The sequence below is a fragment of the Hyperolius riggenbachi genome, chromosome 6, assembly GCF_040937935.1.
Source record: "Hyperolius riggenbachi isolate aHypRig1 chromosome 6, aHypRig1.pri, whole genome shotgun sequence".
Classification (NCBI taxonomy): Eukaryota; Metazoa; Chordata; class Amphibia; order Anura; family Hyperoliidae; genus Hyperolius; species Hyperolius riggenbachi.
In genome coordinates, this window is record NC_090651.1 from 383,773,776 (window position 1) to 384,017,190 (window position 243,415).

The 243,415-nt window shown below is 46.6% G+C and overlaps 4 protein-coding genes and 1 long non-coding RNA gene across 8 annotated transcripts in view; 3 read left to right on the plus strand and 2 right to left on the minus strand.

Annotated features, from left to right (window-relative positions):
• The first annotated feature begins 48,243 nt into the window (after nt 1-48,243).
• LOC137521984 (zinc finger protein 585A-like) lies at nt 48,244-78,800 on the plus strand. Its single transcript, XM_068241969.1, has 3 exons — nt 48,244-48,403; nt 68,860-68,950; nt 74,624-78,800. Exons 2-3 carry the CDS (start codon nt 68,860-68,862, stop codon nt 78,079-78,081), a joined length of 3,549 nt encoding a protein of 1,182 aa, XP_068098070.1. The 5' UTR covers nt 48,244-48,403; the 3' UTR covers nt 78,082-78,800.
• Nucleotides 78,801-87,638: 8,838 nt separating this feature from the next.
• LOC137521983 (uncharacterized) lies at nt 87,639-96,140 on the plus strand. Its single transcript, XR_011022246.1, has 2 exons — nt 87,639-89,624; nt 89,931-96,140. It is a non-coding gene; the product is annotated as an uncharacterized lncRNA (long non-coding RNA).
• Nucleotides 96,141-107,229: 11,089 nt separating this feature from the next.
• LOC137522308 (fibrous sheath CABYR-binding protein-like) lies at nt 107,230-108,507 on the plus strand. The gene has a single exon (XM_068242339.1). It carries the CDS (start codon nt 107,230-107,232, stop codon nt 108,505-108,507), a length of 1,278 nt encoding a protein of 425 aa, XP_068098440.1.
• Nucleotides 108,508-108,509: 2 nt separating this feature from the next.
• XRCC1 (X-ray repair cross complementing 1) lies at nt 108,510-170,677 on the minus strand. 4 transcript variants are annotated; one of them, XM_068241972.1, is made up of 19 exons: nt 170,563-170,647; nt 165,753-165,918; nt 159,512-159,604; nt 157,786-157,893; nt 154,523-154,681; nt 154,192-154,266; nt 151,229-151,343; nt 147,587-147,696; nt 144,744-144,867; nt 144,408-144,636; nt 139,663-139,779; nt 137,659-137,746; nt 134,606-134,765; nt 129,224-129,281; nt 117,074-117,195; nt 111,953-112,043; nt 110,995-111,022; nt 110,194-110,241; nt 108,510-110,110 (listed from the first exon to the last, which is right to left on the minus strand). In XM_068241972.1, the coding sequence occupies exons 2-19, from the start codon at nt 165,801-165,803 to the stop codon at nt 109,997-109,999; spliced, it is 1,890 nt and encodes a 629-aa protein (XP_068098073.1). In that variant the 5' UTR covers nt 165,804-165,918; nt 170,563-170,647; the 3' UTR covers nt 108,510-109,996. The 4 variants fall into 4 exon arrangements, with proteins under 4 accessions (XP_068098073.1, XP_068098072.1, XP_068098071.1 ...); XM_068241971.1 differs by lacking the exon at nt 110,995-111,022 and having other exon boundaries at nt 110,194-110,269; nt 170,593-170,677; XM_068241970.1 differs by lacking the exon at nt 110,995-111,022 and having other exon boundaries at nt 110,194-110,269.
• A 9,922-nt stretch (nt 170,678-180,599) lies between these two features.
• Nucleotides 180,600-243,415, minus strand: part of LOC137521987 (phospholipase A2 inhibitor gamma subunit B-like) — a 69,882-nt gene continuing 7,066 nt past the window's right edge. The window contains exons 2-5 of the mRNA XM_068241975.1: nt 198,636-198,755; nt 195,423-195,578; nt 190,153-190,287; nt 180,600-185,072 (exon numbers count right to left, since the gene is read on the minus strand). Of these exons, the coding sequence (XP_068098076.1) occupies nt 184,879-185,072; nt 190,153-190,287; nt 195,423-195,578; nt 198,636-198,755 (605 nt within the window). The 3' untranslated portion in view covers nt 180,600-184,878. The remainder of the gene's footprint in view (nt 185,073-190,152; nt 190,288-195,422; nt 195,579-198,635; nt 198,756-243,415) is intronic.

Consider the following 243,415-nt stretch of genomic DNA (forward strand, 5'->3'; position numbering starts at 1 on the left):
TCTTCCATCCTCTGTCCCTCTTTCTTCCTCATGTGTCCCTCTTTCTTCTTCCTCCCTCTGTCCCTCTTTCTTCCTCCACCCTCTGTCCCTCTTTCTTCTTCATGTGTCCCTCTTTCTTCTTCCACTCTCTGTCCCTCTTTCTTCCTCATGTGTCCCTCTTTCTTCTTCCATCCTCTGTCCCTCTTTCTTCCTCGTGTGTCCCTCTTTCTTCTTCCATCCTCTGTCCCTCTTTCTTCTTCCATCCTCTGTCCCTATTTCTTCCTCATGTGTCCCTCTTTCTTCCTCATGTGTCCCTCTTTCTTCTTCCATCCTCTGTCCCTCTTTCTTCCTCATGCATCCCTCTTTCTTCTTCCATCCTCTGTCCCTCTTTCTTCTTCCATCCTCTGTCCCTATTTCTTCCTCATGTGTCCCTCTTTCTTCCTCATGTGTCCCTCTTTCTTCTTCCACCCTCTGTCCCTCTTTCTTCTTCATGTGTCCCTCTTTCTTCTTCCATCCTCTGTCCCTATTTCTTCCTCATGTGTCCCTCTTTCTTCTTCCACCCTCTGTCCCTCTTTCTTCTTCATGTGTCCCTCTTTCTTCTTCCATCCTCTGTCCCTCTTTCTTCTTCATGTGTCCCTCTTTCTTCTTCCACCCTCTGTCCCTCTTTCTTCCTCATATGTCCCTCTTTCTTCTTCCATCCTCTGTCCCTCTTTCTTCCTCATGTGTCCCTCTTTCTTCTTCCATCCTCTATCCCTCTTTCTTCCTCATGTGTCCCTCTTTCTTCTTCCAGCCTCTGTCCCTCTTTCTTCTTCATGTGTCCCTCTTTCTTCTTCCACCCTCTGTCCCTCTTTCTTCCTCATGCGTCCCTCTTTCTTCTTCCATCCTCTGTCCCTCTTTCTTCCTCATGTGTCCCTCTTTCTTCTTCCACCCTCTGTCCCTCTTTCTTCTTCATGTGTCCCTCTTTCTTCTTCCACCCTCTGTCCCTCTTTCTTCTTCATGTGTCCCTCTTTCTTCTTCCACCCTCTGTCCCTATTTCTTCCTCATGTGTCCCTCTTTCTTCTTCCACCCTCTGTCCCTCTTTCTTCCTCATGTGTCCCTCTTTCTTCTTCCATCCTCTGTCCCTCTTTCTTCTTCATGTGTCCCTCTTTCTTCTTCCATCCTCTGTCCCTATTTCTTCCTCATGTGTCCCTCTTTCTTCTTCCACCCTCTGTCCCTCTTTCTTCCTCATGTGTCCCGCTTTCTTCTTCCACCCTCTGTCCCTATTTCTTCCTCATGTGTCCCTCTTTCTTCTTCCACCCTCTGTCCCTATTTCTTCCTCATGTGTCCCTCTTTCTTCTTCCATCCTCTGTCCCTCTTTCTTCCTCATTTGTCCCTCTTTCTTCTTCCACCCTCTGTCCCTCTTTCTTCCTCATATGTCCCTCTTTCTTCCATCCTCTGTCCCTCTTTCTTCCTCATGTGTCCCTCTTTCTTCTTCCACCCTCTGTCCCTCTTTCTTCCTCATGTGTCCCTCTTTCAGGAATGATGTACACATCTATGTAAATATGTGTATTTGCTAATGAAAATGTGTTTAACTGACTCTAAACTTGATTCCCATCAATTAAATTGATGTATATCTTATATTTAAATGTTAAAATGAAGAAAAACTACAGATGATAGAGAGGACCAGTGTGGTCTGAAAGATAAAACTACATCTTTTGCTTCTGAATTCTTTGTGACATGCATGGTGAGGGGTGTGACGGAGGCGTGGTTAGAGTTGTGGCAGGGGGCGTGTCTTAAGGTGTCCCTCTTATCTCAAAAAGTTGGGAGGTATGATTTGATTTGAGTGCACTGCTCATTAAATTCAATGCTCTATTTGCTCTAATTGCATATATTTTTTGCATTCCGTTGGGTTCTGTTTGCACATTCCCTCCCCCCCCTCCCCCATAAAAACGGTGATCTGCTATTCTCTGTAGATCATGGAGGGTTTCAATTCAGTGTATTTTTCAGAAATCCCAAAAAGGCACAAACAATTGCAAAAATTGTGCACGTGGAAAATGTGCCTAAGGGATTTTTTGTTTTTTTCCAACACAAAAGTAAGGGACATTGGTAAACTTGTAATATTTTTTTAATGTTTATTTATTTAACCACTTCACCACTGAGGGGTTTTACCCCTTGAGCGCCAGATACATTTTCACCTTTCAGCGGTCCTTCCATTCATTCGTCTATAACTTTATCATTACTTATCGAAATGAAATGAACTATATCTTGTTTTTTTCGCCACCAATTAGGCTTTCTTTAGATGGGACATTATGCCAAGAATTATTTTATTCTAAACTAGCTGATTGCCCGGCGTTGCCCGGGTATGTATTTGGCTGGTGTTGGCTCCGCCTTCTTTTTCTAACCCTAACACACAATTACTCACTGACCAAGTTTGTGAGCTTTGCGGTCTTTGGTATCAATAATCTGCTTTGAAATGAAACAAATCTGATTGGCTGTGTGTGGCTCCACTCCCTTTTCTGAATTTGAACCCCTGTCACCCAATAACCAACTGTACCAGGTTTGAGGCCTGTGCCATTAACAGTTCAAGAATGGTAGCAATTAAATATTCCCCTTGAAAAGCAACAGGTGAAGTTTGATTCACTTTTGTAGGCTCCACCCACTTTTCTGAATATTAATCCCAGTCACCCAGTGACCAACTGTGCAAAGTTTAAAAACCCTGCTATTAACAGAATGGCTGCAGTATACATTTTCCCAGTGAAATTTGTATTTGTCTCCACCCACTGATGACCCGGCGTTGCCCGGGTATGTATTTGACTGGTGTTGGCTCCGCCCACTTTCTAACCCTAACACACAAACACTCAATGACAAAGTTTGTGAGCTTTGGGGTCCTTGGCATCAATAATTTGTATATTTCCATAGAAATTAAACAAATCAGATAGGCTGTTTGTGGCTCCACCCCTCTCCAGCATTTGAACCCCAGTCACCCAATGACCAACTGTAGCAGGTTTGAGGCATCTACTATTAGCAGTGTGAAAATGGCAGCAATTTAAATATTCCACTTGAAAATCAACAGGTGAATTTTGATTGGCTATTATAGGCTCCACCCACTTCCCTGAATATTAATCTCAGTCACTCAGTGACCATCTGGGCAAAGATTAGGAACCCTGAAATAAACAGTGTAAGAAGGGCTGCAGTTTACACTTTCCCAGTGTAATTTGTTTTTGGCTCCGCCCACTTTTTGTAACCTGGACACAAAGTCACTACTCAATGCCCAAGTTTGTGAGCTTTTGGGTTCCTGGCATCAAAATAGTGCTAATGGAAGCAGTTTATCCAGCAAAGAAATCTGGCTGTTTTTGGCTCCGCCCATTTACTGAATTTGAACCCCGAACACTTAACAACCGATTGTAGCAGGTTTGAGACCTCTGCTATTAACAGTGTGAGAATGGCTGCAGTTTCAATATTCCCCTTGAAAATCAATAGGTGAATTTTGATTGGCTGTTGTAGGCTCCACCTACTTTTCCGAATATTAATCCTAGTCACCCAGTGACCAACTGTGTGAAGTTTGAGAACCCTGTCATTAACAGTGTAAGAAAAGCTGCAGTTTACATTTCCCCATGTAAAAAGTTAGTTGTTTTTGGCTCCACCCACTATTTCTAATCTTGACATACAGTCACTTAATGACCAAGTTTATGATGTTAGGCCTCTGCCATTAAGAGAGCATGAATGGCAGCAATGTAAATATTCCCCTTGAAAATCAAAAGGTGAATTTTGATTGGCTGCTGTAGGCTCCACCCACTTTTCTGAATGAAGAGGAGGAGGAAGAGGAGGAGGAAGAGGAGGAGGAGGAGGAGGAAGAAGAGGAGGAGGAAGAAGAGGAGGAGGAGGAGGAGGAGGAGGAGGAGGAGGAAGAGGAGGAGGAAGAGGAGGAGGAAGAGGAGGAGGAGGAGGAGGAGGAGGAAGAAGAGGAGGAGGAAGAAGAGGAAGAAGAGGAGGAGGAAGAGGAGGAGGAAGAGGAGGAGGAGGAGGAGGAGGAGGAAGAAGAGGAGGAGGAAGAAGAGGAAGAAGAGGAGGAGGAGGAGGAGGAAGAGGAAGAGGAAGAGAGAGAGAGAGAGAGATTTTTGTGCAAAATTCCGTCGGAATTATAAAATTTCCGCGGAATTCCGTTCGAGATATATAGAAATTCCGTTCCGACTAACAAAATCGGAATTATTAATTCCGACCGGAATCACGGAATTAATAATTCCGCGGAATTTTCCGACCATGCCTAGTGGCCAACTGTGTCACGTTTGAGAACCCTGCCAATAACAGAATGGCTGAAATCAATCTAACAAATCTGATTGGCTGTTTGTGGCTCCACCCCTTTAGTGAATTTGGACCCCAGTCACCCAATGACTGACTGTATCAGGTTTGAGGCCTCTGCCACTAACAGTGTAAGAATGGTAGCAATGTGAATATTCCCCTTGAAAATCAATAGGTACATTTTGATTGGCTGTTGTAGGCTCCACCCAGATTTCTGAATATTCATCCAAGTCACCCAGTGGCCAATTGTGTAAAGTTTGGGAACCCTGCAATGTAAAAAATGAAGTCGTTGGCACCGCCCACTTTTTCTAACCTTGACATACAGTCACTCAATTATCAAGTTTATCAGCTTTGGGGTCCTTGGTATCAATACTTTGTATATTCCCATTGAAAAATAAACAAATCTGGCTGTTTGTGGCTCCGCCCCCTTCCTTAATTTGGACCCTAGTAACCCAGTGACCAACTGTACCAGGTTTGAAGCATCTGCTTTTACCAGTATAAGAGAATGGTAGCAGATGAAATATTCCCTTTGAAAATCAAAAGGTGAATTTTTATTGGCTGTTGTAGGCTCCACCCACCTTCCAAAATCTTAATCTGTCAACCAATGACCAACTGTGCAAAGTTTGAGAACCCTGCCATTAACGGTGTGAGAATGGTTGCAGTTTATATTTTCCCAGTAAAAGTTGTTTTGGCTCGCCCAATTTTTGAAACCTTGACACACAGTCACTCAATGACCAAGTTTGTGAGCTGTCAGGTTCCTGGCATCAAAAATGTGTGAATGGAAGCAGTTTATCCACCAAGGAAATCTGATTGGCTGTATGTGGCCCCGCCCCTTTAGTGAATTTGGACCCCAGTCACCCAATGACCGACTGTAGCAAATTTGAAGCCTCTGCCATTAACAGTGTAAGAATAGCAGCAGTTCAAATATTCCCCTTGAAAATCAATAGGTGAATTTTGATTGGCTGTTATAGGCTCCACCCATTTTCTTGAATATTAATCGCATTCACCCAGTGACCAAGTGTGGCAAGTTTGAGAACCCTGCGATTAACAGTCTAAGAATGGCTGCCGTTTACATTTACCCATTTAAAATGAACGGCTGAAATTTGATTGGCTGTTTTATGCTCCGCCCCCTTTTCCTGGATTTGCAACCTCGGTCACCAAGTGACCAACTGTGCCAAGTGTGGGGACTCTGGCTTGATTACTGTGAGAATGGCAGTCTTTTACATTTTTTCCATTGACTTGAATGGGTGGAATCTGATTTGCTGTTTTTAGCTCCGCCCACGTGTGCAGGGGGGCTGCGAGACCTCCAGAACCTATCATCCCAGGTAGTAAGGGATCTGTGTACCAAGTTTCGTTCAAAACGGTCAAGCCGTTTTCGCGTGATCGTGGCGCGCACACACACACACACACACACACACACACACACACACACACACACACACACACACACACACACACACACACACACACACACGATTTTATATATATAGATATGTTTTAATGGGAAAATTGTAAAAAATGTGGTAAAAAATTCATTATTTTTCGATTTTCGGCCATTATAGTTTTTAAATAATGCATGCTACTGTAATTAAAACCCATGCAATGTATTTGCCCATTTGTCCCAGTTATTACACCGTTTAAATTAAGTCCCTATCACAATGTTTGGCGCCAATATTTTATTTGGAAATAAAGGTGCATTTTTTCAGTTTTGCGTTCATCCCTAATTACAAGCCCATAGTTTATAAAGTAACAGTGTTATACCCTCTTGACATAAATATTTAAAGAGTTCAGCCCCTAAGGTAACTATATGTATTTTTTTTTTTATTGTAATTTTTTTTTTTATTACAAAAAAAAAATTTGGGGAGTGTGGGAGATAATGAGTTAATTCTTAATGTAAAATTATGTATATGTATATGAAAAATGCTTTTGGGTGTCGTTTTACTATTTGGCCACAAGATGGCCACAGTAACTTTTTGTGAATGCGTCCTGCAAGCGTAGGAAGTACGCTTGCAGGAAGTTCAGGGAGGCTGGGAAACTTTTTTTTTTTTCACAATGATCGCGCCGCTTCTCATAGAAGCAGCCGATCATTGCTGGGGGGCTTAGATCAACAAACGGGAATGGTTATTCCCGTTCATTGATCTCCGGGCGAGCGGGCGGTGGAGTGCACGAGCGCTGGAGCACGCGCACGAGCGAGCGGGAGTGCGGACAGCGGCAGTAGGTGTGGATATCTACACTCTTGGTGGTTAAAGATTGTGCAAAGGGACGGAGATATCCGCACATGCGGTGGTAAAGTGGTTAAAGAGGAACTCCAGTGAAAATAATGTAATAAAAAAGTGCTTCATTATTACAATAATTATGTAGAAATGATTTAGTCAGTGTTTGCCCATTGTAAAATCTTTCCTCTCCCTGATTTACAATCTGACATTTATCACACAGTGACATTTTTACTGCTGGCAGGTGATGTCAGTGGAAGGAGATGCTGTTTGCTTTTTTGGCAGTTGGAAACAGCTATAAACAGCTATTTGTTCACAATGCAACACATTTCACAGACTGCCAGGACCATGGTCCTTACATCACATTGTGGTTGGGGTTTCACCACAATATCAGCCATACAGCACCCCCTAATGGTCTGTTTGAGAAAAGGAATAGATTTCTCATGTGAAAGGGGGTATCAGCTACTGAGTGGGAGGAAGTTCAGTTCCTGGTTATGGTTTCTCTTTAAGTTAAAATAAGGCCATCACCCTCAATTACACTTTGCAAGACTGAGCCACCACTAGCAGATGTCTGTGAATGAGTCTGCTGGACACCATACACACACGGATTCCTGCACCGAAAGGAGATCTGTCTCAGTCTATGGCAATTACAACAATTGCATGCGCTGCTGTCGAGCTGAGCACACATTCAGGGTGCTCGTTCACTTATCTTGGGTCAGCCACGGGCTTTACACCAAAACTATGGGAAGGCCACACACACAATGCAATCTCACACGGTAGCAATGAACAATCCGAGTGTACAACCTGCCACTAAACTGTAACACAGTACACTGCAGTCTCTCTCTAAGAGATGTAAAAAACTCTGCTTAGTACACAGAAGATAGTAATCGAATAAAGATTTCATAATCCAAAAGTTTAAGAAATGCAGAAAGAATATATACAAAAATATTTACAAAAACAAAAGTAAAAATGACAAAGACACACAACAAGACATTTGCTTATCAAAAAAAAGGGAATAAAACAGAAATGGAACTTTACCCAGCATAAGGTCTAATTCCTGGTGCGGGAGAATGAAATTCTGACAGTAGATCAGGGTATTCCTAGCTGAGCGCTATCTCCGGAGAAATACGCTTACTCATTCTATGAGCATCTATTTTATGAGTACGAGAGGAACCACCACCGGGAGACTTGGGTGCAGGATACAGCCGGTATGGCTATCCTGCTGCTGCACAAGTTCCCGGACGTGTTAATTACTATTCCCCCCTCCAGGCCGCCATGGATAGTGGGGAATGATATAATTTGGCTTCCAGCGATTGCCGGAGGCCGAATTACAGTGTTTTATAAGTAAAATAGAAAACACCGAGAGCCCAATATGGTGTAGTATGTTAAAGACAATTGGTAAGTGGTTTAGTGAGAGAATTTATACTCACAAACATGGGTTACCATTCAGGCAACCACTCAATAGGCAGGTGAAGAGATTAGACCTGTCCTCACTCAGGATTAAGAAGTCGCTCTCTGTAGTAAAGAAACAAGAAAGGGGGTAGCACTCCCCTCCACCAGGAGTGGACACAGAGTATTTGTATGTAGAACAGAGGCGCCAGCAGGATAAAAGTCAATAACATTTTTAAAAATTGCTTGGAGGAAGTGGTGGGCTTGCCTCCTAAAAGCAGACACGAGATCCTGTCTTCATATAAATCAATACATTTATTATAAGGTACCCCAAAAACAGTGCAACGCGTTTCGCAGGCCCAGCCCGCTTCATCAGGCAATAAACGTGGGGACAAAACAGAATTTCGGCAATAGCAGGTGTACAAAAAAAAGACAAATAACATTTATATCGCGCTTTTCTCCTGGCGGACTCAAAGCGCCAGAGCTGCAGCCACTAGAGCGCGCTCTATAGGCAGTAGCAGTGTTAGGGAGACTTGCCAAAGGTCTCCTACTGAATAGGTGCTGGCTTACTGAACAGGCTGAGCCGAGATTCGAACCCTGGTCTCCTGTGTCACAGGCAGATCCCTTAACCATTACACCATCCAGCCACTATATGCTGTGTCACAGGCAGAGCCCTTAACCATTACACCATCCAGCCACTATATGCTTAGGTGTAGCGCCTGAGATGAAGATGCTGACTCATCGGGGGACTGAAGCGCTACACCTGCTATTGCCGAAATTCTGTTTTGTCCCCACGTTTATTGCCTGATGAAGCGGGCTGGGCCTGCGAAACGCATTGCACTGTTTTTGGGGTACCTTATAATAAATGTATTGATTTATATGAAGACAGGATCTCGTGTCTGCTTTTGGGAGGCAAGCCCACCACTTCCTCCAAGCAATTTTTAAAAATGTTATTGACTTTTATCCTGCTGGCGCCTCTGTTCTACATACAAATATGTTTTATAAGTAAGTCGAAGTTACTCCCTGTGCGCTGTTATAGCTGTAATTCCTATTACGGCCTATGGTGGCGCTGGCTGCACCCAAATCTCCTGCGCTGGAATGAAAGTGTTCGCTATTTTATAGCCCAGAATGTAGCTCTAGGCCAGAAAAACAATGTCCTGTGGAAATGCTGTTACGTTATTGAATTACAGCTTAGTAACTACATCACACATCAGAGTTTCTTTTCATGTGCTTATTCCGTTTCCTTATTCCACACACTGCCCAAGGTGTTTGCAGATGACCAACACCGACTAATGGCCAGCTGCCTCATTTCTAGTGGGCTAATGACTGGGCGGCTGGCTAGGTGTTATTCAAACGTCCTTACAGCAGTCTACAGAGGAAATGAAATACAATGCATACAGTTTACAGAAGATGGTATTTCACACACGCAGCATACAGAACCTAGACAAACTGGATGCCACACGAGGTCTACTACTAGTTAAAATGGCTACCCTGTCCCGTATATGTCACAGTTAGGCACTGTTCAGACTGCACGCGTTTACAGCCGCGTTTTGGAAACGCGTGCAGGTGGCCAACACGCACGACATCAGACAGTGCATAGAGTGCACTGTCTGATGTTCACACTGCATGCGTTCCGGACCTGTGCGGTCCGGGAACGCATGCTGCACGCATTTTTTGCCAAAACGCGTGGCTGTCCCATCCACTTTTCAGTGATGATCAGCCACGCAACGCATACAAACGCGGATGGCGTGCGTTCCTACGCGTTGCGTTCCGCATGCGTGGCCGTCCGTGTTTGTAATGTGAACGGGGCTTAAAAGAAGAAAGCACTTCTTTGGTGCAATACCTTTAAGGCCCAGTTCACATTATAAAATATGAGGCAAACGGATCCGGTGAGCGAATCCGCTCTCCGCTTCACCGGGTCCAGATGGCTCTGTGCACATTGCCAAACGGATTGTGAAAACTGATCTGATCACCAATGGATTGGATCGGTTATCACTCCATTTGCCAGAAAATACATACCTAATGACAGCAGCAGAGGCTTTCCTCTTCTTGCGCTGTGATTACACAGCACGTCATGTGACTAGTCACATGAGGCATCATGTAGACACATGACGCGGAAGAAGACGGAAGCCTCCACCGCCGGCCTTTAGGTATGTATTTAAGGCCCGGTTACCCTCGCTCACTCACCCGCCCAGGTGCTGCACCCTCCCGCCACTCAGGTTCGCGTCCCCCCATCCCCTGTGGAACGGTCCATTTCTTCACTAGTGTGAAGAAACGTTCCGTTCTCCATTGCCCCAATGCAAAAGCATTTTTTGTCCGGTTTTGTTCCGCTGGGCAGAATGGTCCGGAAAATTAGGGCCTGCAGGATTTTTTTGGTCCAGGGAATGGAAAGTACGGAGCGTGTCCATACCAACGGACGCATGTGGACAGTCCAATAGGTTAACATGTGATCCTTTCACATCCGTTCCATTTGTACGGTATACGTTCCGTAAAAAAACACAGATGGGAATCGGGCCTTATTCAGTTTGCAAATTGCAAAAACCAAAAATGCACGTACAAGATCGCAAGCTTTTGCAAATGTATCTCACATCCCCAATGTCCCACTCCTCGGATGTCAACCATGACCACCGGGGGACAGGAACAAGGGTACATGGCAGGTCTGGAGTTCAGGCAAGCTTCGCGTGGCGGGTGATAATGACAACGCTTTTCAACACATCAGTGTGTCTTTGTCAAGTGCACCATAGAAACGCTCTCTTCTCTTTCAGAAGGTGGCCACACACCATACAATTTTTTAAATATCTTTTCAATTCAATAATTGAAATCCATTTTCTGACTGATTGTAACATTTAAAAAAATCTGACCAATGTACCACACACAAGTGTGTTAAATTTTTACCCAATTATGAAAAAGATGATTGAAAACGGCTGGATCCTAACATGTCTCCTCGGTTCCGATCATATGGTCCTTCGCTGCATCTCCAGCCTTCTCCAGGGTCCTGCTGGCAGCCTCTGAAGGATCGACGACCCCCGCTGGGTCAGCGTCTTCTGCGCTTTCCCCTGTGCAGCACACTCCCGGTGACGTGGGCGCGCACATGTGCAGAAGACCCTGACCCAGGTGTGATTTAAGAATCTCTTCCCACCACACCTCTTCCACCACCAGGTGGTGCTGTAAAGCTTACACAGTCCCCTGGATCCTGATCACGTCATGTCGTGATTGGATGTGATCAGGATGTTTATGGTAATTGGGAGTAAGTCCTCAAAGACTTGTTTGAAATCCTCACAAGAGTGGACCACCACACTCGAATACATTCACTCAAATACATGGTTGTGTAGTACGGATAATTATTAGAACATTAGTAGCAAAGAAAATGTTTTCATATTTTTATTTTCAGTTATATAGGTTTTTTTTAAATAACATTGCATCATTCTCTAATATTTATAGTTTACACACTACTCAGCATTCTAAATGATTTTACAGAGCAGGCTAGTGAACTTTTGAACTCTTCTTGTAACGATTGGTGTCAGCACGCAGAGAGAATCTGATCATTGGTGATCTGCAGTATCACCAAGAATGCAGATATATACCTGATTATTGATGATCTGCAGAATCACAGATAATACAGATATATTGCTAACCTCTGGACACCTATAGGTATGTGAGTGTTTGGTGTAACAGTAGTATTTTGAGTAATGCACCTGCTGAGCAGGTGATCATAGGCAGTAAAGGAATACTGCTCTTGAGGACACAGGAACCTTCCAGCAGCCTGAGACTTTTCAAGGGTGGAGTCAGGCTGGAGATAGGAAAGACCAGAGAGTGAGTGACACCTGAAGGTGGATGTCACTATCTGATCTGGAGACTATCTCTTAAGAGGAGAGATAGCTCTCGAGGTCGCGCACGCCTGGTCAGCAACACACTGACAGATAAAGTGCAAAGACAGAAGGCTGATTCGGTATCCAAGGCAAGCAGGGTCTGGAAACGGAATATCAGATATGCGAGGTACCGAATCAGAGATCAGAGGGATAGTCAGGAAAGCAGAAAGTCATAACAGATATCAACAATGCCTAGTCTGAGTGTGAGGTCCGTGGTCTCTACACCCTGGAACTAGTCTGAAGAATAACAGATTGATAACACAAGTTCCCTAGTCTGGGTGTGAGGTCCGTGGTCTCTACACCCTGGAACTAGTCTGAAGTATAACAGATGGATAACACAAGTTCCCTAGTCTGGGTGTGAGGTCCGTGGTCTCTACACCCTGGAACTAGCCTGAAGTATAACAGATAGATAACACAAGTTCCCTAGTCTGGGTGTGAGGTCCGTGGTCTCTATACCCTGGAACTAGCCTAAGCATAAACAGAATAACAGTACAAGTAATCTGGCTCAGTGTGAATTCCCAGGTCCACCTGGTTCAAACACACTGTTGGATCTGACTAAGGTCTGAGTGCTTCCACGTAGTGTTCGCAACGGCAGACAACTTGAGACTGGCCAGCAGTAACTATATATGGAGTAGTGCTCTCCGGCACCACCCCTAATTGATCAACCAATAGTAACCTGCTCTGGAGTCAGCTGATCGGCGTGATCAGCTGATCTCTCCTTGCCCAGTATAAGAGTTCTGCCTCTCAGCGCGCGCGTGTATTCCTAAGCCTGTGTGCGCTAACAGACTCAGCCACACCAGACACACGCTGCTGCGTGCAAACCGCCACGCTGGACGCGGAACCAGCCGCCTTACTGTTGTTACATGCGGCGGCTTTTCCGCGTTCTGCCCTGTTACCAGACGCACGCTTCTGCGTGCAAACCGCCGCATTGGACGCGGAATCCGCCGCCTCCTCAGCAGCACACGCGGCGGCTTTTCCGCGTTCTCTCACATTTCTCTGCAGAGAAAAAGAAAATACAGTGAGTGACAGTTGAGATAACAAGCTTCAGAAGACAGAGCTCTCTGCGACTTTGAAAGTCCTGGAGCTCAATGGCTCTTTTGCATAGAAAACAACTGGAGTTTCTTAATGTTGGGTACACACGTTACGTTTTTCCGTACGATAGATGCATCCGATTGATAAATTCCCTCATGTCCGATATTACTCCCGATCGCTTTTTGGCTCGATTTCTCATAAAAAACGAGAGGAAGATAAGAGCATCGAGAGCAGAATCGAGCAGAAAAAACGATCGGGTGGAAAATCGAGCAGAAAATCGCATTGTGTGTATTAGGCATTACTCTTCCTGTGCTGGAAACAATATTAGACTTATGTCTCTGCTCCTAATGTTTTATTTCTTAGCTGTACTACACATACAAATCATTATATCATCATTTGTTTTTCGCTTCAGTGTCTCTTTAAGAGGATCAATCAACTTGTAAGACCACAGAATGGATGTGATCAGGAGCCAGAAGACTTGCTGGACATTCAGAGCCGCGGGTGGAGGAAGAGAAGAAGCCATCTGGAGCAGGTGACTATAACTGCTCACTGCCACTCGCACTAGGCAGCCAAACAAGATACGCGGACAGAGGTTTAGAGTGCACAGCAAACTAAACATTTAGTTTGAAGCTGCTAATTGGTTAATGCCCATTGTCGGTATCTCTTAAAGGATACCCGAAGTGACATGTGACATGATGAGATAGACATGTGTATGTACAGTGCAAAGCGCACAAATAATTAGGCTGTGTTCCTTTTTTTCTTTCTCTGCCTGAAAGAGTTAAATATCAGGTATGTAAGTGGCTGACTCAATCCTGACTCAGACAGGAAGTGACTACAGTGTGACCCTCACTGATAAGAAATTCCAACTATAAAACACTTTCCTTGCAGAAAATGGCTTCTGAAAGCGAGAAAGAGATAAAAAGGGGAATGTCTTAGGAGTGAGGGTCACACTGTAGTCACTTCCTGTCTGAGTCAGGACTGAGTCAGCCACTTACATACCTGATATTTAACTCTTTCAGGCAGAGAAAGAAAAAAAAAAAAGGAACACAGCATAGTTATTAGTGTGCTAGGCACTGTACATACACGTCTATCTCATCATGTCACATGTCACTTCGGGTATCCTTTAACCACTGACAAACATATTGCAAACTGCTGTAGATTATGTACAACCATCAGTGTGAAGGATGATAAAAAAAAGTTTTCCGATTGGCTGCTTTGCATTGCTGCGGATGATACTTTATCCTTTCGCAGTGACAGGTCCACTTGATAACATGCCATGTCTGTAGCTCTAGAATAGCCGGACATGTCTGTACTCGGCTGAGCGATGTGAAAGCAGCAGATCTGTGCGGGAGCCACACTCCACGGGCTGAGCGCGCTTTCCCCAGAAATGTGGCTGCGCAGGTTCGGCAACTCCCCCCGTCCTTTGTTTAATAATGGAAGAGTAGCGAGGCGAGGACAATGGCGATCCGTATCGTTCTATATATTCGCTGACGGCACAGAATCCCCCGCTACGTTCCAACAAAGGCGCGGCGTACTCTGACACCGCCTCTCAGATAGCGATCACTTATTTATAAACGCCGTCCTTACCTGCCGGGCTCACCGGAACTCCTGCAGGTGTCTGATATAAATCTGTCATACCCAGTTCTCTACAACGGCCTCAATTCTGGTAACTAGGGGAGGTCAATATTTTTTTGTAGGTGAAAGGCCTCTTGCACACTGCACGCGATACCGATTCAGATTCCGCTTTTAATCAGTTTTTACATCCGATTCAGATTCAGATTTGCAGTGTGCAGGGAGCAAACTGCAAATCAGAATCTGAATCGGATGTAAAAACTGATTAAAAAGTGGAATCTGAATCGGAATCGCGTGCAGTGTGCAAGAGGCCAAATACCTCGGCCCATATGCAATTCACTTTTACACCTGAGTCTTCTCTAGGAGATATTTTTTCATTTTCAATTTAAAATAACTTCTCAACACTTTTCAACTAAGAAAGTACCAAAAAGTAGTTGAAAAGTACCACCAAAATTGTTTTGACTACCGTATATACTCGCATATAAGCTGACCCGCATATAAGCCCACCCCCCAACTTTTCCCTGAAAAACCAGGGAAAAATGATTGACCCCCATATAAGCCGGGGTAGGAAATGCTGGATTGGTGCAGCCCCCCAGTGTGTCCCAGTATAGCTAGTATAGTGCCCAGTATGGGTAGGTAGTGCCTCAGTATAGCTAGTATAGTGCCAAGTATAGCTAGTATAGTGCCCAGTATGGGTAGGTAGTGCCTCAGTATAGCTAGTATAGTGCCAAGTATAGCTAGTATAGTGCCCAGTATGGGTAGGTAGTGCCTCAGTATAGCTAGTATAGTGCCCAGTATGGGTAGGTAGTGCCTCAGTATAGCTAGTATAGTGCCCAGTATAGCTAGTGTAGTGCCCAGTATAGGTAGGCAGTGTCCAGTATAGCTAGTATAGTGCCCAGTATGGGTAGGTAGTGCCTCAGTATAGCCAGTATAGTGCCCAGTATAGCCAGTATAGTGCCCAGTATAGGTAGGCAGTGTCCAGTATAGCTAGTATAGTGCCCAGTATAGCCAGTATAGTGGCCAGTATAGGTAGGTAGTGTCCAGTATAGCTAGTATAGTGCCCAGTATAGCTAGTAAAGTGCCCAGTTTAGCTAGTATAGTACCCAGTATAGCCAGTATAGTGCCCAGTATAGGTAGGTAGTGTCCAGTATAGCTAGTAAAGTGCCCAGTTTAGCTAGTATAGTGCCCAGTTTAGCTAGTATAGTGCCCAGTTTAGCTAGTATAGTACCCCAGTATGGCTAGTATAGTGCCCCAGTATGGCTAGTATAGTGCTCAGTATGGCTAGTATAGTGCCTAGTTTAGCCAGTATAGTGCCCAGTATAGGTAGGTAGTGTCCAGTATAGCTAGTATAGTGCCCAGTACAGCCAGTATAGTGCCTAGTATAGCTAGTGAAATGCCCAGTATAGCTAGTATAGTGCCTAGTATAGCTAGTAAAATGCCCAGTATAGGTAGGTAGTGCCCCAGTATAGCGCTCCCCCGCTCCCCCCGTGGCCGCCGCTGCTATTACCTGCTTAGGCAGCGGCCGCTTCCTAATCCGGGTTCCCCCTCTCATGTTCAGTTGCAGAGTGTATCACAGCAGCGCGCCCGGCTGCAGGGGACAGGAAAGAGTGGTTCCCCTGGTAACGGCGATACAGAACGCCGCTATAGGGAGCCGCGCTCATTCCTGTCCCCTGCAGCCGGGCGCGCTGCTGTGATACACTCTGCAACTGAACATGAGAGGGGAACCCGGATTAGGAAGCGGCCGCTGCCTAAGCAGGTAATAGCAGCGGCGGCCACGGGGGGAGCGGGGGAGCGGGGTGCGGACCACCCGACCACTAGACCACCAGGAAAGACTCGCATACAAGCCGACCCCCCAACTTTTGACCCCCTTTTTGGGGGTCAAAAATTCGGCTTGTATGCGAGTCTATACGGTATGTTCTTCCTTTCTGGTGGCTTAAAAGGCATTTTATTGGCAAGTTTAAAAACATCACCTAGGAGAAAACTAAAGGAGGAAAAGTGAATTGCATACGGGCCCTCATGTTGTATTTTCCTCTTTTTTTAGCAATTCTGAAAGATTTTTTCTCCATTTCCGAACATGAGGTAAAACATGAGGTAAAACATGAGGTAAATGCATAAAGTGAGGTAAAACATGAGGTATTTCAGCGGTAAGCATGCAGTAAATAAATAACAGTAGTCTTTAATTGTCTTCCATAAGTTAGAATAGTCTTTGGAAGATTTTTTTTAGGGGGGGGGGGGGGGGGGGTGTATTTGATTATGTAGCAACCTATAAAAAGTATATTATAGGCATTTCACAGAAAACAATGTATCAGTGCGCTCACTTAATAATAGTCCTGAATGGGTTAATAAAAGTCCTTTTACTTAACAAATAAGTCCTCTGGATCGCAGCATCAGTCACCAAGCATAAGATGTATTCCAGATATTTCACCCAGATACTGCGCTCACAGCTTCAAACCGGCCTCATTCCGTATTATAGCTCAAAGAAAGAGGAAACACAAAGGACATAGCATAATACTGTTTTAACAGGTTTATTCCTTCCCACAACACCCAGTGCTGTAAGCAATACTTTCGTGTGTTTCCACCCACAGGGTCTCACAGGTCCTCACCGTTTTACGTGGCTGCCAGATCACAGACAGCTTTATAAACCTTATGGTGTCACCAGGCACACAAGTGTGTCAGCAGACCAGATATCCCAACACCTTCACTCATGGACTCTCACCTGCTCAAAATGCCATCCAGATTATAAGACAGCCTTAGCGTTTTTCTTGATTGTCAAACCAGCACCTCACCCGCAGATGGATCTCCAGCACACCCTTTGCTCTTATTGCCTAATGAACTGAAGAGCCTCACATAGCGTAAAAAAGTACTTTAATTTAAAAATTTTAAAATCAGTGCACTCACATGATCCAAAAAGTTTTCAAGCATAAAACAAAGTTATCTACGCCAGCTCCTGGGCGGAGCTACAGACGCGCAGAGCTGGCGTGGATAACTTTGTTTTATGCTTGAAAACTTTTTGGATCATGTGAGTGCACTGATTTTAAAATTTTTAAATTAAAGTACTTTTTTACGCTATGTGAGGCTCTTCAGTTCATTAGGCAATAAGAGCAAAGGGTGTGCTGGAGATCCATCTGCGGGTGAGGTGCTGGTTTGACAATCAAGAAAAACGCTAAGGCTGTCTTATAATCTGGATGGCATTTTGAGCAGGTGAGAGTCCATGAGTGAAGGTGTTGGGATATCTGGTCTGCTGACACACTTGTGTGCCTGGTGACACCATAAGGTTTATAAAGCTGTCTGTGATCTGGCAGCCACGTAAAACGGTGAGGACCTGTGAGACCCTGTGGGTGGAAACACACGAAAGTATTGCTTACAGCACTGGGTGTTGTGGGAAGGAATAAACCTGTTAAAACAGTATTATGCTATGTCCTTTGTGTTTCCTCTTTCTTTGAGCTATAATACGGAATGAGGCCGGTTTGAAGCTGTGAGCGCAGTATCTGGGTGAAATATCTGGAATATATATTATAGGCATCCCTATAAAAAATGCAGTAAATATTTGGAGTTTTATTTCTACTATTTTTTTTCTATTACGCAGCCTGAATAGGAGCTCCACTAAAACAGCAATAGGAACTCTAAGGCCCCATTCACACTAGAGCGTTTTGCCGGCGATTACGGCAAAAAGCTCAAGCGCTAGTGCTTTTTAAAGCGCTAGTGTAATAATAACCTATGGGCCTGTTCTGACTTGGGCGATTTAAAATTTGTATCCTGCACCATTTTCAGGCGATTTCCCGGCTATCGCGTTCAGTGCTATAGAAGCGCTAATCGCGATCGCCGGGAAATCGCCCCAAGTGTGAATGGCATTAATCGCAAAATAAAAACCCCAGAGCAAAACGCTAACAAAAGCGCTAGCGTTTTTTTAAGTGTGAATGGGGTCTTAAACTGATCGGTAAATTATGTGCTAACATGCCCACTAATTTCTATGAGAATAGCTATTTTTGGTAAATTACCTCATGAGTTACCTCATAATATACCTCATGAGGTAAAACATGACTAAAACCTACCAGAATTGCTAAATGTCATTACCTCATTTGTTTGATAACCCTACCAGAATTGAGGCCAATCTATGCTTGGTGGCAGCGGTGCCCAATCTTCGTTTAGGGCCCCTCCACAATGCTTGCGATTCAATTTTCAAAGTGCATGCGTTTTGCCGACCGCAAACGATTTACACAGTCATGGCAGAGTCCTGTACAGAGTCCTGCAATCCGGTGTTGGGTCAATTGCAAGCGTAGTGACTGCTGCAGTTTGCTGCGTTTGCATCAGAGAATCTAAAAAACGATAAAAATAAAAAATTAAAAATTTGGAAATATTGAATCTTGTGATTTGTCTAAATCTAGCACGGTAATCTGATATTTGCAGAACAATTCAGCATCCTCTGATTGGTCCAATGCCTCCCAGTTCTGTCACTGGGCTAAAATTACTGAGTTTCGGTAAATCGGATTTCTGCAGATTGGAAACGCTGACTTCTGATCGGAAATTTAAAGAGGATCTGTAACTGAAAAAAACCCTCTGGGGGATACGTACCTGGGGAGGGGGAACCTCTGGATCCAAACGAGGCTTCCCCCGTCCTCCTCAAGCGCCAGGTTTTTGGTGAGTGTGAGGAAGGTTTATAAACTACTAGCTGGTCGCCCGGCGTTGCCCGGGTATGTAATTGGCTAGTGTAAGCTCTGCCCACTTTTTCTAATCCTAACACACAATTACTCACTGATGACCTAGTTTGTGAGCTTTGTGGTCTTTGGCATCAATAATTGGCATTGAAATGAAATAAATCTAATTGGCTGTGGCTCCACTCCTTTGAAAATCAATAGGTGAATTTTGATTAGCTTTTGTAGGCTCCACCCACTTTTCTGAATATTAATCCCAGTCACCCAGTGACCAACTGTGCAAAGTTTAAGAACCCTGCCATTGACAGTGTAAGAAAAACAAAAGTTTGCTTTCTTAAAACAGAAAGAATTTGCGATAATTCAGGTTGGAGTAAGCTTAAAATGTCACCTAGTGCGTCACTGTTGAATATATGCAAATTAACCATTGTTACCCTTAAAAGCTAAACACCTCCAGAATTGCTGGAATGCAATGATGTGTCTTCTTGTTTATTTGTACAGAGCCATAATAATCCAACATGCATACAGACTGTTTTGGATTGTTTGATCCTCATCAGTGCATGGCATGGATTAATTTGGCTCTATGCAGTAGGGCTTGTAACACCAAGAGGTACAGACTAACCAGCCAGCTCATGGTGACCCAGAACTCATTAGAGTGTGTAAGGGACTACAATGGTCCTAAAAAGCCCCCTTACTAAGATGTTAAGAAAAACACACGTTTGCTTTCTTAAAACAGAAAGAATTTGCGATAATTCAGGTTGGAGTGAGTTTGAAATGTCTCCCAGGGCAGCACTGCTGAATATATGCAAATTAACCATTCTGCCCTTAAAAGCTAAACACACCTCCAGTGTAACAGTGTAAGAATGGCTGCAGTTTACATTTTCCAGTGAAATTTGTATTTGTCTCCGCCCCCTTTTTGGTTATGGGAATAAAAAGTATCCTATACTTTATTCCAGGTAATGTACTATGTGTGTGCCAAATTTCAGTTTACATTCTGGCAGTTAACTTTGTAATTTTCTCCACCCACTGATGTCCTAATGTTTCCCGGGTATGTATTTGGCTGCTGATGGCTGTGGCCACTTTTTCTAACCCTAACACACAATTGTCAATAGTCAATGACTAAGTTTGTGAGATTTGTGGTCTTTGGCATGAATAATTTTCATTGAAATGAAACACATCTGATTCGCTGTTTGTGGCCCCACCCCTTTTCTAAATATTTAACCCCAGTCACCCAATGATCAACTGTACCAGGTTTGAGGCTTGTGTCATTAACAGTGCAAAAATGGCAGCAAATAAATATTTGCCTTGAAAATCAATAGGTGAATTGTGATTGGTTTTTGTAGGCTCCACCCACTTTTCTGAATATTAATCCCAGTCACCCAGTGACCAACTGTGCAAAGTTTTAGAACCCTACAATTAATAGTGTAAGAATGGCTGCAGTTTACATTTTCCCAGTGAAATTTGTGTTTGTCTCCGCCCACTGAAGACTCGGCATTGCCCAGGTATGTATTTGACTGGTGCTGGCTCCGCCCACTTTTTCTAACCCTAACACAAAATTACTTAATGACCAAGTTTGTGAGCTTTGCGGTCTTTGGCATCAATAATTTGCATTGAAATAAAATAAATCTGATTGGCTGTGGCCCCACCCCTTTTCTGAATTTGAACCCCAATTACCCAATGGCCAACTGTACCAGGTACAGGTGATTAACAGTGCAAGAGGCTTGTGCCATTAACAGTGCAAGAATGGCAGCAATTAAATATTCCCCTTAAAGATTAATAGGTGGATTTTGATTGGCTTTTGTAGGCTGCACCCACTTTTCTGAATATTAATCTCAGTCACCCAGTGACCAACTGTGCAAAGTTTTAGAACCCTACAATTAATAGTGTAAAAATTGCTGCAGTTTACATTTTCTCAGTGAAATTTGTATTTCTCTCCGCCCACTGATGACCCGGCATTGCCCGATTATGTATTTGGCTGGTGTTGGCTGCGCTCACTTTTCCTAACCCTAACACACAATTAATGAATTACTCAATGACCAAGTTTGTGAGCTTTGCGGTCTTTGGCATCAATAACCTGCATTAAAATGAAACAAATCAGATTGGCTGTTTGTGGCTCCACCCCCTTTTATAAATTTAAACTCCAGTCACCCAATGATCAGCTGTACCAGGTTTGAGGCTTGTGCCATTAACAGTGCAAGAATGGCAGCAATGAAATATTCCCCTGAAAAATCAATAGGTAATTTTTGATTGTTTTTTGTAGGCTCCACCCACTTTTCTGAATATTAATCCCAGTCACCCAGTAACCAACTGTGCAAAGTTTGAGAACCCTGCCATTAACAGTGTAAGAATGGCTGCAGTTTACATTTTCCCAGTAAAATTTGTATTTGTCTCCGCCCACTTATGACCCTGCGTTGCCCGCTTATGTATTTGGCTGGTGTTGGCTGCGCCCACTTTTCTAACCCTAACACACAATTAATCAGTTACTCAATTACCAAGTTTGTGAGCTTTGCGGTGTTTGGCAACAATAATTTGCATTGGAATGAAACAAATCTGATTGGCTATTTGTGGCTCCACCCCCTTTCTGAAATTGAACCCCAGTCACCCATTGATCAACTATACCAGGTTTGAGGCTTGTGCCATTAACAGTGCAAGAATGGCAGAAATGTAAATATTCCCCTTGAAAATCATTAGGTGAATTCTGATTGGCTTTTATAGGCTCCAACCACTTTTCTGAATAATAACCCTAGTCACCCAACGACCAACTGTGCAAAGTTTGAGAACCCTACCATTAACAGAGTAAGAAAAACAAAAGTTTGCTTTCTTAAAACAGAAAGTATTTGCGATAATTCAGGTTGGAGTGAGCTTGAGATGTCTCCCAGTGCAACACTGCTGAATATATGCAAATTAACCATTCTACCCTTAGAAGCTAAACACACCTCCAGAACCGCTGGAATGCAATTATGTGTCAGCTTGTTAAATTGTACAGAGCCATGATAACCCAACATGCATACAGACTGTTTCGGATTGTTTGATACTTATCAGTGCATGGCATAGATTAATTTGGCTCTATGCAGTAGGGCTTGTAACACCGAGAGGTACAGACTACCCAGCAAACTCATGGTGACCCAGAACTCATTGGAGTGTGTAAGGGACTACAATGGTCCTAAAAGCCCCCTTACTAAGATGTTAAGAAAAACAAACGTTTGCTTTCTTAACCACTTGAGGACCCACCCTTTACCCCCCCTTAAGGACCAGCGCTGGTTTGATTGATCTGTGCTGGGTGGGCTCTGCAGCCCCCAGCACAGATCAGGGTGCAGGCAGGGAGATCAGATTGCCCCCCCTTTTTCCCCCCTATGGGGATGATGTGCTGGGGGGGTCTGATCTCTCCTGCCTGCTGTGGGTGGCGGGGGGGGCACCTCAAAGCCCCCCTCCGCGGCGAAATTCCCCCCTCCCTCTCCTACCTGCTGCCTCCCCCCGGTGATCGGGGCTGCACAGGACGGCTATCCGTCCTGTGCAGCCAGTGACAGGACGTCCCCTGTCACATGGCGGCGATCCCCGGCCGCTGATTGGCCGGGGATCGCCGATCTGCCTTACGGCGCTGCTGCGCAGCAGCGCCGTACAAATGTAAACAAAGCGGATTATTTCCGCTTGTGTTTACATCTAGCCTGCGAGCCGCCATCGGCGGCCCGCAGGCTATTCACGGAGCCCCCCGCCGTGATTTGACAGGAAGCAGCCGCTCGTACGAGCGGCTGCTTCCTGATTAATTAGGCTGCAGCTGGCGACGCAGTACTGCGTCGCTGGTCCTGCAGCTGCCACTTTGCCGACGCACGTTATGAGTGTGCGGTCGGCAAGTGGTTAAAACAGAAAGAATTTGCGATAATTCAGGTTGGAGTGAGCTTGAGATGTCTCCCAGTGCATCACTGCTGAATATATGCAAATTATCCATTGTTACCCTTAGAAGCTAAACACACCTCCAGTGTAACAGTGTATGACTGCAGTTTACATTTTCCAGTGAAATTTGTATTTGTCTCTTTTTGGTTATGGGAATAAAAAGTATCCTATACTTTATTCCAGGTAATGTACTATGTATGTGCCAAATTTCATTCAAATCCGTTCAGCCGTTTTTGCGTGATCGAGTAACAAACATCCAAACATCTAAACATCCGAACTTTCCCATTTATTATATTAGTAGGATATCTGGCTTTTGTTGCTGCCTGTTTCCACCTTGGAACAACTTCCTCCACTTCCTGTTCTCTGTGGGACAGGAGGGGATGTCATTCTTCTTAATGGAGACACAGACAATAAAAAAATAACATCGTTTGGTATTGAACATCGTAGCAGACAATCGTGATTTCCAGCATTAAACATGTGGCACACTTACCAAAACCACTGTAAGGAAAACTGCAACAAAACTGGTGCAACTTGAGTAGAGATGGCCTCAACGGTTCGCCAGCGAACTTGTTCGCACGAACAATGGTGGTTCGCGTTCGCGGTGAACCGTGAACTTTTAGCGAGTTCGACCGCCCCCTATACTGCATCATTGGGCTAAAATTTGACCCTCTACATCACAGTCAGCAGACACATGGCAGCCAATCAGGCTGCACTCCCTCCCGGAGCCCCCCTCCCCCCTCCTTATATAAGGCAGTGCCGTCGGCCATGTTCTGTGTGCTGCTGTATTAGTGAGAGAAGGGAGAGACATTGGAGAGATAGGGAAAGCGCTAGTTAGGAGGTCTGTTAGCTTGCTCCTTGCTAATATTTGTTGCTGAAAAGCACCCCAAAACAGCTCTTTTGAGAGCTAATGTTCTTGTGATGTGTTTTTTTTTGTGTGTGTGTGGCCCACTGACACTGCATATACAACCCTGTCTGTCGCAGCTGGCCCTTGCTAATTTCTATACTGTGCCAGGCCCAGCACATTCAGTGCTTAGTGTGACTGCTGCACATTGTATTATAATAACGTTGTTAAGAAGAGTAGATCAGTGTGGCACTTCCTCGATGTATGAAGATCTGGGGGTAGATACTAGTGTTGGGCGAACACCTAGATGTTCGGGTTCGCGAACGTTCGCCGAACATCGCCGCGATGTTCGGGTGTTCGCGCCGAACTCCGAACATAATGGAAGTCAATGGGGACCCGAACTTTCGTGCTTTGTAAAGCTTCCTTACATGCTACATACCCCAAATTTGCAGGGTATGTGCACCTTGGGAGTGGGTACAAGAGGAAAAAAAAATATTTGAAAAAGAGCTTATAGTTTTTGAGAAAATTGATTGTAAAGTTTCAAAGGAAAAACTGTCTTTTAAATGTGGAAAATGTCATGTTTCTTTGCACAGGTAACATGCTTTTTGTCGCCATGCAGTCATAAATGTAATACAGAGAAGAGGTTCCAGGAAAAGGGACCGGTAACGCTAACCCAGCACAAGCAGCAGAACACGTGATGGAACAGGAGGAGGCGCAGGAGGAGAAGGCCACGCTTTTTGAGACACAACATCCCAGGCCTTGCATGAGGACAAATAGCGTGCGGATATAGCAATGCTTTTTGCCGCCATGCAGTCATAAATGTAATAAAGATGAGAGGTTCAATAAACAGGGACCGGCAACGCTAACCCAGCAGCAGCAGCAGCAGCAGCACACGTGATGGAACAGGAGGAGGCGCAGGAGGAGAAGGCCACGCTTTTTGAGACGCAACCCAGGCCTTGCATGAGGACAAAAAGCGTGCGGATATAGCAATGCTTTTTGCCGCCATGCAGTCATAAATGTAATAAAGATGAGAGGTTCAATAAACAGGGACTGGAAACGCTAACCCAGCAGCAGCACACGTGATGGAACAGGAGGAGGCGCAGGAGGAGAAGGCCACGCTTTTTGAGACACAACATCCCAGGCCTTGCATGAGGACAAATAGAGTGCGGATATAGCAATGCTTTTTGCCGCCATGCAGTCATAAATGTAATAAAGATGAGAGGTTCAATAAACAGGGACCGGCAACGCTAACCCAGCAGCAGCAGCAGCAGCAGCACACGTGATGGAACAGGAGGAGGCGCAGGAGGAGAAGGCCACGCTTTTTGAGATACAACATCCCAGGCCTTGCATGAGGACAAAAAGCGTGCAGATATAGCAATGCTTTTTGCCGCCATGCAGTCATAAATGTAATAAAGATGAGAGGTTCAATAAACAGGGACTGGAAACGCTAACCCAGCAGCAGCACACGTGATGGAACAGGAGGAGGCGCAGGAGGAGAAGGCCACGCTTTTTGAGACACAACATCCCAGGCCTTGCATGAGGACAAATAGCGTGCGGATATAGCAATGCTTTTTGCCGCCATGCAGTCATAAATGTAATAAAGATGAGAGGTTCAATAAACAGGGACTGGAAACGCTAACCCAGCAGCAGCACACGTGATGGAACAGGAGGAGGCGCAGGAGGAGAAGGCCACGCTTTTTGAGACACAACATCCCAGGCCTTGCATGAGGACAAATAGCGTGCGGATATAGCAATGCTTTTTGCCACCATGCAGTCATAAATGTAATAAAGATGAGAGGTTCAATAAACAGGGACTGGAAACGCTAATCCAGCAGCAGCACACGTGATGGAACAGGAGGAGGCGCAGGAGGAGAAGGCCACGCTTTTTGAGACACAACATCCCAGGCCTTGCATGAGGACAAATAGCGTGCGGATATAGCAATGCTTTTTGCCGCCATGCAGTCATAAATGTAATAAAGATGAGAGGTTCAATAAACAGGGACTGGAAACGCTAACCCAGCAGCAGCACACGTGATGGAACAGGAGGAGGCGCAGGAGGAGAAGGCCACGCTTTTTGAGACGCAACCCAGGCCTTGCATGAGGACAAAAAGCGTGCGGATATAGCAATGCTTTTTGCCGCCATGCAGTCATAAATGTAATAAAGATGAGAGGTTCAATAAACAGGGACCGGCAACGCTAACCCATCACAGATGGTCATTGTTCATGTTACTTGGTTGGGGTCCAGGAGTGTTGCATAGTCGTTTCCAATCCAGGATTGATTCATTTTAATTTGAGTCAGACGGTCTGCATTTTCTGTGGAGAGGCGGATACGCCGCCGATCTGTGACGATGCCTCCGGCAGCACTGAAACAGCGTTCCGACATAACGCTGGCTGCCGGGCAAGCCAGTGACTCTATTGCGTACATTGCCAGTTCGTGCCAGGTGTCTAGCTTCGATACCCAATAGTTGAAGGGTGCAGATGGATTGTTCAACACAGCTACGCCATCTGACATGTAGTCCTTGACCATCTTCTCCAGGCGATCGGTGTTGGAGGTGGATCTGCACGCTTGCTGTTCTGTGGGCTGCTGCTGCATGGGTGTCAGAAAATGTTCCCACTCCAAGGACACTGCCGATACCATTCCCTTTTGGGCACTAGCTGCGGCTTGTGTTGTTTGCTGCCCTCCTGGGTTTGCGGAAGTCAGTCTGTCGGCGTACAACTGGCTAGAGGAGGGGGAGGATGTCAATCTCCTCTCTAAAGTCTCCACAAGGGCCTGCTGGTATTCTTCCATTTTGACCTGTCTGACTCTTTCTTCAAGCAGTTTTGGAACATTGTGTTTGTACCGTGGATCCAGAAGGGTATAAACCCAGTAATTGGTGTTGTCCAGAATGCGCACAATGCGTGGGTCGCGTTCAATGCAGTCTAGCATGAATTGAGCCATGTGTGCCAGAGTCCTGCCAGAATCCTCATCATCCTCTTGTGAGCGTTGTGATAGTTGTTGCGATGCATCATAGTCGTCACCTTCTTCCTGGTCTGCTTCTGCTGACCATTCGCGCTGAATTGTGGAAGTCCAACGTGCACCGCTCTGGCCCTCGTCAGTGGTGGCAGGAAATTCCTGCTCCAACTCCAGCTGTTCCTCCTCCTCTTCTTCGTCATAGCTGCTGGGGCCAGCGTTTCCTGAGGCGGATGGCCTGATGTTGGTACCATCACGCTGATCGTTTTCTCCTTCAGATTCCCCCAGTTGCATCATGACAGCTGTTTCCTTGATTTTCAACATTGACCTCTTCAGTAAATACAGCAGTGGTATGGTAATGCTGACTGAAGAGTTGTCACTGCTCACAAGCAACGTGGATTGCTCAAAATTTTGGAGGACTTGGCAGAGGTCCAACATGTTGGCCCAATCGGATCCACAGAAGCTTGGCAGCTGTCCGGATGCGCCTCGGTACTGCGCCGTCATGTACTGGACCACTGCACTCTTCTGCTCGCAAAAGCGGGCTAGCATGTGCAGCGTAGAATTCCAGCGTGTAGGGACATCACACAGCAAGCGATGGTGGGGGAGATTGAAGCGCTCCTGCATCTTGGCGAGTGCCCCCGAAGCAGTACTGGAATTTCTACAATGTTTGGCCACTCGCCGCACCTTCAACAGAAGATCGGCCACGCCTGGGTATGTCCTCAGGAACCGCTGAACTACTAGGTTCATCACGTGCGCCAGGCAAGGGATGTGTGTCAGCTTAGCCAACCTTAAAGCGCGAATGAGATTACTCCCATTATCACACACAACCATGCCCGGTTTCAGGTCCAGCGGTGCCAGCCACAAATCCGTCTGTTCCTTTATTCCCCTCCAGCGGCTGTGAACCACGTAACGTGGGATGGCCACTGACATCATGCCCTTGAAGCTGTTTGTCTCCACCACTCGATATGGCAGCATTTCGCAGGCCAGAAGCTTGGCTATGCTGGCTGTTACTGCCACGGCCCGGGGGTCATTTGCTGGCAATTTCCTCTTGCGCTCAAACATCTCCGAGACAGACAACTGAACCGTAGGGCTGCACACTCAAGGGCTGTTGGTTGTTGTGTTTGATGAACACTGGGAGACCTCAAGAGCACTACTCCGGAAAGTGACAGTGTCAGCGTCGTCTGATGTTTGTGAATGTTGTGAACCACACAATGGCTGGGCTACTGCTGCTGCTGAGGCGGGTCTGGTGGTGAGTCTGGTGACCCCAAGGGAGGCAGTGTTGCTGGTACCCTGTCCTGCCGCGTTTGCCCACAGAGTGGGATGTTTGGATAGCATGTGGCGGCTCATGCTGGTGGTGGAGAGGTTGTTAATACTTTTCTCCCTGCTCAGGCGGGTCTTGCACACCTTGCAAATCGCCATAGTACCATCCTCAGTGCAGTCTTCAAAGAAAGCCCAGACTTTGGAGCACCTGCCTTGCTGGCGATTTCTGTTTGCGCCTCTTTTGCCTCTCACTTGAACTTCCAAGCTTGTGGTGCCTGAAATTGCGCGCCGCCTACCTTGTGGCACAAGGCGAACTCGTGCAGCAGTGGGTTCTTCAACAGACTCATCTATGCTGCTGCTACGACGGCGATGTTCTCGTTCACAAACAAAATCTGGGTCTCTGTCCACATTGTCCATACCCTCCTCTTCCATCTCCTCAAACTCGTCATATGTCATTGTGGGGGGCCGCCGCCGTGGAGTAGAGCTCCCCAGAACACTCTCTGCGCAGCTCACTCCAACGTTGTCTTCCAGATCTTGTCGGCCGACCTCCTGCAATTGCAACCCCTCCTGCCCAACTTGCTCTGGGATTTGGGTTTCAAAGTCCTCGGACTCGCCTTGTATTTCAGTGCGCGGTGCATTTCCCACAGTTAATGGTTGTGAATCCAGGCACAACATTTCTGGCTGTTCCTCCATTGACCTTTCAAAGGTGGAAGTTTGTTGGGCTGGGAATAGCTCCTGCGAATACCCCATTGTGTCCTGAGGTAATTCATCGGACTGGTTATCTGGCAGTTGTGTGCGTGGTGTCGCTGCCGGTTGTGTCAGCTTTGTGCCCACTGGCTCCTTGTAACTGGCTGAGGACTCGGACCTCATGCGTGATGTGCTGGTGCTGCTTAACCCACTGCTGGACACTTGAGAGGTCATCCAAGTAATTATCTGGTCCTGTTCTTTTGGATTTGTGAGGGTTGTTGTCCTAGACAACATGGGCGGTATTGAGTGGGTTTTCTTGGGTGCTCCCCTGTGGCCTGTACGTGAACCGTCAGGGAAAACACCTCTTCCCTTGCCCCTCCCTCTTTCACCGGATTTCTTCCTCATTTCACTTATCCTTAAAGTACACGCTGACTGGCAGCAGTACAGTGGCAGTACAGAAATGCTATACAGTGGTGGGTGAGCGGTGTACCACTATTCCCAGCAGCGACACAGAGCACAATGCTATACAGTGGTGGGTGAGCGGTGTACCACTATTCCCAGCAGCGACACAAAGTACAATGCTATACAGTGGCGGGTGAGCGGTGTACTACTGTTCCCAGCAGACACAGAGTGGCAGTAAACACAATAATGCTATATAGTGCTGGGTGAGCGGTGTACACAGAGTGGCAGTAAACACAATGCTATATAGTGTGGCTGAGCGAGCGGTGTACTACTGTTCCCAGCAGACACAGAGTGGCAGTAAACACAATGCTATATAGTGTGGCTGAGCGAGGTACACAGAGTGGCAGTAAACACAATGCTATATAGTGTGGCTGAGCGAGCAGTGTACTACTGTTCCCAGCAGACACAGAGTGGCAGTAAACACAATGCTATATAGTGTGGGTGAGCGAGGTACACAGAGTGGCAGTAAACACAATGCTATATAGTGTGGCTGAGCGAGCGGTGTACTACTGTTCCCAGCAGACACAGAGTGGCAGTAAACACAATGTTATATAGTGTGGCTGAGCGAGGTACACAGAGTGGCAGTAAACACAATGCTATATAGTGTGGCTGAGCGAGCAGTGTACTACTGTTCCCAGCAGACACAGAGTGGCAGTAAACACAATGCTATATAGTGTGGCTGAGCGAGGTACACAGAGTGGCAGTAAACACAATGCTATATAGTGTGGCTGAGCGAGCAGTGTACTACTGTTCCCAGCAGACACAGAGTGGCAGTAAACACAATTCTATATAGTGTGGCTGAGCGAGGTACACAGAGTGGCAGTAAACACAATGCTATATAGTGTGGCTGAGCGAGCAGTGTACTACTGTTCCCAGCAGACACAGAGTGGCAGTAAACACAATGCTATATAGTGTGGCTGAGCGAGCGGTGTACTACTGTTCCCAGCAGCGACACACAATGACTGGGGGGACCCTGGCTAGCGTGGCTGGAGCGCGAACTACCCTGCCTGTCTACCCAAAGCTAAACCCACAGACAAATGGCGGAGATATGACGTGGTTCGGGTATTTATTTACCCGAACCACGTGACAGTTCGGCCAATCAGAGCGCGTTCGGGTCCGAACCACGTGACCCGTTCGGCCAATCACAGCGCTAGCCGAACGTTCGGGGAACGTTCGGCCATGCGCTCTTAGTTCGGCCATGTGGCCGAACGGTTTGGCCGAACACCATCAGGTGTTCGGCCGAACTCGAACATCACCCGAACAGGATGATGTTCTGCAGAACCCGAACAGTGGCGAACACTGTTCGCCCAACACTAGTAGATACTTTGGTAGGCACAATCCTCCCTGCTTCGGCAGTTCCCCAAAACATTGTGTTGGCTAGGACTATCGTTGAATATAATAAAATATTGGAGGAACTGAGTGAAACTAAACAAGTTTGCAACTGTCTCAGAAAAAAATCGAGGACAAAATCAGTAAGATACAAGACGAGATCAAAGCAAGAAAGTTAAAGAAATTCTTCCGTGACAAAGAGGACTTCGACAAGGGTAAAATATTTAATTGGGGTCCTGTACCAACTTTTAAGTCACCTAAAGGAAAAGGGTTGCTGGACAACTGACTCCGGTTCAGACAGTGATAACGACCCAAAGAACTAACCAAAGGGTGTTCCGAATAAGAGACCTAAAAGAAGACCCAAAACACCTAAGAAGGTAAACGTGAAAAATCAGGAATCTGAGGTATCATGTGTTGGAGCAACTGCCCCTTTAGACATAGAGTCAGACGAGGAGGAAGTGTCAGGGGCCTGAACGGAGAAACAGGGTTTGACCACAGTTTGCAGTATACAGACACTGGAACCAGGAATTAAGGTGCAAAATAATGTTTTATTGCAAATGCAATAATGCAAGCATACATACAAGCGTGAATGCAAATATCATACCACATATGCACAGCACACAATATATATACAAATAACCCGGGAAGCAGTGACAAAATATATATATCACCTAACTATCTAACTATCTATTTACAAACGGTGTGCACGAGATATATATGTACATGCAATTATATACAATAACGCGGTATCAAAAGGAGCAGGCAAAGACAGGTCAAAACACATATCAGGGTCAGCAGCGGTAATTCAGATATATCGAGGTACAAAGGAATGAGCAGAGGCAAAGTCAGGACTAGCAAGGTTCAGCAACAGGAAATCAGATCAAGGAACAGGTTACAAGGAATAGGTTACAAGGAACAGGACTCAGATACAGGAGTGACCAGGAACTCAGACCTACAGACATAGACGTTCTGGCAATCGCTTGGAGGAAGAGGCAGTCTTAAATAGAAGCAGGATGCAGCTGGTGGTAATTAACCAAAGTCCCATAGAGGCCTCTGCAGGGCAGACACAGAACTGCAGTTCCTTAGTACAGGCAGCACACAGCCACCTGCTGGTGGAAGGTGGAACTTCAAGGCTGCTAAATGTCCATAAAGCCCTCTGCTGGGGGCACAGTGAAAGTCCAAAGTTCTCCAAGTAAAAGCTGCCACCAGCAGGCAGGAGAAGGCAATGCATAATTCCTAACATTACCCCCCCCTGAAGGAGCGGCCTCAGGACGCTCCACAATGTCTTTAGAAAATCCCCACCAGGGTCCCATAGAAAGGCAGGCAACAAATACCTTGGCCAGGTGGGTCGCAGATGCCAAAGCAGGGGGGGCAGGGAGGGAAAATACATACATTTAGAAACCTTGGTCTGAGGCTGCTGTGATAAAAATGGTAAATCTTCGAGCAGGAAGGCAAGTCGGGCGAGAACCTGTACAATGTCAGGCAGGACCCAGAAAGTAATAAATAATGAAGTAGACAGCAAAATGCCAACCTGGGTGGGCAACAATGCCACCCAAAGCCAGACCAGCATCTTTTGGACTGTGAGCAGAATCCCAGGAAATTGGAACATAGACCGGAAACCATCAAACAAGGTATCAGGTTGGCAGGTTTCAGGAAAAGTGGCGGACTGGCAGGTATCAGGCTGGACAGGAGACTGGACAGGATCATCAGGCTTGGCAGGAAACTGGGCAAGATCAGGCTGAACAGGAGACTGGCAGGCACCAACAGGCTTGGCAGGAGACTGGCGTGCATCACCAGGCTTGACAGGAGACTGGAGAGGATCATCAGGCTGAGCAAGAGGCTGGAGAGAATCATCAGACTGAGCAAGAAACTGGACAGGATCACCCGGCTGAGCAGGAGGCTGGCCAGGATCACCAGGCTGAGCAGGAGGCCGGATGGGAAACTGGCAGGTACCAACAGGCTTGGCAGGAGACTGGCAGATATCAGGCAGGACAGGAGCATCAGGCTGAGCAGGAGCAGAAATCTGTGGAGGCTGAGCAGGAGCAGAAGTCTGTGGAGGCTGGGCAGCAGCAGAAGTCTGTGGAGGCTGGGCAGCAGCAGAAGTCTGTGGAGGCTGGGCAGCAGCAGAAGTCTGTGGAGGCTGGGCAGCAGCAGAAGTCTGTGGAGGCTGGGCAGCAGCAGAAGTCTGTGGAGGCTGGGCAGCAGCAGAAGTCTGTGGAGGCTGAGCAGCAGCAGAAGTCTGTGGAGGCTGAGCAGCAGCAGAAGTCTGTGGAGGCTGAGCAGCAGCAGAAGTCTGTGGAGGCTGAGCAGCAGCAGAAGTCTGTGGAGGCTGAGCAGCAGCAGAAGTCTGTGGAGGCTGAGCAGCAGCAGAAGTCTGTGGAGGCTGAGCAGCAGCAGAAGTCTGTGGAGGCTGAGCAGCAGCAGAAGTCTGTGGAGGCTGGGCAGCAGCAGAAATCTGTGGAGGCTGGGCAGCAGCAGAAATCTGTGGAGGCTGGACAGCAGCAGAAATCTGTGGAGGCTGGGCAGCAGCAGAAATCTGTGGAGGCTGGGCAGCAGCAGAAATCTGTGGAGGCTGGGCAGCAGCAGAAATCTGTGGAGGCTGGGCAGCAGCAGAAATCTGTGGAGGCTGGGCAGCAGCAGAAATCTGTGGAGGCTGGGCAGCAGCAGAAATCTGTGGAGGCTGGGCAGCAGATTGCATAACATCAGGTGAAACAGAAGGCAGGAAAACTTCAGACAGGTTAACAGGTTGGGAAGCTTCAGACAGGGCAACAGGCTCAGTAGTTTCAGGCAGGGCAACAGACTGTATAACTTCATGGATCTGGACCTTTGGCTTAGCATTTGGCTGGGCCGTTGGCTGAGCGCATGGCTGAACCATTGGCTGAGCACTTGACTGGACCTTTGGCTGAGACCCTGATACAGTTTGTGTGAGCTGGCACTGAGACTGTGCGGACTGGGCCTGTGCGAGCTGGAACTGAAACGGTGTGGGCAAGATACTAGGTTCTGTAGGCTGTATGCAGGTTTCTGTATCTTGAGGCAAAGTCTCTACCAGCAGAGAGCGTGATTCTGCAGACTGAGGACTACATTCTGCAGGCTGGGTGCAGGTTTCTGCAGACTGGATGCAAACTTTTGCAAATTGGATCAGAGTCTCTGCAGGCTGGAAGTGAGGTTCTGCAGACTGAGGCAAAGTCCCTGCAGGCTGGAGGCAATATTCTGCAGACTGGGAACAAGGTTCTGCAGACTGGATGCAAAGCTCTGCAGACTGCGAGCAGGATTCTGCAGGTTGATTTGAAGTCTCTGCAGACTGGAGGCAAGGCTCTGCAGATGAAGACAGAGTCTCTGCAGGCTGGAAGCAATATTCTGCAGACTGGGAACAGGGATCTGCAGACTGGATGCAAAGTTCTGCAGACTGTGAGCAGGATTCTGCAAGCTCTGCAGACTGTGAGCAGGATTCTGCAAGCTGTTTTGAAGTCTCTGTAGGTTGGAAATGAGGTTTTGCAAACTGAGCACAAGGCTCTGGAGACGGAGGCAAAGTCTCTGCAGGCTGGAGGCAAGGCTTTGTAGACAAACAAACGGCGGAACTGGATTCTGGAGCATACAAAGTCTGCAAGAGTTGTGAGAGGAAGGCAAGAGTCTGTATAACAAGTGTCACAGGAACATTAACTGGAGGCTGCACCAAACAGGAGTTGGATGGAGGCTGCACAGGAGGCGAGATGACTGGAGGCTGCACAGGAGGCGAGATGACTGGAGGCTGCACAGGAGGCGAGATGACTGGAGGCTGCACAGGAGGCGAGATGACTGGAGGCTGCACAGGAGGCGAGATGACTGGAGGCTGCACAGGAGGCGAGATGACTGGAGGCTGCACAGGAGGCGAGATGACTGGAGGCTGCACAGGAGGCAAGATGACTGGAGGCTGCACAGGAGGCAAGATGACTGGAGGCTGCACAGGAGGCAAGATGACTGGAGGCTGCACGGAAGGCAAGATGACTGGAGGCTGCACGGAAGGTGAGATGACTGGAGTAATGGAAGCTGTAGGAAAGTATTTGCGTCTGGTTTTGGTGACCACTCTGGAAACTGGAACAGCAGGTTCTCTTGATATAACTGGATACTGCCAGGACCAAGGTGTGGATCTGATAGCGGTTTGTAATGTTGCTGATTTTACAGGTTTTTTAACTATTGCAGGTTCTGAGTTCTGGACACAAGAAGAGATACATGGAGAATGAGCAGAAGGAGGAGAGTGGAAACAGGAAAAAAGGATTTCACGCCAGGTAGTAATCAACATAGAAGCAAATTCACGCTTACAGAGCTTATGCAGCATCAATGACTCAGTTGCACGAACACAGGCAGACACATACAATTCCCCCTTCTCAAAGTAAGATTCATAAAACCCTTCTTTGTCTCTCTTTAAATAACCATATAAGTGATCAATCTGATCAGAGTTAAAAATGAAATCAAATTGTTTTGTAATGGGCGATTGGCTTTTAAGCTGTTTAGTAGCTGTGGGCTGAGGATTCTGAATGTGACAGACATTCGGAGGGTTAACTGAAGAATTTCTTACTGGCAGGACTTCTAAATAGGCAGCAATTAAGGCAGAAGCGGATTCATACTTGCAAAGCCTATGCGCAATCAATGTCTCAGTTGCACGTATACAGGCAGACACAAAACCTTCACTTTTGTCACAGTAATACTTAATAAATCCTTCTCTATCCTTTCTCAGAAAATCAAACAAATCATCAATCAGTTCAGAGTCAAAAATAAAATTAAATTCTTCTTTGCTGGGAGACTGACTTTGCAGCTGTTTAACTGCAGTGGACTGGGAGTGAGTGGCATTCAGAGGGTTAACAGGAGGTGTGCATGATGACAAGATTTCTGAATATGCATTGATCAAAGCATGGGCTGACTCAGGCTTACATTTTCTGTCAGACAATAGACTCTCAACCGCACATTTACATCCAGAAACAAATGCAAAGCTTTGCTTAATGTAAAAGTCAAAAAATGCTTTTCTGTCTGTCTTCAAATAACTATAGTACATGTTAACTTGTTCAGAAGTAAAATCAACCTGGACAGGACTTATAACAGGTAAGGCAGGAGCTGTGGAACCTGCAGAGATAATTCTCTGCCATGCATTTAACAGAAGGGAGGCTTTCCCATACTTGCATATTCCCTGAGTGATCAGGGACTGGAGGGAATCTATGCAAGCCTGCACGGTCTGTTTACCTTTGTTTGAGTAATGATCAAGAAAATATTCCCTGTCATCCTCAAACAAGTTAATCAGAGCTTCTATGGCATAATTATCAAAAGGTGGATCATAATCACTGACTACACCTTGGTCAGAATCAGGTTGCATGCAAACATTTGTCATTTTGGGGTATGCAAGATCATTCCAGATCCTGGCTAAATTTTCAATATCTTGTGTACGAATTATTCCTAATTTGACATAACTATATGTCTGGCTAATCAACTGCTGCAATTCAGCTTTAGAGAAATCAGCAAAATCTGCACGACACTCAGCTTCATCCTCATCAGCAAGCAATGCATAATAATCAATTTGTTGCAGATCCATTTTTGGACATAACAGCCAGGTATCAGTGTGCAGTATAGCTGCAGTGGTCAGTGTATATATGGCCAGAACGTACTGTCAGGGGCCTGAACGGAGAAACAGGGTTTGACCACAGTTTGCAGTATACAGACACTGGAACCAGGAATTAAGGTGCAAAATAATGTTTTATTGCAAATGCAATAATGCAAGCATACATACAAGCGTGAATGCAAATATCATACCACATATGCACAGCACACAATATATATACAAATAACCCGGGAAGCAGTGACAAAATATATATATCACCTAACTATCTAACTATCTATTTACAAACGGTGTGCACGAGATATATATGTACATGCAATTATATACAATAACGCGGTATCAAAAGGAGCAGGCAAAGACAGGTCAAAACACATATCAGGGTCAGCAGCGGTAATTCAGATATATCGAGGTACAAAGGAATGAGCAGAGGCAAAGTCAGGACTAGCAAAGTTCAGCAACAGGAAATCAGATCAAGGAACAGGTTACAAGGAATAGGTTACAAGGAACAGGACTCAGATACAGGAGTGACCAGGAACTCAGACCTACAGACATAGACGTTCTGGCAATCGCTTGGAGGAAGAGGCAGTCTTAAAGAGAACCAGAGATGAAGCAACCTCATGTATTTTACCTTATAAATCAGTGGGAACATGACAGTAAACACCTAATCTGCTCTTTGTTACATTGTTCTCTGTTTAATTTGCCTGTTATCACCTCTAAGATAAGAATCTCGACTAAGCAGTCGGTCTGGCTTTGCTACAGAATAATTATAGCTGAGACTGTGTTCTTTGCTGTCTTCAAGTCCAAGCCTGCCCCCTGCTGGCTTTGCTCAGGAATCATTATAGCTGAGTCATTATAGCAAAGCCAGAATCAATGCTCAGTCCGGGATTCTTATCTCAGCTAGATAACAGACACTTTTAGCAGTGAGGATGGAACAGAGAGCATGGTAAATGTTTTCTCTAATGTTCCCACTGATTTCTATGGTAAAATACACAAGGGTGCTTCGTCTCTGGTTCACTTTAAATAGAAGCAGGATGCAGCTGGTGGTAATTAACCAAAGTCCCATAGAGGCCTCTGCAGGGCAGACACAGAACTGCAGTTCCTTAGTACAGGCAGCACACAGCCACCTGCTGGTGGAAGGTGGAACTTCAAGGCTGCTAAATGTCCATAAAGCCCTCTGCTGGGGGCACAGTGAAAGTCCAAAGTTCTCCAAGTAAAAGCTGCCACCAGCAGGCAGGAGAAGGCAATGCATAATTCCTAACAGGAAGGAATCGATCCAGAAACAAACCAAAGGTCGGTCCACTGGGAAGGAGTACAGAACGTCAAACAGAACAACAAAAAGCGGAAGGCAAAGAGATAATACACTCTGTTGAAGACGAAGAATTACAAGTTATTAACATTTCTGGAATGGAGATCCCTGAGGCATGTGTCTCTCTTTTAAAGAAGGGTCTTAACTTCTGTCCAACTATGAAGTTTGACTTAACGGCTTTCATCATTGACCTCTACAAATCGACTTGGAAATTAGTGATCTGCCAAAAATTTGGCGTAAAATCGGAACAAGATGGACTGGCTAACACACTTAATCCTACTCACAAAATTGATCCAATTCACCCGATGACTATTTGCTCTTCAGCTGTTCAGTGTCTGTAACCTTATTACCCCAAAGGATCCTCAAATGACGAAGGAGAAACACACTGGTGCCTTCGGCTTCAGCCCGCCGGTGCAGTGGGACTCCACGGATGAGGAACTAGCCCAGGTAGTGAATGAACTTTGGGCAGATGGAGGGCATTTGAGTTGGTCAGGGATCATTGATGGCGGTAATTTGAGGTTGGGAGAAACCAGTACCTTCAGAGCATGTAGATCGGTGCAGCCTTTTCCAGTTAGCCCTGGTTCAAGTATTGATTACATTTTTGATTGTGTGATGCAAGATATTCGAAGGCACGTGCCATCAACCCCCAATATTGTCAGGACGTAGTTGACTATTTAACACAGAACACTTCATCTTCCCCAGCTTCTGCACGGAAGAGTGACATATCTTCCTCCTGCTCTGATTCTGGCACCTCACTTAACACTCCGTCGGCAGCCATCACCAAAGTGCCATCATCCCAGGGCTCAGCAGTGTGGAAATTTTTGTGTGTGTCTGCCTCAGATGAGAGCGATGCCATCTGTACTCTGCTATCGAAAATTGAGCCGTGGAAAGACCAAGACTTGCGTAGGGACAACTACCTTACGAAGGCACATGATGAAAAAGCACAAACTGCAATGGGATGACCACCTGAGGAAAAGCAGCACACAAAAGCAAAGCCACACACCGCAGTGGAAGATACCAGGCCGCAATTATTTCTCAAAAAAGGCGATACCCAAACTGTACCGTGATGTTGAAAGGTAAGTGGTGACATCTCTGGCACACAGCGTTGGGTTAAGGGTCCATCTGAGCATGGATGCCTGGTCTGCAAAGCACGGTCAGGCCTGCCCGAAGACTAAGTCAATCCCCACACACAGCATCTCTGCCTGCACGCCGTGTGACTGGCTGCCCCAAGACTAAGTTGGTCCCCACACAGCATCTCTGCCTGCAGGCCGCTTGACTGCCTGCTCCGCCACCACCAACAGGGTCCAGGACTGCTAGCAGCGGCCACTATAATAATTTTTCTGGTGCGTGTACATGTCTGCCTAATTTTTCTGTCTGCACTGCTTCAACAAAACAAAAGGCATGTACATGTGTCAATTCCCCTTCGTGATCGTTACCTTGCCGCAGTGAAGGGGCTTGCGTATCACAATGAAGCAATGACCAGCTATATGAGTGTGTTGGGGGGCACACCTGACCCAAGATAATAAGGTCGTTGCTTCATTGTGGACAGATCAAATTCGATCAGCTGGACACTCAGTCACTGTTGTTCTGTCATTGAGCAACCTCAGCCCGACCATATGGGCTTGAAAACTACCATTGCCTGCACTCTGGCCATGGTGCGCACCAGTCCAGCACGGCAGTCACTACACAAACAACTGTACGGTGCTTTACGCAGTGAGTTTGGTGTGTCAGTGTGAAGCAGTACACTAATTACACTACCTGATTGATGTATACACATGCAAGATGTTTTCAAGCACTTTATGCCTCCAATTTAGGAATGCAATGCGATTTCTGCCTTTTAGGGATTATAACCCTGCTGTGCGTCAAATCCGTAATTTTCCCCGGGACTTTTGGCGTGTATCCCACTCCGCCATGCCCCCCTCCAGGTGTTAGACCCCTTGAAACATCTTTTCCATCACTTTTGTGGCCAGAAACAGTGTTTGTAGTTTTGAAAGTTCGCCTGCCCATTGAAGTCTACTGCGGTTCGCAAAGTTTGCCAGTTCGCGAACTTTTGCGGAAGTGCGGGAACCGAAAAGCGGAGGTTCGAGCCATCTCTAAACTTGAGTGCTTCAATGAGCCTCATGGCGCTCAAGTCTACTACATTTTGGCTAAGAGGCTCTTTTTGATGGTTTTTATTGACTTGATGAAGCGGGAGATACCTAAGAAATGCATTGTCTGAACATTTTGTGCAATACACTCTTAAAAATCTTGTTTGAGTTTTTGATTGCTGCTTCATCACAGGAGAGGTAAGCTTATCATATCTCTCCTTTTTATAGTGTTTTATTACACCTTTCCGGTCCCTGCTGTTTTATGTTTATACTTATTATACCTCTACCTGAAGGCTACATAGTTACTTGGGTTGAAAAAAGACATACGTCCATCAAGTTCAACCAGAGAACAAAGTACAACACCAGCCTGTTCCCTCACATACCCCTGCTGATCCAGAGGAAGGTACAACACCAGCCTGCACCCTCACATATCCCTGCTGATCCAGAGGAAGGCAAAAAAACCCTTACAAGGCATGGTCCAATTAGCCCCAAAAGGGAAAAATTCCTTCCCGACTCCAGATGGCAATCAGATAAAATCCCTGGATCAACATCATTAGGCATTACCTAGTAATTGTAGCCATGGATGTCTTTCAACGCAAGGAAAGCATCTAAGCCCCCTTTAAATGCAGGTATAGAATTTGCCATAACTACTTCTTGTGGCAATGAATTCCACATCTTAATCACTCTTACTGTAAAGAACCCTTTCCTAAATAAATAGCTAAAACGTTTTTCCTCCAGGCGCAAATCATGTTATCTAGTCCTTTGAGAAGGCCTAGGGACAAAAGACTCATCTGCCAAGCTATTATATTGCCCTCTGACGTATTTATACATGTTAATTAGATCCCCTCTAATGGCCCATACTCACGAGTGACATTTGTCGCCGCAACACGCGGCGCGCGCGTGTTGCGGCGACAGGTCGCCCGTGAGTATGGGCCGCCGCACGCGCGCGCACCCCGAACTGTCGCCCGTTGCTCATGTCGCCAGGCGATTGAAACTTTCAATCGCATGGCGACAGTCGCCGCTGCCCCCCCCGCCGCAACTGTCGCTAGTCCGCGTGAGTACGCGGACTAGCGACAGCAACCTCCATGTAGGTACATGGAGCTTCCGGCGGGGGGAGGAGGAACGTCAGCGACAGCTTCCGCCTTGCCGCTGGTCCCTCTTCCGCGTGTGTACGCGGAGGGACCTGGCGAGAAGCTGTCGCCGGCCTGTCGCCCACACGCTCACGTGTGCTGGCGACAGGCCACATTTCTCGCCCGTGAGTATGGGCCTTAAGGCGTCTTTTCTCTAGACTAAATAAACCCAGTTTATCTAACCTTTCTTGGTAAGTGAGACCTTCCATCCCACGTATCAAGTTTGTTGCACGTCTCTGCACCTGCTCTAAAACTGCAATATCTTTTTTTGTAATGTGGTGCCCAGACCTGAATTCCATATTCCAGATGTGGCCTTACTAGAGAGTTAAACAGGGGCAATATTATGCTAGCATCTCGAGTTTTTATTTCCCTTTTAATGCATCCCAAAATTTTGTTAGCTTTAGCTGCAGCGGCTTGGCATTGAGTACGATTATTTAACTTGTTGTCGATGAGTACTCCTAAGTCCTTCTCCAAGTTTGATGTCCCCAACTGTATCCCATTTATTTTGTATGGTGGTAGACCATTGGTACGACCTAAATGCATGACTTTACATTTGTCAACATTGAACTTCATCTGCCATGTATGTGCCTATATAGCCATCCTATCCAGATCCTGTTGCAATATGACACTATCTTCCTGAGAGTTGATGATTCTGCACAATTTTGTATCATCTGCAAAAATAGCAACATTGCTCACTACTGCATCTACTAGGTCATTAATAAATAAATTGAAGAGCACTGGACCCAGTACAGACCCCTGTGGGACCCCACTGCTAACAGTCTCCCATTTTGAGTACGATCCATTGACCACAACTCTTTGTTTTCTGTCCATTAGCCAGTTCCCTATCCATGCACACAGACTCTTCCCCAGTCCTGGCATCCTCAACTTTTGCACCAGACTTCTGTGGGGAACAGTGTCGAAGGCCTTTGCAAAGTCCAAGTATATCACGTGCACACTATTTTGTGTAGCCCTCATCCCTAGGAACTACCCAATCTACCAGGAGTTTGACCGCTGTGGAACTTTGCAGACCCGAGAGGAGACAGGTTTTCATCCTCCATAAGCCATATCGGTGGTTTCATTTCCTGCAACCCGAAATTTGTGAATTATTTTACACATATTTATCATGGTCTGCTTTGGGAAGCGCTTCCACCTCTCCCTTCTGTCTAAAACACATGCTACCACTGATAAAACAGAATGCAAACATAAAATATCAAATGGGAGCAGCTAGCTATGAGGTAAACTTACATTTTGAATACAAGGTGTGTATGTTGCCTCTAGGGGGCTCTGCATGCCTCTGTTGGTAGTCAGTCAGATGCGGCCTGGTCTTAGGATGTGCTGTCACTTCTCCACTGTTGTCTTTAAAAATGTGTAAACCATTTATTTTATGGCCGGCTGCTCCCAGGTTCACACTATGCTTGGTAATTAGTTAGAGGTTAGGGTCCCTTCCATAAGGATGGCCTCATCGCGGTGGAAAGGTCCAGTATGTAAACACTCTGCATGCAAACTGTCCTGGAAGCTAATATCCTCCATTATTAATATTAATGAAGTGCATCTGTTGCAAGATATGTACCCTGCCTATAATTAGGCTCTGCACTCCTATGTTGTCGTTCAGATGCAGCCTGTTTTGGGAAGCACTGCCACCTCTCCCTGCTATCTTGGTGTATAGACATACGGCACTATTGGCTCCTGGTGTTTTTTTCTTTTGTGTCTTTCCTGTCCTCGGTTTCCTTGCTCCACCCCACAGTCTATATGTAATAGAGTATATCTATAGGTCTCTGTATATGAGGGAAAATATTTCAATATTGCAGCACAGTCCTGGAGGATCTTGCAGAGAAGGGTTTCAAAGTGCCCATAGATTACTCGACTTGGCAACCAATCAACCATCCGATTTGATAATTATGATCAAATCAGATGAAAATCGGTGCCGCCAAGAGCATGTCTGATCAACGGTGCGACCAATTTCAGGGCAAAATAGGTTCCATGTATGGATCGGACATGCTGAAGAATCACAGGCCGACATACTTGATTGGGTGTGGTGAGCGATAATCCTGAGCTGTCGCCTCGCTAATGTGTTATGTCACCCTGTCAGTGTCTCGTGCACTTACACCTTACCTGCCGCTGTCCTCGTACTTCTGCATTCAGACTCCAAGTGGTTCCCAGGGTTACAGCATGGGGGGGCGTCGAGGATTTTATGATGAAGTCGATCGAGAATCGGCCTGCAGTTTATGGGGGCAAACGGATCTCTTTCTGATCAGATTCCGTCTCTTGGCCGATAAGACCGCTAGATGTGTGGGCACCTTCAGACCAGCGATGGTTTTTCTTTGCATATTTAAAATCAGTTTTCTCAAAAACTACAAGGGGCTTGATTCACAAAGCGGTGCTAACTGTTAGCACGCCTGTGAAAACCCCCTTAGCACGTCTAAACAAGCTTTTCGTAAAACTTTACGCGCACACTGCACAGAGCGCAGGGCGCACTGCGCAAAGTACCCATTAAAGCCTATGGGACTTAGCGCGCATAAAACTTTGCGCGCGATCTGATTGAGAAATCCGGTGCTAACCTACTTAGCACCCTGGTTAGCACGTCTAAAGACTTTAGACGTGCTAAGTAGGTTAGCACCGCTTTGTGAATCAAGCCCAAGGTCTTTTTGGAAAATTCTTTTTTTGACTTGTACCCAATGTTCTCCTTAACATATTTCGCAATTTTGGTAGCAATAGCATGCATGGCGACTGCTATTAACCGCTAAAGTCGGCAAAAAAATTTCATGAAATTGTGTGAAAATTACATGAAAAGGTATGCGAAATCCTATATAGTAATTTGCAAGTGTCTCTGCGACCCATATCCCTGCTTCCAGAACTGACGTTTACCTCATTGCATTGTGGGAAATAACAGCTTTTTCTATCAGCCAAGCAAGCAGCATCTCCCTGTGTGCATATACTTTGGACAACGATGGGGGATGGGTAACCGGGACGCGTCTGTACACGCATTGCGGAGGGGGGGGGGGGGCTAGCAGCCGTGGCCTGGTGCTTGCTTTATAACAGGTGGGCCCTTTTACTAGTTATGAAATATTACTGTTACATGCAAAATGAATTACGATTTTCCCTGAAATTTCGCATTACGATTACGATGCATAATTGCACATTTCGATGCAAATTTTCGGCCCACCATTGGTCTCTGTATACTGCAGCAGGTGGGGGAACCCTCCATAGTCAATAATGGGCTGAGGGGCTGCGGTCAGTCAGGGAGGGTCTCACTATATATTGTAGTGAGGGGGGACCCTCCATGAGGTGAGTGATGAGGACAGTGCTGAGGAGAGATGCTGGGCTGAGGAGCAGCAGGCAGTGAGGAGAGGAGTGATGAGGACAGTGCTGGGAGAGATGCTGGGCTGAGGAGCAGCAGGCAGTGAGGAGTGATGAGGACAGTGCTGAGGAGAGATGCTGGGCTGAGGGGCAGCAGGCAGTATATGGGAGGGAGGCGAGTGCTGAGGAGAGATGCTGGGCTGAGGAGCAGCAGGCAGTGAGGAGAGGAGTGATGAGGAGAGGTGCTGGGCTGAGGAGCAGCAGGTGAGGAGCAGGCAGGGAGGGTCTCTGTATTGCAGCCCTGAGGAGAGGAGTGATGGGGAGAGGTGCTGGGCTGAGGAGCAGCAGGCAGTGAGGAGAGGAGTGATGAGGACAGTGCTGAGGAGAGATGCTGGGCTGAGGAGCAGCAGGCAGTATATGGGAGGGAGGCGAGTGCTGAGGAGAGATGCTGGGCTGAGGAGCAGCAGGCAGTGAGGAGAGGAGTGATGAGGAGAGGTGCTGGGCTGAGGAGCAGCAGGTGAGGAGCAGGCAGGGAGGGTCTCTGTAATGCAGCCCTGAGGAGAGGAGTGATGGGGAGAGGTGCTGGGCTGAGGAGCAGCAGGCAGTGAGGAGAGGAGTGATGAGGACAGTGCTGAGGAGTGATGCTGGGCTGAGGGGCAGCAGGCAGTGAGGAGAGGAGTGATGAGGAGAGGTGCTGGGCTGAGGAGCAGCAGGTGAGGAGCAGGCAGGGAGGGTCTCTGTATTGCAGCCCTGAGGAGAGGAGTGATGGGGAGAGGTGCTGGGCTGAGGAGCAGCAGGCAGTGAGGAGAGGAGTGATGAGGACAGTGATGAGGAGAGGTGCTGGGCTGAGGAGCAGCAGGCAGTGAGGAGAGGAGTGATGAGGACAGTGCTGAGGAGTGATGCTGGGCTGAGGGGCAGCAGGCAGTGAGGAGAGGAGTGATGAGGAGAGGTGCTGGGCTGAGGAGCAGCAGGTGAGGAGCAGGCAGGGAGGGTCTCTGTATTGCAGCCCTGAGGAGAGGAGTGATGAGGAGAGGTGCTGGGCTGAGGAGCAGCAGGTGAGGAGCAGGCAGGGAGGGTCTCTGTATTGCAGCCCTGAGGAGAGGAGTGATGAGGAGAGTGCTGGGCTGAGGAGCAGGCAGGGAGGGTCTCTGTATTGCAGCCTTGAGGAGAGAAGTGATGAGGAGAGTGCTGAGGAGAGATGCTGGGCTGAGGAGCAGCAGGCAGTGAGGAGAGGAGTGACGAGGACAGTGCTGGGAGAGATGCTGGGCTGAGGAGCAGCAGGCAGTGAGGAGTGATGAGGACAGTGCTGGGAGAGATGCTGGGCTGAGGAGCAGCAGGCAGTGAGGAGTGATGAGGACAGTGCTGGGAGAGATGCTGGGCTGAGGAGCAGCAGGCAGTGAGGAGTGATGAGGACAGTGCTGGGAGAGATGCTGGGCTGAGGAGCAGCAGGCAGTGAGGAGAGGAGTGATGAGGACAGTGATGAGGAGAGGTGCTGGGCTGAGGAGCAGCAGGCAGTGAGGAGAGGAGTGATGAGGACAGTGCTGAGGAGAGATGCTGGGCTGAGGAGCAGCAGGCAGCGAGGAGAGGAGTGATGAGGACAGTGCTGAGGAGAGATGCTGGGCTGAGGGGCAGCAGGCAGTGAGGAGAGGAGTGATGAGGAGAGGTGCTGGGCTGAGGAGCAGCAGGTGAGGAGCAGGCGAGCAGCAGGCAGGGAGGGTCTCTGTATATGGCAGCAGTGAGGTGAATGATGAGGGGAGTGATTTGGGGGGGGGGGGGGGAGTGCTAGGCTGAGGAGCAGCAGTCAGTATATGGGAGGGAGAGTCTCTATACAGGCAGCACTGAGGAGAGGAGTGATGAGGAGAGTGCTGGGCTGAGGAGCAGCAGGTGAGGAGCAGGCAGGCAGGGTCTCTGTATTGCAGCCCTGAGGAGAGGAGTGATGAGGAGAGTGCTGGGCTGAGGAGCAGCAGGTGAGGAGCAGGCAGGCAGGGTCTCTGTATTGCAGCCCTGAGGAGAGGAGTGATGAGGAGAGGTGCTGGGCTGAGGAGCAGCAGGTGAGGAGCAGGCAGGGAGGGTCTCTGTATTGCAGCCCTGAGGAGAGGAGTGATGAGGAGAGTGCTGGGCTGAGGAGCAGCAGGTGAGGAGCAGGCAGGCAGGGTCTCTGTATTGCAGCCCTGAGGAGAGGAGTGATGAGGAGAGTGCTGGGCTGAGGAGCAGCAGGTGAGGAGCAGGCAGGCAGGGTCTCTGTATTGCAGCCCTGAGGAGAGGAGTGATGAGGAGAGGTGCTGGGCTGAGGAGCAGCAGGTGAGGAGCAGGCAGGCAGGGTCTCTGTATTGCAGCCCTGAGGAGAGGAGTGATGAGGAGAGGTGCTGGGCTGAGGAGCAGCAGGTGAGGAGCAGGCAGGCAGGGTCTCTGTATTGCAGCCCTGAGGAGAGGAGTGATGAGGAGAGGTGCTGGGCTGAGGAGCAGGCAGGCAGGGTCTCTGTATTGCAGCCCTGAGGAGAGGAGTGATGAGGAGAATGCTGGGCTGAGGAGCAGCAGGTGAGGAGCAGGCAGGGAGGGTCTCTGTATTGCAGCCCTGAGGAGAGGAGTGATGAGGAGAGTGCTGGGCTGAGGAGCAGGCAGGGAGGGTCTCTGTATTGCAGCCGTGAGGAGAGAAGTGATGAGGAGAGTGCTGAGGAGAGATGCTGGGCTGAGGAGCAGCAGGCAGTGAGGAGAGGAGTGATGAGGACAGTGATGAGGAGAGGTGCTGGGCTGAGGAGCAGCAGGTGAGGAGCAGGCAGGGAGGGTCTCTGTATTGCAGCCCTGAGGAGAGGAGTGATGGGGAGAGGTGCTGGGCTGAGGAGCAGCAGGCAGTGAGGAGAGGATTGATGAGGACAGTGCTGAGGAGAGATGCTGGGCTGAGGAGCAGCAGGCAGCGAGGAGAGGAGTGATGAGGACAGTGCTGAGGAGTGATGCTGGGCTGAGGGGCAGCAGGCAGTGAGGAGAGGAGTGATGAGGAGAGGTGCTGGGCTGAGGAGCAGCAGGTGAGGAGCAGGCAGGGAGGGTCTCTGTATTGCAGCCCTGAGGAGAGGAGTGATGGGGAGAGGTGCTGGGCTGAGGAGCAGCAGGCAGTGAGGAGAGGAGTGATGAGGACAGTGCTGAGGAGAGATGCTGGGCTGAGGAGCAGCAGGCAGCGAGGAGAGGAGTGATGAGGACAGTGCTGAGGAGTGATGCTGGGCTGAGGGGCAGCAGGCAGCGAGGAGAGGAGTGATGAGGACAGTGCTGGGAGAGATGCTGGGCTGAGGGGCAGCAGGCAGTGAGGAGAGGAGTGATGAGGAGAGGTGCTGGGCTGAGGAGCAGCAGGTGAGGAGCAGGCGAGCAGCAGGCAGGGAGGGTCTCTGTATATGGCAGCAGTGAGGTGAATGATGAGGGGAGTGATTGGGGGGGGGGGGGGGGGTGCTGGGCTGAGGAGCAGCAGGCAGTGAGGAGAGGAGTGATGAGGACAGTGATGAGGAGAGGTGCTGGGCTGAGGAGCAGCAGGCAGTGAGGAGAGGAGTGATGAGGACAGTGCTGAGGAGAGATGCTGGGCTGAGGAGCAGCAGGCAGCGAGGAGAGGAGTGATGAGGACAGTGCTGAGGAGAGATGCTGGGCTGAGGGGCAGCAGGCAGTGAGGAGAGGAGTGATGAGGAGAGGTGCTAGGCTGAGGAGCAGCAGGTGAGGAGCAGGCGAGCAGCAGGCAGGGAGGGTCTCTGTATATGGCAGCAGTGAGGTGAATGATGAGGGGAGTGATTGGGGGGGGGGGGGGGGGGTGCTGGGCTGAGGAGCAGCAGGCAGTGAGGAGAGGAGTGATGAGGAGAGTGCTGGGAGAGATGTTGGGCTGAGGAGCAGCAGGCAGTGAGGAGAGGAGTGATGAGGAGAGTGCTGGGAGAGATGTTGGGCTGAGGAGCAGCAGGCAGTGAGGAGAGGAGTGATGAGGAGAGTGCTGGGAGAGATGTTGGGCTGAGGAGCAGCAGGCAGTAAGGAGAGGAGTGATGAGGAGAGTGCTGGGAGAGATGTTGGGCTGAGGAGCAGCAGGCAGTGAGGAGAGGAGTGATGAGGAGAGTGCTGGGAGAGATGTTGGGCTGAGGAGCAGCAGGCAGTGAGGAGAGGAGTGATGAGGAGAGTGCTGGGAGAGATGCTGGGCTGAGGAGCAGCAGGTGAGGAGCAGGCAGGGAGGGTCTCTGTATATGGCAGCAGTGAGGGGGGGGGGGGGGGGTGCTGGGCTGAGGAGCAGCAGTCAGTATATGGGAGGGAGAGTCTCTATACAGGCAGCCCTGAGGAGAGGAGTGATGGGGAGAGTGATGCTGCTCTCTGAGCAGTGAGCAGCGGCTTCTCCTCTCCTCCCCTCCCCCGGATGTATCCCTGGAAAGCAGCGCTAGGCTCGGTCACTGGATGGGAGGGGCGGGAGGGGGAGGAGATGGGCGCAGCGCGTTTGGAGGTAGTTTGGGCCGCCCGGGACGCCGTAGCCAGCGTACAGCAGTTCCGTCTCCCCCGCCTCCCCGAGCAGCCGCCGAGTCTCCCCTCCTCCCCCTCCTCTTCTGGGCGAGCGGCCCTCCGATGTCCCGCTGAGCCGCAGCCAGGTGAGTGAGTGCCCGCCGGGCGTACTGCAAGCGCTGCCCGCTCACCCCGGCACGGGAGGGGTTAACAGGCCACATGACGTCACTGCGCTGACATGATGACCAGACAGGCTGCACCCCTGTACCCCCCCTTCTGCAACCAGTGCCTGCATGTACCCCAACACTGCCTGTACCCCCTCCCGCACCCCATCCATGTCTGCACCCCAACACTGCCTGTACCTCCCTTCTGCAACCAGAGCCTGCATGCACCCCATCCCTGCCTGCACCCCCTGTACCCCCTTCTGCATCACAACACTGGCTGCATCTCTGCACCCCATCCCTGCCTGCACCCCAACACTGGCTGCATCTCTGTACCCCAACACTGCAGCCAATCCCTGCTTGCACCCCTGTACCCCAACACAGCACCCCATCCATGTCTGCACCCCAACACTCCCTGACTGCACCCAACACAGCACCCCATCTGTCTGCATGGCCTGTACCCCAACACTGCCTGCACACCATTCATATCTGCACCCAAACACTGCCTGCACCCCTGTGCCCCCCCTTCTGCAACCAGTCCCTGCCTGCACCCCAACACTGCACACCATCCATGCCTGCACCCAAATACTGCCTCTGCCCTTCTCCTGCACCCAGTCCCTGTCTGCACCCGAACACTGCACTCCTGTACCTGAACACTGGCTGCATATCTGTACCCTAACATTGCCTGCACCCCAACACAGCACCTCATCCATGTCTGCACCCCAACACTGCACCCAATCCCTTCTGTACCTCAACACTGCACCACTTACCTGTCTGCACCCCTGTACCCCATCACCCCTTACCTGTCTGCACCCCTGTGTCCCCTTTCTGCACACAATCCCTGCCTGCACCCCTGTACCCCACCCTACCTGCACCCCTTACCTACCTATCTGCATCTCTGTACCCCCTTCCTGAATCTCACCCATGCCTGCTCTCCTGTACCTCATCCATGCACTCCAATCTTTGATTGTACCCCATCACTTTATCCCTGCACCCATTACCTTGCCTCTATTTCTGTACCATTTCAGTGCCTTCTCCTGTATCCCAATACCCCAATACCTGCCTGGAGTTCTGTACCCCCTCCTGTACCTCAATCCCTAATGTACCTCAGTCCTTTGCCCCCTGTACCTCTTAACCTTCCAATCCTTGGCGCACCCCTGTTCCTGACTATCTCATCCCTGTAGTCCTTACCTGTCTGCATCTCTGTACCTCCCTCCTGCACTCTCCTGTCCTGTATCCCCAGCTATAATTCTCTGCCTGCCCTCTCCTGTCCTATGCCCCCAGATATCCTCTGCCTGCCCTCTCCTGTCCTGTGCCCCCAGCTATCATCCTCTGCCTGCCCACTCCTGTCCTGTGCCCCCAGATATCCTCTGCCTGCCCACTCCTGTCCTGTGCCCCCAGCTATCATCCTCTGCCTGCCCTCTCCTGTCCTGTGCCCCCAGATATCCTCTGCCTGCCCTCTCCTGTCCTGTGCCCCCAGATATCCTCTGCCTGCCCTCTCCTGTCCTGTGCCTCCAGCTATCATCCTCTGCCTGCCCTCTCCTGTCCTTTGCCCCAGCTATCATCCTCTGCCTGCCATCTCCTGTCCTTTGCCCCCAGCTATCATCCTCTGCCTGCCCTCTCCTGTCCTGTGCCCCCAGCTATCATCCTCTGCCTGCCCTCTCCTGTCCTGTGCCTCCAGCTATCATCCTCTGCCTGCCCTCTCCTGTCCTGTGCCCCCAGCTATCATCCTCTGCCTGCCCTCTCCTGTCCTGTGCCTCCAGCTCTCATCCTCTGCCTGCCCTCTCCTGTCCTGTGCCCCCAGCTGTCATCCTCTGCCTGCCCTCTCCTGTCCTTTGCCCCCAGCTATCATCCTCTGCCTGCCCTCTCCTGTCCTGTGCCCCCAGCTGTCATCCTCTGCCTACAATCTTCTGTCTAGTGCGCCCAGCTGTCATTCTTTGCCTGTACTTCCTGAATAGTGTGTGTGTGTAGTTATATCAGGTGTGTGTGTGTGTGTGTAAGAACTGTATTTTTCTATTCCTTTTTGAAAACCTTTTTTATGCATAATTGATTAACAGTTTTTTTTTTTTGCATTAAAGAACGTATATGCAGAGTGGCTGAGGTGTTAAAATGGTATTGCATTCAAAATTGAAAGCACAGGGGAAAAAAAAAAAAAGTAATTAGTGAGCAAATAAAGGAGAGAAAGTTCTCTGCTCTCCCTCCCCCCCCCCCCCCCCCTGGATACAGCAGAAACGTTTCTGCCTTGTTTGCACAGTGTAGTACACTTCCAACATAATTTGATAATGCTGATTGCAAAGGCAAGCTTATGAATTAGCAGCTAAATGAGGTATATACATGTCCTTCTAAAAAAATGAGCATATTGTGATAAAGTTCATTATTTTCTGTAATGTACTGATAAACATTAGACTTTCATATATTTTAGATTCATTACACACAACTGAAGTAGTTCAAGCCTTTTATTGTTTTACTATTGATGATTTTGGCATACAGCTCATGAAAACCCAAAATTCCTATCTCAAAAAATTAGCATATTTCATCCGACCAATAAAAGAAAAGTTTTTATAACAAAAAAAAGTCAACCTTCAAATAATAATGTTCAGTTATGCACTCAATACTTGGTCGGGAATCCTTTTGCAGAAATGACTGCTTCAATGCGGCGTGGCATGGAGGCAATCAGCCTCTGGTACTGCTCAGGTGTTATGGAGGCCCAGGATGCTTCGATAGCGGCCTTAAGCTCATCCAGAGTGTTGGGTCTTGCGTCTCTCAACTTTCTCTTCACAATATCCCACAGATCCTCTATGGGGTTCAGGTCAGGAGAGTTGGCAGGCCAATTGAGCACAGTAATACCATGGTCAGTAAACCATTTACCAGTGGTTTTGGCACTGTGAGCAGGTGCCAGGTCGTGCTGAAAAATGAAATCTTCATCTCCATAAAGCTTTTCAGCAGATGGAAGCATGAAGTGCTCCAAAATCTCCTGATAGCTAGCTGCATTGACCCTGCCCTTGATAAAACACAGTGGACCAACACCAGCAGCTGACATTGCACCCCAGACCATCACTGACTGTGGGTACTTGACACTGGACTTCAGGCATTTTGGCATTTCCCTCTCCCCAGTCTTCCTCCAGACTCTGGCACCTTGATTTCCGAATGACATGTAAAAGTTGCTTTCATCCGAAAAAGGTACTCTGGACCACTGAGCAGTCCAGTGCTGCTTCTCTGTAGCTCAGGTCAGGCGCTTCTGCCGCTGTTTCTGGTTCAAAAGTGGCTTGACCTGGGGAATGCGGCACCTGTAACCCATTTCCTGCACACGCCTGTACACGGTGGCTCTGGATGTTTCTACTCCAGACTCAGTCCACTGCTTCCGCAGGTCCCCCAAGGTCTGGAATCGGTCCTTCTCCACAATCTTCCTCACGGTCCGGTCACCTCTTATCGTTTGTGCAGCGTTTTCTGCCACACTTTTTCCTTCCCACAGACTTCCCACTGAGGTGCCTTGATACAGCACTCTGGGAACAGCCGATTCGTTCAGAAATTTCTTTCTGTGTCTTACCCTTTTGCTTGAGGGTGCCAATGATGGCCTTCTGGACAGCAGTCAGGTCAGCAGTCTTACCCATGATTGCGGTTTTGAGTAATGAACCAGGCTGGGAGTTTTTAAAAGCCTCAGGAATCTTTTGCAGGTGTTTAGAGTTAATTAGTTGATTCAGATGATTAGGTTAATAGCTCGTTTAGAGAACCTTTTCATGATATGATAATTTTTTGAGATAGGAATTTTGGGTTTTCATGAGCTGTATGCCAAAATCATCAATATTAAAACAATAAAAGGCTTGAACTACTTCAGTTGTGTGTAATGAATCTAAAATATATGAAAGTCTAATGTTTATCAGTACATTACAGAAAATAATGAACTTTATCACAATATGCTAATTTTTTTAGAAGGACCTGTAGCTGTGTGTTAACCCTTCCAGCACCTTAAAAAGTACATGGTTTAAGCTGTTAAATTTATGCTGCGTTCAATGCTTTAGACCATAGATGAAATTTGAGTACTGTATAATACTACTTTTTTTACTTTATTATAATTATTATTTAGTATTTATATAGCACCAACATCTTCCACAGCGTTGTACAGAGTATATATTGTCTTGTCACTAAAGGTGGCCATACACTTACAGATATGCAGCAGATTTGACTCTCAGATTTCTGTCAGATGCCTGTTAGGTCAAATCTGACAGGAATCTATCTGATGTGTGCCACACACTAGAAACAGATTTCAAATAGATTTGAAAATCCATTGGAAATCGATCTAAATGCATTATTGGACCAATAGATCCAATGCAGCTCTATGGGCCATGGATCTGCTGCCAGCAGCCGATCCACCTAGATCTTCCATCCTGTCAGATCATATCGATCGAAATCGGGCACAAATTGATCAATTGATTTCTGATCGATGGCTGAAATCCAGCAGAACGAGGAAGTGCAGTAGTGAGTGGTGGAACGCGTCCTATAGGTCGCTTATGAGAGCGTAGGATCCACGGACTTCTGGGTAAGTTATCCCGCGGTCACATGTGTAGCAATTAAACTTCATTACAATTTAGAATCCGAGTAGTTCACTACTTGGAAGCCTATCCCTGTCCACAATACACACACTACATGATACATACATAGACATATGACTGTGGCAGGGATTAGGTTGTGAGCTCCTCTGAGGGACAGTTAGTGACGACAATCTACACTCACCTAAGGGATTATTAGCAACACCATACTAATACGGTGTTTGACCCTCTTTCGCCTTCAGAACTGCCTTAACCCTCCTGGCGGTCTATTAAAAACCGCCAGGGGGCAGCGCATCAGTTTTTTTTTTTTTTTTTTTGTTTTTTTTTAAATCATGTAGCGAGCCTAGGGCCTCCGGCGATCAGGAAATCCCTTTCAAAGAACGGGATTTCCTGAAGGGCTTCCCCCGTCGGCGACGGGCGGGATGACGTCATCGACATTGTGACGTCATCGGGAGTCCCGATCCACCCCTCAGCGCTGCCTGGCGCTGATAGGCCAGGCTGCTCAAGGGGTCTAAATGGGGGGGGGGACGCGGTGGATAGTGGCGAATTGGCGCGGAGTGGCGGCGATCCGTGTGCTCATGCAGCCAGTTGCGTGCAGCAGAAAAAAAAAAATATGCAAATCGGCCCAGCAGGGCCTGAGAAATCCTCCTGCGTGGCTTACCCCGAACTAGGTTCGGGGTTACCGCCAGGAAGGTTAGTACTACGTGGCATTGATTCAACAAGGTGCTGAAAGCATTCTTTAGAAATGTTGGCCCATATTGATAGGATAGCATCTTGCAGGTGATGGAGATTTGTGGGAAGCACATCCAGGGCACGAAGCTCCCGTTTCATCACATCCCAAATATGCTATATTGGGTTGAGATCTGGTGACTGTGGGGGGCCATTTTAGTACAGGGAACTCATTGTCATGTTCAAGAAACCCATTTGAAATGATTGGAGCTTTGTGACATGGTGCATTATCCTGCTGGAAGTAGCCATCAGAGGATGGGTACATGGTGGTCATGAAGAGATGGACATGGTCAGAAACAATGCTCAGGTAGCCCAATTGGCACTAAGGGGCCTAAAGTGTGCCAAGAAAACATCCCCCACACCATTACACCACCACCACCAGCCTGCACAGTGGTAACCAGGCATGATGGATCCATGTTCTCGTTCTGTTTACGCCAAATTCTGACTCTATCGAGACTCATCAGACCAGGCAACATTTTTCGTCTTTAACTGTCCAATTTTGGCGAGCTCATGCAAATTGTAGCCTCTTTTTCCTATTTGTAGTGGAGATGAGTGATACCCGGTGGGGTCTTCTGCTGTTGTAGCCCATCCGCCTCAAGGTTGTGCGTGTTGTGGCTTCACAAATGTTTTGCTGCCTACCTCGGTTGTAATGAGTGGTTATTTCAGTCAACGTTGCTCTTCTATCAGCTTGAATCAGTCGGCCCATTCTCCTCTGACCTCTAGCATCAACAAGGCATTTTCGCCCACAGGACTGCCGCATACTGGATGTGTTTCCCTTTTCACACTATTCTTTGTAAATCCTAGAAATGGTTGTGCGTGAAAATCCCAGTAACTGAGCAGATTGTGAAATACTCAGACCGGCCCGTCTGGCACCAACAACCATGCCACGCTCAAAATTGCGTAAATCACCTTTCTTTCCCATTCTGACATTCAGTTTGAAGTTCAGGAGATTGTCTTGACCAGGACCACACCCCTAAATGCATTGAAGCAACTGCCATGTGATTGGTTGATTATATAACTGCATTAATGAGAAATTGAGCAGGTGTTCCTAATAATCCGTTAGGTGAGTGTTCTCTGTACAGCGCTGCGGAAGATGTTTGATAATTATCTGATCGGAGAGAGATCTGTCAGCTGCCCATAAACCGCAGGCCGATTCCCGCCGCCAGCAAATAGTACGTGGCGCGTATGTGATGTCACGTGTAGCAAAGACTGATGGGCACCGGGCGGTGGGCGACACAGGACAGGTAATTTTATAAATGCACGCATGGCGCTTATTTATACACTGGGGAAACAGCGCCAGGGGTTTCGTCGCTCATACTGATACCGCTCGCCACACACCTGATCGACCACGACAGCCCGGCAGCATGTCCCATCGCTAAATGCAACCAATTTCAGCCCGAAATTGGTCCCATCGTCAATCGAGCATGCTCTTGGGGGCACAGATTTTCATCCGATTCGATAATTATCGAATTGCATGATCGATCGGCAGCCAAATCGAGAGATATATGGCCACCTTTGCGTTTTAATTTATCCGCTTCATTCAGAAAATAAGTTTTTTTATGGAGAAACTTGCCGTAAAAGATGGCAACAAGCATTCTCCACTTTCTTTGTCTTATTGGATTGTAAGTCTGCACAAAGCAGGAGGTAAAATGTATTTTTTCCCTTTGCAGTTTGCACTCCTATGGTTTTATGGGAATGACAAATCTATTCCACTGGGATCCCCACATCCATGGGGGTCATCACTCCAATCATAGTAGCGGCTGAGAGCCAAACAAGGCGGCCCGTAGCAACAGATTGTACTGCTGTCCTGGAGGAGGTGGTGCCTCTGTACAGCGTCCTCCCCAAACATACACGAGGGATCAGGTCTAATACCAGCTAGCTGACAATCCTGTATGGTGTATGATGCTTAAAGGGAACCTAAACTGAGAGGGATTGGATGTTTCCTTTTAAACAATACCGGTTGCCTGGCAGTCCTGGTGATCTCTTTGGCTGCAGTAGTGGCTGATTCACACACCAGAAACAAGCATGCAGCTAATCCAGTCTGGCTTCAGTCAGAACACCTGATAGACTGCATGCTTGTTCAGGGGCTGTGGCTAAAGGTATTAGAGACACAGGGTATTGTTATAGGCAACTGGTATTGTTTTAAAAGGAAAAATCCATATCCTTCTCAGTTTAGGTTCCCTTTTAAAGTGGACCTGAACTCAGAACTTCCTCTCTGCTCTAAGTAACAGCATAATGATCTTTAAAGAAAAACATTTCTTAGTTACAGCTGATACAAATCCTGCAATAAATCTGCAGTTTGTCTACTTCCTGCTTTCATGGATGCAGAGATACTGTTAGCACCCTGTGTTTACAAATTAGCTGCTCTGCCATGGCTGCTGAGATTCCTGAGCTGACACAGGTGAGAGATCAAATTACAACTTGTGACTAGTCACAGATGAGGGGGAATTAGACAGGTTAAACTCTCTAAATACATACAGGGTGGATGTTTTCCTTCTGTCCTGTGCTAGAGCTCAGGTCCATTCTAAGACAGGTCTGTTGCTAAGGTACCTGAGCGAACAATAAAGTTGTAACTTTGCGCTTCTATCCTCGGAGCCGTTGGGGGGGGGGGGGGGGGGGGTTAATGAAGAAGGTACTCTTTCTGTTGTGGTGAGTTAGAGAAGGGTGTGTAATTAGATGCTGTCCACACAGAGATAATTTGATTTAATGGCATAAAGCTTTGGTATAATCACAGGTATGCCTCGCGTACTGCAGCTTGTTAAACTACACAGAGCTGATTTTATAAGGTTCTTCTGATTTCTTGGAGACCGCGGAACACACTTTACGTGGAACATAGAGGGAGGGGGACATGGAAGGCGACACGGGCAACTTCCTTAAAAAACAAGATTGCCTGTCCCCGGTCTGTGGTGCTAATTCTCTGCTCTGTTGTTGTCACTTGGAACAAAGACAGGTAGTACAGCCAGGGAACAGGCATTTTGTAAAAGTGGGTTAGCTTACAGGGACAACAATAAATGATTTGCATATTTCAGCAGTGATGCATCGTGGGAGATATCACATGCTCACTCCAACCTGAATTATTGCAAATTCCTTCTGTTTGAAGGCAAACTTTTTTGCGTAACATTTTAGTAAGAGGTCCTTTGTAGCCCCTCACACACTCCTGGGAGTTCTGATTCACCATCAGCGCGCTTGGTAGTCTGTAAAAGCAGGTTGATAGGGGACAGCCTTTGTATTCCTCTCACCAGTGTTGCCAACTCATCCCTTTAATTACTGACACATATGATTTATACAGGTTTTGTGGCTAGGTAGATGTAGTTAAGGCACTGATTATGTGCAAGTAGCCCCAGAACCTGTATAACTTAGATGTGTCAGTAATTAAAGGGATGAGTTGGCAACACTGCCTCTCACCATCAACAGCATTTGGTTGTATCGCTAACTGCAATATTTTTGACCAACGACACTTTAGATTAGTTCCGTTGGGCAGAACTTTTTATTTGACCCTTGCACCATGGTTGTCCCACGATCGACCCGCAGGCGATCTCCTGTGATTGGGATAGGATTTTTTTTTTGCCGCAATCGACCAGCGATCTCTGTTGTGATGGCGATCATGGGCTGATCGGGGCTGCAGTTGAAAATTGTATAGCTACCTTAAAAGACAACTGTAGTGAGAGGGATATGGAGACTGTCATATATTTATTTCCTACAATGCAGATTGCCTGACAGTCCACTGCTTTCAATACGTTTAGCCATAGCCCCTGAACAAGCATGCAGCAGACCAGGTGCTCTGACTGAAATGTGACTGGGTTTGCTGCATGCTTGTTCAGGGGCTATGGCTGAGAGTATTACAGGCAGAGGAACAGCAGGGCTGCCAGGAAACTGGTATTGTTTAACAGTAAATAAATATGGCAGCCTCCATCTCCCTCTCACTTCAGGTGTCCTTTAAGGCCTTCTATGGCAAGACTGACTGACGCGTGTTGACCTTTGTGCTGGCCGTAGGAACAAGGGGCGTGCATACATAAAGAAACACATTAGTAGTATCTGATGATCACGGCCAGAGACATTGGGCAGGGAGAGGCAGGAGACACAGGCAGACCTGTAGTGTGTTCAAATCAGATTCAGGGCTGGGGCCCACTAGCAGCCATCCCTTTCACACGCAGGGATTGAGACTCCGCCCCTTCGGGCGACTGTTCGGCTCGCGATGCTGCACAGCAGTGTCTCGTGGGAGCGTTTCCATTAGTGTGATGCATTTGTGTTGTGCTTAAAGGACACCCGAGGTGACATGTGACATGATGAGATAGTGCCTAGCACACAAATAACGAGGCTGTGTTCCTTTTTTTTTTCTCTGCCTGAAAGAGTTAAACATCAGGTATGTAAGTGGCAGTTCCTGTCTGAGTCTGGACTGGGTCAGACTACAGTGTGACCCTCACTGATGAGAAATTCCAACTATAAAACACTTTCCTAGCAGGAAATGGCTTTTGAGAGCAGGAAAGAGATAAAAAGGGTCAATAGTTCATAGCTTTTAAGGCATACGTCAATGAATGTGTCATTGAGCAAAAACCATAAAACAGTTAAAACCTAAAGCGGATCCGAGATGAAAAACTAACTATAACAAGTAACTTGTCTATATATCTTATCTAAAGTTTAGATAGTTTACACAACAAATCTAGCTGAAAACAGCTTTAATAGAATATGATCATTTCTTCCTGTGATACAATGACAGCAGCCATGTTGTTTGTAAACATTACACACAGGCAGGCTTATCTGCATCTTGAGCAAAAAAAGCCTAATCCCCCTCCTCCCCCTCTCCTCCTCCCCTCTGCCTCTGAAATCTCTGGCTAGTAACACCTCCCCCTCCTCCTGCCTAGACTGAGCTCCCATGAGCCCTTGCTACTGTCTGAAAGTGCCTTGGCTCTCTGAAAAGAAGGGAGAAGGAAGATGGATACAATTGTTTATTTCATTAGTTTATTTTCGCCTCGGGTGTCCTTTAAAGAGGAACTCCAGTGAAAATAATGTAATAACAAAAGTGCTTCATGTTTACAGTAATTATGTATAAATGATTTAGTCAGTGTTTGCCCATTGTAAAATCTTTTAAATCCCTGATTTACATTCTGACATTTATTACATGGTGACATTTTTACTGCTGGCAGGTGATGTAGCTCCTGCATGCTTTTTTGGCAGTTGGAAACAGCTGTAAACAGCTATTTCCCACAATGCAACGAGGTTCCCAGACAGGAAACTGCCAGGAGTACCACGGTCCTCAGAGTTTCTTATGGGAGGGGTTTCACCACAACATCAGTCATACAGCGCCCCCTGATGGTCCGTTTGTGAAAAGGAATAGATTTCTCATGTGGGGTATCGGCTACTGATTGGGATAAAGTTCAATTCTTGGTCGGAGTTTCTCTTTAAGCTCTTGAGCATAGTATAGTGTTAGTGCAGGAAAATCGCAAAGGAACAATTTTTTTGCCGCCTGTTCTCTCACTGCGCCGTCAGATCATACAAAAATAGTGTTGGAAACGTGCTAGTGGAAACTGAATGCGATCGCTGCGTTAAAGTGATTGCGTTTCTGAGAGGAAAAGGGCCCAGAAGCCCCATCCACGTAATTTAGTGCGTTCACGTTGAACGTGGCGTTTATTGAACTGAAGGAGACATTTTGTTTCGTTTTACCAAACAGCAACCTTTGCTGAGGCCAACTGGCTGTGACACGGCCTAAAAGGCGGCTTACACAGAGACATTTACGAGTTAGCGATTTAGCACGCATTTTTCTATGTATTTTACAACGCACAGAGCGCGCAGGAAGCCATACGGCTGGTGTTTTCCTGTCATGTACAGCGTATATACATTATCGCTCTGTGTAACGCTGTCAGGCCTGCTCTCTTCACGCCGGCCTCAGCTGCTGCTCCACAAACTTCCTGCCTCTCGGTTTTTATTTGTTTTCCTTGCATTAAAACCATTGTTTTCTTATGCTCACGCGACCTGCGTTGCCATGGCGTCCCCAGGCGGGCGGGAATCCATGGTGACCTGCAAGACCTTTAATATTCCAGCCTCTCCTCAAAAAAAAGGAAAAAAAAACAACTAGGAATCTGCTAAGGCAACAGAAGGAAGGGAGCCGCAGACCTGCGCTGATTATAGTGCGGCGACAGAGGCATTGTGGGAGCTCAGCGGTTAAAGGCAGCGGGATCTGCGCTGTGTTATTGTGTGGAAGTGTTATTTTTATATTTACTCCATAAATAACCCTCTCCGAGCCTCAGACTTGGGACAATCTGTCGCCACTTGCTGCTTTAGTTCTGCTGCGCTGATAACGTTTTGTTTTTTGAGGTTTTTTTTTATTTAACTTGTTTGAAACCTCGTTGGTTGTCTGCAGGGCGAGATACAAGAGCAGGTTTTTATGGGAAAAACGGGAATAGATTAGAAAATGGCGGCAGCAAACTTTCCACAGAGACTGAAGGGCCTCAGCCCAGATTGTTTTGTATTGCGGGTTGTGGTGTAACGGTGCGGCATGTTATTTTCATCACCTCAGCTAGTATACAGGCAGCCATACACTGGTCAATTGCCACCAGATCGACCAACAGGTAGATCCCTCTCTAATCGAATCTGATCAGAGAGGGATCTATTGGCTGCCCACACACTGCACACAGATTTTGACTCGATTTCAGCATGAAATTGATTCACAACCTGTGGAGCTGCCGCCGCCTGCCTCGCCGCCCCCATGTGCTCCCCCGGCCAGTCACTATACATTACCCGTCCGCCGGCGTGATTCCCTGGGTCTCCGCAGTCTCATTTTTGCCAGCGTACTCCTCCATCTTCTCTTCACTTCTTGTCCCGACCTCTCACAAGCAGAAAGTCCAAACAGTAGAGCGCCCTCTACTGTTTGAACTTCGCTTTCTCACAGGACGGGACAGGAAGTGAAGAGAAGATGCCGGAAGAAGTGAGAGACTGCAGGGACCCGGGGACTCGCGCCGGCCGGACAGGCTGTATTTCTGCATCGGCCGTCGCCGTATCGAACGCCACCAACGACGTGCTCCCGAGCCGCCTGCGATCAAGCGAAATTTTCTGCCTGGGCACATTGACAGAATCAATCGATTTCGGATGGATATTGGTTGATCGGTTCACATTTGTGTTATTTATTTCACAGCAGATTTATTCACAGTGATCGAATCTGCTGTCTATCGGCGGGAAATCGTATTAGTGTACCTTAAAGAGACTCTGTAACATCAAAAACCTCCCCTGGAGGGTACTCACCTCGGGTGGGGGAAGCCTCGGGATCCTAATGAGGCTTCTCACGCCGTCCTCCGTCCCACGGGGGTCTTGCTGCAGCCCTCCGAACAGCCGGCGACAGACCCGACTGTAGATTCAATATTTACCTTTGCTGGCTCCAGCGGGGGCGCTGTGGCTGCTTTCGGCTCGTAAATAGACGGAAATACCCGATCTCCGTCGGGTCCGCTCTACTGCGCAGGCGCCGGAAACTTGCGCCTGCGCAGTAGAGCAGACCCGATGGCGATCGGGTATTTCCGCCTACTTCGGAGCCAACAGCCGTCAGAGCGCCTGCGCAGGAGCCAGGAAGGTAAATATTACGTCACCGCTGCACGGAGGGCTGCAGCGAGACCCCTGAGGGACGGAGGACGGCGTGGGAAGCCTCATTAGGATCCGGAGGCTTCCCCCACCCGAGGTGAGTACCCCCCAGGGGACGTTTTGTCGTTACAGTTCCTCTTTAAGTGTTACAAAATGGCCGCTAGCTGAAAGTGAGTGTGAGTACGGCGTTACAAATTGCTAGTGCCCCCACCCATAGTATTTACCACCCCTAAGGCTACAATTCACAAAGTATTAGCGCTTGCGGTAATGCAGAAAACCGTTGATTTTACAGAACATTTCGTGAAATGTGAATTCATAAAAGCTGTTACCACATAGAAAGCTGAAATGACCGAGCAGTGAGGTAAATTACCGACTTGTGCTGTAAATACCTCTAACACATGTCAGTAAATGTCAATTCATAAAGATTAGAGCAGGCGGTAAAGCCAAGAAGTATTTATCTCCAGCTCTGATCTGTAGCTGTAAACTAGCAAATAATATTCAGCTGGCCCGATCAAGCCGCTCGATTCCCGCCGGTTGGACAATGGCAGGGAATCGAGCGCTGATAAGGAAGCGCCGGCGGGTACGAGCGGCAATTGATCCGCAGGGACGCGGCTGGGGTCGATCCGGCGGCTAATCGGCCGCCGGATCGACCCATGTATTTTAGGCATAACATTATAGTTTGCTTGTGTACACTTTCTATTAACCCAGTGCTTTATATATGCAGAAGCAATTGAAGTGCAGATGAATGCAGCTGGGGCTCTCCTGAAAAGCAAATAGAAACAATACACTATTATCTGGCTAAGCAAACACTCCTGATAAGAGCTGAAGAAAATTATTTATTTTTGTTAGAAGCTGAATGGGCTAGCTTTTATGTCACAGTAACATTGCTGCTGAGCACACATAAAGAATGTCACATTAAAGCGTTTGAGATTCAGTCCCCCGGTTAACAGTTTGGAGCAGAGTGTTGTACACATGCATTTTGTGGCTACTGCTTGGCAATGTGTTCTGTTGCTAGGCCGGGGGAAGGGGGAGGGACTACAGCGCAGAACGGAACAGCTTCTAGCAGGAGGGGTTAGGAAGAGAACAGTGTGCTCAGTCGGGAGGTTCCGCCCCTCCAGATCTATCAGGGAGGCTGTACTCATGGTATTTTCCCGCCAGAGATATTCCCAACCACCTGCCTCATCCAAGACCCATTTAGCATTTGTATAAGGGCTTTAAAGGGAACCTTAACTGAGAGGGATATGGATGTTTCCTTTTAAACAATACCAGTTGCCTGTCAGTCCTGCTCATCTCTTTGGCTGCACTAGTGGCTGAATCCCACACCTGAAACAAGCATGCAGCTAATCCAGTCTGACTTCAGTCAGAGCATCTGATCTGCTGCATGCTTGTTCAGGGGCTGTGGGTAAAAGTATTAGAGGCACAGGATCAGCAGGAGAGTCGGGCAACTGGTATTAGTTTACAAGGAAAAATCCACATCCTTCTCAGTTAAATTCCCTTTAAAGAGGAACTCCAGTGAAAATAATAAAAAAAAAAAATTTTTTTCAATAATTATGTATAAACTAGTAGACCTAAGCCTGTTTAAAGTGAACCAGAGACGAAGCACCCTCTTGTATTTTACCATATATATCAGTGGGAACATTAGAGAAAACACCTACTCTGCTCTCTGTTTCATTCTGCACTGCTCTGATTCTGCACTGCTCTGCCTGCTTCTAATCATCCCTGATATAATCCCCGACTGAGAATTCAGTTTAGCTTTGCTCAGGAATCATTATTGCTGAGTCATTATAGCAGAGCCAGAAGGGGGCAGGCTTGGGCTTGAAAAGACATCAGAAAAGACCGACTCAGCTATAATGATTCCTGAGCAAAGCCAGACTGAATGCTCAGTCAGGGATTTTATCAGGGCTGGGAAGAAGCAAGCTAAACAGTGAAGAATGTAACAGAGAGCAGGGTAGGTGTTTTCTCTAATGTTCCCACTGATTTATATGGTGAAATACATGAGGGTGCTTCGTCTCTGGTTCCCTTTAAAACCGGGCTCTAGGTCTGTTTCTGAACGCGTGCGCACCACCCGCCGACGCGCTCACACGGCCACCCGCTCACCCGCCGCACACCCGGCCGCCTGCTCGGCTCCCTGTCCCCGTCCTCCTGTCTCTGTGAGGCTGGGTCCGTGCTGCGCACATGCGTAGTAGCAAAAAGCACGGTGTACGCAGGGACACGGGTTTTATTATATAGAATGATTTAGTCAGAGTTTTCTTATCGTAAAATCTTTCCTCTCCCTGATTTACATTCTGACATTTATCACGTGGTGACATTTTTACTGCTGGTAGGTGATGTCACTGGAAGGAGATGCTGCTTGCTTTTTTGGCAGTTGGAAACTGTCCACTAACAGTATATTGTACATATAAAGCTACACACTCACCTCGCGATGAAGGAAGATGGATTACAGCGACGTCCCACGACAACAAGCGATCCCCTATCCATCTTCCGTCCGCCAGGTATGCATGATGTCACAGACAGGTGCGAACGACACTTCAGGCGATTGCGCTGAGTTGTTTGGGATCTTAAAGATCTGGTCCGCCGTGACGGTCATTGACGCCGCGCAACGCTAAACGATATTGGCATGATCCCGTGCCTGTCCTCTCGTTGCAAGATCGCGAAAAATGAACGATCGTCATTCAAAAAAATCGCCGGTCATCGGGAAAATCGTCAGAAAACTCGTGAGGTGGATACCGGCCTTATAACATTAATTGCCAATATTTCATTATTATTTCTTGTATAATTTATTCAGAGAAAGCTGAGTTTAGGCTGTAGTAAGTAATGGGGGTATGACGGAAGATTTCCTTTCATACTGAGGCCGCCTTGAAGAAAGGCCCTCACCGGCTATCCAGGCCTTCTTGCGGGCGTCTTTGTGGTTTAGAAAGCCCTGTCTGCTATTAGCTCCGCCACAGATCTGTACTTCTCATCATCTCTGACAAACATTAAAACAGAAAATCAACCGGCGGCGGAAATCTGAGAACTTAAATACAAGCCGGTTCAAGTGTCGGTCTCTAGGAAATGGCAGCAGAGGAGGATATTCTACAGCAAGCGGCTAATTGTAAGCATATGGCCAAGCCTTAGATAACATTACTTGGGATGGCTTCAATTCAGCACAGAATCTGCTCTGGGAGGTATAGAACATTTTTTGTTTAGTTTTTTTTTGTTTTTGTTTTTTCTTTTGAATTAATGCAGAATTTAGAGTTGAAAACTGAGTGTGAACTTAAGTGGAATTCCAGTTCAAAACGTATTATTATTATTTAGTATATAGTATGGAGATCTTCCGCAGCACATTGTCTTGTCATGAACTGTCCCTCAGAGGGGCTCACAATCTAATCCCTGCCATAGTTGTATGTCTATGCAGTGTTCTCCCCAGAATTTTTTTTCCAGCCGGGTGGCATGAAAAATTAGCCGGGCGGGGTGCAAGGGAAGAATGCAAGGCCGACGCAACTCTGCTCACAGCATAGGAGGAGGATGAGCCGATGAGAGCCGGGTGCTCACCAAAATTAGCTGGGTGGAGCACATGGCTAAAAGAGCCTGGGGATAACACTGCTATGTATGTATCGTGTAGTTCATGTATCATAGTCTAGGTCCAATTTAGGGCTGCTTCACACGGACGTTTTGCTGGCATTAAACACAGCGCTTTAAAAGTAACGTTTTTAGGGATCTACCGCCCTCCCATGCAAGTGAATGGGAGCGTTTAGTAGGAGCTTTTGCAGGCTTCCATGAAAGCCTGGCAGGTGATCCCAGCGTCTCTTCTCATCTCAAAAGCAACATGCAGCTTCTAGAAGGCGTTTGAAAGCCAGCAAAGGCCACTGAAAGCCCATAAAAGCCCATAAAAGCCCAGCCTTTCCATATACTTCCTGCAAAAGCCACCAACATGCAACACTCTCCTGAAAGCCATTAAAAGCCTTCAAAAGCCATTAAAAGCTAAGCAGAAACTCAGCAGAAGCCCAGGCGAACCAACCCTTAGGAGGAAGCCAATTCATTTGTATGTTTTTGGGATATGGGAGGAAACTGGAGTGCCTGAAAGAAACCCACAGACACGGGGAAAACATACAAACTCCTTGCAAATGTTGACCTGGCTGGGATTTGAACCGGGGACCCACCGCTGCAAGCCGAGAGCGCTAACCACTATGCCACCGTGCTGCCCAAAAAGTAACTGTAATAGCGTAAGCTTGTTTGCATTTGTAGCACTACTAGCTGATTTTTGTGCGTACGAGAGATAACGGCGCAGGATACAGCCGGTATATGGCTGACCTGCTGCTGCACACGTTCCCGGCAATATTAATTACTATTCCCCCTCCAGGCCGCCATGGATAGTGGAGAATGAAATAATTCGGCTTCCAGCAATTGCCGAAAGCCAAATTATGTTTTAAAAGTAACTTCAGCGCCGTCTTCTGACGGCGCTGAAGTTACTCCCTGTGTCTGCTATAGCCGTAGTAATTCCTACTACGGCCTATGGTGGCGCCGGCTGTGCCCAAATCTCCTGCGCTGGTTTCAGCGTGTTCGTGCCCAAAAACTAACTAATGGCGTAAGCTTGTTTGCATTTGTAGCACTAATAGCTGATTTTTGTTGGTATGAAGGACATATGAACCACCCGATCGCTACTGCCATGTGGGGAAAAAGGGTATTCTTCCCTGCCAGACCATCTCACTGCTGGAGTGCCAGGTCAATGTCTTCAGGTCAATGAGTGTCCAATCACTTTGTGAGGTGTGGCCATTTCCTGTTTGCACAGGAAGTGATCAGAAATGCCTGCTTCTGGTGCCATGTGCAGCGACACTTCAGGGAAAGGGTAGAGATGGTCAATGATCTGTATATCATTCCAAATGTATGCGGTTTGAAAATAGACCAATCAAATATTGCTTCTGTGTGGCATTTTATTGGTCCGTTTTCAAGCTTCAGAAATTGGCATTCAGTTGTGTTCATCTCATTGTATAAGTATTAGAAGCGTTACGGGTCCAATATGTATCCTGTCACGTGTGGGGGGGTTATTTTTATCATCGTCCTATATTCATACTGGTCATGCCAGGCTCTGTATTCCTGCAGCAGGATTGGGGACTCTCGGGGTTAATTACTGATCGGCTGGAATTGAATGCTGCGTACACACGATGCGATTTCCCGCTTGATGGACGGAATCGATCGTTTATTTTCGGAATGTCCAATCGGCTCTCTATCGATACAGCGATCGATTTTGCACACTTAACGTTAGAAAACCGACTGCTGTATCGATCAAGAGCCGATCGGAGATGTTGAAAATAATCGATCGACCAGTCGATAGATCGGGAAATCACATCGTGCGTACCCAGCATAAGGAACGTCTTATGTTGCAGTGGCCAGCCCCCAGCTTGGCATCCACCAGTTAGGCAACGGCTGCCAAGCTGGAGGGCGGGTCGCGGAAACGCAGATGGGAGTGGGCGGAAGTTTGAGGCCGGTTTCACGCCAGCATCCAGCGTTTTGATTGTGGTACAATTGGACAATCGCATCGCAACGCAGTGCTAAAAACAGGCTTTGTAGATGTCAGTGGTAATGAGCCTACATGTAATTCTTGGCAGCGCTCACTTACTGTGGCGAAAATACGCACTGCAAGCAAGTGTATTGAAAGAACTTGGTTCCGCGCATGCGCACCGCAATGTGAACGCAAACATTTTTTTTATATCTGCAGTGCCGTTGATTTACAGGATGTCCGGTTAACGCACATCACCGCGGATGTTGACCCGTATTGCGCTGTTGCTTTGGCGACAGATGCAATACTTCCGCTGCACCGCACAGGCAGGAAATGTCTTATAGACGTTTATTGCTTTACACGCTGGAAAAACGGGTAACGCAACAAAAACGCGCAAGTGTTAAGGGGGCCTAAAGGAAACCTGTCAGGGATGCGTTGCTGAGAGGGGCGGAGCAGTCACGTGACTGAATGACAGCCGATCAGGTAAGTAACTCTTTAACCACTACAGGACCCTATTAATGGACCAATGGACATTTTAAAACATCCCTTCTCACCACCGCTACCATTAACAATCGCGAACCCTCCCCCCCCCCCCCCCCCCCCCTTTTCGCCCAGCACGCTCAACATCGGGGCCTGCAGGGCCATGATTGGTGAAAGGGAAGAATCCTTCCCTGAACCAATCAGAGTGCCCGTAAGGCAAAGATCATGGCTTCAAGGCAATGAACTTTGCTGTGACAGCACTGTCCTGTTGAAAGAATTTAGTGTGAGGACTTCTAGTGGTCAAAAAAAAAAAAATACACGCAAAAATAAAAAAATACACCACATTAAATTTTATACACATTTTGTACATTATACATAAAATTAAAATAAATTAATACCTCCTCCCCCCCCCCCTAAATAGTTACGTTAGGGACTCTGCTTTTTCACCATGTGTGGCATGAGGGTATATTACTGTAATTGCATATATGGGCTTGCAATAAGTGACTGATGCCAAGCTGAATAAAATGCACCTTTAATTCCAAATAAAATATTGTCACCATACGTTGTACTAGGGACATAGTTTAAACATTGTAATAACAGGGACAAATGGGTAAATACGTGGGTTTTATTCACAGTAGCACGTTTTATTTTAAAACTGTAATGGCCAAAAACTGAGAAATAATGCATTTTTTTCCTTTTTTTTTCCACATTATTCCTGTTAAAATGCATTTACAGTAAAATAATTCTTAGTAAAAGGTACCACCCAAAGAAAGCTTAATTGGTGGCGAAAAAACAACAAGAAGACAAGTAGGGATAAAGTTATTGGTGAATGCCATGGAGGAGCGCTGACAGGTGAAAATTGCTCTGGTCCGTTAAAAATCCTTGGGGGTGAAGTGGTTAATAAAGATTCCTTTCTTTAAAGCCGTAGGATCAGCCATACTATTCCAGGGAAAAAAACCACATATATAAGTAGATAAATACTTGATCTACTTACATAACACATGTATTGTACTGTCCAAGTTTTGATTTCAGTGAATGTTATATAGTAAATGACGAGAATTCTGTTCCTTGTGGGGGCCATGTCTTTTGCCCACAGTAAAGGCTAACTCGTGATGTCATTTCTGCCCTTTACTTTTTTTCTGGTCTCCTCCAATCGCTGAATCGCCTCAGCCTTGCTTGTAAACACAAGTGAGTAGGGGATCAGGTTTCAGATAAGCAGCAGGCAGGGAAATAAATGGAAGAGGAGGAATATATTATAGATAAAAAGAACCTCCAGCATGCAATTCTATGGCACCGACTACTAAAGAGCCAGTGCTCCTAAGGTATATGATAACTCCAAATCATAACAGCAGAAAGCGTTTTGAAAGTTTTGAATGCAGGATTAGCATCTTTATCACTTAATACACTTTTTATGGTGATGATACCGCTTTAAAGAACACCTGCACAACTACTGCGGTGTGTACAATACTTTTACGCGCGCTGTTTGCCTTTTATTCATGCAAGTGACCAATGCCACAAATCTTGAGGTTACTGAAGGGTTAAAATGCAAGATAATAAACTAGTGAAAACCATTTGGAAGCTGCCATCTTGTTTGATAAAATCATGCAAGGATCGCCTGACTTGTGTGTCTGTTGGCTTTGCAGATGTCCAAACCGGATGTGTTATCCATAATGGAAAATGCAGAAGAGCCGTTCGGACAAGAGAACAGCCAGGCCAGAGCCAGCCGCGTGGAAAGTAAGGATTTCTCTTCTAAACAGCCAGAATCTTTACCAAACAGGGAACTTTGAACTATGTCCTTGTGAAATTTCCTAAACAGAACAAGTTAGCTTGTCTACAGCACAGACTCCAAATTCCACAGGAACCTGAAGAGAGAGAAGTATATGGAGCCTTTATCTCCTTTTAAACAATACTAGTTGCCTGGCAGCCCTGCTGATCTTCTGCCTCTATTACTTTTAGCCGTAGCCCCTGAACAAGCATGCAGCAGATCAGGTGCTCTGACTGAAGTCAGACTGGATTAGCTGCATGCTTGTTTCAGGTGTGTGATTCAGACAATACTGCAGCCATACAGATCAGCAGGACAGCCAGGTAACTGGTATTGTTTAAAAGGAAATAAATATGGCAACCTCCATATCACTCTCACTTCAGGTGTCGTTTAAAGCAGTGTTTCTCAACATTTTATTGGTATGTACCCCTTTTAAAACCCTGTAGTCACCAAGTACCCCCTAGCATAGTAAACATTATCACAAGTACCCCTTGACAAATATATATTTAATCGTAGTACATGATAATTGGTTCTGAACAATTTCCAAGCATTTACTATTGCATTTAATTAGCTAAAATACTAATTTGATGTTGCTTAAATCAGATTAATCATTTTCTAAAACTCTAAATTTGTTATTCTTGGTTAAGTATATCAAGCCTGAGTACCCCCTGAAACTATCAGAAGTACCCCCTGGGGTACGCGTACCACACGTTGAGAACCTATGGTTTAAAGGACCACGATCACGAAAAATCGTAAAATTCTAAATACATGTAAACATAGACAAATAAGAAGTACATTTCTTCCAGAGTAAAATGAGCCATAAATTACTTCTCTCCTATGTTGCTGTCACTTACAGTAGGTTGTAGAATATTGACAGTACTGACAGGTTTTGGACAAGTCCATTTCCTCATGGGGGATTCTCAGCCTTTTTTGTTTAAAAAAAAAGAAACTCTCTGAAAAAGATTTATACAAAGATGCTGCCCAGCCTCCCTGCCATTCATTAAGTGATTTTGAGAATAAAGAAAGCCTTGAGAATCCCCCATGAGGAGATGGGCTAGTCCAAACCCTGTCGGTTCTGTCAGATTTTTACTGCCTACTGTAAAGGTGCCCATACACTAACGCGATTTCCCGTCGATAGGCATCAGATTTGATCACTGTGATCGAATCTGCTGTGAAATCGATAACGCAAGCGTGGACTGATCGACCGATTTTCAATCTGAAATAGATCGATTCTGTCGATCTGCCCGGGTGGAAAATTTTGCTTGATTGCCAGTGGGTCGGAAGTGCGTTGTCAGCGGCGTTCGATACAGCGACGACCGACGCCTAGCGGTAGCAATACATCACCTGACCGGCCGGCGCGGGTCCCCGATGCCTGTCACTTCCTGTCCCGTCCTGTGAAAAAGCGAAGTCCAAGCAGTAGAGGGCGCTGTACTGTTTGGACTTTCTGCTTGTGACAGGACAGGAAGTGATGGGAAGATGGAGGAGGACGCTGGCAGAAATGAGACTGCGGGGACCCGGGGGATCAGGCCAGCGGACAGGTAATGTATTGCGGCTGGCCGGAGGAGTACACAGGCAGAGGCAGGTGGCAGTTCCACAGGGTGTGAATCCATTTCGTGTGTGCAGTGTATGGGCAGCCAATAGATCCCTCTCTGATCAGATTCCATCAGAGAAGGATCTATCTGTTGGTCGATCTGGTGGTAATCGATCAGTGTGTGGCAGCCTTAAAGGGGGAACCTAAACGGTGACGGATATGGATTTTTCCTTTTAAAATAATACAAGTTGCCTGACTCTCCTGCTGATCCTGTGTCTCTAATACTTTCATCCACAGCCCCTGAACAAGCATGCAGATCAGGTAACTGAAGTCTGACTAGATTAGCTGCATGCTTGTTTCAGGTGTGTGATTCAGCCACTACTGCAGCCAAAGAGATCAGCAGGGCTGCCAGGCAACTGGTATTGTTTAAACGGAAACATCCACATCCCTCTCAGTTAAGGTTCCCTTTCGGTGACAGGAACATGTGAGAAAAGTAATTTATGGCTCATTTTACTTTCTTTTCTTGTATATGATTACATGTATTTTATGATTTTCGCAATAACGGTCCTCTGAAGTGATCCTGCTGTGAGCTTGTGCTGCACAAACTGAACATGTAGTGAATGACATCATCAAAACCTGCCTTCAATGCACTTCAGTAGGGCGGGTTGAGAGGACAAAAGAAGGGCGGGTTTCCTCCTGACACTCTTAGCAAAAGTAAGGGCTTTTATAACGAAGAAACGCAATCGCGCTGCAATGCCGGGATTAGCCGGATGTAAGATGTTTACGCTTCCAACTGCAGTAGAAATGCGGCCAGTGTTCAATAAACCACAGAACTATGCGTACATACAATTGGATATGACAGTGTCCAGAGAAATACCTATCATCCTGTGCCAGTAATTGGAGCCCCCAAGCTCCCAGCTCCACCCAGGGCCATCATGTGCCAGTAATTGGAGCCCCAAGCTCCCAGCTCCACCCAGGGCCATCATGTGCCAGTAGGTGGAGCCCCAAGCACCCAGCTCCACCCAGGGCCATCATGTGCCAGTAGGTGGAGCCCCAAGCTCCCAGCTCCACCCAGGGCCATCATGTGCCAGTAATTGGAGCCCCAAGCTCCCAGCTCCACCCAGGGCCATCATGTGGCAGTAATTGGAGCCCCAAGCTCCCAGCTCCACCCAGGGCCATCATCTGCCAGTAATTGGAGCCTCAAGCTCCCAGCTCCACCCAGGGCCATCATGTGCAAGTAACTGGAGCCCCAAGCTCCCAGCTCCACCCAGGGCCATCATATGCCAGTAGGTGGAGCCCCAAGCTCCCAGCTCCACCCAGGGCCATCATGTGCCAGTAGGTGGAGCCCCAAGCTCCCAGCTCCACCCAGGGCCATCATGTGCCAGTAATTGGAGCCCCAAGCTCCCAGCTCCACCCAGGGCCATCATGTGCCAGTAATTGGAGCCTCAAGCTCCCAGCTCCACCCAGGGCCATCATGTGCCAGTAGGTGGAGCCCCAAGCTCCCAGCTCCACCCAGGGCCATCATGTGCCAGTAATTGGAGCCTCAAGCTCCCAGCTCCACCCAGGGCCATCATGTGCCAGTAGGTGGAGCCCCAAGCTCCCAGCTCCACCCAGGGCCATCATGTGCCAGTAATTGGAGCCCTAAGCTCCCAGCTCCACCCAGGGCCATCATGTGCCAGTAATTGGAGCCCCAAGCTCCCAGCTCCACCCAGGGCCATCATGTGCCAGTAATTGGAGCCCCAAGCTCCCAGCTCCACCCAGGGCCATCATGTGCCAGTAGGTGGAGCCCCAAGCTCCCAGCTCCACCCAGGGCCATCCTGTGCCAGTAGGTGGAGCTCCCAGCTCCACCCAGGGCCATCATGTGCCAGTAATTGGAGCCCCAAGCTCCCAGCTCCACCCAGGGCCATCATGTGCCAGTAATTGGAGCCCCAAGCTTCCAGCTCCACCCAGGGCCATCATGTGCCAGTAATTGGAGCCCTAAGCTCCCAGCTCCACCCAGGGGCATCATGTGCCAGTAGGTGAAGCCCCAAGCTCCCAGCTCCACCCAGGGCCATCATGTGCCAGTAGGTGGAGCCCCAAGCTCCCAGCTCCACCCAGGGCCATCATGTGCCAGTAATTGGAGCCCCAAGCTCCCAGCTCCACCCAGGGCCATCATATGCCAGTAGGTGGAGCCCCAAGCTCCCAGCTCCACCCAGGGCCATCATGTGCCAGTAGGTGGAGCCCCAAGCTCCCAGCTCCACCCAGGGCCATCATGTGCCAGTAATTGGAGCCCCAAGCTCCCAGCTCCACCCAGGGCCATCATATGCCAGTAATTGGAGCCCCAAGCTCCCAGCTCCACCCAGGGCCATCATGTGCCAGTAGGTGGAGCCCCAAGCTCCCAGCTCCACCCAGGGCCATCATGTGCCAGTAATTGGAGCCCCAAGCTCCCAGCTCCACCCAGGGCCATCATGTGCCAGTAATTGGAGCCCCAAGCTCCCAGCTCCACCCAGGGCCATCATGTGCCAGTAGGTGGAGCCCCAAGCTCCCAGCTCCACCCAGGGCCATCCTGTGCCAGTAGGTGGAGCTCCAAGCTCCCAGCTCCACCCCAGTAGGTGGGGCTTTTTTCAATGCATGAATAGTGGTATACAGTAATTCAGTGATTCAGCAGTGGCTGGATAGTGTGTAGCGGCTGGATGGTGTAATGGGTAAGGGCTCTGCCTCTGACACAGGAGACCAGGGTACGAATCTCGGCTCTGCCTGTTCAGTAAGCCAGCACCTATTCAGTAGGAGACCTTGGGCAAGTCTCCCTAACACTGCTACTGCCTATAGAGCACGTCCCAGTGGCTGCAGCTCTGGCGCTTTGAGTCCGCCAGGAGAAAAGCGCGATATAAATGTTCTGTTTGTTTGTAATTAAAGAAAAATAAAAAACCAAACCTTCACTCCACTTCTTGAGTTATCGGTAAAACTGTTATAAGTACCGGTTTGTAAACCCTTTTTCAGTGAAAATTAATTTCTACTGTAAAATCTGCTTAAACAGAGATTCTTGCTTCATAACTGTTTTTGCATTGTGATGTTATTACAAAATGTCTGTTTCAGTTTTGTTTCTTTGCAATTGTAATTACTTGCACTTGCATCTAATAGCTAACGTTAGAAGCACTGTGGAAGGCCAGTGTTTACATATACAAATAAGTAAGCAAGCTGACATAATAATTTTCATCAATCCTAGCAATATATAGAGCTTAACTGGAAGCATTTTGTTTATTTCACACCAAAAGCGGTATAGAAAGAAAATGGAATACTTACCTCCACAATGGTCATCCCCTGGATAGTCCTGAGGCTTCCTCCATCCTTCCCGACCCCACCGATCTGGTGTTGGAACCCTCAATGTATTCAATAAGAACTTAGCGAATCCTGTCCGTGTACGAGTGCTGCCGCACTGCACGCCGACAATTATGGCCTGCGCAGTGGTGTGGAGCCGCTCGTGCACGGAGGAAAAGAACGTACATGAGCGGATCCATGCTATCGCGCAAGCATGGGCCATACTTGTACACGGATGGGAACATGGCTACGAGGAAGAGGAGGATCCCAGCGAGCACCGGTGGGGTGCAGGAGGATCGGAGAAGCCTCATCCAGAGGACTCCCTCTACTGCGTACATGTCAAACTCCGGCCCATGGGCCAAATCTGGCTCTCAAACCCATTAAATTTGGCCCTCCAGTGGCTTCCCCACTTTGCATTATGTTTGGACCACTCTAGCCCACCAGGGAAGCTATATGGGGGAGGGAGGGGAAAAGCACTAAACACTAGGGAACTGTATAGGGGAGGGAAGAGAGCCACTAGACACCAGGGAACTACGTAGTGGTTGGAGGGGGGGGGGGGGTGCGGCGTTCAACACCTGGGAACTTTTATAAGAGAGGAGAGTGGCCAGTAGAGGTTTTCCCACGACTAGGTCCCAGTGTACAATTTTGTCCCACTTTGTATTTGTTTGACACCCCTGCTCTACTGTGATTAGTATTTCACTTTTCTTTTTTAGTTCGTGAAAGGTTTGCTTTAAATGTTTTTGTTTTCTCATGACATTGTTTGCTTTCATGTACCTGCAATGAGCTTCTCCCTCATAACGTGTTATTTTCTGTTAAGTTTCAGAATGTTGGACCAGCGGAAGACCAGAGGAACCCAGATCTTTTGCTCCACTTGTGGGAAAGGTTCCCGAAGACCAGTCTGCTTCACAAAACGTGCAAGCCGCACTTATCGTTAATGAGATCGAAGGCCAAGAGAACAGCTGGAGAGAGAAAAACGTTCACCCGCTAATGCCAACTGAGCCGGCATGCCAAGCAGACAGGGGTTCAGTTGAATATGGCTTCCTCACCGAACAAGCTTCAGCAACAAACCTGCCTCTCCTAGAGAAGACCAGCGGACAAGAGGACATTGTTGAACAAGCAGCACAAGGAGCAAAGATTACTGAGACGGAAGAGGACGATAGCACACCACCTGTGCACCATGCGGGTCCCTCAGGGCCAGGCAGTTTCGGAAAACCAGAAAAAGGAGATGCAGTCATTTCTAGACCTCACGGATGGTCTAACATTAGCCAGCACAGCAAAACGTTAGAGAATAACCGAAGAAAAGAAAACGGGCCTGCGGAACAGCCAAACCAGAGGTTCTGGGGCCTTTTCCAGTGCTCTTTCTGCAATTTTGTTTTCCAGGATCTCTCTGAACTTCTTCAGCACCAAGAGACCCATAACCAGGAGAAGTTCCAGGGCATTGGAAACGAAGTGTCCCGTCCTGAGCCTCATCAACAGCAACAGGCTGTGCTGGAGTGGAGGAGATACCGTTGCATAGTGTGCGACAAGACTTTTTGCAAGCAGTCTTCTCTGGTCACTCACTTGCGCATACATACCGGTGAGAAGCCATTTTCCTGTCACGTATGTAGGAGGAAATTCAACCAGCGAACAAGTCTCACTGTCCACTTGCGAACCCATACCGGGGAGGCACCATTTCCCTGCAACAAGTGTAACAGGAGCTTCCGACAACAGTCCAATCTCACGCATCACTTGAAGAGTCACCAGAGGTCTTCTGACGATAACGGGGCAGAGTGGAGCGAGGAAAACACAGCCCCTGGCATCCCGTTCATGTATCTGATCTCTGAAGCCGAAGACGCCAACAGCGAGGTTTGGGGCAGCAAGGTCCCCTTCATTAAAGGTGATAAGGGTGAAGATACTTCCTCCTGTAAGAGACCTTACGTCTGTGGTCACTGCTTTAAACGATTTACTCATCAGTCCAACCTCCTGGTCCACCAACGTATTCATACCGGAGACAGATCGTACCGCTGTCAAGAGTGCGGCAAGCATTTTACGCGGCGGACGAGCTTGATGGTCCACCTTCGAGGCCATACTGGAGAAATGCCCTATTCTTGCATGCAGTGTGGCAAGAGCTTTCGGCAACAGTCAAACCTTCTCTACCATATGAAGAGCCATGCAATACAGATTGAACCAAAAGTGGACATGTCTGTAGAGAATGAACCAATTGGAAAACTGTCTGGCCAGCTCATTGGGCCCTCTGGACAGTATGTAGAGCGTGAAAATCCACAGATGGTAAACAGTGTTGGAGTAAGAGTTGAAGAAAACCAAGTGAGAGCCTATCAGTGTACCCAATGCACAAAATGGTTCCCCAGCTCTCACAGCCTCTTTCTGCATCAAAAGCTTCATGTGGAACAGTCCGGCGCGATCATGCATTGTAGAGAAATACAAGTCCCATGCCCCATTAATAGGGGCCTTCCACATACGTACACTGAGAACATGCTGTCACCTCGCCAAGAGCATGGTGGCTATCCACCGCAACCTTTTAAGCTGCCGCCCCGAACAGAAGGCAATAGCGTCACAGGGATGCTGAACAGTCTAGAGTCTAACCTCATCCCGCAACCAGGACATAGCTCTGGTTTTCAGAGAGTAGCTAGCCAGACTCCTGAGACAGTTCCCGTCAAAGGACCTTACCACGTCTTAGGAAGAGGTCGGCCAAGAAAAGTAACCTTGTTAGGGCAAGCACAAGGTCCTTCAGGTTCCTTGTTGGGTGGGAAGGCTCTGCACAAGTGTTGGAAGTGCCCTCGATATTTTAACAACAAGTCAAACTTAATCGTACATTTGCGTATTCACACGGGAGAAAAACCATTCCAGTGTTGGCTGTGTGAGAAGAGATTTAGACAACAGTCAAATTTGATTCAACACCTCAAGAATCATGAGGACGTCCTCGGAGACGATCTGATACCTCGCCCAAGGAAGAGTCTCAATAAAGATCATTCAAATGGAAAGCCCTTTCACGGCCTGGGCTCTCTTCAGTCCCCAACCACATCTCAGCCACGGCTGGGATTCCTTCCGTTTGATGGAAATTCAGTACATCACAATGGACAGCTCTATGAGGCTCCTCAAACGATACACCTAAGTGATCTAGCATCTAGCGCAGATTGCATGCCCGATAATGTAAGCCCTGAGACGTCACCACCGTCCGCTGATAGGACATACAAATGCAGCAGCTGCTTCAAAACCTTTAATCATAAATCCAACCTCCTAGTCCATGAGCGCATTCACTCAGGAGATAAGACTTACCGCTGCCTGGAGTGTGGAAAGCATTTCAGCCAGCGAACCAGCCTTATGGTACATCTAAGGACTCATACGGGCGAGATGCCTTACTCCTGCCTGCAGTGCCGGAGACGTTTTAGGCAACAGTCCAACCTACTTTATCACATAAAGACAAATACACTTCAAGGTCAGCTCAATTGTACACCAGAAAACATGCCAAATTCACCCGCAACCCCTAGACTAGAACCAGTTGTCGAAGCTAGCATGAGTTCCAACATGGAGCCTGGCGCTGTTCCTCCACCTTGGATGCATCTGGAAGCCAGTCCTAAGAATAGTTCCAGCCCCATTCCACTACTGGATGGCGCAAAAGGGGAATACCACTGCCCTGCCTGTGACAAGGTTTTTACTCACCAGTCCAATCTTTTGGTTCACCAGCGGATCCACTCCGGAGAACGCACATACCACTGCCACGAGTGCAACCGTCAGTTCAGCCAACGCACCAGCCTGATGATTCACCTGCGTACTCATACTGGGGAAATGCCCTACGCATGCCAGTGTTGTGGTAAGCGGTTTCGCCAGCAGTCAAACCTCTTGTACCATTTGAAAAGCCACGTAGGGCAGGGGATAGCTATGGATGCCAACCAGACCGCAGAATATGCCATTCCCAGAGCAAGGGGACGCCCTCGAAAATCAGAGTTAAATGATATCATAAGGGAAAAACGAGAATCGCCTCGCGGCAAGCGTACGTACAAGTGCACGGAATGCCCAAGGCGCTACAACCTCATGTCTAATCTGGTTGCCCACCAGAAGTCACATGATTTGCAGCCTCTGTACAGCTGTGTGGAATGTGGAGATAGCTTCCTCCATCAAGGTTATCTCTCTGTCCACAAGAAGCAACACTCCAAGGTAGCGGCTCCTCACCATGGGGTGCAGTACTGCTGGAGACCAAACCATGAGTTAATGGACCCCCAAAGCCCAGATATAGACCCAGAGAGAAGTGCGGTATACACACCGCAGGAAAAGTAATGAAAAAAATGATCTGACTGCTAAGCATACGGTAGGCCAAACACAATGGACTGTGAGCAATACTTCACCTTAGTAGACCTCTCCAAAATTGTGTTCTGTTGATGCTACCTTCGGACGTGTTCTTTGCTTTTGAGGTAGTAGTTGAACCGCCTGGTTGCTATCGCTGGTATCCAACTTACGCGTAAAATTGTCTGTGTGTGTTATAGTATAACGATGATGGACATTACATACTACAGTACAGAAATCTACACCATCTCTGAAAAGTGGTGGCTTCATACAGAGACTTGAAAGGACCACCAGTGGTAGAAGCCTTCTACAGTTCAGTCATGTATTGCCATGAATGGCCCTAATTCTAGGCCATGGTGTTAAGCAAAGCCCTGTAGGCAAACCCATTGTTTAGGTTTGGATGAAGGCGAACTATCACAATAAGTGGAATGATACCTCTGCTATCTCGTTCTCCCAGCTACAAATGGCTTCCCCATTGATTGGCTGTTACTTTTCCACCAGGACACCCTTCTAGACTAACCGTATCTTAAGCCTGTAGATGCCAAAGTGCTCGACACAATCCTAACTCTAAGAGAGACCTCCAAATCTGCCTAGACGGCAGCTGATCATTGTGGGCAACTCGCTGAGAATGGAACAGCGGCAATTTAGACTTAATCCTCTGTCTTTATGTTCCATACAAAGAAAAGAACATAAAATTGTATTATTAGATCGGATGTCCCCAAGTAGAGAGTATTTGTGTATTATACAGCAAATTCATGGAGAACCATGTGATCGTTTTGAGCAGGTGATTGAATTGTAAGTCTGGCTGACTGGTCACAGCTGTGGTCAGGTCTCAGTTCTGCTTCCTGTGAAAGACATGGTTGCATCCAGTCTGAGACTAAGGGCTGGGCCACACTATGCCGGACCATCCAGAGTGGGTAGTGTGCGTGGCGTGCTGTACCTGCTCAGCTAAAGGGAACCCGAGGTGAGAGTGTTATGGAAGCTGCCATTTTTATTTCCTTGTAAACAATGCCAGTTGCCTGGCATAAGTAGTGAGTCTGAGTCAAAACCCTGTAACAAGCATATGGCTAATTCATTAAAAACTGAGTCAGAGTATCTGATCTGCTGCATGCTTGTTAAGGGTCTATGGCTAAAGTATTAGAGGCCGAGGATCAGCAGGACAGCCAGGCAACTGGTATTCTTTAAAAAGAAATAAATATGGCAGCCTCCATATACCTCTCACCTGAGGCTCCCTTTAAATCTGTCAGAGGTGCTCACAAGGTCTACGGGGTGGAAGTGCAGATATGGCAATATGTCAGCTATCTGCTGATTATCGTAGGAAGTGCACTTAGTGTGACCTGCCCCCTACAAATAAGTCACCTGATTAAATTGATCACATGCTTCTCTAAGAATTCTCCTTCAGGAGAACTTCTGTAGAATAAGGTGATGATTTCTATACCATAGTTTATTTTCACAAGAACAGAAAGCACTTGAAGGGGTGCTAGAACTATCCTAGCACCCCAGCTCAGCTTGTATGCAAACCAGTCTCTCCGCTTGTGTGGAGCCAGTGACCTCACCGGGGTAAAGAGTCACCATCTGGTGCTGGTTCCAAAGTTGGTAATGAATGGATGTCCTTGGTTTCACCTCATGTCACAATATGGCTTCCTATATATTCTGTAGGTGCCTGTTACAGTTAAAAGGGATGGTCCGCTTTGAAAGCCAGAGTGACTCCCTGCCTCAGACCCTGCACTGGCATGATAGCACAAGCCTTGTCTGACTACGGATTCAATAATATCGGTCTCTTAGATATAACCTGTGCCTCTAGACCTTTTCTGATGTCTGAAGTGTTTGGCTGCAGTATGAGGTCTTCTCTGTAGGTGGTGCTATTGAGGACATTTTAAAATCAGGGGTTTCGGTTTCTGAGCCTGTGTGAGGCTGGAACGTCTAGCTGTACAAAATGGCCTCTTGCGTGGGTTCTAAGGATGATTTAAAGTGAAGGAACACTTTAACCAGAACCGGTCACAAATATGCATCTGTAGTTCTCTGAATCTCTGCTCTGAAACTCATCCGACAGGGAAGTTTTACCAGCCTGGTAAACAGTATCTGTTTGTCCTGTGATTTGACTGTACATGTTTCCCCAGTCTGTAATTCTCCTCAGAAACTAGAAGCAGCAGAATAACGCCTGATTATTGCACCGCCTGAGTTCAGGCCTTGTAATTCCTCAACACTCCACCTCTTGGTAAATGGCGCATAAGGAGGAACTCTAGACTCCTATAAAATAATCCCGTATTATACCAGATTCTCCTCTGTTCACTTTAAATCCTAAAAAATAAAGCATGGTTGCATATACCGTAAATGCTTAAATAGTTCTGCAAATCTTGATTGGGAGGGATTGCTGCTGTGTATGAGTATTAAGAAACTCAAAATAACATTTTTGCTCTAAAACATTAAACACACCTTAATGTATTATGTCCCTCTCTGCTCCCCCCCCCCACCCCTTCTACATATACATTTCCTGTCTGCCATCCGTACTTCCGCATTTGCGCCCCCATGTGGTTGCTGGAGTTATTGCATGTGTGACTCCACACTTGCCCCACGTGCGACTGTATATGTCGGGAGTCACGTCCGGCCTGAATGTGGCTATAGGGCATGGACACTCAAAGCAGATGGCGGAGAAGTAAAGTATAACTGCACGGGCACCTGATCGAGATTGTCGACCCGAGATTTTTCAGCATGTCTGATCGATATATGCGACCAATTTCGGCCAAAAATTGGTTGAATTGTCGATTGGGCATGCTCTTGTAGTCACTGATCATCATATTCAATGATAATAATTATCAAATCTGATGGCCGATCGGCCCCCAAGTGTACAGATTTATGGCCCCTTTAATCAAATGATCAGATTGTCTTGTAATTAAATAATTATTAAGCAAATAAAGCAGATACAGTTCTCTGCTTCCTCCCTGGATACAGCAGAAACTTTTCTGCATTGTTTAGATTGCATTATTAACCCTTCCAATACCTTTCAAACCAGTCAGAACCTTTTTTTTTCTATTCGTTTTATCCTGTGTTTAATGCTTTAGACCAGAATGTCCGGTCCGGAAGGGCCCCATCCATGCCAGAGTTTAGGAAGGACTGAAAAATGGAGAGATGTGATCCCCGCACCTTTCCTGATTCACTCCCATCAATCAATTTGAGCTCTGCCAAAAATGCGTGAGGCCCGTAGATGAAGGCATAGTTCCATCCCACTTACAGCACCAATTATCTGATAGAAACAAGACTACAGTTCCCATGATGCCCAGTGGCGACTGTCAGCTGCTAATATTCTAGCATTGGCTGGGCGGTGATACCGCGTGGGTTAAGTGGGCGGGGATTTAGCATGACGTTGCTCAATCCCATTGGATGCTGTTTGCAGTGGTGCTGGCCATTGGCTGTCAGTGAAGTAGACTTGCAGTACCAATTTAGTACATTAATCTACATGTCACTGCGGTGCCTCTTTATTTGAAGATTTTGTTATTTTTGTATTTTGTAATATAATTTGGCAAAACAAATCAATAAGGGCTCAGACACACTATGCGCTTTTTTGAGCTCTTGCGATTTGATGAGCGGTTTCTGAGCGCTTTTTAAAAACCGCTCCCATTATCTTTCATTAAATTGCGATAAAAATTGCCATGATCGCGTACTTTTTAAAGCGGCATTGTCACCATAAAAATGAAATTTCAGCAGCAACTGGTGTATTAAGTGATAAAGATGCTAATCCTGCATTCAGAACTTGCAAAACTGTTTCTGCTGTTATGGTTTGTAGTTTTCACATACTTTAGGAGCACTGGCCCTAGTGCCAAACAGTGCCAAAGAGTTGAATGCTGGGAGTTCTTTTTATCTATAATATATCCCTCCTCTTCCATTTATTTCCCTGCCTAGCTGCTTATCAGAAACACCCTCTGATTACTTGTGTTTACAAGCAAGGCTGAGGTGACTCAGTGATTGGATGTGTAAATAGAAAAAAGACAGAGCAGTTGTTAGTATATACACCTCAGTGGGAGTGTCTGAAGACTCGGGGAGGAGGGCAGCTAATGAATACACAATGAGCAAGAGAAGGGAGGGGGGAAAACAAGAGTCAGGGAGGATATGATGTCAGCATTAGCTTGGCAAGATGGCCACTGCCTGGAATAGGATTTTCTGCTTTTCCTTTATAAAATTCACAGGAATCATTACGTGGATAGCACAATACATCTGTTCTGTAAGTAGAAGTAGTATTTATCTACTTATATATGTGTTTTTTATTTCTAGGTTAGCATGGGTGTCGCTTGTTCTTTAAAGAGCGCTCAGAAAGTGCTAATCAATCGCAAGCGCTCAAAAAAAGCGCTTATAGTGTGTCTGAGCCCTTCGGGCATTCTTGCTGTGCGGGAATGACGAAAGTCAAGGGAGTTGATTGACGATTTATAACGCGCTGCACCAGCGCAAGTCGTATCCCCCTCCACACCCTAATAAAGTAGCGAAACTTAACGACACAACTGGGCAGGCTGTGTGCGCTAGTGGCAGCGTAGCATGTGTACCTAAGCAATGGCCGATGCTTTCATTTGTCGCGTGGTAGTGCTGCATCGTTACCGCAATACTGCACTAGCACGGCCGCTTGTATTCGCACATGGAGGGGAATACAACTCGCACTGGCGCAGAGCGTTATAAATAGTCAATCAACCCCCACGGCAGGAATGCCCTTATCGGCAGCAAACAAAAGTAACAAAATCTTCAGTTACAGAGGCACCGTAGTGACGTGTAGAATAATACAATTAAATATTCTGGACACCCACTTTTTCATGAATTATACTGGTTTCAGCATCAGAAACTCTTCCTATATTGATATATATATTGCTATGTAGCCCCACCCTCACTGTAAAGTATAGCCTAGGCTATTTAGTTTATGCAGAATTCTCCCAGAACACTCTGGGTTATCGGGTATTGTTTCTATTCCCTTCAGAACACAAAACAAACATTCTGCAGTGATGCTCCTGCCAGCAGTAAAGATGTCACCTTTGATAACTTTAAAAATGTAACTTGGGAGCGGAAAAGGTTTTACAATGAAAGAATCTTTGTAATTTTTAAATGTGTAAAACTGAGAAGCAGCTTTGAATTGTGAGAGCCGTCTGAAGGTGACGAGATCAGGCAGAGGACTAAGACCCCCTCCCCAACATCCAGCGCTTCAGAGAGGCAAGAACATGTAGATAAATAGGATAAACGGCTGTGCCTCACTGATAAAACTTCACCACGACGTTACGAGTTTAGAGGGAGGATTCAGCTTCGTGTAAATGGCCACTTGTTACAGGGCCTCTTTAATCTTCGGCTTCTGTGGCCCCCTAGTGGCAAATCTTCTATGTAGTCTATATGCTGAATATGACTTTCAGAGTGGTATTTATTTTTATATTACGTTGTGATTGTTTATGCTAATGACCATATATCTATTTATTCTTTCGTGTGCGTTTGTTACATACTGTTCAGTGTGTTTTGTGAGGATGGACAGGCAGCTGTCTTTATAACCCAGTCCAGTTGCCTCACAACCTACCTTATTTACCCTTTATGCTTATTGTGGATTGGGGTATACTAACCCGGCCATCAGAGGCCAACAAAGGAAAACTCCACGGTTCAGTTATTGGTACGGCAACGGGACAGATGCCGATTTGGGTGACTCTTCCCAACGTTTCCAATAAGAACATGAAAGTTAGTCTGTAGTCAACCTCCTTAAAGGTGTTCTGTGTGTGTGTGTGGGGGGGTGGGGGGGTGTTAGGGGGGCAGGGGCGCGCTGAGGATAAAAACAGACGCTTACCTTGGGCTTCTATCAGCCCCCTGTAGCAGTAATGTCCCTCGCTGTCCTCCTCCGATCTGTCGTTCCCCGCCGCCGGCACCGGGCAATTATTCGTCTTGTTGACGAATGATGCGCGCTCCCGCTCGCGTCATCAGAAGCTTACTGCGCAGGCGCAGTACAAAGTTTTCTTGTACTGCGCCTGCGCAGTAAGCTTCCGATGACGCGTGCAGGAGCGAGCAGATGCGCGGCCTTGACTTGGTTGGATGGCATGCCCTGCTAGACTGAACGGCGTATCGGAGGAGGACGGCGTGGGACATGACTGCTACAGGGGGCTGATAGAAGCCCCAGGTGTCTGTTTTTATCCTCAGCAACCCCCCCACCACACACACACACACACACACACACACACACACACACACACACACACACACACACACACACACACACACACACACACACACACACACACACACACACACACACACACACACACACACACACACACACACACACACACACACACACACACCTCCTTTAAAGGGTACCTGGGGGTGACGTGTGACATGAGATAGATGTGTGTATGTACAGTGCCAAGCACACAAATAACTAGGCTGTGTTCCTTTTTTCTTTCTCTGCCTGAAAGAGTTAACATTTAGGTATGCAAGTGATACCTAAGTGTAAGCTTTCAAGAAAAAAAACACACATATCCAGGCACATCGCCTCTAGTTAGGACATTAAATAAGTTATTAAGGAAAAGGGAGGTGCTGAAGGGGGTGTGGCTAGAAAACAGCAAAAATCTATTAACCCTTCGCACTCTCGCATGCAAATGTTCAAACAAATGCATTCACAGATTCACTCATCCAGGCACAACTGTTATCCCTACAGCTAAGTTAAAAGCCAGGGTTTTAGTTCACAGAAGAATGCATTATTTTGCTTAGTCACCTATACTGCGCAGAAGTACCCAGGTAAACATAGGTGTCCTAACTCTGGCCCTGTAACATGCATAGTGCAGACATGCATACATTCATTGCATCAAACCTATCTAGGGATTAGGAGCAAGTCTAAGCTTTCAAGTTGGGACTTACTCAGATTATAGTGGAACCATCACTGATAAGGAATTACAGCCATAAAGCACTTTTCTTGCTGAGAATTACTTCTGAGTGCAGGGAATAGATTCAATAGTTCATATGTTTTAGCTTCTGAGACACTGACAGACTGAGACAATACATTAGACATTCTTTTCTTACCTGATGCACAAAAAATTAAACAGGATTTTTAGTAGTAGGAGGATACATACAATTATTTATTTTATCTGTTTAGTTCCACCTCACATTTACTTTAACACCTAATATTGGCTCCTCCCCCTTCTGATTCAGAAGTCAGGTGGGGAGTGGTCTGTAAAGCCACTCGCCGCATGAAAGCCCCTCTCTGGCCTCATTTTTTGTTTGTAGCCTGGCCACACCCACTCTGTCCCACAAGCAAGGAGGTCAAATGTTTGCAGCTTGAAAGTTAACCAATCAAATGCCACAGTGGCAGCATTTCATTGGTCCATTCTGAAGTTGTATAACCTTGCCGTACAATTTGCATCAGCACAGAGTTATTTGCATCTTATTGACCATCTGTACCTAAAAGTGTAACTTAAAGGTAAGATGAAATATCTCAGTTTAGTGGTAAAGCTGTGCAGGGTTATCCTTCCCACCAAGGCCTAGTAGAGGAGCAATGGCTTATGGGATTAAAGGCGTGGTCTTGTTGTTCATTCACAACACCTCCCAATCAGGAAAGAAAAGGGGGATGTGGCGGAGCAATCTGTCAGCTCCCCCCAACAATCATAGGTGACAAGGAAAGAAGGTGGTCCTTATTGGGGGGGGGGGGTGTCTGCAAGACAAATAACATTTATATTGCGCTTTTCTCCTGGCGGACTTAAAGCGCCAGAGCAGCAGCCACTAGGGCGCTCTCTATAGGCAGTAGCAGTGTTAGGGAGACTTGCCTAAGGTCTCTTACTGAATAGGTGCTGGCATACTGAACAGGCAGTCTGCAGGCTCTGGAAAAGCATTGGAGGGTCTGCTACGGTCTTTAGAAATCTACCAGGCACAGTGGCGGTCCTGTGGCCAGCACCACTTCTTGCTACATTAGTTTATTTCCTGCAATTAAAAAGTTTTTAGGATTGGTTCACACTTAAGAGGAAAAATGAATTTTTTTTTGTCAGTTTTACAGATTGTAAAATAGACGTTGATACATCCTCACTTATTAATAGGCTCTGTTCGCACGCGCTGTTTTGCAGTGCAGCCGTTGTGGTCCATGGAACGCAAAGTCCCAACTCGCACAATAATTCCCAATGAATTGGATGTCAGTGGTGGGAACGCACCTGCTCTGGACTCCAAGCGCTGCCCTGCCCCCTCCAGCTGTTTGATGGAGATCCGGCTCTCGTGTGATATGTTGCTACACTTGCGGGATGGGGGGAGCAGGCAGGCTAAGGAATAGTTGCCTGAAGAAGAGCTTTAAGAGGAAGGGGAAAAAGGAGGGTCTTCCTCCAGACACTGGGGAGCTTACTCCAGACACTGGGGAGTACATATTTCCAAATGATCTTCCAGGCTATATTATTGCTTCATAGTCCCTTTAAAACATCCCTTCAGTCCCAGAATTAGGACAGCATTTCTTCCTGTGTGGCCTGGTTGCCATAGTTGTATACTCTGTACACTGGTACTGATAGTGGGTTATTGCTTACAGTAGTGCTTACAGCCATTCACCAAGTCCAGTCTGGAGGATTGTGTTAGTTTAGCCACTTTTCTGCTAGGGACAGGTTTACTTAAATAACTGTAGTTAGAAGAACATGGAGGGTGCCACATGTATTTCCTTTTAAACAATACCGGTTACCTGGCAGCCCTGCTGATCCATTTGGCTGCAGTAGTATCTGAATCACACCAACATCAAGTATGCAGCTAATCTTGTCAGAGCTGACAATGTCAGAAACACCTGATCTGCTGCATGCTTGTTCAGCGGCTGTGGCTAAAAGTATTAGAGGCAGAGGATCAGCAGGACTGCCAGGCAACTGGTATTGCTTAAAAGGAAATAAATATGGCAGCCTACATATCCCTCTTGTTAAAGTTGTCGTTTAAAGGGAATCAGCGATGAAAGACCTATGGAGGCTGACCTATTTATTTTCATTTAAATAATGCAGATTGCCTGGCTATCCTGCTGATCCTCTAATACGTTTAGCCATAGCCCCTGAACAAGCATGCAGCAGATCAGATGTTTTAATGCATGTTTCAGATGTGTGATTCTGACACCACTGATGGTAGAGAGATCAGCAGGACAGCCAGGCAACCGGTATTGTATTAAAGTGTAACTGTCGGGCATAAAATAAAAAATCAATTCTTTATTTTAATCTGGTAAACCAGTAACACGGATGCTAACCAGGCAATCCAAAACTTACACATCACTATTACTTTTCTTGTTTATAAATGATCATTCCCCAATTTACCTGACTCTTATTTGGTACGTTGCCGCACAAAGGAAGTTGCAGGGCATGCTGGGTTGTCCTTATTTGCTTCTTTATTTCCCCCTCAGACTTAACTAATGTACAGAAACAAAAAAAGGACAACCCAGCATGCCCTGCAACTTCCTTTGTGCGGCAACCTACCAAATAAGAGTCAGGTAAACTGGGGAATGATCATTTATAAACAAGAAAAGTAATAGAGATTTTAACTTTTGGATTGCCTGGTTAGCATCCTTATTACTTGTTTACCAGATAAAAATAAAGAGTTGATTTTTGATTTTATGCCCGACAGTTACACTTTAAGGAAAATAAATATGGCAGCTTCCATATGTCTTTCACCTCGGGTTATTTTAAGTTAAGGTTCGTATACACATCCGATAAAGATCGTTCGTTATGAACGATTCGTGAAGTTTACACGATATTCAAATTAGACCCGAATGAACGATTGTGTACACACGTGAACGATATAAGTATAAAGTACTGAACGACGAACGATAAAAAAATGCGTGCGCAAACGGAAGTGACGTTATGAGGCAATAAGAACATGCGTACTACTCCACAGATAATCATTATCGGACGCTCTTTGTACACACTGCAACAATTGAACGATTATCTTTCGAAAAAATCCGCCGGGTTGGATCGGCCGGATTGAACGATAACGGTAGTTATCGTCCAAAAAAAGATCGTTGGAAAATTTGGAGCGCACGATTATCGGTCCGATTGTCGTCATTGTTCGTTTTCAAACGATCGTTATCGTACGTGTGTACTCAGCTTTAGGCTTGGTTGACCCAACCTCCTCCAAATGGGTAGTGAATCAAAGAACGCAGATTAAGCCTTTTACTGGAGGCCGTTAAACACCTAGCAGTTCTGCCGAGGCGTTTGTGATCACGGTCTCCCGGAAGCATCATCTGCGATCTACCGCGGCGATTCACAAACGCTTCCGTGAGAATTTTCAGTCATTCAGCGGAGACGCAGCTGGTCTGTTCATGACCTCTGTGCTAAATGCCTTAAAAAAATAAAAAACTCGCTCTGCACATGTCTGTGTGAACCAATCCTAAAGGTGGCCACACACCATACAATTTTTTTAAAGATCTGTTCAATGCAAGAATAGCAATCAATTCTGACGGATTGTAACAATTCAAAAATCTGACCAATGTACCACACACCTATGTTCAATTTTCCCCCCAATCATGAATAAAATTATTGAAAGCTCAGAAAAAAATTTATTGGAACTGTACATCAAGTCATTGACAATCCACCACACACCATACAATTCCTGATAAAGTTGGTCTGAAATTTCAATGTCCGATCTCAAAAAATCGAAAAAAACAGGAAATCAGCGGCTTTATCGAGTGAAAACAAAGAAAAGCTCTCGATTTTCCAGGACAACCGATTGTAATTATGGAATTGGCGAAAAATTGGATCTTTTAACTGTATGGTGTGGCCATCTTAAAACCTGGATCACACATCCAATTTTACTTGGTCAAATGTACCACTTTCATGTAGTATGAGAGCGTACCAACACAATCTGTTCATAGTCTTCAGTCTGTTGACCCGCATACAACAGGGCCGGCGCTACCATAGAGGCAAAGGAGGCAGCTGCCCCAGGGCCCCAGAGCTTGTAGGGGCTCCCAGTGGCTACAAGAGGAAAAAAAAAATTTCAAATCAGCCTTATAGTTTTTGAGAAAATCGATTTTAAAGTTTCAAAGGAAAAAAAATACACATTTAAAAAACCCGCCGACTTTAATGATTAATAGCAAATCCACCTTAAATGCTAGAAACCCTAAATTTGCAGGATATGTTAAGGAGATCATTGGGAATAAGAGGAAAAAACTATTTTTCAAAAAGACCTTATAGTTTTTGAGAAAATCTATTTTTAAGGTTCGAAGGAAAAAAGTATACTTTTAAATGTGGTAAATGTCACTTTTAGTACCTAACAGTAGTGAATTTTACATGTATCAAAAGAAAGAGCAATACATTTCCTGACAGGGTTTCCAGGGGGTCTATACGCAGCTGCAGCGCTTTGGCCAGGGATCGCTATACAGCCGCAATATGGCTGTATGAAGATCCCTGGCATTTTTTTTCCTATTTTCCCAATTTTTTTAATGTTTAGAGTGTGGGAGTTTTTTTTTTTAAAATTATGTGGGGTCCCCCCTCCTGAAACTTTTTACCCCCTTGTCCCCCATGCAGGCTGGGATAGCCAGAATGTGGAGCTCTGACCGATTGGGGCTTCAAACCCTGACTATACAAGCTGCAAAAAAGGTCCCTTAGGGCCCTTTTCCACCTGCAATCGCTAGCGTTCACGCTGAACGCTAGCGATTGCTGAATCGCAAAACCGGCGATTCCCCCCGACGTTTGCGGCCGCGATTTTGCTATGCTATGCACTGCATAGCAAAATCGCGGCAATTATCGCTCCGCCGCGCGTTCGCGTTCCCCGCAAAAACGAATCGCGGTAGTGGAAATGACCTACCGCGATTCCCATGTTAAAAAGCAAACCGTAGCGATTGTAAAATCGCTAGCGGTTTGCGTTTTTGCGATTCAGCATCGCAAACGCCGCTAGTGGAAAAGGGCCCTTAATGCCAATTTTTGCTCCGGGGTATCTGTTGGGTGGGCTTCCCAGGTTTATTTTGCCCTGGGGCCCCATTGTTGCTTAAACCGGCCCTGGCATACAATATGGAGGTGGTAAAATTGGTCAGTGATTGGCCAATAAATATTGGATGTGTATGGATCCTTACTGTCTCGTATCTGCACACAACTTGAATAGATTTAAGTGGGACTGGAAGTACAGCAAGGAAGGTGGTAAGTTAGAGTCTAGGAATAGGGGACTGAGAAGTATGATTGACAACAGGTGTATTTGTGACTTTATGATTCTGAGATTTGGTGTTCTGGTTTAAAACGAAAACTTTGATATGCACAAGTAAACCCCAATCAGGTCCGCTTCTGGTTATTCAGCACCCGGACACTACTCAGTGACAATGACGTCATTGCTAATAACGTTTGATGGACAAAAATAAATATGCCCCTTCTAGCAGGTGGTGCCATCAGCAATTGCCTAGGATGCCTCATGCCTAAATATGGCCCTGAATCCAATAAATGAATGAGTTCGTGGTGAAGTAAAGTGCAGGCACGTCCCATCACGTTTGCCTTCTGCCCTCGTGGGTTACCCCACACCTTACAGGACAACTGGAGGCTGCCATAGTTATTTTCCTTTTAAACAATACCAGTTGCCTGACAGCCCTGCTGATCCTCTGCCTCTAATACTTTTAGCCATAGCCCCTGAACAAGCATGCAACAGATCAGGTGTTTCTGACATTGTCAGATCTGACGAGTAGCTGCATGCTTGTTTCTGGTGTTGTTCAGACACTACTGCAGCCAAATAGATCAGCAGGACTGCCAGGTAACTGGTATTGTTCAAAAGGAAACATATGACAGCCTCCATATCCCTCTCACCTTGGGTTCCCTTTACCAGGAAATAAATATGGCAGCCTATGTATCCCTCTCACTTCAGTTGTCCTTTAAAACACAGAAATGTTGCACATGCAAATTCACATTATCGTAAATACGCTACGTCTGTGGCAAACACGTGAAATCCGTTGGCGGTATAGAAATGAAAAATATCTAAACTTGTGTTCTGCATAAGTTGGATCTGTAACACAGCGGGAGTGACCTCAGAGGACGAGGAGCATAGAAATGTCACCACAGCGGTGAAACGATGACTTCTGGGGGACGTATGTAGAATGTGTGTGTGGTCGGGCACTGGTTCATTGTTTGGGTTTTACTTGTGCGTAGCTGCAGAGATCATAATGGTCGGGTACCGCTGCTTTTAGAGCTGTTTTCCACTGAGCGCGTTTTGTGATCCATTCAGAAGTCCGCTGTTGTGCCTGCTTCATTTTTCCTGCAATTGGCTTTCTATACAAAGTATAGGAGTGCAGGAAGATTGCATAGCAACCACACCTCTATGCAATTTTTGCAGAGAATTAAAGTATTTCCTTTTTCCCCCTCCTTTCAGAAATCATAAACGCACTGCAATCGCGTCATACACACGATGTATCGCAGTAGAATCACGCCAATGGAAAATAGAAAACAGCTCTTTGCAGTGAGAGGTAACAGCCAAATCCGGTGGCCATTTATCCCAACCAGGTGTTTGGAGCGTCTGGTGACCGGTTAAGAATAATCACTGTGTGACTGTGGTGAGCAGTAACTGCCTAATCCAGTGACCAGTTGTTCCAACCAGGTGCTGGGAATGTCTGATGACCAGTGTAGAGTAATTACCATATGACGATCAGTCACGGATCGCCCGGTCATACTTAACGTTATGAAAGTGCCAGATCAGATTTTAGGAAGTGGAGGGGAAAAATGGTGTTCGTTCTTCTAAGTATTGCAGTATAAATATCCCCCGTATACTGTATATGGTAGATGTATTGCCATGTTTGCATTTAAAGGTTAAAGCAGTGTTGTGCCAGTTTTTGCGTAACTATATGGGAACACACTGAAGTACTGTCCGCTGCAGAAGATCATTTTAATACATATATTTTATATTTTCAACAAAAGATAGCATTTTGTTAAAAGCAGAACTTCCACCGCCTGATGAGATAATGCACAAATGAAAGATACAGTTATTTTAGGATTACACCAGCCCAGCTACAGGAACGGTGTACATAGACCTGTGACTTGACACTGGTCCGGCTGAAAGTCTTTGTCAGATTATCTTAAAGAGAAACTCCGACCAAAAATTGAACTTTATTCCAATCAGTAGCTGATACCCCCTTTTACATGAGAAATCTATTCCTTTTCACGAACAGACCATCAGGGGGCGCTGTATGGCTGATATTGTGGTAAAACCCTTCCCACAAGTAACCTCTCCAACAAGAAAAGTTCGAACTTTTGTGGGAAATAGCGGTTTACAGCTGCCAAAAACCATGCAGCAGCTACATCACCTGCCAACAGTAAAAATGTTCACTGGAGTTCCTCTTTAACATTGAGAAGCAAACCGATGTCAAACAGTTTAAAGTGCACCTGAAATGTGGTGTACTGATGTATTTATACTTACCTGGGGCTTCCGCCACTCCCATGAGGTGCGTGGGCTCCCTTGCTGTCCTCTCCTGCCGCTCCATTGTTTTGTAATGAAACCCCCGACGTAATCTATTACCCGGCCGCGTGTGCACCCCTGTCGTGCTCCTGCAGCTGGGAGCGTTTTGTGCTGTAGCACTGCGTAGGCGCAGAACGCTCTGAGGCACGTTAACATGGCAGGGTGAGTATGGGGCTGTCCCTCCGCATGCGCTTAAGAACCCAACTGGCCAGATTACCGGGGGGAGGGGGAATTACAAGACAATGGAGTGGCAGAGAGGGAGGCAGTCCACACACATCATGAGACTGACAGCTCAGGTAGGTATAAATACATTAATAAAGGCGGACCAGTGTCAAACTGAAAAGGTCTATGTATACCGTTCTTGTAGATGTGCTGGGCTGGTGTAATCCTGATATAACTGTATTTGTGTCTTTAGCATTAGATTGCCTGCGCACAACGAAGAGAGACGCTCACACTGACGTAGCTCCTCATACAGGCACTGTATTGTCCTGAAGAAGTGGCCCAGTACCTGTGAAATGCGTTGTCCGTTTTAGTGCTAAAACGAATGAATAAATTTTTCCCAATAATATCGGTACTTCCTACAAGAGAATACGAAGTTATATATGGTTTCATATATATTACTTTTTACTATGTTTGATGTTTTACGCTACATTCACAGTGGGACATTATCATCCTGCACCATAAAGTCATTATAATATAATTTACAGCACTACAATGTTAACCCATATGCAATGTTCACAGTGTAGCATTATGGTAGCTTACTTCTGCAGTGCTCCATACGTTACCAGGTACAGGGAAGCATACTTTTCATTGCCTGTATGCTTCACTGTATCTAATGTATGTGACAGCAATGCAGCATTAATGTGCGATAACACTTTTTTTTGCGTTTTAATTTTGGGTTGCAGCTTTGTCTCATCACAACGTCCCACTGTCAACGTAGCCTAAGAGCAAACATTTATTTCCCCCCCCCATTTGAAGTGTCCAATAAGAATGCTACAATGCTGGTTCCCACCCTTCAGAATTTGGAATGTTAGAGGTTTCTTTCTTGAGTACATACGGCAGGAGCTGGGAGATGGTGTTGCTTGCTTAGTATGTGGCAGTGTAAAGCTACATACACACGGGGGACAATTGTCCCCCGTAGCATGCGCGCGAACAGGGAGCGACAGCTCTCTGCCGGCGACAGCTGTCCACACGTCTCGCCAAAAAGGCAGAAGCTGTTTGTGAATGGAGCATCCCCTGGCCGGATGCTCCATTCACTCATGTAGGTCTCCTGTCGCTAGTCCGTGTACTCACGCGGGACTAGCGACAGTTCCGGCGAAGTTGTGGCGACAGCTGTAGCCGGCGATTGAACATGTCAATCGCCTGGCGACAACTCCGACGGGCGACCTGTCGCCGCAACACGCGCTTGCCACGTGGTTGCGGCGACGGCCGTACCCCGTGTGTATGGGCCTTAACATAACAGGGCACCGACTATACTTGCTTTCAGATGACACAAATGTAGGGAATTTTAATTATAAGCTAATCAGGAAATGGGCACTTATACTTTTGGAATGGCCACAGTTACACAAAGCTTGTTTGACTTAACAAATCTGTTTCCTCCACTATAGCAGGTGTTAAAGAACTTACAAGAACTGACCAATATTTAAATGTGCTCTTTCCATTTCACTACTACAGTGTGTATATACATATATTTTATTGGACTTATTCTGTAGACTGTGGTAATAGCAGCCAGTCAGAATACCCCCCCCCCCCCCCCCCTTACCACCACCATGAATTAATTTCAACTGACTGGTTGTTTTACTTCATCTAATTGCTTATTAGTTATAACCCTTTTCTGTACTTTATTGGATTCCCAGACCTTCTATCCAGGTGACCACAAGGGTTTGCCTTAGGGCCCAGGTCATCATCCGAACAGGAAGTGAGGTCATATGGACAGGAATTGAGTGGAATCGTCCATGAGGACAAGACATGCTATTAGCTTTGAGTTGATAGAAATAGTTACTTTTATGTAAATATATTCACCTTGGGATTAGACCAGTCAAATGCAATAGGTGATGATTTTTGATTGGTCCAGTTCCAAGTTACATACAATTTGTATCAACTCAAAATTATAAGCCTTTCACTGACTGTCTCCAATGAGGTCACAGCAGTAATAATTCATTGAAATTCCGACCCAATCTCGCCTCCTTCCCCAACCAACAGGAATCGTTTAATGGAAATGTGTCTTTAATTACTGTTATTCTAAAGGTGGCCACACACCATACAATTTTCAAAACTCAAGAATTACAATTATTTCTGACTGATTGCAACATTTCAAAAATCTGACCAATGTGTTCAATTTTTCTCCAATTGTGGAAAAGAAAAATGAAAATGCTAACATTGCTTGGGCCTGTAAATCAAAAAACTGACAATCTACCCTAAGCAATTAAATTGTCAAACATTGATCTACTCGGTCAAATAAAAAAAAAACTTTCAATTTTTCCGTACGACTAATCATTAGTAAATTGATGTAAAATTGTATTGTTTGTGTGGCTACCTTTACATTGTTGGCTCCAACAAAATGGGCTTGGAACAATAACTATTCCACTTTTCTCTGGCTGAATGAGGCAGCATTTTTGTTTATTCTGCAATAATATTTTCACAGTCATCTTGTAGAGACCGGTTTACCGCACATACTTTTTTGAAAAATAGCAAACATTGCTATTGTAAAATAATCTGTGTGTTTTTTCCACTGTGCATATTTACGTGTTGTGACAAATTTCTTACACTTTCCTTTCTGCACTTTCTTGTCTTCCATTGACTCTGGATTTTGATTCCCTAGAGTTGGGAAACCCTTCTTTTTCCCGCAACAGGACTTATACCTCTTTAGCATACTTGTAGACTTTTTGCCAAGCCTCAGCTCATCTTCCATACAGCACTTGGGATTTTGTCAAACTCACATCAACACCGCAGATTGTTTTATTCAAGCCGGATGGATTTATCACAAAGAGAGAGTGTCGACTCTGAAGGACTTACCTGGAGAGGATAATAAGTGATACAGCAGCTCTTGGGAATTTGTCAAAAATAACTGATCCATGAATGGAGGGGAGGTTACTGTTGATCATCTGAAGTCCAAGGTGAACCAGGCATGTGTTTCAATTGGAACAGTTTCTTCTTCAACTATTCCGACACTGGTTTTAATAACACACACGGACCTCACATTTGTTTGGCTGGTGGCCTGTCCTTGAGACCTTGGTTAGGATAGTAAAATTCACAATTCCTCTATGAGAGGAGACAGTATTAAGAAGAGGTGGTGGTCGCTGTAAGTACTGAGGGGTGTAAAAGTGCTTTTTAACTTTAGACCACCTTCCACAAGTAACCAGCCACAATAGAAAAGAAAAACGTCTCCTGTCAAATGTACTTTGATGGCCAAATGTCCCTTCAAAATGGATTGTTGAGAATGGAAGAGAAGTATGGGGAAAATGTTATATATGGATTCAGTTGGGGCTGGAACTTGTCACCAGTTGGACTGGAAATGTTAAGAGACTTTGATGTCCTCTCACTCAGCCAACCTTCCAAATGTACTCTGATGTAACAGTTCTAGGCTCTTTTGTAACAGGCTCCTGTAGTATGCTCTTGTTAGGTTAATTCTCCATGTGATATTACTAACAACGCATTAACTAAAGAGAATAAACAAAATATTTGAATTATTTGATGCTGGACCAGTCTTATATGAACTAGATAGCCATAGTACAAGGTTTATGATAGTACAAGGTTTACGATCAGGCTTCATAGGGCAACTCAAGCATTTCTAGGTTATTTCCCAGAAGGTCACTCAGTGGGGTCTACAACAGAAGTAATTGGCTTATTCTTCAGAAATTTGTCCGCTCCTCTCTTTCTCTCCCCATAATCACTCTTTAAAAAAACCCTCTACTTTTGGCTAAAGCCGAATGTTTAGACAGGAAGAAGCAGGCTTGCTCTGATGTTTCCAAATATGACCTTCCCATTCCAGTCTATTAAAGAACAACTATAGCGAGAAGAATATGGAGGCTGCCATATTTATTTCCTTCTTTGTTTTCAAAGATTTTATTGGGTTTTCAATTCCCCCCCCCCCCCCAAAAAAAAAGATACATTAAAGCGAACAATAAAGCCAAATAGTATCGTAACAGTCAATGTAACATTGAACAATTATACAAAAACGGATGATAATGTAAACTGTGGGGCATGCTTATGGTTGGGGGGGGGGGGGTGTGTGTGTGATCCCAACATACAGTTGGGGAGAACTGTGACCCCCGGCTCCCGTCGTCCAGCAATGGATGGACAACCAGGAGGTCGCTATGATGAGCTCTACTGAGGAGTTCAAGTTAAAAGAAAAAAAAGGGAAAAAGGAGAGAAAAGAAAGGAAATAGGGTGGTCCTAACTCATAGCCTCGTTATCAAGGATCTCTCCATAGATGGATGTTCTAGTTGGATCCAAGGGTCCCATATCTTTTCAAACTTTTTATGAGTGTCTTTCAGAATACTAGTCAGTTTCTCATTGATCATAAAGGAGTTGAGTCTAGATTTTACCTCAACAATATTGACAGAGGGTTTTTCCAGTTGCCAGCAATAGTCATAGTAGCTGCCGAGAAGACAAAGGAGGCTAATCTGTTCTAAGATGAGGTCAGCGACTCCACTTTCTCGTGCAAGAGAGCTTGCCATGGGTTTTGGGGATAGTTGTGTGAAAGAGGGATGAGTAGTCCATAGATTTGACAGCAAAACCTAGTAAGCTTAGGACAGGTCCACCATATATGTAACATATCTCCATGTGACCTACAGCCACGAAAGCAGAAAGGACTGGCGGAAAGGAACACCTTTGCTATTCTAGCTGGGGCAAGGTACCAGCGAGGCATGACCTTATAGGCTGCTTCTATTGTGTGCAAATTTGATGAACAACAGGATATCCTGCTCCAAATATTTAACCAGTCTTATCTGTCTCTCGTGCCCGAGAGGTCTGTTTCCCATTTGGTAGTATAGGCGTGAGTGAGAGGGCATTCTGGGCGAGTTAGGAAAGCATAAATTGTAGAGATTAGTCCTCTAGAGTTAGGGCGATGGAGGCATTTGTTTTCGTATGGGGTAATGTCATATGGGAGGTCTCTGTTTTGTATGTGGGACTGTCCCCAACGCTTTATTTGCAGAAAACGAAAATATTCTCTTGGCGGGGTTTGGAAGTTTTCTTGTAGGGCAGGCCAGCTATACACCCCTCTAGGGGCAAGAAAGTGCATTACTTTAAGGCCATTATCTACCCACCATCTAATGGCTGCTGGGTTCTAATACCCCGGGATGAAAAGAGGTTTATTAACAAGAAGCAACAGGGGGAGGTGGGAGGATAGAAGATGAGTGGAATATTGGATTGAGTCCCAGACTTGGAGGCTATAGAGCATAGGAGGGCTAAGGGAGGGGGGCCCAAAGGAGGGTGCTTGGGAGCAAACGGGCGCTATCTGGGATTTCAAGAAACACCCAAAGAGGTGTATCACGGATTTGGAACAGTCTTGTTAGTTGAGTGATGCATATTTATTTCCTTTAAATCAATACTGGTTGCCTGGCATCAAGCATGCAGCTAATCTTGTCAGCTGCATGCTTATTCAAGGTCTATGGCTAAAAGTATTAGAGACAGAGGGTCAGCAGGACAGCCAGGCAACTGGTATTGCTTATAAGAAAATAAATATGGAAGCCCCCATAACCCTCTCACTTCAGTTTTCCTTTAAGAGGAGGGAATGTCACAGCAAGCCTGCCGCTTCCTGTTTGAACATTTGACTTTAACCAAAAGTCAGATTTTTCAAAGGTGTAATTACTGGGGCCAGGGACAGCAAGGAGAGAAACAGACCAAACACAGTTATGTGTTTCCAGCATTAACATATTTCTGTACTGAGCTTCCTCCCAGGTCAGGTATCCTTTAACCCTTTCCACTCTGTGTTCTTTCCTAAAGGAAGTTGTTTCTGCTTGTTTTTTTTTTTTTTTTAAGGAAATGCGCTCTCACTCTTACACTCTCTCCCATTTTAACTTGGAACGTAACACAGTAACATGGTATATCTTATTTTAAAGAACACATTATAACGTTTAATTTGATACCTTATTTGGACAGTTTGGCATCTTCTATTGGCTGGTAGCAGAGGAGAAAGCCAAAGGTATGGTAGATTGAAAAACAGTTTCCTGGGTGTAATCCGGACCTACGGGAGCAAGTTTCGCAATAATAGGTGGTTTTATGCCTGCCACCCGGGGTCTTACTGTCCCTACACACAATGCAATCGTTGGTATTTCGACTGGGCAGATTAGCAAAAAAATACTGGCTACTATTTACACCCTCCCCCAGTCCATCTCATAGGATGCCGTTCATTCTGTTAACAAGTTTGCAGGCAATCTGCAAGAAAAAATGTTTTTAATCTGCAATGGTTTTTATTTTGCAAAAACTGAAGCTGCAGCTATATTTTTTATAAAAAAAAAAAAAGAAACGGAAGTGACATTTAAATCTAAATGTCACTTCCTTATTCCGCTGATGGGGGTGATCAGGTATGGGGCTGGGGGGGCACGGACAGTGTGGGCATGTAGTAATACATGCCCACAAAGTGTCGCATGGGGATCGGCGGTCCCGATGCTCTGCAAACCGCCGCTGCAGGGATGTTCTGCATAGCGGGACATACGAGTGCAACGCGGAATTTGCAATGTCATACGAGTGGAAAGGGTTAAAGCGGAACTGTAGAGTGAAAATAAACACATTGTTTCACTTACCTGGGGCGTCCCCAAGCCCCCAGCAGCCGTCCTGTCCCGCGCCGCTCCTCGACGAGCCTCCGTTCTCCCACCGCCAGCTACTTTTAGTTTCGCGCCAGGCCACTGCGCCTGCACGGCTCTGGCCACGCGTATCCTTTCTTCGTGTTCCCAGCTATTGCAGAGGGGAACGCAAAAAAAGGATACGCTTGGCAGGGCTGCGCTGGCCTCAACTTACAAGTCGAGGTACGGGACGGTGCGGTGGCGGGAGAATGGAGGCTCTTGCAGGACCGGCGCGGGACAGGACAGCTGCTGGGGGAAGCCCCAGGTAAGTGAAACAATGTGTTTATTTTCTATCTACAGTTCCGCTTTAAAGGGAAGGTTCAGGGACGCTGTAAAAAAAAAACAAAAATCCAAATCCACTTACCTGGGGCTTCCTCCAGCCCGTGGGCAGGCAGGAGGTGCCCTCGTCGCGGCTCCGCAGGCTCCCGGTCTCCTCCGGTGGCGCGCCCGACCTGGCCAGGCCGGCTGCCAGGTCGGGCTCTTCTGCGCTCCAATGTGCGGCTCACTGGTGCGCGCTGACGTCATCGGACGTCCTCCGGGCTGTTCTGCGCAGGCTCAGTAGTTCTGAGCCTGCGCAGTACAGCTGGAGGACGTGCGATGACGTCAGCGCGCACCAGTGAGCCGCACATTGGAGCGCAGAAGAGCCCGACCTGGCAGCCGGCCTGGCCAGGTCGGGCGCGCCACCGGAGGAGACCGGGAGCCTGCGGAGCCGCGACGAGGGCACCTCCTGCCTGCCCACGGGCTGGAGGAAGCCCCAGGTAAGTGGATTTGGATTTTTGTTTTTTTTTACAGCGTCCCTGAACCTTCCCTTTAAGGAGAATCCATGGGGATGCATGTGTTTGGGTTTATTGATCAGATTGCTTTTGTGGTCTGTAAAGTAGAAGTGAGACATGATCACGTGATACTCTACAATCAGAAACTACAAATAAAATACACAACATGCCTCTCCATGAATTGTCAGCGAGAAGGGTCATCTGTAGTAGTGATGGGAATTCCGGCTCTTCTCGGAGAATCGGCTCCCATTAAAGAGCCGACTCTTACGGCTCTGAATTGGCTCTTCATAAAATATCACTGGAGACCACTCAGAATCGGAGTAAAAGCCCCGCCCCGTCTCCATGACAACTCCAGACTGCTTTTCTGACTGGGGCAATCCCTCCTGCTACTGCTCCACCCCATACACTCCTACAAGCTGCAAGAGGAGGACTACATCTCCCAGCATACCTCAGCACCCTTTTTTACACAGCAAATCAGAGCTGTGTGGGGCGGCTGAGGCATCGGCTCTTTCAAAACTGAGAACCGGCTCTTGTCGTTCGCAGCAAAGAGCCGGCTCGTTCGCGAACGACCCATCACTAATCTGTAAAATAATCTAAGCATTTCTACTGAAAATGAAATGCATGTCTCTGTGGTTGACCAATGATATCTGGAAAGCCTTATTCGAATAGACAGCTAATGAGTCCTTTATGGCTGTAACTTAGTGCAGTCAAGCTTGCAACCACATAAATCAGTGTTTAATGTGCAGTGAGGTTACACAGCAGCAAAGAACAGTCTTCCGTCACTTCTGACTGCCACCATTCTCCATACATGGGAGGGATGCTTCCTCAGTACCTCTTCTAGGTGCTTGCAAGTTCCCCGCGGATCTTTGGAAAAACTGATGGGTGGTGGATGCGATGCAAATAATTTTAAGTTGTTGCAGAATTATGCAGATGTTCTATGCAAATATATCCAGCTTGAAAATAGCCCAATCAAATGGTCTAAAGGTGGAATTTGATTGGCACATTTAAGATGCATGAATTTACATACATAATTTCAATACATCAACTCAGTACAATTTACATTTTATTGACCATCCCTACTCATAAGCTCCCTGTATGAAGGAGGCCAAAGATCCAAGCTCTGGTGCCCATTAACTATCCAATTTTCAGAATGAGCAACAGTTTGATCCAATCATTGCTATTACCTGGAAACAATTGTTTGAGCCCACCAATAAGGAAAAACAAGCAATCCAATTAAAGGAGTTATTCCAAAATTCAAATCTGTGGAACGATCAATAGAACAATCATTCCTCAAAGATCAGCCCATTAACTGCACCCGGTCGATCATACGGGAGATTGTACCATTAATCAGCACCTTAAAGCTGGCCATACACTGGCCCGATTTGCCGCTGTTTCGACAGCAGATTCGATCACTGGGATCTAATCTGCTGCCAATCGTTGGCGCTACACGCCGAATTTCGATCCATTCCGTCCGATCCCGTCGTGCAGAAAATAACCATCGATCGCCCGCAGGTAAAGAGCGCATCGCTAGCGGCGTTCGAATGCCCGACGACCGATGCAATAGAGCTGCAATACATTACCTGCTCCGCCGGCGCGACTCCCGGGTCTCTGGTCTGGTCTGGTCTCCGGCATGCTTACCTTCTGCCTGTCCTGGCAGGAAGTTTAAACAGTAGAGGGCGCTCTACTGTTTAAACTTCCCCCAGACAGGAAGAAGGGAAGCATGCCGGAGACCAGACCAGACACCCGGGAGTCGCGCCGGCGGAGCAGGTAATGTATGCGGGGGGTTGGGGGGGGGGGGCAGCGGTAGCACCACCACAGATTGTGAACGGTTTCAGGCTGAAATCGATTCACAATCTGTTTGCAGTAAAGGTGGCCATACGATCCCTCTCTGATCAGATTCCATCAGAGAGGGATCTATCTGTTGGTCGAATCTGATGGCAAATCGACCAGTGTATGGCTACCTTAAGGGTCACCCAAGCTGGGGTGGAGAATAGATTTTCTTACCTGGGGCATCTTCCATCTCCAAGCAGTCTATCAGGTGTCTCGCTGTAGTGCTAAAAGCATATGTAAGTGAAGCATACTATTCACTGACTTTATGCTTCACAGTACCCAATCTAACACCATCATAACGTGCGGTACCGATGTCCCGATCCTCTGCATTCCTGCTGTCACAGGGACCGCAACGACCACTGTCAATGTAGCCTTGATCAATGGGATAGTTCACAGCTAATGTGTTTTCCACCCACTGAAATCTCCCCCCCCCATTATAAACCTACAACCAGTAGCATGGAATGGGTCAGAAAATCGTAAAAAAAAAGGGGGACTGGTAATACATGTACACCTTACCTCAATGGGGGGGGGGGGCAGACATAACACACATTCATTGTATGAGCATGGCAGAATTTTTAAAGATTCTGTACCAGTATTCAGGATCAAAACAGGTGGCAAGTTTTTGGCAAGAAGAGTCCTTTACTCAGAAAGAAACAGTCCATTTTTTACATATGTTACGGCCAGAACCCGAAGTTTAGCCACTTCTAGTTCTGGCCGGCCACTTCGGGTTCTGGCCGGCCAATGTGCGAACTGGCCGCTGCGCTGCGGCCAATGTGAGAAATGGAACAATTCCTGTAACGTTAATGTATCTTCTGGCCGCAGTCGCCGGCCAGAACTAGAAGTGGCCAAACTTCGGGTTCTGGCCGTAACACATATATTTTTAATATTTTAAACCCGTCTTTCCATTTTCTTCCATGCAAGATTTTTTTTTCAGCTGTGCAGTCTGATGTATATCTTGCATGCAAAACCCATATAGGATCGCCCCACAGCATCTCGATGGGATTTAATACTAAGCTCTGAATTGGCCACTGCAGAACTCAACACTAGTTTTTAGCCCCTGCTTGATGGATTAACTTAAAGGGAACCTAAACTGAGAAGGATATGGATTTTTTTTTCTTTTAAAATAATACCAGTTGCCGGACTCTCCTGCTGATCCTGTGTCTCTAATACTTTTAGCCACAGCCCCTCAACCAGCATGCAGATCAGGTGGTCTGACTGAAGTCAGACTGGATTAGCTGCATGCTTGTTTCAGGTGTGTGATTCAGCCACTACTGCAGCCAAAGAGATCAGCAGGGCTGCCAGGCAACTGGTATTGTTTAAAAGGAAACATCCATATCCCTCTCAGTTTAGGTTCCTTTTAAATAAGGGACTGAATGTTGTAAGGTCCACTCTTGTTTTTGTCATTATCTACAACCCCGTTTGGGTACAATGAGGACTTCATCATAGTGGATTCTATGATGGCAATCAGACACTGCTCCAGAAGGTTTGGGCTTTGCCTGGGTGGTCATGAGGAAACTTTACCGTTGGTCAAATGTTCTTTCTGCACAGCAAAGATTTCGGCCTGGTTCACACTGCCATAAAAACAGTCCGTACAGGGGAACTGAACAGACCAGATCCTAACGGAGTTGAGTGGTCCTATGTTAATAGGATCCGTCCCGTCCATCCCGCTGAACGGTCCCACAAGTCTTCAATGGGAGATTTTTCCTGATCAACGGATGCATTGCATGGTCTCTGTTCCAAAAGAACGGATAAAAAAAACCTGAAACCTTCATTTGGAATGATCTGTTTTTACACCAGGGCTGTGGAGTTGGAGTCGGGGCAATTTTGGGCACCCGGAGTCGGAGATTTCATAAACTGAGGAGTCGGATGATTTTTGTACAAAATCCACAGCCCTGTTAAGTATTAGCATAAGGAGTCGAGGAACCGGAGTCTGAGCCATTTTGGGTACCCAGAGTCGGAGTTTCGGTTTCAGAAACTGAGGAGTCGGAGTCGTGGTTTCAGAAACTGAGGAGTCGTGGTTTCAGAAACTGAGGAGTCGGAGTCGTGGTTTCAGAAACTGAGGAGTCGGAGTCGTGGTTTCAGAAACTGAGGAGTCGGAGTCGTGGTTTCAGAAACTGAGGAGTCGGAGCCGTGGTTTCAGAAACTGAGGAGTCGGAGTCGTGGTTTCAGAAACTGAGGAGTCGGAGTCGTGGTTTCAGAAACTGAGGAGTCGGAGTCATAGTTTCAGAAACTGAGGAGTCGGAGTCATAGTTTCAGAAACTGAGGAGTCGGAGTCATAGTTTCAGAAACTGAGGAGTCGGAGTCATAGTTTCAGAAACTGAGGAGTCGGAGTCATAGTTTCAGAAACTGAGGAGTCGCAGTTGTGGTTTCAGAAACTGAGGAGTCGGAGTCATGGTTTCAGAAACTGAGGAGTCGTGGTTTCAGAAAGTGAGGAGTCGGAGTTTCAGAAACTGAGGAGTCGGAGTCGCGGTTTCAGAAACTGAGGAGTCGGAAGATTGTTGTACCGACTCCACAGCCCTGTTTTACACCGATCTTTTTTTTGTATATGGCAGTGCGAATCAGTCCTCCCATCTAGGTCTAATTTTTGCCAATGGTAAACTCGTGCACTCTGACACCCTGCAGGGAGAGGTAAGAGGTGTTTGTAGGCCATTTAGGATGGCAGACATGATGCAAATCATTCCACATGGATACAGAAAAATGCAAATCCTACCAGGCTAGAAAATGGACCAATCAAAAGAGGTCTGTGAGATTCAACAGATCCATTTTCAAGCTAAAAATTCTGCATCCACCATTTGCAACTAACCATCTCTGTAGCCCGTTGTAAGAACTTTGGACTTTCTTAGGATCAGTTCACACTAGCAGACAATGGACAAGCAGAAAGTGCCTATACTTTCCCTATGGCCCATTCACGTTACCTGCTTCCAGGAACTCTGAGCTGCACCCGTTTCTCCAGACAGCAGGGAGTACTGCAGAATCCCTTTATAGTAAACTTCAAGGGATCAGGAGAAGTAGTTTACTATATCAGAATTGGTCATACATTGTACATTTATACAGACGCAGTTGCTGGGACCCGAGAACTTACCCGAGGTTTACTATATTCAGTTTACTACAACGAGATTCTACTGTGTTTCTATTTGATGAACAGCACACCTTTGCTCCAGCGTGACGACAGACTCTAGCGGTGTAACGCAGTCGCGGATACTTGATCGCCACTTCTAGATGATCCAGACAGTGGAGTGAATGATTTGGAGATCTTTTCATATCCCTTCACAAATTCAGATCAAAGAGGTACTGATCGGTTTGCCACATTGGGTGTGTATGGCCAACAGCGATATTTCACAATCACCAAAAACTCAAAACAAACATCAGAGGTTCAAAGCAAATCAGATACTTACCTATGGAGAGGGGGAGGGCTCTGGATCCCGTTGAGGCTTCCCTGTCCCCTTATTCCAGCGTTGTCCCCTCATTCTAGCATTGAAGTTACACCGTAGTATAGCCACACCGCTCCTATTCTGGTGGAATACGCATTTGGGGCCCCTCGGAAGGTTTCGGGAGCACTCGTGTCCCTAGGAGCCCCCGAAGAGGAACAGCGTCGTACGTAGCCATTTATCTGCCGTAACTTCACCGGGAGACGTTGAGTAGGTGGAAGAGGGGTGGACAAGGCTGGAACGAGGGGACAATAGGATCCAGAGACTTCCCTCTCCATAAATAGGTATCAGATTTTTTTTCCACTTCACATTCATCTTAAGCCCAGTACACACATTCAGTTTTGACTGCCCAGGTGTTACCTTTTCCATGTAGTAAGTGTGGTAAACAGTAAAAATACGTCGTGTATCCACGCTTGTAGTTTCACAGAGATCACAGTACTTTTCCTATGGTGGAGCGCTGAGATAAAAGGTTACCCAAAGTCCAACTCCAATACAATCCAAGATAGTAGTGCTCAGGGATTGAGTATTCTAGCAATCACCTTCCACAAATGTCCACTGAACACAACAACACCTTAAAGGCATCAAGACAAGAGGCAAATCATAGTGTATGTAAAATGAACAGCATCCACCCTTGGCACACTTTCCCGCACTGCATGCAAGAGGGGATATGAGATGTCCATCACCAGAGTATCAGAGTCACTATCTCTTTCTCTCCCTGCTCAGCAGAGAACTTCTCTGGACCAAGCCTCTCAAGTGCTGTTGCTTCTTATACAGCGTCCAACCTCTTGTGTAAAATCAGCGTTAGCCGCAACCAGTTATAGGAAGTTGGTGAATGTTATCTATATACGGTTGATTCTCTTAAAGAGAATCTGTATTGTTAAAATCGCACAAAAGTAAACATACCAGTGTGTTAGGGGACATCTCCTATTCCCCTCTGTCACAATTTCGCCGCTCCTCGCCGCATTAAAAGTGGTTAAAAACAGTTTTAAAAAGTTTGTTTATAAACAAACAAAATGGCCACCAAAACAGGAAGTAGGTTGATGTACAGTATGTCCACACATAGAAAATACATCCATACACAAGGAGGCTGTATACAGCTTTCCTTTTTAATCTCGAGATCATTTGTGTGTTTCTTTCCCCCTGCAGCTATCTTCCACTGAAGTGTCAGGCTGTTTCTTCCTGCAGAGTGCAGACAGCTGTGCCTGTATGTAATTCCTCAGTATGTGAAAGCCCAGCCAGCTCAGAGGAGGATTTATCCAGCTTGTAAAAGATAAGAGAGCAGAGAGAAGCTGCTCTAATCTAAATAACACACCGGCAGTGTGCAGAGAGGGGCCTGGAGGGGGGAGTTCATAGCAGAACCACAACACTAAAGAACTTGGCAGCCTTCCATACACAGGCCGACAAGTCTGACAGGAGAGAGATAAGTTGATTTATTACAGAGATGGTGATAGTAGAACGTGCTGCAGTAAGCCAGAACACATTAGAATAGATTTTGGAACTTGTAGGATGGAAGAAAACCGGATGAAATTTTTGTTACGGAGTCTCTTTAAGGTGTTGTAGTGTTCAGAGGACATTAGGGCAGGCGATTGCTACAATACTCGAACCCTGAGTGCTGCTATTCGGATTGCAAATTTGTTAAACCGTTACCTTGTTTGCGTCTATTGAAAAAAAAAAAAAAAATCATATTGCAGCCCCATCCACCGTACTCACAGCTGGGAAATCTGGCCTGGGCGTATGGGGCTAGACCTAGACATGTACACCTGGGAAGTATAGCTCTGGCCCAGGAAGTGACATATTGATATATGCTCCGCCCACATCGCCACCAGAAGTTGCTCTGAAGCATTCCGGATTCACCCCCGTACAAGCAGGCAAACCAGGTATCCGGATTACCACATTACGGCGGCATCTGAGAGGACAATCTTACAGGTAAGGAGGAAAAACATTACCAAACCTCCCATTTCCATGGATGTAATTCAGCCGGTACAGATGCAGCCGGCTTGTGCGAGTCAGCCGGCTTGTGTGAGTCAGCCGGTACAGAAGCAGCCGGCTTGTGCGAGTCAGCCGGTACAGAAGCAGCCGGCTTGTGCGAGTCAGCCGGTACAGAAGCAGCCAGCTTGTGCGAGTCAGCCGGTACAGAAACAGCCAGCTTGTGCGAGTCAGCCGGTACAGAAGCAGCCGGCTTGTGTGAGTCAGCCGGAAGAGAAGCAGCCGGCTTGTGTGAGTAGGCCGGTACAGAAGCAGCCGGCGTGTGCGAGTCAGCCGGTACAGAAGCAGCCGGCTTGTGCGAGTCAGCCGGTACAGAAGCAGCCAGCTTGTGCGAGTCAGCCGGTACAGAAACAGCCAGCTTGTGCGAGTCAGCCGGTACAGAAGCAGCCGGCTTGTGTGAGTCAGCCGGAAGAGAAGCAGCCGGCTTGTGTGAGTAGGCCGGTACAGAAGCAGCCGGCGTGTGCGAGTCAGCCGGTACAGAAGCAGCCGGCTTGTGCGAGTCAGCCGGTACAGAAGCAGCCGGCGTGTGCGAGTCAGCCGGTACAGAAGCAGCCAGCTTGTGCGAGTCAGCCGGTACAGAAGCAGCCGGCTTGTGTGAGTCAGCCGGAAGAGAAGCAGCCGGCTTGTGTGAGTAGGCCGGTACAGAAGCAGCCGGCTTGTGCGAGTCAGCCGGTACAGAAGCAGCCAGCTTGTGTGAGTCAGCCGGTACAGAAGCAGCCGGCTTGTGTGATACAGCCGGTACAGAAGCAGCCAGCTTGTGTGAGTCAGCCGGTACAGAAGCAGCCGGCTTGTGTGATACAGCCGGTACAGAAGCAGCTAGCTTGTGCGAGTCAGCCGGTACAGAAGCAGCTAGCTTGTGCGAGTCAGCCGGTACAGAAGCAGCCGGCTTGTGCGAGTCAGCCGGCTTGTGCGAGTCAGCCGGTACAGAAGCAGCCGGCTTGTGCGAGTCAGCCGGTACAGAAGCAGCCGGCTTGCGCGAGTCAGCCGGTACAGAAGCAGCCGGCTTGTGCGAGTCAGCCGGTACAGAAGCAGCCGGCTTGTGCGAGTCAGCCGGTACAGAAGCAGCCAGCTTGTGCGAGTCAGCCGGTACAGAAGCAGCCAGCTTGTGCGAGTCAGCCGGTACAGAAGCAGCCAGCTTGTGTGAGTCAGCCGGTACAGAAGCAGCCAGCTTGTGTGATACAGCCGGTACAAAAGCAGAAGAAGAATCTCACATCCCATACTTTATTCCCCAATAAAAAAAATAAAAAAAACTGAGCTTGAACCCAGACAAAAGTAGATTTATTTTTAAGGTCAACAAATTCACTTTGTTTTTTTAACAAGTTAAAAATATTTACTACAACATTATTTTGTTTTCAAACACACAAAAGTAAACAAAAAAACTGCTATCAAACTCTCATCTTGTAAAACTGCAGAGGTGTACTTTGTGCAGGAAGGAATTACTCGTACTTTTTGACCCATAATTTCCTCCCGAATCACACGTGTACTTGCCAGAGGGAAACATCTAGTGGGAAGAAATATGATTGAAGAGTTCAGCCAATCAGTTCATTAGGATTTAGTGACATCACCAAGCAACTCAATAGTTTTGCGGTCCTTATCGTTCTTACAGACTGAATACTGTATATACATTCCTGTTTTTGTAAAGTTGAGTCCCGGTTATCTGCCATGCATCTAACCTGCAGTCTCAACCAACCAGCACAAATCGCAGGCAGTATTGAGACTTAAAGAGACACTGAAGCGGAAAAAAAATGATGATATTATGATTTGTATGTGTAGTACAGCTAAGAAATAAAACATTAAGATCAGATACATCAGTGTAATTGTTTCCAGTACAGGAAGAGTTGAGAAACTCCAGTTGTTATCTCTATGCAAACAAGCCATTAAGCTCTCCGACTAAGTTAGTTGTGGAGAGGGCTGTTATCTGACTTTTATTATCTCAACTGTTCCTGGACTATTTACTTTTCCTCTGCTAGAGGAGAGGTCATTACTTCACAGACTGCTCTGAAATAATCATTTTGAATGCTGAGTGTTGTGTAATCTGCACATATTATAGAATGATGCAATGTTAGAAAAAACACTATATACCTGAAAATAAAAGTATGAGAATATTTTCTTTGCTGCTAATCTTCTAGTAATTATTCATAGTACACAACCAATTCATTATATCATATTTTTTTTTCGCTTCAGTGTCTCTTTAAGCAACCAAAAGGCACATTTATCCGGCAACTGACCCCCCCACCCCCCCTTCAGGTGTCGGATAACCAAGACTCTTCTGTATCTTCCAATATCCCTCCCACAACTATTTTTTCCTGGCTTATAATCTCCTGTAGCACTTTAAGGTAAGCTTGTTACTTCCTGTGTCTCATGGCTTGAGGTTAAAGTAGAACTCCAAAATTGTACAATAAATGATGCTGCATGTGTCCTTCAAACGTCAGTGTCAGTGTACATAAACACTATGGATCCTGGTGGGTTTCCTGTAAGACCGATATGCTACCTCAGGTGATGGCGGGACTTCCTACTCAAGTAAGAGATGAAGAAAACAGACCATAAATACTGCAACCACTCCACTGGTCAGACCCAGCCATGTTCGGGGGTGAAGCAATCACACCACTGGTCAGACTCAGCCATGTTCGAGGGTTAAGGAAGACATCCATTCGCAGCAGTGAGCAGCACACTGCCAGCCTACAGTAGACTGAACACACTCCGAGGAGCTGAATGCCATAAAGGGGATAAGAAGCAGGCTCTGCTAGGCCTGCGGGACCACCACATACGGCTGGTGGGGGATGCACTTCTGTCGCTCATTGCAGGTGTAGATCCAACGCGGGCGGACGAAGGATAGGTTGGCGTTATCATTGAGAGCCTAGAAGGAGAGAGAGAGAGTAAAATGGTGATCCTGCCGAGGGTACGGAGCAGAATTACATTGTGCTGGTCTCATGGACTCACCTCTTCAAAGCTGTCGTCCCACTCCTGAGCCGTTATGACATACTGCACCTTCTCCGTCATGTACTCCTCCAGCTCTCTGCAGGCAAGAAACACACGTTACTGCTACCATCCTTCAACCAAACCTTTGAAAGGCACCTCTTCAAGATCGCCTAACCCCTCCAACCCTCGAAAGGCACCTCTTCAAGATCACCTAACCGCTCCAACCCTCGAAAGGCACCTCTTCAAGATCACCTAACCCCTCCAACCCTTGAAAGGCACCTCTTCAAGATCACCTAACCCCACCAACCCTCGAAACACACCTCTTCAAGATCACCTAACCCCCCTCCAACCCTCAAAACGCACCTCTTCAAGATCACCTAACCCCCCTCCAACCCTCAAAACACACCTCTTCAAGATCACCCAACCTCTTCAACCCTCAAAACGCACCTCTTCCAGATCACCTAACCCCTCCAACCCTCGAAAGGCACCTCTTCAAGATCACCTAACCCCACCAACCCTTGAAACGCACCTCTTCAAGATCACCTAACCCAGGGATGTCAAACCGGTCCTACGAGGGCCGAGATCCTCACACATTTTTGACACAGCTCAAATGAATTGATTGGTCTGAATCAGGAAAGGTGTGGTCCATCATGTAGAACACATTGCTCTCTTTCTCAGTCCATCCTAAACACTGGCATGGATCTGGCCCTCCAGGCCTGGAGTTCGACATCTGTGACCTAACCCCTCCAACCCTCGAAAGGCACCTCTTCAAGATCACCTAACCCTCCACACACTCTACTGAGCCGTTATCACATACGGCACCTTCTCAGTCATGTACTCCTCCAGCTCTCTGCAGGCAAGAAACACACGTTGCTGCTACAATCCTTCAACCAAACCTTTGAAACGCATCTCTTCAAGATCACCTAACCCCTCCAAACCTCGAAACGCACCTCTTCAAGATCACCTAACCCCTCCAACCCTCGAAACGCACCTCTTCAAGATCACCTAACCCCTCCAACCCTCGAAAGGCACCTCTTCAAAATCACCTAACCCCGCCAACCCTCGAAAGGCACCTCTTCAAGATCACCTAACCCTCCACACACTCTACTGAGCCGTTATCACATACTGCACCTTCTCCATTATGTACTCCTCCAGCTCTCTGCAGGCAAGAAACAGATGTCACTGCTACCGTCCTTCAACCAAATCCTCCCCTATTATGCAATCCGGGCCTAGTGTGTCCCTACTTTCTCCCTTTAGGTTTGAGCCTTTGGCAGGGTCCTCCTCCCTTATGCATCTAACTTGATCATGCACCCCTTCATCAGGTAACCCTCCTGCAGAGGGACTTGAAATAGGTGGTCTCTAAGACTTAAAAGCGTAACTCTGCAGATGTGGCTCAGGGCCATGCCTCCTGATCACGCTTCCGTAGCTGGGAGCTTTCTACATATGCACAGTAGCAATTTTTACATACTGTCCAGCAGCAGGATGCTCCCGTATTTGGAAGCGCGATCAGGAGGCGTCCCCTTCTGCTGTGGCTGTAGACATTCTCCTTTGTCTACAGGAGAATGTGGGACTTTGAGGAAGACCAAAAATAAGCGCAAAACATTGTAAGACTTTAACTCTGGTAAGATCAAATAGCAAACTGGCGAAGCCTGCAATCCTGCATGGCTAGGTGCACAACAGCAGCAAGCAAACCTGCACAGAAGATTCTTCAGAGCTTGCCGTTTCCAATGTTGCATTTAGCCGGATTTAACAAGTCACCCTACATTACCGGAACACTCACCCACTGAAGGCCACGATGTACCTCTGGAGCGTCCTGCGTTCAGAGGGAGGGAACTCTCCATACAGGAAGAAGCGTTTACCCACAAACAGATCTGAAAGGCAAGCACGGTAATTACATTACTACAGATCTAAGGCAGACATGTCCGTAGCCTCTGCTGTGAGAGGAGCCTGCTGCCTGACACACATTCAAGGACAGCCCCCGAGCAGCCACTGAAAAGCAGGGGCGGGGCCTTTGCCTTAGAATCTAGTGTTCGATAGTTTAAGCCTTGTTACACACCCTAGAGGGTTCTCAGCAAAGGTGGCCAAATTAGGGTCATCTCAGCCAAGTGCTTTGTTTTCTTACTCAACTCGCCCACTTCATGCTGCTCTCTCATACCCCCGTGGCGTGCACCCTCCTCTATAGCACCAGCATGCGTCAGTAGTCTACAGACTAGCGACACATTTTTACAGTCTCGGACCCAATCTATCACCTGAGGGATTCTATGTGTACACTTTCAGAAAGACACAGATAGAAATGCAAACATCTGGATGTTAAAGAGAACCCGAGGTGTGTTTAAAGAATGTTATCTGCATACAGAGGCTGGATCTGCCTATACAGCCCAGCCTCTGTTGCTATCCCAAACCCCCCTAAGGTCCCCCTGCACTCTGCAATCTCTCATAAATCACAGCCTTGCTGTGAGGCTGTGTTTACATCTGTAGTGTCAGTCTCAGCTGCTCCCCTGCCTCCTGCATAGCTCCGGTCCCTGCCCCTGTCCCTTCCCTCCAATCAGCAGGGAGGGAAGGGATGCAGGCGGGGACTGGAGTTCTGCAGGAGGCGGGGAGAGCAGCAGACTGACACTATAGAGATAAACACAGCCAGCTCTGACAAGCTGTTTGTCAGCAGCGTGGCTGTGATTTATGAGGGATTGCAGAGTGCAGGGGGACCTTAGGGGGGTTTGGGATAGCAACAGAGGCTGGGCTGTATAGGTAGATCCAGCCTCTGTATGCAGATAATATTCTTCAAACCCACCTCGGGTTCTCTTTAAAGGCAGCTATTAAAGAGTAACTGTCAGGCATAAAATCAATTTTTTATTTTTATCTGGTAAACAAGTAAAAATGATGCTAACCAGGCAATCCAAATGTTAAAAATCACTCTTACTTTCCTTCTCCATAAAAGATCATTCCCCAGTCTCCCTGGCTCTTATTTGGTACATCTGCCGCACAGAGGAAGTTGCACGGCATGCTGGGTTTTCTTTTTTACTTCTTTACTTTTCCCTCAGACGTAACTAATGCAGCCTGATTGGTTGAAGCCTCTTTCCCTTATGTTTCCCCCTCCCACACCTCTGTTCCTCTCCGATTCCTCTCAATAGAAGCTGCAGTCACACAATGACAATGCACTTTCTACTGCAGAGCTGGATGGGAGTGTCTGAAGACTGGGGGGAGGGCGGGCGATGCATACACAGACAGCGTAAGGGAGGAAATGATGTCAGGATTGGCTTCGAGATAGACAAGAGTCAAAATGGAAAATCCTAAAGGTGGCCATACATGGTACAATTTTTTTTTTTCGATAAGATAATTTAGTTTGATTATTCTGTTAGATATAATATAAAGATTTTTCCAGCATGTCCAATCAGTTTTTTCTCGAAAAAAACAGGATAATCGTTTGAATTTCTTGATCGGAAAAAAAAAAAAAAAAAAAAAAAGATTTTCAACTTTCATTCGATTATTTAGATCGAATAAATGGGAAAATCAAACGTTTTTATTGTATCGTGTATGGGCACCATTAGAAGGATTTTCTCTACTATAGAAAAATCACTAAAATCTAAATGTGGACAGTATGTAAAAATGTAATGTTTTTTTTTCTGAGATAGAATGGCTGACAGGTCCTCTTTAAAGAGGAAATATAGTGAGATTAACGTTATGAATTTTTTTTTTTTTTTTTACAATCTCTATTTATAAATGATGTAGTCAGTGTTGTGAAAAATCTTTCCTCTCCCTGATTTACATTCCGACATTTATCACATGGTGACATCTTTAAAGAGACACTGAAGCGAAAAAAAAATGATGATATTATGATTTGTATGTGTAGTACAGCTAAGAAATAAAACATTAAGATCAGATACATCAGTGTAATTGTTTCCAGTACAGGAAGAGTTGAGAAACTCCAGTTGTTATCTCTATGCAAACAAGCCATTAAGCTCTCCGACTAAGTTAGTTGTGGAGAGGGCTGTTATCTGACTTTTATTATCTCAACTGTAATTGAACTGTTTACTTTTCCTCTGCCAGAGGAGAGGTCATTACTTCACAGACTGCTCTGAAAGAATCATTTTGAATGCTGAGTGTTGTGTAATCTGCACATATTATAGAATGATGCAATGTTAGAAAAAACACTATATACCTGAAAATAAAAGTATGAGAATATTTTCTTTGCTGCTAATCTTCTAGTAATTATTCATAGTACACAACCAATTCATTATATCATATATTTTTTTTCGCTTCAGTGTTAAGCCCCATACACACACTCAACCGCGGTCTTTTATGCAGCACAATTGTCAAACAACTATTGTTGTGAAACAAGTTGAAACAACTAAAAAAAAAAAAAAGTATTTTGCCATTGTTCAGAGAGCTGATCAGACTGATAAGATGTCAAGCCAAGTGTTGGAATGACTTCCTATCAGCTGTTTGAACAATAGCAAAATACTTTTTTTTTAGTTGTTTCAACTTGTTTCACAACAAAAGTCTTTTGACAATTGTGCTGCATAAAAGACCGCGGTTGAGCGTGTGTATGGGGCTTTAGTCCTGTCAGATGATCTCTGCGGAATGTTTGTTTCTGGGAGTTCTAAAGCCAGTACAAATAATACTTGGTTTCCCAAAATGCTCTGGGAGGAGAATTCTGCAGACCTAATAAGCCTAAGCATCAATGGGAGGGTGAGGCTACATAACAGTATACAGCAATATATAGATATAGGAAGTGTTTCTGACGCTGAAAATGACTGTAAGAGTGGAAATCCTGAACAATTTACTGCATTCTATGGTATGTCACTACAGGGCCTCTTTAAACCTTTAACAGCCAATTTATTCAGAGGCTTGCAAGTACTCCAGGCCAATTTATTTTAGCATGTTTTTTTATTTCTTATTTGTTACATTTCCCTGCTTCTAATTAGTACTGCCGTAATGTGTAGTTATGACCACTTGTCACTAGGGGGCAGTGTGAGACGACAAAAGATGACTTCTTTTCTGCTATTAGAGAGAGATCAAAGCATGCCAAGAATTTACAGCACAACCAGTTCTGCCGACTGAGATCAAAAGCATCGCATTTATCTCACACAGGATAACTGTATTGAAGCTGCTAATGTGCTAAGGCAGGAAGCACATCTACAGGCATATGGCAAGCATACGCTACTTTAGCCACTTCCCCTCTGCCGCTACGAGTAACTACGTCCCTGCAATATGCCACAACTCTGTGCAGGGGCATAGCTACTATGTCCCTCCCCCCCCCCCCTGTTCGGTACCGCCACTCATTACCGCCGATTGTTAGCCACTAGATCAATAAATGTGAACACAAATCCCATCCATTGATCTAAGTTCCCCTGTGAATGGCTGCAGCCGTCTATTCAGACGGCTCTGCCATTCACAAATCCAGGCCACGCAGTCCTACTAATAGTACAGTAAGCTGAAGTCACCACCGAGGACATCTTGTGGCCAAATTGTAAAATTACATCCCCTTTTTTTTCAGTTAAAGCGGAATATAACCCTGCATTTTAACTTTGCTCTAAAACATTTACAGTATATTGTATGCAACCAGCATTTTTTTTTTACTAGACCAGCATTGGAAGGGTTACACAGAGCTTTAAAGTTCCTGGAGATTTCTGCAGACGCATCCGAAGCTGACTTAGATACATTTTGTTTACATAAATGTATCTAAGTGTTGAATGTGACTCACTCTCTCTGACTGAGAAGGAGCTGGAGGACAGCCAAAGAGTGTGTAACATTTCTCCATAAATATAACTAAATAGAATGTAACAATCTGAACTTCTGCATATCTCTCCACGGAACCTCTGTGTGTAACCCTTCCAATGCTGGTCTAGTAAAAAAAAAAAAAAAATGCTTTTTGCATATAATATGCTGTAAATAATGTTTTAGAGCAAAGTTGAAATGCAGGGTTATATTCCGCTTTAATGATCCCTAGTTACCTTTTTTTTTCTTTTTAAAATTATCCCTTGATCTCCCACACTCCCCTAAAGTTACCAAATGTTTTCCTTTTTGTTTTTTTTTAATAAAAAAAAAAATACATAAATAGTTACCTTAGGGACTGAACGGTTTTTAATATGTATGTAAAGAGGCTATATTACAATAAATTTATAAATTATGGGCTTGTAATTAGGGATAGACGCAAAACTGAAAAAAAAAATGCAGCTTTATTTCCCAATAAAATATTGGCGCCATACATTGTACTAGGGAAAAATGTTAAACGTTGCAATAACCGGGACAAATAAAATGTATAGGTTTTAATTACGTTAGCATGTATTATTTTAAAACTATAATTGGCGAAAACTGAGAAATAATGAATTTTTTTTTACATATTTTCTTATTATTCCCGTTAAAACAAAATTAGAATAAAATAATTCTTAGCAAAAAGTACCCCCCAAAGAAAGTCTAATTGGTGGTGTAAAAAACGAGACATGGATTGTTTTGTTGTGACAAGTAGTAATAAAGTTATAGGCGAATGAATGGAAGGAGCGCTGACAGGTGAAAATTGCTCTGTTTTTTTTAAGGGGAAAAACCCTTCAAGGTGAAGTGGTTAATGTTGACCATTATATATCTACATTTTCAGGGGTTTTAGGCACATCTTTTGTTATGTTAAGTTTATTATTTATGGCCATACTGGGGTTGGCCAGAAGAGGGCAGTATTTTTACACAGTATATTCATCCTCCTATGTAAATACCATCCAGCAGTATAGTTCAGGTGTTCTCCTGTCCTGAATGAAAGGTGAATATGCTAGCAGGTGGATTCCAGCAGATTCTTGCTAGTCACAGGACAAAGACCATAAAAAATAAATATATCCCCTAACATGCCATTGCCCATCTCTTTATAGACCTCCCCAGTGACAGTGCTGTAGCTCCACCCACACAATGTACAAACCTGGCAGCTCAGGAATGGGCAGGTCCACCTCTGGCTCCTCCTCCACATCTGTATTCTCATCTGTAGAACCTGCATATGGATCGGCGTCCGCCTTCTCCTTCTTCACCTTCCCCTCCTCCATCCTGAGTGTGAGCAGAGAGAGGTGATCCAGACATTGGAGGAACAGAGGATCAGAATTATCATTATATATACCTGCTATGGCTCATTGCCACACCCACTATACCAGGGCCAATACCACAGCTGCCCTTTGCCACACCCACTATGACAGGGCCAATACCACAGCCACCCATTGCCACACCCACTATGACGAGCAATGCCACAGCTGCCCATTGCCACACTCACTATGACAGGGCCAATACCACAGCCACCCATTGCCACACCCACTATCACGGGCAATACCACAGCTGCCCATTGCCACACCCACTATGACAGGGCAAATACCACAGCTGCCCAGAATGCTTCTGGCTACATGTGCCAATATCTGTATGCAAATGAATCTGTGGAACAGCAAGTCTAAAGGTGGCCCATACATCAGGCGCCAAGAGTATGCCCATTAAAGGGAACCTAAAGAAAGTTTCACTTTCCCGGGGCTTCCCCAAGCCCCCTGCAGCCGTCCTGTGCTCTCGCCGCTCCTCAAAGTGTCCTCTGGTCCTCGCTGTGCGTCAGTTTCGTTTTCCTCGGCCACGCGTATTCTTCTCCGCCTTGTCGCCGTCAAGCATGTCCTGCGCCTGTGAAGTACGCCGCGTACAACGTGGGCTTGATTGACAGCGGCGCTTCACGTAGGCGCAGTCAGGACGACCTCGAGGTCCTCTGCACGGTGCGGGGACCCCAGGCCGGAGGCAGAGAGCAGAGCTGTCAGCGTGGGACAGTCGGCTGCAAGGGGCTGGAGAAAGCCCCAGGTAAGTACATCAGCTTTTTTATAATTTGACTGATGATTCCTTTAAAGAGACTCTGTAACAACAAAAACCTCCCCTGGGGGGTACTCACCTCGGGTGGGGGAAGCCTCCGGATCCTAATGAGGCTTCCCACGCCGTCTGCCGTCCCTCGGGGGTCTCGCTACAGCCCTCTAAACAGCCGGCGACTGTGCCGACTGTAGCTTCAATATTTACCTTTGCAGGCTCCAGCGGGGGCGCTGTGGCGACTTTCGGCACGGAAATAGACGGAAATACCCGATCTCCGTCGGGTACGCTCTACTGCGCAGGCGCCGGAAACTTGCGCCTGCGCAGTAGAGCAGACCAGACGGCGATCGGGTATTTCCGCCTACTTCGGCGCCGACAGCCATCAGAGCGCCTGCGCAGGAGCCAGGAAGCTAAATATTACGTCACCGCTGCACGGAGGACTGCAGCGAGACCCCTGACGGATGGAGGACGGCGTGGGAAGCCTCATTAGGATCCGGAGGCTTCCCCCACCCGAGGTGAGTACCCCCCAGGGGACGTTTTGTCGTTACAGTTCCTCTTTAAAGTGGATCAGAGATGAACTTTTTCTCATGGCATAATTGTGTTTCTTTCCTTTTGTTTATAGGGCATTTCTCAAGCCAAATACCTTTTTGTTTTTGTTTTAATACTCTAATTCCCTACAAACTAAACAGGCCTCGCCCACAGTGTCACAAGAGCACCACTGGCCGTGAACACGCAAAACCGTCCGATCCGATTCTAGCACACAGATTGAGAGCTATGGACGCAATCTGCGTAGAATTGGCGGAGTTTGAGCGTCACGACGCAGTAGGGAGCCTGTGAGGTTACGAAAATACACTTTTACTCCAACCCAGGGGTAGATTTGCCACCATCTCTGTTTTCTATCAGCCCAGAGATAACTGCTAACTGGCTATAGACCTGTGAAACAAACAACCGGTTAAAACTGTGCAATTCCTATCTATCTATCAAAACAGTAGCGTCCCTTCGGAAGTTTAGGTCTCGTCTGTGTATACTGAATAGAAGGTTTTACTGAGAGGTAAAGACCTTTTAAAAAGCCTTTATTTGTTACAATATAAATAATTAATATATACAGACAATCGTGAACAATTAAACGATGAGAGACAGTGATAACACAGTACATAAAAGAAAAAGGGATAAAAAGAACGAATACTTATGATTCTGTGGAAAGTCCGTTCGGGAAAAGACAAAGTTCCTTTGTTGCAGTTAGTTCGCAATATGGCCGAACCACATGGCCGTTGCTCCGCCTGCAAGATGGCCACTGCTATTTCCCCAAGCAGTGGCAGTCTTTTCGGTATGATGGAAAGTGGGGGAATTGGCTGGGGGTCCTCATGCAATCAGTTTTGAGCACTGACATTTCTGGGCGGAGTCTCAAGCTCAGCCCAGGGGCGTGTCAGGCAGTGAGTTCTCAGGGGAGGAACTTCCAGCCATCCACAAAATATGTCCAATTTCATACCCCGCCGGGGTTTTGTCGCACATGCAAACCGATTTCATATTCAGATTGGGCTGAGAATACACGTTCATAGGACATCAAACTTGCAATATTTGGGGCGCACGGGGACCCCATTATTCATATCTCAGCCCCTGCTCGGGTTACCTGGCTATGTCTAGTATCACCATATTCTACAGAATTAGGGAAACAAAATTATGTAATTTTCATATTCCTCCCATGGATGGTATTTGCAAAATGTGACAAAGTTATCAACACCATGCATTCCATACTCAGTTTAGTCGGTGCCGTCAAGACTGGGAGGAATGTAGGTGTCAATAGACCTCATGCTGTGCTAGCTTCCCCTGTTGAATAGACTCTGTTGGTATTTCAGCTCTGCCCAATTAGCACATTAGTGTCACCAGAGCTTTTCCGGGAGCCTTAACAGGATTTCTTGCTAAACCAGGTTGCTTTAGCCATATGCTAACGCAGGCCCATTCAGCCCTCATGGCAAAAGGGGGGGGGGGGGAAGGCAGGAAGGAAAAACTTCTATTTTAAAAATAAAGAATGTCAGTTTTCCGATCACGGTTGCGATCGGACAATCGGCCGCGAATCCTCGGACGACTGGGCGTCGCCCGGCGTCACACCTCCCCCTTCCCGAGCTCTGCTCAGGGAGGTGTCAACAGGACGCCTTCCGTAGCAGCTATTGGCGCTGTTGGGTCGGGTTCCCCCTGACACCGCGACAGCCCATCAGCGTTTTGGTGTCGGCTGCCTGCTTTGTGTTGGATCGTAAAGTCGTACTGCTGCAATGACAGGCTCCACCGTAGGAGCTTGCCGTTGGTTCCAGCAGTACGGTTTAGCCAACTCAGGGGATTGTGATCAGTGACGATCGTGAAGGAGCGGCCGTACAGATACGACTGCAGTTTCTGTAGGGCCCACACGATCGCCAGGCACTCCTTTTCAGTTGTGGAGTAGGCTACCTCTCGGGGCAGGAGCTTCCGGCTCAGGTAGAGGATAGGGTGTTCATCCCCCTTTCCATCCACCTGGCTGAGGACTGCGCCGAGACCGTAGTCAGAGGCATCGGTTTGCACCACAAACCGACGACTGAAGTCTGGGGCCTGAAGCACAGGGGCGCTTGCGAGGGCCTGCTTCAAGGCCTGGAAGGCATTCTCGCAAGCGGGGGTCCAGCTAACAACCTTGGGGTGCTTCTTGCTAGTGGCATCGGTCAGGGGCTTCGCCAGTGTACTATAGGCGGGAACAAATTTCCTATAGTAGCCGGCGGTCCCCAGGAACGCCTGGACCTGCTTTTTCGTGATAGGTCGAGGCCATGCCAGGATGGGGTCCACCTTTCCCGTGTCAGGTTTCAGGGTGTTACCCCCCACCCGGTGACCTAAGTACTGCACCTCGGTCATGCCAATCTGACACTTACTCGGTTTAACCGTCAGATTGGCCATGGCCAGCCTCTCTAGTACCTGGGACAGGTGTTTGAGGTGTTCTTCCCAGGTGGGGCTGAACACCGCAATGTCATCCAGATACGCTACAGCGAACCCTTGCATTCCCTCTAGCAGGTCGTTCACGGCCCGCTGAAACGTGGCGGGGGCGTTCTTCATCCCAAAGGGCATCATCGTGAACTCGAAGAGGCCGAAAGGGGTGATGAAGGCCGACTTTTGCCTCGCGTCAGGTGCAAGTGGTATCTGCCAATACCCCCGGCTCAGATCCATGATTGATAGGTACCTGGCTGATGCCAGTGTATCTAGCAGCTCATCAATGCGAGGCATGGGGTAGGCGTCTGTAGTGGTGATGGCGTTCAGTTTCCTGTAGTCTACGCAGAACCGAGTTGTCTGGTCCTTCTTGGGGACCAGGACAACAGGGGCTGCCCAGGCACTACTGGACTTTTGAACCACCCCTAACTCCAGCATCTCCCTCACCTCCTTCTGCATGTCCGCCTGTACCTCGGGAGAGACACGGTAAGCGGATTGCCTGATGGGGGGATGGGTACCTGTATCTACCCCATGCACCGCCATACTGGTCCGCCCCGGGATACCGGAGAAGGTGTGCTGGTACTGGCCCAGCACCTTCTGTAACTGCTCTTGCTGGGCTGAGGCGAGCTGTGGATTGACGTTTAGGTCGCCGTCCACATCTCGTACGTCAGCCAGCAGGTCTAACAGGGGGTCTGCCTCTCCCTGCTCTAACCGGCTGCACACTGGCAGCGCATACTGGGTCCTGTCATGGTGGGCCTTCAGCATGTTTACATGAAAGCTCTTCTGCTTCCTGCCCCCCATGTTCACTAGATACGTCAGAGGGTTTAACCGCTGCACTACAGTAAAAGGCCCCTCCCAGGCTGCTTGCAGCTTGTTCTGCCTCACGGGAAGAAGGGCATATACCTTGTCACCCACATCAAATGACCGCTCTCCAGCAGTGCGGTCGTACCATGCTTTTTGTTTGGCCTGAGCCTGGGCCAGGTTGTTGGTCACTACTGCGGACAGGGACTCCATTTTGTCCCTGAACTTGAGGACGTAATCGACCACGGAGACATCAGTGGGGTCGCCCTTGCCCTCCCATGTCTCCCGCATCAATTGTAAGGGTCCTCGGACATTCCTCCCATACAGGAGTTCAAACGGGGAAAACCCGGTTGACTCCTGCGGCACCTCCCTGTACGCAAACAACAGATGAGGCAGGTATCGTTCCCAGTCCCCACCTTGCGACTCAACAAACGTGGTCAGCATTTGCTTCAGCGTCCCGTTGAACCGTTCACACAGTCCATTGGTCTGCGGGTGGTAGGGACTGGAGACAATGTGCGTCATGTGTATCTTTTTGCACAGGGCCTCCATGAGTTCGGACATAAACTGGGATCCCTGATCGGAGAGCATCTCCGCAGGGAACCCGACTCGGGAGAAAATGTTAAGTAGCGCGTCTGCTACCTTGTCCGCCCTCAGGGAGGAAAGCGCCATGGCCTCAGGATAGCGGGTGGCGTAATCCACCACCGTCAGGATGTACCTTTTGCCACTGCTGCTGGGAGTGGGCAATGGTCCAATTATGTCGACTGCCACTCTGTGAAAGGGCTCACCTATGATTGGCAGTGGACACAAGGGAGCCTTGCGGGGGTTCCCAGCCCGTTTTACCTTTTGGCAAACAGTACATGAGCGGCAATAGTTGGTCACATCGATCCGCATCCTGGGCCAGTAGAAATGACCCTGGATACGGTCAAGTGTCTTGTGGATTCCCAAGTGCCCTGCCAGGGGAATGTCATGTGCGGACTTCAGCACATGCCCCCGGAAGGCACTGGGTACCACAAGCAACTTGGTACCCACACTTGTTTCACCTTCGGTGGGCTGTACAGGCTCGCTGTACAGCTTACCACCTTCCCAATATACCTTGAAGGTATCTTCATTCGTGAGGGGCTCCGAAGCCTGCCTTCTGAGTGCCTCGAGGCTAGGGTCAGTCTGGAGTGCTTGCACAAATGCAGCACTCTCGCTCTCAGCCAGCTGGCCCGTGGCATATGCAGTTAGTGGCTGAAGGCTACCATCCCTGTGGTCAGAGGAGGGGGAGGAGGCCGGAACCTCTTCCACCTGCTCTGAGCCCAGGTTCTGAGCAGCGCGGCTGCGTGTTACTGCCAGTACAGGTACACCTTCAGACTGGCACATACTGGCATTACTCACAACCTGGCTGCATGCATGAATTACAGTGACAGGTACAACAACATTTTCATCACAAACAATCGGTATATCAAACACAGGTACCTGTGACACAGGTACTATTGGACTCGGTACCCCTGGACTGGGCACATTCAACCCACCTCCCCCCTGTTCTTGCCCCTTGGTGCAAAGTACCTTAGTGTGGGCGGAGAGTCCGTCTCCCTCCTGGCAGTCTGAGGGGCTTGGGGCAGGTTCATAATAGGACACAAGCTTGCCCAGGTCGGTCCCCAACAAAACTGGGACCGGCAGTTGGTCCAGGACCCCAACAACCTTCTCTTGAACCCCCACCCCCCAATCGATGGACACCCGAGCCTGGGGAATGCGAGAAAGAGTGCCCCCCACTCCAGTGAGGGTAAGGTATTTGTCAGGGAGGATATTTTCCGTCGGGACCAGGTGCGCACGCACCAGGGTGACATCCGCTCCAGTGTCGCGGAAACCGGTAACAAGCTGGTCGTTCACTGTAACCAGCTGGTGGTTGCTCGTAGCGGAGTGGATCCCTCTCCCACCTGCGAACATGACGTTGTTGGGTGCTCCCGGCTGGGGTGCGCTGGCTGGCGGCAGTTGCCGTGGGCGAGGTGTAGGTGGTGCAGGAGCTGGCGCGGTCTGCCTCCGCTCCGGGCAGTTAAACTTCATGTGTCCGGGCTTGCGGCAAAAGTGACAGGTGATGCCCTCTGTTACTGCAGGCCTGGACGCAGCAGCTGCGCTGGAGGGCCTCTGGGGCGCACGGCTCACAGAGGTAGGAGAGTCTGCAAAATTGTGGGACTGACCTCCTCTCCAGCTAGATGGGGCAGTCCTGCGGGTCTCCGGCACCCTGGTCGTTGCAAAGGTCTCAGCGAGGTCTGCAGCGACCGTCGCTGACGCCGGTCGGCGCTCCAGCACAAACTGGCGTACATCAGCCGGGCAAATGTTCAGAAACTGCTCCAGGACGATTAAGTCCTCCAGGACACCGTAAGACCCTTTAGTGAGGCCTAGCGTCCACTGGCGGAGTGTGGTGAGCAGACTGCTGACCACATCTTGATAAGAATCAGTAGATTTTTTCTGCCAGGACCTGAACCTTTTCCGGTAGGCTTCTGGCGTCAGCTGGTACTTAGTGATTATAGCCTCCTTTATAGCGGTATAATCATTGTCCTTTTCCACAGGCAGCTCTGAGAAAGCATCAAGCGCTTTGTAGCGCAGCCAGGGTGTCAGATGTCTGGCCCACTGGTCTTGGGACAGACGATACTGACGGCAGGCCTTTTCGAAAGACCTCAAAAACAAGTCAATGTCAGTGTCTTTTTCGATAATAGCAAATTTAAATTTTGCACTTACTGGAGCGGCAGTCCCTTCAGCAGGGAGGCTGGGCGTTGAACTCCGGCTGGCTTGCTGCACTTTCGCCATGTTCAGCTCATGCTGTCGTCTCTCCCGCGCCTCTGCAGATTGGCGTTCCTCTCGCTTTTGCTCCGCCATGTACTGCAGGTACTTGTCCACATCAGTTTCCATCAGCTTTTGCAATGCCTGCTGCATTACTGGATCAACATAACTGGACAGTCCAGTACTGGCCGGTTCCAGGCGAGTACTTTCAGGGGTTCTGGGGTCGGGGATCACACTGACAGCCTCCTGCGTATCTGTTGCCGCATTGCCCGCGGGTTGCTCAACCTCGGTACGCACAGGATCTTCAGTCTCTGGTTCCCCTCGACTTGCGTTAGATGAGCCGGTGTCCTCCACAGTGGACACCTCCAGCGTCCGCAGATTCTGGCTATCCCATCGGTACAAGTCCGTTATCAGGTCCTGCTGTTTCTTGCCGCGGATGTCCATGCCTCTCGCCTCGCACAGACTCTGCAGGTCGGATAGGACCATGACCTTGTAATTCCCGGACATTTCCATGCCAAATAAAAGAAAACTTAGGGGAGGGGTACTGGTTACACAGTCTCTCTGTATATATGAAAAATATATTGCACTCAGTCACTACCAACGAATTAGTTCGTTTCTCGATAGGGCTAATTCGATAGCCCTACCTGAGATACTATCAGCACACACAGATCCCAAACGCTGCCGACCACTGTCACAAGAGCCCCACTGGCCGTGAACACGCAAAACCGTCCGATCCGATTCTAGCACACAGATTGAGAGCTATGGACGCAATCTGCGTAGAATTGGCGGAGTTTGAGCGTCACGACGCAGTAGGGAGCCTGTGAGGTTACGAAAATACACTTTTACTCCAACCCAGGGGTAGATTTGCCACCATCTCTGTTTTCTATCAGCCCAGAGAAAACTGCTAACTGGCTATAGACCTGTGAAACAAACAACCGGTTAAAACTGTGCAATTCCTATCTATCTATCAAAACAGTAGCGTCCCTTCGGAAGTTTAGGTCTCGTCTGTGTATACTGAATAGAAGGTTTTACTGAGAGGTAAAGACCTTTTAAAAAGCCTTTATTTGTTACAATATAAATAATTAATATATACAGACAATCGTGAACAATTAAACGATGAGAGACAGTGATAACACAGTACATAAAAGAAAAAGGGATAAAAAGAACGAATACTTATCATTCTGTGGAAAGTCCGTTCGGGAAAAGACAAAGTTCCTTTGTTGCAGTTAGTTCGCAATATGGCCGAACCACATGGCCGTTGCTCCGCCTGCAAGATGGCCACTGCTATTTCCCCAAGCAGTGGCAGTCTTTTCGGTATGATGGAAAGTGGGGGAATTGGCTGGGGGTCCTCATGCAATCAGTTTTGAGCACTGACATTTCTGGGCGGAGTCTCAAGCTCAGCCCAGGGGCGTGTCAGGCAGTGAGTTCTCAGGGGAGGAACTTCCAGCCATCCACAAAATATGTCCAATTTCATACCCCGCCGGGGTTTTGTCGCACATGCAAACCGATTTCATATTCAGATTGGGCTGAGAATACACGTTCATAGGACATCAAACTTGCAATATTTGGGGCGCACGGGGACCCCATTATTCATATCTCAGCCCCTGCTCGGGTTACCTGGCTATGTCTAGTATCACCATATTCTACAGAATTAGGGAAACAAAATTATGTAATTTTCATATTCCTCCCATGGATGGTATTTGCAAAATGTGACAAAGTTATCAACACCATGCATTCCATACTCAGTTTAGTCGGTGCCGTCAAGACTGGGAGGAATGTAGGTGTCAATAGACCTCATGCTGTGCTAGCTTCCCCTGTTGAATAGACTCTGTTGGTATTTCAGCTCTGCCCAATTAGCACATTAGTGTCACCAGAGCTTTTCCGGGAGCCTTAACAGGATTTCTTGCTAAACCAGGTTGCTTTAGCCATATGCTAACGCAGGCCCATTCAGCCCTCATGGCAAAAGGGGGGGGGGAAGGCAGGAAGGAAAAACTTCTATTTTAAAAATAAAGAATGTCAGTTTTCCGATCACGGTTGCGATCGGACAATCGGCCGCGAATCCTCGGACGACTGGGCGTCGCCCGGCGTCACACACAGCATTTCAGAGAGCCTTGGCATTTTCAGACAGTATGAGCAGGGGCTCATGGGAGTTCAGTCTGGGCAGGAGGAGGGGGAAGTATTACTAGCCAGAGATTTCAGAAGCAGAGGGAAGGAGGAGGGGGAATTATTTTGTTTTCACAGTCTGAGTGCTGATGGTGCAGATAAGCCTGCCTCTGTGTAATGTTTACAAACAACATGGCTGCTGTCATTGTATCACAGGAAGAATTAATCATTCTTCTGAAGCTGTTTGCAGCTAGATTTGCTGTGTAAACTATCTAAACTTTAGATAAGATATATAGACAAGTTACTTGTTATAGTTAGTTTTTCATCTCAGATCCGCTTTAAATTAAGTCTGTCCTTATTTGTCCTAATTTGTTTCAATGACTGTATTTCAACATGAATGCAGAGTTTATGGGAAATATACAGGGTGGGGTACAGGACTGTCTTTTTAGCTGGGCCTATTGTTAGCGCTGACTCTCAAACAAGCAGAAACTACACTTATCCAGCAGCAGCCTATGCCGGTTGATGCAGATAAAGGAGGTTTTACTGCAGTAAACTACTTTGTCTGATGCCTTGGAGTTTACTATAAGCGGATTGTACATAGTTACTTGAAGCCCATGTACACCCCCCTCCGGAAGTACCACCCAGAGAACATGCACCCCTGATTGAGTAACGAGGTTCTGGAGGTATGTGCACATGTCGTGTGCAATGTCACATCTCACTGCGGTTTTCGATTGATATAATCGTTTGGAATATTGGTGTGTCTGTGTAAAAAAAAGTCATTGAAATGATTTGTCCTTTATTTCTGCCAGGAGATTTCTCTTCTGCAGCATTGTTTGTTTGCTCTGACTTGTCTAGCAGGTGTGCAGCCCGTTACTTATTCAGGACCAGCACTTAGCCAGAACACCTGATCTGCACGGTTTGCATCTTGCTCATTGACTTGAGCAAAGGATCAGCACAACAACTGATACTTCTAATTTCGCAGAATAGGATGTTCTCCTGAATGTTAGAGAGAAGTTGCTGCTTTCTCTGCGGAGTTTACAGGTGAAACTCCAAAAATTAGAATATCCTGCAAAAGTCCATAAAGTGGACCTGAACTCTTGCACAGGACAGAAGAAACATAGAGAAATGCACCCTGTATGTATTTAGAGAGTTTAGCCTGTCTAATTCCACCTCATCTGTGACTAATCACAAGTTGTAATCTGATCTCTCCCGTGTCAGTTGGCTGCCTCGGCAGAGAGGCTAATTTGTAAACACAGCATGTTAACAATATGCCTGCTTCCATGAAAGCAGGAAGTAGACACACGGCAGATTTATTGCAGGATTTGTATCAGCTGTAACAAAGAAATGTTTTTCTTTAAAGGTTTTTATGCTTTTCCTTATCTTTTAGAACAGGGAGGAAGTTCTGAGTTCAGGTCCACTTTAAAAGGTGAAACGAATATATGAATTAGAGACCCTTTGCAGGTGTTTTGGGTGAATTAGCTGATAATTAGAGTGTGATACTTTAAACCAGAGAATATTGAACATTTTCACAATATGCTAATGGGCTGAGATTTTGATTTTGGGGTCCTCATAAGCTATAAGCTATAATCACCAACATTATAACAAATAACGGCTTGAGATATCTGGCTTTGCAATGCAATGAGTCATAGAGTAGTTTCACCTTTTCAGTTGAATAACTGGAATAAATGGACTTTTGCACGATATTCCTGTTTATCAAGTTTCACCTGTAACTAGAGACGTAGCACAGTGTGTATGACTGTTAGCTGTGTAACGTCACACAGCACAATAACCTCATACTGATTGCAGCTTCCAATCTGCACACGTATAGTTCCTATAAATGGACAGGATGTGTCAAATGACAACCACCTGTGGCCAATACACCTGACATAACCACACCGGAAACATACAGATCGCTACAAATGTCCAATAGTTTACATATTACACAATCTCATGCGAGAAACTGCAGTACTGAGACTGTCCAGCAGAGAGCACTATAGTTACATATTACACAATATCATGCCAGGAACTGCAGTGACTGTCCCGCAGTACTGAGGCTGTCCAGCAGAGAGCACTATAGTTACATATTACACAATATCATGGGAGACAGACTGAAGTGACTGTCCCGCAGTACTGAGGCTGTCCAGCAGAGAGCACTATAGTTTACATATTACACAATCTCATGCGAGACAGAGTGCAGTGACTGTCCCGCAGTACTGAGGCTGTCCTCCAGCAGAGAGCACTATACTTACATATTACACAATATCATGGGAAACAGACTGCAGTTACTATCCCGCAGTACTGAGACTGTCCAGCAGAGAGCGCTATAGTTACATCTTACACAATATCATGGGAAACAGACTGCAGTGACTATCCCGCAGTACTGAGACTGTCCAGCAGAGAGCACTATAGTTACATATTACACAACTGCAGTGACTGTCCCGCAGTACTGAGACTGTCCAGCAGAGAGCACTATAGTTACATATTACACAATATCATGCCAGGAACTGCAGTGACTGTCCCGCAGTACTGAGACTGTCCAGCAGAGAGCACTATAGTTACATATTACACAACATCATGTATAACAGAGTGCAGTGACTGTCCCGCAGTACTGAGACTGTCCAGCAGAGAGCACTATACCTACTTTCTGAGTTCATCCTCTGTATCTCCTCCAGAATCCTCGTCATCACAGCGCTCTTCACCTGCATGAGGGACACAGAGAGGAGTCTCAATGACTAGCATAAGGTTACTGCCAATCACATGGCAGCCAGATCCTAAAGTGGACCTGAACTCAGTCTGCAGAGGTGTCATGATGCCATCTTTAGTGCTTGATTACCTTACACAAACTTACTTAAAGTGGAGCTGAACTCTTGCACAGAACAGAAGGAAAACACAGAGAAATGCACCCTGTATGTATTTAGAGGGTTTAGCCTGTCTAATTCCCTATCGTCTAACTAATCACAACTGTAATCTGATCTCTCAACTGTCAGCTCAGGAATCTCAGCAGCCTGGGCAGAGCAGCTAATTTGTAAACTCAGGATGTTAACTCTATGTCTGCTTCCATGACAGCAGGAAGTAGACACTTGCAGGATTTGTATCAGCTGTAACAAATAATTATTTTTTTTTAAAGGGAACCAGAGACGAAGCACCCTCATGTATTTTACCATATAAATCAGTGGGAACATTAGAGAAAACACCTACCCTGCTCTCTGCTTCATCCTTCACTGCTCAGCCTGCTTGTTATCAGCCCTGATAATATCCCTGACTGAGCATTCAGTCTGGCTTTGCTCAGGAATCTTTATAGCTGTGTCTGTCTTCTCTGATGTCTTTTCAGGTCCAAGCCTTCCCCCTTGTGGCTCTGCTCAGGAATCATTATAGCTGAGTCATTATAGCAAAGCCAGACTGAATGCTCAGTCAGGGATTTTATCAGGGCTGATTAGAAGCAGGCTGAACAGTAAATAATGAAACAGAGAGCAGGGTAGGGGTTTTCTCTAATGTTCCCACTGATATATATGGTAAAATACACAAGGGTGCTTCGTCTCTGGTTCCATTTAAAAACGGTTACTATACTGTTGCTTATATTTTAGAGCAGAGGGGAAGTTCCGAGTTCAGGTCCACTTACATTCCCAAGGAATTATTATTTTGTGGTTCAGCAGCTCCCCTCAGTCAGTAACGTTTACTAGTAAAATAGTTGCTAAATACCTAAAATACTATTGCTCCTGCCCAACCCTGGAGACTGCCATGCTCTTCCTGCATTCTCCAGAAGCTGTGTCTTCCAGACTAAGGCTGGGTTCACACAGACAGTTATGTGACGTTTAAATGCTGTCCAATCAGCACAGAATGCTCCAGGGAACACACATGCGCAGTGGAGAGTGACTGGGCCAATCAGGGACATTCCCGGCCACACTGCAGGAGAAAGGAGGGGATCAGGAAAATGGCTATTGAGCAGAGGGGCTACAGGGGTCTGGAGGAAGCCCCAGGCATGTATAAATCCTTATACATTATCTCAGGTACACTTGCAGTTGCCTGACAGTCCTAGCGATCGTCTGGCATCAGTAGTAACAGCCCTGGAACAAGCGTGTGGCTAATCTAGTCAGACTTGAGTCAGAGAACAAGATCTGCATGCTTGTTCAGGGTATATGGCTGTAGTTATTAGAGGCAGAGGATCAGAAACTTGCATTGTGTAAAAGCAAATAAATATGGCAGTTTTCATATCCCTCTCACCTCAGGTAGAACTTTGCAAGCCAAGAAAAAAAACTGTTGATAGTAAATTTAAATGATACATTCTTTATTTGTATTCAGCTGGTCTTGTGCTTTAAAAAAAAACCTCCCAAAATGTAAAAAATGCCAGAAATGCGATTAGTGTGATGATATAACCCGTGGCATGTTGTCAGATGGCCGTTCCAGCAGATTATAGTCTATTGCTATCATCGTGTAACAATAGATCTGTCAGCGCTGATCGTCTTACTGACAGACAAGCTGCCTGATATCAGCACGAGATGAACCCGATGTACACACACTCCAATGCAAACAATCCAATGTACACACACACACACACACGCCAATGCAAACATTCCCCACATGACTGACATGCTTCACCTTCTTACAGGGAATCCTAAGTGTTCAAAAGAAAAAAAATTTTTTTACTTACCTGGGGCTCATCCAAGCCCCAGGTAAGTTAAAGAGAAACTCCGACCAAGAATTGAACTTTATCCCAATCAGTAGCTGATACCCCACATGAGAAATCTATTCCTTTTCACAAACAGACCATCAGGGGGCGCTGTATGGCCGATATTGTGGTGAAACCCCTCCCACAAGAAACTCTGAGGACCGTGGTACTCCTGGCAGTTTCCTGTCTGTGAACCTCATTGCATTGTGGGGAATGGTTGTTTACAGCGGTTTCCAACTGCCAAAAAAGCAAGCAGCAGCTACATCACCTGCCAGCAGTAAAAATGTCACCATGTAATAAATGTCAGACTGTAAATCAGGGATTTAAAAGATTTTACAATAGGCAAACACTGACTAAATCATTTATGCATAATTATTGTAAAAATGAAGCATTTTTTTATTACATTATTTTTACTGGAGTTCCTCTAAGTTAAACTTGCTATTTTTTTTTTTAGCTTCTCTTTAAAGTTGTGAGAGCCGATTCTTCCCTCTGAAGTCCCCAAGCTGCGGTGACTTGTGTATCACAGAAAAAGACCTCCATACGTTATAATCCGATAGAGTAACGATATCTCACGGATACAGATTGTCTGGGTACTGCCGGCACCATTCCATGATCTGGATTCCCCGTGCACCAGTAAGATTGCCGGTCACAGGAAACGCACGGCTATTTTCCTGGGAATAAAGCCGGGAGAGCACCGCCCATTAGTGCCACGCTGCGTTGCTATGGTAATGCACAGCACCATAACTACACGCGTGTGGCGCTAATGGATTACCTGGCAGTGCTCTCCGGGCGTTGGGAGCAGTACAACTGCCATACACGGCCTGTGATCGGCAACCTTACCGGTGTATGGTGAATCAGGGCCCATTTACCACCAGATGTTGCCGGCATTCAAGTAAGTAGCTAAGTAGTCACTGACCACCGGGCCTAATGCCCCGGCACAAGACCATAACTGCTGCCCACTTCCAGATAAGATTATTATTAACAGAGCCAGCTGCTAAAGTCTGCCAATAAAATGTTACAACCTTTATGGCCTTTGACAATGTATATGTGTGCAGGTGTACTAATATATATATATATATATATACACACAAACCTGAAGTGAAAAAAGTATGATATAACAGTGCTGGGCCGAAATTACGCATTAGCGTAATTACGCATCGTAATTCACTACAAATGCACCGTAAGCGTTACGTGTAAGGTTACGGTATTACGCGTAATTAATTACGCGTAGACCGTAGGGTTACGTTTTACGCGTAACAAATTACGCGTAAGACAGTAAACTCCCATTGAAATTACACAGTCTGCCGTAATCGCGTAATATTACGCTCCCGTATAATATAAAAAAGCCGCCGACTTTAAGGGTTAATAGCAAAGCCCCCTTAAGTGCTAAGAGCCTCAAATTTGGAGAATATATTAAGGAGATCAGAAGGAATAAGAGGAACAATTTTTTTTTCAAAAAGACCTTATAGTTTTTGAGAAAATCGATGTTAAATAAAAAAATATATACATTTAAAAACCCGCCGACTTTAACGGTTAATAGCAAAGCCTGCTTGAAATTTAGGAACACCAAATTCACAGGGTATATTAAGGGGATCAGTGGGAATAAAAGGAAATTTTTTTTTTTCAAAAAGACCTTATAGTTTTTGAGAAAATCGAATTTTAAGTTTCAAGGGCAAAAATGTCTTTTAAATGCGGAAAATGTCCGTTTTTTTTGCACAGGTAACAATAGTGTTTTATTTTCATAGATTCCCCCAAGTGGGAAGAGTTTTACTTACTTCGTTCTGAGTGTGGGAAATATAAAAAAAAAAAAAAAAGACGTGGGGTCCCCCCTCCCAGACCTCTTTAACCCCTTGTCCCCCATGCAGGCTGGGATAGCCAGAATGCGGAGCACCGGCCGCGTGGGGCTCTGCACCCTGACTATACCAGCGCGCATGATCCATGGATTGGGGGGTCTCGGAAGGGGAGGGGCAGCCTCCCCTGTATATATTTTTCCTTTGAAACTTTAACATCGATTTTCTCAAAAACTATAAGGTCTTTTTGGAAAAAAAAATTTCCTCTTATTCCTTCTGATCTCCTTAATATATTCTCCAAATTTGAGGCTCTAAGCAATTAAGGGGGCTTTGCTATTAACCCTTAAACTCGGCGGCTACCTAACATTGATCCATGCGTCAACTTTTCCGCTTGGCAGCATGACCTTACGCATCAATTGCTAGTAGGAATTTACGCGTAAGCCAATAACGTAACAACCTGAATTACGGTATTCTTACGCGTAATTGCGTAAGGGCTATGCGTAATTACAGACATGTACCGTAAATGAATGTCTACGCCGTAAGCGTAATTCCGTAATGCGTAATAGCGTAAAATTACGCATAATGATCCGTAAGCGTAGTTTTTTCCATTACGCCCAGCACTGTGATATAATGAATTGTATGTATAGCACGGATAACGAATAGCACATTAGTAGCAAAGAAATCGTCTCATTCTTATATTCACCTATACAGCTTTTTATTTATAACATTGCATCATTCTGTCATATTTGCAGTTTTAAAACCCCACTCTGTCTTTTAAGCTATAAAACAAAGCAGAAATAATAACTTTCCTGCAGTAAATCCTTACCTCAAGCTGTCTTTTACTCTCTCTTTAATGTATAGGTGCTTCAGAAAACAGGACTGTATCTCCCCCATGTTGGGTCAGAGAGTTCAGTGAAGCGCTTTTGCATAGATAGCTGAAGTTTTTTTTTTTTTAACTCTTCCTGTACTGGAAAACAATACAAGACTTGTTTCTTTGCTCTTAATGTTCCATTTCTTAGCTTACTACACGTACAAGTCAGCATCTCATAAGTTTATTTTGGTTTCAGGCTTGCTTTGACAGGCGCTGGCAGCAGATCTGCTACGGCCAAATCACTGAAAGTTCATGTAGGACTGCCGAGAGATCAATTATCAAAAAGCTCTTCCTCAACTTGTCCCGTATTCTCCTATCAATAATCCTGTGCCACAGAGAAACCAGGCCATTAGATACAGATGGTCGACAAGATTCTAATCACCTCGGCTAACATGGAAATGAAAGTTTTATGCAGCTTGAAATACGACCAATTAAAATCTGCAGGAAATGCATTCGATTGGCCCAATTCAAAACTGCATACCATTTGAAAGAAATCTGCATGCAAGCTGTCATTTTTAGCATCTCTTCTGCTATATAACTGCCGAGGCCTCACAGCCACCCTTCCTCTCTGCACTTCGGCAGCCTGCGTGGCATGATTTGTCTACAGATACGTCACAGGCATTACCCACATACATACACGGAGGGAGATACTGCTGTATAAGACCGTACAAAGAATGAGAGTATAACAGGACTTACGTGGGTTCTCGTCATCGGTAGACCCTCCAAACAAGTCCTCCTCTATCGTCCGGCTGGGCTTCTCCTCCTCCTCCTCGCTGTCCTCCTCTTTGATGAGTGTCCTGGGTGGCGGAGCCTTCGCCGGGCTGTTTCTGTGGTTGGCCTTGCTGGGATCTGGATTCTGGAATAGTAAAGCAGGCTCAAGATATAGGCCCAGTGCACACCAAAAACCACTAGTGGATCCGCAAACACTAGAGGTTTTTGAAGCGGTTTTTCAGATTCTAAGCATGTTTAGAGTGGTTTTCTACACATGCCTAGCGTTTTTTGGAGTGTTTTTGTGTATCAGATTACAAATATTGTTACAGTAAAGCTTTTACTGAGCAGCTTCTGTAACAAAATCACCTGGAAAACCGCTTTGATCGAGCATTATTCAGAGCGGTTTTCCACTTTCCTATACTTTACATTGAGGCAGAAACGCCTCCGAAATCTAAAAAATGCTGCAGCCCCCGAGTTTGCGTTTGTGGAAAAAACAAGCTGCTCTGGTGTGCACCATCCCATTCACTTTCATTAGCCAAGCGGTTTTCCACCTGCAAGCGTTTTAACCACTTCGCATCCAGACCTTGTTTCCCACTTATGGACCAAAGCAGTTTTGACAGTTTAGCCATGTTCTTATTTAATCACTTAACGACCGCCTAACGCCGATAGGCGGCGGCTGGTCGCAAGTGGATTTCCATGGAAATGGTTCCATGTCAGTTCACGGAGGGAGTCTCCGTGAACAGCTTGCGAGCCTCCGATCACGGCTCGCAGGCTAAATGTAAGCACCCGGGGAAGAAATCCCCGGTGTTTACAGCATACAGCAAGGAGATCGGTGATCCCTGGCCTCTGATTGGCCGGGGATCGCCACCGTCTGATAGGCTGAAGCCTATCAGAGGCGGTACAGGACGGATCGCCATCCTGTACCGTCCATGGGAAGGAGGAGAGGGAGGGAAGGAGAGTGAGGGCGGAATAGCGCTGCAGAGGGAGGCTTTGAGGACCCCCCCCCCCCCGCAAGGCACAAGGCAGCGGCGGCGATCAGACCGCCCCAGCAGGTCATCCCCCTAGTGGGGAAAAAAAGGGGGGGGGGGGTTGAAGTCTGATCGCCCTGCCTAAAACCTGATCTGTGCTGCGGGCTGAAGAGCCTACGCAGCACAGATCAGTCAAAAAGGGGCCGGTCCTTATGTGGTTAATCAGAAATAACTTTATCCCTACTTACGACACAGAAATGAAATATATATTGTTTTTTTTCAAGACAAACTAGGCTTTCATTGCATGGCATTTTTTCCCTCGAACAATTTTGTTTTCTATGAATTTTAATGGGAAAACAAAGAAAAAAAATAGAAAACATTTCTCAGTTTTACCAATTCCAGTTTAAAAATAAAAAGTGCTGCTGTAGATAAAAAACACAAATTGTGTTTGGCTATTCTTACTGCTTATCACAAAACTTAGATTATGTTCCGGTCACAATTTATGGTGAAAATATTTGATTCAGAAATAATGCTACACAGTGTATTTTTCACTATGAAATGAGAAAATAAACGTATTTTTAATGGTAAAAATCAATCTCATTAGCTCAGGAAACATATATTCCCGTTCACCAATTAGTCCTGCATCAGATAGTGCCAGAAATGTGCACAGGAGCAAGGCCAATCCTGCACAGCACTGCTTCTGCTACAAGACGTATATCTACTGTCTCGTGGCTTAGATGAAGTCACAGAGGACGTATATCTACTGACTTGTGGATAAAGTGGTTAAAAACCGCTTCAGAACCGCTCTGGTGTGCACCAGCCCTGACAGTGTATGGAAAGAAGGCTAAAGACAGCCAGTTCTATCTTCTGTCACGTCTTCCTCCACTCAAGTCTTCCTCCCACAGTGTGATGTCAGGACCTGCCTCCCTCATTGCATTGTGGGAAATAACTGCTAAGCAAGCAGCATCTTCCTCTGTGCAAATGTATATTTATATAAAAAAAAAAAAACTGTTTAGCCTATCGTATTGTTAGTGGGTGTGGTTATAGATAATAGTGGTTGGTGTGGTCTGTTTTTTTTCTTGTCTGCCAGTAGTAAAGAGGATGACCTGCAGACTGATTGTGGATCAAACAATATGAAGAAATTACATGGCGAACATCAATCATTTCTTGATCTCTCTTCTAATTTTTAACTTCTCACTTTGCAATGTATCGATTTAAAAAAATGGTAGCAACATGAAAAAGTGCCCTTTAAAATGTATCTAATTCTTTTTATCATTAAAGAGACTCTGTAACAAAATTTTCAGCCTCATTTCTTCTATCCTATAAGTTCCTATACCTGTTCTAATGTGGTCTGTCTTACTGCAGCCTTTCCTAGTTGCACAGTGGCTGTATTATCTCTGTTATATAATCTAATCTTCTTTCCTCTGATGGCTCTGTCAGGCTCAGGCACACAGGCAGGAATGTGCTGCTCTGCTTGTGATAGGATAGAAGCTATACACACCCTCTCCAGGCCCCCTCCAAGCTCTGTGCGAGTCACAGACTGAGCTCCTCTCAGCCTATCACACTCTGGTTAGAAGCCATGTCTTTTGTTTGTAAACACTGCCTAAAACTGGCAATTACAAGCCAGGATCTCAGCAGGGAGAGGCAGAAACAGCACAGAGGGGCCCAGGAGAACATAATGAATAGAATGGTATGATTTTTGCTGTAAGAATTTTAGAGTACAGATTCTCTTTAAGAGTGTTTTTAGCCTGTGTTCTAGCTGTTTTATCATCACTACTGATAAATCCAAGGAGGGGAAACAGAGAATTCTGGGTCAGGTTTTTTCCCATACACTGCAGCCAAGACATCCTGAACCGACTAGCAGTTTATTGGTGAAATGGAATTTATGATCTGCAGCTGGCTTCCGCTCTGTCATCTATCAGTAAGAGACAGAACCAGCTGCAGATCAGAAATTAAAACTCACAAAGCTGCTGCTGCTCTGTTCTCTGATCTCTCTACCGCAGTGAATGAAAAATAAATTATTTCCCACAATTCACTGCTTCTCCTAGAGAGAAGGAACAGGCCGATTACCGTTCTGTGTGGAGGAGTCTTCTTTCGGGGCGGAGAGTCCTCCTCGCTGTCCTCTTCACTGCTGCTGTCTCCCCCGTCCACCAAATACCTGAAATGAGAGTAGGACATGGAAGATCTCTTGCATTACTGGTGTAGGTGACCTTTCATCCCTGTAATCAATGAGGGCTTCCTGTGTTTGGTATTTTGCAGAAGTGACAGAGGGACGCATTGCATAGGTGCCCATGGCTGCCCCACGCCGGTACACGAGATGCATTCAGGAAAGCTTATGGTGCTGCTGGTTATTTACCGGAGTGTGTACTCAATTCAGTCTCTATACTGGACAACTGGGGGACGCTCTATGGGTGGAGATTTACTCATCTTCCCACGTCTTGTCATGTCACTCTTTGCCAAAATGAGGCTTGACCTTAGTGTACATGAAATACAGAGAGACGTATTGGTTCAGTCTCCTCTCACTGAATCAGAGTAAAGTCATACAGCTTCTGATCAAAGTGATTTACTCAATCGAGTACACTAAGGTCAAGACTAATTTTGGCAAAGAGTGACATATCTAATGCACCAGTACTTTATTCGGTAGTGTGTTTATATTGTTTATTCACGTCTTGTCATGCAATGGCCTCAATTCATTAAAGAGAACCAGAGACGAAGCACCCTCATGTATTTTACCATATATATCATATATATCAGTGGGAACATTCGAGAAAACACTTATCCTGCTCTCAGTTTCATTACTTACTGTTCAGATTGCTTATCACCTCTGATAAAATCCCCAACTGAGCATTCAGTTTGGCTTTGCTCAGGAATCATTATAGCTGAGTCTGTCTTCTCTGATGTCTTTTCAAGCCCAAGCCTGCCCCCTTCTGGCTCTGCTATGACTCAGCTATAACGATTCCTGAGCAAAGCCAGATTGAACGCTCAATCAGGGATTTTATCTGGGCTGATAACAAGCAGGCTGAGCAGTGAAGGATAAAACAGAGAGCAGGGTAGGTGTTCCCACTGATATACTGATATATATGGTAAAATACATGAGGGTGCTTCGTCTCTGGTTCACTTTAAGCGCTACGGCATGCGGTAATGCAGAACAGCTGATTTTACCGATCACCTTCCCGAAAGCCAATTCACTAAAGCTATCACTGCACAGAAAATTAGAATTACCGACTAGTGAGGTAAATTATTGATTTTTGCGTTAAGTACGTCAAGAAGTTGCAATTCACAAATATTAAAGTATTCAGTGTATCAATCAAGAGTGTTGGGTATTTACCTCCAGCTCTGAGCACCCAGTAACTCACTTTCCATGCGGACAGGTGTAGCAGACAGCCAATAGGGAGAGCCACACAGCCCTGCTTCTCTCCTGATTTGGCCCGATACCCTGGAAGGCGGGACTTCAGTCCGGCAGAGAAAGTGGATCCGAGAAACTTTTACTCATTGCATAATTGTGTTCCTTTCATATAGGTTATAGGGCATTCCTCAAGCCAAATACTTTTGTTTTAATACTCTAATTCCCTATAAACTAAATAAGCCTCATCCACAGCTCCTCCAGTGCCTTGGCACTCTGAGACCCATGTAGCAAGGGCTTATGGGAGCTCAGACTAGGGAGGAGGAGGCTTTTTCTGAAGGAGGAGGCGGCGTTACCAGCTAGGAGCTTCGGAGATTTCGAGGGAAGGAGGCGAAGAGGGAAGTGGAGTTTTTACAGGCTGAGGGGTGGAGATGCAGAGCAGCTTGCCTGTGTAATTATCACAAGCAGAACATGGCTGCTCTCATCGTATCACAGGAAGAAATAATCATTCTATTAAAGCTGTTTGCAGCTAGATATGCTGTGTAAACCATCTAAACTTTAGATAAGATACTGTATATAGACAAGTTACTTGTTATAGTTAGTTTTTCAACTGAGATCCGCTTTAATGTTTTTATGTGAAAATAAGAAAAAGAACAGGTGAAAGAAAACCCATATAACTGACTCAGTGAAATACACAGAGGCACAGAAAGATAACAGAAATGCAGGCTTACTTCTTATGCGGTAGTCGCTGCTTGGCCTGGTAACAGTCCAGGATCCACTCCTTCCTCACAATGATCCCTCCGGCCGCTTTCACCTGGCTGTACTTCGGGGTATTGGCAAAGGCACATCTGTAAGGGGATTAAACAGATCAAATGACCCCTAAATCACAGCAAAGACCCACAACAGCTGCCATTCACTAAGTTCCCAGTGCAATACTGATGTCCTGACCCGCTGTGTTCCTGAAGTCACAGGGAGCGCACCGGATCAGGATAGAGGCTCCGGACATTATGCTGCCAATGTGTGGGATACAGTGAAGCATACAGTCAATGGAAAGTATTTTTCACTTTTACTGTTAGCGGTAACTCTCTGCATGCGGTGCATTGTGATTCTGCGACCTGTTATACCGCAAGTCTCCCTCCACACTGTGACCGTTGCATAGGTGGTGCATTGCAATCAGCCGCATTACACAGCGGCCATTACGCAGCATCACTGCAAACGTGGCCCCAGCATTACCGCATCCCGTAAAGCAGAAACAGCGGACTTCAACAATATCACGCATTTAAACAGGAGATCACGTGGCGAAGATAGCCGATATGGAGGTTGTATATAAGCATAAATATAGATATGGCATGCAGCCTGGCTATTCCAGGACTGCAACCAGTACAGTTCCCTAGTGAGGCCAAATCTGACCCCCCCCCCCCAAAGGCTGGGGGTGCCACGTAGCGTGGATCGGGGAGGCAGGCCCTAGAGCTGCGCAGCCGCACTCGCATCGGTGCGGACTGCACAGCCGCGGCCTCCTCCGGCGGCCATATTTGAGGAGGCAGGAGAGCCTGACCCGGGCTGTGGGGTCGGGGTGAGGATAAGAAGCAGGGACCTGGCAGAGCTGCACGGAAATTTTCTCTTAGAGAGAAAAGAGACAGTTCTGATTTTCAGCAGAACTGGTACTGAACATCTCCAAGGCTTTATTGGTGCTATCTAGTCCCGAGGTGAGACTAGCTGGTGGTGAACAATATAAACACGAGTTACTGTTCTGTAAACATGTAGCCTAGTACAGAACAAGGTGACCGTAGTATGGAACATGGGATTTTCCATGCCATGCGCAGTAAAGTCCATGGTTGTCATTACCCCACGGGGGTCCTAGCCAATGACAGGCGACGAGGTATGGACCGTCCCTGGTCGGATTATGTCACATTTAACTCTGTAGTCACTAGTATAAAAAGCAGGAGATAGGCTGCAGAGTTTCACTTACTTTCTACCTCCTGCCTCAACCTTTATTTATGTTTTGACATTTTGTATGCTGTATATAGTAGATATGCCTCCGGGCTATGTAGTATAGATGGAACGTAGGATAGACATAAGAAGATAACCTGATTACCATTCACCAGGAAGGTATTCAAGAAGCTGTAATGCAAAAGACTTACTACAGAATAATCTGCTTGGCTAAAGATGTAACAAACTGTATCTGTATATCTGTTGACTGAATAAACTCCTCAACTCTGAAGACGCCTGAGGAGTTCTATCTCCAATGCTGTTGCTGTGATGAGAGTCGTGTCTGCAGCTCTTACTAATGAGTTGCTGGTGCCGGGATAAAGGTGTGTTGTTGCCAATAGCAACCAACGTATAGTTTCTTACACACAGAGTGAGTGCTTTAGAAAATAAAGGAAAACCTAAGAATCCACTATTAGGAAATGGTCTAGTCCAAAACCTGTCAGAATGGTCAGTGTTTTACTACTTTCTGTAAGGGACAGCGACATGGGAAAATAAATACACTTAAAGTGAACCTTAAGTGTCCAAAAAATTACTCATAGGCACCCGTATGCGGACATATGGCCGCATAGGGGTGCTATTTTGGCTGGGAACGCGTAGTATCAGCCACGTTCCCCAGCCTGACGGGTCCTGACGGCGAAACCGGAAGTGGTCGCCAGCGGGACCCGGAGCATCAGAGCGACTCGTCGTGGGCACCGATCAGCTGCAGGGGGCTGAGGTAAGCCCCAGGTGAGTAAAACTCAATTTTTTTTGGACACTTAAGGTTCACTTTAAAGTGCATTTTAAATGTGAAACATTGTGCATGGTATACATACATATGCACATTTAAATTGTAAAACAGCTCACAATAGTGTTCCTTTAATTATTAGTAGCTTACGACACTGATGATACTGTTGCTAGGCGATTATATGCTGAGCACCCCCGTGCGTCACTGCGGGCAGAGAAGAGGACCTGCCAGCTGCTGCTTGGAGGGCTCAGTAAACACTGGAAGTAGCAGCTGCGACGCCGCCCCTCCCCACTTACACTGCGCACCTGCATCCACTCGATATAACCGCCAATAATGGTGAGATATAAACATTTCTGCCACAGTGATGGGATGAACCAACTTCTGTCCTCTCTGCCATCTTTTTGAGGGGCAGCTGTGGGTGATTCCCCTGGTGGTGGCAGCTCCGGGGCCCACCTGCGCTGCCCGTTTTGGTCTTGCATGCGGAGTTGGGGTCCTAAGTGGTGGCAGAGCCTGGGCCCACAGCTCCTCTGTGTGTTTGAGGTTCACAGACCTCTCACTCATCCTAGTTTTATGTCCATTACTGATCAAGTTTTGGTCAGCTGAACCAGGGGATACCCGCCATTTCTGCTGAAAACATGCCCATATATTTCCTGGGTACAGCTCCACCCCACCAGCCTAAAATAGATTTCTGGGGAGGATACTGCAGTCACCTGTCTCTCCCAGCACTTTTCAGTGTTGGCAAAAAATAATAAACAGAGGAGAGATGGCAGCGCATTCCTAATACCAGGCCACATCTGAAATGACTACCAACAGAGGCGTGCAGAGCCCCCTAGAGGCAACAGACACACCTTGCATTCACAACAGATGATAAACTATGCACTAGAGTCCTAACATCTGGATAAAAACAAAGCAAACATAAAAAGCTGGCCATAAGGTAAACTTACATTTCTTATGCTGGATACACACGGTTCGTTCCCGCACTCGATTCCCGTCGATTCGTTTATTTCAGACATGTCCGATTCGCGTTTCGATGGATCGTTAGGTCAATTTGCCATACTTTACATGGCAATCGACCTAAAAATCATCGAAATGCGCTCTGAAATGTTCGGGAATAATCGTCGGGAATCGAGCGGCGCATTCGATGCGGGAACGAACCATGTGTATTCAGCATTAGACAGCAGGGAGAGGTGGCTGTGCTTCCCAAGACAGGCTGCATCTGAATGACTAACAGCACAGGTGTGCAGAGCCTAATTTATAGGCAGGGTACACACCTTGCATTCAAAACAGAAGCAACAAATTAACATTAACCACTTTATCCACCACTACAGTATATCTATGTCCTCTGTGACTTCATCTAAGCCCCAAGTCAGTAGATATACATCCTGTGTGACGTCATCTAAGCCGCGAGTCAGTAGATATACGTCTTGTAGCAGGAGCAGTGCTGTGCAGGGTTGGGCTTCCTCCTGTGCACATTTCTGGCACTATCTGAATCAGCACTAATTGGTGAATGGTGATATATGTTTCCTGAGCTAATGAGATTGATTTTTACCATTAAAAATACTATTATTTTCTCATTTCATAGTGAAAAATACACTCTGTAGCATTATTTCAGAATCAAATATCTTCACCATAAATTGTGACAGGAACATAATCTAAGTTTTGTGATAAGCGGTAAGAATAGCCAAACAAAATGTGTGGGTTTTATCTACAGTAGCACTTTTTATTTTTAAACTGGAATTGGTAAAATTGAGACAAATTTTTTTTTCTATTTTTTTTCTTTGTTTTCCCATTAAAATTCATAGAAAACAAAATTGTTCGAGGGGAAAAAAATGGCATGCAATGAAAGCCTAGTTTGTCTTAAAAAAAACAATATATATTTCATTTTTGTGTCCTAAGTAGGGATACAGTTATTTCTGATTAAAAAAGGACACAGCTAAACTGTCAAAACTGCTCTGGTCCATAAGTGGGAAAAATGGTCTGGATGCGAAGTGGTTAATGGAGGATGTTAGCTTCTAAAACAGTTTGCATGCAGAGTGTAAATGTTGTAAGTGCAGTCTCCTGTGACTCAGTCACTCAGCCAGCTGCGACACAGAAGAGACCATGGTGACACCGCTCAGATCACACAGCCACCCGACGTGCAGCCTCCTGTCCCCCTCTACGCTCAAGGCCATGTGGTCACAACTTTATCGGTGTGCCTAAATGCCTACAGGACACAGAGGCAGCAACAAGGGTGAGGTAACCCAACCCCCCTCCTCTTAGTGAGGCCCAGTTTAGTTGACATTCAAGTCCTGTTCTGAATCCATCGGAAAGCTCATCTCTATTCCAGAGCACTGAGACAGTGTTAAACTAGACCAGCGCTGGGCAAACTACGGCCCAAGGGCCATACGCTGGCACGTCCCAATGTCCTGTCATGTGATGCCGTTGCCATGGAGACGCAATGCTGGATTCGGCGATGCGGTGAATTTTAAGTTCCCGTTTCCGCCTGCTAGCGACTCTGCAGGGAGGGAGGAGGTATTTAAGGAATGCAGCCCGCAGAATGCAGCCTAGGCTGCAGAGTTTGCCCAGCCCTGGACTAGACAGTTTAACCCTATTGGACAAGCATCACAGCCATGCACTGCTATATCACCAATAATGACCCTTGCGCGAGCCACAGTGACTGAATCCTTCAGATGGCATTTTATCAGCTGTGTAAAATGCGCTACACACTACAGACAGTTCTTATTTCATACAGACGAGCACACAAGCCCCTCCCTGTCTACCTACATGAGATGAGTGCTGTCCGGGGTCCAGTCCGGCCTGTACTTGGCTCCCATCTCCAGTGCTTTATCCCTGAGATCCGATCGGAACGGGTTCTGGAATCCGCTGAGCACAAACACGGTTCCCTGTAAGAGCTGGTGCAGATCCATGGCCTGGGAGCTGGAGGGGGTCTTCCTCTTAGCGGGTTTCTCGGGCGTCGGGGTCTTCTTAGCAGGGGGAGAGGGCTGGGCTTCCACTGAAATAGACCGGCAGGTGACGGCGTTAGCTACAGTGCAGGTGACAATCTTCCAGTAATAAGCAATGATTTGTTGTGATGGGAGACCTCCAGAAAATAAACCTCACCTTTGACTTTTTTGGGTGCCGGCTGTGAGCTGCTTTCTTTGGAGCCAGATGGGGACACCTTGGATGAAGGGCGGCTGGACGACTCCTTGTTGAACTCATACTTGCGTTTACCAGATGATGGTTCCTACAAGACACGGAAACACTGAGCAGATCTGCAGCTGGGCAAGGCAAGTATAGAACTCGACACAGATGTCACATGACCAGAGTAGCTTCAAACACAGGTGAGCAGAACGGGCGGGGTCCTGAGCGCTGCCACTGCCTGTAACCACCACCCACACGCTACACCACAGGGGGCAGCACCTCCTCAGTGTCCTCACCACCAGGGAAACCACCACCCAAATAACCTCAAACACAGGTGAGCAGAATGGGCGGGGTCCTGAGCGCTGCCACTGCCTGTAACCACCACCCACACGCTACACCACAGGGGGCAGCACCTCCTCAGTGTCCTCACTACCAGGGAAACCACCACCCAAATAACCTCAAACACAGGTGAGCAGAACGGGCGGGGTCCTGAGCGCTGCCACTGCCTGTAACCACCACCCACACGCTACACCACAGAGAGCAGCATCTCCTCAGTGTCCTCACCACCAGGGAAACCACCACCCAAATAACCTCAAACACAGGTGAGCAGAACGGGCGGGGTCCTGAGCGCTGCCACTGCCTGTAACCACCACCCACACGCTACACCACAGGGGGCAGCATCTCCTCAGTGTCCTCACCACCAGGGAAACCACCACCCAAATAACCTCAAACACAGGTGAGCAGAACGGGCGGGGTCCTGAGTGCTGCCACTGGCAGTAACCACCACTCACACGCTACACCACAGGGGGCAGCACCTCCTCAGTGTCCTCACTACCAGGGAAACCACCACCCAAATAACCTCAAACACAGGTGAGCAGAACGGGCGGGGTCCTGAGCGCTGCTACTGCCTGTAACCATCACCCACACGCTACACCACAGGGGGCAGCACCTCCTCAGTGTCCTCACCACCAGGGAAACCACCACCCAAATAACCTCAAACGCAGGTGAGCAGAACGGGCGGGGTCCTGAGTGCTGCCACTGGCAGTAACCACCACCCACACGCTACACCACAGAGGGCAGCACCTCCTCAGTGTCCTCACCACCAGGGAAACCACCACCCAAATAACCTAAAACGCAGGTGAGCAGAACGGGCGGGGTCCTGAGCGCTGCCACTGCCTGTAACCACCACCCACACGCTACACCACAGGGGGCAGCACCTCCTCAGTGTCCTCACCACCAGGGAAACCACCACCCAAATAACCTAAAACGCAGGTGAGCAGAACGGGCGGGGTCCTGAGTGCTGCCACTGCCTGTAACCACCACCCACACGCTACACCACAGGGGGCAGCACCTCCTCAGTGTCCTCACCACCAGGGAAACCACCACCCAAATAACCTCAAACACAGGTGAGCAGAACGGGCGGGGTCCTGAGCGCTGCCACTGCCTGTAACCACCACCCACACGCTACACCACAGGGGGCAGCACCTCCTCAGTGTCCTCACCACCAGGGAAACCACCACCCAAATAACCTCAAACACAGGTGAGCAGAACGGGCGGGGTCCTGAGCGCTGCCACTGCCTGTAACCACCACCCACACGCTACACCACAGGGGGCAGCACCTCCTCAGTGTCCTCACTACCAGGGAAACCACCACCCAAATAACCTCAAACACAGGTGAGCAGAACGGGCGGGGTCCTGAGCGCTGCCACTGCCTGTAACCACCACCCACACGCTACACCACAGGGGGCAGCACCTCCTCAGTGTCCTCACTACCAGGGAAACCACCACCCAAATAACCTCAAACACAGGTGAGCAGAACGGGCGGGGTCCTGAGCGCTGCCACTGCCTGTAACCACCACCCACACGCTACACCACAGGGGGCAGCACCTCCTCAGTGTCCTCACTACCAGGGAAACCACCACCCAAATAACGTCAAACACAGGTGAGCAGAACGGGCGGGGTCCTGAGCGCTGCCACTGCCTGTAACCACCACCCACACGCTACACCACAGGGGGCAGCACCTCCTCAGTGTCCTCACTACCAGGGAAACCACCACCCAAATAACCTCAAACACAGGTGAGCAGAACGGGCGGGGTCCTGAGCGCTGCCACTGCCTGTAACCACCACCCACACGCTACACCACAGGGGGCAGCACCTCCTCAGTGTCCTCACCACCAGGGAAACCACCACCCAAATAACCTCAAACACAGGTGAGCAGAACGGGCGGGGTCCTGAGCGCTGCCACTGCCTGTAACCACCACCCACACGCTACACCACAGGGGGCAGCACCTCCTCAGTGTCCTCACTACCAGGGAAACCACCACCCAAATAACCTCAAACACAAGGGGCGGCAAATGCTCACTCACTAAGGAGCACATGACTATTAGACACAAACAGAGGGATATAGAGGCTGACAGATTTCCTTTTGAACAATGCAGATTGCCCGGCAGTCCCGCCAATCCTTTGACATACTTTTAGCCATAGACCCTGAACAAGCATGTAGATCAGGTGACTGTAGTCAGACTGGATTAGCTGCATGTTTGTTTCTGGTGTGCGATTTAGACACTACTGCAGCCAGAGATCAGCAGGGCTTGCCAGGCAACTGGTATTGTTAGGGGGGGGGGGGTAGTCTCCAAGCTGTTGCTAGATCTGGTACTGCAGGTCCGGGACATGTACTGTGCCCAGTGCTGCCTGCTGAGTGACCATTGCCTCCTCTTCTTGTATTTGTGACTCAACAGATTAGCAAGAGCCCCATGCAAGTCTGAGTAGCAGAAACTGACCCTATACCGAGAAGCTTTACCAGTGGAGCACAATGTCGTTACCTTTGGCGTGGTACTGCTGGGTGGAGTCTTGGTGATCGGTTTATCGTTGCTGGATTCAGCAGAGCCGCTCGCATGTAACGCCGCCGAGGCATAACTCTGTGTGGGCGGAGCTGCAAAGACAATGCGTAAAAAAGAGAAGTCAAACTGTCATTGGACTGGGCACTAAATAAAAACAACACATACTTCTACGAATGTTCCAAGTAGAAAACGTTACTAAAGTGGCTGTGCCTGTTCCCCTCCAGAAACTGAGGGCAGTAAAGGTGAAATTTAAAGTGTACCCAAGGCAGTTTTTTTTAAGTAATAAGAGATACTGAGGCATGGTTCTATCTGATGGACACGCTTCTGTGTGCACTCCGCTTTGCTGACAGCCCCCCGTGCCACGCTAGCCCCCCCCCACACTCTTGAGTCTGGCGACAAGCAGCATGCAGGCAGAGTAATGGGGAAAGGGCGTCCCTTGCAGGAGAGAAACTCCTACTTAACTCCCCCTACCCCGCCTCTAAGAGCCTCTCACTGGCTCTTCACTGCCTGCTCCCCGCCCCATCCATGCCAAGCACAGCTTTTGCAGCGCCGTGACCCTTAATGTCCTGGAAACAAACGTTCTGTAATACAGCACACAGGAGCGGAAATAGACGCTACCTGATCTGGCCAATGCCCTAGATCAGGTAGTAAGCTTTTTTCAAACTATCTTGATTGGCACGGGTTCTCTTTAAACAGCCTTACGCTAGGTGAACACCATACAATTTTCTGATAGATTTACCTGCCAGATAGATTTTTTTCAACATGTTGGAAAAAATCTATCTGGCAGGTAAATCTAACAGAAAATTGTATGGTGTGTACCTAGCATTACTGTTCTAAAAATTGAGAAGTAATTAACCCTTTGAACACTCACAGACAGAATCCCTGCACAGCAGTCGCACAAATGCAGTCGGCTCAGGAGAGAATACAGGACGGTCCCGTCCCAACCTCATCTGCCTGTTACTCCGATCTGTGCTGTGTGTGTGCGTTACCCATTTCTGGAAACCTGTGATGCCTGCATTTGCTCCTGTATGAGAACATTAGCCAGACGGCTGCAAATGCAGAGAACAACGGCCATCATGTAACAGGCACACGGTGATGGGACGCCCGGCATCTGTCTGTATGCTTATGGCAGGCAGACAAGATGGCTTTTCATGTGCCAACATGTATAAGTTGGAGGTTATTAGTTTATAAAACCACTGTTTGTTCCATCAAAGATGGTCAGCCGCCCAGATGCAGCAAAACAGGCCGAAACCAGCACACTCCCACCGCCATGTTTCACAGATGGCATGAGGTTTTCCCTTCTACACATGTAACGCTCCTCATTTAGGTCTAAAAGTTCTATTTTGATTTCATCCAATCACAGAACATTTTTCCAGTCCTTCTGGTTTGTCCACATGATCTTTAGCAAACTGCAGATGGTCAGCAATATTTATGCGGGAGAGCAGTGGCTTCCTCCTTGCTACCCCACCATACACTCTATTGCTGTACAGTGCTTGCCTGGTGGCAGACTCATACATCTCATATGTGAATGGGAGAAAGGCTTTCAGTTACTTAGAAGTTACTCTGGGTTCCCTTGTCACCTCTTGTACTATCATACGCCTTGCAGTTGGAATTTGTCTTTGACCGTCATCGATTTCTGGGTAGGCCGCAATTTTCTCTAATAAACATTGCCGGTTGCCTGACTTCAGTGCTGAGGCTGCGCCTCTAATGCTGAAGTCACTGGCCCAGAATGAGCAGCAGATCAGATCTGACTCTGGTGTGACTCCACTGGCTGCATGCTTGTTGCAGGTGTGACTCAAACACAACTAAAGCCAAAAAGCTCAGCACAGCAGCCAGGCAACTAGCATGGTTCATAACAGAATGAAGATGGCAGTTCCCAAATTACTGACACTTCAGGTTCTCTTTAATACCTGCCTGGAGGAAACAGTCATTGATGCATGCTCATGCCGGGGCGGCAGGGTCACACAGCGAGGGTGAATAGGTGGCTCCCTGAGCTGATACCAGCATGCAGCATTGTAACTGGCAGCAGATATTCAGTAATACATTCCTGGTGGTCACAGATATGGTGCATGCTAGTTCCGGGGTGGCAGGGTGACACAGCAAGGGTGCAGCATTGTACCCGGCAGCAGATATTCAGTAATACATTCCTGGTGGTCACAGATATGGTGCATGCTAGTTCCGGGGTGGCAGGGTCACACAGCACGGGTGCAGCATTGTACCCGGCAGCAGATATTCAGTAATACATTCCTGATGATCACAGATATGGTGTATGCTAGTTCCGGGGTGGCAGGGTGACACACAGCGAGGGTGCAGCATTGTACCCGGCAGCAGATATTCAGTAATATATTCCTGGTGGTCACAGATATGGTGCATGCTAGTTCCGGGGTGGCAGGGTGACACACAGCGAGGGTGCAGCATTGTACTGGCAGCAGATATTCAGTAATACATTCCTGGTGGACACAGATATGGTGCATGCTAGTTCCGGGGTGGCAGGGTGACACAGCGAGGGTGCAGCATTGTACTGGCAGCAGATATTCAGTAATACATTCCTGCTGATCACAGATATGGTGCATGCTAGTTCCGGGGTGGAAGGGTGACACAGCGAGGGTGCAGCATTGTACTGGCAGCAGATATTCAGTAATACATTCCTGCTGATCACAGATATGGTGCATGCTAGTTCCGGGGTGGCAGGGTGACACAGCGAGGGTGCAGCATTGTACTGGCAGCAGATATTCAGTAATACATTCCTGCTGATCACAGATATGGAGCATGCTAGTTCCGGGGTGGCAGGGTGACACAGCGAGGGTGCAGCATTGTACCCGGCAGCAGATATTCAGTAATACATTCCTGATGATCACAGATATGATACATGCTAGTTCCGGGGTGGCAGGGTGACACAGCGAGGGTGCAGCATTGTACCCGGCAGCAGATATTCAGTAATACATTCCTGGTGGTCACAGATATGGTGCATGCTAGTTCCGGGGTGGCAGGGTGACACACAGCGAGGGTGCAGCATTGTACCCGGCAGCAGATATTCAGTAATACATTCCTGGTGGACACAGATATGGTGCATGCTAGTTCTGGGGTGGCAGGGTGACACAGCGAGGGTGCAGCATTGTACCCGGCAGCAGATATTCAGTAATACATTCCTGGTGGACACAGATATGGTGCATGCTAGTTCCGGGGTGGCAGGGTGACACAGCAAGGGTGCAGCATTGTACCCGGCAGCAGATATTCAGTAATACATTCCTGGTGGTCACAGATATGGTGCATGCTAGTTCCGGGGTGGCAGGGTCACACACAGCGAGGGTGCAGCATTGTACTGGCAGCAGATATTCAGTAATACATTCCTGGTGGTCACAGATATGGTGCATGCTAGTTCCCGGGTGGCAGGGTCACACACAGCAAGGGTGCAGCATTGTACTGGCAGCAGATATTCAGTAATACATTCCTGCTGATCACAGATATGGTGCATGCTAGTTCCGGGGTGGCAGGGTGACACAGCGAGGGTGCAGCATTGTACCCGGCAGCAGATATTAAGTAATACATTCCTGGTGGTCACAGATATGGTGCATGCTAGTTCCGGGGTGGCAGGGTGTGTCACAGATGTGGTGCAGAGCTCACCTTTCGGAGGGGTCACTTCCGTCTTGGTAGTGCGACTGAAAAAGAGGGCCCCGGGCCGCATGGAGGCTGAGTTCTCCTCCTCTTTCACCTTAAACTGCCCCAATTTGGTCACTTTCTAAAGAGAGGGGGGAAAAAAAAGAGCAATTATGGAAACAAAGTCGGTATCAGGAGACTGGCTGTGCATCTTATGATGTAAAGTTAAAGCAGACCTCCAGCGTAAGTTACAGCTAGTGTCTGGGACACTGACTCTATGGGTTATAACACAGCAATTGTAGTCACTCCCTATAGCCGAAGGCCCCACCCCCTTTACGGTTCTGGAGGTTGGGTCACCTCCTCCACAGCCCACCCACCAGATCTGTAGCCCCGCCCCAACACTGTGGCCGCAGTGTAACCGTGCAAGATTGCTCTTTAACCCTCTGGGTGATACAATTACATTGCCCAGGAGGGGGGTGCAGCACTTTTTTTTAAATTTTTTAAATCATGTAGTGAGCCCTGGGCTCGCTACATGATAGCCGCTGCACAGCGGCATCCCCCCACCCACTCCAATCGCCTTTGGCGATCAGAGTAAGCAGGAAATCCCATTCAGAACGGGGATTTCCTGCTGGGCTTCCCCGGTTGCCATGGTGACAGGGCGGGATGACGTCACCGACTTCGTGACGTCAGGGGGAGTCCCGATCCACCCCTCAGCGCTGCCTGGCACTGATTGGCCAGGCTGCGCAAGGGGTGGGGGGGGGGGGTGGCTGCGCGGCACGGCGGGTAGCGGCGGCGATCGGAAGTTACACGCAGCTAGCAAAGTGCTAGCTGCGAGTAACAAAAAAAAAATGTTTGCAAATCGGCCCACCAGGGCCTGAGAACTCCTCCTGCGCGACATACCTCAAGCTCAGCTCGGGATTATCGCCCAGGAAGTTAAGAAGGGAGGTCATTTTGTGCTACAACGTTGAGGTCACAATGTTGAAAGCCAGCTACACAGCTCAAAGCTGGGCTGTGGAGGAGGTAACCCAGCGTCCAGAAAAAATGCCATGGCAGTTTTCCATAAAGGGGGCAGGGCCTTCACCTTATATGGCATAGCATGAGTGGAGGGGGTGAGTGACGACAACTGCTGCTATTAGAGTGTAGAGAGTTAGTATCCCTGATATTGATGGTAACTACGCTGATGGTCCAACTGTCCCTTATGTTACCAACCACAGAAAAAAAAAAGTATAGGGTACGCTGACGCTTTTTATGTATTTATTTGTTTTTTGTACGATATCAAACAATAGATTTATCAAGCTTTGGGTGGACTTTTACAAAATCGCATAATATAACGTCACATGCATTTTATTAAAGGAAACCTTAAAGGGGCACTATGGTGAAAAATTGTAAAATTTAAAATGTGCAAACAAACAAATAAGAAGTACTTTTTTTTCCAGAGTAAAATGAGCCATAAATTACTTTTCTCCTATGTTCCTGTCACTTACAGTAGGTAGTAGAAATCTGACAGAAGCGACAAGTTTTGGACTAGTTCAACTCTTCATGGGGGATTTTCAGGGATTTAATTTATTTTCAAAAGCACTTAGTGAATGGCAGTTGCTCTGTCCAACTGCCAAAAAACTGCGTAGGGAGCAGGGAAGCCGGCCAGCATCATTGTTTAAATTCTTTTCAGGGAATAGCTTTATAAAGAATAAACGCCTTGCTGAGAATCCCCTATGCAGAGATGGACTAGTCCAAAACCTGTTGCTTCTGTCAGATTTCTACTACCTACTGTAAGTGACAGCAACATAGGAGAAAAGTAATTTATGTTTCATTTTACTTTGGAAAAAAAGTACTTCCTATTTGTCTATGTTTGCACATATTTTAAATTTTACAATTTTTCGCCATAGTGCCCCTTTAAGTGAAAAAATAATTGCCCATTTACTTACCTGGGGCTTTTCCCAGCCCCCTGAAATCTTCCAGCACTGCTCCATTCCCCCGGTATTCGCCTACAAGCGCCTAATGCACGGCAATTTGCCTCCTCCAGAGCCTTCCTTCTTTGATGCGTTTAACCCTTTCCTATCCTATGTCAGACTATCTCCAGTATTTCCCCCATAGTAGCAATGCCAGACATAGGCCCACATAGGAAAAACTGGTTGCCGCTACATGGTGCTGTAGCCAATAACATCCAGCGTAGCGCCATCTACTTTAGATCAAAGTGTCAGACTGTCAGTGCTGCCCCATTCACCGCTATTGCACCTACCTTCTGCCCCCGCCACATTTTCTTAGATTGAGGAGGCAATGTTGCCGGTTTGGGACCAGTATGGCCCCTGTGGGGATCGAAGTGTTGGACAAAGTCCGCCACTTTCATCCTCTGTAGCAGCCCTAACGCTACGTAATGATGAAATTACGCATTTGTGCAGGGGGGTGGGGCTACAGCATGTGAACTAGTACAGGCCCCGCCCCCTCAACTGATGCTTCCCCCATCACTGTGTATGCAATGGAGCTTCCAGTGCCCTGGTACTTTTTCCAGATCACCCAGGGGATCTGGAAAAATTGGAAAGGGTTAAACAATGCCAACTGCCTGGCAGTCCTGCTGGTCTCTTTGGCTGCAGTAGTATCTGCATCACACACACCTGAAACAAGCATGCAGCTAATCCAGTCATACTTCAGTCAGATCATCTGATCTGCTGCTGACCCTGACCCTTATGCATGTTTAGGGTCTGTGGCTAAAAGCATTAGAGGCTGAGGATCAGCAGGACAGGCAGGCAACTGGTATTGCTTCACTAAGGAAATAAATATAGCAGCCTCCGTATAATTCTCACTTCAGGTGTCCTTTAAGTGCATGACTCAATGGCCTGGCGTTCCATACTGAAAAGTCCAGCTAAGTTACCTCTGTAGCTGATTATTACAGTAGCCTCATATAGACACACCCAGCACAAGAGGACAGTGTATATAGTGTCAGGGTAATATTACTCAGCACTACAGAGGAAGAAAGCAATAAGCAGACGTACCGGTGAGGAGGGGGAGGGGTCATCCTTGTCCGGGGGAGAGTGGAAGCGTATAAATGACAGTCCATACGCCAAATTCTAGTAAGATAGAAGAGAAGAATTCAAAGACCACAATCATAAGATCATCTTGTTTTAAAGCAGACGTCTCTTGCCTTCTGGTGGATAAAATCTATTGGACTTTACTATAAAGGGATTGTACTGTATGAGTTACAGTATTGCAGAAACAGGAGATACTTGCCTTAGTATACGGCTGTGTTACAGTAATGCAGAAACAGGAGATACTTGCCTTAGTATACGGCTGTGTTACGGTATTGCAGAAACAGGAGATACTTGCCTTAGTATACGGCTGTGTGCAGACTATCTTCACTCTGTCCCACCTCTTCTCCGCCGACGCTTTCACCAGTTTATCCGGACCGAACATCCTGGTGCGGTTCAGGTTGCTGCCGCTCTTGCTCTCGCTGGGTGACATGAAGGAGGACGTACCCAATATCACCTGGTCAGGAAATACACAGAATATCAGCTCACCCCCACAAAGGTGCCACAAAACACAGACTGATACTCAGTGCAAAGGGGAGGACACACAAGAAACAGTGTAATGGAGATTATAGTGGACCTCCGCTGCAAATGCCACAGATAAAAAGAGCCAGAATGACACTGACTGTTCCCCCTCTTATTTCTTACATAACACAGCAATGGCTGACTGCTTTATTAAGCTGCAGGGAAGCATTGTGTCATCTCTGGAATGTGACATACTGTGGCTGGAAGAAATGGACTTTCTCAGTGTGTGAACACATGTATTTCATCATTGTTTGTGTTATTGGTTCTTTAAAGAACATCCGAGGTGGTAATAAACTGACGAGAAAAACAATTGTATCTGTCCTCCTCCTTCTAAAAATGACTTTTTTTTTTAGATATCACACAGTTTTATTTTATATTTAAATCTAGTTCTTAAGTTGTTACTGTTCCATTGTCTCTGCTCAATGACACCGTCACTGAAGTATGCCAGAGCTCAGATCTATGAGTTATTGACCTTTTTAGCTCTTTCCTGTTCTCAGAAGCCATTTACTGTCAGGAAAGTGTTTTATGGCTGCAATTACTTATCCGTGAGGGTTATGCTATAGTCTGACCCAGTCTGACCCGGACAGAAACGGTCACTTACATACCTGATGTTTCACTTTTTCAGGCAGAGAAAGAAAAAAAGGAACATAGCCTAGTTATTTGTGTGCTTGGCACTGTACATACACGTCTATCTCATCATGTCACATGTCACCTCGGGTGTCCTTTAAAAGAGACTATAAAGTCTATATGAAAGAGGTTATGCATGCAGTTCTACCGACTTCAGGGGTGTATGAAGTGTAACTTATTCTCTGAGTCCCCCTAAGCGCCCACTTCCTGTGCTTAGCTCCACCCCCTTTCAGTCGAGTGCTGCGGCGCTCTCCGTATCCGAGATACCGAGTGCCACAGAAACGCCGGACACTTGGCTGCAGGCGGGCGGAGGCTAAGCGCAGGAAACAGGCGCATGGGGGAGTTCGAGGGCGAGTTAAACTTCTCCAGGCAAAAATCCAAAAATACTAATTAAACAGGAAGCGGATTGGATATAATTGAGTGATGGGAAATTTCCCGTTGACCGGACGGGCAAATCATATGGTGTGTACCAGCCCTTAGAAGTGTAATCACATGACCAGAGGACTCTGCAGGCTGTAGGGTAGGGCTGCTTGTAGTTCCCCTTCCTGCTGATCAGACAGCGAGTGGGCGGGCACAGACTGAACTCCGAGCGGACTGCTGTCTATGGCAATGACAGTCTGTGGTACAGGAAGTGGCCAGTATCTTGACCAGGTACTTGAAAATGCATTTAAAGTACAACTAAAGTGACAGTGATACGAAGGCTGCCATATTAATTTCCTTTTAAGCAATACCAGTTGCCCTGCTTCAGTAGTGTTTGAATCACTCACCTGAAACCAGCATGGGGCAAATCCAATCAAATATCTGATCTGCATGCTTGTTCAGGGGCTATTGCTTCAAGTATCAGAGGCAAAGGATCAGCAGGACAGCCAGGTAATGTGTATTGTATAAAATGAAAGTAAATATGGCAGCCTCACTTCAGTTGTCATTTCATCAGTAACTCCATCCATTTCCCTTTTATTAATAATAATAATAATAATAAATGTTACGCAGCCTATTCTGTATTTGAAGTTCATTAACAAAAATAACTTTACATTTTAATCTGCAGCTATGAATTGTATTGCTAATAAAAACATTACAGAGCTTTTCCTGAAACCATGACAACTGGATACTGTTTGGAGTACAGGACTTATCTCTCTGTTTCTCATTGGTCAATGACTTACCTGGCGGTCTGACAAAGCAGGAAGTAAAATTTCAGCCACGCCCTCTCAGTTTATTACAATGGCCTCAATTCACTAAGGAGTGTGGACTAGTCTACTGATGGTTTTTAGTCTACTGATGGTTTATTCAGTTGCATCGAAGGGGAATTCACTATTACCAAATGTTTTAGACCTGGTCTCAAACATTTGGTAATTAGGTGGGTAAAGCAGGGAAATGATCAAAAGATGTAATTCACAAATTAGTAGCTATGACTGACATCCTTCTCCTCTGATGATGCAAAAAGAAGTAACAGAGGCGCCAATGTAGGGTAAAATATATTAAAACCCGTCTAAAAGGAAGGAAATGGGTGGATTCACCTCCCTCAAGTACATAAATGACCAAGCAGTATAAGCCGTTTATGGCCAGAAAATTTTATTTTACATCAATTCTCCAATTTAAAATGCTGCAACGCGTTTCACGGGCCAAGCATCCATCTTCATCAGGCAATTGAACAAGGAGAACTCAACTGTAGATCTATCACTCTGCTAGAGCGCCTCTGTTCTCCTCTGATGAGCTCTCCTCTGCATACAATTACACTTCTGCATCATACATTCAAAAGGTTCCATCCTCACATCTAAAATACCTCACAGAATTACTTTACCAACAAGAAATCAGACGGTCTAATCTCTGTCAGAGGAAGTGGGCGTGGTTACTGCTTGTTTGTCTTTGTGAATTATGTAATTGCTGAATGTTAGACCAGGTCTAAAAACTGGTGTAACGCTGGGAATACACGGCTCGATTCTGAGCCATTTAGATGGCTCGATAGATAATTTCCGACACGTCCGATCTCCCCGCCCGATCGTTTTGCCGCTCGATTCTGGATTGCAGTGAATGGAAAAAGATAAGAAAAACGAGCGGAAGATAAGAGAATCGCCTGCAGAGTCGAGCCGTGTATGCCCAGCATAAAACATGACACCGAACCATCAGCAGACTAAAAACCATCCGTAGACTAGTCTAAACTGCTTAGTGAATTGAGGCCAATGCCCCTTTTATTATTGCACCAGGACCTCCACAGCACAGACAGGCATGCCTGCGCAATACAGCTTGCTAAAAGACGTGTCATACCTCTGATCTGATAAGGAACGCTTTTTCTTTTGGAAAGAGGAACCACATTTTCATTTTATGGACAAGCAGAGAAACACTTCCATAAAAGAGACAGAAGGCATAATCATGTCCTATTACCTGAGCCCGATATAAAGGTATAATAGGTATTACCTCATACTCCTGCTCACTGACAGAGGTGGAGTGCCCGACCAGCACTTCCACAAAGGCCGAACCTTCATTTCCTATGTCAATGCTGTGGATCTGCTCCTCCTTCTCAAACTACAGCAGGAGAGAGAGACATGTCAGACAATCTACATACAAAACAATCTGTGCGATGAGAAAACTGTGCGTGTTATATTACACGTGAAAGCACGTCCTCTGATAAATCCCAACATCTTTCCCAAGTGATCAGAATAAGGAGGCACCAGAACAGGAAACTCTACTCCATTCCCGCTGCCAGGAGGAAGACATGACAAACTGAGCTGTGGAGTCGGTAGATAAATTCTTTCACCCATACTCCTCAGTTTCTGGTACTTCCGATTCCTCCGAAGGCTTATGAAAGAGAAGTTGAGGCACTGTGAATTGCAATGGTACCTTTAATCACAAGACACAGGCATCAGGGTATGCAGGGGGTTGAAGAGAGCCAGACAGCTGTTTCGCTTAAAAAAAAAAAAAAAGGCTTCCTCGGAGGCTAGTGTGGTATGTCACATTAGTCTCTGAGGAAGCTTTTTTTTTTAAGGGAAACAGCTGTCAGACTCTTCAACCCCCTGCATACCCTGATGCCTGTGTCTTGTGATTATAGGTACCGTTGCATTTTACACTGCCTCAACTTTTCTTTCATAAGCTTATTGAAACTGGTTTTATGGGAGCACAAGTTTTAGGGTACACGATCCAGGAATTCCACTGATCCTCCAGCAGCATCTAGTGCCAATCTTTTTCTCCTATTCAAAGCAATTCCTCTGTAGGATTGGTCAGTGAGATGAAAATTAATTCAAGCTCGGGGAGCATTAGGCAAATTTTATGCAAACTTACACAGCTTGAAAATGGACCAATCAAATCCTTCAGTAGTCCATTTTCCCCCTGCAAAACTTACACACCTGAGGCTTTATATGAAATTAAAGGACATAATTATACTGACTGTAGAACAACAAATGATGGTTGTTTTTAAAACTATGTCTAATGTTGCAATTCACTGACTTGTTTCCTGTTAAAATCCTATATGCTAAATCCTCTTTGCTAATCCCAATTGTTGTAACGTATGTTAGAGTGAACCTCCGGACTAAAAATCTACTCAGCAGAACTGAAAAGGCCTGGTGTTTCTTTAACAGTTTCACAGCATCAGAACTTTGTTTTTCTTACCAAAGCATCATTTTTAGCTGCATTTTTAGCTAAGCTCCACCCATCAAAGAAAACTGCCCAGGCTTTTTCCCCTAATGCTGTGCAAAGCATGATGGGATTTCCTATGTTGTTATTCATGTTGCCTAGCAACTGGGAGGGGTAATCAGCACACAGGACAGTTGGAACTGTGTCTCATGCTCCCTGTCACCTCCTTTCAACCAAAAAGATGGCGGTCCTCATGAAATCAAACATTTACCTGTTCTTTTAAAACAGGGTGGGTAAGAGATTATATTACCTATCTATTCTAATTAACATAACTAATGTAACTTAATGACAGTATGTTTGTTTAGGCTGGAGTTCCTCTTTAAGTCTAGAGTCACAAATGTGAGGAGTGAATGCTGTGTGGCCATTGCTGCACGCTGGTCCTGGATGTTTTGCGTGGCAGCAATGCAGCATCTGTTTTGCATGGCAATTCCCCATGGGAAGCCGGTCGTCAGTGCAATGCCCACCTCTGAACCTCCCACGTCTGTGAATTTAATTTCAAAACGTGATTTCTCACCTGCAGAATGACAGAGATTTGTTTCTCTCCGGCTTGTTTGGCTTTCCATTTCCTGTAGGTGTCAGGCTTCAGCAAGTTCTCAGCTGTGTGAGTCTGTTAGACAAAGGCATTAAGAAAATCTGTGTCGTTTTATAAAGTGTCACTGGACAGTCAGGAGGAAGAAGAATTAGAATTACTTATTGGATTTATATAGCACCAACATAGTACGCAGGGCTGTAGAATACATAGGATTACAGACAATGATAGCGGGGGTGACCTACAACACAATCCAGGTAATAGACAATAGATACAACAATACAGGTAATAATCAATAAGATATACAGGTAGTAGTACAATGCCAGATCATACACTGGAGTGGTAGTGCTAATAATACAAGTTCCCATATTCTGGGTAGGGTGTATAATCAAGTATGATACACAAGAGGAGAGGGCCCTGCCAAAGGCTTACAGGGTGACATAAAATAATAATTTCATATTTATACTTTCCTCAGACAAGGATCAAAACTCGGCCCCTTGGGTAACGGTGCAGGGCCGAGGCTGTACAGATGCATCGCTAGCTTCCAGGCAAGCGACTCATTCTGTTGCCATGGGGGAGGGGGGCAGCAAAAAGCAGTGCATGCCAGGGTGGCACAGAGCAGTAGGATTGAGAACAATGCCCTTTGGGCAATGCTTGGCCAATGCAATCCAATGCTGTACAAGGTTTAAAAATCTTCCAGCAGTTTGTGTGTATGCAATGTAATATACACATGTGCTGGTCTTAATCAGGACACGGAATAATGCTAGGTACACAAGATACAATTTTCTGTTAGATTTACCTGCCAGATTTTTTTCCAACATGTCCGATCTTAATTTTGATCGATTTTCCGATCAATTTCCGGTCATTTCTATCGGTAAATTGATGGAAATTAACATCAGACTTTTGGAAAGAACTGATCTGGCAGGTAAATCTAACAGAAAATTGTACCGTGTGTACCTAGCATTATATTCAGCTCACCCCTTCTGGTACTTGCTGATCTGATGTGTAATGGCCCATACTCACGAGGGACTTTTGTCGCCTCAACACGCGGCGCGCGCGTGTTGCGGCGACAGGTCGCCCGTGAGTATGGGCCGTTGCACGCGCGCGCACCCCGAACTGTCGCCCGTCGCTCATGTCGCCATGCGATTGAAAGTTTAAATCGCATGGCGACAGTCGCCGCCGCACCCACGCCGCAACTGTCGCTAGTCCGCGTGAGTACGCGGACTAGCGACAGCAACCTTCATTAAAGTATATGGAGCTTCCGGCGGAGGGAGGAGGAACGTCGGCGACAGCTTCCGCCTCGCCGCTGGTCCCTCTTACGCGTGTGTACGCGGAGGGACCTGGCGAGGAGCTGTCGCCGGCCTGTCGCCCACACGCTCACGTGTGCTGGCGACAGGCAACATTTGCAGCCCGTGAGTACGGGCCATAAGTGTAAACCGAGTGACTCATAGCTGCCTGCTCCAATAGCAGAGACATCAGACAGAGAGGGGAGGGGGTGGGGCAATGCAAATAAGGGAGGAGTGAAGTATCTCCATTAGTAGAATTCAGTAACAGAAAAGAGGACAACAGCTTTGAAGGCAGATCACACCACTGCTTTCTTTATTATACTCTCAGGACCGGTTCACACTCAGGGCGATTCTTCAGCGATTTGCTGGTCGCCGGCGATAAGCAAAGCGTTGCTACAGTGTATTCCTATGGATACATTCACACTGCAGCGGTTGCAATTTCTATTATAGGGGCATGATGGCGAAAAATTGTAAAATTCAAAATATGTGCAAACATATACAAATAAGAAGTACGTTTTTTTCCAGAGTAAAATGAGCCATAAGTTACTTTTCTCCTATGTTGCCGTCACTTACAGTAGGTAGTGGAAATCTGACAGAACCGACAGGTTTTGGACTAGTCCATTTCTTCATGGGGGATTCTCAGCAAGGCTTTTATTCTTTATTAAGATATTCCTTAAAAAGGATTTAACTACTTCACAACTGAGGGGTTTTACCCCCTGACCACCAGAGCAATTTTCTCCTTTCAGCGCTCCATCCATTCATTCGCCTATAACTTTATCATTACTTATCGCAATGAAATGAACTATAGCTTGTTTTTTTCACCACCAATTAGGCTTTCTTTAGGTGGGACATTATGCCAGGAATTATTTTATTCTAAATGTGTTTTAATGGGAAAATAGGAAAACATTTGGAAGAAAAAACATTTTTCAGTTTTCGGCCATTATAGTTTTTAAATAATGCATGCTACTATAATTAAAATCCATGTAACTTATATGTCCATTTGTCCCAGTTATTACACCATTTAAATTATGTCCCTATCACAATGTTTGGCGCCAATATTTTATTTGCAAGTAAAGGTGAATTTTTTTCAGTTTTGCATCTATCCCTAATTACAAGCCCATAATTTATAAAGTAACAGTGTTATACCCTCTTGATATAAATATTTAAAGATTTCAATCCCTAAGGTAACTATTTAAGTTTTTTTTTTATTGTAATTTTTTTTAATTTTAATATTTCAAAAAAAAAAAAAAATATTGATAACAATTGGGGAGTGTGGGAATTCATTAGTTAAAATGAATAGTAAAAATAATGTATCTGTATGTAAAAAAAAAAAAGGTTTGGGTGTAGTATTATTTTTTGGCCACAAGATGGCCACATTTTTTTTTAGGCGTCCTGCAAGCGTCGGAAGGACGCTTGCAGAAAGGGAGGCTGGGAAACTGAGTTTTTTCACAATGATCGCGCTGCTTCTCGTAGAAGCATGCCGATCATTGCGGGGGCAGAGATCAATGAACGGGAATGGATTTTCCCGTTCAGTGATCTCCGGGCGAGCGGGCAGCGGCGTGCACGATCGCGGGTGTGCGAGCCGGAGCGCGAACAGCGGCGGGGGGTGCGTATAGCTACGCTCCGGGCGGGGAAGTGAAGTCCAAAGTAGCGTAGATATACTGTACCCTGGCAGCGAAGTGGTTAAACAATAATGCTGGTCAACTTCCCTGTTCACTACACAGTTTTTTGGCAGTTGGACAAAGCAACTGCCATTCGCTAAGTGCTTTTGAAAATAAATAAATCCCTGAGAATCCCCTATGAAGAGATGGGCTAGTCCAAAACCTGTCGGTTCTGTCAGATTGCTACTACCTGCTGTAAGTGACAGCAACATAGGAGAAAAGTAACGTATGGCTCATTTTACTCTGGAAAAAAACGTACTTCTTATTTGTATATATTTGCACGTATTTTAAATTTTACGCCATAATGCCCCTTATCACAAACGCGCTGCATACAGCATTTGGGGGGCGATTGCTCTGTCATACTCGTTCTATTGAACGCGAATCACAAGCAGTAATCGTGCTGAATCGCTGCAAATCGTGAGATTTGGCCTGCCGAATCACGGACGCAAACGCGGTAAAGTGCCCAATGTGAACTGGCCCTAAATGTAGTTCAAAAAGCTGGGAATTTAGCTAGGGAGAGAGGGAAGTGATGTAATTGCCTACGAAGTCACAACAGCAGTATACAAGTGACATGCCTCTCATAATGCAGCATCCGCTGAATTACACAGGCTGGATAGTGTACTGGTTAAGGGCTCTGCCTCTGACACAGGAGACCTGGGGTCGAATCTCGGCTCAGCCTTATCAGTAAGCCAGCACCTATTCAGCAGGAGACCTTAGGCAAGTCTCCCTAACACTGCTACTGCCTATAGAGCGTGTCCTAGTGGCTGCAGCTCTGGCCTAACACTACTACTGCCTATAGAGCGCCCCCTAGTGGCTGCAGCTCTGGCCTAACACTGCTACTGCCTATAGAGTGCCCCCTAGTGGCTGCAGCTCTGACCTAACACTGCTACTGCCTATAGAGTGCCCCCTAGTGGCTGCAGCTGACCTAACACTGCTACTGTCTATAGAGCTCCCCCCTAGTGGCTGCAGCTCTGGCCCAACACTGCTACTGCCTATAGAGTGCCCCCTAGTGGCTGCAGCTCTGGCCTAACACTGCTACTGCCTATAGAGTGCCCCCTAGTGGCTGCAGCTCTGGCCTAACACTGCTACTGCCTATAGAGTGCCCCCTAGTGGCTGCAGCTCTGACCTAACACTGCTACTGCCCATAGAGCGCCGCCTAATGGCTGCAGCTCTGGCCCAACACTGCTACTGCCCATAGAGTGCCCCCTAGTGGCTGCAGCTCTGGCCTAACACTGCTACTGCCTATAGAGTGCCCCCTAGTGGCTGCAGCTCTGGCCTAACACTGCTACTGCCTATAGAGTGCCCCCTAGTGGCTGCAGCTCTGGCCTAACACTGCTACTGCCTATAGAGTGCCCCCTAGTGGCTGCAGCTCTGACCTAACACTGCTACTGCCCATAGAGCGCCGCCTAATGGCTGCAGCTCTGGCCCAACACTGCTACTGCCCATAGAGTGCCCCCTAGTGGCTGCAGCTCTGGCCTAACACTGCTACTGCCTATAGAGCTCCCCCTAGTGGCTGCAGCTCTGGCCTAACACTGCTACTGCCTATAGAGCACGTCCTAGTGGCTGCAGCTCTGGCCTAACACTACTACTGCCTATAGAGCGCCCCCTAGTGGCTGCAGCTCTGGCCTAACACTGCTACTGCTTATAGAGCTCCCCCCTAGTGGCTGCAGCTCTGGCCTAACACTGCTACTGCCTATAGAGCGCTCCCTAGTGGCTGCAGCTCTGGCTTAACACTGCTACTGCCTATAGAGCTCCCCCTAGTGGCTGCAGCTCTGGCCTAACACTGCTACTGCCTATAGAGCACCCCCTAGTGGCTGCAGCTCAGGCCTAACACTGCTACTGCCCATAGAGCGCCGCCTAATGGTTGCAGCTCTGGCCTAACACTGCTACTGCCTATAGAGTGCCCCCTAGTGGCTGCAGCTCTGACCTAACACTGCTACTGCCCATAGAGCGCCGCCTAATGGTTGCAGCTCTGGCCTAACACTGCTACTGCCCATAGAGTGCCCCCTAGTGGCTGCAGCTCTGGCCTAACACTGCTACTGCCTATAGAGCACCCACTAGTGGCTGCAGCTCTGGCCTAACACTGCTACTGCCTATAGAGAGCCCCTAGTGGCTGCAGCTCTGGCCTAACACTGCTACTGCCTATAGAGCACCCACTAGTGGCTGCAGCTCTGGCCTAACACTACTACTGCCTATAGAGCACCCACTAGTGGCTGCAGCTCTGGCCTAACACTGCTACTGCCTATAGAGTGCCCCCTAGTGGCTGCAGCTCTGGCCTAACACTGCTACTGCCTATAGAGCACCCCCTAGTGGCTGCAGCTCTGGCCTAACGCTGCTACTGCCTATAGAGCCCCCCCTAGTGGCTGCAGCTCTGGCCTAACACTGCTACTGCCTATAGAGCTCACCCTAGTGGCTGCAGCTCTGGCCTAACACTGCTACTGCCTATAGAGCTCCCCCCTAGTGGCTGCAGCTCTGACCTAACACTGCTACTGTCTATAGAGCACCCACTAGTGGCTGCAGCTCTGGCCTAACACTGCTACTGCCTATAGAGCACCCCTTAGTGGCTGCAACTCTGGCCTAACACTGCTACTGCCTATAGAGCACCCACTAGTGGCTGCAGCTCTGGCCTAACACTGCCACTGCCTATAGAGCGCGTCCTAGTGGCTGCAGCTCTGACCTAACACTGCTACTGCCTATAGAGCACCCCTTAGTGGCTGCAGCTCTGGCCTAACACTGCTACTGCCTATAGAGCGCCCCCTAGTGGTTGCAGCTCTGGCCTAACACTGCTACTGCCTATAGAGCTCCCCCTAGTGGCTGCAGCTCTGGCCTAACACTGCTACTGCCTATAGACCACCCCCTAGTGGTTGCAGCTCTGGCCTAACACTGCTACTGCCTATAGAGCGCCCCCTAGTGGTTGCAGCTCTGGCCTAACACTGCTACTGCCTATAGAGCGCCCCCTAGTGACTGCAGCTCTGGCGCTTTGAGTCCGCCACGAGAAAAGCGCTATATACATTTTTGTCTGTCTTTAAACTCTCTAAATACATACAGGGTGCATTTCTCAATGTTTTCCTTCTGTCCTGTGCAAGAGTTCAGGTCCACTTTAATCCCAGTGACCATGAACAAGTATACATATCAGGTTCTGTAAGTGTAAAATTATCGAACCCAAAGGATCACAATGACAACTAGGCACCGATTGTTTATTATTTCACAGGGGCGGGTCTGTGAATTGCAGGTAGTTCTCCGGGTTGTGCATCCCCCTCCCCCAGGTTGTATACTCACCGTATCTGCACTGCTGCAGGACACCACATGCTTCAGTTTGATCTCAGGCATTGTTCAGAGGTATTCGCTTCCCCACCAGGATACACAGGAGTGCTTCAGCTGCACACAGAAGGCTCTCCACCTGCCAGGCCACACTTCCGTATAGACAGGCACCAAGGCATGCCCACTGAAACAACAGAAAGGAGACTGCTCACAATCACACTCCCCTATAAAACCACTTCGGATACTAGTTTCACCTTTTACGTGTAATCACTGAAATAAACAAACTTTTGCACAATATTCTAATTTTTCAAGTTTCAGCTGTAAAGATAAATTCATGATTGGACTATGCAGAGCAGCAATGCTGCAGTGCTGGCCACAAAGTGTTAAATCTCTCAGCAGCACAGAAGAGATGGGCGGGGGTAGCTCAGCGTTCACAGTAAGGCCCATTTTCTACGAATGGCTGCCCTGCTGGCCACAAAGTGTTAAATCTCTCAGCAGCACAGAAGAGATGGGCGGGGGTAGCTCAGCGTTCACAGTAAGGCCCATTTTCTACGAATGGCTGCCCTACTTGTTTGTCAAGCAGTTTTTGCTGCCCAGCTGCCTCCCACAAGCGCAACCTTCCGATTATCCCTATGCTAAATTTAGAGTATTGTATCGTGTTAGCCATCAATAAATGGTATTATCCTGATTCAAAACTTGTATGTTACATTTGGGCGCTAGTCTACTTTAGGGGACCCAGCAGGAAACCTCATAGGGAACAGTTCACCAATCACAGCACCCTCTACAGCACGAAGCGTTGTGATTGGCTAAACAGAGTGGGTGGAGTTTACTACAACCTATTGGAAACCTAGCAGTGTGAGAGGGAGCCATCCATCCAATCACTAGTGGAATTTCCCTACGAGGTTTCCTGTGAGTTCCCCTAATGCTGACTAGCACCTACATTTCAGTTTCTACCTGTGGAAAAACCAACAAATCGGAATTCAGACAGCTTCACCTAGTCAGGAACTTATAGGACACCTGAAGAGAGAGGGATATGGAGGCTGTCATATTTATTTCTTTTTAAGCAATACCAGTTGCCTGGCTATCCTGCTGGTCCTCTGCCTATACTGCTTATAGCCATAGCCCCTGAACAAGCATGCAGCAGATCAGGTGTTTGACATTATTGTCAGATCTGACAGAATTAGCTGCATGCTTGTTTCTGGTGCCCTGCCAGGCAACTGGCATTGTTTAAAAGGAAACAAATATGGCAGCCACCATCTCCCTTTCATTACAGTTCTCCTTTAAACTGTACCAATGAAATGCAGTCACTACATATTTGGATTGACCCAATTCTAAACTCTATAGAATCTGCAACAGAACTTACATCAAGAAGGAAAAAAAATCCTCACTGATCATCCCTACCGAGAATCTATTCATCAGCGCCTGATAAACTTACTAAATTCCATTTCTCCTGTACAAATTCAGTCAAGCTAAAATGTGGCTATAAAAGGACAGGGCGGGGTCTAGTTGCAATGGGGCCCATAGGCAAAATTATCCCGGGGGGCCTTCCTGATTCCCCCAGAAGCAGCATTATGAGCAGTTTATTTCTGACAACACACTTCCCTCCAGGGCTGTGGAGTCGGAGTCGAGGAGTCGGAGCAATTTTGGGCACCCGGAGCTAGAGTTGTTGATTTCATAAACTGAGGAGTCGGGAGTCGGATGATTTTTGTACAAAATCCACAGCCTTGTTAAGTATTAGACTAATGCTACGTACACACATGCGACAACGATCGTTCGTTATGAACGACGAATGAACTTTTAATTGAAGAAAGAACGACCTAAGTAAAGTTAGTTGTAAAAGGTGTGTAACGATCAGATCGTTAAAACGAACGTTACAACAAATAAAGCAACGATTGCGCTTGCGCATAAAAATGAAAAGTTCCATGGAGAAATAGTGAAATGTGCATGTCAAGCCTAGTACGAACGACCGTTTCCAACGATGTACTACTTTTGCAAACGATCGTCGTTGGGAAAAATCCGCCAAGCTAGATCATTCGTTTTGAACGATCTAGGTCGTCCGTTGTTAGACTTCATGGTCGTTGGCTGCTTTTTTTCAAACGATCGTCGTTTGAAATGATCGGGGAACGATCGTTTCAAACGACTATAGTCGCATGTGTGTACGCACCTTAAGGAGTCAGAGTCGGAGCTATTTTGGGTACCCGGAGTCGGAGTTTCATAAACTGAGGAGTCGGAAGATTTTTGTACCGACTCCACAGCCCTGCTTTCCTCCCCCAACTTTATTAGGCGCCAGTATGGCTGAGATGACACCCCCCCCGGGAGACCTCATAGGGAAGTTTATGTAACGCAATTGGTCGCTATGTCAACAGTTCTCCAATTGATGTTAATTTTCAGATAGGTATTAACTACACCCACACTATTTATCCATTTACAACGCTTCAAGTTGTAGAGGGTGCCCAATGCAATTTTCCAACTGATAGGTCGATACTTTCTCGGCCAGTAGCGGCTCACCCGTCCCTGCTGGCACGCTCCTCTGTCAGTCCATGCATTTCAGGCTTCATCTGTGCAGCCAGGCCTTCCTCTGCAACCCAGTGCATGTTATTATGTAATAACATGGCATCAGGTCACTGAGAAGATGCAGCTAGTGGGGGAGAAATCAAGAGCACACGGACTAACGGAGGAGCGCAACAGCAGGGACAGGGGAGTCAGTCAGTGTTGCCACCTCACCCCTTTAAATACTGGCACATATGAATTATACATGCCTTGTGGCTAGTTAGATACAGTTTAGGCACTGATTATGTGAGAGTAGCCTCAGAACCTGTATAACTGGCATGTGTTGGTATTTAAAGGGATAAGGTGGCAACCCTGGAATCAGTAGTTTACCAAAAACTCTCCAGGTGCCATAATAATTTGATGGGAGAATTAGTGTGGAGGGGCTGGAGGAGTTGGGTGGCAGCGCTCAGGGGGCCTTGTGGAAGCACCAGTGTTCCAACAAAGTAGCAGACATGTATAGAAGCAGGGATTTCCAAAGCCTGCTGCAAGGCTGCGTAGTCCCGAAGCTTGGGGCGGCTGTAGCAGTAATGCAATAGTCCGCGCCCCACGCATGGGGTAATTTGGGCATCCTGCGATTGCTGGATCCGAATTACATCTACCTGCGAGTTGTGACGACTCGAAGGGGAAATGACAATGAACCCCCAAGAATTTGTGCGGCAGCAGGGTGAGGGGTCATTCGGCTCACCCCGCGCCGAAAAGCCCTGGGTACCAAAACACCACATGTATGCTAGTATGACCTCAGCTGTCCATACTCTCACACAGCTGCCCTAAGAAAGGAGGTGCAGCCAGTGCTGGCATACATGCAGTGCTGTCACCCTGTGGCCCCTCAGCTCAGCTATACAAAGGAGGTGCAGCCAGTGCTGGCATACATGCAGTGCTGTCACCCTGTGGCCCCTCAGCTCAGCTATACAAAGGAGGTGCAGCCAGTGCTGGCATACATGCAGTGCTGTCACCCTGTGGCCCCTCAGCTGCAGAAAGGAGGTGCAGCCAGTGCTGGCATACATGCAGTGCTGTCACCCTGTGGCCCCTCAGCAGCACAAAGGAGGTGCAGCCAGTGCTGGCATACATGCAGTGCTGTCACCCTGTGGCCCCTCAGCTGCACAAAGGAGGTGCAGCCAGTGCTAGCATACATGCAGTGCTGTCACCCTGTGGCCCCTCAGCAGCACAAAGGAGGTGCAGCCAGTGCTGGCATACATGCAGTGCTGTCACCCTGTGGCCCCTGAGCTGCAAAAAGGAGGTGCAGCCACTAGTGCTGGCATACATGCAGTGCTGTCACCCTGTGGCCCCTCAGCTGCAGAAAGGAGGTGCAGCCAGTGCTGGCATACATGCAGTGCTGTCACCCTGTGGCCCCTCAGCAGCACAAAGGAGGTGCAGCCAGTGCTGGCATACATGCAGTGCTGTCACCCTGTGGCCCCTGAGCTGCAAAAAGGAGGTGCAGCCACTAGTGCTGGCATACATGCAGTGCTGTCACCCTGTGGCCCCTCAGCTGCAGAAAGGAGGTGCAGCCAGTGCTGGCATACATGCAGTGCTGTCACCCTGTGGCCCCTCAGCAGCACAAAGGAGGTGCAGCCAGTGCTGGCATACATGCAGTGCTGTCACCCTGTGGCCCCTCAGCTGCACAAAGGAGGTGCAGCCAGTGCTGTCATACATGCAGTGCTGTAACCCTGTGGCCCCTCAGCTGCACAAAGGAGGTGCAGCCAGTGCTGGCATACATGCAGTGCTGTAACCCTGTGGCCCCTCAGCTGCAGAAAGGAGGTGCAGCCAGTGCTGGCATACATGCAGTGCTGTCACCCTGTGGCCCCTCAGCAGCACAAAGGAGGTGCAGCCAGTGCTGGCATACATGCAGTGCTGTCACCCTGTGGCCCCTGAGCTGCAAAAAGGAGGTGCAGCCACTAGTGCTGGCATACATGCAGTGCTGTCACCCTGTGGCCCCTCAGCTGCAGAAAGGAGGTGCAGCCAGTGCTGGCATACATGCAGTGCTGTCACCCTGTGGCCCCTCAGCTGCACAGTGTGTACTGCCAGGCAGCAGCAGCTCCTATATGACCCATACTAGCAGTTTATACATGATGTACTGTGTATACCTCCTGCCCCAGTGACAGGTCCTCCCCATGGAGATGCAGCCCTTATAATGGGGGGGACAGCACAGCAGCCCTGTCTCCATAGCAACGCATCTATATACGGTATACACTGTGTAATAGCACACGCAACATGCCTGGACTGTACCATGTGCGCCCCGGAACACACCACCCCCCACACCACAGCACTATACCATACATACACGCGTCCCGAGGAAATACCGCCAACAAACCTCCCGCCCCGGAAGTGATCCCCGGCCAGCTGCACACTGACACCGGAAGTCGCTGGCAGCCATCTTTGTCTACCCGGAAACAGGTAGGTCTGCGGTGAGGAATAGAGGGAGGTGGGCGGAGCGCTGTATTGATGAGAGGAGGGAGGTGGGCGGAGCGCTGTACAGCGGAGCGGTTGGTGGGCGGGGCGGCTACGAGAGAGTGAGAGAGAGAGAGAGAGAGAGAGGAGGGAGGAGGGTTACGCCAAGCGGCTGTGAGGAGAGGGGAGATGGGCGGGGCAGCTGTGAGAGAGGTGGGCGGGGCTGTGATAGGCGCCATGTTAGGACTCCCTGCTGGGGCCATCTTTGTACACCCTGCAGTGAGTGGCATGAGTTTTTGTGGTTTTTTTTTATTATGGAGAATATATATATATATATATATATATATATATATTATAGATTGAATTAGAAAATAATTTAAACTAAAATTAATTCAAATGCAGGGACACTTGCTTGTTGTTGTATAGGCCACTAGACCTAAATTAACAGGCGCTAGGCCTCTGCCTCACAACCCCCCGCCCTCCTGACGCCATCGCCACATGTATGCGTGCGCACAGACGCAGGGACACGGCTTTTATATGATGTGATTATTTCTGCTGTTATGATTTGAATATATACATTATTAGTAATAATATGGGTGCTAGTCTAGTTAAGGGGATGCAGCAGGAAACCCCATAGAACAACCTGGTCACACCCTCTCATTTGTAAGAAAAAGGGGTCCCAGGAGAAACAATTGCATGCCAGGGATTTGGACACTGGGCTTCGGGCACATCGCTTGCTTCGACTACCACCTCCGCTTGCCCAACTTTAGTTAACGACATGGAAAGTGTTTTCTGCTGTGTACCGTATTTCGTACAAATTAGTGGTTGCTACCATATTGGTAGCTGCTCTGCTGCTCCTCTCTGCCAAGCTCTTCACTGGCTGCCAATTAACCAGAGTATCCAGCTTTAACTCTTCACTCTAACCTTAAAGAGAACCCGAGGTGGTATTACGTAAGTGGGGCACAGAGGCTGGTTGGGCACACTAACACCAGCCTCTGTTGCCCCATCGTGTGTCTCAAAGACCCCCCTGCTCGCCGCTATACCCCCGCAGTGCTGGCGACACGCAGCGTGTCACCAGCACAATGTTTACTCTAGCGCTGTCTGTCAGCGCCGCTCCGCCGCCTCCTCCGCATCGCCGCTACCCGCCCTCGTCCCTTCCCTCCCGCTGATTGGAGGGAAGGGACGAGGGGGGGTAGCGGCGATGCGGAGGAGGCGTGGGAGCGGTGCTGACAGACAGCGCTAGAGTAAACATTGTGCTGGCGACGCGCTGCGTGTTGCCAGCACTGTGGGGGACCTCCGGGGGACCTCCCGACCTACACTGGGCTGCAGAAAGCCCCAGGTGGGTACTAATATCGTTTTTATTTAGAGCTCGGAGTCCCTTTAAAGGGACTCCGAGAAGTGCAGAAACTATGGAAAGATGCATATCATTTTAAAGCTCTCTTTCTCCTCTTTCCAATGTTATATAAACCGCTGCCCTACGCCTTTTAGTTTTCGCTATTTTTGCGATCGAAATTGCCACGGCCGCAACTTTGATCGCGAAAATAGAGAAAACTAAAAGGCGTAGGGCGACGATTTAGGTGTCGCCAGAAAGAGGAGAAAGAGAGCTTTAAAATGATGTCCATCTTTCCATGGTTTAAAGGAAGAATATGCTCATAGACACAGCACCACACAACTATATATATATAATAGAAAAATGTCACAATTTTATTGATTAATTGTATACTTCCAAAAAGATAATAAAAACACTAAAAACAAGCCACCACAGTCAATTGGCATATAACAATATCAAGTAATGCTCATAACAATAATTGGCCATCATATTGATTCTAAAATAGTATAAGGTAGAAAAAAATGGTGTGGCTATGCTCAAACTGAGCATGCCCCCATTTGAACCCGGGTTCAGTACCTCTCAAGGAACAATATATAATAAAGTGCATATATTAGTGCAAATGGTGCATACAAAACAATCAGTGACCATATACAATGTAGAATATATATATCTCAATAGTGCAAAAATAATGACCAGAAACCTGGAGGAAAAGATGGCAGGAGGAACGTTTGGGAGAGACAGAAAGTGGGCAAGATACAGTGGAGTGAGGCAGAGGGATACTTATCCGGTATGGATGGCCAAGACAGGAGCTCGTGGTGGCTGAAAAGAGGCCCTCGGTGGACTACTCCACCGGTTCCGCGGCCGTCACGCCGCTTTTTCAAGAGTGCGAGGGGTTCTCCGTGAAGGTACAGCGTGTAACGCTGTTTAAGTACAGGAAGCTGAATACGTCGCGTGTGCGCCATCAAGGACGTCACACGCGGCGTGAATGGGCGTGGCTAGTGGATGGAGGCAATGTGGGTTCCGGAGAGACCAGACTGGAGCGCACCAAGAGGAAGTGAGAGGACGCAGAGTGAGGAAGTGTCCACGCTGGAGCGCATACAGAAGACGTAAGTATAAAAGAAACACCAGACGGAGAAAAAAGCCACATAGGAGCGCATTAGAGGAAGTAAGTATATAGGCAATAGGTAATACATAACAAAACTATAATATATATCAAAGAGGAAATATCCATCATTGACTATACATATAATCATCCAAAAGTATATCAATTTACATCAGGGGAGACAATAATCTATCAATTCATTTTTACCCCAAGCCACATCAAAAATCATAAGAATACCCCAATCATATCATAAGGGACAATATTGTATGGATACTCGCCCTCAGGGAGCACCCACATAAGGGGAACCCCAGAAAAGAGGGGGGACCCAGAGAGCAATGAGTAACAGGTTGGCACCCTGTAAAAATAGAAAATATACAGATATATAAACAGTATATATGAAAAATGCTGGATCCATGTACAGTTCAAAATCCATATTGCACCAATAGGATCGATTCCATTTATGTAGTTCCACAGGGATAAACAGCGGCGTAAAATGTCAAAAAAGCGCGACGTACAAAAATTCATTGATGAAGGTCCAATGAGTCCAATAAAGTGATTACGAGTCCACAAGGGTCCAATATATGCATAAACAAGAGTACAATATGCTGTAGAATACACGAGGTCACAATATATATGAACAATCAGTTTATCATCCACGCGTGGCCTCTGATTGATAAGTTCCGTTCTCCTCTTGTTTTTGGCAGAAAAGAAGGCTTGTTTGACCACTTTTTTAGGATATCCACGCTCCAGAAATCTCTGCTGTAGCTGTGTTGCTTGTCGCAGTGGGTTTCCTATACAAATCAGTGGCTAAAGTACCATCCTCATATATCTGGATCGACAGGTCCAAAAATTCAGCTCGTGAGGGAGACATCTGAGTAGTTGTAACAAAAAGGTATGAAGATCTGAGTATGTGTGATCCTCCATCTCTAAGAAATATTTCACTGTAGAAAGAGCCAGTTCATGTGAGATACAGGTGTACAATGATTCCACATCACAGGTGAGTAGTAGCGTTCCTGACGGTACTCGTAGGTCCTCCAGGATCCTAAGAAGATCCATACTATCCCTGAGATAAGAATCGAGAGCAGTGTGGACTCGTTCTCAGACTCAGCAAGCAAGTCCATCAAATCTCTGAGGGCTTGTCGATCCACATCACTTAAGTTTGGTTCACACTCAGTTGAAGAATGAAAGTATTTCCTGAAAGCAAGTTTTTCGGACAGGTTAATGATACTCAATACATTGGTCTCGAGTGGTCCCACACCTTCCTGCGTTTCAGATGTTGAGGTGTGCGCAAAAGATCCCTTAGTCTGTTTACGCCTGCGGCCCCCCCGTCTGGTTCTCCTTCGGTGTCGCTGGATAAAAAATCCTCACTTTGTGTATCGGAATGATCAATGTTATTTTGTCCGCTAGGGTTCCTAGGTAATGGTTTATTTGGTCTGGGATTGCTTAGATCATATTGAGGTTTGGGGTTACCACCTCTAGGTGGATGTCTGGGCCTGGGTCTAAACCGTCTAGTATTCCCTCTATGTGTCCATCTGTATGCATTACCCATATCAAAGTCATGTCTGTCACGCTCAAACTTCCTCCTTTTCCCCTCAATGATGGAGGGGAAAAGGAGGTAACCCCAAACCTCAATATGATCCAAGCAATCCCAGACCAAATAAACCATTACCTAGGAACCCTAGCGGACAAAATAACATTGATCATTCCGATACACAAAGTGAGGATTTTTTATCCAGCGACACCGAAGGAGAACCAGACGGGGGGGCCGCAGGCGTAAACAGACTAAGGGATCTTTTGCGCACACCTCAACATCTGAAACGCAGGAAGGTGTGGGACCACTCGAGACCAATGTATTGAGTATCATTAACCTGTCCGAAAAACTTGCTTTCAGGAAATACTTTCATTCTTCAACTGAGTGTGAACCAAACTTAAGTGATGTGGATCGACAAGCCCTCAGAGATTTGATGGACTTGCTTGCTGAGTCTGAGAACGAGTCCACACTGCTCTCGATTCTTATCTCAGGGATAGTATGGATCTTCTTAGGATCCTGGAGGACCTACGAGTACCGTCAGGAACGCTACTACTCACCTGTGATGTGGAATCATTGTACACCTGTATCTCACATGAACTGGCTCTTTCTACAGTGAAATATTTCTTAGAGATGGAGGATCACACATACTCAGATCTTCATACCTTTTTGTTACAACTACTCAGATGTCTCCCTCACGAGCTGAATTTTTGGACCTGTCGATCCAGATATATGAGGATGGTACTTTAGCCACTGATTTGTATAGGAAACCCACTGCGACAAGCAACACAGCTACAGCAGAGATTTCTGGAGCGTGGATATCCTAAAAAAGTGGTCAAACAAGCCTTCTTTTCTGCCAAAAACAAGAGGAGAACGGAACTTATCAATCAGAGGCCACGCGTGGATGATAAACTGATTGTTCATATATATTGTGACCTCGTGTATTCTACAGCATATTGTACTCTTGTTTATGCATATATTGGACCCTTGTGGACTCGTAATCACTTTATTGGACTCATTGGACCTTCATCAATGAATTTTTGTACGTCGCGCTTTTTTGACATTTTACGCCGCTGTTTATCCCTGTGGAACTACATAAATGGAATCGATCCTATTGGTGCAATATGGATTTTGAACTGTACATGGATCCAGCATTTTTCATATATACTGTTTATATATCTGTATATTTTCTATTTTTACAGGGTGCCAACCTGTTACTCATTGCTCTCTGGGTCCCCCCTCTTTTCTGGGGTTCCCCTTATGTGGGTGCTCCCTGAGGGCGAGTATCCATACAATATTGTCCCTTATGATATGATTGGGGTATTCCTATGATTTTTGATGTGGCTTGGGGTAAAAATGAATTGATAGATTATTGTCTCCCCTGATGTAAATTGATATACTTTTGGATGATTATATGTATAGTCAATGATGGATATTTCCTCTTTGATATATATTATAGTTTTGTTATGTATTACCTATTGCCTATATACTTACTTCCTCTAATGCGCTCCTATGTGGCTTTTTTCTCCGTCTGGTGTTTCTTTTATACTTACGTCTTCTGTATGCGCTCCAGCGTGGACACTTCCTCACTCTGCGTCCTCTCACTTCCTCTTTGTGCGCTCCAGTCTGGTCTCTCCGGAACCCACATTGCCTCCATCCACTAGCCACGCCCATTCACGCCGCGTGTGACGTCCTTGATGGCGCACACGCGACGTATTCAGCTTCCTGTACTTAAACAGCGTTACACGCTGTACCTTCACGGAGAACCCCTCGCACTCTTGAAAAAGCGGCGTGACGGCCGCGGAACCGGTGGAGTAGTCCACCGAGGGCCTCTTTTCAGCCACCACGAGCTCCTGTCTTGGCCATCCATACCGGATAAGTATCCCTCTGCCTCACTCCACTGTATCTTGCCCACTTTCTGTCTCTCCCAAACGTTCCTCCTGCCATCTTTTCCTCCAGGTTTCTGGTCATTATTTTTGCACTATTGAGATATATATATTCTACATTGTATATGGTCACTGATTGTTTTGTATGCACCATTTGCACTAATATATGCACTTTATTATATATTGTTCCTTGAGAGGTACTGAACCCGGGTTCAAATGGGGGCATGCTCAGTTTGAGCATAGCCACACCATTTTTTTCTACCTTATACTATTTTAGAATCAATATGATGGCCAATTATTGTTATGAGCATTACTTGATATTGTTATATGCCAATTGACTGTGGTGGCTTGTTTTTAGTGTTTTTATTATCTTTTTGGAAGTATACAATTAATCAATAAAATTGTGACATTTTTCTATTATATATATATAGTTGTGTGGTGCTGTGTCTATGAGCATATTCTTCCTTTAGCTCATGGTTTTTTGGTGCTCTAGCACACACAAAAGGGTTTTTGAGTGCAGTGCTCTCTCTTGCTATTTGCATCTTTCCATGGTTACATTGTATTACACAGGACGATTTTTTCTGCTGAATGGAGCTGCTGACTTTGAAAAAAAAGTCGCCCTGTGTAATACAATATAACTATGGAAAGATGGGTATCATTTTAAAGCTCTCTTTCTCCTCTTTCTGGCGACACCTAAATCGTCGCCCTACGCCTTTTAGTTTTCTCTATTTTCGCGATCAAAGTCGCGGCCGCGGCAATTTCGATAGCGAAAATAGCAAAAACTAAAAGGTATAGGGTGGCGGTTTATATATCATTGGAAAGAGGAGAAAGAGAGCTTTAAAATGATATCCATCTTTCCATAGTTTCTGCACTGCTCGGAGTCCCTTTAAATGCTCTCTAAAAACTCGTGTTCCGACAAGCATAAGCGCTACATTAAGCCACTTTCCTTTGTCCTAAGACCAGATTGCACTCCTACTAGGTATCCTAAAACACACTGGCCCATATGCAATTCACTTTTTATCCTGAGTTTTCTCCTAGGTTATATTCTTTAACTTTTCAATAAAATCCCTTTAAGCAACCAGAAAGCAAGAAAATACTCAAAATAATTTTCTTAGTACTTGTTCACCCACTTTTTGAATTGCATATGGCCCACTGCCTCTACTGTATATAACTGCTGCATACTACCCCTCCTCTTGTTTCCCCCCCCCCCCCCCCCCCATTCCCTTTAGATATTAGCTCACAAGGGCAGGGCTCTCTCCCCCTTTTGTGTCTTGGAAATCATGATACGTTTTATTTATCATGCTACTTACTTTTATCACTGTCATTACCAATGTTGTATGTTTGTATCATTTTGTCACCAATTACAATATGTGTCTTGTATGTTGGTGTACACCCTAGGTTCTCAACATGCGGTACGTGTACCCCAGGAGGTACTTCTGATGGTTCCAGGGGGTACTCAGCCTTGCTATACTTAACCAAGAATAACAAATTTAGAGTTTTAGAAAATGATAAATCTCATTTAAACACCAAATTAGTAATTTAGCTAAATAAAAGCAATAGTAAATGCTTGGAAATTGTTTAGAACCAATTATCATGTAATATGATACATACATATATTTGTCAAGGGGTACTTGCGATAATGTTTACTATGCTAGGGGGTACTTGGCGAGTACAGGGTTTTAAAAGGGGTACATACTAATAAAATGTTGAGAAACACTGGTGTACACTACTGGGAATTTGTCACAGTGAGCAAATTAAATGTTTACATCATTATTTACCAGCACTTCAGGAACTCTCTCAAACTCAGGTTAAATCGATAGTATCCCTTTAATACAAGTGTAAATATTGTTTTTTTTTGTTATAGACGCTATTTGACGCTTCATTTCCGAATTCGTTTGTTGTTATAGACGGTATTTTGCCGTTTCATTTCCGTTTATTGAACTGATTTAGCTCTATATTTTGGTTTATAAGCTATAAACGAAAATATTGTTTTACATTACAACCTATAATTTCGGCTATATCCCGCGCCCTTTTTTCCAGGTGCCCTTTTTTGATGCACGCTACCATAGCTCCCAACTGTCCCTTTTTCGGAGGGACAGTCCCTTTTTAGGAGCCCTCTCCCTCTGTCCCTCTTTCACCCTCATTTGTCCCTCTTTCAGGACTTTGTCCCTCTTTCTATGTATATATATATATTTCTATACTAAAAATGTGTTTGATTGACTCTAAACTTTATTCCCAACCTTTAAATTGATATATTACTCATTTTAAAATGTTACTATGAAGGAAATGAACCAGAATAGAAAGGACAAGTGTGGTTTGAATTATAAAACAACATGTTTCTTATTAAATCTTTATGGTATGCGTAACTAGAGGTGTGGTGAGGGCGTAGCCAGAGGTGTGGCAGGGGCATGGCTTAAGTGTCCCTTTTTCTCATCTCAAAAAGTTGGGAGGTATGCGCTACTGGCCTACCTGTACAGACTACTAGAAGCTTCTGTAACCAGCATGCATTATACTAGGTACACACTATGAGATTTTCTGGCAGATAGATTATTTCCAACATGTCCGATCTGAGTTTCGATTCTTTTTCGATCGATTTCCGAGAGTTTTCTGTTCACTTCTATCGAAAATTGATCGGAAATCAGATTGAGCATGGTGAAAATAATCGATCTGACAGTAAATCTGCCAGAAAATGTCCTAGGCCTAGTGCACACCGGAGCGTTTCCGCTGCGGTTTGCGATCTGCTTGCGGGTGCGGATCCGCTAGGGTAATGTATTTCAATGGGCTGGTGCACACCAGAGCGGGAGGCGTTTTGCAGAAACGCATACTCCCGGGCTGCTGCAGATTTTGGATTGCGGATGCGTTTCTGCCTCAATGTTAAGTATGGGAAAACCGCAAACCGCTCTGAAAAACGGCACTTCAGAGCGGTTTGCCAGGCGTTTTTTGTTACAGTAGCTGTTCAGTAACAGCTTTACTGTAACAATACATGAAATCTACTACACCAAAACCGCTACACAAAACCGCAAAATGCTAGCTGAAACGCTGCAGAAAAATAAGAAAAAGCGTTTCAAAATCTGCTAGCATTTTGCGGATCTGCTAGCGGTTTTTGGTGTGCACCAGGCCATAGTGTGTATCTAGCATTATTAGATCCAACAATTGGCAACCATTTCGCTTGGCATGTCGCAGCTCTAGTGTATAAATGGTTCTGTATATTGTCACCCTGTGAGCAGAGCTCGCAACTGTTCCTTTTTTGGAGGGACAGTCCCTCTTTGGTGGCCAAATTCCTCTGTCCCTCTTTCTTCCTCATTTGTCCCTCTTTCAGGACTGTTGTAAAGATCTGTGTAAAAATGTGTATTTTTCTACTGAAAAAAAAAACTGTTTGATTGTCTAAACTTTATTCCCATCCTTCAAATTGATATATTTCTTATTTTTAAATCTTAATATGAAAAAGAACTAACATACCTGTCAACTTTTTCAGAGCAGAAAGAGGGACATTAAAGCCACACCCATGCCACGCCTCTAACCACGGCCTTTACTCTCCCCTAATCAAGCGTACTATGAAGATTTTATAAGAAAGAATGTTGTTTTATAATTCAAACCACACTGGTACTTTCTATCCTGGTTTATTTCCCTTCATATTAACAATTCAAAATTAAAAACTATGTTATTTTACAGGATGGGGATAAAGTTGAGAGTCAGTTAAACACATTTTGCAGTAGAAAAATACATATATTCTCCTAGATCTGTACAAGAGTCCTGAAAGAGGGACAAATGAGGAAGAAAGAGGGACAGACGGATTTGGTTCCCAAAGTGGGACTATCCCTCCAAAAGAGGGACAGTTGGGAGCTATGGAACTAATGATGATGGAAAGGTCCAGTGTGATTTGAATTCTAAAATGTTTTGCTTATGATTTTATTAGTGGCATGCATGACTAGGGGCGTGGTTAGGGGTGTGGCAGGGGCGTGTCTTAATGCATCCCTTTTTCTTATCTCAAAAAGAGGTATGTGTGAGTAGTTGAGCTTGTAATGAACAAAAATAGAATTCTGCTGGTTTGTTTGTAAATAGCGACAAAAATGACACGTAGACGTTCTTTAAAAATGTATTTAATAATTTAATGTATTGTCCTTTAAGGAAAAAGAAAGAAGGAAGAAAGAAAAAAAAGACAAAATGCAGCTGCAGTCAGCAAGAAGTTACACACTACCGCCCTTTATATAACAGTAGCCACGCCTGTCTCAGGGCTCACAGTCTGAAGCAGGGACAAGAGAGACCTCAGGTTGTCCAGGAGGGGGCGGCAGATGTCCCAGCATGCTCGGTCTGTGAGAGAGGAGGGGGGGGGGGGGGGATTGATACATTGCTGCTGAGGGTACGTGGGCATGCTGGGACTAGCGGCATTGCATCTGGAGAGCTTATCGATTATACCACCATCATTATATACACTCTACCAAAATGATTAACTATTATAGTACATTCCCAGGAAAATATACACCTTTGACAAGACAAAGAGCAATAAATAGCGTGAGCAAGCTGATGACCCTTAACCATCTCGTATCATTGGGTCCTCTTTACTGAAGGCCTCTCCAGAGATCTCCAGGTATCTCCAGTGGGGGATTTCATAGGCGACCCAACAAACCAGACCTGCTTCTCTTTAACCCTTTAGCAGCCAATTTATTCAGAGGCTTGCAAATGCTCCAGGCCAATTTATTTTAGCATACATTTTTTTTCTTATTTGTAACATTTCCCTGCTTCTAATTAGTGCTGCTGTAATGTGTATTTATGGCCACTTGTCACTAGGGGGCAGTGTGAGACAATAACAGAGGACTTCTGCTTTCAGTTTCTATGTTCTCTGCTAGGGAGAGGGATTAAAGCATTCCAAGAATTTACAGCACAACGAGTTCTGCTGAGTGAGGCCAAAAGCAGCACTTATCTCAAACGAGATAACTCTATTGAAGTTTCTAATGGATTTAAGCCCTCCGAAGGCTTTTTGAAGTACTTGCATCCCTAAGAGCTTCCGAAGACAGATGCATCTGTGCTGCGCAAGCCGGGACTCCCCTGTACCCAGGGGCGTAACTAGAAAATGCCGGGCCCCCCCTGCAAAAATTTGGATGCCCCCCCTGGGGCCGATGAGGGCCGTTTTGGGGGGCAGAAGGGGTCGCAGCATGAGGGGAGAGCATTGCCACACGTCGGCGGGGAGGGGGGAACACTCCGCCCTCCCTCACCTCGGGCTCTCCCCTCAGCACTCCCCTCCAGAATCTATCAGCGGCGGCGGACAGGAACACATATCTCCATCCACTGGGAGGTCCAATCTCTAAGTGCCTCATGCTACTTCCTGTTTGAACAGGAAGTAGCGTCAGACACTTAGAGAGCGGAACCTCCGGCACGTGGAACGCATGGAGGTATTCCTGCCGCCGCCTGCTGCTACTGATTGTTGCTGGAGGGAAGTGCTGAGGGGAGAGCCCAAGTTAAGGGGGGGGACTGTCCCTCTTCTCCACCAATGTGTGCCCCACAAAACTGCCCTGAGCGGGCCCCATAGGGCCCCCACGGGTGCTGTGGCTGCAGCTTCTATTGTTACGCCATTGTCTGTGCCAGGACGGATCTGTGGGTTTTCAGGAGTGCTCAGGGATGCCAGGACTTCTGAAGCCTTGGCGAGGATTACCAAAGGTGTTTTCGACCAATAATTTCACCGGGAGAGAGAGAAAACTGGCAAGGATTTATGGAATCTAGAGTCTTCCCTCCTCATAGGTGAGTTTCTTTTTCACAGTCACTTTAGTATTAGTTTAAAGGGAACCCCAGATGGTAATATAAGAAAAAATATAGATACCTGGGGCTTCCTCCAGCCTCCTCCAGGCTAGTCACTCCCTCAAAGTCTTTCTGTGCCATCTAGATTCTTGGTAATCCGCCCCGCAAAGTCCTCCAGTCTAGTGTGTACCGCGCTTGGGTGGCCTGGCCGCGCGCGTTCCCGTCTCCATCCCATGGCCGGGAGCGATCTGCAACTGCGTAGTACTACTGGCAACAGGAGCGCAATGGGCGAGCGTGCGCGGCCAGACTGCACCTGCGCCGACTGGAGGACTTTGCAGGGTTGATTGCCGAAGATCTAGATGGCGCAGAAGGACTTCAAGGGAGCGACTAGGTATGTGTATTTTTTATTTCATGCCCATCTCAGGTACGCTTTAAGAATTGTCTTCTATGAAACGGTTAGGAGTGGCCAGCCTGACCTGAGTAACATCAGATCGTAGTCGGGACTGCTGTGAGGTTGGCGGGTGTCATGGTTGTGTGACTGCGATCACAGGCAGCATCCACAACATGTAAAGGAAAATAAAAAAGAGATTTATGCAAAGCTGAGTTCATGCGTACGTTTTTTTTTCATTGTAGACATTTCACAACTGGCAAATTATGACCGCCGTTTTGCAATCCCCACTGTGTTCTGATATGACTCAGGTAAGGGCTGTCTTCATTTTTTTTTCACTATGTCATAGCAGGCAATGCTCAGATTTGTTGGATCGGTTAGGATATACCGTGTGGAGTTGCCGGGAGTTCTCCAGAGATGCCAGAAACTACACACATACTTGACATTCTCATCATCTGAAAGAATCATTCATGATTGGTTTGGGTGATAGTTTAGATATGGTCAGTACACAGATTTACCGGTCAGCTCTTTGCCCCACAGCCTGTTCGTCTCTCTGTAGAAGGAAGGTGGTAGGATGAACAATGGAAACCCCTGGGTATTAGATAAGCTAGGGGCACCCCACAGGATAAGAGTAGAAGAGCAGTGGGGCCACGTATTAGTGTCCCCGCTTGTCAGATCATAAACGACAACATCGGAGACTCACATCAGATTTCTCACCCAAGAGGTTGACAAGCTGCCATTTCAGGCAATGAAAATCTAAGGAACGTACATACTTTTAGGCGGGTCACCCTTAGGGCAACCTGGGCATGTGCCTAGGGCATGAGGGCACCCAAACTGTATGGCTTGCACCTCTTTTTAATCTCGCCTCTCCTTTTTCTCATTTCCAAAAATTCTCGGTGGCAAGCCTTCATCCAACTGTTCTTAACGCAAAGCTGTGAGCTCCACAGGAGTAAAAGTCAGATGCTTACCTCGGCAGAGGTAAATGAGCTATAAATTACCTTTTTCCTATGTTGCTGTCACTTACAGTAGGTAGTAAAAATCTGACAGAACCGACCAGTTTTGGACTAGCCTATCTGTTCATGGGGGGGTCCTCAGAGTTTTCTTTCTTTTCAAAAGCGCTAAGTGAATGGCTGTTGCTGTGTCTGACTGCCAAAAAAGGGAGCAGGGAGGCTGGCCAGCATTTCTATATAAATCCTTTTCAGGGAGAAACTTTGTAAAGAATATATGAAATGCTGAGTATCCCCCATGAAGAGATGAACTAGTCCAAAACCTGTCACTTCTCTCAGATTTCTACTACCTACTGTAAGTGACAGCAACATAGGAGAAAAGTAATTTATGGCTCATTTTACTCAGGGAGAAACGTACTTCTTAATTGTATATGTTTACATGTATTTTAAATTTTACAATTGTTCAAGATGGTGGTCTTTTAAGGTATGTACACACGTTATATTTTGAATATTTTCAATTAGTACAATCTGCCAAGTTATACCCCACTTTTCTGACTTCTACCATAGCTCCCCCTACAGCTGTAGCCGCAGACCTGCGCTCCCCCTCCTCCCTCCTAAAGCAGAATGGGCGGTTTGGCAGAGGGCTGAACAGCTCATCTGTGCACTGACCAAGGATAAACTGTCACCCGACGTAATCATGAAAGATCATTTTGGGTGATATTAATCCAAAATGTGTATTTAGTAAAACATGCCCATTTTGTGGCCTCCCCAGGGCGACGTTTGCCCTTTCTTTGAGAAATGTCATAGAGAAAAGGTGAATTTGTTGATAGAAAAGTTGCCCACCAGCATCACCCCATTTTAAGTGTTTCCCTTGCGCCACAAAACGTCCAAGATGGCGCCCGGCCTTCTCCTGCCGCAATGTCGTGTTTCTGGAAGTGTAAATGTATCACAGCAGGTTTTTTTTTTGTATATTTTTTGTTCTTTTTACTAAGATAGCCATGCATTTGTGTTACATCAAGTCCCTCTAGGATGCCCCCGGATTTGTGTTGAGTTATACAGGTTCCCTGGTTTCTGCCTGTGGGTATAGATATATATTGGACTGCACATTATGGACATACATAGAAGGAGAAGTAATCGGAGCTGATAGATAGAGGTGGCTCTGGAAATATACAGTGTAGGAGCATGCATTGCCCTGCGCGGTAACGCTTGGTACATCTCGGCAATGCGGCGCATCTTCTCCAGCCGGAGGGAGGATCGGCGCCGGACACTCTGCTTGGCGTCTCCGCGTTTCGCTCTTACAGGAGGAGCTTCAGCATGGCCAGGCCGAAAGCCACAGGAAGCAGCAGCACGGACAGGAGGGGCGGAGCATGGCTGCACTGGAACCGTGTCTCCAGAATGTGGCCCATCGGCAGGGTGGACATGTTCTGCATCGTACACACGTTGTCTGTCGCGCAGCCCTTCCATTGGTGCTTGGTACTTGCAGCGCCTCCTGAAAATAAAACACACAGAAAGTTAAGAGGCCCTGTAGTGACATATAATAGAATGCAGTAAAGAGGCCCTGTAGTGACATATAGCAGAATGCAGTAAAGAGGCCCTGTAGTGACATATAGCAGAATGCAGTAATGAGGCCCTGTAGTGACATATAATAGAATGCAGTAAAGAGGCCCTGTAGTGACATATAGCAGAATGCAGTAAAGAGGCCCTGTAGTGACATATAGCAAGATGCAGTAAAGAGGCCCTGTAGTGACATGTAGCAGAATGCAGTAAAGAGGCCCTGTAGTGACATATAGCAGAATGCAGTAAAGAGGCCCTGTAGTGACATATAGCAGAATGCAGTAATGAGGCCCTGTAGTGACATATAATAGAATGCAGTAAAGAGGCCCTGTAGTGACATATAGCAGAATGCAGTAAAGAGGCCCTGTAGTGACATATAGCAAGATGCAGTAAAGAGGCCCTGTAGTGACATATAGCAGAATGCAGTAAAGAGGCCCTGTAGTGACATATATCAGAATGCAATAAAGAGGCCCTGTAGTGGCATTTAGCGGAATGCAGTAAAGAGGCCCTGTAGTGACATATAGCAGAATGCAGTAAAGAGGCCTGTAGTGACATATAGCAGAATGCAGTAAAGAGGCCCTGTAGTGACATACAGTAGAATGCAGTAAAGAGGCCCTGTAGTGACATATAGCAGAATGCAGTAAAGAGGCCCTGTAGTGACATGTAGCAGAATGCAGTAAAGAGGCCCTGTAGTGACATATATCAGAATGCAATAAAGAGGCCCTGTAGTGGCATTTAGCGGAATGCAGTAAAGAGGCCCTGTAGTGACATAGAGCAGAATGCAGTAAAGAGGCCCTGTGGTGACATATAGCAGAATGCAGTAAAGAGGCCCTGTAGTGACATATAGCAGAATGCAGTAAAGAGGCCCTGTAGTGATATATAGCAGAATGCAGTAAAGAGGCCCTGTAGTGACATATAGCAGAATGCAGTAAAGAGGCCTGTAGTGACATATAGCAGAATGCAGTAAAGAGGCCCTGTAGTGACATATAGCATAATGCAGTAAAGAGGCCCTGTAGTGACATACAGTAGAATGCAGTAAAGAGGCCCTGTAGTGACATATAGCAGAATGCAGTAAAGAGGCCTGTAGTGACATATAGCAAAATGAAGTAAAGAGGCCCTGTAGTGACATATAGCAGAATGCAGTAAAGAGGCCCTGTAGTGACATATAGTAGAATGCAGTAAAAATGGCCCTGTAGTGACATATAGCAGAATGCAGTAAAGAGGCCCTGTAGTGACATATAGCAGAATGCAGTAAAGAGGCCCTGTGGCGACATATAGCAGAATGCAGTAAAGAGGCCCTGTAATGACATATAGTAGAATGCAGTAAAGAGGCCCTGTAGTGGCATATAGCAGAATGCAGTAAAGAGGCCCTGTAGTGACATACAGTAGAATGCAGTAAAGAGGCCCTGTAGTGACATATAGAAGAATGCAGTAAAGAGGCCCTGTAGTGACATATAGCAGAATGCAGTAAAGAGGCCCTGTAGTGACATATAGAAGAATGCAGTAAAGAGGCCCTGTAGTGACATATAGCAGAATGCAGTAAAGAGGCCATATAGTGACATATAGCAGAATGCAGTAAAGAGGCCCCTGTAGTGACATATAGCAGAATGCAGTAAAGAGGCCCTGTAGTGTCATATAGTAGAATGCAGTAAAGAGGCCCTGTAGTGACATATAGCAGAATGCAGTAAAGAGGCCCTGTAGTGACATATAGCAGAATGCAGTAAAGAGGCCCTGTAGTGACATATAGTGGAGTGCAGTAAAGAGGCCCTGTAGTGACATATAGCATAATGCAGTAAAGAGGCCCTGCAGTGACATATAGCAGAATGCAGTAATGAGGCCCTGTAGTGACATATAGCATAATGCAGTAAAGAGGCCCTGTAGTGACATATAGTGGAGTGCAGTAAAGAGGCCCTGTAGTGACATATAGCAGAATGCAGTAAAGAGGCCCTGTAGTGACATATAGCATAATGCAGTAAAGAGGCCCTGTAGTGACATATAGCAGAATGCAGTAAAGATACCCTGTAGTGACATATAGCAGAATGCAGTAAAGAGGTCCTGTAGTGACATATAGCAGAATGCAGTAAAGAGGCCCTGTAGTGACATATAGTGGAGTGCAGTAAAGAGGCCCTGTAGTGACATTTAGCAGAATGCAGTAAAGAGGCCCTATAGTGACATATAGCAGAATGCAGTAAAGAGGCCCTGTAGTGACATATAGCAGAATGCAGTAAAGAGGCCCTGTAGTGACATACAGCAGAATGCAGTAATGAGGCCCTGTAGTGACATATAGCAGAATGCAGTAAAGGGGCCCTGTAGTGACATATAGCAGAATGCAGTAAAGGGGCCCTGTAGTGACATATAGCAGAATGCAGTAAAGAGGCCCTGTAGTGACATATAGTAGAATGCAGTAAAGAGGCCCTGTAGTGACATATTGCAGAATGCAGTAAAGAGACCCTGTAGTGACATATAGCAGAATGCAGTAAAGAGGCCCTGTAGTGACATATAGCAGAATGCAGTAAAGAGGCCCTGTAGTGACATATAGTAGAATGCAGTAAAGAGGCCCTGTAGTGACATATAGCAGAATGAAGTAAAGAGGCCCTGTAGTGACATATAGCAGAATGTAGTAAAAAGGCCCTGTAGTGACATATTGCAGAATGCAGTAAAGAGGCCCTGTAGTGACATATATCAGAATGCAGTAAAGAGGCCCTGTAGTGACATATAGCAGAATGCAGTAAAGAGGCCCTGTAGTGACGTATAGTAGAATGCAGTAAAGAGGCTCTGTAGTGACATAGCAGAATGCAGTAAAGAGGCCCTGTAGTGATATATAGCAGAATGCAGTAAAGAGGCCATGTAGTGACATATAGCAGAATGCAGTAAAGAGGCCCTGTAGTGACATATAGCAGAATGCAGTAAAGAGGCCCTGTAGGGACATTTAGCAGGATCGCGACGATCGACGAACCCCTGGCTGGTGCCCCCCAAGCGTAAAATTGTCCCCTCTATGTGTCCTCTCTTTGCTTACAATTTAAAGGGAATGGGGGGGGGGGGGCACAAGACGAGGGGAAGTATACAACAAATATATAGAGGCAGTGTGTTTTAGGATACCTAGTAGGAGTGAAATCTGGTCTTAGGACAAAGGGGAGTGGCCTAAGGTAGCGCATATGCTTGTTGGAACAAGTGAGTTTTTAGTGACTGTTTAAAGGTAACAAAGGTTGGCGAGTGAGGGATGTGTTGTGGGAGGGCATTCCAGAGGAGGGGTGAAGCGCGTGCAAAATCTTGTAAATGTGAGGAGGTGATTCTAGAGGAGGACAACAGAAGATCATGTGCAGATCTGAGATTGCGGTTGGGTTGGTATCTGGAAATTAGTGAGGATATGTACCGGGTAGAGAGAGAGTGTGGAGAGCTTTGTAGGTTAGGGGTAAGAATTTGAGCTAGATCCTCTGGGTAATTGGCAGCCAGTGAAGAGCTTGGCAGAGAGGAGGAGCAGAGGAAGAGCGGGAAGAGAGATGAATGAGACGAGCAGCTGAGGTCAGTACCGACTGGAGCGGGGCCAGTTTGCTAGAAAGTAGTCCACAAAGTAGTATGTTGCAGTAGTCCAGACAAGAAATTATAAGAGCATGTACTAACCTTCCTGACGGTATGCCGCGCAGGAGGATTTCTCAGGCCCTGCTGGGCCGATTTGCATCATTTTTTTTTTTTTTTTGCTACACGCAGCTAGCACTTTGCTAGCTGCGTGTGCACTCCGATCGCTGCCGCTCCGCACTAATTAGCCGCGCTGAGGGGTGGATCGGGACTCCCTTTGACGTCGGTGACGTCATCCCGCCCGTCGCTATGGCGGTGGGGGAAGCCCTAATGGAAATCCCGTTCAGAATGGGATTTCCGGGGCGATCGAAGAGGGTAGGGAGAGATGCTGCTGCAGAGCGGCTGTCATGTAGCAAGCGCTAGGCTAGCTACATGTTTAAAAAAATAATAATTTAAAAATAGTGCTGTGCTGCCCCCTGGCGGTTTTAATTAACCGCCAGCAGGGTTAACATTTTCGTTGTGTTTTGAGTGAGAAAAACTCAGATGCGAGACATGTTTTTGAGTTGCAGATGGCAGGAGCTGGTTAAGGAGTGAATGTGAGGAATAAAAGAGAGAGAGGAGTTGAATATTACCCATAAGCACAGTGCTTTGGGAAATTAAGTTATGGAAGTGTTATTAACATTTATTGTTATTTCAGGCAGAGAGGTGGCCAGAGATGGTGGAAAAATGATTAGTTCTGTTTTACTCATATTCAGTTTTAAAGTGAACCAGAGACTAAGCTTACTTTATGTATTTTACCATATATATCAGTGGAAACATTAGAGAAAACACCTATCCTGCTCTCTGTTTCATTATTTACTGTTCAGCTTGCTTCTTTTTAGCCCTGATAAAATCCAGACTGAGCATTCAGTCTGGCTTTGCTATAATGACTGAGCTATAATGATTCCTGAGCAGAGCCACAAGAGGGCAGGCTTGGGCTTGAAAAGACAGCACAGAAGACAGACACAGCTATAAAGATTCATGAACAAAGCCAGACTGAATGCTCAGTCGGGGATTTTATCAGGGCTGTTAAGAAGCAATCTGAACAGCAAATAATGAAACAGAGAGCAGGGTAGGTGATTTCTCCAATGTTCCCACTGATATATATGGTAAAATACATGAGGGTGCTTCATCTCTGGTTCCCTTTAAGAAGCGGGAGGACATGAAGGCGGATATGGCAGATAAGCAGTCAGGAACACTTGTGAGGAAGGAGTTAAGTCTGGGGCTGAGAGGTACAGTTGTGTATCATCCTCATATAAGTGGTATTGAAACCCAAAAGTTACCAAGACCGTGAATGTAGATGGAAAAGAGGGGGGAGGCAAGGACAGAGCCTTGAGGAACCCCCAGATCTGTCTCCTGGTCTATCTGCTCATACATGCAGTGATCTATGGCTACGCTTAGAATATAAGCCGACACATACAGCCACACAGAGGACGGTGAAACAGCCGCGGTCCACCCACCTTCTTTGCTTTCGTAGCTGACACACTTCATCTCTTCCCCCAGGCAGGTGATGCTGAGGGGGCTGCTGCACTTTATGTTGGGCTCATTGCAGGTCGGGCAACTGATCTTGTTCTCCTTTGCTAAGGTCTTCAGCACTGAAAAGGAAAGAGATGGCGGAGATAACTTGTTTCAGTACAATGACCCCCCCTATTTACGGATTTTTAACGTGTGTGTTATGCATCTGACCACTATGAACCTAGCCTAAAACGAATTAAAAGCACGTTGAAAACAACCAAAAAACATTCTTTATACATAGGGGTATGATTCACTAACGTAAATAGCGCAAGTAACCTTCTGTTGCTTGCACTATTTAACCACTTCAGGACCACAGGGTTTACCCCCCCTAAAGACCAGGCAATTTTTCACAAAAATGGCCACTGCAGCTTCAAGGGTTCGCTGCAGGGCCGCACAACTCAGCACACAAGTGATTTCTCCCCCCCCCTCCTTTTCTCCCCACCAACAGAGCTCTCTGTTGGTGAGGTCTGATCGCTCCCCCAATGTTTATTTTTTTTCATAAATATTTATATGTATTTTTTTTTAACCTTTTCGGGACCGGCCGCCTACCCCCCCTTAAGGACCAGGCATTTTGCGCGGGAGGGGGGTGCGCACGTTTGGGGGGGTCAGGCGGCCGGATCCTGTCTGTGGCTGGCTGGATTTGTGTCCCCCCATGGTGGCCTGTGCCCCCCCTTCTGCCATCAACCTTCACTTACCTTCCAGGCTCCAGCGATGAGCCGCACGGGACCCTCTTCTCTGGCCGGCATCTCCGTTCCGTCTGACGATCAGTTCCGGGTCGCAGCCTGATGACGTCATCAAGCCGGGACCCGGCGCTAACGTCAGACGGAGCGGAGATGCCGGCCAGAGCGGAGGGGGGCGCCAATCATCGCAGGAACGGCAGGGAGGTGAGTGGATCCTCTTCTTTTCCCCCCTGCCGCCGCAGCTGTCAAACTGATCACCACGATCGGATGGCGATCGTAGTGATCACGTGATCAGCAGCCATACGCGATGGCTGCTGATCACTCGGGGGAGATGTCGGCTGTCATATGACAGCTTAATCTCCCCCTCCGGGTGCGCACGATCGCGTCGGGAGCGGAAACTGCGGGCCAGCGTAGATCCTACGCCGCATCAGGCTAGAACAACCACAAGTGCGGCGTAGGATCTAATGCACGCGGTCCCGAAAAGGTTAATAAGTTTTACTATTTTTGTTTTTATTTTTTTACGCCCCCCCCCTCCTTCCCTCCCTCCCCCCGCCAGCCAATCGGCGTGATCGGTTCTCAAAGGCTTCAGCCTATGACAGCCGATCACTCCCTCGATTACAGAGGGGACAGCTGTGACACACGGAAGTGCCCAGTACAGCGCTGCTAATCGCTGCTTCCTGCTAATCGCAGAAGCGCTAGCGCAATAGAATAGCAATTGGGTGTGTGAACACCGCTGCAACCCACAGGACCCTGAGGCTGTGCACGACCAGGTCAGCAGGCCCACAGAAGTACAAGAAAATGGAAGGTCCGCACCAGTCCAGGGTTCCAAACTTTATTAGGACATATCCATTAAAGAAACATGGATGCAAGCATCAGTTAGCTGACATGTTTCGAGCCATTCAGACTCCTAATCATAGCTAACTGATGCTTGCATCCATGTTTCTTTAATGGATATGTCCTAATAAAGTTTGGAACCCTGGACTGGTGCGGACCTTCCATTTTCTCGCAATAGAATAGAAAGCGATCTCACTGCCACAATTGCCGCTGATCGCGGGCCTTTTATGATTAACACCAATCGCAAAAACGTGTCACCTGCAAAATTTTTTAACGTTTGTTGAGCAATCGCAGTACAGTGCTTTCACAAGCGCTGATCGTCGGGAATCGCGGGAGTGTACAGTGATTTTTCCACGCTAATCGTGCTAAAATCACCTGCGCAAAACGGTTGTGTTAAGTGCTACCCTTTTTGCGCTTTTTAAGTGTCAATGGGCCCTTAGTGTTAGGCCTGGCAGCCACTAGGAATCACTGCAGTGCAGTGGCATACCTGGGGCATTTGACACCTGTTGCTGGGTATTATAAGACCCCCCCCCCCCCCCCAAAAAAAAGGAAAGGAGGCAGTGCGGTATACTACGCGTGCCATGGCAGTTAATGCCAGGTATAGGTGTCCCCAGTATAGGTAATATAGTTGCCCCCAGTGTAGCTAGCATAGCTTCCCCCAGTATAGGTAATATAGTTAGTATAGTTTCCCCCAGTGTAGGTAGTATAGTTGCCCCCAGTGTAGGCAGTATAGTTAGTATAGTTTCCCCCAGTGTAGGTAGTATAGTTGCCCCCAGTGTAGGCAGTATAGTTAGTATAGTTGCTCCCAGTATAGTTAGTATAGTTTCCCCTAGTGTAGCTATCATAGCCCCACTGTAGGTAGTATAGTTGCCCCCAGTGTAGGTAGTATAGTTAGTATAGTTGCCCCCAGTGTAGCTAGCATAGTTGCCCCCAGTGTAGGCAGTATAGTTAGTATAGTTGCCCCCAGTGTAGGTAGTATAGTTGCCCCCAGTGTAGCTAGCATAGTTGTCCCCTGTGACGACAGGGACGTTGCGTTCCAGCGCTTGGAACGCGGAAGTCAGAAGGTGAGTAATCCTCTGCCCGCCCGCCGCGCCTGCTGGGCCTCCTTGTCGCGCTATTCTGGAGAAGAGAGAGCAGAAGGAGGGGACCCAGGTGAGGGAGGGTGGTTCCGGGCCCCACTGCCCCTCCTTCTAGCGCTGCTTCCCCCTCCTTCCTGCTGCGCCTCTGTAGGTGCCTGGGGGGCCTTGGCGACACCCTCTAGCCCACATGTGTCGAACTCCAGGCCTGGAGGGCCAGATCCATGCCATTGTTTAGGATGGACTGAGAAAAAGGAATGTGTTCTACCTGATGGAGCACACCTTTCCTGATTCAGACCCTTCAATTCATTTGAGCTATATCAAAAATGTGTGAGGATCTCGGCCCTCATAGGACCGGTTTGACATCCCTGCTCTAGCCTGTCAGTCACCCGGTGCACCACACCCCCCCCCCTGCGCCCAATGATAGGAACGCCTCTGCTGCAGTGCTTTGAAATCATGCCTGTGCTGTGTGTAGCACAATAGCAACCGCTATTCCTGGAGTTTTTAAGTGCTGTACACTAAACTGTACAGCTCTCCCGATTTTCATTCAGTTTTTTTGTCCTGCATGAATAAGTTTTATTATACTTACCGGGTGTCCTGGTGTCAGCCCTCCGCTCGTAGCCCCGCCCCCTAGCAAAAGAGAGATCAGAGACATGCCTGTGGCCTCTTCTGCCAGGGGGCGGGGCCACAGATGCAAGAATATAAAAGTTTATTTTTAAAAAAATTGGCCCCAAATCACTGCAAAATCGCATTTGAAAGGTGATTCAGAAGTGATTTTGCAGCGCTCGTGTTCTTTACATTGTTGCGCGAATCCTCCCAAAATGCTGTTTGACCTGCGCTTCTGATTATCCCTAATCGCAATAGCTCTAGTGGGTTCCCAAATATTGACATTCATTGGCAAAGAGTTTCTTGAAATCGGTGGTCATTCTCAACGATCCAAAAACACTGCCGAATGTGATGTAATGGGTCCCAGCCCTTAAAGGACACCCAAGGCGAAAATAAACTAATAAAAATAAACAATTTTATCTATCTTCCTTCTCCTAAAAATGACTTTTTAAGATATTCCACAGTTTTATTTTATGTTTAAATCTACTTTTTAAATTCTAACTGTTTTATTGTTTTTGTTCAATGACACATTCATTGAAGTATGCCAGAGCTAAAATCTATGAACCGTTGACCCTTTTTATCTCTTTCCTGCTCTCACAAGCCAATTTCTGCTAGGAAAGTGTTTTATAGATGGAATTTCTTATCAGTGAGGGTCACACTGTAGTTACTTCCTGTCAGGACTGAGTCAGCAACTTATATACCTGATATCTCTTTCAGGCAGAGAAGGGAAAAAAGGAACACAGCATAGTTATTAGTGTACTAGGCACTGCACATATACATGTCTATCTCATCATGTCACATGTCACCTCGGGTATCCTTTAACCACTTAAGGACTGCAGCCATAAAACCCCTTAAGGACCAGACACTTTTTTTCCATTCAGACCACTGCAGCTTTAACGGTTTATTGCTCGGTCATACAACCTACCACCTAAATGAATTTTTACTCCTTTTCTTGTCACTAATACAGCTTTCTTTTGGTGCTATTTGATTGCTGCTGTGATTTTTAGTTTTTATTATATTCATCAAAAAAGACATGAATTTTGTAAAATAAATGATTTTTTTTTTACTTTCTGTGCTGACATTTTTCAAATAAAGTAAAATTTCTATATACATTTTTGTCCAAATGTATTGTGCTACATGTCTTTGATAAAAAAAAATCCAATAAGTGTATATTTATTGGTTTGGGTAAAAGTTATAGCGTTTACAAACTATGGTGCCAAAAGTGAATTTTCCCATTTTCAAGCATCTCTGACTTTTCTGACCACCTGACATGTTTCACGAGGGGCTAGAATTCCAGGATAGTATAAATACCCCCCAAATGACCCCATTTTGGAAAGAAGACATCCCAAAGTATTCACTAAGAGGCATAGTGAGTTCATAGAAGATTTTATTTTTTGTCACAAGTTAGCGAAAAATTACACTTTGTGACAAAAAAATAAAATAAAAAAAGTTTCCATTTCTGCTAACTGGTGACCAAAAAAACAAAATGAAATCTGCCACGGACTCACCATGCCCCTCTCTGAATACTTTCGGGTGTCTACTTTCCAAAATGGGGTCATTTGTGGGGTGTGTTTACTGTCCTGGCATTTTGGGGAGTGCTAAATTGTAAGCACCCCTGTAAAGCCTAAAGGTGCTCATAGGACTTTGGGCCCCTTAGTGCACCTAGGCTGATCACGTGATCAGGGGCCAAGCGCGATGGCTCCTGATCACTGAGGGGAGATGTCAGCTGTCATATATATCTCGGGTACGCATGATCGCGGCGGGACGCTTTGTTTTTTGCGGACATTGAATCTACGTTCAGTCAGAGCGGCAGCACCATCTGCTGGACTTAGATTCGTACTACGTCAGTCCCCATTAGGTTAAATACCAGTAATCCTCCCACCTCAGTGGTTGGTGACAGAAAAGAAGAATTGAAGCTAATGGAAAACCGCCCAGATGTCTCTCTCTCTTTTCTGTTTATGCCCCAGACCTGAATGATTGTAGTGTGTATGGGCGGTATCGGTCGGACGTTACACTCACAGTCAGGCTCCTCTGTTTTGCACTTGTTGGTTTCGCAGCACTTGGTTGCGGCGTATAAGGAGGTGGAGTTGAAGGACATGCTGTAAGTCTGATTGCAGTTCTTCTTCTCCCCGCAGGTCTTCACCACATGCCTTGTGGCTTTCACTTGTCCTTTATCTGTGAAAACAGCATGGAGTAGAGAACAGTGAGCGGAGCTTACCAACAACAGAACAGCACAGATCGCACCAGCAGCCTCCGGTGAGCGTCAACATCTCAGGTACAGGGAGGGAAAGAAGTATTTGATCCCCTGCTGAGTGGCTTAAAGAAAACCTGAACTGAAAATTACAAGTCACAATAAACATACACACGTCATACTCCTCCTGTGTAGTCTGCTTCTCAATCTCTTTCTCCTCTCTTGCGTCCTGTTCGTCCACTGTGATCAATAGAATTCTCTGTCCTCCATTTTGAAAATGGCCATTACCCCATAACAGCTTCCTGGTCAGCACACTGTTAAACTGTGATATCGCCTACTTGAGCCATAGGGAAACATGGAGATCACCTTGCTTATCAGTTGTCCTTTCAGTTATAACTGACAGCAACTGATATATAACTGACATCAACTGATGTATTTCAGTCCTGACAAAATCTTGTCAGAACTAAAAGGAATGGTTATAAGGAGAAAGTGGTGAGCTTCTGAGAGGAACTGATGGCGAGGTAAGTATGTAACTTTCATTTGCAGGTACATCATGTGTTTATTTAAAATAATTTTACTCGCTTTACGTTCCCTTTAGATCTGCAGAAATATTGTACAGTTCCGCTGTGTACAGCTTACTTATCTGATGCCGCTTCTGGTAAACGTACATGATAAAGATGTAAGGGTTAAAGGAATACTGTAGGGGAGTCGGGGAAAATGAGTTGAACTTACCTGGGGCTTCTAATGATCCCCCACAGACGTCCTGTGCCCGCGCAGCCGCTCACTGATGTTCCGGCCCCGCAGCCCCTTCACTTTTGGAATTTCACCAGGAGCGTACTGTGCAGGCGTGGACTGTACCTGTGCAATGCACTTCTGGTGACATCAGCGGGATTGAGGACACGGCAACGCAGGCACAGTGGTTTTCCGACTTTAAAGTCTGAAATTCCAGAAGTGAACTGGAGGCGGGGCCGGAACATCGGTGAGCGGCTACACGGGCACAGGATGTCTGCGGGGGACCATTAGAAGCCCCGGGTAAGTTCAACTCATTTTCCCCCGATACCCCTACAGTAGTCCTTTTAGGGGCCCATACACGGGTCGATTTCAGCCATAGATCGATTCTATCGAATTCCCCGATTGATCGATTTGTGGCTGATTTCAATCGATTTGATCTATCTGACTGGATGGAAATTTAGGTCGATCTGCTGCTGGCAGCAGATTGATGGTCCATAGAGATGAATTGGATCTAATGGTCCAATAATGCATTTAGATCGATTTCCAATAGATTTCATTCTGAAATCTATTGGAAATCTGTTCCTAGTGTGTGGCATACATCAGATAGATTCCTGTCAGATTTGAATTGACAGGCATCTGACAGAAATCTTATCTGATGGTCGAATCTGCTGCAAATCTATCAGTGTATGGCCCCCTTTATGCTCATTCACTAACAATCCTAATAGGAATGGTGAGTAAAGGTGGCCATACAATTATTTGGAGCAGATTCGACCATTAGATATATTTCTGGCAGATGCAGCAGGTTGACCTAGATCTTCCATCCTGTCAGATGCATCAAATTGATCGAAATCGGCTGCAAATCGCTCGATTTGCTGATTTGAAAGAATTGATCGATTGGTGGATGGCTGAAATCGACCAGTGTATGGGCCCCTTAAGAAGCAAACAATTCTGAGGTGAAGCAGGGCTATGTACATTCCGTATGCAAATATTTCTGCAGCATGAAAATGGACGGAATGTCACCTTAGACGGGCAAACTTGGCCCTCCCGCTGTTGAGGAACTACAAGTCCCACAATGCATTGCAGGAGTCTGACAGCCACAGTAATGACTCATTAAGGCAAATGCATTGTGGGATTTGTAGTTCCTTAACAGCTGGAGGGCCAAGTTTGCCCATGCCTGCCTTAGATGGATATCAATTTCAAGCTGCGTACATCAGGCCTGGATTTACCTCATGGACTTCGGCCTCTTAGACTCCGCCCTCCATGAACCTACAAACCCCGACCCAACCGCACTGCAAGTGTGCTGGCTGTCCCAGCTGTCGCTCCGCCCTTACTTCCCTTGCCTGTCATAGGTAGCTACAGGTGCCCCTTTGCATTAGGTAGCAGGAAGAACCCTCAGTATTAAAGGGGCACTACAGAGAAAAACTGTAAAATGTAAAATATGTGCAAACCTATACAAATAAGAAGTACGTTTATTCCAGAGTAAAATGAGCCATAAATTTCTTTTCTCCTATGTTGCTGTCACTTACAGTAGGTAGTAGAAATCTGACAGAAGTGACAGGTTTTGGACTAGCCCATCTCTTCATAGGGGATTCTCAGGGATTTATTTATTTTCAAAAGCACTTAGTGAATGGCAGTTACTCTGTCCAACTGCCAAAAAACTGTGTAGGGAGCAGGGAAGCCGGGCAGCATCTTTGTTTTTAATGCTTTTTAGGAAATATCTTTGTAAAGAATAAAAGCCTTGTTGAGAATCCCCTATAAAGAGATGGACTAGTCCAAAACCTGTCGCTTCTGTCAGATTTCTACTGCCTACTGTAAGTGACAGCAACATAGGAGAAAAGTAATTTATGGCTCATTTTACTCTGGAAAAAACGTACCGGTATTTCTTATTTGTATATGTTTGCACATATTTTACATTTTACAGTTTTTCGCTGTAGTGCCCCTTTAAGTGGTTCTAGCGGTACCCCCAAGTATTAGGTAGCTAGAGGAACTTCAGTATTAAGTAGCTAGAGGTGCCCTTAACTGAAGGGAGATCTGGTCAGTGGAATGCTGGGAGCTGGGCTGAGTAACCTCTCACTTACACTCTCATCAGGACTCTGCATAGGGAAGGAGGGAGGGAGGTGCCTTCCCAATAATCAGTCACCTGTAGGCACGGGCCTACAGTGCCTTGTGGTAAATCCGGTGCCCTGGCGTGCCGGAATTGCATAATTCTACATCAACTCAGAATGATTTACATCTCGTGGACCATCCCTAAATCCTGTACATTGGGATGACCAACCACATTCTTAGAGGACAAACACCTTGTCACTCACCTGAACGGATCTCGGTCACAGTGGTCAAACACACGTCAAACTTGGAGTCACAGACTGTCTCGAAGTCTTCACAGCTGGGGCGGTTGGTCGTGTTGCAGTGGAAGCAGGTGAGGGAGAAGGCTGCAGAGAAAGAGGAGAAAGCATTGCTGCATAAGAATCTGCAATATTAGAGGAAACCAGAGATGAACGCTTTGGCACAAAAGAAACATATCCCCCGATAGACTTTACAAAATAAATACTATACCTGCTATTTTCGCTGCTCTGGTGTGCCGGGTTTTTGTGTTTTTTTTTTTTTGTTTTTGTTTTTTACTAAAACTTCACGCAAAACACAGTTCATCAGAAAAGCGTATTATTTAGTGGGCTGTGTGCAAAATGAAATCATCATTTCAAAAACCTCTTATGACTAACAAACGTTTTTCAATATACCCTTACATTAGCAGCTCCTCCCATCACATCACAGCTCTCTGTGATGCTGCCAGGAAAGCAGAGCCAGAAGGGGGCAGGCTTGGGCTTGAAAATACATCAGAGAAGACAGACTCAGCTATAATGATTCCCGAGCAAAGCCAGACTGAGTACTCAGTCAGGGATTTTATCAGGGCTGATAAAAAGCAGGCTGAGCAGTGAAGGATGAAACAGAGAGCAGGGTAGGTGTTTTCTCTAATGTTCCCACTGATATATATGGTATTACAGGAGGGTGCTTCTTCTCTGGCTTACTTTAAGGTGCCCATTCATGGTACAATACTTTCCTCAGATCGTTCAGTCGGATTTGCAGGATTGTAAGAAATCGGAAGATAATTACTGATTGTTTCCATACACAAGTCGGTTACGGCATTTTCTTGTTTCAAAAATGATCATAAAATCCAACATTTCAATCAACCAAATTCTGAATTCCAATCGGCCATAGGATCGTTTTACGTCTATTTTCTTTGCATACTGTGTGATTGTCTGTTCAGTTCGAATGTAAAAATCTGATCAAATGATCAAATATTGTACCCATAACCACTTGACCACTGCAGGTTGTGTTCCCCGTATGGACCAAATCAATTTTCACCTTTCTGCGCTCCAGTCATTAATTTAATAACTTTAGCGCTACTTATCACACCAAAATGATCTATATCTTGTTTTTTCGACACCAATTAGGCTTTCTTTGGGTGGTACTTTTTGATAAGAATTATTTTTTTAAGCAGTTTCAAGCAGCAGCGATATCCTGAAGACATCACAGCTGCTTAATAATGCTTTAGCTGCCTCTATGCTGTTTACTCATTGAGAAAGGACATTTGGTTCTGAAACAATCTCATCTTACTAATTCTATAAATGTGAAAGTTTGTATGTTTGTTACTCGATCATGCAACAATGGCTGATCGGATGTGAATGAAATTTGGCACACACATAGTACATTACCTGGAATAAAGTATAGGATATTTTTTATTCCCATAACCAAAAAGGGGGCGGAGACAAATACAAATTTCACAGGGAAAATGTAAACTGCAGCCATTCTTACACTGTTAATGGCAGGGTTCTCAAACTTTCCACAGCTGGTTACTGGGTGACTGGGATGCATATTCATAAATGTGGATGGAGCCTACAACAGCCAATCAAAATTCACCTATTGATTTTCAAGGGGAATATTTACATTTCTGCTATTGTTACATTGCAGATGCCTTAAATCTGGTACAGTCAGTTACTGGGTGACTGGGGTTTAAATTCGGAAAAGGGGGCGGACCACAAACAGCCAATCAAATTTGTTTAATTTCAATGCAAATTATTGATGCGAAAGACCACAAAGCTCAAAAACTTGGTCATTGAGTAATTGAGTAATTGTGTGTTAGGGTTACAAAAAGTGGGCGGAGCCAACACCAACCAAATACACACCCGGGCAACGCCGGGCCATCAGCTAGTGGGCAATATTTTAGTTGAGTGTCTTTTGACACTCTGAACTTTTATTGCAATTTGGTTGATTGTTGCTGTATTTTGCTTATGCAGTTATGCATTTACTAGCATTGTTGTTGAGTTATCCCACATTGCTCTGTATGGCTTTGCGTGTTATGGTAAGCCTCAGGTTGGGCTCTCCTACTTTTGTATCCATTCCGTCATTTGACTCACAACTATTGCTATACCGATATTATTGTACATATTGCACCATGTATATACTATTTTGCCTTGTCTGACTGATTTTTCCCTTATTTTTCTACAATACATTATTTACTTGCATTTGATCCAAGGTGTGCGTGTATCTTTGGTTATCATAGCTCTTAAAATTTTTATGCACAGCTCTCAAGTAATTTAGCATATTGCAATGAAGTAACATTATTGTAATTGTCCCAGGTGTGCATCCTCATTTGCCTTTCTTATTTTTACTGACCATTAGATGTCTGTAAACAGTACAGTACACAGGAAGTAATGTGTGTATGTTTTACTGTCACTATCACAGCATCACATTGATGCCGGTATTCATTGATCACAGGCACTTAGACCTGTGAATGGGAACACATGTTCCCATAGGGTTTGGAGATTTTAGTCCATTAGTGGTCCAAAACGATCATTTACGATCGTTCATACAAAGACTTGTGTAACGCTGTGTATTAGACGTAATCACTGAATAGTTAAATCGTGGTCAGATCGTCAGCTAAAGTCATACACGTGTAGTCGGAAATTCTGCGGTACAATAGGTCTGAGGCAAGGCTAGGTCAATAACAGGCTGATATCATACACAGGTGGTCAGATGGCTATAGTACAGAAGGTTGAGACAGAGACAAAAACGTTAAACAGGCTGAGGTCATACACTTAGATCAGATGGCTGAGGTACAGACAAGGAGGAGACAGAATCAGAGTGAGGGTTGATCCGGGTCATACACAGAATGACAATCAGAATAATATACTATATATATATATATATATATATATATATATAACTGAGAACTGATAGCTATAACAGACATCGAGTAACTGTATGCCCAGGGCTTATGTAGCAGGAGTAGAGCACAGACCAAGCCCCCAGGAAAATCAGACCAATCAGCAACATCCCTGCAGCAAGTGTCAGCTGACACACCTCAGACACACCTCCTTAACCTATAAAGGTAGCTCTGAGCTGCGCACGTCCTCCTAGGGAGACTGCCAGAAACAACATGCTGACTCACATCTACAGGGGAGCCGGGGATGCGAACATGCTGACTCACGTCTACAGGGGAGCCGGGGATGCGAACATGCTGACATACGTCTACAGGGGAGCCGGGGATGCGAACATGCTGACATACGTCTACAGGGGAGCCGGGGATGCGAACATGCTGACATACGTTTACAGGGGAGCCGGGGATGCGAACATGCTGACTCACATCTACAGGGGAGCCGGGGATGCGCCTGACCAAAGAGGAAGCTTCCTCCAGCTGCTCCACACTATCAGAGCAGAGACAACACCAGATAAGCTTGTTACAACTTGATCGTAATCGATTACTAGTAAAAACAAAGATATGCTCACCTGACGTAATCACTAAAGGTCTTTGCAGTTGTTTGCGGACTGCGTTGCATTAAACGCGGCGTTTCCTCTGTCAGTGTGAACCGTGCGTAACCATTACACTACCTGATTGACAGGTACGGATTTTTTAAAGCACTTTATTCCACCAATTTAGAAATGTAATGTGATTTCTGCCCTTTAGCGATTACAACACGACTCTGCATCATCTCCGTAATTTGTGGTGGGACTTTTGCTATGGATCTCCCTCCGGCCTGCCCCCATCCAAGTGTTAGGCCCCTTGAAACAACTTTTCCATCACTTTTGTGGCCAGAAAACTTTTTGTAGGTTTTAAAATTCTCCTGCCCATTGAAGTCTATGGCGGTTCGCCGGATTCGCATATTTGCAAAGTTTGGCGGGAATTTGCGAACCCAAAATTTGATATTCGGCCCATCACTACCAATGGTGTGCCCTGGTGTGAGGCTCAGAACCTTGGTCCAATGGGGTGCCGCAGTGGGAGGTTTAGAACCCTGGTCCAAAGGGGTGCCCTGGTGGGAGGCTCAGAACCCTGGTCCAATAGGGTATCCCAGTGGGAGGCTCAGAACCCTGGTCCAATGGTTTGCCCCGGTGGGAGGCTCAGATTCCTGGTCCAATGGTGTGCCCTAGTGGGATGCTCAGAACCCTAGTCCAATGGTTTGCCCCGGTGGGAGGCTCAGAACCCTGGTCCAATGGTTTGCCCCAGTGGGAGGCTCAGAACCCTGGTCCAATGGGGTGCCGCAGTGGGAGGCTCAGAACCCTGGTCCAATGGGGTGCCCCGGTGGAGGCTCAGAACCCTGATCCAATAGGGTATCCCAGTGGGAGGCTCAGAACCCTGGTCCAATGGGGTGCCCCAGTGGGAGGCTCAGAACCCTGGTCCTGTGGGATGCCCCGGTGGAGGCTCAGAACCCTGGTCCAATAGGGTGCCCCGGTGGAGGCTCAGAACCCTGGTCCAATAGGGTATCCCAGTGGGAGGCTCAGAACCCTGGTCCAATGGGGTGCCCCAGTGGGAGGCTCAGAACCCTGGTCCTGGGGAATGCCCCGGTGGGAGGCTCAGAACCCTGGTCCAATGGGGTGCCCCGGTGGAGGCTCAGAACCCTGGTCCAATGGGGTGCCCCAGTGGGAGGCTGAGAACCCTGGTCCAATGGGGTGCCCCAGTGGGAGGCTCAGAACCCTGGTCCTGTGGGATGCCCCGGTGGGAGGCTCAGAACCCTGGTCCAATGGGGTGCCCCGGTGGAGGCTCAGAACCCTGGTCCAATAGGGTATCCCAGTGGGAGGCTCAGAACCCTGGTCCAATGGGGTGCCCCAGTGGGAGGCTCAGAACCCTGGTCCTGGGGAATGCCCCGGTGGGAGGCTCAGAACCCTGGTCCAATGGGGTGCCCCGGTGGAGGCTCAGAACCCTGGTCCAATAGGGTATCCCGGTGGAGGCTCAGAACCCTGGTCCAATAGGGTATCCCAGTGGGAGGCTCAGAACCCTGGTCCACGAGGATATCCCAGTGGGAGGCTCAGAACCCTGGTCCAATGGGGTGCCCTGGTGGGAGGCTCAGAACCCTGGTCCAATGGGGTGCCCTGGTAGGAGGCTCAGAACCCTGGTCCAATGGGGTGCCCCGGTGGGAGGCTCAGAACCCTGGTCCAATGGGGTGCCCCGGTGGGAGGCTCAGAACCCTGGACCAATGGGGTGTCCCTTGGGAGGCTCAGAACCCTGGTCCAACGGGGCACCCCGGCGGGAGGCTCAGATGCATTGCTTTCTGGTGTGTCTTAAAGGAATACTATCGATTGAAACGACTTTTTTTTTAATACTCTATATTAGTGTACGCATTACCACTAGTGCTAGGGGCACTTTATTTATTCACTCAGGTGTCTCTCCCTCTATTTCTGCTTAAAAATTCATTTCTCACACAGCTCACAAATATATTTCACTGTGTCACTCACAGCATGCAGCAGACATGAGGAGAAATAGGCTGATCTGAGGTGGTAGCAGGTAACTTAGGCCCCATTCACACTTGCGTTTCTGTAAAGAACGGACCGGATGACCGGACCGGATCTGGATCAGAACCGTACGGTTCCGATCCGGATCCGGTCCATTTGCATACGTATTGATACGCCTGCGATCCGGATCCGTTTGGTAAAAGAGATAACACACTATATAAAATTGTTGGGGTCTGGGAGGTCAGCAGAAGCTGCACCTGTAGAATCAGGTCCTCCGCTGTGTAGGGCCTCACCTCCACGTCCGACATACTGCCAAACAGCTCCAGCACAAAGTCACTGCTGCTCCACTCCAGGAATGCTGGGCCCATGTGTCCCCATCCAAAATGGCCGCTAGAAAACGCATAGGAAGTGGGGTAGAACGTCAGGTTTTTATAGCCAGTGTGTTCTGTGCTTTCCGTTTCCCATTGGTTTCTATGCACGGATTGTGCAGTCAGGCTCCGGTCCGGGTGCGTCGGCCGGATGATCCGTACCCAAAAATAGAGCATGTTGGAAAAGTGTCCGGAGTCCGGATCCTATCCGGCTCCGTTCCGTACGGAACGGACGCGTGTGAAAGGCCGCATAGACTTTGCATTGTTATGCGGAACGTCAGTTCCGTTTGTACAGTATATGGTCCGGATCCGATCAGGCGAATCCGGACAGCGAACGCGAATGTCAATCGGGCCTAAATGAGCTGTAATATTGCTGGAATATAACTATCTATAACACTAGTCTGTGTTTACACTCAGACTGCTTGCCTGGCTGCCTGCTTGTGGTGATTCACTCCAGGCTGCATCCACTTTACAAGCTGCTGAGAGGGGCAGACCACTGTCTACAATTAGCATTATTAGTATCTTTATCAGTCAAGAGAAGCAAAGATAATAAACACACATTGCTAGAATCTTTAACCCCTTACCACCATATCAACAAGATTCTTTCAGCAAGGTGATAATTAAACTATAAACTGAGGAATTGATAGCAACTCCCCTGTGCAGAGACATGGTCTAGTCCTCTGGGAGCTCAGTATTTTGATACATTTTGTATCCAACACTGACGCCAAAACTGACCAAGGATTTTACAGCTGAGAGGAACAGCTGTGTGAGGAATCAAATTGCTCCTAGTACTTGTCCTAATGTGTGCTACAACATACAGCAAATAAATGCATACATCGATAGTATTCCTTTAAGGTGAATTGCATAGGGAGAAAAGAACTCGCTGGGTGATTAAACCAGCCAAGCGAGTTTTACAGTATATTGCCCGGCAGGGTGATAGTTAGATTTGAATTAGGCAACAGTCACCTCGCCTAATATTAGAACTCGCTGGTGCTTAATGCAGGTAAGTTCATGAATTGCACAGGGCCCCAGGTATTGTATCTGCTCACTATGGAACACACAACAAGCAAACATTCCGCAGTGATGCACCTGCCAGGAGTAAAGATGTCACAACTTGTGATAAATGTCAGAATGTAAATCAGGGAGAGGAAAGAATTTACTATGGGCAAACACTGACTAAATCATTTATACATGAACATTGTAAAAAAAATAAAAAAATAAAATAAGCGATTTTACTCATTTAGTTATATTCTGTAAAGGTTATTTGTAACCAACATGGACCCCTTGACTATGTAAAGAGAATAAGAATTAAAGTGAACCCGAGGTGAGAGGGATATTGAGGCTGCCATATTTATTTCTATTTAAAGCCAACCTAAAGTGAAAATAAACTTATGATGTAATGATTTGTATGTGTAGTGCAGCTAAGAAATAAAACATTAGGAGCAGAGACATAAGTCTAATATTGTTTCCAGTACACGAAGAGTTATAAAACTTAAATTATCTATTCAAAAGAGCTTCTCTGAGCAATTCGACCCAACATGGGCCAAATGCAGTCCTGTTTTCTGAAGCACTTCAACAGTCAAGAAAGAGTGAGAGACAGCTTGTGATTAGGTTTTACTGCAGGAAAGTTCAAAGGGTCATTATTTCTGCTTTGTTTTATAGTTTAAAATACAGAGCGTTTTTTTAAATTGCAAATATGACAAAATGATGCCATGTTATAATAAAAAAACAAACTTTTCTTTGCTACTAATATTCTATGAATTACCCATACTATACACTGGCTATACTGCTGATCCTCTGCTTCTAATACTTTTAGCCATAGCCCCTGAACAAGCATGCAGCAGATCAGGTGTTTCTGACATTATTGTCAGATCTGACAAGATTAGCTGCATGCTTGTTTCTGGTGTTATTCAGACACTACTGCAGCCAAATAGATCAGCAGGACAGCCAGGCAAATAGTATTGATAAAAAGGAAATAAATATGTCATCCTCCATACCCCTTTCATCTCGGGTTCTCTTTAAGTTACAGAAATGCGTGCCCAGCCCCGATCTACGTTTATAGAAATCCTTTTGAACAGAAGTAAAAGCTGCCGTGTAATTAGCAGACATGAGCTTGGCTGAATGTCGTTGTTTCTGCGCCTTTGTCAGCTGGTTTTCTCTGGGCACCGTTACATCGTGTCGATCTAATGGCCTATTTTGCGTTTTGGACTATTTTTAGAGGATAAATCTGGAACAATTACGTATTCTCTCCCTGCGACACGGCTGTAGAAAATAGGCTTAAATAAGTCAGCACCAGCGGGACATCCAAATAATATCCTTTGGTAAAGTATCAGGGCAACGTGTATTTAGGACAGGCACAAGCTGTGCTCTCACCTCTCCGCTGGAGTCCAGTAACTAAAAATCATAGGATGCGCAAAGAACACTGAGGAGTGCTTTTATCTCACTTCTTACTAATATTATAAATGGGAAAGTTTGGATGTTTGTTACTCGACCACGCAAAAATGGCTGAATGGATTTGAATGAAATTTGGCACACACATAGTACATTACCTGGAATAAAGTATAGGATACTTTTTATTCCCATAACCAAAAAGAGACAAATACAAATTTCACTGGAAAATATAAACTGCAGCCATTCTTACACTGTTAATGGTAGGGTTCTCAATGGGTGACTGGGATTAACATTCAGAAAAGTGGGTGGAGCCTACAAAAGCCAATCAAAATTCACCTATTGATTTTAATGGCACAAACCTCAGATCTGGTACAGTTGGTCACTGGATGCACAATTGAAGGTAAAGAGGCGCCCTGGTTGAAATAAAAGCATCTAAAAACATCTTAAAATCGAGGAAATAATATGAGGTGGCTTACCTCAATAACGAAATCCTTGTAAATGACAAAAGATTTTTATTTAGCACAGGCAACACGTTTCGCGGGTCCAAGCCCGCTTCATCAGGCCAAAAAGTGCAAAGGGAGCCATATCGACTTGCAAGGTGCTGAGACACCCCCACTACACTATGGTCACTGGATGCCTGGGGTTCAAATTCAGAAAAGGGGGTGGAGTCACAAACAGCCAATCAGATTTGTTTCATTTCAATGCAAATAATTGATGCCAAAGACCACAAAGCTCACAAACTTGGTCATTGATTAATTGTGTGTTAGGGTTAGAAAAAGTAGGCGGAGCCAACCCCAGCCAAATACAGACCCGGGCAACACCGGGTCATCCGCTAGTAAAGAATTAAGGTAATACGGAAAATCTCTTACAAGGCGATGTACTTGTTCAAAAACCGTCAGATCAGTCATTTTGTGGCCGTGGGTGCGAGGTCACCAGCCTGTGCGTGGCACGCAGCTACTTGCCTAGTGCCAGTTATTAAAGGGACTCCGAGCAGTGCTGTAACTATGGATTTACATTAAACTGAAAAAAGTGACCAATATATAACGTTGATTAAGTTAGCACAAAAGCAAACTCCACTCATGAATTGCAAAAATACCAAAAGTTCTTTATTAAGGTCACAAAAGTACATACCAGTTATAAAAACAATTAAAAATGAGACATAAAATCTCCCAATTAAAACCAAATATAATTGGTAATCCTGTGCCTAGTTAGTGCAGACAGTACTGCAGTCAGTGCAGTAGCTATGGAAAGATGCATACCATTTTGAAGCTCTCTTTCTCCTCTTTCCAATGATATATAAACCGCCACCCTACGCCTTTTAGTTTTCGTTATTTTCGTGATCAAAATTGCAGCCGCCATCTTGGATTCCAAAGGCTGGTTTCACAGTGGGACGTTACAGGCGCACGTTAGAGCAGCCTGTAACGCAGCCCACCGCACAGCAATGAAAAATCAATGGGCTGTTCACAGTGCCCACGTTGCGTTACATAGTAGCGCTGCGCCACCAGACAACGTACTGCATGCAGTACTTTATAAGCTGCAGAGCCGCGTTAGACTGCTTGCACTTGCTCAGTAACATTGGGGAGGAGCGGAGAGCGGCCAGGCACATGGCTAATTAATATGCACTGCACTCAGTGACGTGCAGTGTTTACTTCCTGGAGCGGCCGCTCTGTGCGGCGATTGGCCGGGCGGGACCACGTGTTGCCGCATGCGCACAAGAGTACGCATCACGGCATCACGGACGCCAGAGTGAGCTGCACAACGCGGCTCACTCTGACGTCCAAAGCAGGGAGCACCAGGCGTTGCGTTAGGGGCACGTTATGCGACCATAACGTCCCCTAAAACGCAACGTCCTGGTGTGAAACCAGCCTTATTCAGCACTGTATTATGCAGGACGACACTTTCCCCAGTGTCGGCAGCTCCATTCAGTGCAATGCAATGAAATACAAGGAACCCAGGGGGATATAATTACAAACATCATGCTGGTAGGTGTGAGGATGTAATTAATTAGTTGTGGGTATGCTTAAAGGCATATCCACAGGCACTGCTCGGAGTCCCTTTAAAGAGACACTGAAGCAAATAAATAGTCTCAGCACAAGTAAACCGCCGCATCCCCACCGCAAAACGAGGGCTGCAGACCCCCCAAATCGCCGGGCAAAGATCCACGACCATCTTGGTCATGGATTGTGCTGCCCTGAGAGGCAAAGCTTTCAGCCGTAGCTCTGCCTCTCCTGATGTCAATCACCGCCCGGATCTTCGCCTCTCCCCGACCCTCTCTATGAAGAAAGAGTGAGAGAGGCGGAGATCCGGGGCGATTGACATCAGGAGAGGCGGAGCTGCAGCTGAAAGCTCTGCCTCTTTCAGGAAATGCCTGCCGGATTGCCCCCCGGGGATTTGGGGGGGTCTAAAGCGCTTGTTTAGCGGCGGGGATGAGGCCGTTTACTTGTGCTGAGACTACTGAAACGAATTATAAGGTAAAAAGCGCAAAATGTATTTGCTTCAGTCTCTCTTTAAATGGTGGGGCTTTTTTACTAATATAGATATTTACTAATATAATAAAATAATATAAATATTTATTTTTATAGCGTGGCGGTGGTGCGGGGGCAGAGAGCGTCGGTGCGAAGACACAGAGGCACGTCATGAGGCAGAGAGCATTTCTCAGTGTCCCATCTGCCCACCTTAGGTTCTCTTTAAGTGGCCAGTCCATTGTAGCACATAACCAAACACATCCTGCATCAGTGCCAGATCACAAACACTATTAAAGCTGACAGATCCATTAAGTACACACTCTTCCGACGCCTGATTTACATAGTCCTGAACATTGTCACTTACATATTAGCTCTCCTGCTGCCGCTGTTTGCTGAGATACATCTACGCAGCGTCAGCCTTCCATTAGATGGTTTCCACGCACTGGCGAGAGTGTCAGCATGCTTCCTGCAGTCAGGGCCTTCCATTAGATGGTTTCCACGCACTGGCGAGAGTGTCAGCATGCTTCCTGCAGTCAGGGCCTTCCATTAGATGGTTTCCACGCACTGGCGAGAGTGTCAGCGTGCTTCCTGCAGTCAGGGCCTTCCATTAGATGGTTTCCACGCACTGGCGAGAGTGTCAGCATGCTTCCTGCAGTCAGGGCCTTCCATTAGATGGTTTCCACGCACTGGCGAGAGTGTCAGCGTGCTTCCTGCAGTCAGGGCCTTCCATTAGATGGTTTCCATTCCATGCACTGGCGAGAGTGTCAGCGTGCTTCCTGCAGTCAGGGCCTTCCATTAGATGGTTTCCACGCACTGGCGAGAGTGTCAGCATGCTTCCTGCAGTCAGGGCCTTCCATTAGATGGTTTCCACGCACTGGCGAGAGTGTCAGCATGCTTCCTGCAGTCAGGGCCTTCCATTAGATGGTTTCCACGCACTGGCGAGAGTGTCAGCGTGCTTCCTGCAGTCAGGGCCTTCCATTAGATGGTTTCCATTCCATGCACTGGCGAGAGTGTCAGCGTGCTTCCTGCGGACAGCGATGCCAAAACATCCGCAGGAAGATAAACATGAGATAATCCAGCTCTGGTATCTTCCGCCACCTCCCTGTGCAGGCGAGTGTTTACACTAAAAGCTGCTCAAACAACCCATCAGGCAGCATTCCTGCAACTGGGCACCAGTGCTGACACTTCACTAACAGCTTCCGTACGCCCAGCCATTTGGCTCCAGGCACCTCCGTCTGGGAAGCGCTGCGCTTGTCACGCCCTTGTCTAACTTGTAAAAAGATGACAGAAAGTTAAGATGCTTTTGAAAACAGCATAGTGAGTATTTTTATTGTTTTATTGGTCAAATTTGCATAAACAGAAAAAAACTGTAAATCAAATCAATATTCGATGCAACCGCCGTTTGCCTTTGCGAGTGCATCAGTCCGCTCAGGCGCGCTTGCACACAGTTAAGGGACATCGGAGTTGAAAATAAACTGATGAGAAAAACAATTGTATCTATCCTCCTTCTCCTAAAAATGACTTTTTTAATTTTCTCTCAGTTTTATTTTATATTTAAATCTAGTTTTTACGTTTTTACCATTTCGTTGTCTCTGCTCAATGACACCTTCATTGAAGTATGCCAGTGTTCAAATCTATAAATTATTGACTGTTTTTATATCTTTTCTGCTCCAGGAAGCCATTTACTGGCAGGAAAGTGTTGGCTGTAATTACTTATCCTTCAGTAAAGGTTAGGCTATAGTCTGACCCAATCCAACCCGGTCCCGACCAGGTCCTGACCCAGATAGAACCTGTCACTTGCATACCTGATTTTTAACTCTTTCAGACAGAGAAAGAAAAAAAGCAACACAGCCTAGTTATCTGTGTGCTTGGCACTGTACATACACATGTCTATACAATACAATATTACAATAACATTTCTATAGAGCTTTTCTCCCATAGGAATCAAAGCACTTAGGCTCTCTCAGATTCAGTAATCGGTAGTAAGAAAGATGAAGTATTCACACGGCAAAATTATATTTCTGCAAATGCCAAACTGAACAGGTGGGTTTTCAGTCTGGATTCAAACACATCCAGAGATGGAGCTGTCCTGATCTGCTGAGGTAAGGAGTTCCAAAATGTAGGAGCAGCATGACCGAAGGCTCTGGGATCAAAAGTTTTCAGGTGGACTCTGGGTTTGACTAGATTATTGGAGCCTGTGGATCTGAGATTGCAGGGAGTGCTAGACAGCTGCAGCATTTCTTTGAAGTATCTGGGGCCCATCATGTCACATGTCATCTCGGTTGTCTTTTAAGGCACTGTTTCTTAACATTTTATTGGTAAGTACTCCTTTTAAAACCCCGTACTCACCAAGTACCCCCTAGCATAGTAAACATTATCTCAAGTACTCCTTGACAAATATATATTTAATTGTAGCACATGATAATTGGTTCTAAACAATTTCCAAGCATTTACTATTGTTTTTAATTAGCTAAAAACAACTAATTCGGTGTTTTTAAAATAAGATTTTTTAAAACTCTAAATTTGTTATTCTTGGTCAAGTATATCAAGCCCGAGTACCCCCTGGAACCATCAGAATTCCCCCCTGGGGTACGTGTAACACATTTTGAGAACCTAGCTTTTAAGGTACCCATCCAGTACTCGATTTTCCGTTGAGCGATTAACAGTGTTGCCAACCTCGGAAAAACATTTTTACTGACAAAGCATAAAAAATGTACTGACAGAAGCCTTTTTTACTGACATGTAATATTACTGAAATGAAATGAAAGCTATCACACATGCGCCCCACGTGCAATACACTGGCAACCAGTCACCGGACAGATAAAGTATTAATGCACTGCATCTAAGGGGGGGATACATTTACATTTGGGGGATGCGCCCGGGGGTTTCCATCATGTTTGTTCTCCATTATCACAGCCCTTGCTGCTGCATGCACCCGATCAAGCATGCTAATCTGATATTTTCCAGCATGCTCGATTGATACATGCGATCGATCCATGCAACCAATTTTGGTCCCAAATTGGTTTGATTGTACAGGCATGCTCTTGGTGGCATCAATTTTTATAATATCAATAATAATTGTCTTATCTGACGGTCGATTGGTCTACAGATCTATGGCCACCTTTAGCTAGAGCAGTGTACATTCCAGAGTGATATGTGAACTGATAAGCGGTAAGTGCTGTGATCTTTTTGGAGAGAGAGGGTTTTTTTTACTGACACCATGAAGTTTTTCATGGACTTAACTGACAGCCTAGATTTGTTGACTTTTTTACTGACTGTCAGTAAATTTACTGATGGTTGGCAACAGTGGCGATTAAACAGACACTGAAGCGAAAAAAAAAAGATGATATTATGATTTGTATGTGTAGTACAGCTAAGAAATAAAACATTAAGATCAGATACCTTAGTGTAATTGTTTCCAGTACAGGAAGAGTTAAGAAACTCCAGTTGTTATCTCTATGCAAAAAAGCCATTAAGCTCTCCGACTAAGTTAGTCATGGGGAGGGCTGTTATCTGACTTTTATTATCTCAACTGTTAGTGAACTATTTACTTTTCCTCTGCCAGAGGAGAGGTCATTACTTCACAGACTACTCTGAAAGACTCATTTTGAATGCTGAGTGTTGTGTAATCTGCACATATTATAGAATGATGCAATGTTAGAAAAAACACTATATACCTGAAAATAAAAATATGAGAATATTTTCTTTGCTGCTAATCTTCTAGTAATTATTCATAGTACACAACCAATTCACTATATCATATATTTTTTTTCGCTTCAGTGTCTCTTTAAGCGACTTTATTGGGCAATCAATTACAGTGCGTTTGGCCCACGCACTACAATCAAGATCCTGGCAATTCTTCTTCACGAATCGATCTGAACAATGTTGTGCCTTCATGCTATGAAACCAAAAATCTATTCTGTGCCGATCAGTCATTTGAACAGGAGCCAATTCCTTTACGGTCAACCGATATTTCCAGTCTTGGCCGAACAAGTAAATTGGTTGATTCAACCAGATATTGGCCAATTTCCATCAATCAAGCAGAATGGAACATAATCAATTCTCCTCCAATAAAATAATCAAATCGAATGGTCGATTGTACAGGAAAATCGATTTATGTATGGGCACCTTTAAGCGTACCACTGTTGCAGAATCAATAACTAATATAATTAAAGGGAACCTGAAGTGAGAGGCCTTTTTTTTTTTCCTTTTAACCACTTGAGGACCGCAGTGTTAACCCCCCCTAGTGACCAGGCCATTTTTAGTTAAATAGGCTACTGCAGCTTTAAGGCAAAGCTTCAGGGCTGTACAACACCGCACACAAGTGATTCCGCCCCCCCCCCCCCTTTTCTCCCCACCAACAGAGCTTCCTGTTGGTGGGGTCTGATCGCCCCCCCCCCCCCCCAGTGTTTGTTTTTTTTTTTTTAAATATTTATTTATGTTATTTTTAAATAAAATCTCCCTCCCCCTGCCAGCCTATCAGCGCGATCGGCTGTGATAGGCTTCAGCTTCCCTGTGTCCCAGGGGAACAGCCGTGTCCCCAGTACAGCGCTGCTGTAGATCGCAGCGCTGTACAAAGTAATTAGACGACCGTCTAAAGTCTCCCGAATGGCAATCGCTGCTCGGAGACTGAAGGTGGGGCGGAGCTCCGCCCCCGAGCAGGAGATGCGCGCGCAGCATGCGCACAATCTCCTGCTAGCCCCATGGATGGCCGTTCACGCCAGTGGGTCCTGGGGCTGCCGCACTGCTCATACCAATTGGCGTGGAGCAGTCGGCACAGGTTAAACATTTTTGTTTTCCTTTTAAACAATGGCTTTGGCTACTTTCACAATAGGACGTTGCGTTTGATGCGACGTTAAGGTCGCACAACGCGGCCCTAACACAACGCAAATACACTTTCACAGTGTGAAGTTACAAAGTCGCGGAACATTTTAAAAACGAAAAAAACATTACTGAGCATGTGCAACACACATAACGCAGCAGATTCATTGCTAAACGCACAGCATGCAGCACTTTTTTTTTTTTAGAACCTCAGATCAGTCACAAGCTCGACCAATCAACACATAACTTCACTGCCGTGCTCCTGGGTCGAGCTGAACTTTCATCATCGGTTGTCATTGTGAAAATAGAGAGAAAAAAAAACAGAAAAAAGATATTTTACACTTTATTAACCAGCCTGGCGTTCTATTAAGATCGCCAGGCTGGCGACCGGACGTTTTTTTTTATTAAAACCCTCTTTCGCCGCTGCACGCGATGGATCGCCGCGCTGCGGCGGCGATCAGGTAGCACACGCGGCTGGCAAAGTGCCGGCTGCATGTGCACCTTTTTATTTGATAAAAATCGGCCTGAGCGGCAGCCTCCGGCGGTAATGGGTGAGCTGAGCTCGTCCATACCGCCAGGCTGGTTAAACTATTTATTACAAATCCTGATTAAGCCATATACGACAACCCTCCTTCTTGCATATCCAACCCTGCACAAACATCCTCTCATCTTACAAACTTTAAATCAAACAACATTCAACCATTCTCCATTTAAAACACCCTTGGCCTTCACCCCTAATGATACTACCCCCGACTCTTGGGCTAGATTCACAGTGGGACGTTGCGTTTTCATGCCACGTTAAAGTCGCACCGCAAGCTTACAATGCAACGCGCCCAAAAAGTGGCAACGTAGCGTTACCGTCGCATACAGCAGATACAGTAAAAAATACAGGCAATGAAAAGTATGCTTCCAAGTCATTACTGAGCATGTGCAAACAGTCCAACGCAGCTAATAACGTGTATAACGCACTGCATGCAGTACTTTTACTTAACGTGCAGCGTTAGACACCAACGCAACGTGTGCACTGTGAACGGGGCATTGATTTTTCATTGCAGTGAGTTATTCTGCGTTAAATGCTGTTTTAACGCGCGACTTTAACGTCCCACTGTGAACTTGGCCTTACTGTTGTACCTAAACATCTCCCGCCATTTTATTCGCCACTTATTTAGGACTCTATTTTGGGAATATTCATCTTCCTCCCATTCCAAGAAGTTTCCCATCTCCACTATCCATTCTTTTAATTCTGGCACATTTGCACTTTTCCACTTGCAGGCAATTAATTTCTTCGCCACCAAGGCAGCTGGCACGGACAAATTTATATCTTCCCCTAGTCCGAAGATAACATTTTGTTCTGTGAATCCACAGATATTTTGCTCCAATCTATTACAGAAAGATTCAGGCTAGATTCACAGTGGGACGTTGCGTTTTGATGCCACGTTAAAGTCGCACCGCAAGCTTACAACGCAACGCGGCCAAAAAGTGGCAACGCAGCGTTACCGGCGCATACAGCAGATACAGTAAAAAATACAGGCAATGACAAGTATGCTTCCAAGTCATTACTGAGCATGTGCAAACAGTCCAACGCAGCTAATAACGTGTATAACGCACTGCATGCAGTACTTTTACTTAACGTGCAGCGTTAGTCACTAACGCAACGTGTGCACTGTGAATTGGGCATTGATTTTTCATTGCAGTGAGTTATTCTGCGTTAAATGCTGTTTTAACGTGCGACTTTAACGTCCCACTGTGAACTTAGCCTGAATATTCATCCAAAAACTGTGAATCTTGGGGCAGGACCACCACATATGTGAGAGTGAACCCCTGTCTACTTGGCATCGCCAACATCTGTCACTTATATTTGTCCCCATCTTTCTCAATCGCGACGGTGAGATGTACCATCTTGCCACCAACTTATAGTTAATCAGTTGGTATCCTGGGTTTTGCGATATCCAGATCTTCTTGAATATCTTCCCCCAATCCAGAGCATATGTCAATTTTAAATCCATTTCCCATTTTATACAGAAAGAGGGAAGTGGTGGATCATAATATCCACATATGACTTTATACAATTGGGATATTGACTTTTCTTTCTTCAAATGCAGCACTTTCTAACAAGGCCACACGTTACACACTAACGCAGCGTGTGCACTGTGAATGTCGCACAGACTTTGCATTGCTGTGCGTTACTCTGCGTTATAATATTTTACAACGTGCGACTTTAACGTTGCACTGTGAAAGAGGCCTAAAAGTATTAGAGGCTGAGGATCAGCAGGACAGCCAGGCAACATCCATTGTTTGAAAGGATGTAAATATGGCAGCCTCCATATCCCTGAATTCAGGTGTGCTTTAGACCCTGTTCACACATAGAATCGCAAAACACTTGCGATTACCGCTAGCGTTTTGCGGAAGTGTTTTTTCCACGTTAAACGCAGAAAAAAATCATTGGAAGAGGTAGTGTTTTGGGAGCGATTGCGATTAGCGGTTCTATACATGCTACTTGCAATCGCTCAGGAAACGCTGCATGTAACGCGTTTGTGATTATTGCCAATTGCTAAACGCCCACGATCGTGGCAGTGAGAACACTGCCGTAACAAATTACGTGCTACACGGTTTTAAAAAACGATAGCGGTTTGTGGTGAGTGGGAATCGTGCGATTCCCGCTCAGATTTAAACGGGGTTTTAAAGGTAACCTGAAGTGTGATGTATATGGAGGCTGCCATTTTCATTTCCTTTTTAAGTAATCGATTGCCTGGCTGTCCTGCTGATCCTCTGCCTCTTATACATTTAGCCACAGCCCCTGAACAAGCATTCAGCAGATCTATTGTAGCCAAATAGATCAGCAGGGCTGCCAAGCAACTGGTATTGCTTAAAAGGAAAGTAAACATGGCAGCCTCCATATACCTCTCTCCTCAGTTCCCTTTTAAAGGGGAACTGAAGAGAGAGGTATATGGAGGCTGTCATGTTTATTTCCTTTTAGACAATACCAGTTGCCTGGCAGCCCTGCTGATCCTCTGCCTCTAATACTATTAGCCATAGCCCCTGAACAAGCATGCGGCAGATCAGGTGTTTCAGTGGTTCAGACTTATAAGTCTAATCTGACAAGACTAGCTGCATGCTTGTTTCTGGTTTTAATCAGATACAGAGAAATAGACCAGCAGGGCTGCCAGGCAACTGGTATTGATTAAAAGGAAATAAACATGGCAGCCTCCATATACCTCTCTCTTCAGTTCCCTTTTAAGTTGGCCATACACAATTCAGTTTTCTGTTTGTTTCTTTTTCTCCGACCAGGGAAATCCAGTACATTTTTCCTACATTCCTGCGCTTTATCTCATCATTTGAAAAATTGAGTCAATCTACCATATAATTAGGATCGAGTTTTCATAAAATGTCGGATAAAAAAAATTATATTTTCATAATTTTCTGTCTGATTTTTCCAAAACATCTGATGAAAATTTCAAAACTTTTTTTTGTTTATTTTTTTCAATAAAATGTTTTTTTTCCATTTTTCAAAACAATTGATCGTATTTGTTATTTTTAACTAGAAGCAGGGTTTAAGTGATCTGAAAATCAATTGCATCTTGGAAATGGCGCTGCATGTATCGGCGTACTAAAAACCGCTGACTGGGACTATGGTTATGTTTACCCTACAGGACAGCTGGCAGTAGGCCTCGGACGTAACTGACGCTCCCCACTGATGGCTATGGCATCGCTACTTCTCCGCTGCTGATTACAGGAAAACGGAGAACGTTAATGGTCCTGCGAGTCTTCAGAGAGGAACGCAGTGAGTGCTGACATCACATTCCTTTTAGCAGCTTATTGATTACAAACTGAAGTCACTTTCGCCGCCCGGCAGATGAGAATACAGCAAGGCATTGTGAGTAGTCCATCATCACAAGATGCAGACAGCAAAACAACATATGCAAGAGCACCTGTATGTATATTGCATGTATTACTATGTCACCACACACTGCAGCTAGTTTACTGTCACTATGCGTGCTACGTAATAGCTGACACGAGACATGCTAGGGCTGTGTTGCCACTTGCCAGTAATATAAAATAGGGTTAAAATCAATGGGCTTTCTGTGCCTCCTTCTGTTCCCCTTTGTGCCTTCTTCTGTCTCCCTGTGCCTCCTTCTGTCCCCCTGTGCCTTCTTCTGTCTCCCTGTGCCTCCTTCTGTCTCCCTGTGCCTCCTTCTGTCCCCCTGTGCCTCCTTCTGTCCCCCTGTGCCTCCTTCTGTCCCCCTGTGCCTTCTTCTGTCTCCCTGTGCCTCCTTCTGTCCCCTTGTGCCTCCTTCTGTCCCCTTGTGCCTCCTTATGTTCCCCTGTGCCTCCTTATTTCCCCTTGTGCCTCCTTCTGTCCCCTTATGCCTCCTTCTGTCCCCTTGTGCCTCCTTCTGTCCCCTTGTACCTCCTCATATCCCCTTATGCCACTATCTGTCCCATTTCTCCTCCTGCAATCCCCCAGTCCAGTGTGTAAAAGCAGAGTATAGATCAGCAGAAGCTGTGCTCTCACCTCTCCTCTGGAGTCCAGTGCTGTGCCTGTGCGACTATCCTGTCTGTTTATTGCTCCCTCTAGTGCTGGCTCTCCTTATGTAACATGTAATCATGCTACATGCGGTAGGAGATGCTGGGCACTAGGGCGAGTGGTGAGCGGACAGGAGGAAGCACAGCACTGGACTCCAGCGGAGAGGTGAGAGCACAGCTTGTGCTGCACTATGCTCTGCATTCACATACTAAGCTGGGGTAGTGCAGGAAGGGGATATGCAACAGAATTAGCAGGTTGTTTGTATCTCAGGGCGTCCCTGTATTATGCAGCCCGACCCTCTCATAACAGCAAAGTGACTGTTTTCACACTGACAAAACCTTGAAAAATATGAAACTACGTTGGTTATAATTACTAGTCCCACTCACCCACAACTGGTGTTACAAGCGGATGCTCAAATGCTGAATAAAGTATTTGTATTAGTCAAGAGCAAATCAGAACTGACTTGTCTCCTGTCTCTTAAAGAACAACTGTAACAAGAGGGCTATGGAGGCTGCCATATGTATTTCATTATAAGCAATACACCAGTTGCCTGGCTGTCCTGCTGATCCTCTACCTCTAATACTTTCAGCCATAGACCCTGAACAAGCATGCAGCATATCAGGTGTTACTTTCTGACACTACTGCAGCCAAATAGACCAGCAGGGCAGCCAGGCAACTGGTATTGTTTAAAAGGAAATAAATATGTCAGCCTCTATATTCTCCTCACTTCAGTTGTCCTTTAGGCTACTTGCAGACCAAGACGTTGCGTTAGGTGCCACGTTAAGGTCGTATAACGTGCACCTAACACAACGTATGATGCTGCAAGAAAGGACGGTAGAGTGAGCCGCGTTAGGCGGCTGTATCCCTATAAGGTCTCCCAAAGTGGCGCTGATTGGCCGGCGGGACCACGTGATGCGGAGCGAGACACTCCGCATCACGTGGTCCCGCCGGCCAATCAGCGGCCGCCAGTGCAGTGAATATTAAAGAAAACCTGAACTGAAAATTAAAAGTCAAAATGAGCATACACAAGTCATACTTACCTTCCATGTAGTCTACTCCTCAGTGTCTTTCTCCTGTCCTGCGTCCTGTTTGTTCACTGTGATCAAGGGAATTTTCCGTCCTCCATTTTGGAAATGGCCATTACCCCTAACAGCTTTCTGGTCAGCACACAGTTAAACTGTAACATCGCCCACTTGAGCCATAGGGAAGCATGGACATTACCTGGTACATCAGTTTTCCTCTCAGCTATAACTGACAGCAACTGAAATTTTACTGACAGCAACTGATATATTTCAGATCTGACAAAATATTGTCAGAACTGGAAGGGATCATTGTCAGAAGAAAATAGTGAGCTTCTGAGAGGAACTGATGGCAAGGTAACTATGCAATGTTCATTTTAAGTTACCTCATGTGTATATTTTAAATATTTTTACTCAGTACAGGTTCTCTTTAAGTAGCCATGTGCGCGGCTACTGTAGCAGCATCTCCCCGCCTCCTCTCCGCCCCCCACTGAGCATGTGCAAACAGTCTAACGCGGCTATAGCCGCCCTAACGCCGTAGCATGCTGCACTTTCCTGACAACATGCAGAGTTACATGTAACGTAACGTGGGCAGTGTGAACAGCCCACTTGTGTTACATTGCTGTGCGTTGGGGGAGCGATACAGGCTGCACTAACAGTAACGTCCCTGTGTGTAAGCAGCCTTAATGTTTCAAGTCTTGAGTTCCAGAAAGCATAAAGAAGGGGTTAAAGTCAGCGTCGCATGTGGCAAGGCTTCAACAAGGTATGTAAACAATAGGGAGGAAGTTGGGTTGGCTGTTGAATAACTGCATGTTATGTGGTGATTAGGGTTAGGTGTCATGAAGGACTTAAAGAGACACTGAAGCAAAATAAAAAATAATGATATAATGAATTGGTTGTGTAATACGGATAATTACTAGAACTTTAGAACTGGGGTAATAAATAGAGTGCCCCTGTATTAGGGTTCACATTACCACTAGAACCCTAATACAGAGAATTTACAAAAAAGACTACCCCCCCCCCCAATAGTTGTCCTTTAAAATAAGGGGAAGGTTAGGGTTAGGCACAGAGACGTAACTAGAAATCACTGGGGCCCCCTGCGAAACTTTGGATGGGCCCCTCCCCCCTCCCCACTTTCTACACAGCTCTTGGGGAGGGGTGGAAAGGCTGGGAGCAGGGTGCTGTACACAAGACCCTGCTGAACACTGAATAGGAACTGTCTGCAAAACTTTGTCTGCAAAACTTTGTATGATTCCTTACCAGTGGCTGACCAGATGCAGTCATTAGAACAATTGTGCAGAGAATAGAAAGCTTTTTTTTCTCTCCGTGCTCTTAGTTGTCAGTTTCTCAGGAAATAAACTCCCCCCCCCCCCCATGGGCCCCCTGAGGCTTCTGGGCCGCCCCGCAGCTGCCCTTGCAGGGTCTATTGTTACACCCCTGGCTAGGCTTCAGGAAAGGGTAAATATTAGGGGTAGGGTTTTTTTTCTTTTTAGGGGGACGAGTAATCAATAACTAATTGGAATGAGTGATGTAACATGCCGCATAAACTACAGAGGAGACAAAGTGCTTTAATCTGATTTCACACAGGAAACAAAAGGTGAATATGTCCCAGAAATCCCAGCCTTAAAGCGGACCTAAACTCAAAACTTCCTCTCTGCGCTAAAAGATACACAACCAGGGGCACCTTTAGGCATAGGCAGTACAGGCCTTTGCCTGGAGTGCTACTGGTCCTGGGGGCGCAATGTTGCTGGATTAAGCCCTGCCCCTTGAGCTAAGCCCCACCCCCATGGGTGTTCTATTACTTGCTTCTGCTGCATCTGCTTAGCGTAATTTGCAGGCAGCTCCTTCTGTCTCCTTGTGCATCCTTTAGTCCCTTGTGCCATGTCTGACCCCCTATTTGTCCTTCTGTCTCCCTTTATGCCTCCTGTCGCACCTTTGTGTCTCCTTCTGTCTCCATGTGCCTCCTTCAGTCCCCCTGTGCCACCTCTGCCTCCTTCTGTGCCCCTTTGTGCCTCCTTCTGTCCCGCTTTGTGCCTCATGAAAGTGAAGCCCTGCCTATGTATATTTTCTGGTGAAACGCTGCCCAAATTACGTGTATTTTTTGGTGAAACTCTGCTCGCATTCTGTATTTTCTGGTGAAACACTGCCGCATTTGCAAGTATTTTTCTGGTGAAACGCTGCCACAATACGTGTAATTTCTGGTGAAACGCTGACGCATTACGATTATTTTCTGGTTAAACACTGTTGCATTATGATCCTTTTCTGGTGAAACACTGTTGCATTGCGATTATTTTCTGGTGAACTGCTGCTGCATTACGATAATTTTCTGGTGAAACCCTGCCGCATTACGATTATTTTTTAGTGAAACATTGCCACATTACGATTATTTTCATTGGGGGGTCGCCACGGGGGAGTGAGGGAGGCGCCACAGGTTTTTCTTGCCTGGAGTGACAAAACGGCTAGAGGCACCCCTGTACACAACAGTATAATAACCTTCACAGAAAAACACTGCTTTGTTACAGCTGATACAAATCCTTAAAGCGGAACTGAATATTGGTATAAAACAAAGTGTTTCCCTTACCTAGGGCTTCTGCCAGCCTCGTGCAGCCTTCCTTTCTGGCGCCGGTCCTCCACAAACCTCCCTTCTCCCGCTGCCAGCTACTTTTGTTACCGTCAACTTGTAAGTCGATGGCAACTGCACTTGCGCGCCCCAAGCCGCGCGTCTCTTTTTCCGTGTTCCAGCCACTAATAGCTTCCTGTGCTCAGGGCCGGATTTAGGGCAAGGCCGCCTAGGCCATGGCCTTGGGCACCACAGGAGCAAGGGCACCAAAGCAACAGGCTAAACTGGTGCAAGCTTGTAAATGCTGCAATGCAGGGAGATCAGGCGAGCGTGTGACCGCGGTACTCTGCTGCTAGCAGCCTGTGCAGCAGCCACCTTGCTCTCTGTGCACGTTTGCATTGTGGCTGGCGGTTATGGACTTGGGCAGCATTGGAGACGTAAGGAAGAGGAAGCTTCTGCACTGGAGATGAGCTGAGAAATAAGTGACACTGATGGCTGCTGTGGTGTGAATGCGAGCTGGCTACCTATACTGAAGGGGGAGGGGGGGATGAATAGAGGGATTAAGGGAGTCATCTGGCTACCTATACTGGAGGGAAAGGGGGAGGAGTCATCTGGCTACATATGCTATAGGGAAGGGGAGGGGTCATCTCGCTACCTATACTGGAGGGAAGGGGGAGGGGTCATCTCGCTACCTATACTGGAGGGAAGGGGGGAGGGGTCATCTGGGTACCTATACTGGAGGGAAGGGGGGAGGGGTCATCTGGCTACCTATACTAGAGGGAAGGGGGGAGGGGTCATCCGGCTACCTATACTGGAGGGAAGGGGGGAGGGGTCATCTGGGTACCTATACTGGAGGGAAGGGGGGAGGGGTCATCTGGCTACCTATACTAGAGGGAAGGGGGGAGGGGTCATCCGGCTACCTATACTGGAGGGAAGGAGGAGGGGTCATCTCGCTACCTATACCGAATGGGGGGCACCTGGTGACAGTGGCCTTGGGTGGTAAAGAGTACATATCCGGCACAAGTCGACGGTAACAAAAGTAGCTGGCGGCAGGAGAACGGAGGATCGCGGAGGACCGGCGCGGGAAGTGAACCACTATTTTATACCAATTTTCAGTTCCGCTTTAAATAAATCTGCAGTGTTTCTACTTCCTGCTTTCATGGAAGCAGACATAAGGTTGACATCCTGTGCTTTCAAATGAGCTTACCTGCCAAGGCAGTCAGCTGACACAGGGGAGAGATCAGATTACAACTTGTGATTAGTCACAGATGAGGGGGAATTAGACAGGCTAAACTCTCTAAATACATACAGGGTGGATTTCTCTGTGTTTTCCTTCTGTACTGTGCAAGAGTTCAGCTCCGCTTTAACGTGGGCCATACACTAATAGGTGGCCTCCAGATTTGACCCTCTCAGATCTGATCTGATCGGTATTGACTCCTTCCACACACTGCTCAGATTTTCTATAGATGTCGGCATGAAATGAATATCTGTGGAGCTGTTCACGGCCTGCTGAGCCCTCCAGGTCTCCCCATCTACAGTATGTGTCCCTCTTCCGGGTCATGCAGAGTACAGACAGAAGAGCTATAGCCACCACTAATGATACAATTTGCTGAACGATCGTTTACAGCCGATTATTCATATGAACGATTGGAAATGATTATCTGGGGCCGCTAACAGACGAAAATCTCCAAAACCAATCCGATCAGATTTTTGGATCAATCTTTGTGAGCTTTGTACATGGGGCAGTGCTCAGCCAAACTGGACAACTTTGGTGCTTTGTCCAAGTAAAGTATTATGACGAGGGCACCTCCAGCCTCCCTTTGTGCAGATGAGGACCTACCCAGATATTCACCCGACGCCCGGTGTCGAGGGACCAGTCCCTTGGGAGCAGGGCCGAGGCAGAGGCGAGAGAGGCTCCAACTTCAGGGCGCAGTGTAGAGGGGGCCGAGGCAGAGGCGAGAGAGGCTCCAACTTCAGGGCGCAGTGTAGAGGGGGCCGAGGCAGAGGCGAGAGAGGCTCCAACTTCAGGGTACAGTGTAGAGGGGGCCGAGGCAGAGGCGAGAGAGGCTCCAGCTTCAGGGCGCAGTGTAGAGGGGGCCGAGGCAGAGGCGAGAGATGTCTCAGGGCGCAGTGTAGGAGGGGGTCGCAGGGCTGAGGCAGAGGCGAGAGAGGCTCCAGCCTCAGGGCGCAGTGTAGGAGGGGGGCGCAGGGCTGAGGCAGAGGCGACAGAGGCTCCAGCCTCATGGCACAGTGTAGGAGGGGGCGCAGGGCGGGGCTGAGGCAGAGGCAAGAGAGGCTCCAGTCTCAGGGTGCAGTGTAGGAGGGGCGCACGGCCGAGGCAGAGGTGAGAGAGGCTCCAGCCTCAGGGCGTAGTGTAGGAGGGGGCTCACAACTCACTCAGCTATCATTCCCCTATTGTGTTTGAGGCAGAGAGAAATAAGAAAAGGGATACATGGCAGTGACTGCAAGCCAGATAACTAGAGATTAAGGTGTTGGGGGCCCTGGGGCCCTCTTAGTCTAATAGCAATCAGTGTGTGGCGGCTGGGGTGGGAGGGATGGGGGGCGCACTTTGGTGTCTCAGCCTTGGGTGCTGGAGGACCTTGTCCCGGCTTTGCTTGGGACCCATCCTACACGGAGATCACAAGAACAGTTTCCCAGCATGTCTGGCAGAAACCAGATTGTTGAAATAAAGTTTTCTACAAGGCAGCCAACCAACAAGCATTGCAAAGGAAACTCAATTTTTATTCCTGTTTGGTCGGCATGAAAAGTACGGATGCTAAACTGTTAAAATCTTTGTATTACAGTTGTTTTCTTTTCCTTTTATGGCTCTCTAACTAATGAAATCATTATCGTTCTACAGTTCCAATTAACAGGAAAGTGAAATATTCATGGCGGTCGCCCTTTAAGGAGCTCTCCTGCGGTTTGGCACTCTTTCCTGCCGTCATCACTAATTGATGCAGTAAATAAAGCCCGCCCCCTCGCTGCACACCGCCACAATCTGTGGCAAGAATGTAAAATTTCACCCGCTGAGCGCAACCCAAGGCGCCGCCTCCTGCGCGATGGAAACGCTATTACATAGAAGTATAATATGACTGCCTGATATTAAAAGTTATAAAATTAGTGAGTAGAGAATGCAGCTGGGTGCAGCTGGACGGTTTTCGCCAAGTCCATTATCCCATCAGTCTGACAGGGATTTATTGCCAAACGACTTTCCATCTGCCATCTCGCTAATGGCGGTGAGCTCAGAGAGAATCTTCTGGGGATAAGAGCTCAATTAGGTGATATCGTATACCTGCAGTCCTCAGGGAGGCGCGGTAACTGTATGCGGAGCACAAGGCATGCGGTACAGAGGCCACTCCTCCTGGGACTGGTGATGGGTGAGCAGGGAGGCGGGGTGACTATGCGGGGCATAAGGCATGCGGTACAGAGGCTACTCCTCCTGGGACTGGTGATGGGCGAGCAGGGAGGCGGGGTGACTGTATGCGGAGCACAAGGCATGCGGTACAGAGACCCCTCCTCCTAGGACTGGTGATGGGCGAGCAGGGAGGCGGGGTGACTGTATGCCCCTCCTCCCGGGACTGGTGATGGGAGAGCAGGGAGGCCTGTTCACTGTGTCATTTCTGGATCATTTTGTGCTGATGTCTGTCTAACTTTCTCTGTGGTATAGGGGGCAGTATAAGGGGTATACAGTCCATAGGGGTGAGGAGGGTATAGGGGCAGTATAAGGGGTATACTGTCCATAGGGGTGAGGAGGGTATAGGGGCAGTATAGGGGGTATACAGTCCATAGGGGTGAGGAGGGTATAGGGGGCAGTATAAGGGGTATACAGTCCATAGGGGTGAGGAGGGTATAGGGGCAGTATAAGAGGCATGCAGTCTATGGGTCATCATGTTCTCAGTTGGTGGCAGGCTGTGACATATCGGGCAGCTATTTGCACGGTTGTTTCCTCCTCCCCCAGTAGGATGTAGAGTTTCCTCTCCACCTCTGTGGAGGTGAAATCCTCCTTTTTTTTCCTCGGTCTCTCTGTCTCTCTCTCAGCTCCGTTCGTTGTTAACCTCACTTTCCTCTTTCTTAGCCTCATTCTCTTTCACTCTCTCCTCTTTCTGCACTCTCTGCCCTTCTCCCTCTTTCTCTCTCTTAAGCTGGCCACTAACGGTCCAATTTCTAGCAAAAAATCGTTCGAGCGATTAGAAATTCTGATCGGATTGGTTGTAAATCTCAGTTGATGGGCACAATCGATAATGAACGATTATAAAAACAATCGTCGGATTGAATTTTCGTCGAACCAAAATTTGGATTTTCTTGTTGGTCGCGATAGATGGGAAGCAATGATTGGTTAGTTGATGGTGTAGTGAACGATTTTTCGTGCGATCAGAATTTCTGATCGCTCGAACGATTTTTCGGTAGAAATTGGACCATTAGTGGCCAAATTTAGCCTTTTAGCCTATACGTCTCTGATTTCACTCTCCTATATCTTAAGGTGGCCACTAATGGTCCAATTTCTAGCGAAAAATCATTCGAGCGATCAGAAATTCTGATCGGACGAAAAATCTTTCACTACACCATCAACTAACCAATCATTGCTTCCCATCTATCACGGCCAACAAGAAAATCCAAATTTTGGTTCGACGAAAATTCAATCCGACGATTGATTTTATAAACGTTCATTATCGATTGTGCTCATCAACTGAGATTATTTACAACCAATCCGATCAGAATTTCTGATCGATCAAACTATTTTGCGCTAGAAATTGGACCATTAGCGGCCAGCTTAAGAGTCTCTCTCTGTCTTTACTCTCTTTGCCCCTTTCTCTGCCTCCCTCTGCCTACTTCTCTCTCTCTCTGCCTATCTTTCTCTCTCTCTCTCTCTCTCTCTCTCTCTCTCTCTCTCTCTGCTAGAGATGGCCCGAACCTCCGATTTTCGGTTCGCGAAATTCCACGAAAGTTCGGTTCGCGCAAACTTTCGCGAGATAGATCACAAGAACAAGATTAGCTCTCAAAAGAGCTGTTATGGGGTGCTATTTTAGCAATAAGAAATTAGCAAGGAGCAAGCTAACAAGTCTACAACAGCCTAACTAATCTTTCCCTATGAGAGAGTCTGATGCAGCTGTCCCTTCTCTAATTAATGCAGGCACACGAGTGAATGTAATTGCCAGCGCTGCCTGCCTTTTATAAGGGGGGGGGAGTGGCTCCAGGAGGGAGTGTAGCCTGATTGGCTACAATGGGCCTGCTGACTGTGATATAGAGGGTCAAAATGGACCCTAATGGTGCACTATGGGGGCGAACCGAACTTCCGGAAAAGTTTGCCTTACATGGCGAACGCAAACCACCGGAACTTCGCCGGGGAACTGTTCGGGCCATCTCTATTCTCTGCCTCTCTCTTCTCTCTCTCAAAGGTGTATATTTGCTGCAGTGTAGCAGGAAGTGGGCCTCATCCTCCAGGACCCCCTGGTCACATTGCCTGCACAGTCTCTCCTCCCGGGGCTTCCATGTCTGTCTGTGCCGCCCTGTCTCTATCTCCAGGCTGTGGGCACTCAGACGGTACAAACTCAAGACCTGTCTGTCTTTGTGGTGTTGTAGCCTCCCCAGATATGGAGCCATTGTGTACTCCCTCTGTAGTGATTGGTAGATAGTGAGTTTCTGGGAGATCTTTATGTCACTTCTCCATTCCTCTAGGTATCGGTCCTTGCAGCTTTCTATCATTCCTTTTATTTGGGCTTTTGTCAGCCTGTGTTGGTGGTCTTGGCTGGGCTGGCTGCTGATGCTTTGTTTCGTGGTATGGCCTCGCCACCCTGGCTCAGTGAGGCTTTATGGTGGTAAGTGCTGGGGCTGCTGCTCTGTATATGCGCCCAGTATGAGAGCGCCCTCTGCTGGATAGTCAGCCATAGTGGTATGGCCTCGCCCCCCTGGCTCAGTGAGGCTTTATGGTGGTAAGTGCTGGGGTTGCTGCTCTGTATATGCACCCAGTATGAGAGTGTCCTCTGCTGGATAGTCAGCCATAGTGGGAATCTACCTAGCTCTGCTCAGCAAGCTGAGTTAGAGGTGCTACGATGGACTTGGAGGAGATACTTGCAGAACTCTAGATGGAAGATTTCTGTTGGGCTGGAGTCCCATTTTGATTGGCCAGGGTAGGTGACCGGGCCCCATACCTCACTGCTATAGAGCAGGATTGGGGTGATGATGCTGTTGAATATCTTTACCCAGACTCTCACCGGTGGTTTTAGGTGGTAAAGTTGCCTTCTGATGACATAAAACGTTCTGCAGGCTTTTTCTTTCAGGGCCTGTACTGCTGGTTTAAAGCCCCCTGATTGGTTAATTTCCAGCCCCAGGTAGGTGTAGCTGTTGGTGGACACTAGTGGGCAGCCATTTAATATAAATGAGGAGGTGGGCATTTTTAGATTTTTCCTCTGGAACACCATCACTTTTGTCTTCTTTGGGTTGATGGGCAGTGCCCATGTGGTGCAGAAACTCTCCAGTACTGCCAGGCTGTCCTGTAGGCCCCTTTCTGTTGGGGAGAGCAGCAGGAGATCATCTGCATACAGCAGGAACTTCACCTCGTGGTCATGCCAGGAGGAGGACTGGTGCTGGGGAGAATTCCAGGGCTACAGCCAGTTGGTTAATGTATATGTTAAAGAGCGTTGGGCTCAGACTGCAACCCTGCCTGACTCCTCGACCCTGCTTGAAGAACGCACTTCTCTTCCCGTCCACTTTCACACTGCAATGGTTCCCAGTATATGAACTCTTGATGACATCATAGATTCTACCTCCTATTCCGCTCTCTAGGAGTTTTAGGAAAAGGCCTGGGTGCCACACTGAGTCAAACGCCTTCTTAAAATCCACAAAGCAAGCGTGTATTTTGCCACGTGAGTTGTGGACATGGGTCTTGATGAGGCTGTGCAGTGTGTAGATGTGGTCGGTGGTGCGGTGTATTTGCCCCGTGAGCTGTGGACATGGGTCTTGATGAGGCTGTGCAGTGTGTAGATGTGGTCGGTTGTGCGGTGGTTTGGCATGAACCCAGCTTGGCTTTTGCTGAGTACGTCCTGCTGTGTGAGGAAGGAGAGGATCCTTTTATTGATGATGCTGTTAAACAGTTTCCCCAGTGTACTGCTGACACATATTCCTCTGTAGTTTGCTGGATCATATCTGTCTCCATTCTTGTAGATGGGTGTTATGAGGCCTTCACTCCAGGCCTGAGGAAAGGAGCCCGCCCTCAGGATAAGGTTGAATAGTCTTGCGAGTGCCTCATGTATGTCCAGAGGGGGGGGGGGGGGGGGGGGGGGCTTTATTTGATCATCTCTGGCAGGATGCCATCTGTACCGCTGGCTCTCTCTCCCTCTGCCTCTCTCTCTCTCTCTCTGCCTTTCCAAATCCAAATCCAAATCCAAATCCAAAAAAGCTTTATTGGCAGGACCAAATACATTTAGCATTGCCAAAGCAAAATAGAACATTAACGTGGGGGGGGGGGGGGGGGATTGTGGGAATAAGGGAAGGACATGGGTATACAGTCCATAGGAGGATGTACGGGATGGTATGGGGGGGATGGGGTATATAGTCCATAGGGGAGGGTGGTGTAGGCATACAGTCCATAGGGGAGGGGAGTATGGGGTTATACAGTCCATGTGTTATCATGTTCCTCTCAGTTGGTGGCAGGCCGTGACATATCTGGCAGCTATTTGCACAGTTTCTTCCTCTTCCCCCAGTATGATATAGAGTTTCCTCTCCTCATCTGTGGAGGTGAAATCTGCAATGTGGGCGGAGAGTCTTTGGAAATGGGCGGTCCTCAACGGTGTATATTTGCTGCAGTGTAGCAGGAAGTGGGCCTCATCCTCCAGGACCCCCTGATCACATTGCCGGCACAGTCTCTCCTCCCTGGGCTTCCATGTCTGTCTGTGTCGTCCTGTCTCTATCTCCAGGTTGTGGGCACTCAGACGGTACAGGCTCAAGGCCTGTCTATCTTTGTGGTGGTGTAGCCTCTCCAGATATGGGGCCATTGTGTACTCCCTCTGTAGTGATTGGTAGATAGTGAGTTTTTGGGAGTTCTTTATGTCACTTCTCCATTCCTCTATGTATCGGTCCTTGCAGCTTTCTATCATTCCTTTTATTTGGGCTTTTGTCAGCCTGTGTTGGTGGTCTTGGCTGGGCTGGCTCTTGACGTTTTGTTTCAGAGAGCGTGGTATGGCCTCCCCACCCTGGCTCAGTGAGGCTTTATGGTGGTAAGTGCTGGGGTTGCTGCTCTGTATATGCGCCCAATATGAGAGTGCCCTCTGCTGGATAGTCAGCCATAGTGGGAATCTGCCTAGCTCTGCCCGGCAAGCTGAGTTCGAAGTGCTGCGATGGACTTGGAGAAGATACTTGCAGAACTCTAGATGGAAGATTTCTGTTGGGCTGGAGTCCCATTTTGATTGGTCAGGGTAGGTGACCGGGCCCCATACCTCACTGCTATAGAGCAGGATTGGGGTGATGATGCTGTTGAATATCTTTACCCAGACTCTCACCGGTGGTTTTAGGTGGTAAAGTTGCCTTCTGATGGCATAAAACGTTCTGCAGGCTTTTTCCTTCAGGGCCTCTACTGCTGGTTTAAAGCTCCCAGTTTGGTTAATTTCCAGCCCCAGGTAGGTGTAACTGTTTGTGGTCTCCAGTGGGCAGCCATTTAATATAAATGAGGAGGTGGGCATTTTTAGATTTTTTCTCTGGAACACCATCACTTTTGTCTTCTTTGGGTTGATGGGCAGTGCCCATGTGGTGCAGAAACTCTCCAGTACTGCCAGGCTGTCCTGTAGGCCCCTTTCTGTTGGGGAGAGCAGCAGGAGATCATCTGCATACAGCAGGAACTTCACCTCGTGGTCATGCAAGAGGAGGCCTGGTGCTGGGGAGGATTCCAGGGCTACAGCCAGTTGGTTAATAAATATGTTAAAGAGCGTTGGGCTCAAACTGCAGCCCTGCCTGACTCCTCGACCCTGCTTGAAGAACGCGCTTCTCTTCCCGTCCACTTTCACACTGCATTGGTTCCCAGTATATGAACTCTTGATGACTTTCTCTCTCTCTCTCTCTGCCTATCCCTGCCTGTCTCTCTCTCACTGTCTCTCTCTCTCTCTCTCTGCCTCTCTCTCCCTCTTTCTCTCTCTGCCTCTCTCTCCCTCTTTCTCTCTCTGCCTCTCTCTCTCCTCTCTCTCTGTCTCTCTCTCTCTGCCTCTCTCTCTCTCTCTGCCTCTCTCTCTCTGCCTCTCTCTCTCTGCCTCTCTCTCTCTCTGTCTCTCTCTCTGCCTCTCTCTCTCTGTCTCTCTCTCTCTCTCCCTCTTTCTCTCTCTCTCTCTCTGCCTCTCTCTCTCTGCCTCTCTCTCTCTCTCTCTCTCTGCCTCTCTCTCTCTCTGCCTCTCTCTCTCTCTCTTTCTCTCTCTGCCTCTCTCTCTCTGCCTCTCTCTCTCTCCCTCTTTCTCTCTCTCTCTCTCTGCCTCTCTCTCTGCCTCTCTCTCTCTCTCTCTCTGCCTCTCTCTCTCTCTCTCTGCCTCTCTCTCTCTCTCTGCCTCTCTTTCTCTCTGCCTCTCCCTCTCTCTCTCTCTCTGCCTCTCTCTCTCTTCCAAATCCAAATCCAAATCCAAAAAAGCTTTATTGGCAGGACCAAATACATTTAGCATTGCCAAAGCAAAATAGAACATTAATGTGGGGGGAGGGATTGTGGGAATAAGGGAAGGACATGGGTATACAGTCCATAGGAGGATGTACGGGATGGTATGGGGGGGATGGGGTATATAGTCCATAGGGGAGGGGGGTATAGGCATACAGTCCATAGGGGAGGGGAGTATGGGGTTATACAGTCCATGTGTTATCATGTTCCTCTCAGTTGGTGGCAGGCCGTGACATATCGGGCAGCTATTTGCACAGTTTCTTCCTCTTCCCCCAGTATGATGTAGAGTTTCCTCTCCTCATCTGTGGAGGTGAAATCTGCAATGTGGGCGGAGAGTCTTTGGAAATGGGCGGTCCTCAACGGTGTATATTTGCTGCAGTGTAGCAGGAAGTGGGCCTCATCCTCCAGGACCCCCTGGTCACATTGCCTGCACAGTATCTCCTCCCGGGGCTTCCATGTCTGTCTGTGTCGTCCTGTCTCTATCTCCAGGTTGTGGGCACTCAGACGGTACAGGCTCAAGGCCTGTCTATCTTTGTGGTGGTGTAGCCTCTCCAGATATGGGGCCATTGTGTACTCCCTCTGTAGTGATTGGTAGATAGTGAGTTTCTGGGAGTTCTTTATGTCACTTCTCCATTCCTCTATGTATCGGTCCTTGCAGCTTTCTATCATTCCTTTTATTTGGGCTTTTGTCAGCCTGTGTTGGTGGTCTTGGCTGGGCTGGCTCTTGACGTTTTGTTTCAGAGAGCGTGGTATGGCCTCCCCATCCTGGCTCAGTGAGGCTTTATGGTGGTAAGTGCTGGGGTTGCTGCTCTGTATATGCGCCCAATATGAGAGCGCCCTCTGCTGGATAGTCAGCCATAGTGGGAATCTGCCTAGCTCTGCCCGGCAAGCTGAGTTCGAAGTGCTGCGATGGACTTGGAGAAGATACTTGCAGAACTCTAGATGGAAGATTTCTGTTGGGCTGGAGTCCCATTTTGATTGGTCAGGGTAGGTGACCGGGCCCCATACCTCACTGCTATAGAGCAGGATTGGGGTGATGATGCTGTTGAATATCTTTACCCAGACTCTCACCGGTGGTTTTAGGTGGTAAAGTTGCCTTCTGATGGCATAAAACGTTCTGCAGGCTTTTTCCTTCAGGGCCTCTACTGCTGGTTTAAAGCTCCCAGTTTGGTTAATTTCCAGCCCCAGGTAGGTGTAACTGTTTGTGGTCTCCAGTGGGCAGCCATTTAATATAAATGAGGAGGTGGGCATTTTTAGATTTTTTCTCTGGAACACCATCACTTTTGTCTTCTTTGGGTTGATGGGCAGTGCCCATGTGGTGCAGAAACTCTCCAGTACTGCCAGGCTGTCCTGTAGGCCCCTTTCTGTTGGGGAGAGCAGCAGGAGATCATCTGCATACAGCAGGAACTTCACCTCGTGGTCATGCAGGAGGAGGCCTGGTGCTGGGGAGGATTCCAGGGCTACAGCCAGTTGGTTAATAAATATGTTAAAGAGCGTTGGGCTCAAACTGCAGCCCTGCCTGACTCCTCGACCCTGCTTGAAGAACGCGCTTCTCTTCCCGTCCACTTTCACACTGCATTGGTTCCCAGTATATGAACTCTTGATGACATCATAGATTCTACCTCCTATTCCGCTCTCTAGGAGTTTTAGGAAAAGGCCTGGGTGCCACACCGAGTCAAACGCCTTCTTAAAATCCACAAAGCAAGCGTGTATTTTGCCACGTGAGCTGTGGACATGAGTCTTGATAAGGCTGTGCAGTGTGTAGATGTGGTCGGTTGTGCGGTGGTTTGGCATGAACCCAGCTTGGCTTTTGCTGAGTACGTCCTGCTGTGTGAGGAAGGAGAGGATCCTTTTATTGATGATGCTGTTAAACAGTTTCCCCAGTGTACTGCTGACACAGATTCCTCTGTAGTTTGCTGGATCATATCTGTCCCCATTCTTGTAGATGGGTGTTATGAGGCCTTCACTCCAGGCCTGAGGAAAGGAGCCCGCACTCAGGATAAGGTTGAAAAGTCTTGCGAGTGCCTCATGTATGTCCGGGGGGCTGTATTTGATCATCTCTGGCAGGATGCCATCGGTACCGCTAGCCTTCTTACATTTTATCAGCTTTGTTCTTTCTCTTATTTCCTCCATCGTGATTGGTGTATCCAGGGGGTTTTGAAAGTCCTTGATTGTCTCCTCCATGTCCTTCAGCTTTGCGGCTATTTGTTTCTGTTCCGGGGTTTGGGCATTTTCTGGGATGTCTTTGTAGAGGTCCCTGAAGTAGTGGAGCCAGATGTGGCCATTTTGGATGTGGAGAGGGCTTTTCTTGGGCTTTGTCCCAATGTGGTTCCAGGTCTCCCAGAATGAGTTGTCTTGGAGGGAGTCCTCCAGCTGTTGGAGTTTGTGGGAGATGTGACTCTGTTTTTTCCGCCTGAGGGTGTCTTTGTATTGTCTCTGTAGGTGGTCATGGGCTTCCCTTAGGTCCTGGTTGTTGGGGTCTCTGTGCTTTTGGTTAGAGGCTGCCCTTAGAGAATTACGTAGAGCCTTGCACTCACTGTCAAACCATTTTTGGGACTGTTTATTTGTGGATCTCTTAAAGTTGGTCTGCTTGAGGCCGGCGAGTACTGCCATGTTATATAAGATGTTGCTGAAGTCCTTCACTGCATGGTTGACACCTTGTTTGTTCAGTTCATATAGGTTGGTATGAAAGTTTGTCAGCAGTTCTTGGATTTTGGCAGTGTTGGTCATGTTGGTGAATTTGATGGCAGACTCTTTGGGCCATTTGAAGGATGGTGGCAGCTTGTAGAGACCGTTCTGGTGAGGTTGCTGTGTGGTTGGTTTATCGGTGGATTTCAGGTACAGCAGGATTTGGTTGTGGTCTGACAGGTGTGTTTCAGGGGTGACTATGAGGGCATTGATGTTTATGGGGTCTGTGTCTGTGACAGCATAATCTACCACACTGCTGCCTACATGTGAGTTCATAGTAAATCTCCCAAGAGAGTCACCCCTGGTTCGCCCATTCATTATGTATAGGCCGAGGCTCCGGCACAGGTTCAGCAGGGCTTTCCCACTTTTGTTTACTGTCTTGTCATAGCTGTTTCTTGCTGTCTGCATTGGTTCCTGGTAGTAGCTCTCTCCTCCAAGTATGTATGTGTTTCCCTCAGAGGTCAGATAGTCCTTCTCTGTGCCTGTTCTAGCGTTGAGGTCTCCATAGATGAGCACTCTGCCCTGAGACTGGAAGTGGCTGGCTTCTCTTTGTAGGACCTCATAGATGTCAGGTTTGTAGTAAGGGGACTCTGTTGGGGGGATGTATGCTGCACACAGGTACATGTCAGACTGAGAGGTGAGGATGGAGCTGTTTATTTTGATCCAGATGTGGCTGTCTCCTCGTTTGATTGCTTTGATGTGCTCTGTGAGCTCCTCCTTATACCAGATTAGTATGCCTCCTGAACGGCGGCCCTGTTTAATGTTCCTGTTTTTCTGGGCAGATATGGAGAATTCCCGGTACCCCATGGGTACGAAAGATTCATCCTCTGCCCGGGTCCATGTCTCCAGGAGGATTTGGATATCAATGTTTTCAAGTCTCTTTTTAAAGTCTGGATCATTTGTTTTGGATCCAAAAGCTGAGGCGTTCAGCCCTTGGATGTTCCAGCTACTGATGATAAGGGATGTCATTTTGAGTCGGTTTACCTTGTAATGAGCAGAAATTTTCATAGGACTCAGTATTTTCAGGGGGAGGGTGGACACTGTTGTGGGTGTCACCTCAATCTGCTTTGTATATTGATAAGCAAAGTTCTGATTTCCGCCATGATGCTACCCTCTGTCGCTTTGTGTTGCCATTGTGGGGCAGGCGGTTTCCTACATGTTTTCCATGCTTGTGGGCTCTCTCTCTGGTGTTGGGACATTGTGGTTTGCTGTCTGATTGTTGAGTTGGGGCTTTCTTGGAGTCTCTGGGGTCTACTTAGCACCATGTCCTTTAGTTCCTTTGCTAGGCGGCTGACTCCTTGTTTGTCAAGGTGCTTGTTGTTGTACAGATGGTCGGTTGTGATTGTGGTGTGCTGTGCCAGTTGTATGTCTGGTGAGGATCTGAGACTGGAGGCCAGCTCTGCATTGATCTGTGTAATTGTCTGGTGAGGAATGTCTCTTCTTGGGAGCAGGGAAGAGAGGATAATCTTTGTGCTGGGGAATTTCTGCTGTGCCCTTTTAACCAGTTGTGACAGTTTGTATGTGATGGTTTCTTGGTCTGTGGTGTTTTCTTGTATAATGTCATTGGTGCCGGTGTGCAGGATGAGATGTTTTGGGTCGGTGAAATAAGGCTCATTAATGACCTGTGTTACTTGTTCAATAGTTGAAGTGATGATTTTGATGGCATGCATCCCTGGAAAGAGTCTTCTTATGTCCAGGTATTTTCCATTAGAGTCTATAACCAGCACAATGTCAGGACTGCGATGTTTATAGGAGCGATTTGCTTGGTGTTTAGGCTTGGGCTGTGGGTTGTTGGATGAGGCTGTGTTGGCAGTATTTGGAGAGGGGGCTGGATGGCTGTGATTGTCACTAGTCTCTTGGGTGATTATTGTATCCTGTGTGATGTGCGGAGCACTGTCTTTGGTCGGCATAGGTTTTGTGGGGGCCTTTGTGCTTTTTGTTGTCTCCTCTAACTTTTGTGGCTGTTTTAATATTTTTAATTTCCTGATCTCCTCTTTAAGTTGTGAGTTTTCCTCCTGTAGTTTTTGTAGGGAAATGTTGATATCATGCAAGGCTGCAGTGTGCTCAGCTTTCATCCTGGCTATTTCTTCTCTCAGTTGATCATTTGCATTTTTCACACCTTGGCTGCTTTTCCTTTCTTCCCTGAAAAGGGTGAAGTCCCTTTCTAATTGGGACAGACTTTCTCTGAGAGTCTCCAGGGAGGGGTGTGAGAAGCCTGGTGTCTGGTCTCTGGAGAGGGGCTGTTGTTTTGGAGATTGGTCTTCAGCCTTCTCTCTAGGAGCAGTCCTTGCAGATGATTTACGACCATTGTTTGTGTTGACAGAGTTTGTCTGGTTTTCTTTAAAGTTAATTGCAAGTCTTTCAATATCAGGATAACTCTTTTCGAAAATATTTAAGTAACGTTCTGCCCCCTGGATCAAGACACTGCCATTGTGGTATACAGTTACTGTAAGTGTAGTAACCTCTGGGTCCTCCTTGTCTTTTATTCTGATTTGTCTCCCATTCGTGATGCCATTTTTTTTAATGCTTTTTTCAAATTTTTCACAGATGGCAGTATGCCAAGCTTGGGTGTCATGTGTAAAAAATATCAGGTTTGTTCTTACTCTAGGGTTAGAGGAATAGTCAGCAAACAGGCTCTGGCATGCTTTTAGTTAGCTTCAGTCTTTCTTCTTTCTTTGCATCATTGCTTTTATTGCCAGGAGAGTAAACAATCTCCCGAGTGCCAGACCTCCTGCTGCTAGATGTGCTGGGCTTATCTGCATCCTGGCTTGCCTTGCTCTCTCTCTCTCTGCCTCTCTCTCTCTCTCTGCCTCTCTCTCTCTCTCTCTGCCTCTCTCTCTCTCTCTCTCTCTCTCTCTCTCTCTCTCTCTCTCTCTCTCTCACTCTGCCTCTCTCTCTCTCTCTGCCTCTCTCTCTCTCTCTCTCTCTCTCTCTCTCTCTCTCTCTCTCTCTCTCTCTCTGCCTCTCTCTCTCTCTCTCTCTCTCTCTCTGCCTCTCTCTCTCTCTCTCTGCCTCTCTCTCTCTATAGTGTACAAGATACAGAGGCGCCAAAAGAATAAAAGGTAATTAAATGAACTTAAAAAACCAACTGGTTAAACTTTTTTTAGCTTTTTTTAAAGCTTTTTTGGAGTTCCGAATAAATTGTTGACTGTCTGAATCGCAGTCCTTGCCTGTGTCTGTTTGGAGGGGGTAAGAGCACCGCTGCCTCCTCTGTTTAACCAGTTGGTTTTTTAAGTTCATTTAATTACCTTTTATTCTTTTGGCGCCTCTGTATCTTGTACACTACATTGAGTCCACCCTGGGTGGAGGGTTGTTACCCTATCTTCCTGTCTACAGAGAGCGACTTTTTATTCCTGAGTGGGGTCAGGATTGTTCTCCCCACCTGCCCATACAGTGGTTGCCTATTGGTAACCCTGGTTTGTGAGTATAATTTTAACTTCTCATTTATTTTGTTGTCCCCAAGACGAATTACACTATTGGGGCTCTTGGTGTCCCTCTGCTTTACTCTCTCTCTCTCTGCCTCTCTCTCTCTCTCTCTCTCCAAATCCAAATCCAAATCCAAAAAAGCTTTATTGGCAGGACCAAATACATTTAGCATTGCCAAAGCAAAACAGAACATTAACGTGGGGGGGGAATTGTGGGAATAATAAGGGAAGGACATGGGTATACAGTCCATAGGAGGATGTACGGGATGGTATGGGGGGATGGGGTATATAGTCCATAGGGGAGGGGGGTATAGGCATACAGTCCATAGGGGAGGGGAGTATGGGGTTATACAGTCCATGTGTTATCATGTTCCTCTCAGTTGGTGGCAGGCCGTGACATATCGGGCAGCTATTTGCACAGTTTCTTCCTCTTCCCCCAGTATGATATAGAGTTTCCTCTCCTCATCTGTGGAGGTGAAATCTGCAATGTGGGCGGAGAGTCTTTGGAAATGGGCGGTCCTCAACGGTGTATATTTGCTGCAGTGTAGCAGGAAGTGGACCTCATCCTCCAGGACCCCCTGGTCACATTGCCTGCACAGTCTCTCCTCCCGGGGCTTCCATGTCTGTCTGTGTCGTCCTGTCTCTATCTCCAGGTTGTGGGCGCTCAGACGGTACAGGCTCAAGGCCTGTCTATCTTTGTGGTGGTGTAGCCTCTCCAGATATGGGGCCATTCAGGGGTCTAGTCCTGGGAAAAAAGGTGGGTGGACTCTACCCCGACACTAAAAATGGGCGTGGCCATGCAGCAGAATGTGGGCGTGGTCATGGTCGTGGTCATGGGTGGGCCATAATCCTGGAAAAAGTAGTGAGTGGGCTCACCCCAGCCACGGATGCCACCCCCCATACTCCCCACCCCCCCCAAAAAAGGATATATACAGTGGGATTCGAAAATTTGGCCAACCTTGTTAATTGTCAGGATTTTATTGTACAAATCATTGGTTGATAGATTCGATAAAAAATGTCAGTTAGATATAAACCTTGAAAGCTTTAAACTTTAGGAGACACACAAAGCGTGATATCTGAGAAGTGAAATTAAGTTTATTGGATTTACAGAAAGCGTGGAGTAATTGTTTAAACTAAATTAGGCAGGTGCATAAATTTGGACACTGATGTCATTTTACTCATTCCAAAACCTTTACAAGTATTATTGGAACTCAAATTGGCTTGGTAAGCTCAGTCACCCCTGCCTACATACCCAGGTAAATCCAAATATGAGAAAGAGTATTTAAGGGGGTCAATTATAAGTTTCCCTCCTCTTTGAATTTTCACTGAAGAGTAGCAACATAGGGGTCTAAAAAAAACTCACAAATGACTTGAAGACAAAGATTGTTTACTGTCATGGTTTAAGGGAAGGAGACAGAAAACTGTCTGAGAGATTTCAGCTGTCTTTTTCCAGTTAGGAACATGTTGAGGAAATAGAAGACCACAAACTCAGTTCAAGTTAAAGCTCGAAGTGGCAGACCAAGAAAAATCTTGTATAGATAGTAGCGCTATATGGTGAGAACAGTCAGACATTTCTTTTTTGTGGTGGCCAAGTGTATGCACCAGCACCTGCCTACTTTTGTTTAAACAATTATTGCACACTTTCTGTACATTCAATAAACTTCATTGCACTTCTCAAATATCACTGTGTGCGTCTCCTATATGATATGTTTAACTGACATTTTTTATCGTAACATCCAACATTTATGCAGGAAAATCATGACGACTAAGGTTGTCCAAACTTTTGCATCCCAATGTATGTATATATATATATATATATATATATATATTAATTAATTACAAATGAGTGCAACATTAATTTTACATTGGAAGATCTCCAAAAAGTAACACGTTGTAAAACAAAGTTACTTAATATGCAGGGAAACGATTAGTGCTCATAAACAGTGAACACAGTCCTTTAGAAAACAGACCATAAACTAGAGTAACGGCGGCCATGGTTTTCATGCTGAACTTTTCTAGATTGAGAGTCATCTGCATTGCGATGTGTGGTCAGCCATTTTTTAACATAGGGTAAAGGATCCCATTCATCTGCAGGAGGACCAAGGAGACTAATAAATAAAAGCGAAGACAAGCGTTCAATGCCAAGCATATTCCTAATGGGTGTCATCACTAAATTCATCGTACTGAATCCCCTCTCACAATCACCGGATGTCACTGGAAGGCTGTTCACTGCTGTCATAATTGGTTTTAGATTATCAGGAACCTCTTCACCACCATTATCAATGAAGTCTCTGAAACCTTCACAAATGGATGCATAGTGGATTCGGAATCTCTTACACAATTGTTCCAGCTTTATTTCTCCTTCAGTCCAAGGGCTTTCCACATTCATTGGCCAGCGTTGGCAATTCAGTATGTCAAGTTCAGAGACCAGAGTTTCAAAATCATCGGTCTGTGATGAATTTAAAGGTCTGTTGCTTGCAGTTGAGGTATATAGTCTGGAACGTAAATTATCCACTAAAGACTGGTAAAATTGGGGGAGATTTATCTTTACTTGGCCTTTGGTGCTTTCTGTATTGATGATAACACCTTTGAAATTCACTTTCTCTACAGATTCCAGTGCTTCTTTCAGGTGTTTGCCAGGCTTCTCTTTCAACTTTTCAATTGCACGAACTGACCTATTGATGAGCTGGTAGGCCCGTGGCAGTGTGATGTCATCACGTTGTAGGGCTTCAGATAGGATTCCCATTTCATATACAGCATCTGCAACCCCTGCAAGGTTTACCAAATATTCTGCTGATGTCAGGACCTTGTTAAGGCCACTAAATACACATTTCTGCTTACTGTTATGAGCAGAACTTGAGCTTGCTTGTATGAAATGGCTGTGTAATGCAGGATATGACTCCCAAACTGCCCGTATAGCTCTTTGGCTGGAAGCAACCCACCGAACTGTAAAAACCTTTCCAATTTTAAGAATTTGCATTTCTAATTCTTTTGCGCATTTAGAGAGCTCTGATAGGTTTTTTGGTGACTGGTGATACACACTATACAACTTCTCAAAAAAAGAGGTTACATGGTGAAGTCCAGGAATAGCATCAACTGTATCTGCAATGCACAATTCAAGCCTGTGACATAAGCAGTGCCATTTCACAATCATTGGATATTTTGCACGGAGTCGTTCTAGAACACCTGACTTTCTTCCAAGCATTACGCTTGCACCATCACTACAAACCCCAATCAGGTTTTCATTAAGAAACTCATGATTGAACCCATGTTTACCAAGACAAGTTAGAAGAGTGGCTTCAATTGACTGGGCATCAGTTTTAGGCAAATGAAGCAAATCAAGGAAAAAAGTGACTGGCTTATTTTCATTAATAGTGGTACGAATATAAACAATTAACACTGACTGTGAAGAAACTGTAGTAGACTCATCAATAAACAATGACAGTTTTGGAGCCTGTTCAACAATTTTCTGGCATAGCCTTTTCCTCATTTCACTAGCAATGCAATCTATTATTTGCGCACCGGTATATTCGCTATGAAGAATACGTCCCACATCTGTACCATTTGCAGCTTGCAAGCTAACAAGATCACGGAAGTCTGTGTAAGGGCGATTTTTTTTTGCACAATAGTAGGCAATGCGAAACACTTTAGAGGTGGTTGCAAATTTATGCTTTTGCTGTTCTTCAATATTGGATTGCAGTATCTGCTTTTTAGATACAGCTTGAATATCTATTGCCTTTCTGTGTGATTCGGAAACCTTGTGCCTATGTATTTTCTTACACAGTGATGTCAGCATGTCTTTTTTGTTCAATCCATGTGCAGAAATTATACCAGTGCTCCATTCTTTTGAAATAGACAGACCATTCGCAATAGACACTCCAAGGTGTTTAACCTCACGACATACAGTGCATCCCAAAAGGCCCTTTTCTACAAATAGCCAAGGGTACTTTATTTTAACCACTAGCCAGTGATTGTGGTCCCAGCATTCTGGTAGAATAATTCTCTCACTGATATCAGCAGCTGTATCTTCAGCCACATCACTGGTAATTACGTCCAAATTACTGACTGGTGTAGTTTCTGATACTGGGTCATCTTGCTGAAGCAGAGGTTCAATCTGTGATGAGCAACTTGCAGACTCAGTGTGGGATTTCTTAGAAATCTTAGAAAAAAAATCAGTAATATTTTGCTTTCGTTTGTTCATTGTTCAATTTTTAGACAATATTTGTGGAGAAATTAGGTCACTTTTTAGAAAATATATCTGGTGACAACTGGTCAGTTTTTAGACAAAATTTGTGGAGAAATTAGGTCACTTATTTTACAATATTTCTGGAGACAGCAGGTCACTTTTTAGACAATATGTCTGGAGACAGCAGGTCACTTTTTAGACAATATATCTGGAGACAGCAGGTCACTTTTTAGACAATATATCTGGAGACAGCAGGTCACTTTTTAGACAATATATCTGGAGACAGCAGGTCACTTTTTAGACAATATATCTGGAGACAGCAGGTCACTTTTTAGACAATATGTCTGGAGACAGCAGGTCACTTTTTAGACAATATGTCTGGAGACAGCAGGTCACTTTTTAGACAATATATCTGGAGAAATTAGGTCACTTTTTAGACAATATTTCTGGAGAAATTAGGTCACTTTTTAGACAATATATCTGGAGACAGCAGGTCACTTTTTAGACAATATATCTGGAGACAGCAGGTCACTTTTTAGACAATATTTGTGGAGACAGCAGGTCACTTTTTAGACAATATATCTGGAGACAGCAGGTCACTTTTTAGACAATATATCTGGAGACAGCAGGTCACTTTTTAAACAATATTTGTGGAGACAGCAGGTCACTTTTTAGACAATATATCTGGAGACAGCAGGTCACTTTTTAGACAATATATCTGGAGACAGCAGGTCACTTTTTAGACAATATTTGTGGAGACAGCAGGTCACTTTTTAGACAATATGTCTGGAGACAGCAGGTCACTTTTTAGACAATATGTCTGGAGACAGCAGGTCACTTTTTAGACAATATGTCTGGAGACAGCAGGTCACTTTTTAGACAATATGTCTGGAGACAGCAGGTCACTTTTTAGACAATATTTCTGGAGAAATTAGGTCACTTTTTAGATAATATATCTGGAGACAGCAGGTCACTTTTTTTACAATATATCTGGAGACAGCAGGTCACTTTTTAGACAATATGTCTGGAGACAGCAGGTCACTTTTTAGACAATATATCTGGAGACAGCAGGTCACTTTTTAGACAATATTTCTGGAGACAGCAGGTCACTTTTTAGACAATATATCTGGAGACAGCAGGTCACTTTTTAGACAATATTTCTGGAGACAGCAGGTCACTTTTTAGACAATATTTCTGGAGACAGTAGGTCACTTTTTAGACAATATATCTGGAGAAAGCAGGTCACTTTTTAGACAATATGTCTGGAGACAGCAGGTCACTTTTTAGACAATAT

Bases quoted from the DNA above. Each gene is read 5' to 3' on its own strand.
- LOC137521984 (XM_068241969.1), top strand. From the start codon at position 68,860: ATGTCCAAACCGGATGTGTTATCCATAATGGAAAATGCAGAAGAGCCG. The intron at 68,951-74,623 runs GTAAGGATTTCT...TTTTCTGTTAAG, and splicing joins CAGAGCCAGCCGCGTGGAAA to TTTCAGAATGTTGGACCAGC.
- LOC137522308 (XM_068242339.1), top strand. From the start codon at position 107,230: ATGGATGTAATTCAGCCGGTACAGATGCAGCCGGCTTGTGCGAGTCAG.
- XRCC1 (XM_068241971.1), bottom strand. From the start codon at position 165,803: ATGCCTGAGATCAAACTGAAGCATGTGGTGTCCTGCAGCAGTGCAGAT. The intron at 159,605-165,752 runs GTGAGTATACAA...TTTGTCTAACAG, and splicing joins CCTGCAGCAGTGCAGATACG to ACTCACACAGCTGAGAACTT. The intron at 144,868-147,586 runs GTAACGACATTG...CGTGTCTTGTAG, and splicing joins CCAGCAGTACCACGCCAAAG to GAACCATCATCTGGTAAACG.